At 43.4% G+C, this 273,912-nt stretch overlaps 1 protein-coding gene across 4 annotated transcripts; it reads right to left on the bottom strand.

Moving 5' to 3' along the window:
- Window positions 1-36,371: 36,371 nt before the first annotated feature.
- AP3D1 (adaptor related protein complex 3 subunit delta 1) lies at window positions 36,372-204,431 on the bottom strand. 4 transcript variants are annotated; one of them, XM_073596533.1, is made up of 33 exons: window positions 204,245-204,431; window positions 178,868-178,963; window positions 175,221-175,301; window positions 175,055-175,135; window positions 171,558-171,665; window positions 168,466-168,595; window positions 168,242-168,381; window positions 165,848-165,921; window positions 165,337-165,386; window positions 160,715-160,764; window positions 160,428-160,476; window positions 160,202-160,347; window positions 154,696-154,844; window positions 154,365-154,595; window positions 144,740-144,971; window positions 142,422-142,567; window positions 139,901-140,042; window positions 128,378-128,449; window positions 116,956-117,031; window positions 115,106-115,305; window positions 113,578-113,651; window positions 113,311-113,476; window positions 98,503-98,622; window positions 94,379-94,426; window positions 91,357-91,461; window positions 82,216-82,401; window positions 80,177-80,224; window positions 63,184-63,373; window positions 48,504-48,592; window positions 46,766-46,851; window positions 46,368-46,489; window positions 46,198-46,277; window positions 36,372-38,794 (listed from the first exon to the last, which is right to left on the bottom strand). In XM_073596533.1, the coding sequence occupies exons 1-33, from the start codon at window positions 204,338-204,340 to the stop codon at window positions 38,699-38,701; spliced, it is 3,759 nt and encodes a 1,252-aa protein (XP_073452634.1). In that variant the 5' UTR covers window positions 204,341-204,431; the 3' UTR covers window positions 36,372-38,698. The 4 variants fall into 4 exon arrangements, with proteins under 4 accessions (XP_073452634.1, XP_073452642.1, XP_073452651.1 ...); XM_073596541.1 differs by having other exon boundaries at window positions 91,357-91,458; XM_073596550.1 differs by lacking the exon at window positions 94,379-94,426.
- Between the last annotated feature and the right edge of the window lie 69,481 nt (window positions 204,432-273,912).

Raw genomic sequence — 273,912 nt, 5'->3', positions numbered from 1 at the left:
GTGATTGGACACAGCCGATCACATGGTTAAAGAGCCACGGCCGTGGCTCTTTACAGAGATCGGGATCACGCTGTGTCCTAGCAAAATGGTGCGGCCACGATCGCCGCACTGCGGGCGCGCAAGAGCGGCCATTCTGGGAAGCCATCATATGACGTCCACCCAGAATGAGAGCTGCCCCGCTGTCATTTGACGGTGAGCGGGCGGCAAGTAGTTAAAGGTTTTGTTTCTTTCAGTTTTCTTTTTCTAATACCTGGAGTCAAATTTCCTACCTGAAAATGGACCAGTCATGAACTTGCTTAATTTACCAAGTGTTCAGTTTTTACTGTGTAAACCAGCCTTTCCCAAACATTTTAACATGAAGGAACCCTTAAAATAACTTTCAGGTCTCAGGGAATTCCTGCTAATAATTGTTAAATTATACCTCAGACATTAGTTTGACCAATAAGGTGTAGATATAAGAATAAACACAATAAAAAAAAATGTATTATGGCATACTTTGCATATTTGACACTAGGGTTAGCCTATAGTGCAAAATAATTTTCAGACAAAATAATAAAATGAACATAATGAACATAAAAAAAACAGGCCATAAAAACTAGTGAGTAGGGAGCTATTGTATGATACAAATGTTTTCTAATACTTCACTATTCCTCATAGTGAAGGATCAGGACTCAAAGGAATCAAGGAATCAGGGATCAAATTTTCAATTCTAAACTATAGAATGGAAGGGAAATTGCTTGCTAATTGCAAACAGAACTTGAAATCAGGAGGATTGGTTGTTTTCTTTAAGCTGTTTATGGCAAACTTTTGTGTTTTGTTGAATAACTAGAAGTGTTGTACAGAAATTTGGAATCTGATTTAACTGCTGTTGTAATTGAATTTAACATGTTGGTGGCAAATGTATGCCGATTCTAAATGAGCTTTTTAAAAGAATTTAAAAAACACCTTTACCTGCTAGAGAAGTTATGGAATTTCTAGTAACCGCACATGGAGACAATGATACTTCAGATCTTTCCTGAAGGAAGTTATAGACGAGAGGCACTGTAAAGCTTCTACGACTATTACAACTGAGGCAAAACATGTTGTTTTGTGGCAGTTATAGCAGGACTCCAAGGAACAATCTAAAAAATATTTAGTAAACTCTTAAAGTACAACATACTCTAATAAAATAATTATTTTCCAAAGCAATATTTGATAAACATTTTACACAACAATGCATCATATATCTGGCCATCACTTCTAAAAAATAAATATATATATATAATATAATTAATAATTACTTCCAAATTAGGTTTTGCATTAACAGGATCAGTAACCAAATAGTTGATACAGAAAACTAAAGTACAAAATTTTAAGGGTCAGTAAACATGTAACAAAAATGTATCCTTATATGAAAAAAGCCTTTTTATTTTCAAATATGTAAAAGTACACATACCTATCAAAAACTACACTTTGACATCTCTATTACTATATTGTGCATTTTATATATTAGCTGTCATTTTATGCTTTGGAAAGTTGAAAAATGATAGCATTATCTAGTGCTATTAGATTAGTCGACAAAAGCTGTATGTCAAAAAATGCCACCCTCTGTTATACCATTTTTTATTTTAAAAATAAACTTTTAATAAGTTCAGTTTTTGCACATTTATCCATTACTGTTATTACATGCATTTTACATAAGCAATCTGCAATTAACTCAAATGTTATATGAAACAGTAAATATTATTCAACTAAACAAAGTTAACAATACCTTCTAATATACCTTACCTATCTGTAATATTTAGCTTGATCCCACAGAGTCTTCCTCCTATCCGAATGATGTTCTTTACTGAAAGTTTTTGCTCAGCAACATCTAGCTCAGTTTCTGTTTTTAAATGCACAGCAAATCAATACCTTCTTTTCCAAGTAATGGTCAAACAGGATTAGTGATTTCAGGGTCTTTAAAAGTCTTATTCTTTCTTTTAAACTTTGTTAGGATCAGCACCTGTTCGTGCTGTTTGCGGATTATACTTCAGGCAGTGGAAAAAAAGGTAAATAGGGTATAAGAAAGGGAACAAGTTAGAATTAGGAGCGGGAGGGAGTCAAGGTTATGCACAATGCATCAGCAAAGAGCCAAGTAAAAGAATATAAAAAATAAAAAAAAGTACAAGTTTTTTTTTTTTGTGAATGCTATAGTTTATTCATTGGGGAGTTGTGAAAAAGCAAAAAAAAAATCAATTTTGTGTTATACTACACAGCACCTGTACTAAATTTACTCATTTTTTTTAGCATGGTTTTCTCGTTCTTGATGGGATCGCTTTTTTTATTCTTGGCTGTCAGGTCAAATTAGGGCCCCACCAGAACACATCATTTTGTTGATCCCTTTGGCAGAGGTTGGATTAAAGGTGAAGAAGCTTTGTTACCCAACAGAGAGGATTAATAAAGAAGATTTGCTGTCTTAAAGAGAAGAATAAAAGGCAATTGCAGCGTCATTTCCCTCTACTCAGTGCTTTTGCTGCAAAGCGTAAACTTGAAAGAATATTAAAGCACAAAGGAGGAGCATTTATGTAAATAACATCAAGCATTATTAATCTGACGGCATACATCATATTAAAAAACATCAAAATATATATATATATATATATATATATATATATATATATATATATATATATATATATATATATATACACACACACACACACTGTATATATATATATATATATATATATATATATATATATATATATATACACACATACACACACACACAGTATCTCACAAAAGTGAGTACACCCCTCATATTTTTGTAAATATTTTATCATATCTTTTCATATGGCAACACTGAAGAAATGACACGTTGCTACAACGTAAAGTAGTGAGCGTACAGCTTGTATAACAGTGAAAATTTGCTGTCCCCTCAAAATAGCTCAACACACAGCCATTAATGTCTAAACTGCTGGAAACAAAAGTGAGTACACCCCTAAGTGAAAGTGTCCAAATTAGGACCAAACTGTCAATATTTTGTGTGGCCACCATTATTTTCCAGCACTGCCTTAACCCTCTTGAGCATGGCGTTTACCAGAGCTTCATGGGTTGCCACTGGAGTTCTCTTCCACTTCTCAATGATGATATCAAGGAGCTGGTGGATGTTAGAGACCTTGCACTCCTCCACCTTCCGTTTCAGGATGCCCCACAATAGGGTTTAGGTCTGGAGACATGCTTGGCCAGTCCATCACCTTTACCCTCAGCTTCTTTAGCAAGGCAGTGATCGTCTTGGAGGTGTGTTTGGGGTCGTTATGTTGGAATAATGCCCTGTGGCCCAGTACCTGAAGGGAGGGGATCAGGCTCTGCTTCAGTATGTCACAGTACATGTTGACATTCATGGTTCCCTCAATGAACTGTAGCTTCCCAGTGCCGGCAGAACTCATGCAGCCCCAGACCATGACACTCCCACCACCATGCTTGACTGTAGGCTGTTGTACTCCTCACCTGGTTGCTGCCACACACACTTGACGCCATCTGAACCAAATAAGTTTATCTTGGTCTCATCTGACCACAGGACATGGTTCCAGTAATCCATGTCCTTAGTCTGCTTGTCTTCAGTAAACTGTTTGTGGGCTTTCTTGTGCATCATCTTTAGAAGAGGCTTCTGGGACGACAGCCATGCAGACCAATTTGAGGCAGTGTGCGGCATATGGTCTGAGCACTGAAAGGCTGACCCTTCAACCTCTGCAGCAATGCTGGCAGCACTCATACATCTATTTCCCAAAGACAACCTCTGGATATGACGCTGAACACGTGCACTCAACTTCTTTGGTCAACCATGGAGAGGCCTGTTCTGAGTGGAACCTGTCCTGTTAAACCGCTGTAAAGTCTTGGCCACCATGCTGCAGCTCAGTTTCAGGTCCTTGGCAATCTTTTTATTGCCTAGGTCATCTTTATGTAGAGCAAAAATTATTTTTTTCAGATCCTCAGAGATATCTTTGCTATGAGGTGCCATGTTGAACTTCCAGTGGCCAGAATGAGAGAGTGAGAGCACTAACACCAAATTAAACACACCTGCTCCCTATTCACACCTGAGACCTTGTAACACTAATGAGTCACATGACACCGGGGCGGGAAAATTGTTAATTGGGCCCAATATGGACATTTTCACTTAGGGGTGTACTCACTTTTGTTGCCAGTGCTTTAGACATTAATGGCTGTGAGTTGAGTTATTTTGAGGGGACAGCAAATTTATTAAGAAGCAGTTCAATCACAAAACACTGTATAGAAATAAATACATTAAAATGACAAATTAGACACATCAAAAATAGATACACCAATGTTAACAACATGTGTGAGGGCTGCTGCCTATTTAGCTGCATTCTTGGCAAAACTAGCCTTCAAAAAATAAAAATAAAAAAAAGAAGGTTAGATAAGCAGCAAAAAAGGTTTTGTTTACACTATATAGAAACTCAAATGTTTTTCCATATCTATTGAAACTATGATAGAAAGCCTCCTAGAGGGTACCAAAAAAAAAAAAGCAGGTTACGCTTAAGCACAAACTGTGTGTGCTCTAGGTCCCCCTCTGTGCACCATTCACCCTGCATCTGTATTGAAATGTCTTGCAGTGTCATCAACCTTCGTGGGGTCATAAGGTCCTAGATCCCTCTTTTATAAAAATGTTCAAAATGTTCCACTGTGCTTTGTCCTCTTTACAGATTTGAGTGGACAGCAGGTTCACTGATTAGAGGACATGTATTGATCACACAGTGCAAATCTCATGCTCGCTTATTTTGGGTGATGCAGCAACTGTTGCATTCTGACAGCGGTGTTAAAGAACATGACCACATTGATCGCAGACACATCTGCTGTTCTTTCCTCCTTGCTTCACAATTCTCATATGGGCATAGGAAAGGGCTCATGATAGGTGCATTCAATAGTTGTACCCTCCCTTATCTGCATCATGTAGCTAGGGTAAAACAGATCATTTATAGCTGACAAATACATGGCTTTCCAGAGCAGGCCAAATTTCTATTCCCTCTGACAATCTTGTCAATAAAAACTTTGACATTAATAATCACATGAATATATTTTCTTTAATGTAAATATGAACAGAAAGAGAAATAAAGACATAAGCTGACCATACATTTTTTTGTTGTCCAGTCTGCATGATGATACAGCATGGAGCTGCAGTGCTGGCTATTGTATTCTGTGAGCCGGCCGATAATTTTCCATCCTGCTCCTTCAATTTTTCATCCGAAGGATGGTGGGAAGGAGGGTGCCGACAGTGACACACACAAAGTTAATTATAGTCGGTTCCCGATCAGGACCCAGCTGAAAGTCACTCAGTGATAAAGCAAAGCAGTGCAGCGCTAAAATTAAAGTCCAAGTATTGTCCCTTTAGGATAGAATCAAAAAGAGAAAAGAATCTCCTCTGTGATGATAAGGGTGCTCAAGTTATCCCATGCAGTGTTACATGTCCGTGAAACCTCCACCGGCCAACCAAACCGCTCACCTCAGCATAGGGACCCCTGAATTAACAGATAGGTCACAACAGCATTTACCACACTTAGTGGAAGGAGATGAAGACTTGTCTGGGAAGATGGTCCCACGGTATTGAAGATGGTACTCAAAAATTGCAGGTCATATCACATGTAATAAAAATGAAAATACATAGTGCACACTGCGTGGCTAAAACAAATAATATTTATTAAAAATAAAGGTACTCACAAACACAGCACTAAACCCTAGTGCTGGGATACAGATAAAATGTCATCAAAGAGTAACGTAAGTTGGATGGTGGCTGCAGTGATGTCCAAAAACTCCCGCACGCGTATCGTCCTCCTCGGGACTTCATCAGCGATAATGGAGAGAAAAGACATCACATCTATATATATAGAGCCCAAAATATCTATTTCCTATAGGTAAACCACCCCCCGGGGAGCCGTCCAATCGGCTCCGGCTATCCCGGGGTCAAAGAGATTGCTTCCTATTAACCCCCTAAGTCACTATGGTAACTCCGGATCATGCTTCCTAATGCCCGATCACGTGACACCAAGAAGCAGGAAACACCTGTAAACAAAAAGATTGAATTCCAGAGACCGTCGTGACGTCAATGACGCCTACGATGGCCGGTCATGTGACTCTGTATTCTTTATTAACAGCTGAAGCTGGAAACATGCTCAAAGCTAGAGCACCGCCCCCCGTATTCAAGGTCTCCACCTAGGGCCGACACTCCGGAGGCGGAACGCCCCTACAAGTATGTACCAAGAAGGCCGCCCTGACGTCTCCGACGCCAGGACTGTCAATCACAAAATCCCGCCCACATGTAACGTGATGGAGGCTGAAACGCAAACAAACACCCTAGAGGCAAGACGTTTCCACCGACACTAGATCAGACGCCGTGACGTCATCGACGCCAAGACGGCCGGTCATGTGATCCTACCGTCATATTAATCAAAGCTGCGTTCCAGCTTTGATTAATATGACGGTAGGATCACATGACCGGCCGTCTTGGCGTCGATGACGTCACGGCGTCTGATCTAGTGTCGGTGGAAACGTCTTGCCTCTAGGGTGTTTGTTTGCGTTCCAGCCTCCATCACGTTACATGTGGGCGGGATTTTGTGATTGACAGTCCTGGCGTCAGAGACGTCAGGGCGGCCTTCTTGGTACATACTTGTAGGGGCGTTCCGCCTCCGGAGTGTCGGCCCTAGGTGGAGACCTTGAATACGGGGGGCGGTGCTCTAGCTTTGAGCATGTTTCCAGCTTCAGCTGTTAATAAAGAATACAGAGTCACATGACCGGCCATCGTAGGCGTCATTGACGTCACGACGGTCTCTGGAATTCAATCTTTTTGTTTACAGGTGTTTCCTGCTTCTTGGTGTCACGTGATCGGGCATTAGGAAGCATGATCCGGAGTTACCATAGTGACTTAGGGGGTTAATAGGAAGCAATCTCTTTGACCCCGGGATAGCCGGAGCCGATTGGACGGCTCCCCGGGGGGGTGGTTTACCTATAGGAAATAGATATTCTGGGCTCTATATATATAGATGTGATGTCTTTTCTCTCCATTATCGCTGATGAAGTCCCGAGGAGGACGATACGCGTGCGGGAGTTTTTGGACATCACTGCAGCCACCATCCAACTTACGTTACTCTTTGATGACATTTTATCTGTATCCCAGCACTAGGGTTTAGTGCTGTGTTTGTGAGTACCTTTATTTTTAATAAATATTATTTGTTTTAGCCACGCAGTGTGCACTATGTATTTTCATTTTTATTACATGTGATATGACCTGCAATTTTTGAGTACCATCTTCAATACCGTGGGACCATCTTCCCAGACAAGTCTTCATCTCCTTCCACTAAGTGTGGTAAATGCTGTTGTGACCTATCTGTTAATTCAGGGGTCCCTGTGCTGAGGTGAGCGGTTTGGTTGGCCGGTGGAGGTTTCACGGACATGTAACACTGCATGGGATAACTTGAGCACCCTTATCATCACTGAGGAGATTCTTTTCTCTTTTTGATTCTATCCTAAAGGAACAATACTTGGACTTTAATTTTAGCGCTGCACTGCTTTGCTTTATCATATGTTCTCTGAGGTTTTATATGTTTACCTTCAGTGTACAGCAGCTTGTTGTTTTCTGTGTTTGTTGTTTTTTGCGCTGACTGTATCCCTTTAACAAAGAAAGTCACTCAGTGTATAGCCAGCATTAGAGACTGTAGGATCTTTGCATTTAATTTGGTAAGCTCCACTTTGTTCAAGACATTTACATAGGGCAGCACTGGGACAATCTCAAAGCACTAGTACGCTCACATGGCCATCCTTACCAGGAGTAACTGGGTATTTGATTTTGGTGGCTGATTGGAATGGTGGGGGCAGTAAAGAAAAGGTAAATATAGGCTGCTGGAGATGAAGAATTAAAGCCGACCTGTTGCTTTGCTCTATATGGGCAAACAGGTATGATTTAAAGCGGAAATAATTCACTCACAAATGTTAGGGCCTCCAGTGCTTTTTGCATATTTGTACATTATGGTACATTAACCATACATTTGCCTTTCTCCAGTGATATGACATCTGCAATCTACTTCATTGCTCCCTACTGGCCCTTCCATCTTCACAAGACTCCTTTTGTGTATTGAGTCGTTAGCCATCTTGCTGGAGCATGTGCACAGGTGTTTCTTTGTTATATTTTTAGCTCCAAAGTACATGGTTTTATCTTTTCCTATATTTTACCTGATCTGCCATATAGCTGTCCACCCAAGGTCTTCTTGTAAAGTTGCTATGTCTTGTTGTGACGTTATTGCCCTGCTTAGCTTTGTATCATCAGCAAACACTGAGATTTAAATATTTAATCCAACCCCTATATCAGGGATATGCAATTAGCGGACCTCCAGCTGTTGCAGAACTACAAGTCCCATGGGCCATAGCAAGACTCTGACAGCCGCAAGCATGACACCCAGAGGCAGAGGCATGATGCGACTTGTAGTTTTGAAACAGCTGGAAGTCCACTAATTGCATATCCCTGCCGTATATCATTTATAAACAAGTTAAATTGAATTGGTCTCAGGACAGAGCACTAGGGCACACCGCTTACAACTCCAGATCATTCAACACATATATGTCATTAATGACCACCCTCTGGACACGCTCCTGCAACCAGTATTCCATCGGAGTAGAAGTGATTTCACAATGCTAAAAGATGCTAATTTGTATCCCATAAACGCTCAATTTACAGTTTCAAATGCCTTAGCAAAATCTAGATATGGGACATCCACAGGCTTCTATTCAAATTAGAGCTTACCTCCTCATAAAATGTTAAAAAGGTTGGTCTGGCGACAGTCTTTCATAAACCCACGTTGGTTACTACTAATGATACAATTTTCATCAGCAAATTCTTGGATATGTCCCTAATTCCTTCCAATAGTTTACATACTATTGAGGTGAGGCTGACTGGTCTGTAATTCTCATGTACATATCTCAGCCCTTTCTTGAATATCGGTACCTCATTTGCTTTTTACCAATCAGCTGGTACCATTCTAGTCAGTAAGCTTTCCTTAAAAATTATGAATAATGGTCTGGCTATAACATGGCTAAGAGGACTCTGGTGTAAGCCATATGGACCTGGTGATTTGTTCACATTAAGATTTTCTAGTCTTTTTCAAACACTGGTTTCTATCAGCTGCAAGGGTACATTCAATATAATGTTATTAGCATTTTTTTTTTTAGCACGTTTGTTATACCTCTCCTTTTCCTTTGTATAAACAGAGAAAAGGAATATATTTACAACACTTCCCCTGGTCATCTTTTATAGGGCCAATATGTTCTGACATCTCCTTTTTTACTATTAATGTATTTAAAAAAAAAACAAAACTTTATTTTATTTTTTTTTACTCTGAGCAATGTGTCTCTCGTAATTAATTTTAGGTACCCTGAAAATGCATTTGCATTTCTTTTCGCTTTCTTTATTGTTATGAAATATTGATGGTGACTCTTCGGCCCTATATATATATATTTTTTAAAAGACCGTTTTTCTCTTTAACCACCAGCAATGACCAGGACATTTTTTGCGATACGGCACTGCGTCGCTTTAACTGACAATTGCGCGGACGTGCAACGCTGAACCCAAACTTGATGTCCTTTTTTTCCCACAAATAGAGCTTTCTTTTGGTGGTATTTGATCACCTCTGTGGTTTTTATTTTTTGCGCTATAAACAAAGGAGCGATAATTTTGAAAAAAACATAATGGGGTTGATATACTAAAGGCAAATCCACTTTGCACTACAAGTGCACTTGGAAGTGCAGTCACTTTTGATCTGAGGGAAAGATCTGAAATAAAGGGAAGCACTGCTGATTTTATCATCCAAACATGTACAAGCAAAAATGCTATTTTCTATTTTCCTTGCATGTCCCCCTCAGATTTACAGCGACTGCACTTCCAAATGCACTTATAGTGCAAAGTGGATTTGCCTTTAGTAAATAAACCCCAATATCTTTTACTTTTTGCTATAATATCCCACATTTCTTTTTCAAAAAAACAATTATTTTCCTCAGTTTAGGCCGATAATTATTCTTCTACATATTTTTGGTAAAAAAAAATAAAAATCACAATAAGCGTATATTGATTGGTTTGAGTAAAAGTTATAGCGTCTACAAAAACAGGGGATAGATTTATGGCATTTTTATTATTATTTTTACTAGTAATGACGGTGATCTGCGATTTTTATCGGGACTGCGATATTGCGTCGGACAAATTGGACACTTGACACATTTTTGGGACCATTGACAATTATACAGCGATCAGTGCTATAAAAGTGCACTGATTACTGTGTAAATGTCACTGGCAGGCTATGGGTTAACACCAGGGGGCGATCAAGGGGTTAACTGTGTTCCCTCACTGTCTTCTAACTGTAGGGGGGATAGGACTGTCTAGGAGGAGAGAGAGATCGTTGTTCATACTTAGTAGGAACACACGATCTGTCTCTACTCCACTGAAAGTACCGGGATTTGTGTGTTTACACACACAGATCCCGGTTCTCGCTCTGCCACGAGTGATCGTGGGTGCCCGGAGGGCGCACTCGCATTGGCTCCAGGCACGTGCGCTCCTAGTGGCGGAAAGGAAAAGCGACGCAAGGTAACATTGATTTGCCCAGCCGATCCAACCTGCCGCAGTAAAACTGCGGCGGCTGGTCTGGAAGTGGTTAATATACCATTTTTACAATAGCACTTAGCCACCAGGCTTTCGCTCTTATATATTTGTTGCCCTCTGGAATGCACTGACGAATGCCAATGTTTAACCACTTCAGCCCCAGAAGGTTTTACCCCCTTCCTGACCAGAGCACTTTTTACAATTCGGCACTGCGTCGCTTTAACTGCTAATTGCGCGGTCATGCAATGCTGTACCCAAACGAAATTTGCGTCCTTTTCTTCCCACAAATAGAGCTTTCTTTTGATGGTATTTGATCACCTCTGCCGTTTTTATTTTTTGCGCTATACACGGAAAAAGACCGAAAATTTTGAAAAAAAATGATATTTTCTACTTTTTGTTCTAAAAAAATCCAATAAACTCAATTTTAGTCATACATTTAGGCCAAAATGTATTCGGCCACATGTCTTTGGTAGAAAAAATGTCAATAAGTGTATATTTATTGGTTTGCGCAAAAGTTATAGCGCCTACAAACTAGGGTACATTTTCTGGAATTTACACAGCCTTTAATTTATGACTGCCTATGTCGTTTCTTAAGGGGGGGGAATGGCAGGGCAGTACAAAACCCCCACAAATGACCCCATTTTGGAAAGTAGACACCCCAAGGAATTTGCTGAGAGGCATGTTGAGCCCATTGAATATTCATTTTTTTTGTCCCAAGTGATTGAATAATGACAAAAAAAAAAAAATTACAAAAAGTTGTCACTAAATGATATATTGCTCACACAGGCCATGGGCATATGTGGAATTGCACCCCAAAATACATTTAGCTGCTTCTCCTGAGTATGGGGATACCACATGTGTGGGACTTTTTGGGAGCCTAGCCGCATATGGGGCCCCGAAAACCAATCACTGCCTTCAGGATTTCTAAGGGCGTACATTTTTGATTTTACTCCTCACTACCTATCACAGTTTTGAAGGCCATAAAATGCCCAGATGGCATAAAACCCCCCCAAATTACCCCATTTTGAAAAGTAGACACCCCAAGCTATTTGCTTTGAGGCATGTTGAGTCCATGGAATGTTTTATATTTTGACACAAGTTGCGGGAATGTGACAAATTTTTTTTTTTTTTTTTGCACAAAGTTGTCACTAAATGATATATTGCTCACACAGGCCATGGGCATATGTGGAATTGCACCCCAAAATACATTTAGCTGCTTCTCCTGAGTACGGGGATACCACATGTGTGGGACTTTTTGGGAGCCTAGCCGTGTACGGGGCCCCGAAAACCAATCACTGCCTTTAGGATTTCTAAGGGCGTACATTTTTTATTTTACTCCTCACTACCTATCACAGTTTCGGAGGCCATGGAATGCCCAGGTGGCACAAACCCCCCCCAAATGACCCCATTTTGGAAAGTAGACACCCCAAGCTATTTGCTGAGAGGCATGGTGAGTATTTTGCAGCTCTCATTTGTTTTTGAAAATAAAGAAAGACGAGAAAAAAACATTTTTTTTTTCTTTTTTCAATTTTCAAAACTTTGTGACAAAAAGTGAGGTCTGCAAAATACTCACTATACCTCTCATCAAATAGCTTGGGGTGTCTACTTTCCAAAATGGGGTCATTTGGGGGGGGTTTTGCCACCTGGGCATTCCATGGCCTCCGAGACTGTGATAGGCAGTGAAGAGTGAAATCAAAAATTTACGGCCTTAGAAAGCCTGAAGGCGGTGCTTGGTTTTCAGGGTCCCGTACGCGGCTAGGCTCCCAAAAAGTCTCACACATGTGGTATCCCCGTACACAGGAGAAGCAGCAGAATGTATTTTGGGGTGTAATTTCACATATGCCCATGGCATGTTTGAGCAATATATCATTTAGTGACAACTTTGCGCAAAAAAAAATAAAAAAAAATAAAAAATTGTCTCTTTCCCGCAACTTGTGTCACAATATAAAATATTCCATGGACTCGACATGCCTCTCAGCAAATAGCTTGGGGTGTCTACTTTCCAAAATGGGGTCATTTGGGGGGGGTTTTGAACTGTCCTGGCATTTTATGCACAACATCTAGAAGCTTATGTCACACATCACCCACTCTTCTAACCACTTGAAGACAAAGCTCTTTCTGACACTTTTTGATTACATAAAAAAATAATTTTTTTTTGCAAGAAAATTACTTTGAACCCCCAAACATTATATATTTTTTTAAAGCAAATGCCCTACAGATTAAAATGGTGGGTGTTTCATTTTTTTTTTTCACACAGTATTTGCGCAGCGATTTTTCAAACGCATTTTTTGGGGAAAAAACACACTTTTTTAAATTTTAATGCACTAAAACACACTATATTGCCCAAATGTTTGATGAAATAAAAAAGATGATCTTAGGCCGAGTACATGGATACCAAACATGACATGCTTTAAAATTGCGCACAAACGTGCAGTGGCGACAAACTAAATACATTTTTAAAAGCCTTTAAAAGCCTTTACAGGTTACCACTTTAGATTTACAGAGGAGGTCTACTGCTAAAATTACTGCCCTCGATCTGACGTTTGCGGTGATACCTCACATGCATGGTGCAATTGCTGTTTACATTTGACGCCAGACCGACGCTTGCGTTCGCCTTAGCGCGAGAGCAGGGGGGACAGGGGTGCTTTTTTTTTTTTTTTTTCCTTTATTATTATTTTTTTTTTATCTTATTTTTAAACTGTTCCTTTCATTTTTTTTTTTTAAATCATTTTTATTGTTATCTCAGGGAATGTAAATATCCTCTATCATAGCAATAGGTAGTGACAGGTACTCTTTTTTGCAAAAATTGGGGTCTATTAGACCCTAGATTTATCCTCTGCCCTCAAAGCATCTGACCACACCAAGATCGGTGTGATAAAATGCTTTCCCAATTTCCCAATGGCGCTGTTTACATCCGGCGAAATCTAAGTCATAAAATGCTCGTAGCTTCCGGTTTCTTAGGCCATAGAGATGTTTGGAGCCACTCTGGTCTCTGATCAGCTCTATGGTCAGCTGGCTGAATCAAAGCAGTCTAGAGGCTAATTAGCTGCTAGGATTGCTTTTACATGAAAGCTGATCGCTGGCTGAAAAGAATGATACCAAGATGATACCTAAACCTGCAGGCATCATTCTGGTATAACCACTCAAAGTCGTGAATGGCGTACCTGAAGACAAAAAAATGGTTAACAATAAAGCACAGTAAACGGTAAGGTATAAAAAATAGCATATCTGAAAAGCAAGCATGATAAAACATAACAACAATAAAACATTGCAGACTAGAATACAGTAAAAAAGAGCAGAACAATAGAGAGAGAATAGAGAGAGAGAGAACAATAAAACGACAACTATTTTTTTTTTTATTTTATATTTTTGTTTGTGTTTTTTTTTTTTTTTTTACACTTTTTTTTGTAACTAACTTTTATAACTGTAACCGGTTCCAGGTTCGGGTCTCTCAAAATGCGATGGCATCTTGGGAGACCCTGTGAAAGTGTGCCTAGTCTGTGCAATGCTGTACCCTACGCTAATACTCAACTAGTGTATGGTAGCGTTCAAAACATTCACCAATGCAAAGACCAGGATTGTCAGGACAAGGAGGGACAATAATAGCGGGTGTCACGCCTATATCAGCGCTTGCTGCAGACACAACATCTTTTTTGGGGGTTCGTTGGGTAGGGGTACTCGGGAGGACATAAAGAAAATGCCTGTCATGCAGCCGACTGCATTTGGTTGGGGATGTGAATGGGGGAAGTACGGGCGCTGCAGAAGCAGTGGGTTCCCAATTAGGATTGGCGAATGCAGCAGGAAGGGCATTATGGGCACGACGGGCCTGTGTTTGTCTTTTTGGTGGCAGCGGGACACTACTTGTGCTTGCCACCTCACCAGCTTGAACTGCACTTATGGGACTCGCCACGTCACCAAGTGTTACTGCAGTGCTGGTTTGACTACGACCGGGGTGTACTAGGCCGCTGGTGCTTGCCAGTTCACCAAAACGCTACCAAAAAAACTGTTAGCGATCGCAGGGATCAGGCCTGACTCTGCGAACGCTGCAGTTATGCGTTTAGTGTTTTGTAAGTGTCAGTGATCGATCGATACTGCACTTGGGTGGGCTGGGCTGGGCCGGGCGGAGGGGCAAAACGCAGGTGCTAGCAGGTATCTGGGCTGATCCCGCTAACACTGCGTTTGTGGGAACCCTAAACTGCTGGGGACGCTAGTATAGATCTGATCAGATCAGATATTGATCCGTTCAGATACTATACCACTAAGGGAGGTGTACGGTGCGTGCGTGGGTGTTAGCGGTACTGGCGCTAACCTGACGCTGCCTGGGGCTGGTGCTTGCCAGTTCACCAAAACGCTACCAAAAAAACTGTTAGCGATCGCAGGGATCAGGCCTGACTCTGCGAATGCTGCAGTTATGCGTTTAGTGTTCTGTAAGTGTCAGTGATCGATCGATACTGCACTTGGGTGGGCTGGGGTGGGCTGGGCTGGGCTGGGCCGGGCGGAGGGGCAAAACGCAGGTGCTAGCAGGTATCTGGGCTGATCCCGCTAACACTGCGTTTTTGGGAACCCTAAACTGCTGGGGACGCTAGTATAGATCTGATCAGATCAGATATTGATCCGATCAGATACTATACCACTAAGGGAGGTGTACGGTGCGTGCGTGGGTGTTAGCGGTACTGGCGCTAACCTGACGCTGCCTGGGGCTGGTGCTTGCCAGTTCACCAAAACGCTACCAAGAAAACTGTTAGCGATCGCAGGGATCAGGCCTGACTCTGTGAACGCTGCAGTTATGCGTTTAGTGTTTTGTAAGTGACAGTGATCAATCGATACTGCACTTGGGCTGGGCCGGGCGGAGGGGAAAAACGCAGGTGCTAGCGGGTATCTGGGCTGATCCCGCTAACACTGCGTTTTTGGGAACCCTAAACTGCTGGGGACGCTAGTATAGATCTGATCGGATCAGATATTGATCCGTACAGATACTATACCACTAAGGGAGGTGTATGCTGCGTGCGTGGGTGTTAGCGGTACTGGCAATAATCTGACGCTGCCTGGGGCGACGCATATCACCGCCGGGCGATCAGGGGGCTAAACCTTTATTAGGTAATAAACGGCGGGTGCCCTGACACTATAAAAAATAAACTAACTAACCAGCGTCACCCGTAACAGTTATACGGTGATCAGTGGTGAAAGGGTTAACTAGGGGGCAATCAAGGGGTTAAAACATTTATTAGATAGTATATGGGGGTCCCTGTCGCTATAAAACGCTGACGGCGAACCTAAATATTTACCTCCCTAACTAGCGTCACCAGCGACACTAATACAGCGATCAGAAAAATGATCGCTTAGCGACACTGGTGACAGGGGGTGATCAAGGGGTTAAAACTTTATTAGGGGGGGGTTAGGGGGGTATCCTAGACCTAAAGGGGGGTAATACTCATTGCCCTAACACTGTAACTGTCACAAACTGACACCATGCAGTAATCAGAAAAAAAAAAAAATACTGCTTGCTGTCAGTTTGTGACGGGGGGGGGGGTGATTGGGGGGGGATCGGGGGTGTAAAGTATGCCTGGCATGTTCTACTGTGTGTGTGTGTTGTGCACTCACATGTCTTCTCTCCTCGGCGCTGGGACGGAAACTGCCAAGCCGAGGAGAGATGACATCACATCCTCTGCCTGTGTGAAACTACACACAGGCAGGGGAGGATTCCGATTGGCTGGGAGCGATCGCGAGGGGGGGCCACGATCGGATGGTCTCCCCCTCGCCTCCCGACGCTCCCAGTCAAATGCCGACCGCCGCTGGCACCGGGGGGGGGGTCCGATCGGACCCCCCGCCCGCGGGAGGCAGATCACGTACAGGTACGTGATTCTGCCTGCCCGTGCCATTCTGCCGCCGTATATGTGCGTTAGGCGGTCGGCAAGTGGTTAATATGTCCTTAAAGCACTCCCACTTCTGTTCAGTGTATTTTGTTTCAAGAATTTGATCCCATTTAGTGTCATGTAGTATGCAGCACAGCTTATAAAAGCTAATCTCCAGCTTTAGTTTCAGTTGAAATAGATTGTTTGGGCCAAGCTGATCCAAAATTAACTATTCCCCTCATGTGTGGGTCCACTGGATGTGCTGTATAAAACTGTATATAACTGAGGCTACATACAGTATTCAGCACTGTGTTCCAGATGCAAGACGAGCTCTTCCTGTCTCACACCTGAAACAAAATAGAATTGGTCAGTTGGTTGAGTAGTGCTCAGCCATTCATAGGCAGCTTTGTATTCCATCAATGAATAGTCAGAGGGGTGAGAAAAATTGGGAAAAAAAACTGCGCATCAAAAAGAATAATAACAATAACAATAATATGTGCTGCAGAGTCCTATATGTGACACAAACACACAAACGTAAATAAGAAAAATATTGACTCGCGCATCTAAACAAAATACTGAATAATTTAAAACAAAAGTGCAGGAAACCATATGTGCATATAATAAACTCAAAATAGGTACGAGGTTTAAATGATCCAACCTCCCCCTAAGCAAGTATGATAGACCATATGAATATGGAACATTGGTGCAGAAAATAAACGTGAAAAAAACTGCAATGTATATTAAAATAAGAAGTGTAATAAAAAGTCCACACACAAACACCAAAGGGTGATGTTGCAATCCAAAATTTATCCAATTGTTGTGAAATCCTAGGTATATGGGTCCACCACCATGAATAAAGAGCCTGGCCGCTTACCAGAACCCCATGACCCCCCGTTACAGAGGGTCTAAATGGGCTTTGAAATCCTGCTGTTCAAATCGCCAAGGAATCAGGTGGGAGCTGTGCTAGGACATCAAGAACTTAAATGCAGATAGATGGATCCACAAGGAAAGGAGGCTCATCCCTCAGCGAAGTATTATCATCATAAAGGGAAAAAAACAAAGGGCTCCGATAGTGTAAAACCAAATGATATTTATTAAAATATAGTAAAAACTCACATGTAGTTAAGAAAAAACCTCTGAAGAAAGACAGTCTGCGGCACCGGCCGGATGTTCGCAGATAGCCCGTCCAGCTGGAGTGGCAACGACAGAGGGAGGTGACGCGATGACACCGCTCAGCCCTACGCTGCGTTTCGCAAAAGAATTGCGTCTTCCAGGGGCACGGGCGGCACATCACGTCACCTCCCTTAAATAATAAAAACATAATGAATACAAGCCTCACTCTGGGTTCAAACCGGATCTCCATAGTAGCCTAAAACATAGAGAACGGCTGGAACCCGGTGCGCATGCGCGCCCTGTTTCTCAGCCTCCGTCATGCGATGCCACGTCGGACGGGGTGGCTGAATGCTCAGAGCGGAGGTAGAAAGCATATGCGCTTGCGCGCCCTAGATCCTGACCTGCGTCATTTGACGCTATGTCAGACAGCCGACTAGATTCCCCTATTGCGCATGGGCAACCCGGGGAAACAAAAAAATGTGTATGAATGAGCAGGAAGTTACCAGCCACTCACAAGGCATCCTCCCCCCTTACACACCGCATATCATAAATTGGAGGATACGCGCTCCGAAGGGACTGACACTCCACGCCAGCAATATGCGTGCTACCGGGACTGGCAATCTAAATCCGCACCAATCTGGGTGGTGTCACCCATGAATGGAACTTAAAAATGGAGCCTGCGGGGACGTAAAAAAGAAAAGAAGAAAAAAACAAGAAGAAAAAGGGGGGGGGGGGGGGGAAGAGAGACCCCTAGTGGCTTGTTTTCAAAATTGCGTGCAAAAAAATATTCATGTTCAGATTATGCATAGACAATGCATAAATAAATAAATACATAGATATGCATGCTAGTGTATATATAATTAGGAAATTGAAAATGAAATAAAATAGATCAAATTATCAAAATGTGTGAAAGATACTTAAAAATTGGGCCAATACAATAAATATTGTGAAATGAATATAGACACCCTATTATGTTATAGTGTCCAAAAAGTGTGATCATGTTGGTGTAGGTTGGTATATATTGTCTGTACACTACATCAAACCAACCATAAGAAAAAATGTTTCCAAAAAAACAATAAAAAATATTAAAAAATAATAAAAAGCTCACTGGTGCTCCGGTTGTGGGAACCCAAAGCGATGACCTTTACAAAAAATCAATAGATTATGTGAATATTAAACAGAGAACCCAAAAACAAATTTGCGACAAGTTATGCGTTATTGATAAAGGCGTTCACGTCTGTATCAAAGTCCATGCCGAATGGCACATAACTTTTGACTTTATATATCCAAGACATCTCTAACTTGGATATTTCCCTGATAAGAGAACTACCTTGCCAGTGGGGTTTGTACTTGTCAATCCCTAAAAATAATGTCTTAGAGGGGTCTCTCCTGTGGACCTGGTCGTAATGCCTGGACACAGGATGTTTATCGTAACCCCTTCTGATATTCCCTATGTGTTCGTTTAAACGGACACGTAGGGCCCTTTTAGTCCTCCCTATGTACTGAAGCCCACAGGAACATTGTAAGAGATATACCACCCCTTCAGAACCACAAGTGATAAATGGTTCAATATCGTGTGAACGCCCTGTGCTAGTAGATGTAAACGTCGTGATACGTCTAGATCTATTGGCATTGAGTGAGCAGACCTGGCATTTCCCACACTTATAGAACCCTGTCAGACTCTGAAGAAAGGACCTGATTTCCCGTGGGGGGTCTTGGACCGTGGGTGCTATTCTACTTCCCAGGGAGGCTGCTCCCTTAAATATCACTCTAGGTTTTGATGGTAAAATGGCCTTGAGAGCTGAATCACTGCCCAGGACATGCCAGTGTTTCTGTATTAATTGCTTAATGGCACGATGCTGCACTGAAAAAGTGGTGATGAAAGGTACAGAATCTGAAACCTCATTCCTGGGCCTAGGGACATCAGATAGAAGAGCCGCTCTGTCCCTGTCCCTTGCTGATTTTAGGGCCCGGGAGAGGGAGAGCTGGTCATAGCCCTTCTCCAGGAATCTTTCAGTCAAAATGGATGCTTGGTGGTCGAAGGTAGCCAGATCTGAACAACTGCGTCTAAGGCGCAAAAATTGTCCTTGAGGGATGGCTTTAAGCCAGGGTTCGTGGTGGCAACTGTCTACAGAGATGTAGGCATTTCTGTCAGTTGCCTTGAAATATGTAGAAGTTGCGAACTGTCCCTCTGTGATCTGGATCTTCAAATCCAGGAAATGGATGGTGTCCTGGCTGGCCTCAAAATTTAACTTGATGCCTCTGTTGTTAGCATTAACCACTTGCCGACCGCCTCACGCATATATACGTGAGCAGAATGGCACGGGCAGGCAAAATCAAGTACCCATACGTGATTGCCTTCCCGAGGGCGGGGGGTCCGATAGGACCCCCCCCGGTGCCAGCGGCGGTCGGCATTTGGCTAGGAGCGATGAGAGACGAGGGGGAGACCATCCGATCGTGGCCCCCCCCTCGCGATCGCTCCCAGCCAATGAGGAACATCCCCTGCCTGTGTATAGTACACACAGGCAGAGGATGTGATGTCATCTCTCCTCGGCTCGGCAGTTTCCGTTCTAGCGCCGAGGAGAGAAGACATGTAAGTGCACCAACACACACACAGTAGAACATGCCAGGCACACAAAACATCTCCGATCCCCCCCCGATCCCCCCTCCCCCCTCCCTATCACAAACTGACACCAGCAGTTTTTTTTTTTTTTATGATTACTGCATGGTGTCAGTTAGTGACAGTTACTGTGGTAGGACAGTGAGTGTTACCCCCCTTTAGGTCTACGGTACCCCCCTAACCCCCCCTAATAAAGTTTTAACCCCTTGATCACCCCCTGTCACCAGTGTCGCTAAGCGATCATTTTTCTGATCGCTGTATTAGTGTCGCTGGTGACGCTAGTTAGGAACGTAAATATTTAGGTTCGCCGTCAGCATTTTATAGCGACAGGGACCCCCATATACTATCTAATAAATGTTTTAACCCCTTGATTGCCCCCTAGTTAACCCTTTCACCACTGATCACCGTATAACTGTTACGGGTGACGCTGGTTAGTTGGTTTATTTTTCATAGTGTCAGGGCACCCGCCGTTTATTACCGAATAAAGGTTTAGCCCCCTGATCGCTAGGGCTGCTGAAATTAATCGCAGCATCGATGCATCGCAATTCGGGTGTCCCCGATGCGGCATCGATGCATGCGACCCGAATAATCGATTTCTGGCCCCGCCCCCTCCCGGGAGAGCGCTCCGTGCGTAAAGCTGTTATTAGTGTGTATATTGCGGTCATGTGACACTCGGCCGCGCCTCCCTCCTCTCAGTCTCTCCTGATGTCAGCTCCGCCCACTGACTGGAGCTATCAGGTCAGAAGAGAGGCGGGCGGGGCTGACATCAGGAGAGACGTGAGAGGAGGGAGGCGCGGCCGAGTGTCACATGACCGCAATATACACACTAATAACAGCTTTACGCACGGAGCGCTCTCCCGGGAGAATTCACTGCCCACCTCAGATGTGACAACCAGCGGAACACCGGCCGCACAAATGGAGATCGGGGGGAGATGGTGAGCAGGCAGATCGCCCTGCTCATTACAGGCTGCCACCGGCAGAGCAGCATGTGAGTACGGAGGGGGAGGGGGGGGGGGGCGCTGTGACACAAGTCCATATCATAAATTGTCTTCTATGTGCCTTCATCACACCACAACTCTGCATTATTGTCCGCAGTCTGTGCCCATCTCCTGTGCCATGTCCGCCGCAGTCTGTGCCCATCTCCTGTGCCATGTCCGCCGCAGTCTGTGCCCATCTCCTGTGCCATGTCCGCCGCAGTCTGTGCCCATCTCCTGTGCCATGTCCGCCGCAGTCTGTGCCCATCTCCTGTGCCATGTCCGCCGCAGTCTGTGCCCATCTCCTGTGCCATGTCCGCCGCAGTCTGTGCCCATCTCCTGTGCCATGTCCGCAGTCTCTGACCATCTCCTGTAGCATGTCCGCAGTCTCTGACCATCTCCTGTAGCATGTCCGCAGTCTCTGACCATCTCCTGTAGCATGTCCGCAGTCTCTGACCATATCCTGTAGCATGTCCGCAGTCTCTGACCATCTCCTGTAGCATGTCCGCAGTCTCTGACCATCTCCTGTAGCATGTCCGCAGTCTCTGACCATCTCCTGTAGCATGTCCGCAGTCTCTGACCATCTCCTGTAGCATGTCCGCTGTCTCTGACCATCTCCTGTAGCATGTCCGCAGTCTCTGACCATCTCCTGTAGCATGTCCGCAGTCTCTGACCATCTCCTGTAGCATGTCCGCAGTCTCTGATCATCTCCTGTCGCATGTCCGCAGTCTCTGATCATCTCCTGTAGCATGTCCGCAGTCTCTGATCATCTCCTGTAGCATGTCCGCAGTCTCTGATCATCTCCTGTAGCATGTCCGCAGTCTCTGATCATCTCCTGTAGCATGTCCGCAGTCTCTGATCATCTCCTGTAGCATGTCCGCAGTCTCTGATCATCTCCTGTAGCATGTCCGCAGTCTCTGATCGTCTCCTGTAGCATGTCTGCTGTCTCTGATCATCTCCTGTAGCATGTCTGCAGTCTCTGATCATCTCCTGTAGCATGTCTGCAGTCTCTGATCATCTCCTGTAGCATGTCCGCAGGCTCTGACCATCTCCTTTAGTATTGTGGAAGAGAGCCTGGAGCTCCTCTGCTGTCTCTTTTTTTTTTCTTAAGAACAGATAGAATAAAAAAAATGGAGTCCTCCTGACTACTTGAATTTTTTTTTGATGAAAACCATGAGACCTTGCGGACTTGCGCTGTAATCGTGATGCATCGTGATGCATCGCGGAATCGTATCGAATCGAATCGTTGACTTGATAATCGTAATCGAATCGAATCGTGAGGCCAGTGAAGATGCGCAGCCCTACTGATCGCCCGGCGGTGATATGCGTCGCCCCAGGCAGCGTCAGATTAGCGCCAGTAACGCTAACACCCACGCACGCAGCATACGCCTCCCTTAGTGGTATAGTATCTGAACGCATCAATATCTGATCCGATCAGATCTATACTAGCATCCCCAGCAGTTTAGGGTTCCCAAAAACGCAGTGTTAGCGGGATCAGCCTAGATACCTGCTAGCACCTGCGTTTTGCCCCTCCGCCCGGCCCAGCCCAGCCCACCCAAGTGCAGTATCGATCGATCACTGTCACTTACAAAACGCTAAACGCATAACTGCAGCGTTCGCAGAGTCAGGCCTGATCCCTGCGATTGCTAACAGTTTTTTTGGTAGCGTTTTGGTGAACTGGCAAGCACCAGCCCCAGGCAGCGTCAGGTTAGCGCCAGTCGCGCTAACACCCACGCACGCACCGTACACCTTCCTTAGTGGTATAGTATCTGAACGCAACAATATCTGATCAGATCTATACTAGCATCCCCAGCAGTTTAGGGTTCCCACAAACGCAGTGTTAGTGGGATCAGCCCAGATACCTGCTAGCACCTGCGTTTTGCCCCTCCGCCCAGCCCGGCCCAGCCCACCCAAGTGCAGTATCGATCGATCACTGTCACTTACAAAACACTAAACGCATAACTGCAGCGTTCGCAGAGTCAGGCCTGATCCCTGCGATCGCTAACAGTTTTTTTGGTAGCGTTTTGGTGAACTGGCAAGCACCAGCGGCCTAGTACACCCCGGTCGTAGTCAAACCAGCACTGCAGTAACACTTGGTGACGTGGCGAGTCCCATAAATGCAGTTCAAGCTGGTGAGGTGGCAAGCACAAGTAGTGTCCCGCTGCCACCAAAAAGACAAACACAGGCCCGTCGTGCCCATAATGCCCTTCCTGCTGCATTCGCCAATCCTAATTGGGAACCGACCACTTCTGCAGCGCCCGTACTTCCCCCATTCACATCCCCAACCAAATGCAGTCGGCTGCATGAGAGGCATTTTCTTTATGTCCTCCCGAGTACCCCTACCCAACGAATCCCCCCAAAAAAGATGTTGTGTCTGCAGCAAGCGCGGATATAGACGTGACACCCGCTATTATTGTCTCTCCTGTCCTGACAATCCTGGTCTTTGCATTGGTGAATGTTTTGAACGCTACCATTCACTAGTTGAGTATTAGCGTAGGGTACAGCATTGCACAGACTAGGCACACTTTCACAGGGTCTCCCAAGATGCCATCACATTTTGAGAGACCCGAACCTGGAACCGGTTACAGTTATAAAAGTCAGTTACAAAAAAAAGTGTAAAAAAAAAAAAAAAAAAAAAACAAAAAAAAAAAAAAAACACATACAAAAATATAAAATAAAAAAAAAATAGTTGTCGTTTTATTGTTCTCTCTCTCTCTATTCTCTCTATTGTTCTGCTCTTTTTTACTGTATTCTATTCTGCAATGTTTTATTGTTATTATGTTTTATCATGTTTGTTTTTCAGGTCTGCAATTTCTTATACTTTACCGTTTACTGTGCTTTATTGTTAACCATTTTTTTTGTCTTCAGGTACGCCATTCACGACTTTGAGTGGTTATACCAGCATGATGCCTGCAGGTTTAGGTATCATCTTGGTATCATTCTTTTCAGCCAGCGGACGGCTTTCATGTAAAAGCAATCCTAGCGGCTAATTAGCCTCTAGACTGCTTTTACAAGCAGTGGGAGGGAATGCCCCCCCCCCCCGTCTTCCGTGTTTTTCTCTGGCTCTCCTGTCTCAACAGGGAACCCGAGAATGCAGCCGGTGATTCAGCCAGCTGACCATAGAGCTGATCAGAGACCAGAGTGGCTCCAAACATCTCTATGGCCTAAGAAACCGGAAGCTACGAGCATTTCATGACTTAGATTTCGCCGGATGTAAACAGCGCCATTGGGAAATTGGGAAAGCATTTTATCACACCGATCTTGGTGTGGTCAGATGCTTTGAGGGCAGAGGAGAAATCTAGGGTCTAATAAACCCCAATTTTTTCAAAAAAGAGTACCTGTCACCACCTATTGCTATGATAGGGGATATTTACATTCCCTGAGATAACAATAAAAATGATTTAAAAAAAAAAAAAAAAATATGAAAGGAACAGTTTAAAAATAAGATAAAAAAGAAAAAAAAAAAAGAAAAAAAGCACCCCTGTCCCCCCTGCTCTCGCGCTAAGGCAAACGCAAGCGTCGGTCTGGCGTCAAATGTAAACAGCAATTGCACCATGCATGTGAGGTATCACCGCGAAGGTCAAATCGAGGGCAGTAATTTTAGCAGTACACCTCCTCTGTAAATCTAAAGTGGTAACCTGTAAAGGCTTTTAAAGGCTTTTAAAAATGTATTTAGTTTGTCGCCACTGCACGTTTGTGCGCAATTTTAAAGCATGTCATGTTTGGTATCCATGTACTCGGCCTAAGATCATCTTTTTTATTTCATCAAACATTTGGGCAATATAGTGTGTTTTAGTGCATTAAAATTTAAAAAAGTGTGTTTTTTCCCCAAAAAATGCGTTTGAAAAATCGCTGCGCAAATACTGTGTGAAAAAAAAAAATGAAACACCCACCATTTTAATCTGTAGGGCATTTGCTTTAAAAAAATATATAATGTGTGGGGGTTCAAAGTAATTTTCTTGCAAAAAAAAATAATTTTTTCATGTAATCAAAAAGTGTCAGAAAGGGCTTTGTATTCAAGTGGTTAGAAGAGTGGGTGATGTGTGACATAAGCTTCTAAATGTTGTGCATAAAATGCCAGGACAGTTCAAAACCCCCCCAAATGACCCCATTTTGGAAAGTAGACACCCCAAGCTATTTGCTGAGAGGCATGTCGAGTCCATGGAATATTTTATATTGTGACACAAGTTGCTGGAAAGAGACAATTTTTTTTTTTTTTTTTTGCACAAAGTTGTCACTAAATGATATATTGCTCAAACATGCCATGGGAATATGTAAAATTACACCCCAAAATACATTCTGTTGCTTCTCCTGAGTATGGGGATACCACATGTGTGGGACTTTTTGGGAGCCTAGCCGCGCACGGGACCCAGAAAACCAAGCACCGCCTTCAGGCTTTCTAAGGGCGTAAATTTTTGATTTCACTCTTCACTGCCTATCACAGTTTCGGAGGCCATGGAATGCCCAGGTGGCAAACCCCCCCCCCCCCCCAAATGACCCCATTTTGGAAAGTAGACATCCCAAGCTATTTGCTGAGAGGTATAGTGAGTATTTTGCAGACCTCACTTTTTGTCACAAAGTTTTGAAAATTGAAAAAAGAAAAAAAAATTTTTTTTCTTGTCTTTCTTTATTTTCAAAAACAAATGAGAGCTGCAAAATACTCACCATGCCTCTCAGCAAATAGCTTGGGGTGTCTACTTTCCAAAATGGGGTCATTTGGGGGGGGTTTGTGCCACCTGGGCATTCCATGGCCTCCGAAACTGTGATAGGAAGTGAAGAGTGAAATCAAAAATTCACGCCCTTAGAAATCCTGAAGGCGGTGATTGGTTTTCGGGGCCCCGTACGCGGCTAGGCTCCTAAAAAGTCCCACACATATGGTATCCCCATACTCAGGAGAAGAAGCTAAATGTATTTTGGGGTGCAATTCCACATATGCCCATGGCCTGTGTGAGCAATATATCATTTAGTGACAACTTTGTGCAAAAAAAAAAAAATAAAATTTGTCACTTTCCCGCAACTTGTGTCAAAATATAAAACATTCCATGGACTCAACATGCCTCAAAGCAAATAGCTTGGGGTGTCTACTTTCCAAAATGGGGTAATTTGGGGGGGTTTATGCCATCTGGGCATTTTATGGCATTCAAAACTGTGATAGGTAGTGAGGAGTAAAATAAAAAATGTACGCCCTTAGAAATCCTGAAGGCAGTGATTGGTTTTCGGGGCCCCGTACGCGGCTAGGCTCCCAAAAAGTCCCACACATGTGGTATCCCCATACTCAGGAGAAGCAGCTAAATGTATTTTGGGGTGCAATTCCACATATGCCCATGGCCTGTGTGAGCAATATATCATTTAGTGACAACTTTTTGTAATTTTTTTTTTTTGTCATTATTCAATCACTTGGGACAAAAAAAATTAATATTCAATGGGCTCAACATGCCTCTCAGCAATTTCCTTGGGGTGTCTACTTTCCAAAATGGGGTCATTTGTGGGGGTTTTGTACTGCCCTGCCATTTTAGCACCTCAAGAAACGACATAGGCAGTCATAAATTAAAGGCTGTGTAAATTCCAGAAAATGTACCCTAGTTTGTAGGCGCTATAACTTTTGCGCAAACCAATAAATATACACTTATTGACATTTTTTTTACCAAAGACATGTGGCCGAATACATTTTGGCCTAAATGTATGACTAAAATTGAGTTTATTGGATTTTTTTTAGAACAAAAAGTAGAAAATATCAATTTTTTTTAAAATTTTCGGTCTTTTTCCGTGTATAGCGCAAAAAATAAAAACGGCAGAGGTGATCAAATACCATCAAAAGAAAGCTCTATTTGTGGGAAGAAAAGGACGCAAATTTCGTTTGGGTACAGCATTGCATGACCGCGCAATTAGCAGTTAAAGCGACGCAGTGCCAAATTGTAAAAAGTGCTCTGGTCAGGAAGGGGGTAAATCCTTCCGGGGCTGAAGTGGTTAAGGGTGTTCATGAAGCGCGGCCTCACATCCATCCCATAGGAGGAGGACGTCGTCGATATACCTGGCCCACAGGAGCACCTCAGGTCTCCTGGGGGCATCGACGGCGTCCTCCTCCCACTTGGCCATAAAAATATTAGCCAAGCTTGGGGCATATTTGGCCCCCATAGCTACTCCACGGTCTTGTCGATAAAATTGATGCTCAAACCAGAAGTAGCTATGGCTGGCGGCGTACTGCAAGAGTTCCAAATAAATTGAATTTGTATGGGGGGTAAACCAGAATCTCGATTCAGAAACAGTTCCACCGCCTGTAGGCCTAGTTGATGGGGAATGATGGTATAAAGGGATGAAACATCCGCAGTCACCATCCAGAGGCCCTCGCTAGGGGTGATGTTAGAAAGCATGTTAATGACCTGTTTGGTGTCTTTAATAAAGGATGGTATCCTCCCCACCAATGGTTGTAAGAAATAATCGATATATTTGCCCACCCGGGATGTGATAGAATCAATCCCACTAACAATGGGACGTCCCGGGGGGCAAATCAAGTCCTTATGGATCTTCGGGAGGTAGTAAATGACCGGGGTCCGAGGGGCAATCGGAACCAAAAACCGTCTCTCTTTGTCATTCAAAATACCTCTTCGAAGTCCCCTGTCTACAATGACTTCTAGTTCTTTTTTATATCTAGTCAAAGGATCCCTGTTCAAAACAGTGTATGTATCCGTATCGTCCACAATACGATGCATCTCCTTCTGATAATCCTGACGATCTAACACCACAATCCCCCCACTCTTATCAGCCGGCCTGATGACCAGGGATTTATTGGCGCAAAGAGATTCCAGTCCAATCTGGAGATCCCTGTGCAGTTTTGCCCTCCTGACCTTGATCTGTTCAAGGTCCTGTAGGACCACGTCCCTGAAAACAGGGATGGCTGGGGCAAGGGAACCTGGGGGATTAAAAAGGGAGGCATTTGACAGATTTGTATGTTGGTATTGACTAGTCATGTTGTCACCCCTACTGATGGGGTTAGACAACATGTATCGTTTGATATTTAATCTACGGGTGAACTTGTGCACATCCATGTAGGTTTGAAATTTGCTCAAATTTCTGGGTGGAGCAAACTTCAAACCCTTGTCCAAAAGGCGCTTCTCAGCATCTGCCAACGTCTGTTTGGACAAATTAAAGATGCCTGATCCTAAGTTTTTCTTCTTTTTAAGTGTCTGGACTCGCCTCCCCCCTCTGGTTCCTCTTTTCGTTCTCCGGGACGTTTGGGAACCCGAGTGTCCCTGGGAAAACCCCAATGTTGGTTACTACCCCCGGGGGACCATAAGGATGGGGAGGACCAGAATGGGTATAGTCTCGTTGGGAATTCATAGGGTACTGAGTGCCTTGATTCCTTTCAGGGTGGGTCTGCCTATATCCCTCCATGTTCATACCTCGATGTCCGGGGGTGTCTAGATCCGACAGAGGGTAAAACCTGTTATGTGTGGGAACCGGATTTCTTAGACCATCGGGTGGTGGATAATGTTAGTCAGAGGGGTGGGCTGATAATGTCACAATCTTTGACTCAGCCAATCAGAGGAAGCTTTGTATTCATTTATAGAATACAAAGCTGCCTTTGAATGGCTGAGTGCTGCTTAGACTGACACTATTTTGTTTCAGGTGTGTGACAGGAAGATCTATCGCACCCGAAACACAGTGCCTCAGTATGTAGCCTCAGGTACATACCGGTTATACAGCACATCCAGGTGCCAAACATGTTAGTGGGAGAAATAGTTTGTTTGGGCCAGCTTGGCTATTTAAACTGAAACTAAAACTGGAGATAAGCTTTAAAGTTGGCTGTTCTGAAATTTAGTGTACTTTCCCTCCCCTGAATCTCCCTTTCCTATGATTTATACCAAATGTAATTACTCTGTGATCACTATTTCCTAAGTTATTGCTTACTTCCGCATCCGCAATCAGTTCTGCATTGTTAGTAAATTAGTAGGTCCAGTAGAGCAAAAATTTTGAAAAAAATTGTCCTGCAATACATTCACATCATCCCCTCCAGAGTTTACATACTATTGATGTTAGGCTAACTGGTCTGTAATTCCCAGGGATGTTTTTTGGGCCCTTTTTAAATATTGGTGCTACATTGGCTTTTCTCCAATCAGCTGGTACCATTCCAGTCAATAGACTGTCTGTAAAAATTAGGAACAACGGTTCCCACGATGGCTTTTTTTTTTTCACACTTTTAAACTTTTTTTTTCTGGAATATTCATAGTTTTGACTTCGTTTTAAGTGACTTTCAGAACACTTTTCCCAATAATCACAGGACTCAGGTCATACACCATTTATATTTATATATATTTTTGTTTGCACAATCTATAACATTTTATTTTTCTTTAATATTTTTTTTCACACATTGGAAGTGCAGCACTATATATACACAATGTTTGGTTGATGTACATTTAGAGAAAAATATGGTGGGCAATGTTGGGGTGGTTTGAAAATTGGAAGGGGGGTAGGTTCTGGGGCATTGGGTGTAAAGGAGAGAATGCTTTTGGCAGCCATAGGGTAACTACAGGGGAGTCATAAAGTGGGAGTGAGGGAAGCATGCACATGCTTATGCATCATACACACGATCAGAAATTCCATCAGAAAAAACTTGGATGGTTTCTCCGACGGGATTCCGCTCAAGCTTGCCTTGCATACACACGGTCACATAAAAGTTCTCGGAACTTTCGAACGTCAAGAACGTGGTAAGGTACAACACTATGACCAGCCGAGAAAATGAAGTCCAATGTTTCCGAGCATGCATCGAATTGTTTCTGAGCATGCGTGATTTTTTGCGAGTTCGAACTGCATACAGACGAACACATTTTCGGATAGGAACTTTTTCCAACCGAAAAATAGAGAACCTGCTCTCAATCTTTTGCTGGCTGGAATTCTGACAGCAAAAGTCTGAGGGAGCATACACACGGTCGGAATTTCTGACCAAAATCTCACATCTGACTTTTGCTGGCGGAATTTCTGATCGTGTGTACGGGGCATTAGTGAGAGTGTTGGTGTGTTGGTAAAGGGAAGTGCTCATCTGTGATACTGAGAAGGGGGATGTACAATTGCAGGGACCTGTTTCATGCAGCCATGGTGTGAGAGATGGCTGGTTGACATTGCAGGGGGGGGGGGGGTGTGAGTCCATGCAAGGAGGGCTGCAGGAGGCTGGCGGAAGAAGAAAAGATTGACTGATTACAAGTTGGAAGAGGTAGAGAGAAGAGAAAGGAGGAGGAAGAAATCACACCTGTAGGCAGAACTCCCCAGTGGCAAAATGAAACCCTGACTAAAGCTGGCCATACATTAGTAGAATTTTGTTCAAATTTTACTTTAACCGCTTCAATACCGGGCCAATTCTGACACTTTGCTCCTACATGTAAAAATCATCATTTTTTTGCTAGAAAATTACATAGAACCCCCAAACATTATATATGTTTTTTTAGCAAAGACCCTAGAGAATACAATGGCGGTTGTTGCAACTTTTTATCTCACACAGTATTTGCGCAGGAATTTTTCGAACGCGTTTTTTTGGGGAAAAAAACTGTTTTGTGTTAAAAAAAAAAACAAAACAGTAAAGTTAGCCAAATGTTTTTGCATTTTGTGAAAGATGAAGTTACGCCGAGTAAATAGATACCTAACATGTCACGCTTCAAAATTGCACACGCTCGTGGAATGGCGACAATGTTCGGTACTTAAAAATCCCCATAGGCGACGCTTGAAAATTTTTTTACTGGTTACATGTTTTGAGTTACAGAGGAGGTCTAGGACCAAAATTATTTCTCTCGCTCCAATGTTCACGGCGATACCTCACATGTATGGTTTGAACACCGTTTTCATATGTGGGCGGGACTTATGTATGCGTTCGCTTCTGCGTGCGAGCACATGGGGACAGCGGCGCTTTAAAAATTTTTTTTTCTTTTTTTATTGTTAATTATATTTTATTTTTTTTTATTTTGACACTTTTTTGAAAAAAAAAAAAAAAAATTGATCACTTTTATTTCTATTACAAGGAATGTGAACACCCCTTGTAATAGCAATATAACATGACAGGTGCTCTTAATAGTGAGATATGGGGTCAATAAGACCCCATATCTCACCACTAGGCTGGGAAGCCTGAAATAAAAAACATATATAAAATGATCGCCGCTTCCCAGGCGAAGCAGCGCCGTTTTTTTGAATGGAGAGGCCGGGCGTGACATCATAACATCGCGCCCGGCCTCCGACGATCATAGAGACTCTGGGGACCATCTGGTCCGCCGGAAATCTCTATGATCTACATCCGTCGCCGGCGGATCCACTCTCCGTCTCACCGATCGTAACGGTGAGTCGGAGCAAGCACCGGAGGGCGGCGGGAGGGGGGGGACGTCCCCTCTCGCCTCCCATAGGAATGATCAAGCGGTGGAACGGCCACTATGATCGTTCCTATGGTGTAGAGATTCGCCGGCTGAAACCGGCAATATCTGAATGATATCTGTAACTACAGGCATCATTCAGATATACCTGCTCAAAGCCAAGGACGTCATAGGACGCCATTGGTATTGAAGTGGTTAAAGAACGTTCATTAGAATTTCTAATCATTCAGAGTGCCCATATTTGTTTTTGGCTGCAGTGACAATAAAAATTCAAAAGAGGCAGGATGGAAATTTTTGGAAAAAGATTCTCCCTGAGGAAGCCATATGACCCTGTGGTGTAACACGTAGTGGCAACTAAAATCAGGACGCTCTGTGTTTGAACACGTTTCACTGAAAGTGCTAATCGTATTGCATTGCCGATCCACGCCAGCGGCATTTTTGTACTAATATGCTATATGAGTGTGGTGCGCTGTAAACACCTTTTTAATGCAAGTGTTAAATTGGCAGAGTGGGAATAAAGGATGTGTTTAACCACTTCACGCAAAACAACGTACCCGTACGTCAGTACTTTGATGCTAAATACCGGGGTTATGGCAACAGCTAACTGCCATAACCCCGGTATTTTCGGGAACGCCGTGCGTTTCTCTTGAAGGTAAAAGTGGTCCGCGCGGCGATTCGCTTCAAGATTATTATTATTATATGTGATTTATATAGCGCCAACAGTTTACGCAGCGCTTTACAATGTAGAAGGGCGACAAGACAATTACAGTACAGTTCAATACAAAAGGTACAGGAGGGCCCTGCTGATAGAGCTTACATTCTAAAGGGTGGAGGTGGTGGTACAAAAGGTAATAGCTGCAGAGAATGATTTGATGGGGGTGGCTCGGGGATAGTTATGTGGGTGTGGGATAGGCTTCCCTGAATAAATGAGTTTTCAGGGAGCTCCTAAAGGTGGACAGGGTAGGGGCTGATCGGACATACTGGGGCAGGGAGTTCCAGAGGATAGGAGAGGCTCTGGAGAAGTCCTGAAGGCGAGCATAGGAGGGGGTAACAAGGGAGCTAGAAAGCAGGAGGTCCTGGGAGGAGCAGAGGGGACGATTTGGGCGATATCTGCAGATGAGGTTGGTGATGTAGCTGAGGGCAATGTTGTGAATGGCCTTGTATGTTATGGTTAGCATCTTGAATTTTACACAGTGGGGTAGGGGAAGCCACTGAAGAGATTGGCAGAGAGGGACGGTAGTCACGGATGGATTAGTGAAGTGATAGTCTAGCAGCAGCATTCATAATAGACTGAAGGGGGGATAGCCTGCTTAAGGGTAAGCCATTAAGGAGAGAGTTGCAGTAGTCAAGGCGGGAAATAATCAAGGAGTGAATAAGTTGCTTTGTGGTGTCAGTCAGGAATGCTCAATTTCTGGAGAGGTTGCGGAGGTTAAGGTTATCGTTGGCGGGAGAGGGGCCTACCCCCTCCCGCTCCTGGTAGGGGGGGAGACGATCGCGTCCTCTCCCATGGATGCCTGGCTGCCGACTGAGGGGAAGATGGCCCCCGCTCGCTCGGCTCCATGGCATGGGAGGGCGGAAGCAACGTCAAACGTCAATTCCGCCCATAGCTCTTAAAGAAGAATTTTTTTTTTTTTTCCCCAAGTGACTTTTTGTTATTGCATTTTAGTGTAAATATGAGATCTGAGGTCTTTTCAACCCCAGATCTCATATTTAAGAGGTCCTGTCATGCTTTTTTTCTATTACAAGGGATCTCTACATTCCTTGTAATAGAAATAAAAGTCACCCAAAAATATATATTTTTTTTTAAATTGTCAAAAAAAACCAAAAAAAAAAAACAGTAAAATAAAGAAATTTTTTTTTTTATTTTTTTTAAGTGCCCGTCCCGTAGAGCATATGTGAGTAGCGCGCGCATATGAAAACCACACGTGAGGTATCGCCGCGATTGTTAGAGCGAGAGCAATAATTCTAGCCCTAGACCTCCTCTAACTCAAAACTAGTAACCTGTAGAAATTTTTAAACATCGCCTATGGAGATTTTTAAGGGTAAAAGTTTGTTGCCATTCCACAAGCGGGCGCAAACTTGAAGCAGGACATGTTGGGTATCAATTGACTCGGTGTAACATTATCTTTCACAATAAAAAAAATTGGGCTAACTTTACTGTTGTCTTATTTTTTAATTAAAAAATGTGTACTTTAAAAAAAAAAAAAAAGTGCGCTTGTAAGACCGCTGCGTAAATATGGTGTGATAGAAAGTATTGCAATGACCGCCATTTTATTCTCTAGGGTGTTAGAGATAAATATATATATATATAATGTTTGGGTGTTCTAAGTAATCTTCTAGCAAAAAAAGAAATGATTTTAACCTGTAAACAAGTGTAAAAAAAAAACAAACAAAAAAAAAAAGGTAATAAGCACTATTGTTTGGCGATATTCTTTTTTTCTATGGAAATGGCTGATTGAAATTTGGTATAAGGAGATCTATACACTGGAGTAAAGAGGAAGAAGGAGTGGTGGAGTATCCAAAAAAGCAGGCAATTAGAATAATCATATATTGCAGTTATAATTTACTCACTGGCTAATAATTGGTTATACATCCAGGACTTTTTTTGGCAGCTAATAGGTGCAGTTACCCCCCCTATTCTCCCTCACACCAGAGTAGCAAAGGGACAAGCCACACAAAATAGTGATTACTTCGCAACTGTTGATGCAATAAACACTTTGGCCAAAAGTATGTAGTGCAAAATATAGCATTACGCAGCTGTCCAATGGAGTATATCATATACAGCCCGTTGTGCAAAGCCCAGTGGTCAGAAGTATGAAATGTACCACAAAGTGTATACAGTACAGGGTTCAGGAATGTGTAATGTACAGAGTGCTGGGCTCAGGAGGGCATATCACACAGGCCAGTTTACAGCCAAAAATTACCTCCCCCACCACCCCCCCCGGACAGAGCTTTTGTTGTTTGGGTTTTTTGCTGAAAACCTTTTGACCTTCCTGGGCCACATAGGAAAAAGAGGAATTTTTTTGGGCCACACATAAAATACACTAACAATAAGGATAGCTGATGAGAAAAGTCAGGCAGAACACAAGTTAATGATCACTGATCTACATAATGTACCTATTCTGAGTAAAAAAACTTTTTTTTTTATTATAAAAGAGGGCAACATAAAACTAGTGCAATACAGGCAGTCCCTGAGTTACGAACACCCGAGTTACGAAGGACTCCTACTTACGAACGGCCTCAAATGCCGGCCACTTGTGCTCCACGCTGGTCCTGGATACCTCCTGACACATCCCATACTGCAGCACTACATGTACTGCATGGCCAGAAAAGCCCCAGATAACATAACAAGTGCCCGGAACATCCCACATCCATGCACAGGCGGACTTTACACTTCCGAATGCCATGTTCCGACCGGAAGTTACACTTACAAATGCAGTGTAGCGACTTATGAACAACTTCGACTTACGAACAAACCTACAGTCCCTATTGTGTTCGTAACTTGGGGATTTCCTGTATGCGACACTGTTTAAAGAACGAACGCATCAATATCTGGTTTGATAGATTAGCAATTCTCAAGGTGCTCATCAGATATTTTGGTTTTAATTTTGCCGTTCGTGTGCTTCATCTTATAAAATAGATGCTCACAAATATAGGTGCTGCCGATAACTGATGACATGAATAAAGGGGGTGATTGTGAAGAGTGGGAGATTTCTTTATGGGGAGATAAAGTCCATTAAAGACACTGTAAAAAAAAATTTCCGCTGCATGTCTTTGCTAAGTGTATATTCATTTTTACAAGAAAATCCTGCCTCCCCACCAGTATGGATATAGTAGAAAGCAGAGTCGTATAAAAAGAACTCCAACCTACCGATGATGATGATGATGATGTGAAAGCTAAATAAAGCTTTGGACCTATTCTGAAGATCCTTTGTGTGCTAATGACATACTTCTAGCTTCAAATGTCTATGGTTTCCAGCCATTTTCAGGAACATGTGCATTGGGAATATTGGATTTTGATCCTCAACACAGGGAGGGTACCTTATAAGGAGGGTGGGCAAAGTCTCTCCCCCATCAACATAGGGCATTGACAGGATGTCTTGCAAGGATGGTGAAGTGCATTGCATCTCCTGTCCCCCAAAAGGGATGTGCGGGTCTGCAGGGGTGAACTGATCTGAATCTGGAAGCCCCTTTAGAATAAGGGAGCTCTCTAAATATCCAACCCCCCCATGGTAATATGGGGGCACTTATTATTTACATTTTTTTCAAAAATGAGTAACAAGAAAACACTCATGTCACAGAAAAAAACAAACAATTTAAACTCAAACCCAGGTCAATCACACAATCCAGCAATATAGATACACATCAATCAGGATGAGTGACGCCAGATGATGCTGACACTCGAAAAGTTATGATCCTTACCCACTGCAAATGACAGGTCCCTATTGCTGCTGAAATGTAAACAGCAGTACCTGGGATCCTGGGTGAGGTCATGGACCAGATCTGGTCATGATAATAGTTTGTTAATGTCGTCGCCCAGGATCCCCACTGGCTTGTTAGCAACTATAAAAAGTAGCTGATGAGGATGTGTCATTTTGAAGTGGTATGGATACTGTGGCTAAATAACAGATTTCCAGCAATAGCTTGAGGTTCTAACAGGTGGGTGAACTGGCAAATATGGCCAGTTAGTACGCCAAACTGCGAACAGATTGGGTCCAGGTCAAACTCATTCATCCTGCACACAAAGCTCACCCCACTTAGAATTGCTGGAATGCATTTTAAGTTCAGTAACAGTGTTCTCATCTTTTTAAATATACAAGCATTAAATATAGAATAAGATACGCACAATTTCATAACCATTTCATATTTTATTGTGGATCATCTTGACACAATTACAGCAGCTTTTGTGGTACCTTTTTTCAGTCCTCCTTAAGGGAATGTGAATAGCAAATTTAACACATACAGACTGAAAACTTCTAAAATCACCAAACAGGGTTCTGGATAGAAGATATTCTACATGCGAATGTAGCTGGGGACATAGAAGGGAACAAAAAACAAAATGGAAACTTGACCAACTTCTCAAGATAACCTGGTATTTGAGATCAGCATCTGGACAAACAATGCTCCAAAAAGCAGGGCAGAGAGGAGATGACATAGTAAAAAGGTAAATGACATATACTATATAAGTATCACAACAGAATGCCTACATACAACATGTAGGCAAACAAGACCATTCTTGAATGTTTAATCTTCTAATGCTCTTGGAAAGTACAAAGCTGCCTTCTTGTACAGAAGATTTGTAACACATAAGAATCAGTTTACCTTTAAGTTTGATTGAGGTTTCATGACTCCCAAAATGCAATTTGCAAGAATATTTTGTGTTTGGATAGTCATGCACACTTACCATATAAAATGTGCTAGTAGTGTTTTCTGGGTGCCATATTTATGATGTTTGTGTCCAGACTAAGCCTACCCTGCAGGACCAACATTATTAAAAACAAAAGTCAATTATTTGTATAAGTTTTTACTGCTGCAGCCATATGTTCATTAGTTGTAAAATAATTACACCTTTATCAAGTATAGTGGTATAATAGTCCATAAATTTGCAGTACAAATCAAGAAATTAAACAATTTCCGAAAAAAAAAACAAAAAAAAACCTGGGCTTTTATTTCCTAGGCAACATAATAGGTAAACCTATTTAACAGTCATTTGTATGACTGTTTCTGTCCTACTTGGAAATGTGTTAGGAAGTAAGGCACCACCTGTTATATCCACTGATCCCAACATGAGTTCTGTATCACAAGTACTTCTAGGCCTCATGCACACAAACATTTGCAGGCATAAACTAAGCCTAGCATTAAAAAACACTTTTTTTTTTTTAGCACCCGGAGAGTTGCAGATGGGGCGTACAGTTGGCCATAGAAGTGAATGACTACGCACCCCCACGGTTTCCAAGGGCATAGGAAAACAGGTTTTTCCCATTAAGCATATTTTTCGCCTGCGAACGTCCATGTACATATAAGCCTCATCTTTACAGATTTGCACTTTTGTTATGATATTCAGGCTTTTATGATGGCAAAGGCCTCTCATTTTAACTTAGGATCGACAAACTATACAGCACGATATTTTTACATGTATATAACTTTCTTTAGAAGTACAGCCAACATAAAATAAACATTGGGCAAAAAAAAAAAAAAAAAACACACACTCACACAGAGACAAGACACACTAAAGGAAAATAGATTCATTTTCCAGTTTCTGCCCGCAAAATTATCCTTAGGAATGTGTTGCTGGCCCACTAAATGTGCAATAGACCAAAAAACAAAACACATGATCCTTTGCCCAACATGAGTAGGACTGTGGAAAAAACAAAACAAAATAAAGGGTATTAAAGTATTCTCTCATCACCAGTATCCATGCAAAACTGAAAATGATGCAAAGGACATTTCTGATTTATCAGCAGAAAAACTGGGGTTGATTTACTAATGGCAGTGTACTCTTGATGAAATAAACCAGTTTCTTCCCAGCATCCATTCCAGTGAAGGACAAGTTGCTCCATTTTTAAAATCCTCTGAATGGGTGTTCGAAAAACACTGGTTCACTTAAACATGTGAACATAACTCCCAAATAAATGAATCTCATAACATAAGTAAACCATTATATGCAGTACAGCAGACCTTTTTGTAGGATGCTCAGTGTGGATGTTTTAGTTACAGAGCTACAAACTTTGTTTAAAGCACTTTCTTTTGGAGGAAGCAAACAGATGGCCAATCAAGCAAAGCAGCTCCTATAAACATCCAAAAACAAATTGTGTCAATCCCTAGTGTTTTCTGATAGTGTATACATAATGAAAAAAAAGAAGATTGGATTTAAATCATTTTATCAGAGGAGTCTCGGACAGCAAAAGCGCAAGGTATTAATTAAAATATTTGCTGCAAAGGAGCAATTACTATTTTATATTAAAATGAGATTGCTGGTACCAAAAGAACAGGGAAAAAAGCAAAAAAAAAAAAATATGTTTCAATTTCCAGTAAAATTGGGCCTTCTAAGGTGACGAGGGGCTTGATCATGCATTTGCAGGTCAGTCTTTACACTTTCAGTTCTGTCCAAGTGCATCATATGGTAACAGGAAAAAAAAGGAGAGGTTTAAAAGGATAAGAGGGGGGCCTCTTGCTCAGGACTCTGCCAGTGTCAATTTGATCTCGCTGAGAAGGCTGCTTAGGAGAGTTGCTTCACTGCACTTCCCATCAATGGATATTGACTTCTCACCCTATAAAAAAGAACAAAAATACAAACTTCAATTATAGATGGATATAGCAATGGTGATCGCTTTTCCGTAATTTTTTTAGTGTACAAATTCACTGAAATGGTCATTCTTTATCACCAAACGTATTTTCCAGAAAATAAAAATTCTTCGTACATCTGAAGCCACTGTGTAATAACAGGGACACATTTCTCCTCTCCAAGAGTATTAATGGGACCTGGGGCTAAGTTCTGGATTTCACATGCATAAACACCTACAGGGTAAATTTGGGAACACAGCATGGCCAGTCCAGAATAAACCCAACCCTTACCAGCATGCCTCAGTTTTGTAACATAGCACTATCGACCATATGATCATAAAACACAGAGGGGTGAAACCAGTTTTCCTCAATGAAGGATTTTACACAAGTTAAAAAAAAAAAAAAAACTTTTATTTCTTGTAGATTAAAGGACAAAGAAGGTCTTTCACTTCCAGGACATCAAAATGCCGCCTAAATAAGGGGAGGTTAACAGGAAAAAAAATGCCAACAGGCCCAAGAAAAGAAAATCAAACTGGGGACCTGCAGCTCAAGAGCTGTCTGAAGGACCTCGCACGAAAATGGCGTCAGATGGGGGCTGCAACTTCCACACTGCAGAAAAAAACAGAAAACAGAAATCCAGGTGGCAGCTTTCAATTGGGAACTAGTTCCCAATACCGAAAAGATAAACAGTGCTCACATGACCAGTGAAGTATGCCTTGACAGGGAATGAAGAAAACCAACCAGCAAATCCATAAGCTTAGAAGCTGGTCTACCTGAACCAGCCAGAATGGTGCAAAACAGAATCACCCTACCGGGTCCATCTGGGATAACTAAAAAAAAGCGTCAGTAGCTGATAGATTCACAGCCTAAATGGTAGTTCAACAAAGAACAAAATTTCCTCTAGGAGCACTGGGGCCAGATAATAATGTCCTGACTGAGGATAAGATCAGAAACTGATCTAAGTCAAGGTCCTATACCCTCAACCCACTAATCCTATTATAAATTCCAAAAACGGCGTGCCTGTATTGAATAGATGTCAAGTCAAACACTTTCATTAGCAGAGCCAAAGACTACAAGGAAAGAACCCCTTGAGGGTAAAATGGAGTAGAATTACTTCCAAGGAGTACAAATAATACCATATTTATTGGCGTATAACATGCACTTTTTTACCTTGAAAATAGAGGGTAAATTGTGCCTGTGTGTTATACGCCGATATCTGTTCTTTTAACAACAGGGTTCGGATATTGCGCGTCCGCCCCAGGGTGCCACCTATTGGGAGGGTGTCAGGCCGACTGCCCGCCTCCCCTAGCCGTGGAACAGCGCTGCCAGTAAGCTCTGGAGGTCATAGGACAGTCATGGCGAACCTTGGCACTCCAGATGTTTTGGAACTACATTTCCCATGATGCTCAACTACACTACAGAGTGCAAGAGCATCATGGGAAATGTAGTTCAAAAACATCTGGAGTGCCAAGGTTTGCCATCACTGTCATAGGACATTCCTGCAGTGCCAGCCCTTTGTGGTGTACGGCTCCTCCTGTGTAGCTTGATGCAGATCTAAGCCTCTGATTACCTTAACGTCACTCGTTGTGGCTGCTCTCCTCCTCCCACTCCGCCTCCTCCTCGTGTGTAGCTTTTGATTGGAGGAGGAGAGCAGTCACGTGACCATCAATGAAACAGAGGAGAGCAGTCACATGACCGGGTCCATGATAGAGAGCAGCGTTGATGGAGGTAATTCGAGTATTTTTAAATTTGCGGTGGATGGCACGGGAGGAGCGGTGTATGGGAAGGGGCTGACGGGCTGTGAAGATTTCTCAAATTTGGAGTGTGCATGCAGCGCTGGGTGTGCAGGGGGGGGTCTTTATAATGAAAATGGGCTATGTGTTGTACAGGGAGCTATGTGTTGTACAGGGGGCTATGTGTTGTACAGGGGGCTATGTGTTGTACAGGGGGCTATGTGTTGTACAGGGGGCTATGTGTTGTACAGGGGGCTATGTGTTGTACAGGGGGCTATGTGTTGTACAGGGGGCTATGTGTTGTAAAGGGGGTCTGTGTACTATGCAGGGGACTGTATAAAGTTTTTTTCCCTGAATCTTCCCTCTTAAATTGGGGTGTGTGTTATACGCCGGCGTGTGTTATACGGCGATAAATACGGTAATTCCTGAAAAATGCAGAGTCTGATCCTAAGGAGTTAAAAGGACAAACAAGCACATGGGTACAAGGATTAGACAAGTGATAGAAGGCTGAAATTCTCAACCAAGAAAGAATCCAGACCTGAAAATGCTGAGAGTCCGACTCTAATCAAACCTATTTGCAAAAAAATTAAAACCTCTCCTTTCCCCACCTGGGGAGTAGCCCCATTATGGACTTTGCTGGATTATCCTTCCTAAGGTACTTGTTCTGATTACAGGTCATTCTGGGGAAGGGAAGGAACAATATATCTGGTGAATACCATGCAAAATTTTAGGACTTGCAGTGCATCTGGAAAGTATTTACAGTGCTTCACTTTTTCCACATTTTGTTACAGCCTTATTCCAAAATGGTTAAAATTCATTATTTTCCTCAAAACTCTACAAACAACACCCCATGACAACGGGAAATAATTTTTGTTTGAAATCTTTGCAAAATTTATTAAAAAAAAAAAAAAAAAAAAGTAAAAAAAAAAAAAAGTAAAAAAAAAAAAAAATTACATGTACATAAGTATTCACAGCCTTTGCTCAATACCTTGTTGAAGAACCTTTGGCACCAATTACAGTTTCAAGTCTTTTTGAGTATGATGCTACAAGCTTAGCACACCTATTTTTGAGCAGTTTCTCCCATTCTTTTTTGCAGAACCTTTCAAGCTCCATCAGGTTGGATGGGGAGCGTCGGTGCACAGCTATTTTCAGATCTCTCCAGAGATGTTCAAATCAAGCTCAAGTCTGGGCTCTGGCTGGGCCACACAAGGACATCCACAGAGTTGTCCCATAGCCACCCCTTTCTTATCTTGGCTGTGTGCTTACGGTCGTCCTGTTGGAAGATGAACCTTCGCCTGGAGCAAGTTTTCATCAAGGAAGTCTCTGTACATTGCTGCATTCATCTTTCCCTCGATCCAGACTAGTCTCACAGTCCCTGCCACTGAAAAACATTCCCACACCACCATATTGGCCAGGTGATGAGCGGTGTCTGGTTTCCTCCAGACATGAGGCTTGCCATTCAGGCCAAAGAGTTCAATCTTTGTTTCATACAAAGAAGGAGGAACCCCCAATGGGACTTTTAAGGCAGTAGATAAATGGGTGACCAAAGTAAATATGAAATACACAAATTTTATTACAAATGGTAAAAAGTTGTTGATCAATATAAATCGTCAATAAAAAAGCAATAAGAAACCATACAAACGCCAATGTACAATACTCTGAAATCAAGGTGGGTAGCCCCAGGTCGGTCTCATATGGATATGGACCCGTTTCACACTGGGGTTCACCAAGCGACTCCCAATATGTTTTTTGGAAATATAGTCCATTCCTTCATCAGGGGAGGATAGAGACAGAGTACAATTGTCTAGGAATATGAACAGCAAAGAGATGTGTAAAAATACATACATGGTAAATTATCGTATAATAAAGTTACAAATGTAACAAAAGTTAGCATGGAAACCATTATAGTACTCACAATGTATGGTAGTTTAATGGAAAAATGGCAATGTGTCCCATGTAGATGCATACCCACACACATACGTCAGCAGCCACCAATGGAAACACAGGCCCGCAAATGAGAGATGATGGTATAGTTCACAAAAAACGATGGAAAGGGAAAAGAGCTGCCTGGAGATCACTGTCAAAATGGTGAGGAAGTTCGCTCACAAGGACCACATAATGGTGGAGCTATCCATTCTGGCAACAATGAAAATGGTATACTAATAATAGTAGATTGAACAAAAGTAATTTGTACATACATGTACATCTAAATAAATGACCAATGTTCCTAAAAAGGAACCGGGATATTGATAATTAATGTAATTATTAGGAACGAATCCAACAATTTAGTGTGTATATAACATTACATTAATAATGAAACATTGGAGAGGGGGCAGTGAAGCTTGTATTGAGATGTTGATGAATACACCTCAATCAATGTACTTACATCGGTATAGGTCCTGTGTCAATCCCCGCATCCGAGCCTCAAATGGAACCAGCAAATCCATAAAGAGTCTAGCGAACACTACTAGAATATATATGGAAATGAGGGAGGGGGAGATGGTATCTAGCCACTCCAAAAAATCCCAGTTCCCAATGATTGGTGCCAGGTGTGGTGGTTGCATGCCTCCAAATCACGGTTTTGACAGAGGGGGCCCTGCATATGAGTTCCCACCGTCCGTCCGTCGCATACCAATGACGCAGCAGCGTCTGACATCACACGGCCGTTGACACGAGCATGACGGCCGCATCATGGCTCGGGATCTCATGGTCTGAGAGTCCCTCGGGTGCTTTTTGGCAAACTCCAGGCGTGCTGTCATGTGCCTTTTATGGAGTGGCTTCCGTCTGGCCACTCTACTATACAGGCCTGATTGGTGGAGTGCTGCAGAGATGGTTGTTCTTCTGGAAAGTTCTCATCTCTCCACAGAGAAACGCTGGAGCTCTGTTAGAGTGACCATCGGGTTCTTGGTCACCTCCCCGATTAAGGCCCTTTTCCTCCAAATCACTCAGTTTTGCTGGCGTGCCCCACTCTAGGAAGAGTCTTGGTGAATCCAATCTTCTTCCATTTTCAGGTGATGGAGGCCACTGTTATCACTGGGACCTTCAATGCTGCAGAAATTTTTCTGTACCCTTCTCTAGATCTGTGCCTCGATACAAACCTGTCTCGGAGGTCTACAATTTCTTGGACTGCACGGCATGGTTTGTGCTCTGACATGCACTGTTAACTGTGGGACGTTAGATAGACAGGTGTTTGCCTTTGCAAATCATGTCCAATCAAATTAATTTACCACAGGTGGACGCCAATTAAGTTGTAGAAATATCTCAAGGATGATCAGTGGAAACAGGATGCACCTGAGCCCAATTTTGAGTGTCATGACAAAGACTGAATACTTATGTACATGTGATTTTTTTTCCGTTTTTTTATTTTTAATCAATTTGCAAAGATTTCAAACAAACTTTTTTCAAATTGTCATTATGTATTATTTGTAGAATTGAGGAAAATAATAAATTTAATCCATTTTGGAATAAGACCAACATAAAATGTGGAAAAAGTGAAGCACTGTGAATACTTTCCGGATGCACTGTACAAGCCCCAAAGAAACAGATGTTCAATTTAGGAAGAAAAGTTACCAAGCTGGAGTATGACTCATTAAACTGTTCTGACACAGTGACTGGGACACTGATCCCCTGGTTCAGAAGGTCCAAAAAGGAGCAGAGGTAATCTGTTAGCAGAATGGATGTAATAAAGTACCACTCTTAAGCACAGAACGTGCAGCTAAATCCTGCTCCAACTAAAATAGTTTTAGCTTGAATTCTTCAGACTAAAAATGATAACATTCTCCTAAAGAGATATTAAATGCAATCTTCACATTTTGTGTTTATATCATGAAAATAGTAAAATTTAATAAATGAACTGATCCATGGAGTTTATTCCTCCTAGAGACACCAAGCTAAAACTGAAGAGTTCGTGCCTGGTAAAAGGGATATAGCTCATAGTGGAAGAACGGCCTCTTAAAGGCAGGGGGCACACATCCTGCCGATCACACAGTGAACTCCAATGATCATACTGTGATCATCAATAGGAGTTAGGAAGAAAAAGGGTCAATAATACTTCAATATGGCTCACAAAAAAAAAAAGTGTTACATCAAGAATGTACTGTGCACTATGGTGCTACAGTAAATACAGTACTTACTACTGCGGAGTACTGTAAAATTCAGAAACAAACTAGTATTTTTACAATAGTATGTTTAATACCAATTTAAGGTATCCAAACACACAAAATTGTAATACATTGCAGCTTACCAGTTCTTGGATGTAGTGGCTGCATTAGTGTTAATTTTCAGGCTGTTTTGTTTTATTTTCCGCCTGAAATTCTGCAGATAACACACCTCCTGTTCCTGGATGGCTACACTCACTCCTCCACTGTGTTAAAGCCTGAAATTCAAACACGTCTCCATCTCCATTACAATGTGTGGGGAGAATAGTCATTTGCAGAAGGATTTTCAGGTTTTATATATCAGTTTAACTGCTTGCCGACTGCCCGCTGTCATTTGATGGGGGCAGAATGGTTCCCCTGCGTGAATCGCCGTAGCTGTACGGCGGCCGCTTTAAGGGGTATAGGGGGCGCATGTGTGCACCCACTCACTGCGTCACTGAGAAGCCAATGCGCGTGCCTGCGATGTCCGCCGCGATCGCTCCTGACAGAGCCAGAATAAGGATCTGTGTGTGTAAACACACAAATCCACGTTCTGGCAGGGGAGAGGAGACAGATCATGTGTTCCTAGTATATAGGAACAACGATCTGTCTCCTCCAGGCAGTCCCATCCCCCCTATAGTTAGAGCACGCTGAGGGGACACATTTAACCCTCTTATCGCCCCCTAGTGTTAACCCCTTCCCTGCCAGTGACATTTATACAGTAATCATTTATAGCTCTGATCGCTGTATAAATGTCAATGGTCCCAAAAGTGTCTGATCTGTCCGCCGCAAAGTCGCAGTCCTGATAACAATCGCAGATCGCCGCCATTACTAGTAAAAGAGAAAAAAATAATAAAAATGCCATAAATCTATCCCCCATTTTGTAGACGCTATAACTTTTGAGCAAACCAATCAATATACGCCTATTGTGATTTTTTTTACCAAAAACATGTAGAAGAATACATATCGGCCTAAACTGAGGAAGAAATTCAGTTTTTGTTATTTGGGAATATTTATTATAGCAAAAAGAAAAAAAATTATTTTTTTTCAAAATTTACACTTTTTTTTTTGTTTATAGCGCAAAAAATAAAAACCGCAGAGGTGATCAAATACCACCAAAAGAAAGCTCTATTTGTGGGGGAAAAAAGGACTTCAATTTTGTTTGGATACAGCGTCGCACGACCACGCAATTGTCAGTTAAATTGACGCAGTGCCGAATCCCAAAAAATGGCCTGGTCAGGAAGGGGGTAAATCTTTCCGGGGCTGAAGTGGTTAATTCATAGAAAAGTAAAAAGGACACGGCATTTATGCTAGGATCAGAAAGTATTTTCTGTACAGGCAGGAAATGTCGTTAGCCTGAAAAAATGAAAACTAATGCAGCTGACACATCTAAAGACTGATAAATTGCAATATGTTACATTTTTGTTCCCGAGTATAGATATCCTCAAAGACTCTTTGACTAAGAAACACATCCATCTTATTTTTGTTTATTCAACATACAGTATCCAACAGAGACAATACCTTTTTCACTAGTAGACAAATATGGTGGCCCTGGATTGACCGGCTGTACATTGATGAACAGGAATCAACTCGCTCAACCACTGAAAACACAATATGAATAAGTAGTATTAAGTGAAGGACATAATAATAAACGAAGCTGAACACTGCAAGTTAGCAGATGTAGTGCTCACCTGTAAAGTGGTGGTAGAAACAGATTTTTGCTAACAGGTGGTGGAAAGACAGAGTTATATCTTCAGCTTTCAAGGAACTCATTTTAAGGTCTCCTGACTCCAGTAGCTTGGCAAAAGCATCACTAGAGGGCATATTTGGATTAGAAATATAAACCAAGACATCATGAGCACTATTTTTATTTATATTCCCAGTTCAGTTTTACATAAAACTTGCATAGACAAAAGATACTAGTGATTTAAGTTAAATTAAACGATTTTTTTCCACGGTAACAGACCGTTAAAGGTTTTGCATAATATATATATATATATATATATATATATATATAGTGATAGTATAGTGATTTGCATGATTCCTTCAGTGTATAAAAAAAAAAAAATGGAACAGTCAAAGAACATACCTGTAACAAGGGGTCATTATTAAATATGATGAACAACTGAAATGGATTTTGAAGTCAAGTTTCTCATGAGACGAGCCATCATCATCCTGCAAAAGGAAAGAATACTTGAAGTCAGAAACTGTAGATTTAAGTTTTATACTAACACAATAGGTGTAACTGCATCCAATACAGCCAATGTGCTACCAAGCTTCATAGGGACTTAGGAGCCGACTGGGCATTATTGTTCACTCTATAGATTTGTATTTGTTAAATAAATTTTTTTAATGCACTAAGTTACAACACCGATGTGTTACATTAAAACAGTATATAAACAAATTCAATCATTTACTTCATCATTGCATCAGTGACCAACTGCTTAATTAAACCCAGACCTTTACAGGAAATCCTGATGATTTCAGGAAGACCGTGTCTGAATGAGAGCATTATATGGTACTTTTACTGAGCAGTTTGTAGCAAAACTTGAAGCCTAGAATCTTCAGGGCTTAGCATGGGACTCCAGGTGTCATTGACAGCTGTCAGTTCCTGCACCATCTGCTGGCAGGAAAAATGCTGCAAGTTGCACTGTGACTGAGACTAACTGCTGCTCCACTAAAAAATAAAAAAACAAAAAAAACCCTGATATCTAAAGCAGATATATAGTCAGAATGAATGCTTTACCCTGCATATAATGTCACATACTGCATTACATAATTCAGGAACCTAAGTCTAAAGAGAAAAAAAAAGAGCCAGAAGAAAGAGAATGTGCTTGAACACAGCAAGAAAACATACATACACATATCTATGTTATTAAAAAAAAACTTGCATAATCTGCTCATCATCTGACATCTATGACTTATCAACAGCAGCTAAAAAGACTTTAGTATTTTGCCAAGAAGTGGACCTTTATAAGGAAAAAAAAAACCTTAACAAGTGTATTTTTCTGGTACAGAATACATTTGTGAAGGAAATGGAAATCACTTAAATTAGTAAAATTTTTATTAAAGTGGAACTTTAGCTAAAAAAAAAAAATGCAAACATACAGGATTTTTATTGCAGAAGAGACATGCCATGTCTCTTCTGCATTAAAGTTACTTGCCTGCCTGTCTGGCCCTGTATACTGAGCTGTGCATCTCAGTGTAAGAATTGTGGCAATGCCAAGGCGACTAAACTCTGGCCAGCGTGGAGCTCCAGGACATTGCAGCACTGGAGGACAAGCGAGTATAGTTCCACTTTAAAGAATATGTTACCCCAACGTTTCATAATCCTGATAGGTGCCTGTTGTGCCATGTACTTGTATGAAAAAAGCTTCCTGTTCTTTTTGATTTCTTCCTTTGTGTGAAATACCTGGTGATCCTGCCAGTCACTTGCTTTCCTATTTCAAAACAGACCATACCAGGCGTGAGCACATCCATCCCAGCGTGATCAGCTTTACCGCTGTGCTACAGCCTGCCTGTTCTCCAATGCACCCCCCCTCCTAGCTAATCACTGGACTGCTGTTTCTTCACCCCCACCTCACCAAACCCCTTAAAAAGAAAAAAAAAAAAAAAAAAGTATAAAAAAGGGGGATATTTATCTTTTTTTTCTGTATAGATACAAATGTTTTACCTTTCATTTATTTATATTTTAAACTGAATAGGTTGTTTTACAAGGTAGGGGTTCATATATGCTTTAAAAGTACCTCTAAACTGGCTATGATCAAATTATGTTTTTTAAAAACCCTGCACCACAAAGGTGAAGAATGACCTTACAAATAACATACCTTTACAATAAACGACAATGTTCCTTTGAGCTTTTGAGGCATTACAATACTTTGAACAGTGAAAACAAACTTGGCTTCATTAGACACACCTGGATTGTAAAGACAGGAAAAGAAATACCATCTTTAAAAATCAGATCATTTCACAATACAAGAATTCTCAAAGTGTTGCAATACAGCTGATACATGTGTGATCAGTGGTACAGAAAATACAACAACACTTGGGACAAAATTTAAAGTATTACCTCTGACTAAAACGTTATTTTGGATAGTGCAAGGATGAAGCAGAATGGTCATGATTTTTATACTTTGCTGTCTATGGTCCTGTTTGCGAGATTTTCCCCTCACTTCCTGTGCCAGGGAACTTTCCTCAATATGGACACAATTATGACAATATAAGCAGTGGCAACAGACTGAGGAAGCAGTATATCTGACCGGCTCACTCAGATATACTGCAGCACAATTGCTCTCCTGGGTGACACCCATATGGGTACGTTCTTCCTTTAAGAGCCGCCAGAGGGTGCGCGCCTGCTGCACGGCGGGGGAGCCGGCCGGCAGGCGCTAAGGCATGCACGAGAGGCAGCGTGGGGATTTGTGTGTAAACACACAAATCCCTGTCCTGTCAGGGGAGTCAGTCACATCCCCCCACAGTTAGAACATGCTGTGGGAACACACAGTTAACCCCTTGATTGCCCCCTTGCGTTAACCCCTTCCCTACCATTGACATTTTGTACACAGTAATCAGTGCACATTTATAGCACTGATTGCTGTATAAATGTCAATGGTCCCAAAAATGTGTCAAAAGTGTCTGATTCGTCAGTCGCAATACCGCAAAAAAAAAAAAAAAGAAAAAAAAAATATTCGCTGATCCTCGCCATTACTAGTAAAAAATACATAAATAATAAAAATGCCATAAATCTATCCCCTATTTTGTAGACGCTTTAACTTTTATGCAAACCAATCAATATACGCTTATTGTGATTTTTTTATTGGCCTAAACTGATGAAGAAATTCTTTTTTTTTTTTTTTGTTTTTTTTTTTTAAATTGAGGGATATTATATCAAAAAGTAAAAAAATAGTTTTGTTTTTTTTTTATACAAAAAATTGTCGCTCTTTTTTTGTTAATAGCGCAAAAAATAAAAACCACAGAGGTGATCAAATACCACCAAAAGAAAGCTCTATTTGTGGGGGAAAAAAAAGGAAGCAAATTTTGTTTGGGTACAGCATTGCATGACCGCGCAATTGTCAATTAAAGCGACGCAGTGCCAAATTGTAAAAATAGAATTTTTATAACAGCTTACCTGTAAAATCCTTTTCTTAGAGTACATCATGGGACACAGAGCCTTAAGTAATTACTTAATGGGTTATAGGCCACCTTCAGGTGATGGACACTGGTATACCCAATCCAGGAAGTTCACTCCCTAAATAACCCCTTCTCCTACCAGGAGCACATCAGTTTTTGTAGCAAAGCAATATACTTAAATCCCAAAAAGGGGGGAGGGACCTCTGGGTCCCATGATGTACTCCAAGAAAAGGATTTTACAGGTAAGCGGTTATAAAAATCCTATTTTCTTTATCGTACATCATGGGACACAGAGCCTTAAGTAATCCCATAGCAATGCTACTTGAGGGGAGGGAGGCACAACCAGGAGGGTATCCCCAGATTTGAGGACCTATACTGCTGCCTGCAACACACTGCACCCAACGGCGATATCCTCATACCTCCTTACATCCACCTGATAACATTTTGTGAATGTATGCACTGAAGACCAAGTTACGGCCTTACAGATTTGAGCTATGGAGGCCTGATGACGCACTGCCCAAGAAGCACTAACCGCCCTGGTAGAGTGCGCCTTAACGTGAAAAGGGGGAATCTTACCCCTTAAATAGTTAAAGTTTGAATTATGACTTGCCGAATCCACTTAGCGACAGTGGATTTCGATGCTGCCTGTCCTTTCTTAGGACCCTCTGGCAGAATAACTAATACATGAGTCTTATGAATCTGAGCAGTTGCCTTTAAATAGATTTTCACTGCTCTCACCACATCAAGAGAATGTACTGACTTTTCTTCCCTGGAACATGGTTTTGGAAAAAACGATGACAGGACAATATCCTGGTTCAGGTAAAAACCTGAAACCACTTTTGGCAAAAAGTCTGGGCGAGGGCATAACACCACTCTGTCCTCATGAAAAATCAAATATGGTTCTTTACAAGAAAGAGCAGCCAATTCCGAAACCCTCCTTGCTGAGGATATAGCAACCAAAAATACCAACTTGCTTGTCAGAAGGACTAAGGGAATATATTGTATCGGTTCAAATGGCTGTTTTTGTAACACAGACAAAACTAAATTCAAGTCCCAAAGGTTCAAGGGAGGTTGACTGGCGGATTAAGCCACATCACCCCATGCATAAAACCCCAGACTAAAGAATGTTTAGCAAGTGGTGTTTGAAATAAGACTGATAAGGCTGAGACTTGGCCTTTAATAGTACTCAAGGCCAATTTAATTTCTACCCCTAATTGTAGAAAGGCAAGAATTCTGCCTATTGTATATCTGAGAGGGCGCCAACCCTTGGTTTCATACCAGGAAACATAAGCCCTCCAGAACCTATAATATATAGTTCTGGAAGCTGGCTTCCTTGCATTAATCAGGGTAGAGATAACTGACCCGGAAAGTCCACGTTTCTTCAGAATGTGGGTTTCAATAGCCAAGGCCGTTAAATTTAGAGACCGTAAGGTAGGATGGAATATCGGTCCCTGTGAGAGCAGATCTGGCCTAGTGGGAGGGACCATGGGCCCTCCACTGCCATCTTTAAGATTTCTGCATAACATGACCTTCTGGGCCATGCTGGTGCCACCAGAATTACTGGCCATCTTTCCAGCTTGATCCTGCAAAGAAGTCGAGGGCAGCAACTGAATAGGGGGGGGAATGCATAGATCAGTGAGAACTGATCCCACGGGGTCACCAATGCATCCGTTCCGCATGCGAGTGGATCCCTTGTTCTGGCCACAAAGTTTTACTAACTTCATGTTGAATCTGGACGCTAGAAGATCTATGTCCGGAGTCCCCCATCTTTGGCAAACAGCCTGAAAAATGTCAGGATGAAGAGACCATTCCCCTGGGAAAAACTGTTGGCGACTCACGTAGTCCGCCTACCAATTCTCTACTCCCTGAATGAAGACTGCCGATAGGCATGGAACATTTCTTTCTGCCACAGTTAGAATATGGTTCACCTCTCTCTGCGCTGAGAGACTCTTTTGTGCCCCCTTGGTGATTGATATAGGCCACAGCTGTGGCATTATCAGATTGGACCCTGACAGGACAATCCCGTAACCTGAAAGTCCAGGCCTTTAGAGCCAGAAACACTGCCCGAATCTCTAGGATATTGATGGGCAAGGTTCTTTTGGCTCTTGACCACTGTCCCTGGACAGTTGTCTTTTCTAGTACGGTTTCCTAGCCTGAAAGACTGGCATCTGTCGTTACCACTTTCCAGATAGCTGGTGTGAAGGATTTTTCTTTCAGCAGATTCTGAGTTAGTAACCACCGAGGCTTTCGGACACCCTTAGGGACATCCGCATTGGCAAGTCTAAAGCTTGAATCGTTTTGTTCTAAGCAGACAGGATACTGTTTTGCAACAGTCTTGAATGGAACTAGGCATAGGGAACCGCTTCGAATGAAGCCACCATGGTTCCTAGCAACCTCATGCAAAGGCGAATGGAGGGATTGCCTTTTGACCTGATCATCCGCTCCAGCTCTCTTATGGAGTTGATCTTTGCCTGAGGCAAGAACACCTTTTCCTGGGCTGTGTCTATGATCAGACCCAAGTACTCCAGCCTTTTTTTGTGGTATTAAGTAAGATTTCTCTAGGTTGAGAATCCAACCCAAACTTTCCAGGTAATTGGTTGTAATGCGTACGCTTTGCTCCAAACGAGCCACCGACTGGTCTATTAGCAATAGATCGTCTAGGTACGCCAAGACCGTTATGCCCTCTGCCCTTAACCTGGCTAGAGGTGGGGCCAGCACTTTTGTAAACACCTGGGGTGCTGCAGCTAGCCCGAAGGACAGGGCTACAAACTGGAAATGCTGCTGTTCTAACTTGAACCGCAGAAACCTTTGGTAAGCAGGAAATATAGGAACATGCAGATATGCATCCCTGATGTCGATAGATGCCAGAAGTTCTCCTCCTAGAAGGATAGAAAGTACTGACCTGATCGTCTCCATGCGAAAGGAGTGGATCTTCAGGAACTGATTTCGATTTTTTTTTAGATCTAGAATGGGTCTAACATCTGGTCCATTTACATCTATTCCATTTGGTTTTGGTACCATAAAAAGATTTGAATAAAACCCCAAACCTTGCTCTTTTGTGGGGATCTGTATGATCACCCCTTGCGATATTAATCGGTCTAGTGCCTGAAACAGAGATTGTCTTTTCTCTGGATCTTTGGGAACGCTTGACCTCAGGAAACGAGATGGTGGAAAGTCCCGAAATTCCAGCTTGTACCCCAGCGTTACCGTGGAGATGACCCATCTGTCCTGAATTTCCTCTTACCAGACTTCTAAAAACTGCAGAAATATTCCCCCCACCTTGGTGAGGGGGGTTGCCTCTTCATGATTAAGGCTTTAGGATTCTGCTTTGTGGGTTTCCAACCCCAGGACTTCTTTTGAGCCTGGGTCTGACCCTGAGGTTTTCCTCTAGAGTCTTACGGTGGAGGCCGTCGCCACTGCCTAGAGGTGGAAGCCCCTGGCGCAGGGGAAAGAGCCCGTTTGAATGTAGGGCGTGTATACTTTCTTTTGACTGGCAAAAAGAGTAATTTTCCCACTAGAAATTGTTTGGATATATTTGTCCAAATCTTCCCCAAATAGCCGCTCCCCATGAAAAGGGAACCCAGTTAGGAGGTTTTTGCATGGTGCTTTGGCTGACTAATTTTTTAACCCACAGGATTCTACGCATATGTACAAGCATAAGCATAAGGCGGGACGTCTGGTGAATAGAATCTTTAATGGCATCTATGGCTAAGCATAATCCTTTTGGTAGTTCAGCCAATTCCCGGGCTTGTTGTGCAGGAACCTCTTTAAGGGCCTGTCTAAATTTGTCATTTAGGGATTTACAGACGCCTATTGCAGCAACTGCAGGCAAAGTAAAGGCACCTGCCAAGGAAAAAGAAGATTTTAACAGGGATTCCAACTTTTTATCTGTTGGGTCCTTAAGCATTTGTGCATTGTCTACTGAACAAGTTAGGCTTTTATTTACACTGGAAATCGCAGCGTCAACTGCTGGTATTTTCCATTTTTTGGTGAATTTTTTCCTTCAGGGGATAGAGAACTGAAAATCTCTTTGGCGGGAGAAAATGCTTATCTGGGTGATCCCATTAAAAAAAAATAAGCTGTTCTAGTAATGCATGGACAGGAAACGCATGCAAAGGCTGTGAAGGTTTTAAGAAACCCAAGGAAGAAACCAAGCTTTCAGGAGACTCCGTTAGGGGTAGCATGAAAGTAGAATGAACCATCTCCGTAAGAGATTGTGTCAGCAATTTCTCAGATTGAGGCTGAAAAAGGTTCATCTACTGTTGTTTCCTCCGCAGAGGAATCATCGGTTTGTTTTTCCTCCTGATCGCCTGAGAGTAACACCTCATCCTGTGCCCACCCTTGCAAATGGTCTGAAGTAGATCTAGCACACTTCCAATCCATTTGAATGCAGGATGCGATTAAAGCCGCTAATCTTCCTTCCAGACCCTGCAGGGTTGAGGAAAGGACATCTTCAGTCACGTATACAGGGGCCGAGATGTGAGAAGCAGTTGCACCATCAATTTGTTCCAATGGCTCACCCTGGCTTGCCATAATTGGCAATCCAAGCGAGGATGACAGCATGGAAATGGGACTCGAGATCCTAGCGCCTGGGGGTGAAACCTTTGGTACCTTTGTGGTGTCTTTTTTGGCAGGCATAGTCCTAAGCACAAACACAGATGTACTATTCAATTGCACTTAATTGCTGAACATAGTCATGACAGTAAAGCCGCTGTTAAGTTCAGCCTAGTGCTGGGAAAAGTGTCAAACCTGTATCAGGAATGCCAGTTTGCAACCCTCATGTGCCCCACAGCTCCTGTGTCACTGTGTGCAGACTGCTTGTTTCCTCCTAGTCATCCAAGAAAAGATTGTCCCAGCTGTGTTTTTATTATCTTTGCCTGCTGTTCATCTTCGTGGACGTTGCGCTGCACTTAGGCCCCGCACCCTCCATAAACCTGCCCCCGTTTCATTTTTTAAAATGTTCCCGCGCTCATGCGCGATGGCTTCAGACCCAACACAAGGGGGGTGGGGGGTGGGGTGGGGAGGCAGAGCCCTGTCACCAGCATGCAAGGAAAAAACAGTAACATCGGGGCGGGGGGGGGGGTTAATGCAAGGGGGGTACACCCTTCAGGGGGGATAAAAGAAAGCATTTTGTCAGATTTCTTTACCTGAAAAAAATCCCCTTGCAAAAGCTGCTGCGGCCACACAGAGACTGAGCTTTACAGTGAAGACAACAGATTAAGGTACGTGCATAGACTCCCTTCTAGTGGAGAATTAAGGCATGACAACATTTTTTCCCTAATAGAAGAAAGCATAGGTGGACTTTTTAGTTACTAAGTTTCTTCCCTTACCTTATCCCTGCCGCAGGATTTGCTGAATTAACAGACAATCCAACCTTCACACATCACGGCGGGCTGCGTTTAGCAAACCTTCAAAGGACCGGGTCCCTTGATATCTGGGTTTCACTCCCTTGGACCTGTAAAAGCACCTCACCAGGAAAGCCTTAGGTAATGTAGCGTGACCTAAGCCCTGGGTCCAGCTCTACAAAGAGGCGTTACAGGCAAAACCTTGTGCTTCAGATACGAGGCCCAGTTACCATCCACTTTGGCCTCAGTGGCACTTTGGATGGATCTGGTCTATGGAGGCTATTTAAATCCAGCATGGATTCCTCCTGGAGCTCCTCAGAGCACATCTTCATTTGTGACCAACACCTTAGACACTGGCAAAAAAAACGGACGTGCTCCTGGAAGGAGGAGGGGTTATATAGGGAGTGAACTTCCTGGATTGGGTATACCAGTGTCCATCAAATTACTTAAGGCTCTGTGTCCCATGATGTATGATAAAGAAAAGTGCTCTGGTCAGAAAGGGGGTAAAATCTTCCGGGGCTGAAGTAGTTAATGCAGCTTCCATCCAAACATTAAGCTCCTGCCTAAGCCTTCTTTGGTAAAGTGGGTCATGGTTAAAACCTTGCTGTGGTTTTTACTGCTCTCTATGATTTTTATGACCCAATGGCTCATAAAAGCCCAATCAACAGCATAGCATAATCAAACACAGAAGGGTTGAATCTATGTCCCTCCGTGGACTCCAAGAAAAGATTTTTATGGCGAGTACAAAAATCCTATTCCTTTTCTTATACATTGAAGGGTGGTTACAGAAAACAAATTCTAACAGCCCCAGGAAAACAGGCCTAAACATTCACCTGGTAGAACTTAGGGAACATGTTAACAAAAGATCGGGTGGTAGCCTTGCAGTTCAAGATAAACTTAGCCCAATTCCAAAAGGCCCCAAAAGGCACCACCTTGACAAAAGAAAGGTGGAACCCAATCCTGGAGACCATAAACTTGAATAATGGTCTGTCTGAGTCACCTGGAAATGGTGTAATGAGAAGGCCTTAAGTGAAGTTCTGTTCAGGACAGCAACATCTATCTCTCTGATAGAGGTCTGTGGCATTGTCCAACTGAATCGGACATCGGATAACCCTCTATCAAGAGAGTCCATTGTTAAAATGCCCAAGTACCAGGATATTGATGAGGAAACAAGATCCCTCCAACCAGGGGCATACCAACTGAGGGGTGGTCCGCCCCGGGTGCCAAACACTGGGGAAGAGGGGGTGTCAGGCCGGCAGACCCCTCCCCCCGCGAGGGAAGCGGTGACAGCGGGATGGGCTCAGGCAGTGCAGCGCTGTGACAGGGCAGGGAGAGGCGAGCTGTGACAGGGTGTGTGAGTGCCCGGGCTGGGTGTGGACTGTACCACTACCAGGCCGGGTAACACCCAGAGCCGGCTGCTGGATTGACAGAGTGGAACAGGAGAAAGAAAAACACTCTCTCCCCTACTGTACCGCAGGAGAGAAAGCGAGAGAGACAGTGAGCAGTATGACGGGAGGGCCTGTGGAACTCAGAATCCCTTGGAAAGTAGGGGATGCCCTTGTTTCAGCTACCCATACACCTCTTATGTCTAAGTCACCCTGTGCTATTCTGGCACAGGGTGAGTGAGAAAATATATCTTGGACTACTTAAAATGGGACAGTAATATTTGTCCACAATATCTCCCAGGATGTATGTAGAGACTATTATTGGCTAGGAGAGGAACAGTCTACTCCTCCTATAGTTTGTTGATGACTAGGCTGAGGAGGGGGGAGATCATTGTTTGTATTGTTAATTGTAATTAGCTCCTGCTATTGTGTTTATACTACTGTGTGAAGCTCAGTGACCACAAGTCTGTGTCCTACAGGTCATGTCTCTGAGTCATCTAGTCTGGGTAAATGATTTAGTAAACTAACTCATGTTAATTAGGTTACAGGTGTATTGTTGGAGTAATATGAGCAGGAGGGGGGAACCTCATCTTCTACTGTATACAAGACTGTATTCTGGTTCTAATAAAAACAGTCCATGTTAGCAGTGAAACAAGTGTCGCCTTGTTTTGTGCTTATGAGAGGTTGGAATATCTGATATCTGAGTACAGACTGGGAGGAAGTGGTATACTGACGGAAGCACTCAAGCGGAGTGTGGAGGGACGTTCCGTTACAAGCAGCACTTAGAGGAGCTGCTGGAGTTAACTTTTTAAGTAAACCAGCAGGTGATTGGTGGTCCTGGCAACCGATCATTAGCTTGTCAATATGAAGAATTAACTGCAGCAGTTCCCACCCTCTGTTCAACGTCTCTCTCCCTCTGCATGATTAAGGGTAGGAAGGGGCAGAGCTGGGGGGGGGGGGGGGGTATGTGGGTATGTGTAACATGCAGGGGTCCAGAGCTGCGAGGGGGGGGGGGGTGTAATGGAAAGGGGTCCAGAGGTGCAGGGTGCTGTGTAATGGAAAGGGATCCAGAGGTGCAGGGTGCTGTGTAATGGAAAGGGATCCAGAGGTGCAGGGTGCTGTGTAACGGAAAGGGATCCAGAGGTGCAGGGTGCTGTGTAACGGAAAGGGATCCAGAGGTGCAGGGTGCTGTGTAATGGAAAGGGATCCAGAGGTGCAGGGTGCTGTGTAATGGAAAGGGATCCAGAGGTGCAGGGTGCTGCGTAATGGAGAGGGGTGCAGGGTGCTGCGTAATGGAGAGGGGTGCAGGGTGCTGAGTAATGGAGAGGGGTGCAGGGTGCTGAGTAATGGAAAGAGGTGCAGGGTGCTGAGTAATGGAAAGGGGTCAAGAGGTGCAGGGTGCTGTGTAATGTAAAGGGGTCCAGAGGTGCAGGGTGCGGTGTAGGGTCCAGAGGTGCAGGGTGCTGTGTAATGGAAAGGGGTCCAGAGGTGCAGTGAAATGGAAAGAGGTCCAAGATTCAGGGTGCTGGGTAATGCAAAAGGGTCCAGAGCTGCGGGGGCTGTGTAATGTAAAAGGGTCCAGAGGTGCAGTTGTGGAGAGGGGGTACACAGTAGTGACAAAGAGATATTGGGGAATGCAGAGGTATGCAGGGGGCACAGTGGGGTGTTTTTACTGTGGTGTGCCAGATGCTCTAGGTACGCCCCTGCCTCAAACATCTAAATGCCTGGCATTGACAGGTGTGTTGGGCTCACATTTATCGTGAGGGGTTTACAAAAAGGTGGTAGGGAAGGACTTTCCCGATTCCAGAGCCGGATTGCTGAGCTACCAAACCAGTGACAACCTAGTCCTCAAGGCCAAGTGAATCGGTCTGTTCAGGGACCGAACTGACTTCTCTTCCAACAACAGAATACCAAGAGTCAGATGGCTGCTGGAGTATAGAACAATTGAGACTGATGACAACTCCTGGACTAATAAGTCTGTGAGTAGAGAGTTTAAAGTTTTACCTGCGGATGAAATGCTCAAGCCTCAAATGTGTTTAGGACTAGACATAGGTATCCCAAGCAATGATTCTGGTTTAACGTGGATTTCTTAAAGTGTTACTAAACCCAGTAATATGAAAATAGTTCATCTGCCCACCCACAGCTTATAAATCTTTTTACATTAAAATACTGCCACTATATACCTTTTTGGCTGATCTGTATACCACGGTCACATGATAAACTGCAGAATTTATCCAGAGCTGTGTGTTCAGGGAGATTTCCACTATAGCCTGTATACACGCCCACATGTGTGATGTCAATATCATGTGACCTGGCTAGCTCTGAGAACAAGAAAATGTTCTCTCCAGCATAAAAGACAACTAAGCATGTGCAGGTTGGCTACCCTGCCTGTGTGTTAACTGGCCTTCCCCAGATAGACAGTGCAGGAGGGAAGGATCTATGCATACAGGATCAAAAAGAGCTTTTTTACACAATACAGAGGATTAACCCCTTAGGTTCCACAGTGAGTTTAACAAGCATGCTATTCTGCATATAAAGACTGGTTTTACTGTTGTGGGTTTAGTAACACTTTAAAGTTCAGGATCCATCTGAACCATTGTTTAATGTCCGGACAGTCAAAGCATCATTGTCCAGCAGAACCTGTGCGGGATGTTCCCTCAACAGGAGGTTGTCTATGTAGCCCACAACTGGCATGCCCTGAGAGCACAGCATGGCTAGCTAGTACTTGGGCAAGCACCTTGATGAACACCAGAGGTGCAGAAAGGCGCTTGAATGGCAGAGTGCAGGAAACAATAACACAAAGGAAATATGAAGACCTGTAGGTACGTGTCCTTGATGTTTACAGATGCCATTAAGTCTCCCTGGTGAAGGGAGGGGATGACAGACCTGTTAGATTCTATATGGAACTTCTAAGCTTCAATAAAGATATACAGAGCTTTGAGATTCAGGTTGGGGCGGGTGCCTCATTTGGGTTTGGGAACCCTGAACAGATTGGAGTAAAACCCCTCAAACTGTTCTGCCACAGTATCCAGAAGACCTGAGAGGGCAACCTAGAAATCTGGTAATCTGTGGTGACACAGGGAAGTTAAGAGTGATAAAGCGAGAAGGGTGCTGAAGGTACAACTCTACAAGCTTGTAGCCTCTGTGAACCACCTCCTACACCCAAGCATCTGAAAAGCAAGCCGTCAAATTGTCTGCAAAGGTTAACAGATGCCCAGCCACTTTGGAAACTGGAAGCGCACCTTCATATCGAGGAAGATATCTGAGTGTTTGGATGACTCTGAGCTCCAGGCCTTTCAGGTGAACTAAGAGCCAAGCTCTGGTTTGGACTTGGAAGTTGCAGAGGTGGAGTAAAAAAATGTCTTTTCTTAACCTCCAGGAAGGGATGAGCCTTTCAAAACTATGCCTTAAGCTTCTTTCGGCTCCAGGAGATTGATGATCTTGCCACCAATAGTGTCCCTGATAATAGCATCCAGAGTAGATGTGAAGAAATACTTCCCCCTTATAGGCTACGCAGAGCAAATGCACAGAGACACACGTTCCCCAGTCCAGCACTTTAACCAAAATGTCCTCCTCATGTATACTGATAAGAGATCCATGTATAATCTCTCAATCATACAATGTTTGGACCAAATGGTTTTAGCTTTAAGGTATAGGCTGATGAAGGTATCAACTGCAGTAGTTATCGGATCACTTTTATTAGACTGACCAGTCAGCCAGAGTTTGGCTAAGCAAAGTCACTGTTAAAACAGGGTGTAAAGCAGGTCCTGCCAGTGAAAAAACAAAGCTCTAGCAAGGGTATTCAACCACTTACTGGTTGGGTGCCCAACAGCAGGTTCTCCACTGAAACTGTGGCCATTTTGTTAGTACGGGGCACTGCCAGATCCAAAAAAGGGACATACCAATTCCTAACAAAGATGTGGGGGGGCACACCCTAAAACATGCATGATGGTGCAGCCATAAGACCATAAAACGGAACAAAATATTACAACACACACATGCAAAAAAATTCATTTAAACTCCTGCAAGGCGTTTAAATGACATTTAACTCCTGCACCTGAACATTTTCAAAAAATATGGGCATTTGGTCACACCATATGGCTATATGGTGCTTAAGCCCACTTACTGCGATAAAGTACTCTATTATCAGTGAGTCCTATGAGACTCCCTCTTATTAGTATCCACCTGTGTTATAGGAGTCATCCTTTAGTTCTCCCATATAGAGGAGTGCATTTCTCCTATGGTTCAGAGAAGCAGATCTTCCATTCTATGGATTTGGTGTGACCAAATCATCATATTTTTTGAAAATGTTCAGGTGTTTTAAATAGCCTTGCAAGAGTTAAATGTCATTTTTTTTTTTGCATGTGTGCGCTGTAATATTTTATTCAATTCCTAACAAAGTCTTCCTCAAATAGGTGAAAGGCTAAACTGCTCTTAGGAGAAGCGAACAACTTGTCAGGGTGTTTCCAATCTCCATAGAGGCAAAGTTTAAATAGCTGGTGTGCCAAGCAAGTCTTGGTAGTCTTAAAAAGGCTCTAAAAGACCTAAGTTTTGGAACAGCACTGGAAGAGCTACAGGCAGAGCCTTTACTGTCAATAGGAGCCAAAAACAGGAGTAATGGCAGAAGGCTGCAACTCTGAGGCAAGCTTGTCTTTCACAGACTGACTCAGACAGAGTCTCAGCAGCTGATGACTTGCTGGATACACACTATACAACCTTTAAGATAAGATAAGATAAGATAAGATAAGATAAGATAAGATAAGATACAGACTGCGATATAGAATCTGCAAGGGAAAGTGCAGGAGTGTGCTTGTGGCCTGTGCATTCAGAGTCAGCAAATAGTGGGCGATTTGGGCCATAAAGTCATTAACTGCTTACTCAGCGCTCAACAGTAATATAGTGTCCATGAGTCTAGGTATTTAAAGCATCCAATAAGGAAGAATAGATGAAAGGATCTAACAATTTCCTGTGACAAATCTGAGATGGATTGTCCACATAATGGATAGGAAAGAACGCTGGCATTAGAAGAATCAAACACCATTTTATTGAATATAGCACAGTTACAGGTTAAAATATTGGTGCCCAGCATGAAATGGAAAAAAGAAAAAAAAACAGTAGGTAGCAAACAGGCTGTGTATAGGAAAGTCCATACAGCAGCAAATAGATAAATTCAGCTCCAAAACAAGCCAGAAAATGGCGGGCAGGCCTGGGGGAGTCTACGGCCACAAACTGGGAGAGGCAGCTGTCAAATTCAGAAGGTGATGTGGGGTGTGGGTGTTTTCTAGTTAAAATATAGGTTCATTTTTAAACAGCAGAGCTGAAGAAAAGACACCCATCCTTCTAGTACTCTAGCAAAAACTGAAGCATGCTGGTAGGAGGGGTTATACTGCTTTTGCCATTGTCTAATTCTCCTGTAGACAGCAGTATAAGCAAAGGTTTAAGACTTTCTATATTGCTCAATGGATGGGAAAGAACACCTGTTTGAGCAAGAGCTCAGCTTTATACGCTTTTCCCATTCACAGTCTGCTGATTAACAATCCTCTGGGAGAGTCACTGTGCTAAGGGAATGTTGATCTACAATCCCTTTGGGAACCAGGAGCTTTTCAGTAGTGAAGGCTCCTAGTTCTCAAACTGTTGTCACCAAAAGTGCAACTCTTTCAGTAATTTATTAAAACTATGCACGATTAAGGTGACTGACTCTGCTAAATTTGGCCTGGATACCTAGGTTTCATTCATCTCTGGTCATGCAAGGGTTAATGCCATTGAGAGTTATACAGTACCTTAACCATAACAACTTCCTATACTTAGGGCAAGCTGTGCTCCCCCCCCCCCAAGTTAATGAAACAGTATTGAAGATTTTGCCACTGATTGATTGGGCCTTGACTTTTAAATCTAAAAATAAAAAAGAATGTTTGCTACTCAACAGTGGGGCATTGGTATTGGTGACAACATCCCCCTACTCCTATTAAGGTCTGGATCACAATGCTCATGTAGAACAAAGGCAAACACAAGTTCTAAAACCCTGTTAAAGTGGTTGTAAACCCCCTAAAAAAAACACAAACCTGCAAGACAGAGGCATAATGAGCTAGTATGCATAGCATACTAGCTCATTATGAAATACTCATCTTAGATCGAAGCTCCCGCAGCAGTCCCGTCACACTGCTCTGCCCGGCGACATTTCTCCCAGAATTATGCGGGTATTGTGGGCTCCGATTGGCCAGAGCCGCCGGTAACGGCACGTCAGCTGAAGCAATGGCACGAACGAGCTGTTGCTTCAGTGCCGATGACGTCGGCACATGCTGATACAGGAGATATCCACGGTAGCTACAGGTAAGCCTCATTATAGGCTTACCTTTAGTGAAAAGTGGTTGTAAAGGGTTTACAACCACTTTAACCATCAACATTTTAACAAAGTAAATAAATAAAACTGCTACAGATACCAGATGAGGCCTAATGGATGTTTTTTGCTTCTGCACAATCAAAAGCTCAGAAAAAGTGCAGGCGTACAAAATGATTGGAAGCCCTGGTATTTGTATCAATTTATTCAGAAGAATAAGACCATCAACACATGCATCAGAAAAATTCATAGAGCATTAACCAGTTTGGTTTTTTTGTAAGTAAAAATTTACTGTTACAAAAGGCAAGCCAACCTGGAGGTAACTGGAAGGGTACAGGTATTCCATCATGTACAGATGCTCCTTCTGGCCTCTGCATTTTGGTATTTAAGGAATCCAGAACATTGAGCTCCATGCTCTTCAGGAAACTTTGACTCTGGTTTTCTAAGATAATGGAGACCGTGACCTGGCTCGCCTTCTGTAGATCCCCTTGAATATCATACATCTGTTATGAAAATAATTAAAAGGCATTAAGGTTTTTATGACTGTTTCACTTGCAATATTGCACATAAACATGATAAATAACAAGTGTCATTTAAACCAGCATTATACCCTAAAAGAAAAAAAACACAGGCAGGGTTTTTATAACAATGAGACCCTAGTGGTCTCTTCTGTTATAAATGCCTCTCCCAGCAGTAATGTAATCTGAGCTGCATATGCACAGCACTCACTCTGAGCCATGGTGAAGTGACTCCCATGTCATTGTGGCCCAGCAAATCAAGCAGCTAGAGAAGTCAAGCAGCTACAGGAAGTCATTAACTGTTGGGTTTTACTGCAGCTTATATAAAAATAGACACTGGCAAAAAAATAAATAAAAACAATGTAGAAGCTATCCCAGAATAACCTCTCTAACTACCAGCATGCCTCAGTTTCTAAAAAGCAAAGCAGTGCCAAGAGAATGATAACAGAGAGAAGGAAGCACCAAATAAAAGGATTTTACAGAGGGTAAAAAAATCCTAATTTCTTTCTAATTCGGGGCACAGGAAGTCATTAACTCTTTGGACAGCCAAAAGCAGCCCAACTGAGAGGTGGGCAACATAGAAAACAAAACGTTAACAGGCTCACCAAAAAACAGAACAAGGGGCTGCCTGCAGCTCAAAAAGCCACCTGAGTGACCTTACTCTAGGCTGCATTCACACCTGAGTGTTCTGTAGCTTGAAGCTTAAAAACACTGGAGAAAAAGAATCAATGATTCTCTATAGAGATGGTTCACATCTCCACTCCATGTCGCCTGAAGCTCAAACAAGTTCTGGAGCTTCTTTTGTCCCTCAAATCGGGCAGATTTTGGCATTTTTGGCATGTTTCTATTCTCATAGAAATTATTGGAAATGCGACATTCGTGCGATTTTGCGTGATTTTCTGCTCAAATGAAAATTTAAAATAAAATAGTAATATTATATGAATAAATGAATGTAAAATAAATAAATACACAAATAACTAAAAATCATCATAAGTAAAATAAATACTATGTAATAATACATTAATAATTAACCACTTCAGCCCCGGAAGATTTTACCCCCTTCCTGACCAGAGCACTTTTTACAATTCAACACTGTGTCGCTTTAACTGACAATTGCGCGGCCGTGCGACGTTACACCCAAACAAAATTGACGTCCTTTTTTTCCCCCCACAAATAGAGCATTCTTTTGGTAGTATTTGATCACCTCTGCGGTTTTTATTTTTTGCGCTATAAACAAAAAAAAGAGCGAAAATTTTGGGGGAAAAAAAGCAATTTTTTTTACTTTTTGCTATAATAAATATCCCCCAATATAAAAAAACTATTTTTTTCCTCAGTTTAGGCCAATATGTATTCTTCTACATATTTTTGGTAAAAAAAAAAAATCGCAATAAGTGTACATTGATTGGTTTGCGCAAAAGTTATAGCATCTACAAAATAGGGGATAGTTTTATGGCATTTTTATTATTATTTTTTTTTTTATTAGCAATGGCGGCGATCTGCGATTTTTATTGTGACTGACATTATGGCGGACACATCGGACACTTTTGACACTATTTTGGGACCATTGTCATTTATACAGCGATCAGTGCAATAAAAATGCACTGATTACTGTGTAAATGACACTGGCAGGGAAGGGGTTAAACACTAGGGGTTAAGTGTGTCCTAGGGAGTGATTCTAACTAGGGGGGGATGGGCTACCACTGACATAACAGCGATCACTGCTCCCAATCACAGGGAGCAGTGATCTCTGTCATGCCACAAGGCAGAACGGGGAAATGCATCTCCCCCGTGACTCGATCGCCGGGACACCGGCGGACATCGGGTCCCACGGTCACGCTGCAGGCGCACGAGCCTGCTAGCCCCGCCAATTACAGGGGACGTACAGGTACGCCCATTTGCCCACCGCTGCCATTGTGCCGACGTATATCTGCGTGCAGCGGTCGGCAAGTGGTTAATAAGTTATCTCTAACCTTAAAAAATATTAAATACATTATTAATAATAAAACAAACACCCAAACTCGAACAAAAAAAATACATTAGTAATAATAATTTATTTGGTGTTAGGGCGTTTAGTTTTTTATTTCTTTTTTAAGGGGTAAGGGCTAAAGTTAAGGATGATTTTTATTTGTGTATTTATTTTACATGTATTCATTATTATTCATATAATAAATAAAATAATAAAATAACCCCAACCTAAACTGAACTCGAACCCCTTACCCTAACGAAAAAACATTATAATAAATTAATAATAATAATAACAACAGAAGTATAAGCTAATGGAAACGCTTAAAAAAAAAAGCTGAAATACCTAGCAACAAATGATGCAACAGATAATAGTTTTCTCTATTGGCTAATAAAAAAAACAGCCAAAGCCCAAAAACGCTGCATACAAACGTGCAAAAGAACACGCGGAAAAAACGCAGCAAAAGCGTTCAAAGATGTTACACTCAGGTGTGAATGCAGCCTTAAAAGCGGTCTGAACATTCACCTGGTAGAACTTAGAGATCTGTTAACAGAAAAACATATGGCAGCCTTACAAATTTGGGGAAAAGGTAGCCTGATGCAGAAATGCCCATAAAGTATTTACATATTTGACAGGAAAGGGTGAAATATGATCTTTAAAAAGATAAACGTCAATCTAAGCAAACAAAAAATGGCAGAACAAGAAGTTGATTCAACTTTACAGGGACAGGGAATCACAAGAGAATTTAGTCTTTCTGAAGGAAACCGTAACTCTTACGACTTCAACCACATTCTGACAATGGAGGGAAATTTCCTGATAAACTGGACTCCTGAGAAATGTATCGAAAAATGTCATCCTGGTTAAGGTGGAAGGTCGAAACTACCTAAAGGCCTCATTTACATCTCAGCGTTTTGAAGCTCGAAAACGCTGGGAAAAAAAATCAATTATTCTCTAAGGAGACGGTTTACATCTCCACTCAAAGTCACCTGAAACCACACGCCTGAAGTTCAAAAAACTTCTGTAGTTTTCTTGTAGCTCGTATTAGGCAGACTTGAGCATTTTTGGTGTGTTTTTATACCCGTAGAAGTTAATAGACACGTGCCATTTGCAAGTTTTTGTGCATATTCGCTCACATGAAAACATTTTTAAAAATAAAAAATAGTAAGAATATATGAATAAATGTAATCAAAAAATACACAAATAGCTAAAAATCATCATAAATAATAATTATTAACTCCTATATTAAATACATATTTATTAACAAAACAATAATATACACTAGGGGTGCTGAAATTAATCATTGCATCGCGATTCGGGTGTCCCCGATGCGGCATCGATGCATACGGCCGGAAAATCGATTATCGGGTGACGTCATCTCGACTTGCCCCGCCCCTCCCGGGAGAGCGCTCCGAGCGTATTGTTAAATTACTGTTTTAACCTCCCTGGCAGTATGATACTGTCGGATTTTAGGTGCTGACAGCGGTATAATTATTTTGCATAAAAATTTTGCGTTTTATATTGTAGGCCTGTAATTCTTAAAGCGGAGTTCCACCCTAAAGTGGAACTTCTGCTCATCGGATTCCTCCCCCCCTCCGGTGTCACAATTGGCACCTTTCAGGGGGGAGGGGGGTGCAGATACCTGTATAATACAGGTATCTGCACCCACTTCCGGGTATAGCTAGCCGCAGCCTCCCCGCCCACCCCCGTTGTGTTGTGGGAAATACACAGTTCCCACAACACAACGGGGACCAGTATAGACGCAGAGCGCGACTCGCGCATGCGCAGTAGGGAACCGGGCAGTGAAGCCGCAACGCTTCACTTCCTGATTCCCTCAGTGAGAATGGCGGCGGCAGCACCCGAGGATCGAGGGACGGTTCGGTCTCGGGTGCCAACATCGCTGGACCCCGGGACAGGTAAGTGTCCTTATTTTAAAAGTCAGCAGCTGCAGTATTTGCAGCTGCTGACATCTAAAAATTTTTTTTTTCGCGAAACTCCGCTTTAACAATAACATACTTACATCTGTCCAAACAAGAGTCTAGTAGACATCCCGGGTATGATGAATTTTGAAACACAAAATCATAAATTATAATATAATAAATAAATATAAATAATTAAAAAAAAATAATAATATAATAATAAAATTAATTTCCCCACAATTCACTATCGCTCAATTCTGCAAGTGTTCTAATTTACTATCGGTGTTTTCTAGCTAGTCTAAAGCCACTTTTGATGTAAAGGGACACTTTTTGGTTGCTATGGACAATCTCCAGTTTCCAGGCAGAAAGAACAGTATATATAATATAAAACTGCATGCAGGGTACTGGACAAAGCATTGGGGACAAAAAGGATGTGAAATAATTTCATACAGTACTGTAATCTGTGTTATGATTTTTACATATTTTGAATTTGCCGCCAGGCTCCGCCCCCGTGCGTTGTGACGCTCGTAGGGAACGGAGCCTGGCACAGAGAGGCTTCGGGCGGAGGATAGAGCCCGCAGACAGTGGGATTTGTTGAGCGGGATCCGTGGGGCTCCACTGAGCAGTTTGCTGTCAGCACTATATAAGTGTCAAGTCCTCTGGGCCACCATCCGCTTGTATCAGCCAAAGTAATCACGCCTGTGCATGTGCAGTTGATTGCCTGAAGCCAGCGGTGACTACTTTGGCTGATACAAGCAGATGGTGGCCCAGAGGACTTGACACTTATATAGTGCTGACAGCAAACTGCTCACTGGAGCCCCACGGACCCCGCTCAACAAACGGAGCATACAGGAGGGCACATACAGCCCCCCGGGCCGGAGAAAGATAGTACAGGACTGTGATTATATTGCTCCATGAATGGTCGGGTGAGCGGACCATAGGTCCTTTAACTGCCTCCTTTTACTTTGCATCCTGCTTTTTGTTACTTCTCAGCCAGTATTAGCCAACTTCATAAACAATGTCATTGAGCTATTGTTTTTCCAACAGTTAGAACCTGTGAATACATGCAATTCGATTCTGGGAAACTGTATTTCTGTGTCTTTGGACTGGATACTAACTGTGGACTATAATCATTACTCCACACTGACAGCTGTCTTGTTACAACTCTAATTAAAACCTAAATAAAAAAGATTGATGACTTAAAACCAAATATGAAATGATAATATTCTACACAATAAACACTGGTGAGGTGTTCCAGCAATGTCTTCTCTCTGAAGTGGCAGCAGAGGAGAGCGTGTGAGAGAGCTGTCCACCTCCACCGTTGACTGTCCTGGCTATCGGTGACCGTGACCCAAGGTATAACCTCGCTGATCGGAGATCGTGATCGAAGGGAGAATCTTTGGGGAGAGTTCACGGGAGGCTACCTCCACAAGCTCTGATAGACGTACTGCTATATGGCTGATACGTCTCACTCGATCTGGTAAGAGTACCTTACTCTAGATGTTTATGTCGTGTTGCCCATTATTGATGTGCTTTCCAGTCTCCAGTCAACATCATGGGTCCAAGCACCCCCTCTATCTGAGAAGACTCCTTTTATGCATTGACTCCAGTTTTTGACTGCAGTCTGTGGAGCTTAACATATTGCTACTGGACATTTCTATATTGAAACACATTTTGTTTGGACATTTACATACACCTCACCAGTGTTTATTGTGTAGAATATTATCATTTCATATTTGGTTTTAAGTCATCAATCTTTTTTATTTAGGTTTTGATTCACTCATTTTTTAGCGCTGCACGTATTCTTTTTATATTTGATGGGACTTGGTTTGTTTGTGTGCTAGCAGCTATCTATCACCTGTTCACATTTATTTGTTTTTGGGATCAGCGCAACTTCTCATTTATATCACAACTCTAATTAAGGCTGTCTCTGTGGGACTAGCAACTTGACTCATCAACTACCCTCAAAACAGAGGTCTTTTGTTAAAAGGGTCTCTATTTAAATACAGTGACTGGACGGACTTTGTTATGTATGGTGCATGTCACTGAAATCATTAGTCTGATCCACAAATACTACTTAATCCCATTAACAATAGCCTTGTTACAGGTGTGTGGATGCATGGTTGAAACGAGATGCAGCTGTTCTTAAACAGACAACGTTGTCTATTTTTAATATGATCTTGGTGTTGGGTACCTGCTCTTGGCCCCTTTTGTATTAAATATATTATTCTAATAAAATGTATCCCTTATTAAGCAGCATGGTCCGCCTGTGTCTCTTCTCAGTTGGGACCCTTTCCCCTGAAAAATGTTTTCCACTCAATAGACGTATGAGTGCTGCCAGCATTGCTGCAGAGGTTGAATGGGTGGGGTGTCAGCCTGTCAGTGCTCAGACCATACGCCAAACACTGCATCAAATTGATCTGCATGGCTGTCGTCCCAGAAGGAAGCCTCTTCTAAAGATGATGCACAAGTTTGCTGAAGACAAGCAGACTAAGGACATGGATTCCTGGAACCATGTCCTGTGGTCTGATGAGACCAAGAAAACCTTTTTTGGTTCAGATGGTGTCAAGCGTGAGTGGCGACAACCAGGTGAGGAGTATAAAGACAAGTGTGTCTTGCCTACAGTAAAGCATGGTGGTGGGAGTGTCATGGCCTGGGGCTGCATGAGTGCTTCCGGCACTAGGGGGGCTACAGTTCATTGAGGGAACCATGAATGCCAACATGTACTGTGACATACTAAAGCAGTGCATGATCCCCTCCCTTCAGAGACTGGGCCATAGGGCAGTATTCCAACATGATAAGGACCCCAAACACATCTCCAAGACAACCACTGCCTTGTTAAAGAAGCGGAGGGTAAAGGTGATGGACTGGCCAAGCATGTCTCCAGACCTAAACCCTATTGAGCATCTGTGGGGCATCCTCAAATGGAAGGTGGAGGAGCGCATGGTCTCTAACATCCACCAGCTCTGTGATGTCGTCATGGAGCAGTAGAAGAGGACTCCAATGGCAACCTGTGAAGCTCTGGTGAACTCCATGCCCAGGAGGGTTAAAGCAGTGCTGGAAAATAATGACAGGCACACAAAATATTGACACTTTGGGCCCAATTTGGACATTTTCACTTAGGGGTGTACTCACTTTTGTTGCCAGCGGTTTCGACATTAATGGCTGTGTGTTGAGTTATTTTGAGGGGACAACACATTTACAGTGTTATACAAGCTGTACACTCACTACTTTACATTGTAGCAAAGTGTCATTTCTTCAGTGTTGTCACATGAAAAGATATAATAAAATATTTACAAAAAATGTGAGGGGTGTACTAAATTTTGTGAGATACTGTATGTGCTTTTTAAAAAAAATATGGAACTCCCTTACAGAGAGTAGACACCATAAAATATTTAGGAATACGAGCCACCCAAAACCCGACAGACAACACCTTACTCAATATTACACCATTGCAGGAAATGCTTAGGCAGAAGACACAGGCATGGGCCCGTCTCCCACTGGGGGTGATGGACCGTATAAATGTTATAAAAATGGTCTTGTTACCAAAAATTCTCTACATGCTCTGGCACTTACCAGTGTACGTGGTGCTTAAGCATTTCAAAATACTTGAGGCTCACCTTAAACCATTTGTATGGGGCAATAACAGGCACAAGCTCCCTTAGCATAAATTAAAACACCCAACGGATCTTGCTGGAATGGCACTACCTGACTTTAATGCTTATAACCTTGCGGCCCAACTTTCACAAATTTTTCATATTGATAAAGTAGATAGGGATAGATTTCTTCACTCCCTCTGTCCAAAGTGGATTCGGCCGACCTTAGACCCCTTGGTAGTGATAACGGGTATGAGAAGAGTTGAGAGCCAAAAGAATGATCGCCAATCTCTCTTATACCAGTATAGAAAGGTGTGGGGGATGGCCTCTGACAGACTACATATTATGTCACCTCATAGCTGCACTCACCTTTGGCATAATCCGTCCTTACCAGAATTTAATCTTATTCAGGACAATAGAGTGTGGAGTTCAAGGGGAATAGTTTATCTGTCTCAAATCACTTATAATGGAAAATTGAAGTCCTTTGATCATTTAAAAACTGAATTCGTACTGCCAAATCAAATGTTTTATAGATATATACAATTAGGCATGCCTTTTCTACACAGTTCCCCTTGCATGACATAGTCTTGAACAATAATCCTCTACTGGCGGCCATAAAATGCCCTGACCCTAAGAAATTGATTTCCCAATTTTACACCATGCTAACACTCCCACAGGCAACTACATCAGCCTATGCGTTGAAGTCCAGATGGGAGGGAGAGGTGGGCTCTATAGAGGATGCTAAATGGAGCGACGCTCTAGACTCGTGTAAACTAGCATCTCCTAAACTATCGGATCATTTAACACAAATTTTTATAACACACAGAGCATATCTCACGCCCCTTAGAGTCTCCAAATATAAGAGCAATCAATCTACTATCTGCTAAATGTGTGATCAAGCAACTGGTATTATTTATGTCTATTGTGGCAATGCCCTAAAATCCAAGCCTACTGGGCACAGGTGATACGGTTGCTACACGATAAAATGGGCTCCCCCATTACACTCCAGCCAAAGCTTTGTCTCCTTGGAATTTTTCCGGATCCAGACCTTGATAAATTCACTAAAATATTTTTGCATGGAACACTTTTTTCCGCTCGTAAAGTCATAGCCAGGAATTGGATGAGACCTACTCCACCGGAATTCTTACAATGGCTGATAGAAATCAATAATACTCTGATATACAAGAAACTAATGTATTCTCATAGAGGGTGTTCATCCAAGTATGATAAGATTTGGGACAGGTGGCTAAAAACATCCGAAACATGTATATGACCCAAAACTTAGACATGTTGTGTGCTATGGACCCCCCCCCTCTACTTATTCAATTTAATACGGTTAATCCAAAGCTTTTATTTTCTATTTCTCCCTTTAGCGATCTATCCGTGAAATAGGTATACTGAATGCTGATGAAGCCGAATTCACGTCAAATTGAATATTGTATAGCTATAATTTATTTTAGATGATACCGATAACATTGTCTTGAATTAATATATATATGTCTATAAGGGATGTCGTTGTCTATTTATAATAGGTAATTTCATTTACTAAGCTTGATGACTGTCATGATGACCTGTTGTATACAATCTTTTTCTTTTTTGTTCAATAAAAAGATTTTGCCAAAAAAAAAAAAAAAAAAATATGGAACTTCATACCGAATTTCTCAGTACAATACATCCAGCTCATGTGACTGCCCTGTCCACCTCTCTCCTCTTAAGTCTCACGTCTCTCCGGACATCAGTGAGGAATTCTCAGCCCCGCCTCTCTTCTGATCTGATAGCTACAGTCAGAGGGCGGGGCTGAGAATTCCCCGCGGACGTCAGGAGAGACGTGAGAGGCGGGCCGGGCAGGGCAGTCACATGAGCGGGATGTATTGTACTGTGAAATTCGGGATAAAGTTCCATATTTTTTTAAAAAGCACATACAGCGGGGCACGTCATTCATTGTAACACAGCATTTATTAATACACAGTAATTTTAACAACAGTAAGTAGAGTACAAATGTGTTTGTACTCTACTTACACCTCACACTCCATACTGACAGTTCCCTGGCTTCCTCTTTGCACATTCCACTGTTAACGCCTAGTGTGCTGGAAGGTGCAAACAGGAATGCCAAGGAACTGTCAGCACCAGTGGCGGCCCATGCACTTTGGGGGGGGTTAGTGAAGTGATGGCTGCGTTTGACGGGCACAAGTGGCTGCGTTTGACGGGCACAAGTGGCTGCGTTTGATGGGGGAGGTTCAGTATTTTTCAGTTTGTTTGCGCCCCTCAAAAAACTTGGAGCACCAGCCGCCACTGGTCAGCACAGAGACAGTACAGGGAACTTCAAAGGGCTGTTTGTCAGCTGTGGATTGTAATCCCTCCTGACCGCCAAGCAGCAGTGGGTGTGAATGTCTGTACCCTGTAGTGCACCGGATTAGTGCACTTTTTAAGGGAGTGAGGTTAATTTTTATTCAAAGCAGAGTTCCAATCAATTTTTTGTTTATTAAAAGTCAGCAGCTACAAAAAAAGTGTATCTTCTGACTTTTAATAAAAAGACACTCACCTGTCCCACAATCTAGTGACGTGGCAACCCAAACCCTACCTTCTCTCCCCCGCCTGTCCACGGCACTGGCAATACTACTGTGGGCATCTGGCTGTGACAGCTTGCAGCTTCACAGCCGGGTGCGCATGTCTCACTGTGCTGTCCTGCATAGCCGGGCAATCTTTTGGGACCTGTGATGTGTCCCAGAAAATTGCAGGGTGGAAGGCCGCCTAGGTAATCGTGATGCATCACCGAATTGAATCGAATCGTTGACCAGATAATCGTAATCGAATCGAATCGTGAAACCAGTGAAGATGCGCACCCCTAATATACACCCAAACAAGAAAAATAAATTATTATTAATTTATTTATTTTTGAGCTAGGGTGTTTATTTTTTATTTTTAAGGGTTAGGGGTTAATTATTTACTATTACTTAGTATTCACTTATTGCATTTATTTAAGATTATCCTTATTTGTGTATTTATTTTACATTTAATTATTTATTAGTAGTAGTAAGACCCCTTTCACACTGGCGCTTTAGCGTTAAAAAAAAAAAAAAAAAAAAAAGCGCCTGTAAAGCAGCTGAAAGAAGCCCCATCTGCAATCTCAATGTGAAAGCCCGAGCCCTTTTACACTGCCAGCGCCCTAAAAACACTGGTAAAGCGCTGATTGAGACCCCTTTCACACTGGGGCGTTTTTCGGGCGCTGGCAGTGTGAAAGGGCTTGGGCCATCGGCGCATCCAGCCCGGTGGCAAAAACACGAAAGCGTTGCAAAGAAGCTGCTTGCAGGACTTTTTTTTTTTCAGCCCTGCCATCGCAGCGCCCCAGTGTGAGAGCACTCTGGATTTCACATTGGGATTGCAGATGAGGCTTCTTTAGGGCACTTTACAGGTGCTTTTTTTAATGCTAAAGCGCCTGAAAAACGCCCCAGTGTGAAAGGGGTGTAATAGTATTAACATCCTAAGCCTAAGAAAAAAAAAAAAAAAAGATAAATAACCCTATGTCAGAAAGCCAGTTCAGCTAATAAGAATTCTCATACAGCTAATGCAAATTCTTCAGCAGCTAATGCCAATTTTTCAGCAGCTACTGCTCATCCCCATACAGCTAATGCTCGTGTACGCGTACGAGCACACAGTCAAGCTCAGGCTAATATCCAGTGTGCACTGACACATAGGCGCCTCCTGATCACCCTGCTGTCTAATCGTGCATGACCCCAGCTCACCTTGGCTACGTCCCTGACTGTGGCAGTCATCTGCTATCAAGCTACCGACACTCATGCTTCTTTGAGCCTTGTACCTCTGTCACCACATTCAGGTGTGCTCGGACCACAGCTGCAAGGGAAGCCCTCTCGCCAACTCAGCCTACAATCAAGGTACATGATACCCTGACCCCTAATCCTAAGCCCAACTCCTAATCCTAAAACCAACGCTAACCACTTACCCCAACAAAAATAATAAATGAAAAACAAAAAAATAAATAAAAGCTAATGGAAAAGCTAAAAAAAGTTGAAATACCTAGCAACAAATGATGCAACAGATAATAGCGAAAACTATTGGCTAATAAAAAAAACGAAGAAGCTCAATAACGCTGCATAGAAACACGCAAGTCACGCATAAAAAACACGCCAAATTGGCGCATAAAAGCGCAACTAACAATGCTCAAAGATGCGACGCTCAGGTGTGAATGCAGCCGAAGAGACAAAAAAAAAGTTCTGGCCCTCAACACCACCCTGTCCTGGCGCAAGACCAAAACAGGTTCTTTACAGGCGAAGCTCTCTTATACACTGCCAGGCAGCTGCGGCTGCCCTATTGCTGCAGGAGAATAGGCAGCTTCTCACTGCTGTAATGACTGGGTTATGCTTTCAGCAGCAACCGCTCAGCCCATTTAAACGAATGGTGGTCTTGACAACGGCTCCTGCTTTTCACATGTAGCCACACAGAGCTTGAAAGCTACATTTAGGGACAGATGCCCAAGCCTGAATGCAGTTAGCTGTGTCTAGGCTCAGACATCTGTCCCTAACCACAGCTAACTGTCCTGTGTGGGGCTACATGCGACCAGCAGAGACTGCTATCAGACCATCACTAGTATAAATGCGCTGAGTGGCTGCTGGTGATGGCATAACCTGGTCAGGAGATGAGAATCCGCCAACTTACAAGTTCGCTACACTGCCAGGATGCCCCAGGACTCCTTTCCCAGGCCCACAGACTAGTATTGAGTTGCAAGGATCTTCCAAACACAGGAAGGAAAACTAGTTTACAGAGCCATCAAGACCAGGCCAACCTGGTCTTCGATGCCAGACAAAATTGGTCCATTTAAGGACTAGACTGACTTGTCCCAAAAAAGCCGGGCAAGTTCTGGTCTTAAAAAGGTACAAGTCTAGCAGGAAAAGAGTTTGAAGTTTCTTCCTGGAGAAAAAAATAAATAAATAAATAAAAAACTTTGTTCTGTGTCCAGCATTTGACCTAGGTACTCAAGTTATGAGTCGGTTCCAATGCCGATTTATGAAAGTTTAGGATCTTTCTGTACCTCTGCAATGTCTAGCCCGTCAGGGCTATGTTGCCGGCCAGCACTTGAGCAAACTGTTCCTTCAGTAGAAGTTTGTCTAGGTATTTCACAATGGGAATGCAGCAATGGGGCCGGCACATTGGTAAACACTTAAGGTGCAGAAAATAGGTCAAAAGGCAAAGTTATAAAGCATGCAGAGGGTGGGTGGGAAAGTTGGAGACATGTAGGTACATGTCCTTGAAGTCCACAGACGCCAGAAAGTCTTCCTGGTAAAGGGTGGCCATGACAGACCTGGTAAATTCAATACCGAACTTCTGAGCCTTAAAGAAGACATTCAAAGCTTTCAGATCCAAGATGGGGCAGATGGCTCCTTTGGGTGTGGGAACCATATTGGAGTAGAACCCCCTAAAAACATTCTGCCACTGAGATATAGGCAGTCAACCTGCCCGCAAAGGCTATCACATGTTCCTCCACTTTGGAAAATAAGGATGCACCTTGAGTGGACAATTTGTTTGAGGACTTGGTAAAGTTAGAGCTTCAATCCTTTTGGGGTGGACTGGGAGCCAGGAATGGGTTTGTACTTGAATTGGCTGATGTGGAATAACCAAAGAGACACTTTCCCTTGAAGACTATACTAAGCAATCTTTTATACGCAGCTTCTGCAGTTCAACACTGTAGACAAACTGTCCTCCATGTGGACTGACCAGAGACTCATGCTGGAGATGAGAAGAAAAAACCTCTAATAGACAGTCAACACTGTAGCTTAAAGCTACAGCCACTAGTGCCAAATGTTTCATGACTGGTCAGTGTTTGGCAAATCAAGGTCACAGTTAGAACAGGGTGAAGAGCAGTCCCTCCTAGCAAAAGCTCTAGAGAGCCTCCAAATGCTTATCGGTGGGGTCCTTGAAGATAGGTATGTCTTCTACTGGAATGGTAGAAGCTTTAAGGCAGGACACCGCCAGATCCACAGAGAGCAGAAACAGCTTTTATTTTACCAACTCCCCCTCAAAAGGGTACAAGGCTAATAAGCACTTGGGGGTACATAAGAATCCTGTCCAGGTGGTTCTAGTCTACATAAAGGAAGACCTGCAATAGTAGGTGAACCTGATTGGTCTTGACAATCTTAAGAGCTCTAAAGCAGTGGTTCTCAACTCCTGTCCTCAGGACCCACTAATAGGCCAGATTTTAAATATTTACCTTGGGGAGATGCAAACTAGAATACTGCAATCACTGAGCAGCAAATGATTTCACCTGTGATATATATCAGTTATCTTGCAAACCTGGCCTGTTAGTGGGTCCTGAGGACAGCAGTTGGGAACCACTGCTCTAAAGGATCCCAGATTTGGAACAGCACTAGTGGAAGCAAGAGGCTTCAAGGTGGTGCATAACGCATCAATAAGAGCTGAAACAGTGCCTTTGTGTTTGGGACAGAGGGCAGGAGACAACAAATATTTGGGGGCAAGTTTGTCTGGAGGGGACTGGAGAGACTCAAAGCAGAGGTCATGCCCATCAGAGCAATGGAAAACTCTGAAGATAGCACAGGTTCCAAAAGCAGAGGTCAAGAGGTCTTCACACTGCAAATGCCAGTAGCATCAGTAGGCACACTGCAAGCTGCACTTGAGTTGGTAGTGGCGTATCAAGCAGTGTATGGCCTCAGGTACTCACAGAACTCAATCACTGGTAGCAGGTGTAGGGTCAGATAGGCAAGAATCTAGTTGCTGTAGGCAGGCAGTGGGGACAGTCCAAGGACAGGACAGAGCACAAGGAGCTAATGCATGTGCAACACTCCATCTAGAAGATGAGGTCGGTGCTTAGTCCCTCAGCATCAACCCCTTCAACTGAGAAACCTGCAGATAGGGGAATTTTAAAGGCACACATCAGTGCAACAACATGGAGGCGCCTGGTGCTCAACCCAATTGGTCCACTCACAAGCACGAGTCTTCAGAGACAGGGGAAGTACAGAGGTAAAGCAAACAGCCCTGGACCTGAAAATCACTCTGTTGCTAACTTAGCCTATGTTAACCCCAATGCACTGCGTGAAACACCGTGATCCGCGTGAGTTTCCCACAACGCATTCCAATTGCACTGCAATCGCTACCTGCTGCGGAGGGCAGCACAAAACCAAAATACACCACTGGTCAAGACAAGACTCTTCCAGGGACCACAGTGGGCTTATCACCCCTCCTCAGGTGGACGAGTTGGTTTACGCCAGGTCAGAGACGCAGGGCACATCAGCGGATTTGGATACCATCTACCCACAGTCCCTGCAGAGGGCTAAGTCTTTTTGCACGTAAGACCTCGCCAGAAGGGAGGTCCACCATTGAGGGTAAGGGTCCATCTTCTAATATCTTTGGATTCTGTGAGAGTTTCGTCTGTACACTCCCTCCCTCTCCATCTATCTGTGTGGCTTTTGACCTGATGGATCGTGGATGCCTTCCTCTGCTTTCATGAAGCGGATACTTACTTATGGAACTTTTCCTTCTGTCATCCATTCTATGGACTACCTCCACTCTTTTCACTGCTGAGAAGCTTTTTTACATTTGAGGACTGGTTAATGTAATAACTTATTCAGCGTGGGAAGTTTTAAGCTGTTTATAGATATATGGTTTTAAGCACACCAGTACACATTTAATTTTAGATCATCCATTGATGGCATTTTGATCGATGTTTGTTCTAAGTATTTTATTTTAATTTATTTTGTATTGATTTGGATCGCTTCAACATGATCCGTTTTGCACACTAATGCACTTGTATTGATTTGGATCGCTTTAATACGATCTGCTTTGTACACAGATTATGAGCGCACGTTTTCTTGTTTTATGCGTATGTCAATGCAAAGTTAGTCACCTGCAACGCAGGTCACAAACACAGTGCAAAATGAACATGTGATCCGGTTGCAGCGCGGCTCCAAAAAGATGCATGCATGCCTTTGGAGTGATGCAGTGCATTTTGAGCCCATACACCGCACTGAATAGCATTTGAATTGCACAGGAATGCAATGCAGTTGCTGTGGGATTCACATGTTCATAGTGTGAATCGAGGCTTACAGGTAAAGACTTTTACCAGCAGCATTTGAGAAAAGATACCCATTCTCCTTGGACGCTAACAAAAAATTTAAACATATAGAGTCCAATTCTCCTGCAGGTGACACTGTAACCCAACAGTTAATGACTTCCTGTGACTCTCAAAGGGTGAGACAAATGTATTTATGCATAACCTTTAGACAACAATGTCAAGGGACAAATATTGGGGTGGGTGGAGGCTGAACACAAGCACACTAGAACAGAAATAGTTCAATGCAACCTAAACTTCTAACCCAAAACCATTATAGAGAACCCTCACAAATAGAAGATGACTTTACCTGACAACATGAATAAATTAAGATGGCAATATGTGACCTTATATGGGTGCCACCTATGAGGCTTGGGCAAGAATATGACCTGAAGAAATGATCTATAGAGCATCATATGCGAATGCTTGTTGAAAAATTACAGTCTTAACTGGCTTAATTGTCACTTCTAGAAAGGGAAAGGACACACATCAGTCCAAAAAAGTTATTGAAAGGGTCATCAATTAGAAAAAAAAAAAAAAAAACACATACAGTACACCCTGTACAACCACTTTCACCTACAGGTAAACCTAGATTAAGGCTTACCTGTAGGTGCTGGTAATATCTCCTAAACCTATACAGTTTAGGAGATATTTACAATTCCCCGTACGATGAGTTCTTCTGTGCATGCGCTGATGTATTTTGGCACATGCGCACTTTAGCAAGGGCACGCTGTGCCGTTTCTAGCTGGGGTCATGCCGTGACTGGCGGCTCCTACATGCATGCGCGGGAGTGACATCACGCGACTCCAGCCAGTCACAGAGCCGGAGTTCGCGGCCCCGGAAGGATGAGGGCTGAAGATGGACACTTCCAGCCAGCGGGGACATCGCAGGCTTCAGTTTCAGGTAAGTGACACATAATGGGCTACTATGCGATGCATAGTAGCCCATTATGCTTTACCTTTGCAGGGAAACAAAGAGGAAGTAAAACCCATCAGGGTTTACTTCCTCTTTAAGATGAAGAATTGCAAGCACCTGACATCTTTGGCAAAGAATAGGCCATGACACACAATATGCTTCACATTACACTGCCACAGAGGTCTGTTGGTGCTGAAATGTTCTCTCCAAGGACAGGATATCGACCAAAATCACAACTACAACTGAGTTTCCATACGGTCTCTGTCTTAAATAACTTGCATGTCACAGATCATTGTTCATCTTTTTTTTTTTCACACTTACCATTTTGATATACTTGTTTTCTGCCAAAAGAGAATAACTGGACATTGGCTACAAAAAAATAAAGTGAAGGTCAAAAACCAATATAAGAACGTAAAGTCATCACATTAAAATGTACAGTTAACAAGATATTTAGAAAATCTTCCACAATCAGTCAAAACCAAGTATTTCACAAATCTCCTTAATTTCAAAGTAGTTTTTTTTTTTATTTGCCATCAGCCAAACTTTACAAAATAGGAATGCATGCTTCACACAAAAATTACCACAGCTAGACAAGATAAACACCACTATCCTAACAAAGTATATATAAATTTACAAAGATTGCCTCACAAATATTTATATAAATCTTGACTGCACTGCACAATTTACACCCCCTTCACCTTTTTCAGTTTTCTTATGTTGCAGCCTGATACTACAGTTATTTAACAAGGGGGCCCCCAGATCCTGGCCCCCCCACCCTATGTGAATGAGTATGGGGTACAAAAAAGTGTCAAAAATAAAACAGTACACATGTTTTTGACAAAGTCCTTTACTAAAGTACCTGCAAGGTGTCTTCTTCCTTCGGTTTGTCGTGCTGCTCTGATGTCTTCTTCCTCTGGTTCTTCTCTCTCTGCTGTCTTCATCCCCCGATGCTAGCTCCACGCGGTGACGTCACAAGGGCCGGGGTCTCCGAATGATGTCACAAGGGGGGTCTCCGAATGACTTCACTGGATGGCCAAGCCCCATGGCTACATAAGTAATGGCACACACCGGAGCTACCAGAACAGCGGGAGCTAGCGTCAAGAGAACAGAGGAAGAAGACAGCAGGGAGAGAGGAAAACCAGAAAAAAAACCAGAGGAAGAAGACATCAGCGCAGCGAGAAGAAAATCAGAGAGAGAAGGAAAAATCGGAGAGAGAAGGAAAAATCGGAGAGAGAAGGAAAAATCGGAGAGAGAAGGAAAAAATCGGAGAGAGAAGACACGCTGGAGCTACTTTAATAAAAGGACTTTGTCAAAAACCTGTGAACTGGATTTATTTTTGACACTTTTTTGGGTGAATGAGTAGGGGTACAATGTACCCCTACTCATTCACATAGGGTGGGGGGGCCGGGATCTGGGGGGCCTCCAGATTTTGATAAACCCCCTCAGCCTGTAGACCCTGACAACCACCGCTCTGGATTATCGAGAAGAGGTCCTTGACTCCATCAACATGGGGACAGGGTGCTTTGGGGGGCTTCTTTTTTTTTTTTTTTTACATTTTGGCGTGGGGTTCCCCCCTCAAGATCTTTAGAGTACAAGCTGCATGTCACAAGTGGTGAAGATTACAGGAATTTGACGCTGAAACAAACTTTTAGGTGTTGGGATTTGACACACCAGGACTTTTATTATTTATATGATCTGCATATTCGATCTATATGTTCACATCGTTGCTTTTGTCATAGCTTTCTCTCTCTATATATCTCTATCTATATATGCGAGCACCACTCTTACTTTTTTAGAATCTGTAGGTGGTATATTCCACTTTACAGGGGCAGCCACAATTTCTTGTTGCATTTCATTTATATTTATTGAGTCGCAATACACGGGTATTTTTTTTCAACATAACCAAAGGCTGCTCAAAGGGTATAAACCAAACAAAGTGATATGGTCTTTTGTGTTTGGGGGTTATTAATCTTTATGGAAACAAATAGGTTAGGGAAATGAAAACATCTTGTACAAATCCTGAGTAAGAAATTTGTAGGTACCCTAGAGCAGACCTTCACTCAAAATGAAAACTACTGCTTCACCCTCACTCACTGCCAACCCTACAAATTTGCATTTTTTTTTTTTGGAGCAGGTAGGACCTTCTTGTGATAAGTACCTACACCACTTCCTAAGTCATCGCCTAGGCGAAGAAGAGGTCACCTGTGGTCAAGTACTCAACATCATTTTCCACACACTATAGATGCATACAGAAAATCTTTGCATAAAATCAGTTATTAGGCAGTTATTTAGCCGATTGATTATGCTGTTCACATATTTCTTCTGCCACTAAATTTTTAACACATTTTTGTTAAACTCACTGGTAACTGTTCCTCTTCATCCAAGGTGCCATTATGCACAGATTCTGTGTGGTCACCTTCATGAGACTCATTGTGATGATGGTGGTGGTGGTGGTGGTGGTGGTGGTGTTTCTTTTTGCGTGACTTTTTTTCATCCTTTGCATCCTCCCTTTCCTTCTTATGCTTTTTCTTGTGCCGATGGGATTTCTGTCAATAAAGAAAAAAAATAAAAAACAATGTGCATAGCCTTCTGAATTAACTGGATTTTCAAAAGTTGTGTATATTTCAAAGTCTGCAAATTAAGTTAAGACTTAGGAGAATAATTTCCAAAAACTGCTAACTTTCAAAGAAAATTTGATTTTTGTAACTGTAAAATCCTTTTCTTAGAGAACATCACAGGACACGGAGTATCTTCACATCCATTATATAGGCTTATGCTGCCATCTTCTGGTGATGGGAATAAAACTGGGCAAACGGCACTGCCTTGATGGTTCTTTCCCAGAACCCTCATGCACAAAAGTCTCCACCTGAGCTTACGGTGACGAACATTTCTCTGGGGGTAGAATCACCTTCGACTGATCTGTGTCTAACATCAAGCTCAAGTATTCCAGCCTCTGAGGGGGGACCTAAGTGGACTGCTGGAAGGTTCAGGATCCACCTGAGCCTTTCCAAAGTGAGAATACAACTCACATTGGACTCCAGAAGAAAGGGAAAGGGAGAGTTCTCCCAAAGCAGAAGGTTGTCCAGGTAACCCACAATGGGAATACCTTGACAGAAAAACACAGAATTGTTAACATTTTTGCAGATTTATTAAAAAAGAAAAACTGAAATATCACATGGTCCTAAGTATTCAGACCCTTTGCTGTGACACTCATATTTAACTCAGGTGCTGTCCATTTCTACTGATCATCCTTGAGATGGTTCTACACCTTCATTTGAGTCAAGCTGTGTTTGATTATACTGATTGGACTTGATTAGGAAAGCCACACACCTGTCTATATAAGACCTAAGTGCCGGTTCACACGGGGGCGACTTTTCAGGCGACCTAGTCGCCTGACAAGTCGCCTCCCGTTCTGTACAATGGAACCGTTCTAATCGGAGCGACGCAAGTCGCTCCGACTTAGAAAAAGGTTGCTGTACTTCTTTTGGGGCGACTTGCATAGACTTTTATACAGAAGTCGTTTTGCAAGTTGCCGTTGCAGTCGTGTGGTGACCTGCAAGTCGTGCCGCCCCTAGTGTGAACCGAGCCTTACAGCTCACAGTGCATGTCAGAGCAAATGAGAATCATGAGGTCAAAGGAACTGCCTGAAGAGCTCAGAGACAGAATTGTGGCAAGGCACAGATCTGGCCAAGGTTACAAAAAAATTTCTGCTGCACTTAAGGTTCCCAAGAGCACAGTGGCCTCCATAATCCTTAAATGGAAGACGTTTGGGACAACCAGAACTCTTCCTAGAGCTGGCTGTCCAGCCAAAGTGAGCTATTGGGGGAGAAGAGCCTTGGTGAGAGAGGTAAAGAAGAACCCAAAGATCACTGCGGCTGAGCTCCAGAGATGCAGTGGGGAGATGGGAGAAAGTTGTAGAAAGTCCACCATCACTGCAACCCTCCAACAGTCTGGGCTTTATGGCAGAGTGGCCTGACGGAAGCCTCTCCTCAGTGCAAGACACATGAAAGCCTGCATGGAGTTTGCTAAAAAAAAAAAACAACCGAAGGACTCCAAGATGGTGAGAAATAAGATTCTCTGGTCTGATAAGACCAAGATAGAAATTTTTGGCCTTAATTCTAATCGGTATGTGTGGAGAAAGCCAGGCGCTGCTCATCACCTGTCCAATACAGTCCCAACAGTGAAGCATGGTGGTGGCAGCATCATGCTGTGAGGGGTTTTTTCAGCTGCAGGGACAGGACCACTGGTTGCAATCGAGGGAAAGATGAATGCGGCCAAGTACAGGGATATCCTGGACAAAAACCTTCTCCAGAGTGCTCAGGACCTCAGACTGGGCCGAAGGTTTTACCTTCCAACAAGACAATGACCCTAAGCACACAGCTAAAATAACGAAGGAGTGGCTTCACAACAACTCCGTGACTGTTCTTGAATGGCCCAGCCAGAGCCCTGACTTAAACCCAATTGAGCATCTCTGGAGAGACCTAAAAATGGGTGTCCGCCAATATTTACCATCCAACCTGATAGAACTGGAGAGGATCTGCAAGGAGGAATGGCAGAGGATCCCCAAATCCAGGTGTGAAAAACTTGTTGCATCTTTCCCAAAAAGACTTGTGGCTGTATTATATCAAAAGGGTGCTTCTACTAAATACTGAGTGAAGGGTCTGAATACTTAGGACCATGTGATATTTCAGTTTTTCTTTTTTAATAAATCTGCAAAAATGTCAACAATTCTGTGTTATTCTGTCAATATGGGGTGCTGTATGTACATTAATGAGGAAAAAAATGAACTTAAATGATTTTAGCAAATGGCTGCAATATAACAAAGTGAAAAATTTAAGGGGGTCTGAATACTTTCCGTCCCCAGTGTATCATTAGACATGCACTATCTACCTTGAAATATACTTTATTACCCTTCACAGAGTGTCTTTTGTGACACACATTGCATCACTTTTGATTATCAATGGGGACCCCATTTCCATGGTAGTCCACTCACCAGTGCTTGTGTTGTCTTTGTGCCGCTGCCCACTGCCACAGCTCCCGGAGATGAATCCCCCATCATATCTTCAGCTCTCAGCACCCCATTTGGGAGCTATAGCTGACTTGTGAGTAACCAGGGGGGATTCTCCGCCCTTCCCTTCTCTTTCTATGTAATAAACATCAGATTACATATAGATGAACTTTATTGCAGATACAAGTATATGTACCCTGCATTGGCTCCTGATGAGTGGAAAGAACCTACGAAATGCATAGAGCCCTTTCTCGATGCGATGCTATCATCCGATCATACTTGCTTTTACGATCATGATTTATCAACGTATTTTCTCATATTACTTGAAAAGGTCTAGGTCATTAACCAACACCGCGGTGGTGCGACGATATAGAGATATATATATATATATATATATATATATTAGAGAGAGAGAGAGAGAGAGAGAGAGAGAGAGAGAGAGAGAGAAAAAGAGAGAGAAAGAAAGAAATATAATATATATATATATATATATATATATATATATATATATATATATATATATATATATATATATACACATACACACACACACACACACACACACACACACGCACGCACCCCCCCCCCCCCCCCATACATATACATACACCCCCCCATGTGTTACTAATGAGCGATACCACTTATTTACTGGATTTTGTTATGACTCTATATGTACCAATAAACATGATATAATATATTGTTTTTTTTTTTGCATCACCTAATAGCCATGTGCAGGGCTTCTGTTAGAAATCATGGGGCCCGTACAGCCTACCTGACAGGGCCCCCAATAAAAAATATCAAAACAATATTTTCGCTAAAAATACAGAAAAACCATATAAAAAAAGCGTATAGATGAGGGTGGAGGGGACTGGAGAGGGATGGGCAGGAATGGGCATGGGGGAAGACTGTTGGCTGGTGAGGAATAGCCACAGTATAAGAAAATAAAATAGGCTGTCTGTCAAGGAGGGGGAAAGGGTGAGATTCCATTAATAGTAAAGAGAAAGTGTTGGGGGGTGTGCAGTATGGGGGAGTCCAGCCATTTGCAGTGTTTGTGTATAGGAGGAGGGGGGGGGGGCACACACCTGTGTGAAGGTGAAGTGTCTGCAGGGAAGAAGACTGGGAGGGGAGTGAGAGATTATTGTTGGTTAAGTGTCAGGAAAATACCGTATTTATTGGTGTGTAACATGCACTTTTTTCCCCCTGATAATAGGGGGAAAATCGCGGGCGCGTGTTATACGCCAACAGTGTATCTTGGAGGGGAACGGGGGGGATGAGTGCCCCTGGAAATCACTAAGCCGTCATCTCCACTCGGCTTGGCACTCACCAAGATGACATCTATACATGAGACAGCGGGGGCTGGTGGCTTCTTGCTGGATTGTGGAGTGTTGGAGCGGCTGAGAGGCAAGTCACACCTAAATGCTTGCAACACTTTATGGGCATTCATAAGAGATTCATTGGGGTCAGTTAAGAGCATAACATCATCACTAAGGATGAGTTCCGGCGTGTTCGCACACCCCACGTGCAGAGCCCGCCAGGAAGTCGGCACTGCACTAATCACAAGCAGTGAGACAATGTCCCCGATGTGTGGCTGCAGAGATCGGGAAATGTCTCAGTGCCTGTGATTAGCGCAGCGCAGTGCCGACTTCCTGGCGGGCTCTGCACGTGGGGTATGCGAACACGCCGGAGCTCATCCTTAAACATCACCAGCAAATAAATTCATGACATGGGAGAAGTAAATGGAAGGCTGCAGATGGGCACATTTCAGGCTGCACTGAAGCTGCAGATGGGCACTAATCAGGCTGCATTGATGCTCACTGACCTTTTGCTTAAAAGTGGTTTATTTAAAAAAAAAGTTTTTTTCTGAAACACACGCCTCTTAAATTGGGGCGCGTGTTATACACCAATAAATACAGTAATTTCTGGACAGCTGGAGAAAAAGCTGTGAATTAGCAGGGAGCAAGCAGCAAGGGTTAACAACACCTGGGAGAGGAGCAGTGTGACTGGCAGAGGTAGACATGTGTGAGGATGAAAGGAAGCAGGAAGGGATAGTGGCTGAAGTGGGGAGGAAGATGCCGGGGAGGGAGAGAGGCATTAAGACAGCTGGACACGAGATACATTACAGAACTGACCTGTAGGAAAAGAGCCGTCCAAAGGGAGGGGAACTGTTGCCAGAATACTGCTGGGTGGCAACCTCAGGGCCCCCAATGCACCTAGGACCCCAGGGCAGTTCAGAGGTCCCTGTGCTTTAAAGACAGCCCTGGGAAGGGGCTGGTAAATGACATTCATTCACCGGCCCCTTCCCCCGCTCTCAGTGTCCTGACGCATCTGTTTTCCACGAGAGGAAAACAGGCAGCGCTGCTTTCAGATCCATTCAGCAGCTGGAAGCCGACAGGAGGTAGAGAAATCGGCTTTCAGTTGCTGGACAGATCGTTTCTGTATTTGTCACACCGCACTGATCCACCTCCCTGTCTGGGCCCCTGTGTGTACTCAGGCCCCGTACAGGAGGCCTGGTGGCTCCCCCATCAGCAGCCCTGGCTGTGTGCCTCATTTAAAGTCCCAAATTTCTAATTTCTTTCATCTGTACAGGGGATGGAGGCATATGATTCTACACAGTCACTGCCTCAAAGTCCCACCCACTCTTTTATCGGTGACTTGCTAGTTCAATTGTTAATATAAAAAAAAAAAAAAAAAAAAAGTGCCACACCCTGATGATCTTTGATCTCTTCTATGTTGTCCAGGTAGATCTCTGCCTCTCAAAGTTTGCCTACCCCTGACCTAGTGCCTGAAAAAAAAAATATTGCTTTTCTTTTTGTGGATTCAACAAAATATCCAAGAGCATGAAAAGCAGAAGAGGAAGGCATAGAAACTAGTAACCCAAAGTCACTACGCTGCAGACCCATCTGTCTGAAAGCCAGCAATTAACCGCCCACCAGAGCAAGCAGGGGAGCCCCCTCATTGCAAAGTCTTGTCCCTGCCAGCTTAGAAGGCTTTAAGGCCCACGGCTTCTTGCAGAATTGGGTACTGGGTTTTGGCTTGGAGCCAGAGGACAGTGATGGATGAAATAAATGCTTCTTAGGAGATAGGAGGAGGAGGAGTAGGCTTGTGCGTGAGAGGAGCAAGTGTGATATCAACTCACTAAACACACTATTCTCACTAAGGCATGGCTGCACTTGAAAAAACAAAGAGGTATACTGCCCTTGCTCGCTAACTGAAGGTTTAGCTAGAGGCCTTATGCCTCCTCCTGAACTGATGTATGGAGTGAAGTAGACAAGATGGTGGCCACCAGGAAACTCCACCCCACTGCATTACTGCGCGTGAATGCACGCACCATTCACACTCAGCCAGAACAGTGCCAAAAACTCTGGTCCACCCCTTTCCAAACACTGCTCGGGCATCCGGCACAGTAAAAATACTTAGGGCACAGTAATAGAACCAAGGGGCATATAACAGGCAATTAGAGAAGTCTAGCCTGAGCTTGTTTAGCTGGGCTTCTCCGTCACAGGAGTGCAATCCGTCTTGCACTCCTGTGACCCGTTTTCAACAGAGAGCGGTCTGAAGTCCGCTCTCTGCTGACGTCACACAGATCAGTCCAGGCAGGTACAGCGTCATCCTGACTCTGGGAGTCTGGATCCACCAGGTGCCCAGACTGATGGCCGTCTCAGCAAGTCGCTGAGATGGCCGCTCCCCGCACCTCCACAGCTCAGCGCTCCAATGAGCGTGGAGGAGCAGAGCAGGAGAGCTGCTGACTGACAGAGCTGTGAGAACCTAGCCATCGGCAGTGTTCGGTGGCTCGATTCTCAGTGCAGAGACGACAGGGACAGATGCAGCATTGTTCCAATGCTGCATCCACCTAGGTAAGTACGATTATGGAAAAAAAATGATTTCCCATGCTTCTCTTTAAAATTCCCTATCCTCCCTTAGGTACAGACACCCTAGGGACCCCCATCAGAGGCATGTACTATTCTTGCCAGACCGTCAGCTGCATGTGTTCCACCGCTACCAGGTTTGCTGATCAGACAGAACACCTGCAGTAAGAAGGCGGCAGTGGACATCTTACTACACCCAGCTACGTCTTGTATTTCAGAGTAATTTTAGCAATAAAGTGAGTGTATATAAATATAGTATATTGACATCTGTGATGCTATTTTGATGTTACATTTTGAAAGAAGATGGACGCCAGCAGTAGGAAGGTGGCGGAGACCATGTTGTTTCACCCCGCAATGCACAACACTAAACCTTTAGGCTTTCAAAATTAAACATCCAAACAGCATCACAGATGTCAATATACTATATTTATATTCACTCACTTTATTGCTAAAATTACTCTGAAATTCAAGACGTAGCTGGGTGTAGCAAGATGTCTGCTGCCGCCTTCTGACTGCAGGTGTTCTGTCAGATTAGCAGTGGAACGCATGCGCAGCTGACGGAACGTCACTTCCCTTCCATTATCTGATGGGTTTGCTAATCTGTCAGAACATAGGCTTTCGTTTTATTGTAGGTTGACCCTGCCAGTAAATCCACAATTTTTCACTTGCTATAGGATAGCATGACATCAATTTTTGTTTTGCAGTGAAATCACACCACAGAATCATCCTGTGAAGCAGGGTAGTCTTAGATGGACATTAATTTTTAAATTAACGTTAAGGAAAGGACAAACCCCAAACGCAACCTAACACTTTAAGCAGTTACAGCAAAAGGCTGTTTCATTTTGAAAAAAACGTTTGAAGCTATGTGAATAAAAGCTGACACCTTCACCACCTTTCAAAGGAAGCGAAAAAAAAAACAGATCTACTGGTAAGACCAACAGGCATTAAAACTACGTCCGAGGGGAGACTTGGGAAAAACAAACAAAAATGGTATGTCTTTCATTTTGCTCAAAGTTCCATTTTAGGCTGGGTTCACACTAGTGCAAATTGGATGCTGTTTTCTCTGCATCCAATTCGCATGGCAGGAAATTGTGACTGGCTCTCTATGGAGCCGGTTCACACATTTCCGGGGCGGCTGCGGAGTGAATTGCACCGAGATCCTGTGCATCTTTGTCTCTGTTTCAGGGCCGAATTCAGGCAAAAATTCGGCCCAGATTCGTCCCTAAAAACGGAGAACTGGGACGCACCGGATCCCTGCTGTGAACCCAGCCTATATTATTAGGACCTAAAAAGGAGCTCCAGGCTCCCCCCAAAAAATACTGTAGCTGCAGACTTTTAATATAAGGACACTTGCCAGTCCAGGGATCCAGCGATGTCCTCACCCAAACCGATTATTCAAACGGCTTCGGGTGCAGGCGCCAGCATAGCAAATAAGAGAAACAGGAAGTGAAGCCTTGGGGCTTCACAGCCGGTTTTCCTACTATGCATGCATGAGCCACACTGTGCCTTGTAAATGGTCCCGTAGTCTTTTGGGACCTGTGATGTGTCCCAGAAGAGTGCGGGGGAAGGAGGGGGAGCCGGAAGTGGGAGCAGGTACCTATCAAAACCAGGTACTCGCTCCCCCCTCCCCCCAAAAAGGGCCAAATGTGGAAGTGGGGGGGGGGGGTGTAAACAAGTGGAACCTCCCTTTTTGGGTAGAGCTCTGCTCAGGGCAGCCATCAGAAATATTAGGGCCCCTTACACAGCTTTAGGCCTGGAGATCAAAAATACCCCCCGCCGCTTTAATTCAGGCAACCGGCATCCGCAAGAATCTATCCATTAAAACATAGAGGGGGTGGTGCTCGTGCGCCCTTGATGGGCGCACCGCCACTGCCTGTATATATGCGAGCCCCCCCCCCACACACACACACCTGTATATATATGTCAGCCCCACACATACACAAATCTGTAAACACGTAAGGCTCTGGCCCCTAACTGTACACAAACACCCCCCTTCCTCCCTTTCACAGCCCCTACTTGTAAAGAATTTCTACCTACCTGGTCCCAGCTCGTTTTCACAATGACATGTTGCTGACACTGAAAAGACCAGTACACAAGGGTCACACATGCACATAGTAGCCAGAGGTGGCAGTAAAGAGCTCGATGTCTGAGCTCAATGTCACAGAGAGCACACGCTGTGAGATTGTTTCTGTAATGCACAGCAAGGCTCCCTGCCCTTCACCCGTCCTGCCTTCTTCTGGCCCGGGCAGGCCCCTCAGGCCCCTTACAGTTGTAACGGATGTACCCCCCTGATGGCGGCCCTGGCTCTGCTTTAAAGTAGATCAGATCACATTATGAAGCAACCTCTAAGGGTCCACAATATCTCTTTCTCACAGCTTTCCATCTCTAAAACTACAAATACTATTACAATGTTTTTTAATTTATTTTTTTTTTTTTTAGCAGCCAGAATATCAGACTTTTTTTTAATGGCAAGCAATCATTTCAAAACTGTGCACCCCACACCAATGTTTTCTCCACTTTGTAGCAGTAAAAGAATAATCATGGATTAGCCCAAAGGAAAATGCAATTCCCACATTGTAAATGAAAAAAAATGTACTCATGCACTGAAAGAGATATCAGTTAATTACCTTATCTGTATCTTCTTCATTTTTTTCTACTTGTACTGATTCTGCTTCCACTGGTTCTTCAGTTGTTTCAGTTGGTTCAGGCACAGTCTCAGTGGAAGGCTCCTGCTATAGAATATGGTATTGGTTATTTCCGTTGCAAAAGCTTAGAAGAAATACTTGCCATATAGTTTCCACACATATCACGTCCTTATTGACCCATACACACATTTACAAAAGAAGTCCAGATGAAATGAAAATGAAAAATTATTTTGCCAAGGAGTTACTATTTTGTCAATTTACATTATTTCCACTATTGTAGTCACATTTGAGAACACCTCACTATATGCCTGTTATGTGTTCACATCCACAAAGCATACCTATCTTTTTGTTTTAATATTTCTTACCTTTTAAAGGTTTCTAAAAAGAAGCGGTCATGGCTGACTGCAAGGTTTTTTTGAACAATGTGGGAGTCTGTCCTCATTAGCATACAATGCAAAAAGCCCAGCCTTTAACCCCCATACACACGGGCCAAACGTCAGTAGACATCAGCCTGTTCAATAAAAACCGGCTGACACTCGGCCCATGTGTACGTCAGCCGGTCTGACAGAAGCCGCCCATTTGGCTGGCTTCTGCCAGACGAACATGCTGGAAAACCAGCAGCAGCCGACCTGCTTCTGATCAGCGCTCTCAGCCAATGGCTCAGAGCACTGACCTAAGTGTTCTGGCAGGATGGCCGTCACCCTGTCAGAACACAACAGCTCAGCGGGGAAGGTTGCTGTACTAACGTCGGATCTTTAGTACAGCGGCGCTGAACGGAAGAAAGATGGCCACATGCTCTCCGGTGTCTGTCAGCACCAGCCACAGGGGAGAAGAGAAAGCGCTCTGACAACTGCTGGAATATCTGAGAAGTGTCATCTACAGGTTTACTATGGGCCTGCTTTGTCGGCGCTCCCTTCCCTCCCTTAGAGCTGATGCTAGCTGACAAAGAACAGCTGATCACATGACCAGACCAGAGTGGCCTGAGAAGAGGTAAGTATACAGATCTTTCTTCCACAGGGTAACTAGTGTAGATATAAGAAGGTGGTGGCAGCCATTTTAGATTAGCTTGTATATGGCTGGAATTTCATTTTCCATTTTTATTTAGGTTATAATGGGGACATGTAGCAAATATATAGCAAGTGTTATCCCAATTTGACTGCCAAGTGGAAAAGCACTAAGGCACTATTCCAAGCCTATCGAACGGTTAAGATCAGAGTGTTATTGTGAAATAGGGCCAAAAAGCTGGGATAAGAGCAAAAACCAATACCAATAGGCATGCAAGTAGTGCTGCACCCTATAAGTTTTTGTAAATCATGTATTTTAAACAAATTGCAATTTTAAAAGTTTTTATGCTGTCCCAGTTTGACTACAGGTTTTCACAAATCACTTGCAATTTTCTGAAACCTTTAGGGCTCATTCACAACATACGTGGATGAAAACTAATGGGAAAACCACTCAGATTTAACCTGCAGAGACATGAATTTACATCAGTTTACATGCGCGTTTCAGTGAGTTTTTGCGCATGTTGACATCAGTTTTCATGCACGTCAATTATATGCCCATTCACACCAATGTTAATGTCATGTCAGTTTTTTTTCTGTTTAGAAAACTGCATACACGTTGCATATTCCTGCACAGAAAAAAATCTGCATGCAATACCAGCCATGTGGTGTGAACAGGACACAGATAACAATGGTTTTGGCTGTGCTCTTGCAAAACACGTGCAGAAAAACTGACGTGTATGCACATGGGCCTTAGGCCTCGTTCAGACCATAGTGCAGAGACGTTCCTTTCTCTTGCTGTTTCTCTAGAGCTCTACTGTGATCCTCAGCTATTCAGCTGGCTCATACTTCCTGAATAATAAGCTGTCAGCAGATATTTCTAAATACAAAAGCGCATCTATGCCATCACTATAAATCTTTATGGTCACAGTCCCAAATATCAGCAGGGGAAGCAGGAAACAAGCATACTGCAATAACAAGATTCAAAAAGTAGAGCATTAGGAATGCATCCACTCGCTTAAAATCAAGGTTTTAAGGTCTTTTCTTGACCACATATATTAAAATACATTTCAGGTCAAACATGGTTTCCGTCGCAGGGATTTTTTCCCCCACCACAAAATAAAGGTTCATCAGCCTCCTGTTTGCTGTTGCTTTGACTTCACACTTCAGGCCCTTGTCGGTCTCCTCCAGACAAGTCTTCTCACAAACTCTACGCATGCACCTAGCAGCTCATTTGCTGCATGTCTCTTAGGTGAATACCTCCTGAATGGGCCTTGAACCAGAGTCACATCCTAAAGTCCTGCACAGTCAGAGTGCTGGTTGTCCACAAAACCTGGACCCAGGACTGGAGACTTCATCCCTTCAAGTCTCCATGAAGCCTCCAGACTCAAGCAGATTTTACCAGCCTCTGAGGAAACTGGACCTCTAATTTTCTTCTGTAACTTAAGAGTACCCTGGAGCACCTCAAGCTGCCTGAATGAGAACCCTGGATGATACGAAACTATTTTCACACCGTGGCAGTGCTCAGCACTTTCAATACCTACAGGGTTTCTAGGGTATCGCCCCTTGAAAGACAACAGACCACTATTCAAAACCGTCTCCAGAATTCCTTCAGGTTTAAAATTAACTTAAGACTAATTAAACAGCAGCTAATCAATGCAAACATCACCTTTGATTTGTCAATTATCCCTTCTGTATTCAAATGACAATGCAGTGTAGCCACGCCAGAAGCCAGTACAGCTATACCATACTGTACTGTGGGATGCAGAGGCGGTATGAAATAACCTGGCTGCCTCATTTTATGATGAGCATTCTCTACCAAAGCTACAGCTAAATCTAGAGAATTTCAATGCTGTGAAACTATTAATTTATTACAGCAAATGCCTCTTAAAAGATCACACAAGTGTGAGGATCAAAAGTGATGGTATTTTTTTTATCACAAAAGGTGCACTTTTTTAAAACAATTTAACTAAAGGTACTTACTGCCTTGCCAATCTACCAACCTGTGCCTGCGCTGGGGCCAAGGAGCTAGTTAGCCAGAAATCGATATCCTGAAAACCAAAGATCCAGTGATTGAGCAAAGGAGAGCTAATGTACACACAAGGGAAATTATGGCTAAACACACGCAACATGAGTAACAGACAAGACTGGAACACTACAATCACTTGATTAGTTACACCAACACAAAACACATTATCATCAGACAAAGCAAGGTGAAACTCTGCCCACCCTACCACCTGGCTAGAAATCATAATTATATGTTGCAGCATTTCACTTTAGCATTGCAAGACTTACTTTGCGCTCAAGAAACTTTTTTTTTTTTTTTTAATTGCTCAGGAACTAAACTGATCTGCTCCAGTTCAAAACCGTGAAAAGTGAAGGTGACAGCCTGATTCTTGCGTCCAACTCCCACAGACCTGCACTGAGCCAATCGAAGGGTAACATCTATAAATATATCCCTCATGGAAAAATCTGTAATGAAAGCTATAGGGTAAAGTGACCTAATGTAAATGCTAGTTGCCCTAGCTGTGGTGTTGATCCTTATGTTTTAGTGCTCTGTGTAAATGACTATATGGAGATTAGTAGTTCTGACTTTCTTTGCTGAATGCTTTAGCGTCTGTGATTGAAAATAAGATTGTTTTCTCTCTCATCCATTAAGGGATACAGGAATTCAGAAACAGTCAGTAAGCAGTACAACTGAAGGTTGAGCAGCAGCCAATGACAGGCCCATGAGCAGGAACTGGGAACTTTATGCAACTAACTACCTTAACTACCTTAAGGACCAACGCCCAAATCTGAACCAGATGAGAAGAAGCCCCCTGGAAGGCAAACAGCGGATCAAACCGATGCTCAGGACCAGGACAGAGATAATCACCGACAGGAATTACTCCACTTGAAGGAACACTGAACCTTAACTAGTGAGAAACGACAAACCCACCAAAAACAGGTGGAACAATATAACTATCTGGTTAGATATAAACCAACCATGTGAAGTTGCCAGCCGACCGGAGAAAAACTTGGACAAAAACAGGACCACAAGGGTAGAAAAGCCGGTCTGCATGTAAAAGGTCCAAACCTTACACTCCCTAAATGAAAAAAAAGGGGGTAGGATGTGCAAGAGGTACGCCGACAAAGGTGTGCAGGGATGAAAGTTATACCACAACCCCAGACTGGTGGAAGGGAAGACAAGAGCAATGGGATGGGGAAAGGAATGTCTTTAAAGGTTTTGCAAGTCTCTGTACCCAAAGAAACATGGTAAGATGAAGAATTGAGTTGCACCATGCCAAGGATTTTGCGAACGTCAGTAGTGATCTTTTCCACAATAGTGAGCATATGTTGCATTTTTTGTCGAACTTCCGCTTCCGATTGCATAGGTGGGCAGAGCGGAATTGGGAGTAGGTACCTGTCAAAATTAGGGATGGGCGAACTTATGCTCGGGCCGAACTTTGGATGTTCTGCGAACACCGAACAATATGCGGTGTTCGGGGCAAATTCGAAAGTCTGTTAAAGTCTATGGAACACCAATATGAAAAATCAAAAGTGCTCATTTTAAAGGCTTATATGCAAGTTATTGTCATAAAAAGTGTTTAGGGACCTGGGTCCTGCCCCAGGGGACATGTATCAATGCAAATTTTTTTTTTTTTTTACATGGACGTTTTTTTGGGAGTAGCGATTTTTTTAATGCTTAAAGTGAAACAATAAAAATGAAATATTCCTTTAAATATCGTGCCTGGGGGTGTCTATAGTATGCCTGTAAAATGGCGCATTTTTCCAGTGTTTAGAACAGTACCACAGCAAAATGACATTTCTAAAGGAAAAATTGTCATGGCTGTAATGCATTGTCGGGTCTCGGCAATATAGATAAAACTCATTGAAAAAAAAGAGCATGGGACCCCCTCCCCAGTCCATCCATTACCAGGCCCTTTGGGTCTGGTATGAATATTAAAGGGGGAACCCCGAACCAAAATTAAAAAAAAAAAAATAAAATAAAAACTGCGTGGGGGTCCCCCTAGAATCCATACCAGGCCCTTCGGGTCTGATATGAAAATGAAGGAGACCCACTGCACAGAATTTTTTTAAAAAATGGCATAGGGGTCCCCCCCAAAATCCTTACCAGACCTGAAGGGTTTGGTATGGATTTTAAGGGGAACTCTGCGCCAAAATGTAAAAAAGAAAAAATGGCGTAGGGGTTCACCCAAAACCCATATCCGAGTATGCAACCTGGCAGGCCGCAGGAAAAGAGGGAGGGACGAGAGAGCGCCCCCCTCCTGAACTGTACCAGGCCACATGCCCTCAACATGGCGAGGGTGCTTTGGGGTAGCCCCCCCAAAGCACCTTGTCCCCATGTTGATGTGGGAGTCTGTGGGTGTGGGGCTTATCGGAATCCTGAAGCCCCCTTTAACAAGGGGACCCCCAGATCCCGGCCTCCCCCTGTGTGAAATGGTAACGGGGTACAAAAACAAACAAGACACAGCTTGGGACAAGTCCTTAAGTCCTTTATAAAAAATAAAAATGTCCCAGGATGTCCATTTATCATCTTATAACGCTCAACCGATGGACCGAAAAAGAAAAAAAAAAAACCCGCCACTGATCCACCTCCATAGGAGGCTCCCGCCGTGTGGCACTTCCTCGCCTTTGACAGTTCTTATATAACTGAGGGCGGGGCCACCCGTTGACGTACCCAGGTGACCCCACCCCCCCTCTGACGCACGGGGACTTTCCCATGCCATCCCTGTGGCGTCAGGGGGAGTGGGGTCACCCGTTTACGCACCTGGGTGGCCCCGTCCCCTCTGACACCACGGGATCTGGGGGTTAAAGGGGGCTTCAGGATTCCGATAAGCCCCCTGCCCGCAGACCCCAACAACCACCGGACAAGGGTTGTGGGGATGAGGCCCTTGTCCCCAAAGCACCCTCCCCATGTTGAGGGCATGTGGCCTGGTACGGTTCGGGGGGGGGGGGGGGGCGCTCTCTCATCCCCCCTCCCTCTTTTCCTGCGGCCTGCCAGGTTGCGTGCTCAGATAAGGGTCTGGTATGGATTTAGGGGGGGACCCCAACGTCATTTTTTTTTTTAAATTTTGGCGCAGGGTTCCCCTTAAAATGCATACCAGATCCTTCTGGATTTTAGGGGAACCCCCATGCATTTTTTTTTTTTTAAATTTTGGTTTGGGGTTCCCCTCAAAATTCATACCAGACCCAAAGGGCCTGGTAATGGATTGGGGGGGATCCCAAGCTCTATTTTTTCAATGAGTTTTATCTATATTGCCGAGACCCGAAAATTCATTACAGCCACGATCAGTTTTAAATGACAATTTTTCCTGTGGTAAAATGTCATTTTGCTGTGGTACTGTTCTGAACACAGGAAAAATGTGCCACTTTACAGGTATACTATAGACACCCCCCCAGGCACGATATTTAAAGGAATATTTCATTTTTATTGTTTCACTTTAAGCATTAAAAAAATCACTGTTCCCGAAAAAATGGCCGTTTTTAGAACTTTTTTTGCATTGATACATGTCCCCTGGGGTAGGACCCAGGTCCCCAAACACTTTTTATGACAATAACTTGCATATAAGCCTTTAAAATTAGCACTTTTGATTATTCATGTTGTGTCCCATAGACTTTAACGGTGTACGTGTGTTCTACCAAATTTTTTGCCTGTTCGGTATGTTCTGGTGCGAACTGAAGCGGGGGGTGTTTGGGCCCCATCCCTAGTCAAAATCAGAGATCCAGATAGCTGCAACATACAGACCAGCTCAAAAAGTACTGTCAAGGAGAAACCTTGATTTAAGTCACAGATTTAAAAAAAAAATGAAGTCAAGTCTAGAAAAAAAAATATCTGATCTTATAGGAAACTAGCAAAAAACTTTCTGGGTGGAGAGGTGTTATACATGGGCTAGTTTACAATTTTTGTGCCCTAATCTCATACAGGCACGCAGTATAACTCGGCTGTTTTTGAATTCATGTGTTCTTTCTCAAGGAGGAGATCAGAAATGGCAGCTAACATATTTATCCTGTTAAAGGTTTTGCTAAAGTGGAGTATAACAGAATGTATATATGCTCAGGAAGTAGAAAAACACATACTCACATTCTACACATAACACTACAGTAAATATGACTTTCCACTCACATCTGAAGTAGCTTTGTCATCTGTTTTATCCTCTTCAGGTTTAATTGAGGCCTCTTCCTCCCTAGAAGTGCTAGTTACTGATTTCTTGCGCTTTGTCTTTTCTTCTTTCTCTTTACTTTTCTGTCACAATATGCAAATGAGATACAAAAGAATAATGGATGTTTAATTTTTATATTTTAAAACACAGTTTCAGCTTTAATCATTGGACATATCACAATAGAATATGTATTAGCCTTTTTTTGTATTTTTAAACTCTTAATCAGGCCTGTAAATAACATCACAAATTACTAGAGTCGGCTATACAAATTAAATGAGAATTCCAGTATGTAACAACATTTTCAACCCCAATTTCACCCTGTCATTACAGGGTCACTTGTACACAATGGGAACTCCTCTATAAGAGGAGATAATATACTCACCTTTCGATGGCTTGTGTGCTGATACACTGCAACTTTGCTTCTCCCTGGCCGCTGCAGATATTCACCCCTTCAGGGTAGATTGAATCCTTTTCTCTTCCCCTGCCTCACACTGCAGGTCCTATCACTGGCTCATGTCTATGAGATGGCAAGGCCTACGACATGGCAGGAGGAACCACAGTGGGTCTACACACCAGAAAAGTATGGAATGCCAGCAGTGGGCAGGATGTGCAAACCGTTCTCTGAATGAACAATGTGGAGAAGAGGGACAGTAAAGGCACTGCCTTTACCACATCCAGATCAGAGAAAGATTTGCATGCACTGAGAAAATGCTAAATGTTCTCTAAATCGTACATGTGCCGTACGAGCATCCTCCTTTGTATTCTCAGCAGCAGGGCAGCTGCTCAGAAAAGAACCTGGAAGTTAGCGGTTCTCACCTTAGTAGTGGTGTCTACTAAAGTGATTTCCAGATTCCATAGGGATCGGCCAGGTAAGGAACATACATACACTCACTGGTCACTTTATCTGGTACACCTTGCAGATACCGGGTTGGCCCCCAGCTGCCTTCAGAACTGCCTTAATTCTTCTTAGCATAGATTCAACAAGGTGTTGGAAACATTCCTCAGAGATTTTGGTCTGGTTTGACATGATAGCATCATGTAGTTGCTGCAGATTTGTGAGCTGCACATCCATAGTGCGAATCTGCCATTCCACCACATCCCAAAGGTGCTCTATTGGATTGAGATCTGGTGACTGTGGAGGTCATTGGAGTACAGTGAACTTTTTGTCATGTTCAAGAAACCAGTTTGAGATGATTTGAGCTTTGTGACATGGTGCATTATCCAGCTTGAAGTAACCATCAGAGGATGGGTACACTGTAGTCATAAAGGGATGGACATGGTCAGCAATAATACTCAGGTAGGCCGTGGTGTTTAAAGGATGCTCAGTTGGTACTAAGGGGCCCAATGCATGCCAAGAAAATATCCCCCACACCATTACAACACCTGCCTGAACTGTTGATACAAGGCAGGATGGATCCACGCTTTCATGTTGTTTACGTCAAATTCGGACCCTAACATCTGTCACAGCTGAAATTGAGACTCCTCAGACCATGCAACATTTCTCCAATGTTCTATTTTCCAGTTTTGGTGAGCCTATGCAAATTAGCATTGGTTTCCTGTTCTTGGCTGACAGGAGTGGCTCCCAGTGTGGTCTTCTGCTGCTGTAGCCCATCTGCTTCAAGGTTCGATGTGTTGTGTGTTCAGAGATGGTATTCTGCATACCTGGGTTGTAACGAGTGGTGGAGTTACTGTTGCCTTTCTAACATCTCAAACCAGTATGCCTATTCTCCTTTGACCTCTGACAAGGCATTTTCATCCACACAACTGCCACTCACTGGATATTTTCTCTTTTTTGTACCATTCTCTTTAAACCCTAGAGATGGTTGTGTGTGAAAAACCCAGTAGATCAGCGGTTTTTGAAATACTTAGACCAGCCTGTCTGGCACAAACAACCATGCCATATTCAAAATCACTTAAATTCCCTTTCTTCCCCATTCTGATGCTCGATTTGAACTTCAGCAAGTTGTCTTCACCACTTCTAGATGCCTAAATGCATCGAGTCGCTGCCATGTTATTGGCTGATTAGCTATTTGTTAGGGGTGCAACGGATCAAAAAACTCACAGTTCGGATCGTTCTTCGGATCAGGAGTCACGGTTCGGATAATTTTCAGATCAACAACAAAAAAAAAAATCTAAAAGTAATTAAAAATACTGCGCCCACTGTGAGGAAAAAGCAGCCAACATAACAAGTAGACAAATTGTGAAAAAAAATATAAAGCAAAAAATGCAGCGCTAATTGTTTACCGCTCCTCCACCGCTGCCCATTGAAATCAATAGGGCAGTGCTGGGATACCACCGGCAAAACGCCGCTATTGCGGTGCATTGCGGGCGGTTTAAACCCTTTCTCGGCCGCTAGCAGGGGGTGAAAGCGCCCTGCTAGCGGCCGAAATGCGCCGCTAATCCGACGGTAAAACACCACTAAAAATAGCGCCATTTTACCGCCGACGCTATGGGCGGCCCGGTGTGAAAGGGCTCTAAGGGTGTTATTTATTTCTTTGTGGTCTGAGTTTTATTTCTCACTCAATGCTGTGTGCTGAATATGCAGACATTTGGTTGCAGTTAATATCTACTGTATACCACACCATTGGAACCACATTTTTTTATTTTCAGGTTTACGTTTGTGCACATCATTTATGGTAATATCAGCTTGTACATGCTTTTTGGTACCACCTATAGTCTTCATATAGGACTTACACTGTATAATATTGTACCCATAGATGGGTTATACCATCTTACCCCATTAGGCGATTTGTGGGTGGTATACACCCATTTTGACACCCAATGACTAAGGTGTAATCCTATATCTTGGAAGTGTACACACATATGTATGTATTTTGAGGCTCACTGCCCACACTTGATATATATTTTATTATATATATTTTTTAACGCTTGCCTCTTCTTTTGAGCGTTTCATTAATTGTTCATTGTGCAATAGACCTCCGGATCTATATTCTGGTTAGGTTTGCACAATAACGGACATCACTTAGCGCCACATTTTTTGCTTTATAAAAAAAAAAAAAATCTGCCCCACTAATATCCACATCATCTCCCCCACTGTAATAATATCCACAATCTCCCCCACTGTAATAATACCCACAATGTCCCCCACTGCTGTAATACCCACAATGTCCCCCACTGCTGTAATACCCACAATGTCCCCCACTGCTGTAATACCCACAATGTCCCCCACTGCTGTAATACCCACAATGTCCCCCACTGCTGTAATACCCACAATGTCCCCCACTGCTGTAATACCCACAATGTCCCCCACTGCTGTAATACCCACAATGTCCCCCACTGCTGTAATACCCACAATGTCCCCCACTGCTGTAATACCCACAATGTCCCCCACTGCTGTAATACCCACAATGTCCCCCACTGCTGTAATACCCACAATGTCCCCCACTGCTGTAATACCCACAATGTCCCCCACTGCTGTAATACCCACAATGTCCCCCACTGCTGTAATACCCACAATGTCCCCCACTGCTGTAATACCCACAATGTCCCCCACTGCTGTAATACCCACAATGTCCCCCACTGCTGTAATACCCACAATGTCCCCCACTGCTGTAATACCCACAATGTCCCCCACTGCTGTAATACCCACAATGTCCCCCACTGCTGTAATACCCACAATGTCCCCCACTGCTGTAATACCCACAATGTCCCCCACTGCTGTAATACCCACAATGTCCCCCACTGCTGTAATACCCACAATCTCCCCCCACTGCTGTAATATCCACAATCTCCTCCACTGCTGTAATATCCACAACCTCCTCCACTGCTGTAATATCCACAACCTCCCCCACTGCTGTAATATCCACAACCTCCCCCACTGCTGTAATATCCACAATCTCCTCCACTGCTGTAATATCCACAACCTCCCCCACTGCTGTAATATCCACAACCTCCCCCACTGCTGTAATACCCACAATCTCCCCCACTGCTGTAATATCCACAATCTCCTCCACTGCTGTAATACCCACAATGTCCCCCACTGCTGTAATACCCACAATGTCCCCCACTGCTGTAATACCCACAATGTCCCCCACTGCTGTAATACCCACAATGTCCCCCACTGCTGTAATACCCACAATCTCCCCCACTGCTGTAATATCCACAATCTCCCCCACTGCTGTAATATCCACAATCTCCTCCACTGCTGTAATATCCACAATCTCCCCCACTGCTGTAATATCCACAATCTCCTCCACTGCTGTAATACCCACAATGTCCTCCACTGCTGTAATATCCACAACCTCCCCCACTGCTGTAATATCCACAACCTCCCCCACTGCTGTAATACCCACAATCTCCCCCACTGCTGTAATATCCACAATCTCCCCCACTGCTGTAATATCCACAATCTCCCCCACTGCTGTAATATCCACAATCTCCCCCACTGCTGTAATATCCACAATCTCCCCCACTGCTGTAATATCCACAATCTCCCCCACTGCTGTAATATCCACAATCTCCCCCACTGCTGTAATATCCACAGACTCTCCCACTGTATATACAGTATGAGTATAGGAATTAGGAAGGAAGACTAGTGTTGTTTAGTCTTACCCTACAGAATAGAAGCCGCCAAGCCGGCCAGATCAGATCCACGAGTTGAGGGGTGATGACGTCAGCGCGCAAAGCTGCCGCCGGGTGTACCAAGATCGCCGTCGCTCCAGGGTGTAGGCCGAAGCAGCGGCCTTTTCTAAGGCCGAGGCAGTGGCGAGCTCAGCGGAGCGCATGTGTGCCGATGAACCGTTCGGATCACGGTTTGGTGACGATCCGTTGCACCCCTACAATTTGTGCTACCAAGCAATTGAACAGGTGTGCCTAATAAAGTGGCCACTTAGTGTACTTACATTTTTCCAAGCTATAATTATACAAAAAATAGGATTTTTATTACAGCTTACCTGTAAAATCCTTTTCTTGGAGTACATCATGGGACACAGAGCCTTAAGTAATTACTTAATGGGTTATAGGCTACCTTCAGGTGTTGACACTGGTAAACCCAATCAAAGGAAGTTTACTCCCTATATGACCCCTCCTCCTTCCAAGAGCACATCAGTTTTTGTAGCAATATACCTAATCCCAAAAGAGGGGTGGGACCTCTGCCTCTGTGGCCCAAGATGTACTCCAAGAAAAGGATTTTACAGGTAAGCTGTAATAAAAATCCTATTTTCTTTATCGTACATCATGGGACACAGAGCCTTAAGTATTTACTTAATGGGACGTCCCATAGCAATGCTACTTGAGGGGAGGGAGAGACAACCCGCAGGGTACCCACAGACTTGAGGACTTATACTGCTGCCTGCAGTACACTGCGCCCAACGGCGATATCCTCATACCGCCTTACATCCACCTGATAAAATTTTGTGAATGTATGCACTGAAGACCAAGTTGCGGCCTTACAGATCTGAGCCATGGAGGCCTGACACACTGCCCAAGAAGCACTAACCGACCTGGTAGAGTGCGCCTTAACTTGAAACAGGGGAATCTTACCCCTTAAATTATAAGTTTGAATTATCACTTGCCAAATCCTTAGCGACAGTGGATTTTGACGCTGCCTGTCCTTTATTTGGACCCTCTAGCAGAATAAAGAAGACATCAGTCTTACGAATCTGAGCAGTTGTCTTTAAATAGATCTTCACTGCTCTCACCACATAAAGACAATGTAGTGACTTTTCTTCCCTGGACCATGGTTTTGGAAAAAACAATGGCAGGACACTATCCTGGTTCAGGTGAAAACCTGAGACAACTTTTGGCAAAAAGCCTGGACGAGGGCGTAACACCACTCTGTCCTCATGAAAAATCAAATATGGCTCTTTACAAGAAAGAGCAGCCAATTACAAAACCATCCTTGCTGAGGATATAGCAACCAAAAATACCAACTTCCTTGTCAAAAGGACTAAGGGGATATGTTGTATCGGTTCAAATGGCTGTTTTTGTAACACAGACAAAACTAAGTTTAGGTCCCAAGGGTTCAAGGGAGGTTTGACGGGCAGATTAAGTAGCGTTACTCCTGGTATAAAACCCCAAAGAATGAATAGCAAGTGGTCTTTGAAATAAGACCGATAAAGCTGAGACTTGGCCCTTAACAGTACTCAAGGCCAATTTCATTTCTACCCCTAATTGTAGAAAGGCAAGAATTCTGCCTATGATATATTTCTGAGGATGCCAACCCTTGGATTCACACCAGAAAACATAAGCCCTCCAGAGTCTATAACAAATAGTTCTGGAAGCTGGCTTCCTTGCTTTATTCAGGGTAGAGATAACTGACCCAGAAAGCCCACGTTTCTTCAGAATGTGGGTTTCAATAGCCAAGCCGTTAAATTTAGAGACCGTAAGGAAGGATGGAATATCGGTCCCTGTGAGAGCAGATCTGGCCGTCTGTGGGAGGGACCATGGGCCCTCCACTGCCATCTTTACGATTTCTGCATACCATGACTTCTGGGCCATGCTGGTGCCACCAGAATTACCGGCTTTCTTTCCAGCTTGGTCCTGCAAAGAAGTCTTGGCAGCAACTGAATAGGGGGAATGGATAGATCAGTGAGAACTGATTCCATGGGGTCACAATCCCGTAACCTGAAAGTCCAGGCCTTTTGAGCCAGAGGTACTGCCCGAATCTCTAGGATATTGATGGACAAGGTTCTTTTCGGTTCTTGACCACTGTCCCTGGACAGTTATCCTTTCAAAACTGCTCCCCAGCCTGAAAGGCTGGCATCCGTCATTACCACTTTCCAGATAACTGGTCTGAAGGATTTTCCTTTCAGCAGATTCTGGGTTAGTAACTACCAAGTGAAGCTTTGGGACACTCTTGGGGACAGCTGCGTTGGCAAGTCTAAAGCTTGAATTGTTTTGTTCCAAGCAGACAGGATACTGTTTTGCAACAGTCTTAAATGAAACTGGGCATAGGGAACTGCTTCAAATGAAGCCACTGTGGTTCCTTGCAACCTCATGCAAAGCAATGCGAATAGAGAGATCGCCATTTGACCTGACCATCCGCACCAACTCTCTTATGAAGTTGAAAAATATCAAAATTACCGCGCTTCCCAAATGTGAAAATTGAATAAGCTGCAGTTCTAATTGTGAGGCATACACAAATACAAAAATCCAAATAATCTATAGGAACCGCGCTACAAGATTAAATTAATATCATACTATGATTGAGACCAAACAAAATATACACTGAAATTAGATGAGCATATATACAAATCAATCATTTAAAGTGACAGTATATAATGATATAAAATGTGTATTGATAACAAAAAAAGGAAAAAATATTAAAATAAAGTCCCAAAACCAAATCGTGGTTTAAGTGGTGAAAAACCAAATTCAATTGTGATAAAATAAAATATAAAAATGAATGACGATGATTGGAGGAAAGGAGATCCCTGTAGCCAAATCAATGTTCGAATGGTGACTAATATAAATTCATCGGCAAACACCCAGTGAGAAAATCCACCACCTGTAAAAATGCCAGCTTACCAAAGGCAAGCTACAAACCAGCTTGTATGTAGATATCCACTCAGTGGAGACAACACCTTCAATCTCCTCATAGAGGATAGACAGGCAGGACCCTCCGTCCAGTGAATCCAATTGATCAGCAGTGGAGACCCAGAGAAATAAAAGCTATATTCTCCATAGTGTAAATCAGTATAAAACACTTTATTTAAAAAAAGGGGATAATTGCACTTACATCAAACAGCACGAAATAGGAGCATATACGAACATAAAACAGCCGGCCGGATTGTGTACACCCGTTCGAGACGAGATGAGAAACGATGACGTCAGCCTTCCGACGTACGTTTCGTCCTATTGGACGTCGTCATGGGAGTGGGCGATGCACTGACTCATCGCTACTTATAATACTGACATAGAACCACGCCTCGCTCTGAAGCTCGGGTTGCGACACCACAATATCCTCATTAGGAACAGGAAGTGTATGGTTATGTTGGAAATAACGAACCCAGACTTAAATTGATATATAATACCAAAACGGGGAAAATTAAAATATACTAAACAGCATATATAATTAAAAATAAAAGACAATAAAAATATAAGATAACAAAAAACGACCGTAAACATCCATAGATGTTCCACTATGCCATCTAGTGGAAAAATGAAAAAGGACATATAAACTAAATATAAAACGACTATGGGGAATTACACATAATACTTAAATATATGAGTATATGAGGCTACTATACAGCCCCTTCTCTATGTGGTATTAGGAAGCCCCATAGACTACACATCCTTATAGAGCCTACAAAAATTAATATTATACATTAAAGAAATAACCCCAATGTATATTTTAAAAACAAAAAAAATAAAAAGTTTGGTGAATTTTATTATTTTATTTCGGTGAAATTTATTTTAAACGGTAATTATCTCAACGATCACTTAAAATCTCAAGAATATTTTCCTAATTCCTATTATAAGTAATATTGCAGTTAAGCCTCCAGTGCCTCAGAGCAAGTTCACAGAAAGTGATATATTCAAATTATTAAACATTAGCTAACAATGCCTAAATTTCCCTCTCTATATTCCTAATGGTTAAATTATCTTGTCATTTAACCCTCAAACCACAAAGCAGATATATAAAAAAACATATAAATAAAATAATCATGAGTTATCTAAAAAAGCATTGAGGTCTACCTCAACGTTGAGCCCAAAAGGAGTATAACACCTCAATCTGTATATCCAGGCCATCTCGAATCTAGAAATCCCCCGTATCAGAGAACCCCCCCCTCCAATGTGGGGTATATCTATCAATTCCCAGAAAGATGGTCTTGCTGGGGTCTCGATTATGGACCTCAAGGTAGTGTCTGGAGACCGGGTGTTTGGGGAACCCTGTTAGGATGTTAGTTATATGTTCGTTAAGCCTTACAGAGAGGGGGCGTTTAGTCATCCCCACGTATTGCAGCCCGCAAGGACATTGGAGGAGATAAACAACCCGTTCAGTGGAACACGTAATTAATGATCTAATCTCAAATTCTGCCACGGTGCTGGTGGAAACAAACTTGTGTGTTCTCCTATGTGTACAACCACTAAGAGAGCACACCCTACACTTCTTGTACTGACTGACAGAAGCCAGTCATATATTCAAAAAACCCCCTCTTGATCGGAGGAGGGTCGAGAACATTGGGGGCCACTCTACCCCTAAGAGAGGGGGCACCCTTATACACCATCTGTGGTTTGGCTGGAAGAATGGTACCCAATACATGGTCATTCGTGAGAACATGCCAATGTTTCTTGACCAATTTGGCCACATTCCTATGCTGTAAGGAGTAGGTGGTAATGAAGGGGATCGTAGGTACCCTATCCGGTTTAGGTGCCCTAGTTTTCAGCAAAGTACCCCTTATCAATAGTTATAACTTCATCCAATGTACTTTTAAGGAAGGCCTCAGGGTAACCCTTCTCAAGGAAACGCCCTATCAGGACCTCAGCCTGAACTAGAAACTCTCCATGATCGGAGCAGTTATGTTTCAGGCGTATAAGTTGGCTTTTTGGCACCGACTTTAGCCAGGCCTCATGGTGGCAACTGTCGATAGATATATACGAATTGCGGTCCGTATTTTTGAAAAAGGTGGCCGTAGTGGACTGTCCTCTTATGAAGTTGATCTTTGCCTGAGGCAAGAACACCCTTTCCTGGGCTGTGTCTATGGTCAGACTCAAGTACGCCAGCCTTTTTTTAGCAGTATTAAGGAAGATTTCTCTAGGATGAGAATCCAGCCCAACTTTTCAGATAGTTGGTTGTAGTGCGTACGCTTTGCTCCAAATGGGCCACCGACTGATCTATTAGTAATAGATCGTCTAGGTATGCTACGACTGTTATGCCCTGTACCCTTAAACCTGGCTAGAGGTGAGGCCAGCACTTTTGTGAACACCCGGGGTTCTGTGGCTAGCCCGGAGGGCAGGGCTACAAACTGAAAATGTTGCTGTTCTAATTCGAACCGCAGAAACTTTTGGCGAGCAGGAATACATAGGGACATGCAGATATGCATCCCTGATATCGATTGGTGCCAGAAGTTCTCCTCTTAGAAGGATAGAACTACTGACCTGATCGCCTCCACGCGAAAGGAGCAGATCTTGAGGAACGGATTTAGATCTAGAATGGGTCTGACATCTCCATTTGGTTTCGGTACCATAAAAAAGATTTGAATAAAACCCCAGACCTTGTTCTTTTGTGGGGATCTGTATGATCACCCTTTGAGATATTAGTCGGTCTAGTGCCTAAACAGGGATTGTCTCTTTCCTGGATCTTTGGGAATGCTTGACCTCAGGAAGCGAGGCGGTGGAAAGTCCCGAAATTCCAGCTTGTACCCCAGTGTTACCGTGGAGATGACCCATCTGTCCTGAATTTCCTCTTTCCAGACTTCTGAAAACCGCTTTAGTCTTCCCCCCACCTTGGTGACTGGGGTTGCCTTTTCATGATGAGGCTTTAGGATTCTGGCTTGCAGGTTTCCGACCAAAGGATTTCTTTTGAGTCTAGGTCTGACTCTGAGATCTTCCTCTAGAGTCTGACGGTGGAGGCAGTCTCCCCTGCCTAGAGGCGGAAGCCCCTGGCGTAGGGGAAAGAGCCCATTTAAATAAAGGGCGTTTATACTTTCTTTTGACTGGCAAAAGAGTACTTTTCCCAATAGAAATTGTTTGGATATATCTGTCCAAGTCTTCTCAAAATAGTCGCTCCCCATGAAAAGGGAGCCCAGTTAGGTGGTCTTACATGGTGCTTCAGCTGACCACAATTTTTTAACCACAGGTTTCTACGCATATGCACAAGCATAAGCGTAAGGCGAGACGCCTGGTGACAAGAATCTTTAATAGCATCTATGGCAAAGCATAATGCTTTTGGTAGTTCAGCCAAATCCCGAGCTTGTTGCAGGAAGCTCTCTAAGGGCCTGTTTAAATTGGTCCTTTAGGGATTGACAGATGCTTATTGCAGCGACTGCAGACTAAGTAATGGCACCTGCCATGGAAAACATTGATTTTAACAGGGATTCCAACTCTTTATCTGTTGGATCCTTTAAGCATCTGTGCATTGTCTACTGGACAAGTTAGGCCTTTATTCACATTGGAAATCGCAGGTTCAACTGCTGGTATTTTCCATCTTTTGGAGAATTTCTCCTCCAAGGGATAAAGAATTGCAAATCTCTTAGAAGGGAGAAAATGCTTATCCGGGTGATCCCATTCAGCAAAAATAAGCTGTTCTAGTAATGCATGTGCAGGAAACGCGTGCAAAGGTTGAGAGGGTTTTAACCTCCCTGGCGGTATGATTATTTCGGATTTTAGGTGCTGAAAGCGGTACAATTATTTTGCATGGAAATTTGGCGTTTTATATTGTAGGTCTGTAAATCTTAACAATAACACACTTAAATCTGTCCAAACCAGAGTCTAGTAGATATCCCGGGTATGATAAAGTTTGAAACACAAAAACATAAATTATAATATAATAAATAAAAATAAATAATTAAAAAAAATTTAAAAAAATAGTAATAAAATAAATTTCCCCACAATTCACTATCGCTCAATTCTGCAAGTGTTCTAATTTATTATCGCTGTTTTCTAGCTGGTCTAAAGCCACTTTTGACGTAAAGGGACACTTTTTGGTTGCTATGGACAATCTCCAGTTTCCAGGCAGAAAGAACAGTGTGTATCATGTAAAACTGCATGCAGGGCATGGGCCAGAGCACTGGGGACAAAAGGGATGTGAAATCATTTCATACAGTACTGTAATCTGTAAGATTACAGTACTGTATGTGTTATGATTTTGACAGTTTTTTGAATTTGCCGCCAGGCTCCGCCCCCGTGCGTCGCGCCGCTCGCAGGGAACGGAGCCTGACACGGAGAGGCTTCGGAGGAGGACGGAGCCCTCGGACACTGCGGGGGACATCGCAGGATCCCGGGGACAAGGTAAGTAACGCCGCCCCAGGATCCTGCAATGCGATCCCGAGTGTGGCTCGGGGTTACCGCTAATGGTACTGAATTTTAACCCCGAGCCACACTCGGGAAAACCGCCAGGGAGGCTACGGAACCCAAGAAAGAAACCAAAATTTCAGGAGACTCCATTAGGGGTAGCATGAAAGTAGAACGAACCATCTCCGTAAGAGATTGTATTAGCAATTTCTCAGATTTGAGAGGCTGAAAAAGGTTCATCTACTGTTGTTTCCTCCGCAGAGGAATCATCAGTTAGTTTTTCCTCCTGATCGCCTGTGGGTAACAACCTAATCCTGTGCAAATTGTTCCCCTTACAGAGGTTCTGAAGTGGGGGAGGGGGATCTAACACACTTCCTATCCATTTGAATGGAGGATGCGATTAAAGTCACTAATCTTTCTTCCAGACCCTGCAGGGAGGAGGAAAGGACATCTTCAGTCACGTATACAGGGGCTGAGATGTGAGAAGCAGTTGCACCATCAATTTGTTCCCTATGGCTCACCCTGGCTTGCCATAACTGGTAATTCAGGCGAGGATGACAGCATGGAAATGCGACTCGGGATCCTAGCGACTGGGGGTGAAACCTTTACCTTTTGTTTTTTGTGGTGTCTTTTTTGGTAGGCGTAGTCCCAAGTACAAAAACAGAGGCACTATACAAATTGCACTTAATCGCTGATAATAGTTATGACATTTAAAGCCGCTATACAATTCAGCCTAGCGCTGGAAAAAAAAGCGTTGTTCCTGTATCAGGAATGCCAGTTTGCAACCCTCACATGTCCCACAGCTCTTGTGTCCTTGTGTTGCAGGCTGCTTGTTTTCTCCTGGTCAGCCAAGGAGAGACTGTCACAGCTGTATTGTATTTGTTTTTAGCCTGCCGTGTGTCCTCGTGGACGTTCACAGCATCGCGCTTAGGCACCGCCCCTCCGAGAAAAAATTCTGCAGGGGGAGCAGGGACCCATCCAGCAGCAGGCACAAACCGTGAAATCAGCCACAGAATAAACAATTAGTGGTATTAGCGGGACCTCCGTGGCGGGGGGGTAATGTAAGGGGGGTACAGCGCTGCTGTCCCCCTAATCCTCTGGTCCCATCAGGGGGGAGAAGAAAACCTTTTTGCAGATTTCTTTTACCTTGCAAGTCTCCCTCCACTCGCTGCTGTAACCAGACATGGACTGAGGCCCCGCATCCTCCATAAACCTGCCCCCATTTCATTTTTTAAAATGTTCCCGTGCTCGCGCGCGACGGCTTTCGGATCTACAGACCCAACATGAGGGGGGGGGGGGGGGTTGGAGGGGTGGCAGAGCCCTGTCACCAGCATGCAAGAAAAAACAACAGTAACATCGGGGGGGGGGTTAATGCAAGGGGGGTACACCGCTGATGTTCCCCTAGCCCTCCGGTCCCTTCAGGGAGGATAAAAGACCCTTCAGGGGGATAAAATAAAGCATTTTGGCAGATTTCTTTACCTGAAAAAAAATACCCCTGCACAAGCTGCTGCGGCCACACAGAGACTGAGCTTTACAGTGAAGACAACAGAGTAAGGTATGTGCATAGACTCCCTCTAGTGCAGAATTAATGCATGACAACATTTTTTCCTTAATGGAAGAAATACATAGATATTTTTAATACCCAAATTCTTCCCTTACCTTATCCTCGCCGCAGGATTTGCTGAATTAACAGACAATCCAGCCTTCACCCATCACAGCGGGTTGCATAGTAAACCTTCAAGGACTGGGTCCCTAAAAACGGGGTTCCAACTGCCTTGGACCTGTAAAGAGCACCCCAACAGGAAGTTTAGGTAAATGTAACAAGACCTAAGCCCTGGGTTCCTGGGGTCCAGCCCTACAAAGAGGCGTTACAGGCAAAACCTTGTGCTTCGAATACGATGCCCCAGGTACCATCCCTTTAGGCCTCAATGGCACTTTAGATGGATCTGGTTTATAGAGGCTATTTAAATCCAGCATGGATCCCTCCTGGATCTCCTCAGAGCACATCTTCACTCGTGGCCAACACCTTTAGACACTGGTGAAAAAACTGATGTGCTCCTGGAAGGAGGAGGGGTTATATAGGGAGTGAACTTCCTTGATTGGGTTTACCGGTGTCAACACCTTAAGGTAGCCTATAACCCATTAAGTAATTGCTTAAAGGGGTTGTAAAGGTAAAAATTTTTTCACCTTAATGCATTCTATGCATTAAGGTGAAAAAACTTTTGACAGTACCGCCGCCCCCAGCCCCCCCGTTTTACTTACCTGACGCCTCGAATCTTCGCTGCTCGTGCTCGTCATCTTCATTGCAGCTCAGCCTGGTCGCTGATTGGCTGCAGTGGATGGATTGAAAGCAGCGCAGCCATTGGCTCGCGCTGCTGTCAATCACATCCGATGACGCGGCGCGCCGGGGGGCGGGGCCGAGTGATACAGCGAGCAGCTATAGCCGCCGGCTGTATCACGGGAGCGCGCCCGCAAGCACTCACCACCGTGCGAGGGAGCTCGCATGAAGGTGGTAAATGCTTGCGGGGAGGAGCTGAAACAGCCGCCGAGGGACCCCAGAAGACCAGGTTCGGGGCCACTCTGTGCAGAACGAGCTGCACAGTGAAGGTAAGTATAACATGTTTGTTATTTTAAAAAAAAAAAATAAATAACTTTACAACCCCTTTAAGGCTATGTGTTTCCCATGATGTACGATAAAGAAATATCCATACCTGGAATTCAGAATGATTCACCCTCAGCCTGCTGATAAAACAGAAAGAAGTTCATGGCTGAGGCAGTAGCCATGAGCCAATTTTGGCCCTTTTAAAGCCAGGACATATGTGATATGCCCAAGGTCTTGAAAATATTAAACTCACCTTCTTTTCTTTTTTCTTTACTCTCTCAGTCTCCGACTGTTTTTTATCCTTTTTACTGGGCTTTTTGACCTTTGATTCTAAAACAGAGGTTTCATTTTCCGGAGATTTTAAATTTTCTGCGTTTCTGTGTCTTTGGACTGGAAGTTTTTCTGTGTCTGCCAAAGGCCTGAAAGCAAAAGAAGTCATGAATGCATTATTTATACTTTCTCATCTCTCCTTTTAACACATAAAACCGTATATATCTGTTAGTGAAAGAAGAGCACATACTTGTCCAGATCTATGTCTAGAGCTCTGTAGGGGTCATTTGGATCCTTGTCATCATCATCACTCGGGAGGGCATTCTAAAATACACACACAGTGAAATATACTTTAACCACTTCAATACCAGGCCTATTCTGACACTTTCCACATTACTTATAACATATATATTATATATTTTAGCAGATGCACTATAGAATAAAATGATGGGTGTTGTAATTCTTTATGTCACACGGTATTTGCGCAGCGGTTTTGCAAAAAATACACTTTGTTGAATTTTATTGCACACAAACACAATAAAATACCAATTTTTTGGGGTAAAATATAAAAGCTAATCTTACACCGAGTCAATAAAAATGTCATGCTTTAAAAATGCATCTGTTCCTGCAATGGCGCCAAACTACAGTTCTTAAAATTCTCCATTGGCGACACTTTAAATGCCTTTACAGGTTACCAGTTTAGAGATACACAGGTTGTCTGGTGAAAGAATTATTGCTCCAACGCTGACGTTCGATAATACCGCACAAGTGTGGTGCAATCACCGTTTACATGTGCGTGCGGGACTTAAGTATGCATTCGCATTTGCACGTAAGCACAGGGGGACAAGGGAGCTTTACATTTGTTATCTTCTTTTTTAATCGAAAAAAAACTTTTTTTTTTAAATTTTTTTACACCGTCTACTTTTTTTGTATTAACTTTATTGCCAAGCATGGGCCATGACAGGTCCTCGTTATGGAGAGATGTGGGATCTATTAAACCCCAAATATCCCCTCTGGCCTCCAATCCAGTCGATCAGCTATAGATCGGTCTGATTGGTGGCTTTGCTGGCCTAAACAAAAAGTAAAAACAGAAGTGACGAAATCCTTGCTGCTTCCAGTTTCCGGGGTCACAGAGGTAGGAACGTCAGTTCCTCTCTCTGTGTAGTGCCGATGTCATCCGCATCGCTCCCAAATTCCGCAAACAGATGGCAGAGCCCGCGAAAGGCGGCAACGCAGAAGTGATCAAATGGCTGTTCAGCCACTCCTATCAATTCTGCCATAGAGGGAATCGCCGGCTGCAAATTTTGATACCAGGATGACTGCAGGTGCCGGCATCATCCTGGCATAACCACTTCAACCTAAGGACATCCATGGACGTCCTAGGATACTGAAGTGGTTAAAAGGGCTTTTTTATTTTTGTCAACCGACTAATTCCACTAATTGTCCTTCATAAATTTTGTGGACCAGTATGCTGGCGAGTCAGCCTATGAACACACAGTGCATGTTTTGCTGTGGTTGTTCACTGTCCTATCCCTCTGCTGTGCATTTTTCAGTTCTGGCAATCAGCCAGAAATTTCCAGTGTAGGAGAGCAAGCCAAAATTACTCCATTCCATCCAATGTGTACCCACAGTATACCTATACCAAAATTACAAGAGCACAAAAAAAAACAAAAAAACTGTAAAGCCAGCTTTGGACATCCGATTACAATCTGTGCAAAGATAAAATAAATAATAAAATACACATTTTTTCAGATGGTATAAAAATAATGAAACGTAACCTCTGGCATCTCCTCAGTGATAATGTCAACCTGCTGTGCCGGTGCAATATCTTCATCACTTTCTGTGTGAATAGATTTTTGTCTTCGAGACTTGCTACCTTTCTTGTCTTTAACTTTCTTCCGTTTCTTGTCTTTTTCCTGACGTTGTTTGCTCCGTCGTTCCTCCTCAAGTTTTACATACTGATCTGACATAGGAAGCCCTGTGGAAACGCATATATTAAATGAATCTCACTTTAAATCTAGAAGTTGTTCCCAGTTGATATTAAAAACAATGGAGATTATGAATAGGCATGCAGGCACAAACAAGCAAGAACATGTTAATATAATATATACCTCTCATTGGGGGACATTTACCAAACAAATTTGCGACGAAAGATAATAAAAATAATAGCAACACATTCCACCTCTTGATTTTATAGCGTGATATGTGTGAAACTTAGCATTTTTTTTCAGCAGCTTTACAACCCTTGTCCAGGGAAGGGCGAAAAAATTCCCCCTGCAACTATTCACATAGAACTATGCTATAAAATCAACACAAACAGGGATCAGGGTCAAGTGTCATTGGGCTATTTTAGAGTAGCCAAGGAAGAACGTTATGACTCAAAGTTGTAAATTGAAGGATATTTGTCACACAATGGAGTGGACTAATTAAAGTCAAATAGACTGTGCACTTTGCAAGTGTGGTTACTCCAGAGATATGTAAAATGAGGCTAAGCTTCACTTTGTAAAGAACACCCCATCACATGCAAACTAATAGGACCCCCTGTCACAGTCAGTTACCACTAAAAGTCTGCTTACTCACTTCGGTCTAATCACAGATTGCTGTGTTTTCAAATCTTTTAAAGCGGAGTTCCGCCCATTTAAAAAAGTCAGCAGCTACAAAAAGTGTAGCTGCTGACTTTTAATAAACAGATACCTGTCCCACGGTCCAGCGATGCGGGTGCACGAAGCCTCGCTTCTCTTTGCGGCGCCGGCATTGTAACTCTGGGTGCCCGGCTGTGGCTTCACACATCTTCTGGGACCTGTGACGTGTCCCAGAAGATTGCAGGGAGGGAGAGGGAGAGGTGAACTTCCTCTCGGTGCCAGGAGAGGAAGTGGGAGGTGGGTGCCTGTCAAAACTGGGTACCAGCTCCCCCTCCCCCCCATCCTCCAAAAAATTACATGCCAAATGTGGCATGTCAGGGGTCACCAGTAATTAAAGCGGAAGTTCCATTGTTGGGTGGAACTCCACTTTAAATAGCCTTTAAAAAGCACTAAGGTGAACGTTAATTGAGGAAGTAAGCACTGTATGAATTCTGAGCATAACCAAACTGAAAGTTCTTGTTTACACCCACTACTAAATATGGTAGTTATATACTTATGGGGGACATCAGTTTTCGTAGCACAACATGACAGTGCTACAGAGGAACATTGAGAGATTACACGACAGACTTAATACAAGGTTACACCCTGAGTCAAAAGTTCCTCCCTCAGCTGCTGTTCCCCGTAGCACAGAATCAAGCCCCAATCATGTTTAATTGTGCACCTGTTTAGACAGAACTTCGGCCTCATCTTAAGTAATAAATCTTTATCAGAATTCTTCAGTAATAAAATAGGTCTCAGACATGTACAAATTTGTTGCAGTTGGCTACCCAGAATTCTGGGTGCAGGGGTAGCAAATGTACAGAAAAACTGTCACAGAGGCATTACTAAGTGACACACAGCCAGATTTGCGGCAAATGGCACTCCTAATTTGCTTAATAAATGGCTCCCATAGTGCTCATTGTAAAATGGGTTATTAATGTAAATATGGTGTGTAATCACATTATAGATTATTTACTGTATGAATAAATATGTAGCTCGTAAGATACCTGGAACTTTAAGAGGAACAGTCAGGTCAATCTGCACCACGGGAATGTGATCAACACCAGGTGAGTCTTGATACATCTGTAAAAAAGAAAGCATGTTAAAATATATTGGCACAATGGTAAAGTACAAAGTAAGTAGAAAAACTCAAGGAAGATGATGCCAGTGGTACAGTATACAAAACAGTTTAACCACTTGATGTTTTCGGGGCAATTATTTTTTGCTAGAAGATTTAGAACCTCCAATATATATATATATATATATATATTTTCTGAAAGCAGAGGCCCCAGAGAAAAAAAAAACCCACTAAAAATAAACAACATCGGCAAATTATGACTTAATTGTGAACGTTGACTCTAGAATTATTGCTCTTACTCACTCCGACATTTGTGGCAATACCTCGCATGTGCCTGCAATAGATAATATGGATAGTGGACAGAGCAGTGTTGTCAACCGTCATTTTTACTGGCAGCCAGGAAAAAACAGGCAATTTTCTCCTGCCAGTAAAAAATATGGCCGTGATGTTTGGCCCGGTCCAGAGCCGGCCGAGACCATCCAAGTGCCTGCTACAGTGTGTTTGGGCAGCTCTGGTGGAGGTGGTGCCCGAGCATGTCGTGTGATGTCATGGTGCAAGGGAGCCAAGCAAAGCAGCCAGAGCCTCGTGTGTGGGTCTGCAGGAAAGGAACAGGGCAGGTCAGGAGTGGGACTGTCAGTGCCGTTTAGACTAGAGTGGACTGAAGGGACCACCTGGCTTGGAGAGAGACTGTCACTGTGACTCAGGAGGGGGACATGTCGTGCCGGTGAAAAGTCGGCATCATCTGTGCTGCTGCACACTTCTGTCATTGTCACTGTGAGAATCAACTTCACGTGTGTGTGCGCCTTCCTATTCTAATTTCTTGCCCTCCTGAGTCCTGTCCCTGAGCTACTTACTTACTATATCAAAAATAAAATAAGAAATATGTTTTTTGCCCTAATATCTACCTTAAATCACATTGCTAATTGCATATTGTACTTGTTTGTACCCTAAATACTAAAATTTGCACTTAAAACTGTAATTTTTGGAAATGCCAGTAAAAAAACTTAGCTGTGCCAGGAAATTTTGGGTGTCGAGTAAATTTCAATCTGGTAGGTTGGCAAAACTGGGACAGAGCTGTTCACATTTGAAAAACATGTAGCATTTGTGTTGTTCCGCGTTGCTGTGCAGCAAAAGTGAACTACATCTGAAGGTTGGGAGGAGTTGAAGCTTGTCAACTCCTACCATTAATGCATATGATTTTTTAACATGCGTTTGACAAGCGTTAATAACAATTAAGTGAGGTGGAAGATGGAATATCAGTGAGGTGGAGAAAAATCACTTAGAAGGGCCTCTGGGGTGCATTTCTCTAATGTATGTTAATTATGGCAAAAAAAGCTTGCTAAAGCTATAGGCTCATTGGTTCGTGTTACCGTCAGCATTAGTATTTTAAGTCAAGCATAAACTTAGCCTTACACTTAAAAGTGGTTACACCCAAAATTGGAAGCTTCACTTATCTGCTTCCTCCCACTCCGATGCCACATTTGGCACCTGTTTTTGACGGGTAGCCATCCCCACTTCTGGGAGAGCTGGATGTGGTGAGGTCTCCCGGAAGTTCGGCCCCCAGCGCGCTTCACACATGCGCAGTAGGGAACTGGCTGTGAAACCGCAAGGCTTCACTGCCCGTTTCCCTTACAGGCAATGGCAGCGGCAGTACCCAAGAGCCAATGGAAACATTGGCTGGGGTGTCGACATCGCTGGATTTCAGGACAGGTAAGTGTCCCAATATTAAAAGTCAGCAGCTACAGTATTTGTAGCTACTAACTTTTACATTTTTCGTAGGGGGGCTAGACCTCCTCTTTAAAGATTCTTCTATGCATGCACATATAACAAATTAAAGAGGAACTGCAGTCTGTTCATATAATTTGTAATAAAAACATCTTTGCCATTCTGAAGCTTCCCTCCAACCACGTTGCATATTATTTTATATATACTGTGATTCTATACTTGCCAAATATGCTGCAGAAATCTCCCTCCACTGAGTCTGGCTGCATCCATTTTAACTGTGGGCAGCTGAAGCTGCTGCCTGTTTACTTCCTGGATTTACACAGCCACACAGAGGCAAACTTCCAGCTCTGCAGCTCTCATTGGCCCTCTTATGACTCATTCTCTCTCCCCCCCCCTCCCCCCTTCCTGGCAAACTCTCACGAGACAGAGAGGGCTGTGCATGAGGTTATAAGCCTAGGCTTTTTAATCCAACAGGAAGTGGGCTGTATAACCACTTGCCTACCAGGCCAATTCTGACATTTCTATCCTACATGTAAAAAATAGGATTATTTCGTAATACTTACCTGTAAAATCCCTTTCTTTGAGTACATCATAAAACACAAAGTTAGGCTAATATTCATTACCTACTGGGTTATACTTCATCATTAGGTGAATGGACACTGGTAGACCAAAGGTCTTTAGACAGCAAGTGATCCCCTATATAACCCCTCCCACACAGGAAGTAGTTTGGTAGCAAGCACTAAATCCTCAAAAAAAGCGGGGAGGGATCTCTGTGCCCCATGATGTACTCAAAGAAAAGGATTTTACAGGTAAGTATGACGAAAAAAATCCTACTCTTTGAGTACATCATGGGGCACAGAGTCAGGCTAATATTCATTACCTACTGGGAAGTCCCAGAGCAATAGCCTTGAGGGGAGGGAGACACCTTGCCAAACAATAGCCATCATACCTTAAACGGCAGCCCGCAGTACACTGCAGCTGAATCCGCATCCGTGGCTGCTTGAACATCCATAAAATTTTGTGAACGTATGCACTGAAGACCAGGTGGCAGCCTTACAAATCTGAGCCACAGATACCTGATGCGAAAAGTCCAGGAGGTTCCCCAGGTAGAATGAGCTCTCACCCTAAAGGGAGGAGCTTTACGTTTCAGACCATAGACCTGAATGACCAATTGGCGGACCCAATTGACAATGGAAGCTTTGGAAGCTGCCTGCCCCTTCTTGGGTCCTTTTGATAAAACAAAAAAGGAGTCTGATCCTCAAATCTAGACAAATAAACCTTGACTGCCCGGACAACGACCAAAGACTGCAGTCGTCTCTTTTCCGTCGAACGAAGCGAAGAGAAAAAAAAAGAAAAATAATGTCCTGATTTAAATGAAAGGTAGACACCGGAACAGGTCGAAACACGACCCTGTCGTGATGAAAGATGAAGTATGGTTCCCTGCACGAAAGGGCCGCCAACTCCAACGCCCTTCTAGCCAAGGTAATGGCTATCAAAAAGGCTAGCTTGCGTGACAGCAAGTCTAATGGAATTTCAAATGGTTGTTTCTGTAACACAAACCGCACCAAGTTTAAGTCCCAAGGACACATAGGTGACCTAATGGGGGGAAGCAAATGAGTTGCCCCCTGCATAAAGGTTCGGACCAGTGAATGGGATGCTAAAGGCCTTTGGAAGAATACTGTTGGGGCCGAAACTTGACCTCTGATTGTACTCAAAGTCAATTTGATTTCCACAGCTGACTGTAGAAAAGAGAGAATTCTCCCAATCACGTATATCCGAGGATGCCATTTTTTGGCTTCACACCAAGCAATACAAGTCTTCTAGACCTTATGATAGATCTTCCTAGTGACAGCATTTCGAGCATTCACTAGGGTAGAAGACAGCACTGGTCCCGAGATGCCACGGTCCTTTAACACCCTGGCTTTAATAGCCATGCCGTCAAATATAGAGAGTGTAAATTGGGGTGGAACATAGGACCTTAAGACAATAGATCGGGGCGACGCGGAAGCATCCATTGCCCCTCTATTGTCAGTCTCACAATCTCTGGGAACCAGAGCCTTCTGGGCCAGGCTGGTGCCAGCAGAATGACTGGAACTCTCTCTCTCCGAATCCTGCGCCACAAATGTGGAAGGAGAGGGATCGGAGGGAAAGCATAAACCAGGGAGTACTGGCTCCATGGAACTACCAGAGCATCTGTTCCAATTGCCAGAGGATCCCTTGTTCGGGACACAAATTGCTGTAGCTTGTTGTTGAACCTGGATGCCAGTAGGTCGACCTCTGGCCACCCCCAACATTGGCAAATTTCCTGGAACACCCCTGGGTGTAAGGACCATTCCCCCCGAGCATATCTGCTGGCGGCTAAGATAATATGCCTTCCAGTTCTCTACGCCCGTGATATGGACTGCCGATAGAATCGACACGTGTATCTCTGCCCAGGCTAGTTTGTGGTTCACCTCCTTCAGAGCTGAACGACTCCTAGTACCGCCTTGGTGGTTTATATAGGCCACTGCAGTGGCATTGTCGGACTGAACCCTGATAGTCCTGAAGCGCCACTGCCCAGGACCGTAGGGCCAGTCATACTGCCCATAATTCCAGGACGTTGATGGGCAGGATCTGTTCTGTCCTTGACCATTTCCCCTGAGCTGTGAGCCCTTCTAGGGTCGCTCCCCAGCCTGAGAGACTGGCATCTGTAGTCAGTACTCTCCAAGTTACTGGGAGGAAGGATTTTTCCTTTTGCAGGTTCTGATCTTGCAACCACTAGTTTAGGCTTAAGCGTGCCCGAGGAGATAAGAACATTGGATAATCCAGGGCTTGTCCTCTGCTGTTCCAAGCCAACAAGATGTCTTGTTGTAAAGGCCTGGAATGGAACTGGGCAAAGGGCACTGCCTTGAAGGAGGATACCATCCTCCCTAGAAGACTCATACAGAGCCGAATGGAGGGTTGTCTGGTGCCCCTTTATCTGACGCACCTGATCCTTCAGAGCACAGATCCTTGCGGATGGCAAGAATGCTTGGAATGTATCTAGGATCAGACCTAAATACTTTAGATATTGAGCAGATTTCAAGGCTGACTTTTCAATATTTAGGATCCAGCCTAAGCTTTTTAAATACCACATGTGCATGTTATGCTCTGTTCTAGAACCTGTAATGAGTGATCACTGAGCGGGAGGTCATCCAGATACCCAAGCACCAGGATCCCTTGGGCCCTTAAAAGACCCAGTACTGGTGGCTAGGACCTTTGTGAACACCCAGGGAGCTGTGGCAAGCCCGAAGGGTAGAGCCACAAACAGAAAATTACATTCCTCTACTGCAAATCGCAGGAACCTCTGATGAGGCTGAAAGATAGGCAAGTGTAAGAGGCTACAATTAAGCGGGCAGACTCCATCCTAAAAGGACTGGATTAGAAGATACTGGTTCAGGGATCTTGGGTCCAAAAATGGGCCTCGTGTCCCCGTTTGATTTTTGAACCGTAAACAGGTTTGCTCTTTCGGATACAGGAACCTGTACAATCACTCTTTGATGCACTAAATGATGAAGTTCCTGAAACAATAATGCTCGTACACACTTTCCGATTATCGTACGACCTATCGTTCGCATTTTTTTGCATAAAAATATCGAATACAACAGTGGAAAATGTGGTCTATAAAAAGTAAGATTTTTGTCGTACGATTCTGGAAAAACCTTCCGGTGTGCGTAGTTACGCATCTGAAATGATGTCAAATATGTGTGACCCCTGTGTCCTTCTGGTTTATTTTTGTGTTTCCGATCATGCGTGGTGTTCGTCTATCGATTTTTAGCGGACACATACTGTACTGATTAAACGATTGTTGTACGATGTGCTGTCGTCCGAGCAAAGTTTTCGTCCCTTCAGATTTTGTTGGACGGACTGTCGTGATCGGCTGTCGAAAGCTGTGTACTAACGTTCAGATTATCAAAGGATCAATCCGAAAGCGTTTTTTTATCATCCGATAATCGGAACGTGTGCACGAGGCATAAGTCTCTTTTTGGAGGATCTGAGGGAAAGCTGGATCTTAGAAACCTCTGAGGGGGGACCCCCTGCAACTCCAGCTTGTAACCGCGGGATATAGTTGAGGTGATGCACTCTTGAACTATTGTTCTCCAAATGTCCGCAAAGTGCAGCAGCCTTCCCCGCACCCGAGTGGGGGAGTCCCCTCAAAAGGAGGGCTTGGTGCTGGGTTTAAAAGAGTTTTGGACCCAGGGCTTTTTCTGGCCCTGGCCTTGCCCCTGGCCCTAGCGCCCTGTTGGCGGCAGAACTGTCTTGGCGCTGAGACATTTGAGGAAGCAGTCCTTGAGGTTTCAAACAAGGGATGCCTAGTGCTTTTCTCCACAGGAAGTAGAGAACTCTTGCGGAAATCTTTTGGCTATATTTGTCCAAATGATTACCAAATAAACGTTCCCCCATGAAAGGGGAAACCTGCCAATAACTTTTTATAAGGAAGCTCAGCTGACCAGTTCTTACGCCACAAAAGTCTGCGCATATGTACAGACAAGAGAGTCAAAACGAGAAACCTGCTGTATTAAATCCCTTTAAGGCGTCAACAGCAAAAACAGCGCTTGAGGAATATCTGTCTTATTTTCCACCAGATCATCCTCCTGGTTAGGCCTGTCAGGCCGTCTGATCTGATCTTTTACGGACTGGCAGATACCAATTGCTGCAACTGCTGGCTAAATAGCTGAACTGGCCAAAGAAAAGGAAGTCTTTAATAATGACTTCAATTTCTTGTCAACAGGGTCTTTCAAGCCCAGTGCGTTATCTACCAGACAAGTTAAGTTCTTGCTTAAGGCAGAGACTGCTGCATCTACGGCTGGCATGCTCCACTTCTTAACCCCCTCCCGACCGCCCACTGTATATTGACGTCCTTTTATTTAAGGATGGATATTTCGGTAACGGCAGCAGCTGCTGCCACAACCGAGGTATCCATCTTTAGGGGCGGCGATTCTGTACACGATAATGGTGGTCTCTGCGGCAGGTTCGCCGCGAGATCACCGTTATCGGCGGCGGGAGAGGTGCCACCCCCCCTCCCGCCGCTCTCCCGCACCCTCCGCCGCTTACCGGAGCCGTCGGTAGCGGCGGAGGAGATCGGGTCCTGTCAGTGCTTCGGTATAGAGATGAGTGAGGCCAAGATGGCCCCCACCCGTCTCTATACCATGTGACAGCCGGAGCGACGTCATTACGACGGCTCCGCCCACTTCTCTTAAAGGCACAATTTTTTTTGTGTCATTTATTTAAACAACTTTTTTTTTTTTTTTTTGCATTTTAGTCTAAATATGAGATCTGAGGACTTTTTGACCTCAGATCTCATATTTACGAGGACCTGTCATGCTTTTTTCTATTACAAGGGATGTTTACATCCCTTGTAATAGGAATAAAAGTGATCCAATTTTTTTTTTTTTTTTTTTAAAACAGTGAAAAAATAAAGTAAAATAAATAATAATAAAAAAAAAAAAAAAATTTTTAAAGCGCCCTGTCCCGACGAGCTCGCGCGCAGAAGAGAACGCATACGTGAGTAGCGCCCGCATATGAAAACGGTGGTCAAACCACACATGTGAGGTATCGCCGCGACCGGTAGAGTGAGAGCAATAATTCTAGCCCTAGACCTCCTCTGTAACGCAAAACATGCAATCTGTAGAATTTTTTAAACGTCGCCTATGGAGATTTTTAAGGGTAAAAGTTTGACGCCATTCCACGAGCGGGCGCAATTTTAAAGCGTGACATGATGGGTATCAATTTACTTGGCGTAACATTATATTTCACAATATAAAAAAAAAATTGGGCTAACTTAACTGTTGTCTTATTTTTTTTTTCAAAAAAGTGAATTTTTTCCAAAAAAAGTGCGCTTAGAAGACCGCTGCGCAAATACGGTGCAAAAAAAAGTATTGCAATGACCGCTAAGGGGAAAGCCTGTGCGGCCTAAAGAGGCCTCAGGGACCACAAAGAGGACCAGGGGGGCTCAGTAACCTCTGCAAGAGGCAACTTAAAGGCAGAACAAACCATTTCGGTAAGAGTCAGGATCAAAAGCCTCTGCGACTGAGAGGCAGACATCAAATGAGTATCTTCTTGTCAAGATTGCTAAGAAGCAGACTCAACCGCCAGGCCCTCCACAGAATCCTGAGCTTTTTAGCTCTTCCCCATGTTCAACCCATTCCTGCTCCAAAGGCTCCGGGGAGGGGGATCTGTCACACTTCTTGCAACCCTGCGGGATGGAGGCCATCATGCCAGCAATCCTGTGCTCTAACCCGGCTAGGGCCGAGGACAGTTCATCCTTGGTGATAAAGGGTAAAGCAGCAGCGTTGACTGTAGGCACAATACCAGATGAACTACTGATGACATAGGTGTGCCCTTCCCTGTAGTGTTAGTCCCGCTCCTCTTTTTTTAATACATTTACTAGCCACAAAAAGAGAGTACCTGGGTCTAGTATTAACACACCTCAGAAGGGAGACCCTTTAATAGGGCTCACCAAGCCTCTATGCAACAATCCTGCTAAGCACCTTTAGCCTGCCAAGCAACACCTGGTGACTCACGTGACCTGGGTAAGGAGAAATGAACAGCTGCAATTGCCTGGTTTAGAGCCTGCTCTGTGTCCCACAGCTTCCCCCTGGAAGCACCGCATGCTTGGCATACACAGCTTGAATAAGGTTCTGACAAACAGGCATGGCTGTATTCGCGTATGACCCCAATCTTCAAATGCCCAGATAAAGGCTACGGCGCATGTGCGGCGAAGCCGCTTGCGCCATCGCCGCCAAACTGCTAAGACCAGCGGCGCTCTTGCGAACGCACATGCGCCATGGCTAACCAAGGCGAAATGGTGCACCGATTAGCGCCATCATACAAGTAAAAAACAGCCAGACAAGCAAAAAAAAAAAAAAAAAAAAAAAAAAAAGAAGGTACACTTTGCAAACAACCACAGCTAGCCCAAAATTTCCCCGTATGGTCACCGCACACAGGTGTCCAGCCTCTAGCTAGCTTGACTGATTGTTACAATCACTGGGACACCCCACAATAAGTAAATAAGGGGGTTTCACTTACCCGTCAAGGCACAGGGCAGCTTAGAAACGAAGAGCCCAATCTTTACCCTTCACAGAGGGTTCCTGTCACTTGAGGACCTTCGAGGACTGGGTACCCTTTTCATGTATAGGGTCCACTCCCTTAGACCTGTACAGCACCCTGCAGGAATGCCTTAGCACTGTGGTGTCCAGGATTCCACTTCGCAGGGTCCAGCTCCCGGAGGTCGCATTACAGGCAACACCTTGCAGGATCTTGAGTCTTCTTTGTGAGGCTCGGGTACCATTTAAGAATATAGAGCCTGTGTCAAATGGATCAGATTGGTCAATCCCTTGATTCATTTAAGAACCGTTTGTGGGACTAGAGACCTGGAGCTCAGAGAGCTCAAACAACCGTGCCATCCTCCTTGCAGACACTGGCGTAAAAAAAGAAAAAACTGAAGTACTTCCTGTATGGGAGGGGTTATATAGGGGATCACTTCCTGTCTAAAACCCTTTGGTCTACCAGTGTCGATTCACCTGGAGATAAAGTATAATCCAGAAGGTAATGAATATTAGCCTAACTCTGTGTCCCATGATGTATGAAAAAGAAAGCTTCATTTTTTTGCTAGAAAATTACAAAGAACCCCCAAACATTATATATGTTTTTTTTTAGCAGAGACCCTAGAGAATAAAATGGCAGTCAATGCAACTTTTTATCTTGCACGGTATTTGTGCAGCAGTTTTTCAAACGTGTTTTTTTTGGAAACGCTTTAAAAAAAAATAAATTAAAAACAGCAAAAAAAACAGTAAAGTTAGCCTAATTAACACGCTTCAAAATTGCACACGCTCCTGGAATGGCGCCAAACTTCGGTACTTAAAAATCCCCATAGGCGAGGCTTTAAAAAAATGTTACTGGTTGCATGTTTTGACTTACAGAGGAGGTCTAGGGCTAGAATTATTGCTCTCCCTCCAACGTTCGCGGTGATACCTCACGTGTGATTTGAACACCGTTCACATGTGGGCGCTACTTACATATGCGTTCGCTTCTACATGCGAGCACACGGGGACAGGGGCACTTTTTTATTTGTTAATTTTACTTTTATTTTTCTAGTTTGACATTTTTTTTTGATCACTTTTATTCCTATTACAGGCAGTCCCCGAGTTACTAACACCCGAGTTACGAACGACTCCTACTTACGAACGGCCTCAAATGCCGGCCACTTTTGCTCCACGCGGGTCTTGGATACTTTTCGAGCACTTTCTAACACATCCCACACTGCCGTACTATGCCCCTGATAACATAACAAGCGCCCGGAACATCACACATCCATGCACAGGCGGCAGTTACACTTACGAACGCAGTGCTCTGACCGTAAGTTACACTTACTAATGTAGTGTTGCGACTTACGAACAACTTCGACTTACGAACAAACTTATAGTCCCTATTGTGTTCGTAACTCGGGGACTGCCTGTACAAGGAATGTGAACATCCCTTGTAATAGGAATAAGCATAATAGGTCCTCTTTACAGTGAAATATGGGGTCAATAAGTCCCCACATCTCACCTCTAGGCTGGGAAGCCTGAAATAAAAAAAGCACATGATCTCAGCTTCCCAGCCGAGGCGGCTCAATTTTTTCGAATGCAGAGGCTGGGCGTGACGTCATAACATCGCGCCCGGCCTCCAAACGATCATAGAGACTCCAGGGACCATCTGGTCCGCCGGAAATCTCTATGGTCAGCATCCGGTGCCAACAGTTCCCTTCTCCGGTTCGCAGTTGGCAGCAGCGAGTTTGGAGAAGCATCGGAGGGCGGCGGGGGGGGGATGTCACCTCTGGCTGCCTGTAAGAACGGTCAAGCGGCTGAACAGCCACTATGATTGTTCCTATGGTGTAGGGAATCGCTGGCTGAAAAAGAAGATATCTGAATGTCGTCTGTAACTGCAGGCATCATTCAGATATCACCGCTCAAAGACAAGGACGTCATATGACGGCCGGCGAGCAGGAAGCGGATAAGGTATTAACTGGCAGAAAAAAAAAGGTTTTACTATCCAAAGTTAAAACAAGGGCAGAGGATTTAATAGATGTAAAGTTGAAAAAATTACTGAAGTTCCGCTTTAATATCTTTATGTCAATAACTTTAGCCAGACTGGTATCATTTACTTAAAATTTAAAAAGAAAAGCCATCACTGAAAGGGTTCAGAAAATAATCATATATATTCATAGTCTACTATAGGAAGACAATCTGGGTCAGATGCAATCTGTGCGGTCATGTTTATTTTTCTAAGGACAAAGAGGCTCCTTCAATACCATTACTTTCTCTGTTAGAAAGTGCAAACATGAGCAGAGATCCACAAGAGTTTTTTGGAATGTATAATTAAAAAGGAAATTTTCTCTCTCAATCACAAAGAAAAGGATTAGACTTTAGAAAACATAATCTGATGATGTTGATCTTAATTCAAGTTTGACAGCCTTTTGCCCACAAGTACCAGAGAAGGCAGCAGTGGGGTACTTCTTGTACCAGTTGAACTATATTATGAAAGCGCTTGTTCAAAGCACCCCTGTGGCACCAGTTTATATTCATTTAAAATACATAGAGGACTGTCTGAGTGACAAAGCTACATACCTTCTGAGGGGAAGGTGAACTTTTAATGTAGAATGGGTTGTTTGCTTGTTCTTCTTTCCGTACAGCACGCCTCTGAAAAACAAAAAAACAAAAAAATAAATACACATATGGGAAAAGTTATCTTCAGTTTATAAAGATAACCTGTGAATATTAGCTAGGAAATACACTTTTCTGGAGGCCTAGGAAATAGATGGTAGAAAGTCAAAAGAGAATTCAAAATGGTGCCCATTTTAAAATTATTCAATGGGTTAACAAAATTAGTACTTTGCATTCCAGGCAACAAAATGTGATCGTTATTTTGGTTTTGTCCAAGTGGTGCTGTTTTTTCCAAGCCTGATTGATGGCTGTGCTTGGCAGCCATTAGTATTAGAAGCACAGGTGCTCTGCGATCAGATACCAAGTTCTTCACTGGAACCTTGAGTTAAGGCTAGGCATACATTGGAAAATTTGGGGAAATATTTTCAAACGAAATTCTCTGAACAAAAAGATACACATTTTGCATTTGTTTCATGCAATTAAAATTTTAGAGTAATTGGTGGTTGTTCTCTCTGATCAGTTTTTATATCTGCTATCTACGGGGCAGTCAAGTCAAACCAGGACTTTTGAGATTATATAATAAAAAACGGATTTTTAAAACAGCTTACCTGTAAAATCCTTTTCTTGAAGTACATCACGGGACACAGAGCACCATAATGACGACTATGTGGGTTATACGCTTACCTTTAGGTGATTGGACACTGGCAACCAATAGTAAGACGGTATCTCCCATATAACCCCTCCCATACTGGAAGGGCCTCAGTTTTGTAGCAAGCAATGAAGATCCCAGAAAAGAGGGGAGGGACCTCTGTGTCTCGTGATGTACTTCAAGAAAAGGATTTTACAGGTAAGAGGTTTTAAAAATCCGTTTTTCTTTATCGTACATCACGGGACACAGAGCACCATAATAATGACTATGTGGGATGTCCTAAAGCAATGCATCTGAGGGGGGGGGGCACACATTATCCCTAAGCCCAACGGGCCTGAGACTTTAAAGCTGCCTGCAACACGCTATGGCCAAAAACAGTCTCATTTTGAGATCTCACATCCACCTGGTAAAACCTGGTGAATGTATGAACGGAAGACCAAGCGGCCGCTTTGCAAACCTGAGCCATAGACACCTGCTGGCGTACTGCCCATGATGCACTAACCCCTCTAGTGGAGTGTGCTCTTAAATCCCGGGGTGGAACCCTGCACTTTAATCCATACGCCTGAACAATAGTCTGGCGAATCCACCTGGATATAGTTGAACTTGTTGCCGGCTATCCTTTTTTAGGACCCTCAGGCAAGACAAAAAAACAGTCTTATGAAAGGGAGCTGACATTTCCAAGTAAGCTTTTATCGCTCTCACCACATCCAGTGAGTGAAGCGACCTTTCCTCCCTAGTCTTAGGGTTTGGAAAAAAGGAAGGTAAAATGATATCCTGATTCAAATGAAATTTGGAAACCACCTTCGGTAGGAAATCCGGACGAGGTCGCATGACCACTCTGTCTTGTTGAAGAATCATAAATGGTTCTTTGCAAGAAAGGGCGGCTAATTCTGACACACCTTCTAGCCGATGTAATAGCCACTAGGAAAGCTAATTTCCTGGTCAATAGGACAAAAGAAATATGCCTAATTGGTTCAAAGGGCTGACTCTCTAAGTCTGACAGTACCAAATTTAGGTCCCAAGGACATAAAGGTGGTTTAACCACTTACCAACCGGCCCATAGCCGAATGACGGCTGCAGGGCGGTTGGATAACTCTGGGTGGACGTACTATGACGTCCTCCCAGAATTCCCCTCTCGCGCGCCCCCTGGGGCGTGCACCCGAAGACATCCGTGACCGCCGGGTCCAGAGGACCCGGCGCATCACGGATCCCGGTAAATGGCCGCTGATCGCGGCCGTTTACCATGTGATCGCGCCGTCAAATGACGGCGCGATCACATGTAAACAGACCGGCGTCATCTGATGACGCTGGTTCCTCTCCTCCCCTCCTGTGTACCGATCGGTACACTGTGGAGGAGAGGGAGATGGATGGATGTCTGCAGCGCTGTGGGCTGGATGTGTAGTGCCCACAGCGCTGCACAGAGACATCCATCCATGCTCAGCCATCCCTACTACTATGCAATGCTGTGCAATACTCTGCCATGCCCCCGCCATACTCTGCCATGCCCCCGCCATACTCTGCCATGCCCCCGCCATACTCTGCCATGCCCCCGCCATACTCTGCCATGCCCCCGCCATACTCTGCCATGCCCCCGCCATACTCCGCCATGCCCCGCTATACTCCGCCATGCCCCGCTGTACTTGGCCTCTGTATGTGGCCAGGCTGTGGAAGTCTCACACATGTGGTATCGCCGTACTCAGGAGGAGCAGGAGAATCTATTTTGGGGTGTCATTTTTGGTATGTACATGTTATGTGGTAGAAATATTGTATAAATGGACAACTTTGTGTTAAAAAAAAAAAAAAAAAAGCGTTTTAACCACTTCCCGCCCGCCGGCCATCATACAACATCCTTGACTTTGTGCGGGGATATCTGAATGATGGTTGCAGCTACAGGCATCATTCAGATATCAGCTTTTTCAGCCAGCGATTCCCTACACCATGAGAACGATCATAGCAGCTGTTCCACTGCTTGATCGTTCTTACGGGAGGCGAGAGGATGTCCCCCCCTCCCGCGCTTCTACCGACTCACCGCTACGATCGAAGCCAGGATCGTTTTTTTTTTTTTTTTTTTATTTCAGGCTTCCCAGCCTAGAGGTGAGATGTGGGGTCTTATTGACCCCATATCTCACTGTAAAGAGGACCTGTCATGCCATATTCCTATTACAAGGATGTTTATATTCCTTGTAATAGGAATAAAAGTGGTCAAAAATTTTTTTTTTTGGAAAAAAGCATCAAACTAAAATAAAGTAAAATGAACAATAAAAAAAAAAAAAAAAAAATTTTTAAAGTGCCCCTGTCCCTGTGTGCTCGCATGCAGAAGCGAACGCATACGTAAGTTCCGCCCACATATGAAAACGGTGTTCAAACCACACATGTGAGGTATCGCTGCGATCGGTAGAGCGAGAGCAATAATTTTGGCCCTAGACCTCCTCTGTAACTCAAAACATGTAACCAGTAAAAAATTTTAAAGCGTCGCCTATGGGGATTTTTGAGTAGCAAAGTTTGGCGCCATTCCACAAGCGCGTGCAATTTTGAAAGGTGACATGTTGGGTATCTATTTACTCAGCGTAACTTCATATTTCACATTATGCAAAAACATTAGGCTAACTTTACTGTTTTGGTTTTTGTAAAGCACAAAACATTTTTTTTTCCCAAAAAAACGTGTTAAAAAAATTGCTGCGCAAATACCGTGCGAGATAAAAAGTTGCAACGACCGCCATTGTATTCTCTAGGGTCTTTGCTAAAAAAACATATATAATGTTTTGGGGTTCTATGTAATTTTCTAGCTAATAAATGATGATTTTTACATGTAGGAGACAAATGTCAGAATTGGCCTGGGTGCTCCAGAACGCCTGAAGGTGCTCCCCTGCATGTTGGGCCTCTGTATGTGGCCACGCTGTGTAAAAGTCTCACACATGTGGTATCGCCATACTCGGGAGTAATAGCAGAATGTGTTTTGGGGTGTAATTTGTGGTATGCATATGCAGTGTGTGAGAAATAACTTGCTAATATGACAATTTTGTGGGAAAAAAAAAAGTAAAAAAAAAAACCTTGATTTTGCAAAGAATTGTGGGAAAAAATGACAACTTCAAAAAACTCACCATGCATCTTTCTAAATACCTTGGAATGTCTTCTTTCCAAAAAGGGGTCATTTGGGGGGTATTTGTACTTTTCTGGAATGTTAGGGTCTCAAGAAATTAGATAGGCCGTCAGTACTTCAGGTGTGATCAATTTTCAGATATTCGCACCATAGCTTTTGGACTCTATAACTTTCACAAAGACCAAATAATATCCACCGATTTGGGTTAATTTTACCAAAGATATGTAGCGGTATAAATTTTGGCCAAAATATATGAAGAAAAATTACTAATTTGCAAAATATTATAACAGAAATGAAGAAAAATGTATTTTTTTACAGATTTTTCGGTCTTTTTTCTTTTACGGCGCAAAAAATAAAGAACCCAGCGGTGATTAAATACCACCAAAAGAAAGCTCCATTTGTGTGAAAAAAAAGGACAAAAATTTCATATAGATACAGTGTTGCATGACTGAGTAATTGTCATTCAAAATGTGAGAGCACCAAAAGCTGAAAATTGGTCTGGTTAGGAAGGGGGTTTAAGTGCCCAGTTGTCAAGTGGTTAAGCAGTGGCCTCAGGTGTGTTACTCCCTTGACAAAGGTTTGCACCAAAGAATGGGATGCAATTGGTCTATGGAAAAAAAACGATAAGGCTGAAATCTGTCCCTTAATTGTCCCTAAAGCGAGCTGCAAGTCTACCTCTCTTTGGGCTGCCCGACTCCTTGTACCTCCCTCGTGGTTGATCTATGCCACTACTGTGGAGTTGTCGGACTGGACTCTGACAGGAAGACCCCGCAACCTGGACATCCAGAATCGCAGGGCCAGACGAGCTGCCCGAATCTCCAGTAGATTGATGGGCAGAGCCCTTTCTGTCTGTGACCATACTCCCTGAATAGACGCTTCCTCTAGGATTGCTCCCCAGCCGAGAAGACTGGCGTCCGTGGTTACCACTTTCCAGGCTACTGGTGGGAAAGATTTCCCTCTTTTTAAGTTGCTGGTTCTCAACCACCAAGAGAGGTTCCATAGAACATGAGGATAGAACCATTGGTTGATCCAAGGTTCGAGCAGACTTGTCCCAGGCTTTCAGGATACTGTTCTGGAATACTCTGGAGTGAAACTGCGCATATGACACTGCTCTGAAGGATGACACCATCTTGCCCAGTAACCTCATGCACAGTCGAACAGAAGGTGTTAGTTCTTTTTTCACCTTCTCTACAAGTTCCACTATGGAGGCAACCTTTAAGGGCGGAAGAAACACCTTTTCTTGGGAGGTGTCCAAGACCAGACCCAGATATGCCAAGGCTTGGGTCGGACAAAGAGCTGACTTGTCCATATTTAGCATCCAACCTAGGCGTTGTAAAACCCGTACTGTTCTTGACACGTTTTGAACTAGTATAGGGCGAGAACAATCCCTTAGAAATAGATCGTCCAGATATCCTATTACGGAAACTCTTTGAGACCTTAGGGAAGCCAACACTGGGGCCAGAATCTTTGTGAAGACCCTGGGGGCCGTGGCCAGACCGAAAGGTAGTGCCACAAACTGGAATTGACTGCCTTCTACAGCAAAGCGTAAGAACCTTTGATGTGGACCGAAGATCGGCACATGAAGGTACGCGTCCTTGATATCTATGGACGCAAAATAGTCTCCCTTTCTTAGGGACCTTATTACCGAACGAACCGACTCCATGCGGAAAGATCGGACGTCTACAAGGAAGTTGAGAGCCTTGAGGTCCAAAATGGGCCTTACTTCCCCATTTAGTTTTGGCATGGTGAATAGGTTTGAGTAAAACCCCTTGAATTTTCCCTCGTGCGGAACCTTTACAATTACTCCCTGCGTCAGCAGATGGTGTAAAGCTAAAAATAGGCATCTTCTCTTTTCTGGATCCGTCGGGACCCTTGAGTACAGAAATCGGTTCGGGGGACCTCCCGGAACTCTATTCTGTAACCGTATTTTACAGTGGAAATAACCCATCTGTCTTGAACCAGTTCTTCCCAGGCCTCCCCAGCCGACGTCTGCCCCCCCCCCCCCTGCCCTGTGAGAGGGGGGGCGCCCCTTCACAAGGAAGGCTTGAAGTTGGGCTTGGGTGACTTTTGGGTCCAGGGCTTTTTCTGACCCTGGGGTCTTTTGAACCCAGACGGCTGAGGCTGTCGATACCGCTTAGGGGAAGAGGCACCAGGACCTGGGGCATTAGGAATTTTATAAGAGGGTTGCTTCCCTTTCTTCTTAATAGGAAGCAGGGCGCTCTTTCCTCCAGAGATCTTTTGGATATATTTATCCAGATCCTCGCCAAATAGGCGCTCTCCATGAAATGGAAAAGCAGCAAGTAGCCTTTTACATGGCGTCTCAGCAGACCAGTTCTTTAGCCACAACACTCTACGCATATGAACTGACAGTAACGCAAAACGAGACATCTGTTGAATTGAGTCTTTCAAAGCGTCTACCGCAAAACACAAGTGTTGCAGGTATGAGGGATCTCTGATAGCTCCTCAGCAGATTCCTCTTGGCAAGATATGTTCTTCACCAACCTCTTAAAGCGATCCTTTAGGGACTGACAAATCCCAATAGCCGCAATAGCTGGCTGAACTGCTGCACTAGCCACCGAAAAGGAGGCCTTTAATAAGGACTCTAGCTTTTTATCAGCTGGATCCTTGAACCCCTGGGCATTATCCACTGGACAGGTTAAACTTTTATTCACAGAAGATATGGCAGCGTCCACCAAAAGGTGTGCTCCATTTCTTCCTGAACTTTTCCTCCATAGGGTATAAGACAGAAAACCTTTTCGGAGGTAAGTATATCCTGTCAGGATGCTCCCAGTCCACGTAAATCACCTGCTCCAGTAATGGTTGCAAGGTAAACGCTTGGGAAATTTGTTTAGGTCGCAAAGATCCCAGGGTAGAACAGGAGAGTGCAGACTCCTGAACCGGGGGTAACTTAAACCCGATTCGTACCATCTCCATTAGAGATTGGATAAACAATTTCTGGGAATGATACCTCTTGGTCCTTTAAGACCACCTCCTCAGGTTCCTCTGCCCATTCTGGTTCCAGCTCACCTGGACCCATCTGGCTATAAGAGTCCTGGGGCTCTAGTGACTCTCCACTTGGCCCAGGCTCCGGGGAGGGAGATCTATTACGCTTCCTTCCCCCCTGTGTTACAGAGGCGATCATGCCAGCTATTTTGCCTTCAAGGCCCGCTAAGGCAGATGCCAAATCATCCTTTGTAACATAAGCCGAGGCAGGTACATTGGTAGTGGCCACTATGCCTGACAAGTGCAATGGCTCAGCCAGGTCAGAAGCCGCAGATCCTTCAGGAGAAACTGAGGCTGCATTAGCATGGGGTTGGTCTCCTGTCTTTTGTGGAGGGAATCTTACCCCTGTGCTGGCCTTATTCCCTGTTCCTCGTTTTCTGGAAGACATTGCTTACACACAAGAAAACTAAAAAGGAGTACTCCCCACAAACTACAACCAGTCTTTAACCTGTCACCGCTGTCCAAGACCATCAGATTTACGTGCCCACCACTCGCTCTGCTTCCTCCATGCGCACGCCATGAGCTCCATGCCTATAAGCACTAGCATGAGAGCGAGCACGCGCCTCAGCGATCGGCGACCTGCCTACCGCATGCACCGTCCTGACGCACCTGTGACGTGGATAGCAGTGGCGCATGCTTACACCGGAGGTGCACTCGCACACTGGTGACGCGCACGATGTGGACACGCAGCGCGCACGCAAAAAATTTACAAATGCGCGCCAAACCGGCCTCTGTAACCGGACACAGCTCAAGGCTTTTATATATATATATATATATATATATATATATATATTCATATATAAATAAATATAAAAGGCCCCAAAAGGGAGTACTCACCATCCCAAGCAGCAGGGCCTGTCGTGCCAGGCCCAATCTTCCCCCATCATGGCGGGTAGTGCCTCTAAGGAACTTCAGGGACCGGGTCCCCACCCCTGGACCTGTAAAGCACCCTTTATGGTTTCCTTGGGCAAGATTGACCAGGAATACCACTTTTAACAAGGGTCCAGCGCCTAAAAAGGACACATTACAAGCAATACCTCGTTCTTGAACCGAGGTTCGGGTACCATCCACTTTAGCTCAGTAAGCCATCCGAATGGATCCGATTAAAACGTCCTCAGTGGGACATTCTTTGAAGAAACTGAAGAGCTTCAACAGCCATGGCCATCACCTTCACTGCCAAAAAAACTGAGGCCCTTCCGGTATGGGAGGGGTTATATGGGAGGAACCGTCTTACTATTGGTTGCCAGTGTCCAATCACCTAAAGGTAAACGTATAACCCACATTATTATGGTGCTCTGTGTCCCGTGATGTACGATAAAGAAATTCTTTTTTTTTTAACATACTTTCGTGCTACTGTGAACCACCACGACTGGGTTCGTCACTGACGGACGTACGGCCAGTTTGAAAAAGTTTACACCATTCAAATGTCTTACTGCGGGTGAGTGTCCCATCACCGTACTGTGCTTGAGGTCTTCTGTAGATATCCATGGGTTTTACGCCTACATTCACAAGAAACTTCAATCACCATGTGCTGTTCCATGCACACACTAACACTGTTGTCTGCCAGCTTGATTAAGGGTCTCCGTACTGGCACGCGACATGTGTGCCGCTTATCAGTAATAGGACACACTCGCCACTTACTACTGCGTGTACTACAGCCACGCTAGCATCCCTTTTATACCAGTGAAATTAAAAGTCCAAGTTTAACTCAACAGGCCCTTATAAAATTATTATATATATAATTATTATATTATATATATATTTATAAATATTCAAGACATTTCTTGAAAATGATCTGGGAAAAGAAATAAAAACTTGCTAACCAAGTATTGTAACCATCTTACATTTCATCAGACACTAAAGACCATTTGGTTTCTACTCTGAATACAGTAATATAAGTGTTTATTAACTTATCTATGGGTAAAATTGAAAATGATATACACTATTGTGCAAAACTATTGTGCAGGTGTAATAATATGCTGTCAATTAGGAATGTTTTTAGAAATAGAAGTGTTAATAGCTTATTTTTATCAATTACCAAAATTAGAAAGTAAATGAACAGAAGAGAAATCCAAATCAATATTTGGTAACACCCTTTGCCTTCAAAACAGCATAAATTCTTCTAGGTACACTTGCACACAGTTTTTGAAGGAACTCGGCAGGTAGGTTGTTCCAGACATCTTGGAGAACTAACCACATATCATCTGTGGATGTAGGCTGCCTCAAATCCTTCTGTCTCTTCATGTAACCCAAGACAGACTCAACATTGAGATCAGGGCTCTGTGGGGGTCAAACCATCACTTTTCTGGACTTCTTGGTCTTCTTTACACTAAAGATAGTTCTTAATGACATTGGCTGTATGCTTGGGGTTGTTGTTCTGCTTCAGAATAAATTTGGGGTATGGCATGATAGTTAAGCATCTGCCTGTGTTTCTCAGCATTGAGGACACTATTGATCCTTCCCAAATCTTCAGAGGAGCCCAAAATGCACACACACACACGTCAACAGTTATCTATGCCCTTTTCTAAAACCCAAACTGAAATATGGCACAGCAACGTGTAGTATAATGTTTCCCCTAAAGACATTTATAGTCGCACCATTGTTGATCTCATGTTACTGGCCATTCGTTCGTCTTATGCGGATGAGCTATTTTACTTCCAGTAATATGCTGCACCTCACTATCACAGGCTCTCATTTCCAGATCTCGATGACATTCTGCCAGGAAGAGGTGCTGTTAAATTCCCTCCACGTTCCCCGGAATTAAAGTAAAGTATAACTAAAATGCAAAACTTTTTTTTTTTTAGATTTGTCCAGAGAGATTAGAGCCCCGTCAGTTTTTATTGCTGTCTGTGTCCTCGTTAAGGAGATTCACCCGCTCTGTTTGTTCTGTTTACCATTATCATTGAAGGTGAAAGTAAAAAAAAAAACAAAAAAAAAAAAAACAAAAAAAAAAAAAACAATTTTTGGGTTGTTCCCAGAAAAGTAATAGATGGAAAATCATCCAATGGAGATACGAGTTCTGGTGAGCTGGGGGTCCCCAAAAAATTCCTTTAATTTGCAGAGATATCCTCTCACTTCCTGTATGGCTATGGGACAGGAAGTGAAGGGAAATCTCTGCAATGGAACAGAGATGGCGAAAAAAAAAAAATCTGACAGCGGTTGCAACCCCATGCTTAGCCTATCCAAAATGAAAAAAAAAGTTTTTCCCATAGTTCTACTTTAACACCCCCCCGAACCACTCCGCATTAAATGCTCTCAAGAGCGATATGAAGACAGCATTGCACATGTGAACAAGTTCTTATGGTGACATTGGGACTGCGGTGGTGGTGATCAGGGACACGGAGTGGAGCGGCGGCGGTGATCAGGGACAATGGGATTGGTGCGGTGGTGATCAAATCGGGGGGTTTGGGGAGGAACTTTAATGCTCTCTGAAGAGCAATATGAACACAGATCACTCCTCCAAGCATCGCACACGTGAACAAGTTCTTATGGTGACACTATGACTGGGGCGGCGTCAGTGATCAGGGAGACCAGGACTGCGGCATTGGCACTCTGGTGACAATGTAGTGCTGTGATCATGTACATGTAGCGCTGCTTGGATATCACTATATTTTTTTTTTTATTTCATTTTTTTACACACACTGATTGCTCATACAGTCATGATAACAGCAAAAGCAATCACTTTACTGTCACTGTTCAGCTGCATTCATGCAACTGTTACTACTGTGATCACTGTAATTGGTCACAGTGGTACAGGGCTACTGGGATTGGCCTTGTACCATGTGATCGCTGTCACCAATCACAGCCATTACAGTAGTACATGAATGTGTACGATTGTCAAGGACAGTGGCCCTGTACTCTGGTCTGTGCAGAGGAGGCACCCGCATGTCATATTGGGACACAGTAGTTATCTGTGCAGCCGTGTGTCCCAGTAGACTTCTATGGACTGCCAGCACAGGGATGCAAGCAACACCTGTGCATCTCCGTGCTGGGAAAACACGGAACTGCACAGGGGCATGCAGTCAAGTACCCGATGTGAATGGACCCCTCAGGAAAAAACATTAAAGCGGAGCTCCACCCAAAAGGGGAAGCTCCACTTTAAGGCCTCCTCCCCTGCTCCTGTTTGTGAAATGGAACTATGGGGGAGGAGGAGCGGGCACCCGATTTTGACAGATCCCCGCTCCCACTTCCGCTCCGACCGCCTAGGAGATCGGAAGTTCTCCTCACACCCCAAACCCCCTCCCCTTATTTCAGAGTTTTCTGGGATACGACAGGTTCCAGAAAATTGCAGGACCATTCACAGCACATGGCAATGCTCACACATGCACAGTGGGCACCCGGCTGTGAAGCTGCCAACTGTCACAGTCGGGTGTCCATAGTAAAGATGCCGGAGAGAAAGGACACACTTTCAGGTAGAAAATGGCTGGAGTGTGGAACAGGTGAGTGGCTGTATATTAAAAAGTCAGCAACCATTTTTGTAGCTGCTGACTTTTAAATTTTCACTTAAGAAACTGGAGCTCCTTTTTAATGACAAAAAAGTAGCCAGAAATGGTTAAAATGAAAAAAAAAATGCACAGTGCACTCCTGATAAGGGATAATGTGTTTTGCTTCTTGCTCTTGCTATTCTGTTAAATGAGCTTGTAAAATTACAATTGTGACTGAAAACAAGCTGTACAATTAAGCCATTGTCTGATATTAGTTAAAAAAATAAAGTGGATGATGTATATTTTCTTACCCTTGCTAACTCTTCTTCATCTATTTCTGGTCGAGAAGACTTCCCGTGTGTCTGTTTCTCATCCTGAAATATTGCTTTGGGCTTTTCATCTTCCGATTCACTATCTGATGGTGGTTCATTGATCCAAGCATCCAAGTCTAAGCTGCGAACAGTAAAGAAAAAAAAGAAAATGTTAACCACTTGCCGACCACCGCACTCCAATTTACGTCGGTAGAATGGCACGGGCAGGCAAAAGGGCGCGCCTGTACATCCCTTTGAACTTGCCGCCTGGAAGCACACGCCCGCAGTTCCTGCGAACTCCATGTTCGCCAGCGGCCCGTGATTGCGGCGAGGAGAGGCAGAACGGGGAGATGCCTATGTGAACAAGGCATTTCCCTGTTCTGCCTAGAAACACGACAGGGATCTACTGCTCCCTGTCATCGGGAGCAGTGATCTCTGTCATGCTACTGTGAGCCCATCCCCCCTCCAGGGAACACTTAACCCCTTGATCGCCCCCTAGTGTTTAACCCCTTCCCTGCCAGTGTCATTTACACAGTAATCAGTGGCTATTAGTAGCTCAGATCACTATAAATTTCAATGGTCCCAAAATAGTGTCAAAAGTGTCCGATCTGTCCGCCATAATGTCGCAGTCCAGATAAAATAAATAAATAAATAGCAGATCACCGTCATTACTAGTAATAAAAAAAAATTATAATAAAAATGCCATAAATCTATCCCCTATTTTGTAGACGCTATAACTTTTGCGCAAACCAATCAATATACGCTTATTGCGCTTTATTTTAAACAAAAATATGTAGAAAAATACATATCAGCCTAAACCGTGGAAGAAAATTGTTTTTTTTTTAATATATTTTTGGGGGATATTTTTTATAGCAAAAAGTAAAAAAAATATTGTTTTTTTTCAAAATTGTCGGTCTCTTTGTTAATAGCGCAAAAAATAAAAACCGCAGAGGTGATCAAATGCCACCAAATGAAAGCTCTATTTGTGAGAAAAAAAGGACGTCGATTTTGTTTGGGTACAACGTCGCATGCCCGCACAATTCTCAATTAAAGCAACGCAGTGCCGTATCGCAAAAAGTGCTCTGGTCAGGAACGGGGTAAATCCTTCCGGGGCTGAAGTGGTTAAAGAACTCCAGGGGGAAAAAAAGCCTTTTAAAACCTGCTGCCACACAAGGAATTGGGTACAAAGAGATGAATGCCACTTCCTGGATCTCTCTTTTGTTTAGAAATCACTGGTTCACCAAGTGCGGACAACATAGCTTACACTATACTACAGCGCTGAAAGGAGAGATACATCTTTCCTATGCTGCAGCAGCTCTAACAGCCTTTCTTCTCCCCAACCCATTTACAGAAGGTTTTGTGAATGCATTTATAGAATACAGAGCTTAGTAATTAGGCAGGGGAGAGAAGGGGTTGGCACAGCACCTGCGAACAACCCTATGGCTGTTGTAGGACACCTGAAGTTAGGGTGTTGGAGCACCAGAAATAGAGATACCTCCTTTACTGTTGGTATTCAGTGAAGCAGTAGAAAAAAAGATACGGGAGCAGGTATACAACTTATTGCGGTTACATAGTCTGGTTGAAAAAAGTTAAAAGTCCATCTAGTTCAACCAATAAAAAGGAAAAAAAAAAAATAATTAATACAATCCTATATCCACAGTTGCTCCAAAAGGAAGGCAAACAACCCCTGCAATGCATGAACCAATTTGCTGCAACAGAGGAAAAAATTCCTTTCTGATCCCCCGAGAGGCAATTGGATATTCCGTGGATCACTTAACTTCTTGTGTGCATGCAGATTTTAAAAACATTTTTTCCTGAAGTTTTTCTTTAATACATCAAGATAAAATTTAAAAAAAAAACACAGCAGGCTTTCTAATATCTCTCCCCACTTTTTCATTCTGTTTGCAAAAGAAAAGTGAGAACATATATATTTTCAATCAACATGCAATAGAACTACAAGATAGATAAAACAATTAAAACATAAACATTTCCAGAGTATTATGGGTTATCTAAGAACATACAGCAATAGCCAACCCCTTTTTGAGTGGTCCTGTTGGGTTAAAACCTCTGACAAAGCTGTCTGATAAAGAATGACTCGCTTATGAATGTATTTTTCAACACCAAGCCGTGTAGAGAGGATTTTACAAAGAAACTGGCTGGTACAAAACTATCGTTATATGAAAGATTTCAACATTCATATATTTAAAATATAAAAAATTCAGCTTCGCCTTCTTCATAGATTTTGATGAGAGGGAAATCATGAAATATTCGGCACATATTGTGATATACTGGAAAATTCTAGCTCTGGGGCAATGTGCAGCTGACTGGGGTGTTAGCAGGAGAGGTTTCTATTTTTTTCTGAAGTTTAACAAGTTGAGCTAAGTTTATGCTCAATCTCTAAATAGATTTTTTTTTAGCAGCACCTGCTGCTGCAGTTTTATGCCCACATCCTGTACACCTCTGTAAATTCAATTTAAATAAAAAATTATTGGGGGGGGGGGGGGGGTTCACCACCACATACCCTTCAGGAATAGGGACTTTTTTCTGGGCTTTTGGAGCAACAGGATTCAGTTCTCCAGCAAATAAAGCCATCACCTCCTCAGCTACTGGAACCTCCTTTGTCTGCAACTTCAGGATATATTTCATGAGCTGCAGAATACAAGAAGCCTGCAAATACACAAACCAAGACTATCAGAAAACAAAAGAAAAAGCTTGCATTTAAGACATGTAATGGTGAAAATCTCTACTTTTAAATAGCTTGTGTGAAGGAGACAGAAACCAATAATATGATTTAAAGACAAACTATGTAGCAGCAGAGGGTCCCCAGGGGGCATGGACAGCATTCTCTCAGGTTAGGGTAAGGAAGGGTCTGTGTAAAATCCACCTGCCAATCACCTTATACCCTTATACTCAATCCAGCAATAGCAGATGAGAATTCCTCCTGTGACACAAAGAAAATGGAAGAAGGTGCCACAGGGGTAGTGGAAAGACCAGATAAGTGGAAGAAGTCAGAGCAAAATGGAACTGGTGCCCAGGGGATATATTGCAAGGGGAGCCACACAAACAACAAAAAACAGAAAGGGTGCTAACACCTAGTGCATTATCTACAGTACTTTATTAAAAGGAGAAAGATACAAATTATACGCACAAACCAATAGTGACAGTAGAGTAGTTATTGCTCTGAAGAAGAGGGCTGGTCCCCCGAAACGAGTCAGTTGGTTGTGTCATTTGTTTAGACCTATGAGGTTGGAGGGCATGTTTTGGGTTTCTGAATCTATAATACATTACCATTCACTACTGATTTGGGAGTATAATTTGTATCTTTCTCTTTTTAGTAAGTAGTTAGTGCTGTAGATAATGCACTAGGCATTTGTGCCCTTTTATTTGTTGTCGTTTGTCCAGTTAAAGATTCCTAATCTGAGGAGGGCTGCAATGCCAGAACCATCCAGGCTGAGTTGCACAGTAGTTTCCATATTTGTAAATTCAATGCTCAACTTCTCTGCAATGTCTAAGCACTAAGGTGTCAAGTCCTCACTGTTCTAAGCAGGGGTAGCTGTGTCCAATTTCTTCCCTATCTGACAAAGTAACCTGGAAACCTCCCTTCCCCCTTCTGCCACAGCTAAGACATGGCCTGTTGACAGGTGTGGATATGTGCTATATAGCATTCCCAAATCAGCTGCAATTAAAGAGCCTTTTTGGTACTGACAAATTGTGAGACTGTACCCCATGAAATGTCCTTTGTTTGCTGGTAGTGGTTCATTTCTTCCATAGTAGCAGTGGTTTGAGCATGAAAATGTAATACTGCAATGTCAGCTGAAGCTGTTGTGCCGACTGTGAGAGAAAGTGCTGTCTTAGGTGCCAGTCCGTGTGCTACCCTTCTTCACGTGTGGAAAGGGCTCCCAAACTGAAAGCCACAAGTAGTTTCCATCAGTCCACTGGCCCATACTGTACCTGCACAGCACGGCCCCAAAACTCCACTACGGTGGCAATGCAGTGCTCAGGGGCAGCTGGAAAGACAGTAAAAGCACCAATGGAAATGCACATGACACTGTAGAAAGGGAAATATGAGAGCCAAGGTGGAAAACTAAGGTGCCAGTAGGCATTACAGGGTACCAGCATTTGAGGGCTTCCACCCGGAAACGCACCAGTCCATGCTGCAGGACCCCTTGAGTGGGTTGAAACTTCCTGTTACACAGAGTCCAGTAGGTAACAGTTCTTGATAGGTCAGTCTCCTATTTCCTGATGTACATCTTCTGAATAAACTAAAAAAAGAATAACTTGTGCAGACTGCACAGACATGGGCATCACCTAAGACGCTAGCAATAAATCAAAGCTGTGACTAGCTGGGAGAGGTTATACCTGGGAAGGGATTCCAGTCTTTTTTTTTGGCAGTGTGTAATCACCTGCAAGTGGCAGCATAACCCTATCATAATGGAGATGAAGATACCCTGAGTCCTGGGATGTACAATAAAGAAAAAATGGCAGCACCACTGATGATGTGTCATGATAAAGTAACTTAAAGTGTATTTATGCTGTCACTTATTTTGTGCTGACACTGTAATTAATTTAATTTAAATAACAAAAATCTGCTTTCAGTTTGACACAAAAGAGTTGTTTCTGGATAATCAGTGTCAAATAATATAAAATAAATCCATTGTAATTCAATGTTCTATAACAATAATGCATTAAAAACTACCAAGGGCAGTGAATATCTTTTATAGACACTGTACAAGTTGGCCAAGTGAAAATACTGCTCTTTTGTGTGGCTGAAATCTAATTTCAGACTTTAAGATCAGCATTAGATAAAGAAACTTGCCAACCAAAATTAAAATAAATTACCCGTTCTTGAACTTCCAAGTCAGCGCTTTGCACAAACTGGGGAAGCCTCTCAACCATAAGTTGGGTTATCTCCTGTGCTGCTTGATGATCTCCTTCCCCTTCTTTACGCTGGAGGATACCAGAATATAACTTCACCACATTCTGTACATAAACCGCCTGAATATGACCAGGCAAAGTAGTGACCTTCGGCCTCAACATAGCCTCCAGTGTCTGGTGAGGTTCTGTTAAGTGTCTGAAAAAGGATGATAATAAAAACAATCAGAGAATATAAAAACAAAAAGGCATATGACTCCGCTGAAGAGTTTTACATAAAATAAACAAGGTATACCCTTTGAAAAACTATAGTGGTAGTAAATTGCATTTTTTTTTGCATCGCATACTAGCACATTATGAAATACTTACCTCAGAATGAAGTCCTCCAGCAGCGCGCTGTCACCGCTGAAGGCGCTTTCACCTTCATATGGCCTTCCTTCCAAGTTTGTGTCCTCCGGCCGTGCTATTGGCCACTCCACGATGAGGTTGCTCCCTTCCCTTCAAAAGGCATGCGTGCCGCCATAACGTCACTACCTTCCCTCCAGAGCATCCGTTCCTTTAGTGCGCAGATATTCACTGTACCTACAGGTAAGCCTTATTATAGCCATATTATATCAAAAAAAGGTTTACTTCCACTTTAACCTCCCTGGCGGTATTCCTGAGTCTGGCTCGGGGTGGAATTTCAGAACCAAAAGCGGTAACCCCGAGCCAGACTCGGGATCGCATCGCAGGATCCAGGAAGAGCTTACTTTACCTTGTCCCCTGGATCCTGCGATGTCTCCCCGCAGTGTGAGCGGCTCGTCCTCCGCTCGATTCATCACAGAGCCGAGCTCCGTTCCCTGCGAGCATTGCGACGCATGGGGACGGAGAATGGTGCCAAATTCAAAAAGTGAAACACACACAATACATACAGTATACTGTAATCTTACAGATTACATTACTGCATGAAATTATTTCACCTCCCTTTTGTCCCCAGTGGTTTGTCCAGTGCTCTGCATGCAGTTTTATATTATAAAAACTATTCTTTCTGCCTGTAAACTGGAGATTGTCCATAGCAACCAAAACCATCCCTTTACATCAAAAGGGGTTTTAGACCAGCTAGAAAACAGCGATAATAAATTAGAATCACTTGCAGAACTGAGTGATAGTGATTTGTGGGGAGATTCGTCATCAAACACTGAAAGTAAGGACAGCGACAATTCTGAAACTGAGCAAATTTCTGTGTTTTTGATTTGATTACATTATTGAATCATTTTTATTATTATTATATTATTTGTTATAATTATTTATAGTTATTTATTATATTATAATTTATGATTTCGTGTTTCAAACTTTATCATACCCGGGATATCTACTAGACTCTTGTTTGGACAGATTTATGTGAGTTATTCCTAAGAATTACAGGGCTACAATATAAAGCGCCAAATTTTCATGCAAAATAATTAAACCGCTTTCAGCATCAAAAATCTGAAATAATCATACCGCCAGGGAGGTTAAAGACCTTGTTAGGAATACATGCAGCCTTTGTAAAAATCCAAAGGCAGCAACTGAACAGCTAGGTTTAAGATATGCCCATGACTGCTTTAATTTTGCCAGCTCATATACACTGCTGAAAAAATAGAACAGGGCTCTGCCGACACTGGAGCTGTAGATCACCCTGCAGCTATCTCAACGTAATGCACCCCATGCCAAGGTGAGCTCCCACACAGGATCCAGTGCCTGAAGCAAAACTAAAGGCTGTCCTGCATCTTCACCTATGTGAGGTCCAAGTACCGGGGCCCAAGACTCAGCCCAGTCGAGGAGTCAACTGATCCAGAAGCTGCAGAAGGATCGGCTACAGTGCAACCAGGAATCCTGAGAGCAGAATCCTCTTGCAAAAAAACCTTCAAGGTAAAGATGCAAGCTTCTCTCAGTAGAGAGAAGAGGTCCAACACCTAGGGACCATATCAAAATCTGAGACAAGGTTGGATGTGTTTTAGAGGGGATACTCAAAAACCAGTGACAGCGCTGAAAAGCTAGTTTGTATTATCCCAAAAAGTATAACTAAAAGAGCACAGTATACAAATAATGAAAGTGCTATTGCAATAGTGAAATACACAGAAAGAAAACATTTATAATATATATATATATATATATATATATATATATATATATATATATATATATATATATATATACACACACACAAAAGAACAATACTTTGGGAGATGGTGACATACACAGAATAGTGCTTCACAGATCAGATATTCTATACCATTTCTCTCCTCCTGCCATCCAAGGGTTAAAACCTTTGATCTTCCAACGATATCATACACCCTACACATCACTCCATGAGAGAACAAAGAGAGGTTCCACATAGCATGAAAATGCTTAAAACGTTTTTTCTATAAAAGCCAATGCGCTTACATTAAAGAGTGCCAACATTAGGGAATAACAGTGTGTGATATGCGAAGCACCGCCGGCTCCACCTATGGGACCGAGCTGCGAGCAGACGGACTAAATGCGGGGTGATGTCACGCAAGACGTGTCTCTGCCCTTCATGTAATGCAAGTGCTTTTATTGAATGAAAGTTAAGCATTTTCACGCTATGTGGCGCCTCACTATGTTCTGAGATGGAGTGATGTGAAGGGCGGGTGATATCATTGGAAGACTTGAGGTTTAAACCCTTGGGTGGTAGGAGAAGATTCGATATAAAACATCCGATCTGTCAAGGACTGGTCTGTGTATGTGGCCATCTCTCAAAGTATTGTTTATTTCCTGCACTAGGGGTGAGCAATATTTGCCCTTAAAAAGGTGTAGGACACTGGGTGTTGCTTTAACACTTTGAACCATTCAAGCACAGAGCACTTTTGTGGTGTAAAGCTCTTTTTTATGGATTTTGGGACACATGGACAAATTTGGACTTTTGGACTCTTGGACTTTAAAGACTATTGATAAATTGTGAAGAAGTTTTAATATTAGTGGTACACTGAAATTTCGTCCGCAGAAAATTATCGGCCGAAAGAAGAAAAATGTAGATAATGGAGCCGAAAAGGGGGGTGGTCTGCTCATGGTGCCACACTAGTCCAACTGGCGCGCCCCAATCACAGTCCTCCCCTCTGTCCTCCTCTCATGGCGACTGTCCTCCTGGCGCCGCACGCTCACGTTGAATCGCCGGACGGCCGCTGTAACAATGTCCTGGCTCTTGCGATAGGCGGCACACTGATCCAATGCCGGTCTAGGAGGCAGAAGTACATCTTCGCCAACACACCATGGATCAGCAAACAAGATTGTCCAAAAAAGGTTTTTAATCGAAAACGGTCACATCACAAGGGAGGTCACTTGCCTGACGAAGGGGTCCTGCGCGGCCCCGAAACGTTGCACTTCCCTTGTGATGTGACCGTTTTCAATTAAAAACCTTTTTTGGACAATCTTGTTTGCGGATCCATGGTGTGCTGGCGAAGATGTACTTCTGTTTGATGCTTCCAGAACCCAACTGGTAATCGTTACAGCACCCGTTAATGCTCTATTGCCGTTTGTCCGGGAACGTGTGCGACTGGAATATCGAATTGTCTGTGGTCTAGGAGGCAGGACACTGTTACAGCAGCTGCTCGGCGATTTAATCCAGCTCCGTGACACAGCGTGAGATCGCACTACCAGGCACTGGTAAACTGCATCTCATAGGCTCTGGTGAAACTGCATGGGCAGTGGCGAGACTGCATGAGCACCGATAGGCTGCATTAATCTCTTGTATCATGTCTGCAGTCTCTGACCAGCTCCTGTACCATGTCTGCAGTCTCTGACCAGCTCCTGTACCATGTCTGCAGTCTCTGACCAGCTCCTGTACCATGTCTGCAGTCTCTGACCAGCTCCTGTACCATGTCTGCAGTCTCTGACCAGCTCCTGTACCATGTCTGCAGTCTCTGACCAGCTCCTGTACCATGTCTGCAGTCTCTGACCAGCTCCTGTACCATGTCTGCAGTCTCTGACCAGCTCCTGTACCATGTCTGCACTCTCTGACCAGCTCCTGTACCATGTCTGCACTCTCTGACCAGCTCCTGTACCATGTCTGCACTCTCTGACCAGCTCCTGTACCATGTCTGCACTCTCTGACCAGCTCCTGTACCATGTCTGCACTCTCTGACCAGCTCCTGTACCATGTCTGCACTCTCTGACCAGCTCCTGTACCATGTCTGCACTCTCTGACCAGCTCCTGTACCATGTCTGCACTCTCTGACCAGCTCCTGTACCATGTCTGCACTCTCTGACCAGCTCCTGTACCATGTCTGCACTCTCTGACCAGCTCCTGTACCATGTCTGCACTCTCCGACCAGCTCCTGTACCATGTCTGCAGTCTCCGACCAGCTCCTGTACCATGTCTGCAGTCTCTGACCAGCTCCTGTACCATGTCTGCAGTCTCTGACCAGCTCCTGTATTATGTCTGCAGTCTCTGACCAGCTCCTGTACCATGTCTGCAGTCTCTGACCAGCTCCTGTACCATGTCTGCAGTCTCTGACCAGCTCCCGTACCATGTCTGCAGTCTCTGACCAGCTCCTGTACCATGTCTGCAGTCTCTGACCAGCTCCTGTACCATGTCTGCAGTCTCTGACCAGCTCCTGTACCATGTCTGCAGTCTCTGACCAGCTCCTGTACCATGTCTGCAGTCTCTGACCAGCTCCTGTACCATTTCTGCAGTCTCTGACCAGCTCCTGTACCATGTCTGCAGTCTCTGACCAGCTCCTGTACCATGTCTGCAGTCTCTGACCAGCTCCTGTTCCATGTCTGCAGTCTCTGACCAGCTCCTGTTCCATATGTGCAGTCTCTGACCAGCTCCTGTTCCATATGTGCAGTCTCTGACCAGCTCCTGTTTCATGTCTGCAGTCTGACCAGCTCCTGTTCCATGTCTGCAGTCTCTGACCAGCTCCTGTTCCATGTCTGCAGTCTCTGACCAGCTCCTGTATCATGTCTGCTAGAGGTGCACCAAACGGAAATTTTGCTAATACTATTAGCAGTGTGTTTAACTAAGAGATTGCAGACATAATACAGGAGATGGTCAGAGACTGCAGACTGCATTTTTCTTGAGCTTTTCTTGCACTAAAAGGTGCCAATAAAGGCCAACAATAAATTCATATTTATTTAGATTGAAGATATTAAATTAAAAAGTCGAATATAATACAATTGTAAAAAAAATATATAAAATGTTGGTTTCGGTTTTCGGCTAAGTGCATCCTGCATTTTCGGTACCAAAATTTCCATTCAGGGCACTCCTATTTAAAGTGGTTGTAAACTCAAAAAAAAAAAACCACAACAACCTGCAAGACAAAGGCATAAATGAGCTAGTATGCATTGCTGTTGCAGTGGTCCCCGGAGTTATTTCTGGGTTTGCAGGCTCCGGCGCTATGATTGGCCAGAGCCGTCACTCTCGCGCATGCGCACGGGAGCCGCTGGTCACAGCACAACTCCTAAAGAAACGTCACGAGCTAGCCATTTCTTCAGTGCGCATGTGCTGATTACAGCAAAAATCTTCTAAACGGTGCACGTTTAGGAGATATTCACGGTACCTACAGGTAAGCCTTATTATAGGCTTACTTGTAGGTAAAAGTGGTGTAACAGGGTTTACAACCACTTTAATATATTTACAAGAAATTGTGTAGGATATTAACCACTTCCCGCCCGGCCTATAGCAGATTGACGGCCGGGCGGTGGTTCAGTTATCCTGACTGGGCGTCATATGAAGTCCAGCAGGATAACATGCCGCGGGGCGCGCATCGTGGCGAACGTGTCAGTCTGACACACCTCTACACCGATCTTGGTAAAAAGCCTCTTTACCACGTGATAAGCCGTGTCCAATCACAGCTGATCACAATGTCAATAGGAAGAGCCGTTGATCGGCTTCTACTCACTTGCGAATAGAGGAGAGCCGATCGGCGGCTCTCCTGACAGGGGGGGGGGGGGGGGGGCTGTGCTGATTGTTTATCAGTGCACCCCCCCCTCGGATGCCCGCACTACACCACCAGGGAAGCTGCCAGGACCACCAGGGAGGCGGGCAACATGTGGATGGCCAGGTATGTACTCCATGGCCATCCACGTGCCCAATATGTGCCAATCAGTGTCCACAAATGGGCACTGACTGGCACCATTTTAAATCAGTGATGCCCAGCAATGCCACCCATCAATGTGATCCGTGCCACCCATCAGTGTCAACAGTGCCACCCATCAGTGTCAACAGTGCCCACCCATCAGTGTCAACAGTGCCCACCCATCAGTGCCCATCAGTGCCACCCATCAGTGCCCATCAGTGCCACCCATAAGTGCCCATCAGTGCCATCTTTGAGTGCCGCCTATCAGTGCCGCCTCATCAGTGCCCGTCATTGAAGAATAAAAACGTACTTATTTACAAAAATTTTTTACAGAAACAAAGAAAAACGTGTTTTTTTTTCAAAATTTTCGGTCTTTTTTTATTTGTTGCGCAAAAAATAAAAACCGCAGAAGTGATCAAATACCACTAAAAGAAAGCTCTATTTGTGGGAACAAAATGATAAAAAAATTTGTTTGGGTACAGTGTTGTATGACCGCACAATTGTCAAATTGCGACAACGCTGAAAGCTGAAAATTGGCTTGGGCAGGAAGGTGCCTAAGTGCCTGGTATTGAAGTGGTTAATGCAAGGTTACATATTTATTTGGTGTAATTCACTATTTGAATAGCATTTTCATTATTTGTATACTGTACACTTTTTGGCATAACACTAATTAGTTTTTCAGTACGGTCGTGGTTTTTGAATATACAATCACACACCTGGTAGGTGTTATATAACTGCAGCTCAGAGATAGGTACACTCTGTGGTAAAGATCAAGTTACAAAGGGGATGACCCAGCAATTTTTTTTTTTGTCAGTGTCCCATCACCATAAAAAGGTAGCTGCATATAACACATGGTTTTACCAAAGGGTCCTGTACAAATAAAAAAAATTACTATAAAATAAATATATATATATATATATATATATATATATATATATATATATAAGTATTTTTCTAGATGTAGCACCCAGCACCCTCTACCAATAGGTAGGTGCTAGTAAGGGTAATTTTACTAGGTTTTTAGGTTTCTCAACAAAGGCAAATTTAGGCAGGCCTATGCTGCAAGCTAGGCCTGTCTGTTTTGATCTGGGGGCTGGGAGTGGTCAGAGTAGCAGTGGGTGTGATCACCTGTGCTCTAGTTCTGGGGCGCCTCCTCTGCTTCCAGAGAGAAGATTCTGGAAGAGCCCTGACCAATCCCCAATCGGCATTGGCAGGGGGTAGTCCTCCTATATAAGCTGAGGTGATATGCCACTGGAGGGGGAGAAGTCGGCAGAGTCTGAGTGAAGTGAGGAATGGAATACTAGGCAGCAGTAGGAGGACATCCTGGGGGGGGGGTTGTACCGATCGCAGGAGGTGGCCCAGGGAGAGCTGTGAAGGAACTTTGCCTCTACATGGTCATTGGCAATGTCTTTGCCACCACACGGTTGTTGGTAAAGAACGTCTGGAGCAGAGGGGCAGGTGAAGCTGTCGGAACGCATGGTACGGTGAAGATCCTCATCAAGGACTCAGGGCAGTGGAAGGTCAGTGAGAGTGTTACCACAGTGGAGGGCTGGATGTGCCAGGAAGTCTGTGAGGGAGCTCTGCTTCTACACGGTCATTAGCAGAGTCCTCATCAGTCACATGGTGAATGATGAGTCCTGGATCAGAGAAGAGACTCTGGGGATTTTTGTTAGGCCGGGTTCACACCATTGCGAATTGGATGTGGAATCTCCGCAGGACTCTGTGCAGGCAAGTCATGTGTGTTCTCCCCAAACTCTCATCCTTGTCTATATGGACCTTACTTTGTGCACTGGTCCAAATCATTTGGTGGAGGGGGGGGGGGGTTATGGTGTGAGGTTGTTTTTCAGGGGTTGGGCTTGACCCCTTAGTTCCAGTGAAGGGAACTCCTAAGGTGTCAGCATACCAAGACACTTTGGACAATTTCATGCTCTCAACTTTGTGGGACCAGTTTGGAATGGCCCCTTCCTGTTCCAACATGACTGTGCACCAGTGCACAAAGCAAGGTAAATAAAGACATGGATGAGCAAGTTTGGGGTGTCCTGACCCCAACCCAATCGATCACCTTTGGGTTGAATTAGAGCAGAGACTGTGAGCCAGGCCTTCTCATCCATATTCGTGCCTAACCTCACATTTACGATTCTGGAAGAATGGTCAAACATTCCCATAAACACACTCCTAAACTTTGTGGACAGTCTTCCCAGAAGAGTTGAAGCTGTTATAGCTGCAAAGGGTGGGAAAACTCAATATTGAACCCTACGGACTAATGCCCTGTACACACGGTCGGACATTGATCGGACATTCCGACAACAAAATCCATGGATTTTTTCTGACGGATGTTGGCTCAGACTTGTCTTTCATACACAAGGTCACACAAAGTTGTCAGAAAATCCGATCGTTCTGAACGCGGTGACGTAAAACACGTACGTCGGGACTATAAACAGGGCAGTAGCCAATAGCTTTCGTCTCTTAATTTATTCTGAGCATGCGTGGTACTTTGTGTGTCGGATTTGTGTACACACAATTGGAATTTCCGACAACAGATTTTGTTGTCGGAAAATTTTATAGCAAGCTCTCAAACTTTGTGTGTCGGAAATTCCTATGGAAAATGTGTGATAGAGCCTACACACGGTCGGAATTTCCGACAACAAGGTCCTATCACACATTTTCCATCGGAAAATCCTATCGTGTGTACAGGGCATAAGACTAATGCCATTAAAGTTCATGTGCGTGTAAAGTCACGCATCCCAATATTTTTGGTAATTTAGTGTATATCTAGCATTACAAATTAGAAAGAGAAAGGGTTTTAAAAACACTAACACAATTATCACATCTACAGAAACTTTAAAAAAAAAAAAAATTCCCTTTAAAGAGGAACTGCAGTCTGCTCACATAATCTGTAATAAAAACATCTTTGCCATTCTGAAGCTTCCTTCCGACCACTTTGCATATTATTTTATATATACAGTGATTCTGTACTTGCCAAATATGCTACAGAAATCTCCCTCCACTGAGTCTGACTTCATCCATTTTAACTGTGGGCAGCTAAAGCTGCTGCCTGTTCACTTTCTGGATTTACACAGACACACAAAAAGGCACACCTCCAGCTCTGCAGCTCTCATTGGCCCTGTTATGACTCATCCCCCTTTCCTTTCCTGGCAAACTCACAAGAGTGATAGCTGTGCATGATGTCATAAGACTAGGCCAGTGATGGCGAACCTTGGCTCCCCAGATGTTTTGGAACTACATTTCCCATGATGCTCTGGCATTCTGCAGTGTAGTGGAGCATCATAGGAAATGTAGTTCCAAAACATCTGGGGTGTCAAGGTTTGCCATCACTGGCCTAGGCCTTTTTAGCATTCAAGAAACAGGAAGTGGGCTGTATAAGGTATTTACTGGCAGAAAAAAACGTTTTACTATCCAAAGTTAAAACAAGGGCAGAGGATTTGATTGATGGAAAGATGAAAAAATGACCGAGGTTCCGCTTTAAATACCATTTAATAAAACCCAAATGATTCCAGAAAAATATATCTTACTCTGAGAACTCTCCACAGATCCAAGCAGCTGCATAAAGAACTTCACATATTCCATTACGTTGAGTGTTGCTGGCTAGAAGGTGGGCGTTATCAAGCAATGTGGCCATCTGAGATACAGCAAAATTCCTAATCGCCTTTACTCTAATGGCAACATCAAGCATCTGAGCAGCTATAAGGTGGCCATGACGTGTTCCCTCCAGACGTGTGAGCTCTACCAGAATGCTAATATACCTATAAAAGAGATAAGACTGATGACGCACACGGCTCCATCTTGTCAACAAAAGGAAAAGAGAAAATGCGTCAAACACGTTTTCCTATAAACATTGCTTACCACTCAAAATTGGTAATATACTGGTAATTGGATTGGCTGCATATATCAATAATTTTTGTCAGTAATTCATCTCTGTAGGCAGTTCCTTCAGCTTTGTCAACATGGATCATCAACTTCTTCACAATCTCCATCAGATTCTTTTTCGACACCTGTACAAAGGCATTAAAAACATCAACCAAAAAACGTAACACACAAAAAAATCAGAACACTATATATATATATATATATATATATATATATATATATATATATATATGTTTATATATGTTCAAAACTGTCAACCCAACGCTGTTTTGCCCTTCTTGACAACTGTCATGATATTGTTCTATGAAGTATAATATGCCTAGTGTACATAGCACATTTATTTAAAGCTGAACTCCAGCCTTACCTTCAATCTTGGACAATTGTACAGGATCCGCTCCTGTACTGAAATTGTTTTCTAGGATTTCACTGCACACTGTGAGCTTTTCATAGTGTGCATTATAAACTGCAGAAAGAGAAAACCAGACTTATTTCCTGGCCGAAGGACATCCGCCATCTTCTAGTGCTTTCCTCCTCAGACTTGAGGTTCCTGGCCGGGCCATTTCATTCATTGGATTTCAGTACTGTCAATCAAGGAGGCTCATCACCACTTGTGAACACTACCTAGAGCAATCTTTACGTAAAACACAGTTTGCCTAGTAATGTCCACTTCACCAGGCTGGTATCCATCCATCAAGGCATTTTTAGATTTGCATAATTCGCCCAACTGCCAGTCAACTGCTTGCATCAGATCTGAGGGCATTTAAGAGGAGTACTGAGGAAGCATGCTGTGCCATGTACAGCACTCTTTTGGCCAATCCCACCAACCATGATCTGCCTACATTCCATAGAGACCGATTGGATGAAGTCATGGGGCTTAAAATGGGATATACAGTATAATGAAAATGGAAAGAAAGACTATTTAAAAAACTTATAAGAGGGGGCAAAATGAAAGCAGGCTAAACCTCAGCTTTAATTCTTTGGGAAAAAAAAAAACTATCAGTGCATTTTTATACAAGCTGAGCTTAGCCGCTGAGATTTTACCAAAACAAAATCTGGAGTGGCTGTGCATGCCAACCAGCTTCTATCTTTAAAAGAGCAAGTTCACCTTTAGAGAAAAATCTGTAAGGTGAACTTACACAGGACCCCCTTCTCATGCCCCCCCAGGTCCTGCTGACTTGGTGCACGGTGATCACCTGTTCTGACACCTGGTATAGCCGCCTCACAGGTCTGGGGCTTAGATACCCTCAGCTTAATCTCCAAAACGTACTTCATCAGGAGATACATTTAGGAGTATTCTAATTGGTTGGCGCCAACCAATCAGAACCTGTGTAGCCCCTGCGGGTGAAGAGGAGAGAAAGCCGCAGGGATTTCAAATCCCGACTGGTAAAGCAGCGATACAAGGTGTAAGAATGGACGATTGTCGCTCTCCAGGTTAGCGGGACCGGGTCCAGTCTAAGTTCACCTTACAAATTTTCTGTAAAAGGTGAGCTTATACTTTAACTTTCAAACTTTCAAAGAAAGAAGCCGATTGGATAAATTCCCCCACTATGAAGGGCAAAGCTCTTTTGGCTCTACTTCTCCTATGGGTCACAGGGGTGCACTCTGTTCTGACCCATATTCAGCCAACAGTGAGCTAAAGTTCACTGACGTCACTCAGCTTGTCCAGACTCTAGAGAGATTTCGACTTTAATGTTGGGATCCCCCCAGATGCCTGAGCAGCAGCTGGTTTAGCATCTCAGCGCACTGTTGAGAGCCTGAGCCAGCTACCTCCCACCCTCCCCACAGCCCAGGGTTCTAGTGAGAGCTGGAGAAGCAGAGAGCTGGTGCCTGACAGTCACTGACTCTCTGCTAAATAAGGACTGAGAACTGAGCGATTAGTATCAGTCTGATGCTGCATCCACCTAGGTGAGTATGATTGATTGTTTTTTTAAATCCCACACTTCTCTCTTTTAAACAGTTTTGTATATTAGGCCACTTACACACTGCAGCCTGAAATAGCTCAGTACAACTTTTTTTTGCTGAGCTAAAATACAGCCCATTAATTGTAACGTGCCTATGCACACAGGCACGCAAACAAGCAATGTGCATTCTTCCATAAAAAAAAAAAAATTTTAAAAATCTGCTTTTTTGGTCAGTAATTTACGCTGCATGCGCGTAAATACACACAAAATGCCCATTTACATATTGTGCAGGAGAATGAGAGAATATGTTTTTGCTAAAAATGCTCAAATGCATATATGCAAAAATGCACGCAAATAGATACAAAAAAAGAAAAAAAAAAAAAAGAAGTCGGAAAAAGTAGATGCTCAAATATCGTGTGCAAGAGGCCTTAAGAATAATGGTTTCAAAACTGCAAAGTAATCTGTTGTTTTTTTCAACAGCATAATAAAATATCAGTGGCAACTCATCAACTCAGTCACTCTAACACCACAATGGTGGTCCTGTGCTATATAACTATGTATTTGAGCAGACAATGTAAAAAAGCCAAACTGGCCCATAGCTAAAAGCACAGCTGAAATTCATATAGGTTAGATGATTTATCTTCAAAAACTTAAAGGATTTGTAATTCATATCAGACTTGCGAGTCTCACCTCCCTGCTATAAATATCCCTGTACCATTTCCTGGTTTAGATTCACAGTTTCCTTAGTCATATATAACGCTACACTGGACAGTGATAATCCTAGTTTATGTGGCCTAAAACTCAATTGAAACCTCAAGTTTTTGTTTTGCTGCTCGCACACAGAGGACATTGGTCTGGGTCTCCAACAATCTGACACAGCACAGTGCTCCAATTAGCAGTGTTGTTCATGGTATCACAATGCAGGGACTGTCAGACTGCTTAAGACCTGGAACACAGCGCTGTGTGTGAAAGCAATGGCCTGGTAAGCCAGTGTGCTACCAAGCCAGGCAGTTAGTAAGAAACAGCAAACACTTAAAAAAAAAAAAAAAAAAAAAAAAAAAAAAAACACAACAAACATTCTTTGATTGTTTTACTAACTGAAGGCATTTCTTAGTCCTCATGCACACGGACGTTTTTACAGCTGCTTTTTTGAGCTTTTTTTGCAGCTTAAAAAGGCCTGTCTATGTTAGTCTATGGCTTCATGCCCACCTAGGCGTTTTTGAGCTGCAAGTGGCATAGGCGTTTTTAAGCTGTAAAAAAAACCCAGGACCAGTGGGTTCTGAGAGACGTTTTTCAGCTGTAAAAACGCTCTAACGCTGAAAAACGCTCAAAAACGCTCAAAAACGTCATTCACCAACGTTTTTTTAGCGTTTTTGATCCATTGAAAAAAAAAAAAAAAAAAAAAATTTGAAAAAAAAAAAAAAAAACGCTCAAAAACGCTAACGCGGAAAAACGCTCAAAAACGCTAAAAAACGCTATTACAAAAACGCTGAAAAAAGTCACTGCTAAAATACTGGCGTTTTCATAACGTTATTTTAGCAGCCTGTGTGCATGAGGGCTTAAAGTTAAAAGGAGAAGTCCAGCCAAAGCTTGTTTGGCTGGGCTTCTCCTATGGGTCACAGGAGTGCAATTCGTTTTGCACTCCTGTGACCCGTTTTCAACAGAGAGCGGTCTGAAGTCCACTCTCTGCTGACATCACAGAAATCAGTCCAGGCACCTCATCATCCAGACAATGGAAGTCTGGATCCACCAGGTGCCTGGACTGACAAGTCGCTGAGAGCCCGAGACAGCCGCTCCCTGACCCTCCCACAGCCCAGAGCTCCAATGAGTGTGGAGGAGCAGAACAGAGAGCTGCTGATTGACAGTCAGCAGCTCTCTGCTCGGGGAGCTGTAAGAACCGAGCCATCGACGATGTTCGATCTCTCAGTTCAGAGGTCCCGGGGGACAGATGCAGCATCAGACCAATGCAGCATCTATCTAGCTAAGTATGATGGAGGAAAAACCCCCAAGCCCATACTTCTCTTTTAAAGCTGCATGCATCAGCAGCACACTGGAAAGCTGGAACACTTGAGCAGAACATTAATTTGCCGCTGACACTGGTAGGATTTACAGTATGAAGCACAACCAAAAAAAAAAAAAAAATCTTACTCAGAACTTTTCACAGATCCAGATAATTACATAAAAGCCTTTACATTTTCCACTATGAGGAGTATTCCTGGCCAGAAGGTGGGCATTATTAGGCAGTATAGCCATCTGAGATTCATTACTTGTCCTGCAAACTGACTGCATAACAAATAAAACATTAGAGTCTTCAATTGGGGTGTAAGCCAGAAAGAAATTAAGTGATTATTAAATTGATTACATATTTGAAAACTTGTGCAACTGAGATGCCTTTTTCTGTAAATTGGAAGGAGGTTTACTAGGTCCTTTCTGCAGGCTAGCAGAACTGAATACTTTTGTATATTGCACAATCTATCGTCTTGCATCATAGCCTTCGATCGAGGGAAAAATAGACTACCTTTTAGTGGTAATCGATAAAACAAAAAACACAACTACATTTGTTATTTCAGGCATCTTAAAGCTGAACTCAGGGCAGGCATATTTTTAGGTAATGTAAAAGGTCCTTTCCTACCTTACACTAAAATCATTAGCTCTTTTTATACAAAGCGTTCTGCTTCTTCTAAATCCTCCTTTGAATCGGTGCTCAATCCTGCTGTGTCATCCTGATTTCCTTTTTACAAGTCTGGTGGCATAGATGCCTTCAAATCCCCTGGCCACCGGTCTTATAACTTCTCCTCATCATTAGTCCTATGTTAGAGCAAACAGGATCTCATCACACTGCTCCCGGTCTGACCCAACCACTTCCATTGTGCTGTTCAGAAACAGGACAGGAGACTTCTGATCTGTCCCACCCACCATGACCTCAGATTGTAATTCCGCTTATTCACAGAAGCTATTCCCATGCATTCATGGGAACTGAAGTTTGCAATTCCCCTGCTGTGCTGAGAGTGGATGTGACTTACCTGCGACCTACCTGCTTTTCTAATCCCTCCTACTCCGCCAGCAAAGTTTAAGGCCCCTTTCACACTTGTGCGACTTTTCACGCAACTTTGGAAATCAGAGTCGCATGACAAGTCGTACCCCATGACTCCCAATTATAACCATTCATATCTGTACAACTTCAAATTAGTCCCTGTACTACTTTGGTCCAACTTTGATGGGAGTTGAGGTCCATAGGTCTCAAGTTTACACAGGCATTCCCTGAAATTGTGTCAAAATCGCATTACTTTCAAGTCGCGGCAGTGTGAAAGGGGCCCTAAAGATGCAGGAGCAATGACATCACAGCTTTTTCAAAGGTACATTTCTACCTAAATGGGCTCTTTTTCCTTTAGCAACAAGAGGTTTTCTCATATGCATATTGAAAGCTGCAAAGGTGACATTTTGCAGATATCCTGGGAGTTGAGCTTTAAATAACCTCCTTTAATTTGCTCATGGTAACCTTTAGATTATCAGTAGATTTTTTCATAAACACTACCTTGTGCTTCACAATGGCATTTTAATAACAGATAAGATTTCCTTACCATGCCATAGAGTAAATCCAGGGCTCGCAGCCTTATGGACTCATCTTTATCATCAAGACACTGCAGGATAAGGTCCTTGTGAGACTGCACAGATTTGGGATGGGTCTTCAAGATTTTGGACATCGCCAGCAACCCCAAATACTTCACTGTCAACAAACACAAGACTATAAGCTTAGACTGAAGTCTATGGACTATATTTAATTTATTGTGTTTTAACTTCACTTACAATTTTGGTCAGAGTCTTCAATGAGAATCCTTAACTTCTGAACACAGAGCTACAAAAGAATAGAATGGTTAGAATACCTTTCTGCTATAACTGACAGGCACAATATTTGGATTTCATTTTACAAATTGAAAAATTCAAACTTAGCTTACGGGAGCATACATAGAAAAAAAAAGTGGTAGTAAAGCAGGGCTGTCAGATCTATAGCTTTTAACAATCTAAATGCTATCTTAAAAAAAATGCTTAAAGGATTAGCAGAATTGGGATAAGGAAAATTAAGTAGGATTTACCTGAATACTGGCACTGTGATTAGGCATCCCAGATGATAAGGATATTAAAACTATGGGTAAGCAGAACAAACAGCATGTTAGGGGAGAATTACCTGTACACAATGTTACAGTAAAGCATGAATTAAAAAGCATTTTGAAATGCCAAAAATAGTTATTTGGATGGCTATACTAATTGTTATGCTACTGCACCTACATACAAAAAGTGATACTTTTAAATGAACCTGTGTTTTGCCCATGGCAAAGCAAATCTGCAGGTTCACTTTAATGCTACACCAACAAGCACATAACCCACCTTCCTTTCACTCCACTTTCCCTTCATTCTGCTACTGGAAGTAAAGACAGGAAACCCTGTGTAAGGCTCAAGTTGTGTATTAGAGCCTATACAGAGCTGATGACGTTATATCTGTCCACCGTGGCAGCGCTGGCTGCCATTAAAATATCCCCTTTAACCTGCTTAAGCAAAAGCACAAAGTTCTCTTTAAAGAATTGCTGCTATGAAAGATTAATAGAAGCTTTCATTAGTATACTCTCGCTTTGGGAAGGCTTGTTCCCCGGCATTCTGGTGCATAGACTTCAATGCAGTCCAAGCTGCTGACCAGGAACAAGTATAAAAAAAAAAAAAAGTTGTTCCAACACTTTTCTAACATTCATTTTAGACTGAAACATACAGAAGGCACAGGCAATAATCTAGCATTCTTTAGAAAGAAGACTGCAAGATCAGGACCCCATAATTCCCTCATGACAGAATCATGCATGAGGGGAATCACCCTAGTGTGATTTCTCCTGCGTCTATCCTGCAGTCATGCACAACAGTGAAGATCTCATTCTATTTTGTGCCTATTCTCATTGATGCAACAAGGTGCAGTGAGATTATTGAAAAGGTGCAGGTGCCTTTTTTGGTGCTGCACAGTGCGTTTTTGGGAGCACACTCAAAGTGCATGTAAAAACGCATGTATATGCTTATTTTGGCAGGGTTTGAGTTTAATATCCAGTCTCCTTCTACATAAAAACTTCTAACGCATGTAAAACCTATGGAAAAAAAAAAAAGGATGCAAATATGTGCTACAAGCACACACTGAAAAATTCATGGTAATGCAGCAGCACTAATGTGAACCTAGTCTAAAAGGTAGGGTTGCACCGTTACTAGTATCGGTGCCAATACCGAGTATTTGCACAAGTATCGGTACTCATGCACATGCACGATACCTAAAACCAATACTTTCAGGCTTGGTTCTTTGAGTCTCCCCTGTTGACAGCTAAAGTGTTAAAGTTCAGTAATTGGAGCTGTGGGAAAAAAAAAAAAAAAAAAAGCAGCTGGCAATGTTTATTAACAACATTGTTCAGTTGAAACACTAAAATAAACAGAAACATTGTTTCTTTTTGTATCTTTGTTTCTTCATCTGCAGATCAAAGGGATTTACAAATGTTCCTCTGTTAACCCCTTATTAACCCCTAATTTACTCTAATCAGCCTAAACTAACTCCCTATTCTCCTCCATTTAATTATTTTCCTGCTTTTTTTTGTTCACGTCTATTTTATAAACGATAAACAATTAAAACTTTTTTTTTTTATTTGCTTTGTTAGTGAACATTTGTGCACATATATACATATTTACACATTTCACATTGAAAACACGCAAAATTAAAAACAAAAATCTATTTATTTTATTTATAAATAACTTTTCAATGCTTTGTACCATTGCTGACAGCTGAAGTGAAAATAAGACAGTTGCTGTAGGTATCGGTAATTGATATCGGCGAGTACTAAAAAAAAAAAAGTATCGGTACTCGTAGTAAAAAAAGAAAAAAATGGTATCAGTGCAATCCCTACTAAAAAGGTATCTAAATACTTAGATCTTAATACTATTAAATACTCTAAATTCTTCTGGAATTTGTTTCAAAGGCATTTTTACAAATGTAGATCTTGGTTAATGTTCCTTAGTCCTGAGATTGACTCCAAATATCTCTAGGAAAGTATCTGATTCACAAAGTACAATGCAAGGATGTAGATATTAACCCCTACAGGTACAGATACCAAGACCTCACCTCGTCCCTGACAGCCTGGGTGCTGGCTCTGTGTGTAGAGCACATGCAATAGAGGAAATCCGTACAGCCGCACTCCAGTGAAAAATGTCTTTATTGAATAAAATCAGTCCATACAGCAGTCAAGGACAGTGGATAAATCAGCTGACACGTTTCACACCTCTTACTGGTGCTTAGTCAATGCAAGGATGTGATGCGAAATACATAAGTACTTTTGCACAACTGAACAGTGATTTGTGGCATTTAAGCCTCATACACACGATGAGAAAACTGGATGAAAAACTACACTTTCGATGCGATAGTACGATAACCTCATCGTACTGCCTCATGCACACAGGGCATTAGAAAAAACGAGCTGCAAATCCACTACCAACGCCAGGAAAAAGCAGCTGTAAAAACATGCTTTTAGTAGCTTCTTGCATTGGCGTTAATGCACGTTTAGCCACGCTAGCTTTTAGCAGGGTTTCTCTGCCTCTATTCAAAATTAATCGTTCCCTATGAGAGCCCATTGATTTTAACAGAAGTTTGACCAGAAGTCATATCATGATGATCAAACTTGCAGTGCAGCTTGTGCACTGAGGATCTTGAAGGAGAACCCTCGACAAAATGGAAAAAAAAAAAAAACAAACAAACTGGAGTGGGGTCCCCCCTCAAAATCCATACCAGACCCTTATCCGAGCACGCAGCCAGGCAGGACCATACCAGGCCACATACCCTCAACATTGGGGGAGCATCATGTTCATGGGGACAAGGGCCTCTTCCAGACAACCCTGGCCGATGGTTGTCAGTGTCTGCTGGTGGGGGGCTTATCGGAATCTGGAAGCCCCACTTTAACAAGCCCCCAGATACCAGCCCCCCACCCTAAGCGAATGAGTTTGGGGTAAATTGTAGCCCTACCAATTCACCCGGAACGTGCTGGAATCAAAGCATAAAGGAGCCAGCACTTCTGGAGATAAAGTCTTCATAATGTTTATTCCAATATGACCATGTATAAAACAGTGAGTTCTAACGCATTTCGCATTTTAGAATGCGCTGGCCCTGAGTTTTTTATCAGCTTGTAGATGCCTATGCCACTTACAGCTCCTAAAAGCCTGTGTGTGCATGGACATATAGAATAAAATGGAGAGGGGATTTTAAGCTGCAAAAAAAATAAACTGACGCCACTAAAAGCAGCTGTAAAAACGTGTGCATGAGGCCCAAGACCACAGCTTTCGTCTGAAATTTTCCGAAGAGACAAACACGAAAACTTTTTGTTTACGATACCAGATTGCATAATTTTTGTTTAATTAGTACAGTTTTGATCTGGAAATACACTACAAGTACATTACATCACTTACAATTTTTTTTTCTGTCGTACAAGAATTTTCTTACTTTAGTAACCTGTTTGTTTTCGATATGGAGACTGGCATGCAAAAAAAAGAAGAAAAAAAAAGAAAAGGACGATCATTCGTCCGATAATCTCATTGTGTGTACTAGGCTTTAACCATTTCACCTGTATTTTTGCTATGTTGGGCAAAACAACAAGTTCTCTTTAATACTTTGGTTACCTAATTGCAAGTTTCTTGATTCACTTCCCCACTCCCCCATAACTGAATGAAGATGAAGAAAGACAGTCCTGCGTAAGCCTGCTCTAGTGGTTGTTTACACTGGGCGAGGCGACTCTCTCTGCCTCCATGTAATAGCACTGGCACAAGCGATGTTAAATGGAGTGAGTCATATGCTCTTCCATACCTGGATACATCATGGATTTTCTTGACTACCAGCATCTGAATGGAGTGGCAACAGAGCAAAGCCAAGCGAGTTTATGCTTTCCCCTTTGCCCATCTTCCTTCCTTAATTCTGTTCTACCTCTTTCCCTTCCTGCCCTCACTCTCCCATCCCAAGAAGCACAGTTCAAATTACCATTGCCAAATGATTCCCATCATTGTGCTTGGATCCATATAAAAACCTCTACCCCGTTCGCCCTCTGTGTTAGGGTTTCCCCTGTTCTACAAGTAAAAAATGTGACGGTTTTCAACCAACACTATCTTGCCAATCAATGCTGTAACAATGTAAGATACTAGCGTTACCAGTTTTAACTGTTACAATGCAAAAATATAATGTTAAAGAAAAAAAAAACAAAACAAGGCAAACCCATAGTTTTTGCCCTATATAGGCAAAGCATAAGTTTGTTTTTAATACAAGATTTGAATGTCTTATTACAAGTTGAAATGTGTAACACCAGAGAAAGTCTTTGAAAGGGATGTGAGCACTCCAAGGGCACAAAATAAATTTTATGACCCTGGGAGTCAGCTTCCTGCAAGACTTACTGCTGAGAAGGTGCCTGAATAAAAGGAAAAGTAGCTGCATTTTCTTAAAATGCAGAGTTCCCCACTGGTCAAATAAGCTGTCTGGAATTCACTGCCAGTGCATCCAGGAGCAGTGTAATTTTAGCAGAAAAATAAGCGTCAGGCATTTTTTTCTGCCACAAACGCTGCTGCCAGGAGGAAAGGCTTTTAGGAGAGTTTGCAAAACGTCCAGAGTGCATGAGGCCTTATTTCTTTTACTCAGTGGTGTCAATTTAATGTTCAATTCACTTACCTGCTATTACAGTATTTACACATTCATAGAGCAAGGACATTGCAGATGTGCTGTTTAGGAAAGGAAAAAAAAAATAGAATTATATACTTTAGATATATATATATAAAAACTGTGAGCCATAGAGTAAAGCAATGAGTACGTGAACTTTGCATATTAGCTCAAACTTCAGCTATTTATGATCCTATACATACTTTGATATATTTATCTAATTCATGGTATTTGTATACATCACAACTGCCTTTCTTCCTAACAGTGAATTCAAAAAGTAGCTAAATGCAGCTTGTGAGGAGGTCAAAAAATGAGAAGCACCTTTGAGGCAGCTTAGAAGTATACATAATACACCTGAAAATGAGCAGCATTTGTACTTCATGAGAAACTATTTTTGCTCAGCTTTATGGATAATAAAAACAACCAAAAAATGAAAATGAAAAGAATACCTGTTTTAAACAATATTTAGCACTTTTCCTCAAGACAAACTAAAAAAAGTAAGCAAAAGGTTGGACTAAACTACCTGTGTATTAAGTTGGTCAGAGGTTCAATAAGCTTCTTTCCCAGTCGTGGTTCCAAGGGAGTCAGAGCACCAAACTAAAAGCAAAAGAGCGGAAGAAAATACAAGATCAATTTAAAATATATCTAAGCACAAGATATATATATATATATATATATATATATATATATATATATATATATATATATATATATCTCTCTCTCTCTCTATCTATATCTATATATATATAGATATAGATAGATATATATATATATAGATAGAGATATATATATATATACACACACACACATACACACTCTATCTATATTATATATAGATATATATCTATAGAGAGAGAGAGAGAGATTGGAGAATATATATGTGAGATAGAGAATATATATATATATATATATATATATATATATCTCTATATCTTGTGCTTAGATATATTTTAAATATTATATAATATTTTAAACACGCTTTGCTGTCCTATGGTGAAAACACTCCCTCATTGTACAGTGTCTATCAAGACAGAAAGAATGTTAGGCCTTCAGAATACCTCTCCCTCTAAAAAACATTGGGGATGGGGGCTTTTGGACACAGAGGTGTACTAAGTAAGCTTGAGATATTGCTGCACAGCCCACAGGAAGTTACCAACTGACTAGATTTGTGGGGGGGGGGGGTCATGCTTGGAACTGTCAGCCTTGAAATGCCTCACGGGACTTGTAGTTTTGCAACAGCTGGAGGGCCGCCCGTTTGAGACCCCTGCAGTAAACCAATGAGAGAGAGAGAGAGAGGGGGGGCGGGGCCGTGGCTCCATGTCTGAATTGGATACACGGAGCTATGGCTCAGGTGCGCCCCCCCCCCCCCCCATAGCAAGCTGCTTGCTGTGGAGGGACTGAACACGAGGGAGGGGGCTAGGAGTGCCGGCAAAGGAAGCGAGAAGGAGGACAATCAGGGCTGCTCTGTGCAAAAACCACTGCACAGAGCAGGTAAGCATTACATTTTTTTTGTTTTAGAAATAGCAAAGGAACCATTAGTATCACTGTAAAGACAACTTGATTTTTAATTACAGAACTTTTCAACAAATCACATGAACTACGGTGTCACTGAAATGTTTATGTAATTGCACTAGAAATAAAATGGAAAGAGACAGAGCTGTAATAGCCAAAATAATGGGCGTATACTCGGTGCCCACAGAAGGCATGTTTCCTCGGATAAAACAAATGCACATAGGCACTATTATGTTACCTTAACGTTAAAGGCAAGTATAAAGTGTCAAAAGGGTGCCCTCAGCATGTTAGTAATGTACCCACCTATCACTCCCCAGATGTCTGTTCCTAAAGGGTGTAGCATGCCAAATGTTTTGTTATACACAAGCAATTTTATGCACACTTGAGGGAGCAGGGCCTGCAATAACCCTTTCCTTCCATGACATTAACAACTGTATTGACAGCATAAGAGGTACAAAGCATAAGTGCCAGATACAGTACTCCCCCAGCACTTATGTGTATGCAATCTAAGCAGTAATTTTCAACCCGTAATAAAATTAAAGGGCCACTGTCACAAGAAATATTTTATTGTGTCAACTATGTGTGTTTAATGTACACCATGAGAGTGGTATAGTGGTTGGGAAAAACTTCAACATTGCCAGAGGCACTTACAATGGTCACCTTGTATTTACATGGTTTAGCTCTTAAAGCAGGACAAAACTCACCACAGCTCCAGCGATGCGGTGTCCCCAAGCTCCCCACCCGGCCTCTGACATTTTCTTAAAGCCGGTACCAAGCTCACAGCTGCAAGCTCAATTTAACCACTTGTCTACCATGCCATTTATAAAAAGGTACCCTGATAGACAAGTGCTTAAGCAGCCTTAGCCCAAGTAAAACGACCATCACTCAGCCAGCATGCTATACATGGGTACCTTTGGTCTTTGTGGAGAAGCAGCGATCTCTGCAGAGATTCAACACATTCCCTGCTGGGTCAAAGCCAGTACTCTTGAATCAGCAGGAAGCATGAGCTTTGCTAGTTGCAAAACTAGAAGTTCGATTAAGCTGAGGCTAGGTCAGACAACCAATGATTTCACACAGAGAGCAATGGTCCTTCTCTGCAGCATGCTATTAGGTGACAGTGTTTTATACTCAGACTGTGGTTGCGTTCTAATGAAAAACAAATAATATGTTTTTCCACAGCTTGTTTTAATGCACCTAGAAAGTATTCAGCTGACTTAAAATTCCACACACACTTTCATGTGAAGAGAAGGAGTTAAAATGGATAGCTAAAATTAGATATTTCAAATTAGGAACTCAACAGCCTTCTTTTATTTTGCACTCAAGGTGAGGTGTAAATTTAACACCCAGTGTAAAAGCTGTAAATTGGAAGAAATAAGAGAAAGGAGAAATATACTTTAATGCTTACCAATTTGATGATTTTAATTAGAACCCAGTTGTTCGTAGATGATGTCATGAGTTTAAAGAATAAGGGGGCCAAGGACAAGTAATTTTTAGGGTTTCGGCGTGCAAGTTCACAAATAACGTTCACTGCAGCAGACTGAACCCCTGGTAATAAAAATGACAGATCACTTACAATCTATCAACACTACCAGCTGTAAAAAGAAAAAAGCAGGCAGATAAAATGCTTACCAGGATCAGGGTCCTCTAGTTTCTCCTTGAGTCTTGGAAATGCTGGACGTAAAGATTCTGGGTATTTCAGAAAAACTTTATACATTATCAAAACTGCCTTTTTCCTGATGTACGGCTTAGTATGGGACATCTGTAGTGATCACAATATATTTCAGTTAAGTATTCTTGGAAGCCTTTTCAAATAATCACATTATATTACATAGTTAGTCAAGTAGAATAAAAAATACAAGTCCATTTATTCCAACCAATATACAATCCCATATACACAATCCTTCACCCACAATTAATCCAGAAGGCAAACCCCCCCTCCAGCAAAGCATGATCCCTCGAGAGGCAATCAGATATTCCCTGAATCAACTTTTCCTATAAAAGGTTAGTGCCCAGTTAATTTTATTCTAATTAAGTTTGAATATCTGAGCCACCCACAGATTGTAGAATTAGAGGATGGAGCACCATTATGAGGTCTTTTGGTGAACTGAAGCTGGACAGGAAATTATCATTTTTTTTTATATTGAGACATGTGGTTTGATTTATTTTCCTTTTAAAATACCATCACAAAAATACCTTTAGGTTTGATATAGATATTAGGAATGTTGGTAAAATAAGAGGTAGAACCCTCTTACTGAGGTTCTCAGTATAAAATACACCAAGTGTCAGGAGTAGCACCAGGGTTATGAGCCATTTGATAGAGCAATAAAAAAAAAAAAAAAAAACTTTTGAGAAACTGAGGCTTTCAATAATTAAAATGTCAAAAAATATTAACCTGTGCTATATCTATTTTTGTGAATGGAACAAGTGGCTTTGTGAATGGAGGTCACTGTGTTATAATTCAGGGTATTTAAAGTCATCTGCATTTATCAGGTGGTCATAAAGTTACAGTGGGGAAGGAAAGTATTCAGACCCCCTTAAATTTTTCACTCTTTGTTATATTGCAGCCATTTGCTAAAATCCTTTAAGTTCATTTTTTTTTCCTCACTAATGTACACATAGCACCCCATATTGACAGAAAACACAGAATTGTTGACGTTTTTGCAGATTTATTAAAAAAGAAAAACTGAAATATCACATGGTCCTAAGTATTCAGACCCTTGCTGTGACACTCATATATTTAACTCAGGTGCTGTCCATTTCTTCTGATCATCCTTGAGATGGTTCTACACCTTCATTTGAGTCCAGCTGTGTTTGATTATACTGATTGGACTTGATTAGGAAAGCCACACACCCGTCTATATAAGACCTTACAGCTCACAGTGCATGTCAGAGCAAATAAGAATCATGAGGTCAAAGGACCTGCCTGAAGAGCTTAGAGACAGAATTGTGGCAAGGCACAGATCTGTCCAAGGTTACAAAAAAATTTCTGCTGCACTTAAGGTTCCTAAGAGCACAGTGGCCTCCGTAATCCTTAAATGGAAGACATTTGGGATGACCAGAACCCTTCCTAGAGCTGGACGTCCGGCCAAACTGAGCTATCGGGGGGAGAAGAGCCTTGGTGAAAGAGGTAAAGAAAAACCCAAAGAACACTGTGGCTGAGCTCCAGAGATGCAGTTGGGAGAAAGTTGTAGAAAGTCAACCATCACTGCAGCCCTCCACCAGTCGGGGCTTTATGGCAGAGTGGCCCGACGGAAGCCTCTCCTCAGTGCAAGACACATGAAAGCCCGCATGGAGTTTGCTAAAAAAACACGTGAAGGACTCCAAGATGGTGAGAAATAAGATTCTCTGGTCTGATGAGACCATGATAGAACTTTTTGGCCTTAATTCTAAGCGATATGGGTTGAGAAAACCAGGCGCTGCTCATCACCTGTCCAATACAGTCCCAACAGTGAAGCATGGTGGTGGCAGCATCATGCTGTGGGGGTGTTTTTCAGCTGCAGGGACAGGATGACTGGTTGCAATCAAGGGAAAGATGAATGTGGCCAAGTACAGGGATATCCTGGACGAAAACCTTCTCCAGAGTGCTCAGAACCTCAGACTGGGTCGAAGGTTTACCTTCCAACAAGACAATGACCCTAAGCACACAGCTAAAATAACGAAGGAGAGGCTTCACACAACAACTCTGTGACTGTTCTTGAATGGCCCAGCCAGAGCCCTGACTTAAACCCAATTGAGCATTTCTGGAGAGACCTAAAAATGGCTGTCCACCAACGTTTACCATCCAACCTGACAGAACTGGAGAGGATCTGCAAGGATGAATGGCAGAGGATCCCCAAATCCAGGTGTGAAAAACTTGTTGCATTTTTCCCAAAAAGACTCATGACTGTATTAGATCAAAAGGGTGCTTCTACTAAATACTGAGCAAAGGGTCTGAATACTTAGGACCATGTGATATTTCAGTTTTTCTTTTTTAATAAATCTGCAAAAATGTCAACAATTCTGTGTTTTTCTGTCAATATGGGGTGCTGTGTGTACATTAATGAGGAAAAAAATGAACTTAAATGATTTTAGCAAATGGCTGCAATATAACCAAAGAGTGAAAAATTTAAGGAGGTCTGAATACTTTCTGTCACTGTATGTCAGAACAGTTTCTAAACTTCATTGTACAGGTTTCCTGTGACCTTCTTTCTGCTAACAAAAATGGAGTAAATAACTTTATTCATCTGTCTCCAATTAGCATCCATGAAGTCAGCTTCTATGGCTGGACTCAAGAATGGAACATCAGATTATGATGATCTGGTAATAAAAGCTATGGATGGTCTTGCTGCAATGTCCTTGGTTCATAGAGGAACAGAACTGGGGAAGCAGGCAGGGGCAAAAGAATAATCACTAGTGTTGCCTGTGGTCTCCCTGCAGTAATGTCGACAGCCCAAGCAGACTCAGGACTGTTACTCAGCACAGGAAATAAATTGGATGCTCGCAAAAGAGGAGAGGGCCAAGACCTCAAAAGGAGGGTGAGGGTTGTATTAGGTATTAAGCTGTATTAATTGCCTTTTCTAAAAACTAGATTTGTAGCATTTTCAGAGAAACAAGTCAATAACATTTTTTATGCATTAAGCATTTAAAATTACAAATACAATGATATAATAACATTTTCTACTCAACAAAGTCACTCATGTTTAGCAGAAAAAAAGGGCTTGCATATTCTTTATGATACTTACCAAAGTCATAATATCATTGGCTAAATCCCTGGCCAGGTCTGGGGTTACAAAGCATGATAAGCCTGTCAGGGCAACCCCTGTATCATATTGATTAGGACTACTGAGATCCTGCAAAAAAAAAAAAGTGATCAGACAATTATTAGAACACTTTCCCAACCCCCAAGAAGTTGATGTACATGTTCATGACACACTAGCGAGACTCCAAAGTCACACAATTTCCAGTGCGACTGATGCGACTTTACACTCAATGGATCTCAGTCACACCAAAGTAGTGCAGGCACCTTTAAGTGGCACCATTTTTAACAGGTGCTACTGAAAACAATAGACTGCAACTTGTCATGCGACGTTGAGGTCCAATATCACATGACAAGTTGCACAAGTGTGAAAGAAGCCTTAGGGTAACCATGCAAATTCTCCAAAACAAACAGACCTAATCAAGCAAACCTCTATTTAATCAAGGTAAAAAAAAATACATATACAGGCAGTCCCTGGGTTACAAACAAGATTCTGGTTCTGGAGGGTTGTTCTTAAAGTGCAACTTTAGTCAGAAAATCAAGTCCTGCTAGATCACTTCAGGCTGGCCCATTTTGCAGGTATAGCTTTGTAAAACATTAAAAATATGTGTCTATACTGTTTAAAATCCAGTAATACACAGTTTCACCTTGCTCTGCACATGCTCAGGTGCTCTCCCATTATAGGCATTTTTAGGCACTGCTGAGTTTGTACAGGCAGACCTGCTGACAGCCCTAAAGTGGATGTGATCTCGCGCAGTCAAATCTATTCACACATAATGAAGTGACTTAAACGTATATACAGTGCGTAGCAATAAATTACATCACAATAAAACGTATATAATAAAGGATAAATAAATAGATGTAAAGGTGCTCTCTATCTGTGCAATAAGTGAAAAATCGGAGATAAATAGGTAAAGGGCCCAGTTCAAGCAGTAAAGACTGCATAAAGTTGCAGACGATACTAAGCTAAGCAGGGCAATAACTTCTACGCAGGATGTGGAAATCTTGCAAAAAGACCTGAACAAATTAATGGGGTGGGCGACTACATGGCAAATGAGGTTCAATGTAGAAAAATGTAAAATAATGCATTTGGGTGGCAAAAATATGAATGCAATCTATACACTGGGGGGAGAACCTCTGGGGGAATCTAGGATGGAAAAGGACCTGGGGGTCCTAGTGGATGATAGGCTCAGCAATGGCATGCAATGCCAAGCTGCTGCTAATAAAGCAAACAGAATATTGGCATGCATTAAAAGGGGGATCAACTGCAGGGATAAAACGATAATTCTCCGGCTCTACAAGACTCTGGTCCGCCCGCACCTGGAGTATGCTGTCCAGTTCTGGGCACCAGTCCTCAGGAGGGACGTACTGGAAATGGAGCGAGTACAAAGAAGGGCAACAAAGCTAATAAAGGGTCTGGAGGATCTTAGTTATGAGGAAAGGTTGCGAGCACTGAACTTATTCTCTCTGGAGAAGAGACGCTTGAGAGGGGATATGATTTCAATTTACAAATACTGTACTGGTGACCCCACAATAGGGATAAAACTTTTTCGCAGAAGAGAGTTTAATAAGACTCGTGGCCACTCATTACAATTAGAAGAAAAGAGGTTTAACCTTAAACTACGTAGAGGGTTCTTTACTGTAAGAGCGGCAAGGATGTGGAATTCCCTTCCACAGGCGGTGGTCTCAGCGGGGAGCATTGATAGCTTCAAGAAACTATTAGATAATCACCTGAATGACCGCAATATACAGGGATATGTGATGTAATACTGACACATAATCACACACATAGGTTGGACTTGATGGACTTGTGTCTTTTTTCAACCTCACCTACTATGTAACTATGTAACTATGTAAGTGACTTAGTGAATAATAAAATGGGCTGGCCAAAGTTCATGAATGTCCTCATAGATGATCTCCTGTTAGCGTCAGTCTCTCAGAACTCTCACCTTGATGTGTGTTAAAATAAGCATTGCTTATTGGCATCAGATAGTAGATCTGTGTACAGCTTTCAGAGTGAAGCCCAGATAGTCCTCGTCCATTCACCACGGCTTTGACAATTTCCTTTCTGCTCCCAATACAGCTCACTTGCCTGTATAATTATCTATTATGTTAGATTGATTTATACCAGTCACGCGACATGTGCTCCCAAAGTCGGAGCATATTTTGCACCAGTGGGAACCGCGCCTGAAGCAGAATTACACTCTCCTATTCTTTACAGCCAAGGATGCTGCTTCTGTTTAACCGCCCACCGTATATATACTGTGTCATAACGGCCCGGCTATGCAAAATCACGTACCTGTACGCGATTTTGTGCATACGGCGCTCCCGCTGTTATTGGACACAGTTACCGGTCAATTATTCACAGAAGACACTGAGCAGCGGTGTGCCTACGTAAACAAGGTGAACATGATAACTCTTACAGGAGTGAATTTCCCTTCCTAGGGGTAGATTTCCTTTCATTTCCCGTTGACTCCCTCCGTATGTAAGCATTAGTCCCATGTAAGTCAGATGTTTGTAGCTGGGGAGACTGCTTGTATAATAATTAAACATTCAAATTCATGATGAACAAAATATGTTCACATAAAATGAAATCCATCGCAGTACACTGCATTTGGGTCAAATAGTCACTGAACTATGTATGCAACAGAAATGGGAATCCAGACATGGACCCATCCTTTTGAACCTCAACTCAAACATATGATCTTCCACACCACCTCTGGTAATTGTACTTGTCTGCTATTTCATACTGTATGTATGCTGAATGATACAGGAAAAAAGGACTACAAAGCTGGTGTTTGTCATTTTGTTTAAAATTAAAAATTAATAGAAATAATTGGAATCCTTCTCAAAGTAGACAATTATATTGAACCCAAAATGCTTGTTGGACGATAAAGGGAACCCTGATGTCAGTATATGGGCAACCTAACTTTATTTTTCCTAACAAATACAGCAGAGGAGAGAGGTAAATACAGAATTTGAATTCAGGTCCAGGTCAGTCAGCACTGCCAGTGGCCAGACTAGTTCTTTTAAGACCATCAAAGGCTGTAAGGATTGGCATTTACTGCTGCATGGTGGGGCTCAAAAATCAGTCCAGACACTGTTACACATAAGTATCTTTTAGTATTTGGTTGTGAGGATGTGAAAGTAGTCAAAGTCTAGGTTCACACTGATGCAAACTCTATGCGGATTGGATCAAATCCGAAAGGCATAGATTCACATGTCATCTGAAAAAAAACAAAAAAAAAAAAAAAAAACATTGCTTTCTACAAAAGCCGTTCACATCTATAAAATCACCTCAGAAATTGCATTAATTCGCATTAGAAACGCACTGCGAAATAGAATCAGATTCACACCATATTTATGTGAACCGAGACTCAAGCTTTGGTGGATCTCGGAGGCAGTGCATTTAGGGCCCTGCACATTCCCCCCATCTGATGAGTTTATGATGGCCTAGAATAAACAGAGATGCAAGTTGCTTACCTTCCTGATTTGGTTTGTGGTCAGCATAATGACATCAGTCCCTTCATGAAAGCATTGAGAAGCAGCCAAGTATCCAATCCTCTGTAGAAGACAAAAACAAACAAGGGCTGTTTACAGTTGTTATCAGCAGCAAGCATTACCAGTCAATGTCATGTCTAAAACATACCTTAAAAGTGAACTTTGATGCACTCATCACTTCAACGATATTAAACGCAGCCCAACTGATGTCATAGCCCAGCATTTGCAACTGTTTACAAAGAGGAAAACCAAATCAAATCTAAAATAACCATAAGCAGATAATATTCATATAGTGTATCTTTTCAGTGGTGTTAAGTTGGCCAAACACGTATTTTTTTTTGTTCAGCATGTGAGCCAGCGCTCCATTATTCAGAACCATAGGGACGTCCCAAAGATGTGTTGACCAGGGACACAAGGAAGGCAACACAATGTCCTTATTCAAATGGAAATCCGAGGAACCACCTTAAAAACTTTTGCAACCCTGGGTAAGGTGTACGACAAGATAACGCCATCATTTCTGACACCCTGCGAGTAGAGGTCTGGTTTCCTGGTTCAGCCGAATCCAATTGTCCAGAGACCTCGGGCACTTGTCCCATTATGCCAGGATCTCCCTGAAAGGAGCTTGTATGGAACTGTGCAAATGGAATCGTGTAAAAAAAAAAAAAGGTAGATACCATCAGACCCAACACCCACATGCAGGTCCGCAGGGAGGCCCATCTTGCCAGGCAACAGTAAATGAAAAACCCAGCATGCAACTTCTGGAGTTTGCCCAAAGGAAATAACACTCTGGCCAGAGCTGAAGCCCAGGTCAGGCTCATATAATCCAATGTTCCGGAAGGGACCAAAGCAGACTTCAGAAAGTATAGAAGCCAACTGAAATTTGTCAAGGCCCTCCGGGTAGTTGAGGACTCGCAGAAGAAGATCGTCCAGGCAGCCCCGGAACGCAAACCCCCACTGACGTAACCATGCCAGATCCGGGGCCAACACCTAGTAAACACCCGAGGAGTGGTGGCAAGACCAAAAGGCAACATCCAGGGTAGCTCCCCACAATACATGTTTAAGTACCACTGCGGAAACAGAGCACAGAAACCAGGGGAACTGCGGCCAAGAGGAATAGCAGACAAACGGCAATGCCTAGACCAACAGGTCCATCATGCACTATGTTAGCTGGATCTTTAGAAGCCAGAGATTCCTCTATTGGAATCATGGTTGCCTTGAACAGCCTAGAGACAGGGGGCCCACTACTGGTGGAACAGTCCACCTCTGAAGGAGGGACTCCTCAAAGGGCTACCTTACAGCAAGCGGTTTCGGAAGCACAAAGGGCACTTTGGACAGTCCCAGTCTTCATTTACAAATTTTGGCAAAATAAAAAGGGAAAAGGGAACGCTATCGCCGCGCAAGACGGCTTATGGGTGCTAAAGGGGAACCAGCTACCGCTGCATTCCCCATCTTGAAAGGTTCCTGCACAGATGTAATAAGTGCGACAACCAGCGCCTTTTAAGCACCACTGCAGTTGGGGATGAATCATCCTCACTCCTTGACAGGACAGGGAGCGTTGCCACCAACCCTGCAAGGTGGGCCACGTCCATGGCGGCAGAGCCAGATATAGGATTGTTCGAGACAGAGGAGGTAGGAGAGGTGCCATTTACTAGGGTATATGCCTAAGCGCCACAAAAAAAAAAAAAAACTCAAGAGGGGGCCACCAACTGAGACCCCCACCACCCGAGCCCCGCACGGGGGCGCCAACCGAGGCCCCTCACAGGGAGCGCCAGGAGCACCCACGCCGGGCCCACCTAAAAGGACCCCCAAAAATGAGATCGCCCACAGTGCTGCCCCTCTGGTAGGAGGCGGCCACGAGGCCTAGCAGGCCACGGCCTAAATTTTTGGCCACCTTCTGTGTAGTGTGCAGCCAGACACCCAAAAAACAGAAGCAGCTACCTCCGCCGCCCGCCCTGGGACCGCCCACCCAGCACCCCGTCGGTAGGCCGCAAAGTCGCGGCCTAAATTTTCGGACACCTGCCACGAGTGCCCATTTCGCGGGGGTACGGGACCGATCCGCTGAACGGAGAGCGGACACCCAAAAATGGAAATCAATGGCCTCCGCCGCCTGCCCTGGGGATGCCCACCCAGCGCCCGGTCGGTAGGCCGCAAAGCCATGGCCTAAATTACGGGAGAGGGCCCAATCGCGGACATCTGGTCACCCGCCTCCTAGGCCCAACCACTGCAGCAGGTGGGCCCAAGGGATACCCCCCCAGTAGCAACCCCGAGGGTGGAAGAGGGGGGACAGTATGACCAAAAAGCACCTAGGCCAGAAGCCTGGGCCTCACCCTGGAAGGAAGGGAGGGGGGTGGAGAACCCAGGAGGGACTGACCACCCCAGGGAATACCCGCGCCCCACACCACGTCCAGGGAAGGAGAGGAGGGAGCCCCGTACTTACCGATCCAGCGAATCGTGCGGGTAACGCTCCCAGACAGATCCCCTCGCCACCGAAGTGGGGGGCTGTCGGCCATAAGGAACGCTGCAACTCATCCCGAAACCCGGTCGTATGCGACCTCACGAGACGTTTAACTCGCAGGGCCAGACTCTCTCCAGTGGGGCTATGTCGCGGCCAACCTAGCGCGTAGCTGCGGTCTGCACGCGCTCGCTGGCCAGACTAGGGAAACCACTGGATCTTAGTGTCCAGCCCGTCGCCCAGCCTGGATGTCGATTGTAGATCTCAGCAGAGAAAAATCCAGGAAAAAAGAAAAAAACAAAAAAATTCCCAGGACTAGAGATCCCAGCAGGGAACTAGGTCCTGACTGGGCAGAAAAAAAAAAACTGAAGGCCTATAGCAGAGAGGGGGGTGTATACCACCACGGACTGCCCAAAGGGGTGGCCAAGTCTTTTTTTCTGCCTAGTGTCCTACTCCTGTAGTGAGCAGTATAACCCTATGGTTCCGAATAATGGAGCGCTGTGTCTGTCAATGAACGAAAGAGAAATAGTGTTTTTCAACCAGGGATGTGTACATAAAAGAACTGGTAATGACCAGTCAGAGATGAATGGGGAGGTGAGGAAGAACAATTTGCTGGTTTGCTGGGAGATGAAATGACGGAGAGGATGAAATAGAAAATGTTATTTAACCATGGGTGGAGGCACAAGGACATTTTCTGGCTTAGGCTGGCCATAGACTGTTCGAATCTTAGCCAGTTCAGCAGGAACTGGCCATGGTTTAAACTGTGTGTGGGCAGGCTAAATGTACCGATCGATCAACTTGGGTACAACCAGCCTTGCGATTATTGCTAGCAGCTGCTAGCTGCTAGCAATAATCACTGTCTTCTCTCGGTAGGTTTGGCTTCCCCCACTGGGAGCAGACAATTGGTCGGCAGGAGGGATTCCCCTGTCAGCACTGACTATGTTGATGGGGGAACCATGTGGATGTCTTTCCTGCATCCCGTAGTTTCAGGGGAAAAAAAATTGCACCAGCTAAGGCCTGCCTTACACTAAAGCTGAAGTTGAAGAGGTGGGTATGATATTTGCAATGGGACTACTGTTGGAGATAGGGGAAATTGAACTGGTACAATACACTGTTGCGCCTGCATTGGGGCATTTGGACATTTCCAGAGCAAAATAGGGCCAAAAGGGAACAATGAAGAAGAGGAAAAAAAAACAAAGACAAAAAGTCAGTATTTTTTCCCTACCATTCAACAGTCAAGCACAATTCTGCAAGGCCAAAGAGATGGAATTTGTATTACGATTTTTGTATATTGTGGTGACAACATGCTAAATGGCATAAATATGGATAGAGTAAATACTCACATATGTCAGCTTACAGACGGCATTGGCTTTCACTGCAATATTATCCTGTTTAAGTTCTTGCTTGATTTCATCAATGCAGTGAGAGATGTATTTTGCCTGTAAAAATGATAAGGTGTTAAAGAAGTTGTGGATATTTAAGGCTAAACCGATATTAAAAAAAGGACAGTAATACGATACTACTTTTATTAGTTGCTCATTTTTGTGCAGATGTGGTTAGTGGAAAAGTGTTAGTGGAATTTAGGGTAGTAATACTATATGAATTAAATTACAAGTCAAAACAACTTGTATAGATATCTAACCTGGCTAAGACAGCATAAAAATGCATAGTAACAAAAGTTGTAAATTTTTAAACTGCTGGTTCTTTGTTGGTCTTTGGGTCCCCCAACACTGCCATGTTTTCTTTGGGAAATCAGCTGTGACTCCCAGCTGCTTCAGAGCTGGCTTCCCACTGTGCATGCGTGAGCTGCACTTTATGAATGGTCTCACAGCCTCCAAAAGTGGAAGAGAAGTGAAAAAAAGGAGGAGGAGAATGGAAGGAAGGAAGGAAGGAAGGAAGGAAGGAAGGAAGGAAGGAAGGAAGAGAAAGGAAGGGAGAGAAAGGAAGGGAGAGAAAGGAAGGGAGAGAAAGGAAGGGAGAGAAAGGAAGGGAGAGAAAGGCAGAGGAGGAAAAGTGAAGAAAGGCAGAGGAGGAAAAGTGAAGAAAGGAAGAGGAGGAAAAGTGAAGAAAGGAAGAGGAGGAAAAGTGAAGAAAGGAAGAGGAGGAAAAGTGAAGAAAGGAAGAGGAGGAAAAGTGAAGAAAGGAAGAGGAGGAAAAGTGAAGAAAGGAAGAGGAAAAGTGAAGGAAGAGGAAAAGTGAAGGAAGAGGAAAAGTGAAGGAAGAGGAAAAGTGAAGGAAGAGGAAAAGTGAAGGAAGAGGAAAAGTGAAGGAAGAGGAAAAGTGAAGGAAGAGGAAAAGGAAAAGTGAAGTTAGAGGAAAAGTGGAACTTTCCCTTTTGGGTAAAGTTCCAGAATAGGTTCAGCTTTGTACAAAAAATAAATAAATGCACATCTTTTTGCAGGGGGAAAAAAAACAAAAAAACACACACAGTATGTGCTATTGTTTTTTTACTAGGAGTATGTAAAGAATTTCACCCACAATCAGCAGTTTAGGGGTGCAATGCAGGACTCCTGCAGACTGTCAATGTAAGCGGTCTGCACATACCTCTTGTGGGCAGGCAGTTACACACTGACAGGAAGAAACAATGAACTACCTAGAGCAGGAATCTTCAAACTACGGCCCTCCAGCTGTTGCAGAACTACACGTCCCATGAGGCATTGTAAAACTCTGACATTCACAGACATAACTAGGCACGATGGGAATTGTAGTTCCTGAACAACTGGAGGGCTGTAGTTTGAAGACCCCTGACCTAGAGCATTCATTGAGAACTACAAGCCAACAGCTGCAAAGGTTGTTGCTACTTGTAGTTCTCACATTCACAGAACTCTGTGAATGACGCAGGAGGGCGAGTCGGGGAGAGGCTGCAGCAATGTGAACATGTTACGTGTTCTACCCTAAAAACAGGTGTAACATGTTACCAAAGGTGAACTTATCTTTTAAGAAAGAAACAAAAAAAAGTGCTAGGGGGAATGCGTAAGTAATGACAAAACATTTGCTTTTTCATTTCATTACAATCAGAGCTAGGACACACAGCCGATAGATTTGTAACAAAAACATTTCACTAACACATTTTTGCACATTACAGCAACCAGCATAGAAACACTGTTTGCGTGCAACGACAGAGCAAGCAACAGGATCTGCATATGTGCGATTGGGTATCATTTGTTCTCTTGACAATGGTAAGTAGTCATGAAATATTCATTGAAAACTCTTGTCCTTTTAACTGTGGTGAACGGAGAAAGGACTAGCAAAGTATAGTAGATCAGCCAGTGCCTTACCAAGAAAAAGTTATAAGCTCAGTAACATTTCCATAAGTCACAAAACACAACCTTGTATAAAAGGAAAAACACCAATGTTAATGAAATTCTTACACAACTTCCTATTGTAAAATAACCGCATACATGGACAAGCTTCCCTTTTTACCTGCAAAACTCAATGCATGTGATCATTTATTCTGATTGGATAGGCATTACAATATTTAAATTGTTTTAATCACGCTCAAAGTGATTTTTTAAAGAGAGTCTGTTGGCTCGAATCAAAGGGAAAGTTTCCCTAATCAAGTGCAAAAAAATATATATATAAGACGCAAGCTGTACACATGTTGCAGAAAAAAACTATACCATCTGGCGCATTCAACAGGCAGTACCACTACAAAATGTGACAAACTGAAGTGAACAGGGCTGTGCCTCAACTTCCCTGCACAGTTGTGGAGGCTTACATGTTTAAGACAGGCAGTGAGGAAGCCACGTATTGTCTCCCAGCTGCCTGTCAAACACCATCTGAAAAGCTATCCACCATGGGTTACCTTTTAGAAAAAGGGGGGGGGGGCAAGGGCTTATGCAAGCCTATTCCCATTTTAAAATGGCTGCCTTGTGGTGTTTCAAAGCTGAATGAGAAAAGCCAAGTCCTCCCTTGCACTGGGGCTGCACAAGTGTTAAAAGTGGAGTTCTAGGCTATACCCAACTAATCTTCAAATTTTTCCCTACCCCTTCATAACACCTATTGCTAAATAACTTGTGTAAGAAATATGTATATACTTACCTATTTTCAGCCCGCTCACATGATACGGCTCCCCTGGGCCAGCCAGCAGTGGCTGCAGGGGAGAGAAGACAAAAGACATGAATGGTAATGAGTGGAAGCAGTGACATCACCATAGGCTCCTATGGCCCCATAGGTTGTTGGCGCTTCCTCCTTTCCCCTGCAGCAGCTGCTGGCTGGGACAGGGAAAAGCTGGGACATCTTTCTTACACTGATTAGACATGCATAGGTGCGACTAGGCTTTTAGTAAATCAGCCCCAGGAGCACTTACCCTTTCAGTAAAAAAGGAACTCATCCTTAAGCACCACCTTGCACATTCTACATACCCAAAGCTTTCAGCACAGCATTTCAATAGTGCAAGTGCACTCTGTAACTGTGTTGGGGTGCCATTCTAAACAAAATGGTCCAATCACACAGTTTTGTAATGGTAATGTGTGCACTGCCACATAACACGTTACATTTTCAAAGACACCCCGACATACATTTTTGTGTAGGATGGTAGACCGGTAACAGTGCTCTCTACAGGGACAACCCAATCCATACACCAGATCCACTCACAGGTACCCGAGCTCAATGCGTCCCATCACATTCCAAATCACAAACAGTAGAGAGGAGCCGGCAACACTGAAGTCCTTGAAGTGTAATTTATTGGTACATCGGAGTAACAATAAAACAAGAACGCTCACGCGTTTCGGCAGAAGTCTTTGTTCTTGTTTTATTGTCACCCCGATGTACCAATAAATGACACTTTAAGGACTTCAGTGTTGCCGGCTCCTTTCCACTGTTTGATACATTCTTGTGTATTTTGTGTTTACCCACATGCCCTGAATGCTTTTGGGGACAGAGAAGGCAGATTTTTTTTCCCATTTAACGCAGCAATGTGTGAATATTGGAACAAGGTAACGGTCTCACAGGGCTCCATCCTTTTGTTCCAGCAGCTCTACGAAGAGTGGGCCTACCAGGGCAGTGGAGGAATCCCTCCATTTTGACATAATAAAGCCACTGCCAAAACAAAAATGAAGGGCCAGACCAGTCAAGTGGAACGGTCACTGCATGTCAGCAGAATTCTGAAAAGGGCAAGTATGGCCTCAACCAGTCTAGTGGTTTTCCTGTTAAGTGGATCTGTGGCATATCTATGGTGGAAACTGGCCATCGATTTTCAAAAGTCCCTCTCAGCCTCTCAGCTAGGTTCTGACTAGTGCAATGCAGGAACAGGTGCGATTCCAGCATCGCTTCTCTCCCGCAGGCAGTTCACACTGTTCTCTGCGAACCGCTGCAGGTGTCAATACAGTGTTAATGACAGCCCCAGAACGGTTCACAGATCGCAGTGCGAACTGTGGATTAGTACAGGAATTGGATCGCATGGGTGAGAACACCCATGCGATCTGATTCCACTGCAGGGAAAAACAAGACCCTGCACCTTTTTCTGTGCGAATCCAATGCGATTTCGGCCATAAAACTGTATGGCTGAACACGCATTGCTAAGACATTGCATGTGATCAGCACCTGCTCTGCGGGTGCGAATCACATGCGATGTCTGAGAACGCACTAGTCTGAACCTAGGCTCAAAAGCTAAAGGTTCTAAAAGTCAGGGGGGGAAAGGACCCTTTAGAATGGAAAAATCTTTGCAGCTGTAGGAGCTCTAAAAGACCCAAGGCCTGAAACAGCAGACTGATCCTCCGGATTCAGGGTAGTACACACTGCATCAATAGGATTTCAAACAAACCCCTGGAACCTGAGGTAACAGCAGGAAACACAATATCTTCAGAGATAGACTGCTGGGACTCTGAAAAGGAGACAGATGGGGACAGGGACCGCAAGCCCAGCTTGATTAATTAGCTCAGGTGTGTGTCAAGAACCTTTTGCAGGCAGGGTGCCCCAGTAACTGAGCACAAACAGCTAAAAACGTCTTGAGTGGACAAAGAAGTCCCTGTTGAGATGGGGACTTGGCCTCACCCAAACAGAGATAATAAAAACCCTACAATAAGATTTCTAGGTTCAAGGTTCCATCCGATACCAAGTAAATTACCCCAGAACCAATAGGTGAGGTCACCTGTGGCAGAGGGACTGTCCACTCCGTCTTAGTGAAAACATGTTCTGTCTGTGTAACAGTAACGCAACTAAGCCCAAAAAGACGGTTAACCAAACATCAACTTTATTGGCAAAAAAGAAAGCATGGTAAAGTCACACAGCAGATGATGTTGCAACTTAAAGGATAAGTTCACCTGTATAAAATATATATATATATATAATGCCACTGTGCTGCAGACTGTCTCTGTAGCTGTCTGCCCATACCTATGATATGGGCAGGCAGTTACACTGACAGGAAGACTCAATGAACTACTAGAGCGCTCAACAGTGCCCTGGTAGTTCACTGAGAACTACGAGCCAACAGCCACAAAGGTGAACACTGAATGAATGACGTGGCCGGGCAGAGCCTCGCACAGCCATATTTTCTTTAGATGGTGACAGCGAGCAAGAGTAGAAGATTCCCCGTTCGCTGTCAAAACGGAGGATTGTAGGAGGGGTGCGGGGACCAGTGCATCTGTAACATGTAACAAAAAGGTGAACTTATCCTTTAATACCTAAAACTTGACCAGCGGTGGCGGTGACTTCAAAAGGTAAGCCGATGTGCAAACCATGGAGGTAGCTTCCTGATCCTTAAACCCAACAGCCTTAAGCCAGCCATACACAGTTCAAAATTGAGATGGTTCAGCAGGGACCAGTCAAATTTTGATCTGTGTATGGGTAGACTGGTTGTACAGAAGTCAATCTTACTTGTCAGGTTTTTAGCAATCAGTCCTGCGCCACTGATCAGGGTATTCTGATAGAAGGGCAGTCTCGCTGTCAAAATACAATAACTCAGCAGGAAAGATTCACCCATAAACACTGATTGTTTAGATAGGGTAATCGGGTCATTTTTTTTTTCCGTTAAACCCATTGGTTTAACGGAAAAAAAAAAAAAAAATAGAATAAATGTATGGCTTACCCAACTCACAAAACAAGTCTAACGATACAGGGTCACGCCTGGGACTGTGCCATGGCTCAGGACCTAGAAAGCGCTTCACTGATAACTAACAAAATACGCTCAGGAAAGCACATCAATGCAAACCCCAGTAGCTGAAGGTCAAATTCCAGGCTAGCCCCACACAGTCCAGAGAGGTCTGGGTACAGAATCCAAAAAGGAAACTCTGATCCGAATAGCTGCTATATAGAGACAAGTTCAAGCAGTGGTGTCAGCACGGAATCTTCATGTCACAGAGGGGAAAAAAAATCCACAATGTAAAGGCGGCTAGCAAAATAGCAGAGTATACCCGTTCCACCCGTTTTTTAGTTTATTAAAAAAGTCAGCAGCTACAAAAAGCATAGCTGCTGACTTTTAATAAACCGACACTTACCTGCCCCAGGGTCCAGCGATGTGGCCGCCCAGGGCCTCGCTCCTCTTCCCCTCCTCGGCGCCGTCAAGGTAACTGTGGGCACCCGGCCGTGACAGCTTACGGCTTCACGTCTGGGCGCACACTGTGCTCTCCTATTGGCCAGCCGATCTTCTGGGACCCGACCCTAGGGTGAGAGGAGTCGCTGCCTAGGTGGCTGAAGATGGGAAGCAGAAAGTGGGACAGGAAGTCCCACGAAAAAAGGGTACACACTTCCCCCCGCAAAAAAAAAATGACATGCCAAATGTGGCATTTTAGGGGGCGAGGAGAGCTCAAAGCGGAAGTTCCACTTTTGGGTGGAACTCTGCTTTAAGAAAAGGTGTCAAACCTCCTAGAACCCTAGCAAAAAAACGAGACATGCTGAGTTGAGGAGGGGGTTATACAGGGACTGGTTAAAGCTTAATGTACACGGGACGTTTTTACAACCTCTCCTGAACGATTTAACTGCCTAAAAATGACATTAAATGAACCTGTGTACATGTACACATAAGAGAACACTGGATGAGTTCAGGGGCAGCTGAAAAAAGCATCCAACTGCCTCTGAACGTCCGTTTACCAGCAGCAGTGTACATGAGGCCTAACAAATTTTTGTTTGACAGTGTGTTTCCTTCCTATAGGCGGCAGTAAACTATTCAAAATTACTGAATTCCTGGTTCTCTCAGTGGACAAAAAAAAGTAAGGCCTCGTGTACACTGCTGCTGCTAAACAGATGGACGTTTAGGAGCAGTTGGGCATTTTTTTCCACTGCGCCTGAACTCTCCTGAACTCTCCTCTAAGTTATCCTATCAGTACATGTACACAGGGTCGTTTACAGTCGTTTCTAGGCAGTTAAGTTTAGGCCTCATGTACACTGCTGCTGGTAAACGGATGTTCAGAGGAAGTTGGATGCTTTTTTCAGCTGCCCCTGAACTCATCCAATGTTATCTTATGTGTACATGTACACAGGTTCGTTTAATGTCGTTTTTTTAGGCAGTTGAGTTTAGAGGCCTTTTTTGGAAAGCAAAACAATGGAGTTCAGATGCTGAGTTTAGAGGCATTTCAAGCGGTAACTCGCGTTTTGTTTACAGGCGTCTTTCGTTTTTGGCTATTTTGAAAGAAAAAAAATAAAGAAAACAAAATTTTCTCAAACGCTTCTAAACGCAAATGCGGCTAAACGCGGCATGTAAACGCAGCAAAACTGACGTTTTAAACGTGGGTTACTATCTGTCAAGTTAAATCGTTCAGGAGAGGATGTAAAAACCTCCCGTGTACATTAAGCCTGAGAGGCTTTTTTGGAACACAAAAAATTAGGTTCAGAAGCGTTTTTCATTTTTTGGCTATTTTTTTTTTAAACGCTTTTAAATGCAAACGCGGCATAACAGACGTTTTAAACGTCGGTTACTATCTGTCAAGTTAAATTGTTCAGGAGAGGCTGTAAAAACGTCCCGTGTACATGAAGCCTAAACCGGTCAACGCAACACACCCAGACATGAAGGTGTAAATGGACCCCATTCTGAGAAAAAGATCGAGTCTACCATTGCTGAAGTCCGTTCAAAAATACTAGTTGGCTGGCTGTCCCAGGCTTAAAATACGCCGAGTCACTAATCAGGTAATAGAATGTGGATCTACAGAGTAAATGAAGTAAACAAATCTCGATCTGCATATTATTGCAAGTCAGGGAACCAAGGTTTTGAAGTAATTGGATGAGTAAAACAGGCACGCAACTAAAATTTTTAAAAGCAGACTCCTACATTGGCAGCATCTATAGTACAGTATCTCATGATCGGTTTCTATGAAAGCTACTCATGACTGTTTGCACAGCTGGATGAATTTTGTATGTGAAAGTATGGGCAAAATATTTTTCTACATTTGCACTGCCTGTCAACACCAACCATCCGACACTGAAACTTGCATTTCCAGCTGTGGTACAGATATCACATCACTTGCTCGACACATCCTCCATTCAGAAAAAGGCTTGCATTCTTTTCACAGAATGCAAGGCATGCTTTGATTTGAAGAAAAGTTCCAGTGCTCTATGGTTCTGCCTTTAGCACAGAAGGTCCCACACTTCCCCCATCAGAAATGCAAGGCTTTTTCCACATGAAGGAGGAGCCAAGTGAGGGAGTTTCTATGACATCTACACTACAGTCAGAGTTACAAGTCTCAGTGCTGGAAACCAACAGGCATGATATCTGTGCTACTGCCAAAACTACAAGTCCCAGCGCCAAATGCTGACAGGTGACTGCGGGCTTAAAAAAAAAAAAAAAAAAAAAAAAGTAAAATATTTAACAGATGCTTCAGAAGCCAGATGGAACACACTTCAGAAATTTAACACATGGTATTAAACACCTTTTATACAACCATATTGCAAAAGTATGTTTAGAGAAGTTATTTTTGTAAATAGCAATGCAGTAGCCAAGGTGAGGTGGCAAGGTAGCCAATTAAAAAAAAAATGTAAATATGAAAGTGCTACAGAAATCTCGATTAATTCTATGACAAGGCTACAAATGTTTATTTTTTCTTAATAACCTGCAAGCAGCAATGCAGCAAAGCCTTATAAGAAACTCTCCCTCACCTAACCTATCAGACACACCTTTATTTATTCTGTAACATTTTCACATATACAGAAAAGTAAACTTTCACTGCAGGATATATAAAGTGAGGAGATGTGGAAAGATAAATAGCAAAATCCTCACAGAAATCCCTTATGGCTGAGCTTTCTTTTCTGATTCTGCTGATGGATGTATGTGGCTCATATGATGACAAACTAAAGTCTCTTTCTACATGGAGAAAGGGAAATGGCTGGCTGACAAATAGCTGGAATCAGTTGAAATAATTGCTTTGAGTAGCCAGTATAAGTGAGAAATCCCTGTTATACAAAAACAGCGGACAAAGTCTTTCAGCACCCAAGGAAAAAGGCCAGTGTAACCCCCCCCCCCCTTCCTTCGTTCTGAAACAACCCAGGTGGCCACCTTTTTTGGTCTACACCTCAGCCTGGCCCCCCAGAAAATAAACACGCTATACTTACCTCCTCTGTGCAAGGTTATTGCACAATCGGCCCTGATTCTCCTTTTTCTGGGATTCTCCATCGGTGCTCTCAGCAAATCCTCTTTTCAGTACGCCACCATAGAAAGCCGATTCCTATGGGGGGCGCAACTGCAAGCTTACCCCAGAGCTGGACTGTGTGCATCTATAGGCACACAGTGTGGCTCGGCCCACCCCTCCCACTCTCTGCCCACTAAATTTGATTGACAGCAGTAGGAGCCAATGGCTCCCAATGCTGCCTGTAAGGGAGGGGAGAGAACCGCTGCAGATGGGCATAGTGCTGGGTCTATACAAGACTCAAGAAAGCATGGGGAGGTAATGAACGGACAGGGAATGTGCAGGGACTGCAATAAGGTAAAAAAAAAAAAAAAAAAACCACACACTTTGCCTTTAGAACCACTTTAACCATAAGGATGTAATGGTTCTCCTACATAAGCATATTTGGCTAAACTGTTTCAATTAAAACAAATATTAGGACTATAGTACAGTCACAGAACCTAACATATTAAAACCTATTTATATATGATGACATTTGGGAAAGGAAAGTATAAGCAAATTGGTGAAAGTAATACACATTATTAGCACCATAATACTTTTTTTTTTAAATAAAGGTTAATAGAGAAACAGTCCGATACTCTGGAAATGTGTCATAAGGAGGAGAAGGAGCAAGGCAGACTACATTGGTTTTAAAGTGACCCTTTTCTTTCCCATGCAGAGCAAAGAAAAAAGGGACACAAGTATATACAAACTCAATCACTAAAACTTCCTATAAAACATTTAAACAATTTAATCTGACACTTTTATTAAAATAATAGAGGATGTTCCTGCCAAGAAGGTAATGTTCTGGCACTTCCTGTTAAGGAGTGACAATGCCTGGTTCCTGTTTCCCAGTTAAAAGTGATTTGTTATATCTGTTCAATAAGTAAAAAAAAAACCCCACAACTTATAGATCATGACATGAACTACAGAAAAACTTCCTTTTATGTAATAGAGATGAGCAAGGAGGGAGAGAAGAGGTTTTGTAGTCCAAACCTACCTAGTGTGGCAATGCTCCTCCAGAGATACAGTACAGTAAATGTGCACTGTCAGCCTAGGACAGGAATTCTTATGTTGCCACCACATCTAAGAACTAGTTGCTGGCAAAAAAATAAATAAAAAGATTATCTAAAATATCACATTGCTTACCTAAATTTATGGCCAACTGAAGTGCCGGGTCCGAAATCTTCTCCTCTTTCTACATTAGAGTGAGAGGATCCTTCTTTGGGTACCCAAGCAGCTATGTTAATGACCTGAACACTATCCAGTGACCACTTAGGCATCAGAATACTGCAGAGGACAACTACATCACTGTAAAGGATTCAGTCAGCGCGGGCACAGACTAAAGTACTGGATGACCAGTCTCCACCCCCAGACGCAACGTTGGCAAGGGACACAGATTCAGGTAGATGAAAAACTGTGAGAAGGGGTATTTTTTGCTTGAAGAAATGCATGGGCCAGAGGGATAGATGGATAGAAGGGGAGTTTGTGTGGCTGGAAGCTGACCTTAGCAAATTTACAAGATCATCAGTCTATTCTGAGCTGAACTTACGGAACTTTCTCCAATCCTCCTTCCTTCTTGTGGTACACCATAGCACAGGTGCATGGGCATCTACTGCATGTGTGCATTGGGGGGCCATTTTTAATAAATGCTATTGTCGCCAAACCATTCATTCAATGAAACAATCTTACTATATTATTATGTACATCTAACATATTTTGTGCATGCTATTTACCCGTAAAAGTCTTATTTGTGTGGATGTCCATGTTTTGATACTGTGTTTTGATACTGTGCTGTTACTGACATTGCTGATCTTACACTATTGAGAATTATTGGTTCTTGATAGACACATGGGTTTGGTTACAAAACAAACCTGCCTGGCTCAAATGTCACTGTGTTTTGCACAGTAACAGCTGAAGTTTACACACTGCTGAGTCAAAAAATTAATCACTGAAAATATTAAAAAATTACAGTTACGAGTTAAAACAAGAAATCCTTTATATTTTCTTAATATATAGTTGTACTATTAATATAGTTATCCCTAAAATGACGCCCCTAGCAAGTGTTATACTAACCTGTCCTCGCTCCTCAGAGACCTTGGCTCTGCAACTTGCTGCTACAGAAACTCCTTACTGGACTCCTCTTCTTCCTCATACGTGCAAAGAACCTTCATTGATTTCTATAGTGAACTTGTACTGTTGGAACCCATAACAGATGTCCTCTCCATAGGAATGAATGGAGATTCTGCCAATCATTACTTCCTGAAATATTTTTCCATAAATAACCTATAATATGAAGACTAATGAATACCAGTAAGCAACTCTGTATGTAATTTTATTAAGGCCCCTTTCACACTGGGGCGGTGTGGGCGTCGACGGTAAAATGGCGCTATTTTTAGCGCCGCTTTACCGTCGTTTTAGCAGCAGTATTGGGCCGCTAGCGGGGCAGTTTTAACCCCCGCTAGCGGCCGAAAAAGAGTTAAAACTGCCCGCGAAGCGCCGCTATGCCGGCGGTATAGCCACGCTGCCCCATTGATTTCAATGGGCAAAAGCAGTGAAGGAGCAGTGTATACACCGCTCCTTCACCACTCCAAAGATGCTGCTTGCAGGAGTTTTTTTTCTCTCCTGCCAGCGCACTGATCCAGTGTGAAAGCCCTCGGCTTTCACACAAGAGAAACAGCAGCGACAGTTTCAGGTCGGTTTGTAGGTGCTATTTTTAGCGCAATAGCGCCTGTAAACCGCCCCAGTGTGAAAGGGGCCTTAGTGTACGAAAATATGAAAAAATTCTGTCATAACGTTACCTCACGGCAGTGCTGTTTAGTTTGTAAATATAGGTGGATACTAATATGGAAATTAGCTAAGCACCCCAATTTAAAAAAAACAAAACAAAAACACCACAAAACGTGTTGCCTCTGCTTTCAAGTTTTTGAGGGCATTCACAGCAGTGCATCGTAGCAGTGAACTTGTGTGAATGGGCCCAGTCAATGCTAGATACAGAGCTGGAACAAAAAATGTCCTTGCAGTGCAGGGGGGCGCCAATGCAAGGGTATTTTGCATTCCAGCCCAAAACAAAAGGGGTTTGGGAACAAGGAGAAATACTCTCTCCAGCAGGATCCCTCATCTGTGTGACCAGGTTGCTGCAGCCACTTCTCCAAGCTCCCACAGCCGCAGTTGCATACCTGTCCCTTCCACAATTCCAAAAAAGTTGGGACGCTGAGTAAAAGTTACTTCAAAACAGAATGCACTGATTTGCAAAACTCATAAACCAATATTTTATAAAAATCATATCAAAATGCTTAAACCGAGAAAAAAAAATGTACCATTTTAAAGACAAAAATAAGGTAATTTTGAAATTAATGGCAGCAACACATTTCAAAAAAGTTGGGACAGGGCCATGTTTACCACGGTGTGGCATCCCTTCTTTTAAACACTCTGTAAATGTCTGGAAACTGAGCAGACCAGTTGCTGGAGTTTTGGGAGAGGAATGTTGTTCCATTCTTGCCTGATATAGGATTCCAACTGCTCAACAGTCCTGGGTCTTCTTTGCTGTATTTTTGGCTTCAACATGGGTCAAATATTTTCAATTGATGAATAGGGATGAGCAGAACACCCTCCGGTTTGGTTCGCACCAGAACATGCCAACAGGCAAAAGATTCAGCAGAACACACGAACGCCGTTAAAGCCTATGGGACACGAATAATCAATAGTGCTAATTTTAATGGATCAATGCAAACATTTTTTTTTTTTTTTTTAAACAGCCATTTTTCGGGAGCAGTGATTTTAATGCGCCACTTTACAGGCATACTATAGACACCCCCCAGGCATGATATTTAAAGGAATATTTCATTTTTATTGTTTCACTTTAGGCATTAAAGTGAAACAATAAAAATTAAATATTCCTTTAAATATCATGCCTGGGGAGTGTCTATAGTATGCCTGTAAAGTGGCGCATTTTTTCCCATGTTTAGAACAGTACCACAGCAAAATGACATTTCTAAAGGAAAAATTGTCATTTAAAACTGATCGCGGCTGTAAAGAATTGTCGGGTCTCTGCAATATGGATAAAACTCATTGAAAAAAAAAAAGAGCATGGGATCCCCAAGTCCATTACCAGGCATTTTGGGTCTGGTATGAATATTAATGGGAACCCTGAACCAAAATTAAAAAAAAAAAAAAAAATTTGCATAGGGGTCCCCCTTCAGGTCTGATATGGAAATTAAGGGGAACCCTGCACCAAAATATTAAAATTACGTGCGCCCCCCCCCCCCCCCAATCCATTTCAGACCCTTATCTGAGCACGCAACCTGGCAGGCCGCAGGAAAAGAGGGGGAATGAGAGCCCCCCCCCCCCGAACCGTATCAGGAATATTTCATTTTTATGGTTTCACTTTAAGCATTAAAAAAAATCCATTTAAAAAAAAAAAAAAAATTGCATTGATACATGTCCCCTGGGGTAGGACCCAGGTCCCCAAACATTTTTTTATGGCAATAACTTGCATATAAGCCTTTAAAATTAGCACTTTTGATTATTCATGTTCGTGTCCCACAGACTTTAACGGTGTTCCGGCGGCTTTCGAATCTGCAACCGAACACCGCATATTGTTCGCTGTTAAGCGAACACCCGATGTTTGAGTCTTACTTACGTTCAACTCGAACATCGGGCTCATCCCTATTGATGAAAGGTCTGGACAGCAGGCAAGATAGTTAAGGCCTAGATGCAGTATGCAGTTTAGCATTGTTCTGCTGAAACATGCAAGGCCTTCCCTGAAAAAGATGTCTGGATGGGAGTATATGCTGCTCTAAAACCTGGATATATCTTTCAGCATTGATGGTGCCTTTCCAGATGTGCAAGCTGCCTATTTCACACGCACTAATGCACCCCCATGCCATCAAAGATGTAGGATTTTGAACTGAGTGCTAATAAGCTGGAAGGTCCCTCTCTTTTTTAGGCGGGAGGATATAGTGCCCATGGTTGCCAAAAAAAGTCAAATTTCAATTCATCTATATAGGCTATAGTAAAGTTTTCCAATTTGCAACAAGCCATTTTAAATGAGCTTTGGCCCAGAGAAGATGGCAGCGTTTCTGAACCATGTTCAGATATGGCTAATTATTTGCATAATAGATCTTTAGTCAGAAAATTAAATCCTTCTAGATCGCTCAAGGCTGGCCCTTTTTGTAGGTAAAGCTATGTAAAACATTAAAAATAAGTGTCTATACTGTTTAAAATCCAGTACACGGCCTCACCCTGCTCTGCACATGCTCCGTTGCTTTTTGGCATTGTGCTGTAAAATCAGAGCCACTAAAGGCCAATCTGCTAATAGCCTAAAAATGTACTGCTGTTCAGGGGCCCTGGGCTTAAGAAAAATTGCAGCCTCTAGCAAGAAAGAACAGGAGCAATGCAGGAGGCAATTTATAGTTTACACTAATTTTGGTAGAATAATTATTAATCAGTTTACATTTACTGTGGCAGGGTGGCCCTGCTACCTGCTAACAACCTACCTGTACATTGCGGTTTCTTCCAGGTCTGGGATGTGTGTCAGCAGCGACCTGCTCCGATTGGACACAGCGATCTCTCCTGAGAGAGGCAGAACTGCAGTCTGCCTATGTAAACAAGGTAGATCACTGTTTTGTCAGAGGGGAAGATGGAGATATTGTGTTTCTGCTAAGCAGGAACACAGATTTCTCTCTTCCCCCAGTCAAAGCATTCCCCTCACAGTTAGCAAACACTCCCTAGGAGCACATTTAACTCTTTGATCTCCCCTGTTAACCCTGTCCCTGCCAGTGTCATTAGTACAGCAACAGTGCATTTTTTAACCAATGATCATTGTATTGGTGTCACTCACTGGTCCCCAAAAAGTGTCACTTAGTTTCAGATTTGTCCGCCGCAATGTCGCAGTCCCGCTAAAAATTGCTGATCTCCGCCATTACTAGTAAAAATTAAAAAGGCACAAAAATATCCAATAGTTTGTAGATGTGATAACTTTTGCGCAAACCAATCAATTTATGCTTATTGGAATTTAACCAAAAACCATGTACCAGAATACATATTGGCCTAAATTGATGAAGAAATTTGATTTATTTTTACTGGATGCCTTTTATAGCAGAAAGTAAAGTTTCTTTTTAAAATTGTCTGTTTTTTTTTTTTTGTTTAAAGCGCAAAAAATACAGCGGTGATCAAATACCGCCAAAAAAAAGCTCTATTTGTGGGAAAAAAAGGCAAATTTTGTTTGGATACAGGTGTTGCATGAACGCGCAATTACCAGTTAAAGTAGCGCAGTGCCAAATTGCAGAAAATTCTCTGGTCAGGAAGGGGGTGAAACCTTTTGAGGCTTTCGTGGTTAGCCACCTAAGGGCCGAGCCTCTTGCTGAAATTTGTTGTTTTTGTTAGAAAATTACTTAGAACCACCAAACATTATATATATATATTTTCTAACACCCTAGAGAATAAAATGGCGGTTGTTGCAATACTTTATATCACATCGCTTTTGGGCAGCGGTCTTACAAGCGTACTTTTTTTGGGGAAAAAAAAAATACACTTTTTTGAATCTTGTCAACATTTGATAATGCCAATAGAGACATGATCAATATCCAGAAAATTTTATTTTGCTTTTACCAGTCAAGTCTCGGAACCTTGTTTTAATTTTTTTTTCCATTTAAAAATTATTTTAGTCCTGAAAATAACTTAAAAACAGTACTAAACATAACCTTTTCAATACCGGGCACTTTCCCCCCTTCCTGCCCAATAGGGAAATCCCAGAACTCAAATGCCCATGGCAATTTTCAGCTTTCAGCGCTGTCGCTTTTTAACCACTTAAGGACCGAGCCTCTTTTTGAGATTTGTTGTTTACAAAGTTAAAAACATGTTTTTTTGCTAGAAAATTACTTAGAACCCCCATACATTATACATTTTTTTTTCTAACACCCTAGAGAATAAAATGGCGGTCGTTGCAATACTTTGTCACACCGTATTTGCACAACAGTCTTACAAGCGCACTTTTTTTGGAAAAAATACACTTTGACTTAAAAAATAAGACAACAGTAAAGTTAGCTCATTTTTTTTCATATTATGAAAGATAATATTAGGCCGAGCAAATAAATACCCAACATGTCACGCTTCAAAATTGCACCCACTCGTGGAATGGCGACAAACTTTATCCTTAAAAATCTCCATAGGCGACGTTTAAAAAAAAAAAAAAATTACAGGTTGCATATTTTGAGTTACAGAGGAGGTCTAGGGCTAAAATGATTGCTCTTGCTCTAATGATCGCATCGATACCTCACATGTGTGGTTTGAACACAGTTTTCATATGCGGGCGCTACTCATGTATGTGTTCGCTTCTTTAAAAAAAAAAATATTATTTGTTTTACCTTTTTTTATTTTTACACCGTTCTTTTAAAAAAAAAAAAATGGTGTCACTTTTATTCCTATTACAAGGAATGTGAATATCCCTTGTAATAGAAAAAAAAGCATGACAGGACCTCTTAAATATGAGATCTGGGGTCAAAAAGACCTCAGATCTCATATTTACACTAAATGCAATAAAAAAAAAAAATTAAATGTCGTCTGAAAAAAAAAAGTCCCTTTAAGAGCTATGGGCGGAATTGACGTTCTAACATCACTTCCGCCCTGCCATCTTCCCCTCACTCGTCTTCATGCCTAACAGGACACAGGACCCGATCGTCTCCGCCGCTTTTGACGGCTCTGGTAATCGGCGGAGCCCTCTCCTGCTGCCGATAAAAGTGATCTTGTGGCGAATCCGCCACAGAGACCACTTTTATCGGAAAGCGAACCGCCCGCTGAAGAGGATACCAGGGTTATGGCAGCTAGCTGCCAGTAGCGATGTAAAACAACAGCGGGCAGTCCATAAGTGGTTAATGTGGAACGTTTGTTTCTTGCTAAAGAACATTATTTTGTATCAAATTGTTATGGGTAAAGTTCCCCTTTTTGGATGGCACGGTGAACAGACAGTGAATTTTATGAGTATTCATGAGCCCATGCAGTGAGGTCCCTCACAGAATCATGCCCATTTTTAATGTAGTGCCATCTGAGAGCCTGAAGATCACGGGCATACAATATTGTGTTTGGGCTTTGTCCTGTGTGCAGAGATTAATCCAGATCCGTGGAATCTTTCGACATTATATACTTTAGATAATGATATACTTAAAGTCTGCAATTTTAAGTTGAGGAACATTATTCTTGTTCGATTTTTTTTTTTTTTTTTTTTTTTTTTTAGACAGTTTTTCGCAGATTGAACTTCTGCCCAGCTTTACTTTTGAGACACCAACTCTCTAAGATGCTCTTTTTTATACCCAATCTTGTTACCGACCTGTTGCCAATTAACCTAATTAGATGCAAAATGTTCTTCCAGCTCTTCCATGTTAGTACCACTTAATTTGCCCTCTTTGTTGCAGTCTCAATTTTTTTCAGATGTATTGTGGGCATCAATTTCAAAATAAAGTTTTTTGGGTTTTTTTTACTAAAATGGTACTTTTTCTCAGTTTAAACATTTGATGATTTCTATTGTGAATAGAAGATGGATTTATGAGATTTGTAAATCATTGCATTCTGTTTTTATGTTGATTTTACACAGTGTCCCAACTTTTTTGGAATTGGGGCTGTACAATGAAAGGGTAATAGCCCTGCACTGTATGTAATGAAGCTGAGGGAATGCCCACTGGTGCCTGTGGGAAGGGGGAATGGGGTAAGTAATACTGCCTTTTCCTACCCCGTAGAAATAAGAAGCTTTAAACCTTTGCAGTGCAGAGGGAACCCACTGCAAAGGTATCTTTTTTTTTTTTGTTCCAGTCCAAAGTGTAACTTTAACACGCATAATAAATGAATGGAGTTCTACAGACAATTGCTGACAGCTGTCAAACTTGGTGGAATAGTACAGGTCTGATTCCACCAATCAGACCTGGCGGTCGGTCCGGTTCACACCATGGAATAGCACAAAAATGTGCTGTATGTTCTTCTGCAATTCACATGTGAGCCTGGTCCAGTGAGATTTCAGCCCATTCATTTGAATGGGCTGAAATCGTGCCTTAACACATCATAAGTAGTGCGTGCAATCCAGTGCAGGCAAACACACTGTATTTAGAACCTGCTTCTGGGAAGTCATTAAGTAAACATTAAATACAGAAAGAAACAAATGCACTGCCACTCAACATCACAAATAATAAAGTAAAAAAACACAGCCTAAAATAAGCTACTGCAAACACCAAAAATGTGTTCCCACATATAAAAAAAAAAAAAAAAAAAAAAGTAAACAAAAGCAGTGCTGCGCTGCTAACACATCAAACTAAAATTTGGTCAGAAATAATAATAATATGTAAGCACTTTCTGATTGAACTTATTTTTGGACTTTTGCACAATTGTATACTTTTATCGATTCATGCACTAATTTTTGATTATTCATTTGATTTTAGCACAATTTTATTATATGATGATATTTATGTACATTGTGTTAGCAGGGCAGTATTGTGTTTATTATTACTGTTTATTGCAGTAGGAGGCTCTGAGTGTCACTTTTGTCTTTAGTTATTGATTTTTTGCACCTTGTGTAAGCGGGGCAGTAGCGTGTTTACTTATTCTGTTGTGGAATTAGATGGCACTTTAATTTACATATACATTGTACCATTGTTTGCATTTATCATTCTTTACCTTATTTTGCAGTTTGATGTGTTAGCAGTGCAGCACTGTTTTTATTATTTATAATGGTGCACCGAAACCGAAAATTCAGGATGCACTTGGCTGAAACGGAAATGGATGTTTTTTTTTTTAAATATATATAATTTTTTTTTTTTACACAAATAACTGTATTATAGTCAACTTTTTTAAAGTGGGAGTAAACTGTACCTACAGGTAAGTACCTACAGGTAAGTCTATAATTGCCGCGGTATAGTCGCGCTGTCACATTGATTTCAATGGGCAGGAGCGGTTTAGGAGTGGTGAATACACCGCTCCTTCACCGCTCCAAAGAAGCGGTTTGCAGGACTTTTTTCACCGTCCTGCCAGCGCACCGCTTCAGTGTGAAAGCCCTCGGGATTTCACACTGAACAAACAGCGGAGGCTGTTTAGGGGTGGTTTGCAGGCGGTATTTTTAGCGCAATACCGCCTGCAAACCACCTCAGTGTGAAAGGGGCCTTACTTATAGGTACTGTAAATATCTCCTAAACTTGCACCTTTAGGAGATATTTAATGTACATGGAGCCGGCGATGTCACCGATGCATGTGCTCTGAAGGAATGGCCACCTGGGTCGTTCCTTGAGGTTGGGTTCACACCATTGCGTATTGGATGTGGGTTTCTCCGCATCCAATTCCCAATAGCAGGAGATTTTGACCGGCTCTCTATGGAGGCCAGGTCCGGAACGTTTTGCAGAAAAGCGCTGTGCATCTTTGGGTCTGTTTCAGGTCTGAATTCAGTCCAAGTTCAGGCTGAAATCGCATGCGGCTCAACGAGCCTCAGAATGTTGTGCTATAAACAGTGGTCCCCATGCCCGGGAGAAATGTCACCGCGACTCTGGCCACTCACACAGTCAGAGTTTGTAAAAAAGGAAGGAAGACCAGGTGAAGATAGAAGCTGTGTCAGCCTGATGCTGGAGGGCTTCGTTCTACGGCAAGCTTCACATAATGTGCTAGTATGCGATGCATACTAGCACATTATAGCTTTGCCTTGCAAAAAAAAAAAAAAAAAAACAGACCGCTGGTGGTTTACTACTATTTTAACATCATGAAATGTGATGAATATGAATTTATTGTCAGCCATTATTGGCACCTTTAGAAGCGGTGTTAAAAATCCTGCTTGCTGCATTTTTGTTGCATATTTAGCAAATGAACCAAAGACGCACCTCCCCATTGAAAACATAGTAAGAGTGCATCAAAAATGCATTGTGTTGTGTTTTTTGAGTCACATGACCTATAAAAAGGTGTTCCGCCTAATACGCGTCATTTGATTTGCCCACGTTATAGACAGGTTAACTTTAAAGGATAAGTTCACCTTTTGTAACATGCTAAACCTGTATTCAGGTTTAGCATCTAATCTCTTGTTGCAACAGTGAGCGGGGTATGTTCTCCCAAAATTCGTTGTGATAACAAAAAAAAAAAAATATTGAGTGGCCGTGCGGCCACGTCATTCATTCACAGAGTTCTGTAAATGTGAGAACTACAAGTACAGGAAGCCTTTGCAGCTTTCAGCTTGCAGTTCTCAATGAACTACCAGGGAGCTGTTGAACACTCTAGGTAGTTCATTAATGCTTCCTGTCAGTGTGTAACTGGTACAAGCAGACAGCTTACACTGACAGTACGCAAGAGTATTAGCAGGAGACACTTAAAAACGGGGTAGGGTGGGGGAAACTAGCAGCTTGGGGACCGACTGCAAGAGCTAAGATGACGCATTAAAGAAAAAAAAAAAGAATTTATTATACAATGCAAGTTTGGACCTTCTCCTCCTCTTCTCCCTGGCAAGGGTTTACTAATCTCTATAAATATGAAAATTCTGTAATGACCATTTTTCAAGGCAATTGACCAGCCCACATAAGTCTCTAAAAATAAATGGAATCATCTGATTAAAATAACCTAGAGCATGCTTCTGATTCACAAATGATAACCCAGTATGTACAGCTAACGATGTGAATTAAGACTGAAGGATCTCATTGTTTGGGAAAGAGGAAGTGAAAAACATGACCCGTGCACTCGGCAGAGCTACAAGTTGGGAGGAGAATAACATGGAAGCAAGCAGAGGAACAACGTTTCCATATCATCTACATCTATCACTAACCAGAAATTTAAAGCTTCCATCAGTGCTGCAGAAGTACACAGCATACGGCCTTTCATCACCTGGTTAGTCTAGGGGGCTCATTTATACTGCAGTCCCCATGTCCCCATGTTCAGTGGTTCTAATTGCAATTGTGGTACATTTTTAGCATTTTTTTTTTTTTTTTTTTTACGAGTTGCCTCGTGTTAGACGTTAAAGTGTAGGCCTCAGACACAGAGGTGTACACCTGTGCAAAGCCTTTGTTTACCTGCAAGGGGATGCACATGTGTTGCATGGATCCCAGTACAAGCAGTCCCATTCATGTTAAAGCAGAGTTCCGGACAAATGTTTTTATTTTTATTTTTTATTGATCTGAGCATTATAAATTATAACGAGTATACAAGGTTAAATGTGGATGTTTCTAAAATATAAATGTAATACTTACAAGTTTCTCCCTCCTGTTGTGGCCGTTGCCATCATGATTGTGGGCATGTGAAGCCCAATCAATATCTCTTCCTGGGTAAGCGTTGGAGAGGTGCATGCTGGATAACCAGCATGCACCTCTCGATCTCGTGCATGAGCAATTCACCGGCAGCCGTAGCGCCGATTGTTTCTAAAGTTGCCATAACAACGGGCGGCGACGGAGGAAGGTCCCACCCTGTTGTTATGGCAACAAAGGGCTTTCTTCCCTATTTAAAAATGGCACTGTGATCCGCCTTAAAATGCATCATTTCCTGATAGGAAATGACACGATTTTTGATCACAGTACTGCCCACAGATAAGCGAGGGAGGAAGTGACGAGGAGCTCTGGTAACTATAAAAAGAAAAAAATTCCTCCAAATGTTTCTTTATAGGTTTAAAGGAGTCTGTTAATGGAAAAAAAATAATTCAGGGTGGAACTCCGCTTTAATTGGGACAGAGCCATTGCCCCCAATTTGACATCATGTGTCGCGCACAGCTCCAAACCTAGGCAGTGTGAATTTGGGGCCGTGCACATGCACGGCTGTCGAATTGAGAGCAGTGGCTGTGTCCGAACTGACAAAAATGGGTCTGCCTGCACACCTATGCATCCCTGTGCTGAGGGGGACATGCAAGGAAAATAAAAAAACAGCATTTTAGCTTGCACATGATTGGATGATAAAATCAGCAGAGCTTCCACTCATTTCAGATCTTCCCCTCAGATCTACAGCGACTGCACTTTTAAGTGCACTTATAGTGCAAAGTGGATTTGCCTTTCGTAAATAACCCCTAGTGTGTGCTCAAGGCCACTCACCTGCATGCCTGTCACAACAGGACAAGCGGCTGTGTTAGTGCAGCCACTGTGTCTCAATAGATTTGGGGCCAATTCACACCATATGCGGTGACCGACGTCTTACCTCACTGTAAAAAGTCGGTCAATGCAGGGACACACAGGAAAGAATTATTTCCTATGTGTCCTATTTACACTGCAACGCTGCCTAGCGCAGACATGCTGCATGTTATCCCAGCACACTGACCCGAATCCCACTGCAATGTCAGGCAGCGCAGCGTATCACACTGCCCCACAATGCAACGGATGAAGTGTACATTCTGTAAACTTAAAATAAAAGTTAGTGCAAAACAAAAAATAAAAAGGGAGCAGTGCGATGCAATTCATCATGCATCACACTGCCCCCTAGCGTAGGGGCAATGCAAAGAGGCTGGAACGGTGAATCACTCCAGCTGCTCTGGTATATCACAGAGGGGCAGTATGAAATGGCCCTTTAAATGATTTTAAAAAGAGGAGTTGGCTTCCCCTCCCCCTGAGAAGGCAGACAACCACCCTTTTAGGTGGAGCTCTGTTTTAAGATCAAAATGTTTCTTACCTTAATGCATTCCCCACCACCAAACACTTACCTAAATCCTCACATTATCTAGCACTGTCCCATGTGCAGTACTGCTCCTGAGACACTGCTGATGTCAGTTAAAGTAGAACTAAACCCATCGATTTAACAGTTAAAAAAATAAAAGCACAAATTACATGCTGGCAATGATAACTGTCACATTTGTTGTGTCCTCAACCAAACTGTCGCACCATCAAATGGCTGACCCCATAACTAATAACATGTGCAGCATCGTGGCCATCGAAGATCAAACAGGAACCAAGATAGCAGCCTCCCTGCCTGAAAACGATAGGAGGGCTTAGTTACGCTTTAACTCCTATGAAGAGGAAGCGTGGCTATGGATGCAGGAGCATGGCGCACAGATGTCCCCTCAGCACACAGCTTACTGAGGGGGTACTTGTAAGAAGGAGAATTGGACAGCACCAGTGGGGGACTCCAGAAGAGGTGGTAAGGGACCGCTCTGTGCAAGCGGGTAAGTAAAAAATGTCTAAAACACTGCGCTTACTCTATATAGTAGCAGCTCACACAACAAATAAGGAAATTTGTAAATAGTGCAGGGGTACATAGTGTAGCGCTAATTAAGATACAAAAATTCTGAATTGCATAAAGGTATAAAACAAAAAATCATTCATAACATATGTCCGGAAGGAATATTGAAGAAATTCTCTAGTACACATCTAATATATATAGAAAAATCTGGAGAGCAATAAAAGTCCCATAGATGGTAGTATTATACACCAAGTGGATAGCAGATTGGAGGGAGTGTCTCAGAAATGTTGAATCCCCCGTGTGGAAGCAATGCAGGCTTACCAGAACTGTTGGACTCATAGAAACATACATCCCCTGAGTCAGTAATGCTTGTATTGCCAACAGACAATGGAGTTGGGGTCTCCCAGCAAACCGATGTAGGATCCAGATGTTGTTTTTAGGACTCTAGGCCAGACTCTTCCATATATAACTCAATCTCGTGGTAGCCCCTGTGAAGGACTGATGTGGAGAGTTCAGCTCGCAGGTAAAAATTTGCACGGACAGTTGTGAAGATTGCTGCCTGTGTTCTTTGCTGTTCACAGACTAGGCCGGACCAAGCGGGTAAGTAGACAGAGGATTGGACAGCACCAGTGGGGGGACTCCAGAAGAGGTGGTAGGGGACCGCTCTGTGCAAGAGGGTAAGTAGACGGAGGATTGGACAGCACCAGTGGGGGGACTCCAGAAGAGGTGGTAGGGGACCGCTCTGTGCAAGAGGGTAAGTAGACGGAGGATTGGACAGCACCAGTGGGGGGACTCCAGAATGGGTGGTAAGGGACCGCTCTGTGCAAGAGGGTAAGTAGACGGAGCATTGGACAGCACAAGTGGGGGACTCCAGAAGAGGTGGTAAGGGACAGCTCTGGGAAAGCGGGTAAGTAGACAGAGGATTGGACAGCACCAGTGGGGGACTCCAGAAGAGGTGGTAAGGGACCGCTCTGTCCAAGCGGGTAAGTAGAAGGATTGGACAGCACCAGTGGGGGGACTCCAGAAGAGGTGGTAAGGGACCGCTCTGGGAAAGCGGGTAAGTAGACGGAGGATTGGACAGCACCAGTGGGGGGGACTCCAGAAGAGGTGGTAAGGGACCGCTCTGTCCATGCGGGTAAGTAGAGGGACTGGACAGCACCAGTGGGGGGACTCCAGAAGAGGTGGTAAGGGACCGCTCTGTGCAAGCGGGTAAGCAGACGGAGGATTGGACAGCACCAGTGGGGGACTCCAGAAGAGGTGGTAAGGGACCGCTCTGTGCAAGCAGGTAAGTAGATGGAGGATTGGACAGCACTGGTGGGGGACTCCAGAAGAGGTGGTAAGGGACAACTCTGTGCAAGCGGGTAAGAAGAACATATTTTTCATTTTAATAATAGCCTTAAATATTGCTTTAAATGGGCTACCTAAGGTCAAGAGATCCTGAAAAAAATTGCTCCTTCATGGTATACAGACCTCAGGCCCACGTAAGTAAGCCCTTACATGCATGTGTGGTGCATTTACATGCGAAAAAGTGCAGCACGCTGTACTTTTCTCAAACACACGTAAAAAAGCACTGCAATGGTGTAAACGTGGCTCCCTGAAATACATTCATGTTTCTTGTATACATGAAGTGCCTAAAAACACATTGAACTGTCTCCAGTGTAAGGGAAGCCTCTATATTCATCCAGGTTTGTAAAGGCAAATAGAATGGAGCTGTGAGGGAACCTCTCCTCACAATGAATGGTAGTGCCTGAGTGACACAGTAAATGACAGGGCACATGAATTGCAGGTTATGTCTTGTACACAGAGAATATACACACACACATATATATATATATATATTCCTGTATACAGTGCTGGCCTCTACTCTCCCATGACTGAGGCGTTCTCCATCCCTATACTGCCACATCATCCCTTCAGGAGGAAGGAAGGGGGAGACCCGGGCCAGGCGTTAGAAGTGCCATCCCTGGGAGGGGTATATTTCTGGGGGGCACGAACAAAATGCCACCCACCCTAGCTCCGGTGCCCACCTCGCCCCCCTCCCCACTTTCCAAGCGCCGGCTTTTCTTCCATTCACCGGTGCCTCACCTCATCCTCCTTGTGGTTCCGGATCCCTCTCACCAGGTCTTGCAGGTTCTTATCGAACATGCGATCAATGCTGCCCTTCACCATACGGAGCGCCATGTCTGCACACCGGCTAAGGGCCCCGCCGTACTCTCCTGTCACCGGACACGGACACACAAAATGGCCGCCACTCAGCTGACTGCTTTCCCCGCCCACCGAGCCACGTGACTGACAGCACAAGAGGCGGCCTGAGGGGGCGATGAACGGTCTTCCGTATCGCTCCCTCTCCTCTGTAGGTGCGACTGAGGGGGAAGAGTGACATGTCAGTGAGGGAAGTGTCTTCAGACGGTGTATGAGAGGAATATGGAAAAACCTGTTCTGTAGGAGAGATATAGAAGGTCTGCCCTATGAGGGTGGCTGATGGTGATGAGGGAATCTGGCCCTGGTTTCATCTGACAGGATTTTGGGGGGGATTTCCACAGAAGTCAGGGGCTAGTGCAAGAATTTTGTCAACATCTGATAATGCCAATAGTAATAATTGTATTTTGCTTCTACCAGTCAAGTCTCTGAACCTTGTTTTAATTTTTTTTTTATTTACATTTAAAAATTATTTTAGGTCTGAAAATGACTTAAAACGGTAATAAACATAACCACTTCAATACCGGGCACTTTTCCCCCCTTCCTGCCTGATAGGGAAACCCCAGAACTCAAGTGCCCATGCCAAGTTTCAGCTTTCAGCGCTGTCGCTTTTTAACCACTTAAGGACCGAGCCTCTTTCTGAGATTTGTTGTTTACAAGTTAAAAACAGTTTTTTTTGCTAGAAAATTACTTAGAACTCCCAAACATTATACTTTTTTTTTTCCTAACACACTAGAGAATAAAATGGCGGTCATTGCAATACTTTCTGTCACACCGAAGTTAGCCCAATTTTTTTATATTGTGAAAGATAATGTTACGCTGAGTAAATTGATACCCAACATGTCACGCTTCAAAATTGCGCTCGCTCGTGGAATGGCGACAAACTTTTACCCTTAAAAATCTCCATAGGCGACATTTAAAAAACTCTACAGGTTGCATGTTTTGAGTTACATAGGAGGTCTACGGCTAGAATTATTCAAAAAGACCTCAGATCTCATACTTGCAGTAAAATGCAATAAAAAAAATATTTGTCATTTAAAAAAAAATTTAAGGTGACACTAATGAGGGATAAAAGGCTGCACAGATGGGTACTTTTGGGTGGCACTGATGGGCATCACTGATAAGGAGGCACTGGCAGGCATTACTGATGGGCACCAATTGGCATCATTTATGGGCACAGATTGGCATCCCTGGTGGCCAAGGTTGGCATACCTGGTGGTCCAATGTGGGCATCCTCGGGGGGGCTGCGCTGATAACCAGCGCAACCCCCCCCCCCCCGTCAGGAGAGCAGCCGATCTCTTCTCCTCTAGTCGCGTCTGTCAGACACGATAGAGGAAAAGCCGATACATGGCTCTTCCTGTTTACAATGTAATCAGCTGCGAGTGCACGTAGGTCTTTGTATTGTTTTGTTGAGTACTTATGTATTGTCTTGTTGAGTATTAGTGTCAGGAAGCTGTTTAGGTAATTTGGACAGGGTATAATCCTCAATCTTCATTAAATTAGTAGGTACGATGCCCGGTGTGGAGATACGACTCAGTGTACATCTTGTGGCATGTATGCATTCCCTGATCATCCGATCGAGGGCGAATACTGCTGTGCAAAATGTATGCACATGTTTCCCTGGAAGCCCAGGTTCTGAATCTAGGGAAGCAACTGTCAATACTGAGAAGACCCTCCATACTAAAGGAGAGTAGGGATCTTACCCGGTAGGGGCCAGCACAGAGACGGGTGGAGACAAAGAGGTGCAGGTACTAAAAACAAGTAGATGTGTGACAGTCAGGAAGGGTAGAGGGGAAAGTGCCAGGGAGGCTGATCCTGGGCTGGAGCATCCCAATAAGTACGCTCCATTGAGTTACATTGCTGAAACCAGTCAGGGACCAGCACTGCTGGAGCTGAGGGACTCTACTAGCTGCCAAGGGAAGAACTCCTCCAGTGAGTGTGGGGGCGAAGGGAAAGGAAAGACAGATTCTGGTGGTAGGGGACTCGATTCTTAGAAGGACAAAGAGGACAATCTGTAACAAAGACCTGAAGCACCAAACTGTATGTTGTGTACCGGGCGCTCAGGTTCGGCACATCACGGATCTGGCGGACAGATTACTGGGAGGGGCTGGGGAAGACCCAGCTGTCATGGTGCACGTTGGCACCAATGACAAAGTCGGAGGCAGATGGAGTGTCCTAAAGAATGATGTTAGGGACTTGGGAGCTAAATTGAGGAAAAGGACCTCCAAGGTAGTATTCTCCGGAATACTACCGGTACCTCGAGCCACACCAGAAAGGCAGAGAGAGATTAGGGAAGTAAACAGGTGGCTGAGGATCTGGTGAAGTAAGGAGGGGTTTGGGTTCCTGGAGGACTGGGCCGACTCCTTAGTCGGTCCCCGGTACTATAGAAGGGACGGACTGTACCTAAATGAGGAGGGTGCAGATCTGCTGGGAGTGAAGATGGCCAAAAAGTTATAGGAGTTTTTAAGCTAGGCGACAGGAGGGGGGAGGGTACAGAGAGATAGTCAGCGCAGAACATATTCCAGAGGGTAGTATTGGGGGCATTAGTGGTAGCTTGACTAAAGCACATAAACCCAAGGTAAGTATAGTAGCAAGTCCTAGTTGCAAACTCGGAACACCCAATAAGAGGATAATATGCGAATGGTCTAAACTACGTGGCATGTTCACCAATGCCAGGAGCCTGGAGGACAAGATGGGTGAACTAGAGATACTGTTGTACAAGGAGGATTTGGATTTTGTGGGAATTTCAGAGACCTGGTTCAACAGCTCTCATGATTGGCTGGCAACCATTCAAGGGTATACCCTTTATTGCAAGGATAGAGAGGGTAAAAAAGGGGGATGGGTATTCCTGTATATCAAGAATAATGTACAAGTGAATGTTAGAGATGACATCACTAAGGGAGCTAGGGAGGATGTGGAATCCTTATGGATAGAGCTCCAAAGGGATGAAGCTAAGGGGAAAATAATACTGGGAGTATGCTATAGGCCCCCTAACCTGAGGGAGGAAGGGGAGACAGATCTCCTGGACAACAAGGATGGGAAGTGTTATCATAATGGGGGATTTTAATTATCCAGACATAGACTGGGCGTAGGGAACCACGCATTCATCTAAGGCTCGCCAGTTCCTAAATGTCTCGCAGGACAATTTTATGGGTCAGATGGTAGACGCACCAACTAGAAATAAAGCGTTACTGGATCTTCTGATTACCAACAATACAGACCTGATCACGGATGTGGAAATACGGGTCAGTTTAGTTAACAGAAATCACGGGTCAATTGGCTTCAGTATAAATCACACAAATAGGAAACATAAGGGGAATAAAAAGAACTGAATTTCAAAAGAGCCAACTTCCCTAAACTGTCAGAAACCATGAAATCAGACCGAGACAGAAGTACAGTTAAATCACACTTGTTTAATGATAAAAGTAAAAAGAACAAACGTAGTCAAAACATAGCCAAAGTTCAGTAACCGGAACACATAATAAGCCAAGCCAGGAGTCAGGGATCAAAGTAGTGGAACAGCAAGTAGGATCTGTAGCCAGAAGTGATGTCAGCAAAGCCAGTCTTTAAACAGGAACGCAGGAGAAAGTTTCTTGTGATGTGACCAAGGCGAAGGCAGAGCTCCTCTGGACTTGACGGCTTAAGTAGGCAGGACTGACTAGCAGGATCATCAACAGCTGGGTAACTGTGGAGAGAGATGGGAGCTGGCAATTAGCCGACAGCTGAGCGGCCAGCTCAGAGAAGGAAGGGCTGAGCCCAGCCCTGACAGTACCCCCTCCTCAACGACCCCTCCCCTCGGAGGACCACCAGGCTTGATGGGAAAACGTCTATGGAAATCACGGTGGAGGACAGGGGCATGTAGCAGCAAGGATGGGAAGTGTTATCATAATGGGGGATTTTAATTATCCAGACATAGACTGGGCGGAGGGAACCACGCCTTTCTCTAAGGCTCGCCAGTTCCTAAACATCTTACAGGACAATTTTATGGGTCAGTGGGTAGACGCACCAACTAGAAATAAAGCATTACTGTATCTACTGATTACCAACAATACAGACCTGATCACGGATGTGGAAATACAGGGCAATTTAGGAAACAGCCTTCACAGTTCAATTGGCTTCAGTATAAATCACACAAATAGGAATTATAAGGGGAATACAAAGACACTAAATTTCAAAAGAGCCAACTTCTCTAAACTAAGAAACTTGCTAGAAGGCACAAATTGGGATAAAATCTTAGGAACAAAGAACACGGAAGAGAGATGGGTTTGCTTTAAGAGCATATTGAATAAGGGAATTAGCCAATGCATCCCATTGGGTAATAAATATAAAAGAGCGAACAAAAGTCCTGGGTGGCTTAACTCCAATGTAAAAATGCATATAAAAGCAAAGGAGAAGGCCTTCAAAAAATACAAGGTTGAGGGATCATCATCAGCATTCAGACTTTATAAAGAATGCAACAGGAAATGTAAGGGTGCAATTAGGGTGGCTAAGATGGAACACAAAAGACACATAGCGGAGGAGAGCAAAAAAAATTCCAAGAAATTCTTTAAGTATGTAAACAGTAAAAAAGGGAGGACAGACCATATTGGCCCCATAAGGAATGAGGAAGGACATCTGGTTACAAAGGATGGGGAGATGACAAAAGTATTGAGTTTATTCTTCACAAGGGAATTGGGGGACTTCAGTAACCAAAACTGCAGTGTTTATCCTCATGACACATCACAGGAAGCACCTCTATGGTTAACAGAGGACAGAACTAAAATTAGACTTGGGAAACTTAACATTAATAAATCACCGGGATGGCTTGCACCCGAGGGTACATAGGGAACTCAGTCAAGTAATTGCCAGACCATTTTTCCTAATTTTTACTGACAGTCTACTGACAAAAATGGTACCAGCTGATTGGAGAAAAGCCAATGTAGCACCAATATTTAAAAAGGGCCCAAAATACATCCCTGGGAACTACAGACCAGTTAGACTAACATCAATTGTATGCAAGCTCTTGGAAGGGGTGATAAGGGACTATATACTGTACAAGATTTTAGTAATGAGAACGGTATCATTAGCAGTAATCAGCATGGATTCATGAAGAATCGTTCTTGCCAAACCAATCTATTAACCTTCTATGAGGAGGTGAGTTGCCATCTAGATAAAGGAAGGCCCGTAGACGTGGTGTATCTGGATTTTGCAAAAGCATTTGACACAGTTCCCCATAAACATTTACTGTACAAAATAAGGTCCGTTGGTATGGACCATAGGGTGAGTAAATGGATTAAAAACTGGCTACAAGGGCGCGTTCAGAGGGTGGTGATAAATGGGGAGTACTCGGAATGGTCAGGGGTGGGTAGTGGGGTCCCCCAGGGTTCTGTGCTGGGACCAATCCTGTTTAATTTGTTCATAAACGACCTGGAGGATGGGGTAAACAGTTCAATCTCTGTATTTGCGGACGATACTAAGGTAAGCAGGGAAATAACTTCTCCGCAGGATGTGGAAACCTTGCAAAAAGATCTGAACAAATTAATGGGGTGGGCAACTACATGGCAAATGAGGTTTAACCACTTCCCGACCGGCGCACGCCGATGTACGTTGGCAGAGTGGCACGGCTGGGCAAATGGACTTACAGATACGTCCATTTGAATTCCCCGCCGTGCCATTGCGTGCGCGCGCCGGCCGGGAGCTCCGTGAGTCGGGTCGCGGGTCCCGCGGACTCGATCGCCGCGGGAATACCCGCGATTGCCTCATGGAGAGGACAAACGGGGAGATGCTGATGTAAACAGCATCTCCCCGTTCTGCCTAGTGACAAGTGTCACTGATCACAGCTCCCTGTCATCGGGAGCAGTGATCAGCGTAGTGACACACACAGCCCATCCCCCCTACAGTTAGAATCACTCCCCTAGGACATACTTAACCCCTCCCCGCCCCCTAGTGGTTAACCCCTTCACTGCCAGTGTCATTTACACAGTAATCAGTGCATTTTTAATCGCACTGATCACTGTATACAATGGTCCCAAAAATGTCCGACATGTCCGCTATAATGTCGCAGTCACAATAAAAATCGCTGATCGCCGCCATTACTACTAAAAAAAAATTATTAATAAAAATGCCATAAAACTGCCTACTAACTATCTATTGTAAACGCTATAACTTTTGCGCAAACAAATCAATAAACGCTTATTGCGACTTTTTTTTTTTTTTTTTCTACCAAAAATATGTAGAAGAATACGTATCGGCCCCCAAACTGAGGAAAAAAAATTTTTTTTATATTTTTTTGGGAGATATTTATTCTAGCAAAATGTAAAAAATAATGCGATTTTTTTCAAAATTGTTGCTATTTTTTTGTTTATAGCGCAAAAAATAGAAATCGCAGAGATGATCAAATACCACCAAAAGAAAGCTCTATTTGTGGGAAAAAAAGGACGTCAATTTTTTTTTTGAGCCACGTCGCACGACTGCGCAATTGTCAGTTAAATCGACGCGGTGCCGAATCGCAAAAAGTGCTCTGGTCAGGGAGGGGGTAAATCTTTCCGGGGCTGAAGTGGTTAAATAAACATACCTTTTGGAAAATTGGATTACGCTATGTGCACCCTTATTTTCTTGCTTGTCACGAGTAACATACAGATGGAAAGATGCAGTGATTGCTGATGTTAGCCACCTGACATCCACACACCTTCCCACTAATATTGGATGAAGATTTACAGAGACTTGCTGTTAACAACATACCCAGAGATATGCAATAAATCCAGTAATATCTGGTAAGTAAATTTCTTTTGGGGGATTGACATTCAAGCATCGCGGTGATGGTTAATCGTCTGGAGTAATGAATTATAATTTACTCTGAACATTTCTCTTTGGAGCGGAATTTCCTTCATCTTTCTCACATTTTGGCTGCCTATTTTGTAAAAAGTGGACTGTGTATCAAGTTTGAAAGACTTTCAGAATATATAAGCGCTATTAGTGTTTAAATATTTATTTTGGACACAATTTTGTTACATTCTTTTTTATTATAGTAGCAGCTTGGTTGATATTGTATCTTCACCGTGAGCGCTGAGGGAGAGATATCTATAGTTGTTTGATTATTTCTCAGTTTTTGTCAGTCTATACACTGGGGAGAGAACCTCTGAGGGAATCTAGGATGGAAAAGGACCTGGGGGTCCTAGTAGATGATAGGCTCAGAAATGGCATGCAATGCCAAGCTGCTGGTAACAAAGCACCGTCCTCTTCGTTGCTGAGATTATCATGCACCTGTTGTCTCTCCGCCATGTGCTCTCCCACTGCTCTGAAATAGAAGGGGTGGGGAATATACTAGAAAGAAGGTCAGGGGCGGAGTTTCACGCATGCGCAGTGTAGATAGAGCGTAACACACGTGCGTCTTATGTACGATCTGTGAGCGGAGGACGGAGTAGCATAAGCGCCGATCGTGCAAACGAAGGTACCCTTTTAACTTGGTGCATCAGTGGTTAGTGGCTTTTACTGCTTTTAGAGATTGAGGCTTATATTGGGACAAGATTAGGCGAGTTTAGCCTGACATAAGGGTTTGTCTTGTGTTGTATTTTGCAGATAAAATGGATAAATGTAATGACCATGACTTCCTCCTCAACTTCATTGATAAGTACAGAGAGCTGCCATGTCTGTGGCAAGTGAAACACCAATTTTATAACAACAAACTAAAGAGGAAGGCAGCGCTGGAGCAACTGTTGTAATTGGTGAAGCCGGTGATTCCCATGGCAGACATCACCTATTTGAAGTGCAAAATTGGTGGCCTGAGGAGCACATAACTTAGGGAGCAAAAAAAGGTCCAGGATTCCATGAGATCAGGAGCAGCAGCAGATAATGTTTATGTCCCCAGGCTCTGGTACTACGACAGACTGCGTTTTTTGTCAGACCAGAGTTAACCCAGGCCATCACTATCTACACTTCCTTCCACTCTTCCTTCCACCTCAGATGAAGCTTCAGAAGTCCAACCTGGGCCTTCCACCCAGGAAGATGTGGAGCAGCCCAGCTTGAGCCAGGTATAGCATTGTTCAACATATTTCAGGTCAAAAGTTTAATGATGTTAACTAGATGCTATTATTGATCACTAATTTCTGATTTAACAAAGTGGTTTACAACAGTAGTAGCCAAAAATGATTAGCACAAGAATGAAAAATGCTGGGGTCAGAATGATAGTCTTTTCTATTTGTTAACATTCAATTTGCAACAGTCATAAGCTCTAAATTGTGTGTGATGACCAAAAAACTAAAACTATGTCCCATTTTCATACACAGGAAAGTGGCAGCCAGGAGGTGGCAGGGGAAAGTGGCAGCCAGGAGGTGGCCGTGCCCAGTAGCCCGAATCCCATGTTCCTCCCCTCCGCCTTCCAACAAAAAGGCCCAGGAAGGGGAGGAACATGGAGGAGTCAGCGCTTGGTTTGATTCGGCAGGCTACTGCGGTTATCACAACCTCCCCTAATGTCCAGGAGGCCTTTGGCTGTATGACAGCCAGGAAGATGCAAGAAATGGAGGAGGGCCAACGCCTCATCTGTGAGGTGGTTATATTTCAGGCCCTACTCCTCCTCCACCTCCTGCAACAACTCCAACACCACAGCCACAGCCTGGAAGGAAGTCAAGAGAGTGATTGCCTAGGTTCAGTCTGGTCTGGCAAAAAACGCAGGCTGTTGCAAGACCACAGCCTGGGGACATATATGTCATCTGCTGCTGCTCCCAATCTCTCTGTGTCCTGGACCAGATTGTGCTTCCTATTAAATGGACTCCTCAGGCTACCAATTTTGCCTGTAAAATAACTGATGTCTGCCCTGGGGTACAAAGGCTTCGTCAATTTCAACAGTTTATCCAGCGTTGCCTTCCTCTTTAGTTTGTTATGACCCCAAATAAATAACTTTTTTTTTTTTTTTTTTTTACAAATACTTGGCTATGTGTTTTAGTTCAAAAAGGACAGTTTGTGAGTAGACAGGTACATTTCAAAAATACAATGTCAAATTAACAAGGGACACCAACACCAACCAACCTCTTTGAGGTTAAAAAAAACAAGATAATAATGGTGTTGTGGTAACTTGACACACAAAACGACAGAAATATTATGGAGATCACTATAAAAAAAAAACAAAAAAAAATCCAGGAGATCTTGATAAGAAAAAAAAAAAAAAAGTAGATCACTCTAAAAAAAAATAAGAAACATTATTCTGGAGATCTGGCAAAAAAAATAAAATAAAAAAGATTATTCAGGAGATCACGAGAAATAATATAGAAATCAGTTTGTCAGAACGCTGTACGAATATCAACAGCAAAGCAACTTCATTATTCTAGTATTATAAAGAAGAAGAGAATGCGCTGCATTGAAAGATTTAAAAATTTGCAGCATGACGAATGTGCCATCTCCATAAGAACGCTAGTTTTACCAGACTGAGCGCTTCCGTTTTGTACTTGATTCTGAGCATGCGTGGAATTTTGTGCCTCGGACTTGTGTACACACGCTCGGAATTTCCGACAACAAAGTTTTTTGTCGGAAAATTTGAGAACCTGCTCTCAAACAGTTGTCGGAAACTCCGACAGCAAATGTCCGATGAAGCATACACACGGTCGGAATTTCCGACAACAAGTTCACATTGAACATTTCCCGTCAGAAAATCCGATCATGTGTACGAGGCATAAGAGCGGCAAGGATGTGGAATTCCCTACCACAGGCGGTGGTCTCAGCGGGGAGCATCGATAGTTTCAAAAAACTATTAGATAAGCACCTGAAAGACCACAACATACAGGGATATACAATGTAATACTGACATATAATCACACACATAGGTTGGACTTGATGGACTTGTGTCTTTTTTCAACTTCACCTACTATGTAACTATGTAACATGGTAAAGAGCCTCTGTCAGAGGCTGTTTACCGAGATCGGTGTTGTGGTGTGTTAGACTCACACACCGCACCACCAATCGCCGAGCTGCGTGCCCCCATGGGTGCGCGCCGGCTCGTTATCCTAGAAGATGTCCAGTCAGGATAACGGAACAACTGGCTATCATTTTACTATAGGCCGGGCGGGAAGTGATTTAAAAAAAAAAATCCTCCTGCAAGGTAACGTCATAATGTGCTAGTATGCATCAAATACTAGCACATTATGAGAGACTTGCCTTAAAACAAAGCCCTCCAGTGTCACCCTGTCACCACTGACAAGGCTTCCATCTTCACCCGGTCTTCCTTCCAGGTTCACAGACTCCAGGCGTCTGACTGGCCGAGCTGCAATGATGTCACTTCCACACATGTGCATGGGAGTTACTGTTTACAGATTCTGGATGGACCCTCTGCACACTGCTGCTCCCTTCCCAGCAAACTATGTTCACATATATTGCAGTACATGTTTAAGCTGATCAACTGCATCAAAGTAATCCCTCTTCTGGCCAGTCCTACACTACCTTGCCACTGCAAATGCTAAGGTGGACACAATGCCAACATGGGGCATAAAGATCCAAGGTGGGGAAGAAGCTACTACTTTATAGGTCTGTACTGTTTAGGAAACGCACAGTATGCCGTTCCTTCAGAGTGCCTGCGCTGGTGACACCACCAGATGCTGCTCTATGGAATATCTCCTAAGAGGTGCAAGTTTAGGAGGTATTCACAGTACCTACAGGTAAGGTTTATTTTAAGCTTACCTGTAGGTAAAAATGGCGGACACAAGTTAACTCACACATTAAAGTGAAACTTTTCCCCCTTCTCTAACACGTTAGGACACTATTTATTTTTATATACACCACATCTGCTCAGATTGCTTAGGTCAGGGGTGTCTGTTATGCATTAGTGTGTTATACTGTTCTCCATCCAGCAGGGGGAAGCATTGTAAATATGTTCACTTCTTTATTGTTCTGGTATAGCTATGTATTTTTAGCATCTATGGTTCCTGTATGTCTGTGTAGGATTAAAGTGGTGTTCCAGCCGAAATTATACTTTTTAAATAAAAATACCCCTATAATACACAAACTTAATGTATTCTAGTAAAGTTAGTCTGTAAACTAAGGTCTGTTTTGTTAGTTTATAGCAGTAGTTTGTTATTTTATAAACTTACAGCAGGCCGTGGCCATCTTAAGTGTGGGCATCTGAAGCCAGACTGTATTTCTTCCTGGATCTCATTCTTGCAGATCTCGCACATGCTCAGTGCAGCACAAGCAGTGTAACAGGTTTCAGGTCAGGTTTTCATAGCAACGGCAGTTTCAGAGGAAGTTGCCGCCCCTTCCCAGAAGGGATTGCAAACAGGAAATGATGCGATGGGCTGCGGCCAGGGAGGAGGAAGTGAAAAATGAATACAGCAGATATACAGTAGGTGCTGAGAAAAAAAATTTAAAAATATCCAATTTGTTTACAGTGCACAGTTTAGTGAGGGATGCTGAAGAGTTGTAAAAGTGGGTGGAACTCCACTTTAAGTAAAGAAGTCATGTGAATGCATGTTCATGTCTATGGCTTAAATTTATTTAAAATACACAAAGGATAGGGACGTGGATGGGATTTCAGTGAATGGACACTGCAGAAACACATGAAATTAGCTTGAGTGAAGAATTGGAACTTGTGTTTTAGAAACATAAACATCTCCAGCATGGCTTCTCTAGGACACATGGAGGAATTTGACATGGCTAATCCATCCTCATGGGACTCGTATGCTGACAGGTTAGAGTTTTTCCTAGAAGCTAATAAGGTGGCCGATGCTGTGCAAAAAAGAGCTCTGTTACTGAGTGTTATTGGATCTAAAACGTTTGATAATGTCCGCTCACTGATATCTCCTGCTAAACCAAAAGACTGCCCATGTGAGGAAATACTGGCACTGTTAAAAAATAATTTTTCACCCACTTCATCTGAAACAGTGAGGTGTTTCCATTTCAACAAAGGAAACCAACAACCGGGTGAGAGCATTGCAGCCTATATTGCAGAACTGCGCAAGCTATCTGAAAATTGCAGTTTAGGTGCCAGTTTAGAATCCTTGCTAAGGGACAGGCTAGTGTGAGGAGTACAAGATGAAGCACTGCAGAGGAGACTTCTAGCCAAACAGAACTTAACTTTTATTACTGCACAAGAGGAAGCACTTGCATATGAGGCTGCATATCTTCATTCAAAAGAAATTCAATCTTCCTCCAGCAAAGAGAATTCACCGGATATAAATCAAGTGGCAAAGGCAATTGTTAAATCAAAGGTCTTTCCACCACACACTGATGTCGCAGTTCCATTTACAGGGAAGTGTTACAGCTGCAGCGGGAAACACAGGCGTAATACATGTAATTTTATAAACGCAGTTTGTCGCATGTGCAAACGTAGAGGTCACATACCGACAGTCTATCAGACTAAAGATCAGTCTACAAATGTGAATACAATACAAACCGTAGCACACCCCATTAATGCGCCAATTGTTGTTCCAAATGATGAAACCTCTACAGGTGTTTATACAAATGACTATGTGTATAAAGTGGAAAACTCGTCATCAGGACTGAAGATTTACACTGAGATTGTGTTACAAGATGTTCCATGCAAAATGGAAGTAGATTTAGGGGGTGCATATTCCCTGATTTCAGAAGAAACGTTTACCACATTATGACCTCACAATGCTCCTTCAATAGCACCCTATGATATCCAGTTGGTAGACTACAAAAAACAAGTTGTGGAAGTTAAGGGTGAAATATGGACATTTTTAAGAGGATGCTTACGCTTAATAATTACTTAGGGACAAAAAGCAAGGTTGCTGGGTAGAGAGTGGTTTGAACCACTTGGAATTTCATCATCGGGAGTTCATAATGTATCTCCGGTTACTCTACAGAAGGATATAGAAGGCCTTGGCATGTATAAAGGCCCTCCTGTTTCTTTCAAATTAGACCCTAATGCAGCGTACACACGAGCAGACATTTCGACGGACTAGGTCCGACAGTCTTTCCGACGGACTTGCAGCATAGGTCCGCCGGACTTTCAAACAAACGGACTTGGACACACATGATCACACCAAAGTCCGACGGATTCGTACGTAATGACGTACGACCGGACTAAAATAAGGAAGTTGATAGCCAGTAGCCAATAGCTGCCCTAGCGTTGGTTTTAGTCCGTCGGACTAGCATACAGACGAGTGGATTTTTCTACCAGACTCGAGTCTGTCGGAAAGATTTGAAACATGTTTTATTTCTAGGTCCGTCTGACTTTTGGGAAAAAAAAGTCCGCTGGAGCCCACACACGATCGAATTGTCCGACGGAGTCCGTTCCGCCGGACCAAGTCTGCTGGAAAGTCCGCTCGTGTGTATGCGGAATTAGTGTTTACAACCTCTTTAACTAATACACACACACACTCTTGAAAGCGGCACTGGAACTCAAGGGATTAACATTCGATTTTGGTAAGTATGACATTTCCTGAACGAAAGCCACATACACTGTTAGAAATCTTATTTTTCCTGCTCCATAGGCTGGATTCACATTTGTGCGAATTGGATGCGGGTTTCTCCACATCCAATTCGCATGACAAGCGAGTGTGCCCAGCTCGCAATGGAGTTGGTTCACACAGGTCCGTGGTGGCCGCAGTCTGCATTCCAAAAGGGTCCTGTGCATCTTTGGGTCTGATTCAGGCAAAAATTCGGACCTGATTCTCACCTGAACTGGTGAACAAGGACCCACCTTACCCCATGCTGTGAACCGCGGCCGCACATGTGTGAACCCAGCCTTATGCCGCGTACACACGATCGGACATTCCAACAACAAAATCCATGTTTTTTTTACCGACGGATGTTGGCTCAAACTTGTCTTGCATACACACGGTCACACAAATCTTGTCGGAAATTACGAACGTCAAGAACGAGCTGATGTACAACATGTACAATGGCACTAGAAAGGGGAAGTTCAATACCAAGTGCGCCACCCTTTAGGCTCCTTCTGCTAATCTCGTGTTAGTAGAAGTTTGGTGAGAGATGATTCGCGCTTTTCAGCCTCGTGCTTTTCCGATCATTCCTGCTTTCAGTTGGTGCTTGTGGGTTCGTATCTGGTTGTCAGTGTTTGCCCCCCCAAACGCGAGGTCCGTATAAAATATATGGAGTACTTTGCGAGTAGGGGGGCCATTGATATGCCAGAAAATGTTTAATAAACATTTTAAAAATGTATTTTTTTATTTAAACTGAAATAATATTTCCTTTGATTTACTGCTTGTGTTTCTTTTAGCTGTCTCCTAGGTTCTCCAATGGGCTTTTTTTTGGGACATTTTCTTCAATAGTGCAAACGTAATTTTTTTTGATACATGAGGTGACAATCTCTTCTTCAGCAAACTATTATTATGTTGTGGGTCTGCTACACACACATACACCTTGTTTTTGTTGTTAACCTCCCTGGCGGTATGATTATTTCAGATTTTTGGGTCTCAAAGCAGTACAATTATTTTGCATAGAAATTTGGCGTTTTATATTGTAGGTCTGTAATTCTTAGCAATAACACACTTATATCTGTCCACCAAGAGTCTAGTAGATATCCCGGGTATGATGAAGTTTGAAACACAAAATCATAAATTATAATATAATAAATAAATATAAATAATTTAAAAAAATAATATGATAATAATAATAATAAAATAAATTTCCCCACGATTCACTATCGCTCAATTCTGCAAGTGTTCTAATTTACTATCGCTGTTTTCTAGCTGGTTTAAAGCCACTTTTGACATAAAGGGACACTTTTAGTTGCTATGGAAAACCTCAAGTTTCCAGGCAGAAAGAACAGTATATATAATATAAAACTGCATGCAGTGAAATGATTTCATACAGTACTGTAATCTGTAAGATTACAGTACTGTATGTGTTATGATTTTGACATTTTTTTGAATTTTCCGCCAGGCTCCGCCCCCGTGCGTTGCGACGCTCGCAGGGAACGGAGCCTGGCACAGAGAGGCTTCGGGCAGAGGACGGAGCCCGCAGACAGTGCAGGGGGGGGCATCGCAGGATCCTGGGGACAAGGTAAGTATACCGCACCAGGATCCTGAGATGTAATCCCGAGTGTGGCTCGGTGTTATCGCTAATGGTGCTGAAATTTAACCCCGAGCCACACTCGGGATAACCGTCAGGGAGGTTAATGTATGTACTGTTAAAAATATACATAATTTTGAGCATCATGAATGAATTTAGCAGAGTCATGAAAATGGCGTGATTGTGGCAAATTATAAAGCACTGTGGGAGTTATTTACTAAAGGAAAATTCACTTTGCACTTCAAGTGCACTTGCAACTGCACCGAAAATGCACTTGTAGTGCAAAGTGGATTTGCCTTTAGTAAATAACCCCCATTTCAGTGTAAACACCAACTTAGTAAAAAAAAAATGATACTGAGCATTGAAAGAAGAAGCCACACATTGTTGAGTAGAAATTTTGTTAGAAAATGTTTTTTTAGAAAAGGGTTTTTGAACAAACCAACATATTTTAATAATAACATTTTGGGCATTTAAATGTAAGTTTTTTTCCCTTAACCGGTTCCCGACTGGCGCATGCCGATGTACGTCGGCAGAATGGCACGGCTGGGCAAATGGACTTACAGGTAGGCCGGGTGCTCCATGAGACGGGTCGCGGGTCCCACGGACTCGATCGCCGCGGGGATACCCGCGATCGCCTCACGGAGAAGACGAACGGGGAGATGCTGATGTAAACAGCATCTCCCTATTCTGCCTAGTGACAAGTGTCACTGATCACAGCTCCCTGTCATCGGGAGCAGTGATCAGAGTAATGACACTGCTAGCCCATCCCCCTACAGTTAGTAATCACTCCCCTAGGACATACTTAACGCCTCCCCGCCCCCTAGTGGTTAACCCCTTCACTGCCAGTGTCATTTACACAGTAATCAGTCCATTTTTAATCGCACTGATCGCTGTATAAATGACAATGGTCCCAAACATTTGTCAAACATGTCCGCCATAACGTCGCAGTCACAATAAAAATCGCTGATCGCCGCCATTACTAGTAAAAAAAAAAATTATTAATAAAAGTGCCATAAAACTATCCCCTATTTAGTAAACGCTATAACTTTTGCGCAAACCAATCAATAAACGCTTATTGCAATTTTTTTTTTACCAAAAATATGTAGAAGAATACGATCGGCCTAAAGAAAAAAAATGTTTTTTTATATATTTTTGGGGGATATTTAATATAGCAAAATGTTAAAAAAAATGCGTTTTTTTTCAAAATTGTCGCTCTTATTTTGTTTATAGCGCAAAAAATAACAATCGCAGAGGCGATCAAATACCACCAAAAGAAAGCTCTATTTGTGGGAAAAAAGGACATCAATTTTGTTTGGGAGCCACGTCGCAGGACCGCGCAATTGTCAGTTAAAACGGCGCAGTGCCGAATCGCAAAAAACACTCTGGTCAGGAAGGGGGTAAAATCTTCCGGGCCTGAAACGGTTAAACTTCCCTCCTAAAAGTTTTATCCTTAAAATTCCCTCCTAAACTTGGGGTGCGTGTTATACGCCGATAAATACGGTAGCTTAAAGCAGTGCATTCTCTTCTTCTTTATAATGCTAGAAGAATGAAGTTGTTTTGCTGCTCATATTCACACAAGAGTTCTGACAAACTGATTTCTGTAGTATTTCTCGTGATCTCCTGAATATAATTTTTTGGTTTCGTCAGATCTCCAGAATAATTTTTCTTTTTGTTTTTATAGTGATATAATTTTTTTTTGGGGGGGGGTTAATCAAGATCTCCTGTTTTTTTTTTTTTGTTTTTTGTTTTTTTTTAGTGATCTCCCTAATATTTTTTCTCGTTTTGTGTGTCAAGTTAGCACAACACCATTATTATCTTGTATTTTTTTTATTCTCAAGGAGGTTGTTTGGTGTTGGTGCCCCTTGTTAATTTAACATTGTATTTCGGAAATGTACCTGCCTACTCACAAACAAACTGTCCTATTTGAAGTAAAACACATAGGCAAGTCTTTATTAAAAAGAAATACATACATTTATTCTGGGTCATAACAAAATAAAAAGGAAGGCAACGCTGGAGAAACTGCTGAAGTTGGCGAAGCCTTTGTAACCCAGGGCACACATCAATTATTTTCCAGCCAAAATTGGTGGCCTGAGGAGTCCATATAATAGTGAGCACAATCCGGTCCAGGACTACAAGAGATCAGGAACAGCAGCAAATGACATATCTGTCCCCAGGCTGTGCTCATACAACAGCCTGCGTCTTTTGCCAGACCAGACTGAACCCAGGCCATCACACTCTTGTCTTCCTTACACGCTTGCTTCCAGGCTGTGGCTGTGGTGTTGGAGGTGTGGCAGGAGGTGGAGGAGGATGGTCCAACTCACACAGGTGGGTATTGGATGTGATTTGGCCCCTCAACCCCTTATTTAATGTGAGATAAATTATTTCCTCACACATGATGTATTGGTCCTCCTCCATTTCCTGCATTTTGCAGGCTGCCATGAAGGCAAAGGCCTCTTGAGGATTGAGGGGGGTTCTGAGAGCAGCATTAGCCTCCCGAATCAGCCCAAGCACTGCTTCCTCCACATTACTCCCCTTCCTGGCCCCTTTTTGTGGAAGGCGGAGGGGAGGGACCTGAGATTGTGTCAGGCTACTGGGCCCGGACACCTCCTGGCTGCCACTTACTCCCCGCCACCTCCTAGCTGCCACTTACCCCGCCACCTCCTGGCTGCCACTAATCCCTGCCACCTCCTGGCTGCCACTAAACCCTGCCTCCTGCTGGCTGCCACATTCCACAGCCTCCTCCTGGCTGCCACATTCCACAGCCTCCTCCTGGCTGAGGCTTTCCTGTGTAAGAAAAAGGGACATAGTTTTAGTATTTTGTTCATCAATCACACACAATTTTAAGCCCGTGACTGTTGCAAATTGAATGTTAACAAATATAAAAGACTATAATTCTGAGCCCAGCATTTGTCATTCTTGTCCCAAACCTTTTTGGCTCCTACTGTCCATTGATATGTAAAACACTTTAATAAATCAGCAATTAGTGATCAATAATAACAGTAAAGTATTTCACATAATTTATTTTACGACAAGAAAGATGTTGAACAATGCTATACCTGACTCAAGCTGGGCTCCTCCACTTCTTCCTGGGTGGAAAGCCCAGGGTGGGCGCCAGAAGCCTCAGCTGCGGTGGAAGGAAGCATGTAAGGAAGAGTGGAAGGAAGGGTTGAGAGGGATTCCCTGACTTTAGTCTGGTCTGCCAGAAAATGCAGTCTGTCATAGTACCACAGCCTGGGTACATAAATGTCATCTACTGCAGCTCCTGATCTCATGGATTTCTGGACCTTAGTACGCTCATGATTATATGTGCTCCTCAGGCCAACAATTTTTTTTTTAAATAATTGATGTCTGCCGTGGGGATCTGCAGCTTCACCAACTCCAGCAGTTTCTCCAGAGCTGCCTGCCTCTTTATTTTGTTATTGTAATGCGGGTGTTTGACCTGCCACAAACAGGGCAGCTCCCTGTATTTATCAATGAATATTGGAAGGAAGCTGTGGTCTTTGAACCCATCCATTTTCTCTGTAAGACACAACACAATACAAACCCTAATGTCAGGCAAAACTCTCCTAATCTTGACCCAATATAGGCCTCAATCTATAAGCAGTATAGGCCACTGATGCACCGGCTTAAAATTGTACCTTCGTTATAATGATCGTTGCTTCCGATACTCCGTCATTCGCTCACAGATCGTACGTACGATGCACGCATGTTGCACTTTATATACACTGCGAATGCACGAAACTCCGCCCCTGACGTTTGTACTAGTGTATTCCCCGCCCCTTCTCTTTTGGCGCAGTGGGTAGAGAACATGGCGGAGCCACAGCAGGTGCATGCAGACAGCAGCAGCAGCAACGAGGTAAGCCCGGAGCCACTAACGTCCCGATCCCGGAAGAGATTGAAGGCCTCAAATATGTCCTTTGAAGAGATGGTGGAGATGGTGGACATCTTGAAGAGGGCCGACTATGATGGGAAGTATGGACCGTACCTAAACCCAAATGTCAGAAAGGCCAAGATCATGACTAAAGTTGTGAAAAGTCTGCGCCAGAATTTTGGGGTACGACCAAGGATCAACTGAGGAAATGCTGGTCAGACCTGAAATTGAGGGAGCACGATCAGTTCAGAAAGATCCTAAACTGCTTCAAAAAATTAAGTAGCTGTCGTGTGTTTCTATTATTAGTATTACTTGCATGCTGCTCCATGTGCTTTTCTTTACTGTTATTACAGTTTAAAATGGCAACTTTCATGTTCGTGGGCACAGTAACGTTCGTAGGAAACATCGTCTGTTCGCCCATTAATACAATGTTTTTGGCAAATGCAGGTTAACTACATTTGTTCAGGCCTATTTGTATTCAAAGAAGTTTATGACATTGTCTAGATGGGTTTGTAACTAGAATGAAATGCAAACTTGATTCAGTATAAGGAGAGGACACTCAGCAGCTGTTTACACATCTGGACGCAGGAGCACTAGTGTGGGACACCAGAACAAACTTTTTAGGGTGTCCCACACAGATGCTCCAGTGGATACTAGGGGTGTCTCCATGTGTGAAAATTGTACAAAAAAGGTAAGTATTCCAGCTTTAGAAAGGAACTAAAAATGTCTTCAGCTTGGAACTCTGCCAAAACAGACAATTGTATGTCACTTCCAAGCAATCTATGTTTCATATTCCTATTTCTGCCATCAAATATCTGTGTGCTAAATATACCTTTTTTTTATTCACATAGGGGAGAAAAGACTCAGGACATCTGAGGACACCAGGGACCCCCCACCTCCTAAAGAATGGGAAGTCACCAAAACCCAAGCAGAGGATGAGGAGGGAGAGGTTTATGAAGTGGGCGAAATTGTCACCACAACAGGTGAGTGTCTGAGACCACAGCTCCAGGTAATAGATGGATGCCTGCATATTTATAATACATGGTGTGTTTTTTTCTTTTAGGTGATGTGGATGTTGTGGAAGAAGAATCTAATTTCACCAGTGAAAGTGCCCAGATAATGGGGTCCAATAGGGATTTAGAAAATATAAAGGAAAACATCAATGATGTTTTAGGCAGAATATAAAAAACAACAAAATTGTACCATTTTATGTGTATTTTTGATTTTTAAAAAAAGGTTTTAAGTATTTTAAAAGCCAAATTTTGAAGATGCACACAGTGTGTCAACATGTGCTATCTGCCAACGTGGGATATCAATGTACACGTTTTGTGGGTGCAACCCCTTCCTCCCAACTCAATTAGGTGAGACGAAGGGGTTGCACCCCCAAAACACGTCCATTGATCCCCCATGATGGGAGATAGCACATGTTGACATTAGGCATGGGATCAGGAGGGAAATCCCCAGTTTGAATCCCAATTTGTGCGCATCTTCAAAATTTGGCTTTTACTGGGGTGACATCACCCTATCTGATGAAGGCAATATCAACACCGTTTGGACATTCTAAAATGTCTGATATTGCCTTCACTTTATCAAAGTTGAACTTTGTAAGTTCCTGAGTTGTGTATGTTATGTTTTGAAACATGCCTGTTTAACCAAAAAAAAGGCTTTTTATAATGTGACCAAAAAAAAAATGTTAAACACCAAAGATGTTGGTTTGTTCAAAAACCCTTTTCTAAACGCACATGTGAATGTGCTTTGAGTAAAATGTTTGCTACTCAAGAATGTGTGGCTTCTTTTTTCAATGCTCAGTAGCATTTTTTAGAGTGAGTTGGTGTTTACAGTGACAATGGGGGTTATTTACTAAAGGCAAATCCACTTTGCACTACAAGTGCACTTTCAGTGCAGTTTCCAGTGCACTTTTCCAGTGCACTTGTATTGCAAAGTGGATTTGCCTTTAGTAAATAACACGCACAGTGGTTTATAAATGGCCACAATCAGCCCATTTTCGTGAATCCACAAATCTCATTCATGGTGCTGAAAATGATGAATATTTTTATCATTAATGCATTACAGACATTAACAACAAAAACAAGGTGTGTGTGTAGCAGACCCACAACATAATATTTCGCTGAAGAAGACATTGTCACCTCATGTATCAAATAAATTTCGTTTGCACTATTGAAGAAAAAGCCACAAAAAAAAAAGCCCATTGGAGAACCTAGGAGACAGCTAAAAGAAACCCAAGCAGTAAATCAAATGAAATATTAGTTCTGTTTCAATAATATATTTATTTAAAAAATGTCTCAGACATATCAATGGCCTCCCTACCTGCACAGTACTCTAGATACTTTTGGCGAACTTCAAGGGCGCTTTGGGGGGGGGGCAAGCCAGGATGGCCAGCTTCAAGAGCCATCAGTGTTGGATCCGGTAAGAATCCGGCCTCAGGCCCAACTGAGGCCACATAGTTTGCTGCATTTTTGCGCTAAAAGTTATGTAAAATGCAGCAGGCAAGAATTATGTGATTAAGTTTATTTTCCGCCATGTTAATTGCAGTGAGGAATAGGTGGAACCAGCAGGCCATTATCCCGAAAGCGTTCTCCACCACTCTTCTGGCTCTGGCCAGCCAGTAATTAAAAACCCTCTGCTCCGGGGTGAGGGTCCTCATCGGGAACGGTCGCATCAGGTGTTCACCCAGACCAAATGCTTCATCAGCAAGAAACACAAAAGGGAGTCCTTCCACGTTCTCCTCCGGAGGTGACAATCCCAAGCCACCACTCTGGAGACGCCTGTAGAACTCTGTCTGGGCAATGACTCCACCATCCGACAACCGGTCATCCTTCCCTACGTCCACATAGAGGAACTCATATGTCGCGGACACCACCGCCAACATCACAATACTATTAAACCCCTTATAATCATAATAGTATGACCTCGAGTTGGGGGGTGGGACTATGTGGACGTGTTTCCCATCAATTGCCCCTCCACAGTTGGGAAAGTCCCAACGATCAGCAAAGTGGGATGCCACAGTCTGCTAGTCCTGTGGCGTTGAAGGAAACTGTGGAGTCAAGCAATAAAAACAAAAAATTAGTCATTTTGCACATAAATATTGCAAGCAGATTAGACACAAACATTCTTGGCCAACATCAGTATTAACATTTATTTGAAGAAGTATTTAAAGACAAAAGTATAAGGCCCACTTATCAGATCCCCCCCCCCTTCCCTCTGATGGCCCATTGTTAAAATTTTAGGGGGGGGATGTTTTGGACAGGTAACCCTCTCCACTTCATTGAGAGCTGAATGCATACATAATGTGTTTTACTTTGGCCAGCCCCTCCTTATTACACTGTTGGCAGCCCACTGGACAGGTAAGAATTGTCATAATACACAAATAGAAATACACACTGTCCTAATTGAAGCACTTTTTTACATTCTGCAATTACCTAGCAAGATAATAGGAGAAAAAATACTTTAAACAGTACCATTTGAAAGTATTCAGGCAGGCCCTTTCACTACATGCTTTGGGGAATTCATTCATAAATATGACCACAAAAGAGGTGGGTATAGTGTGTATGGGTTTGGAAAAGTCAGCAGATAGAGGATTGGTATCAGTTGACTTAGTGGTTGGGGGGGAGGGAGGGTTACAAATTATTTTGGTAACCAAAAAAAAGCCTCTGGCACTCTGCATTAGTTTAAGCACACAAATAACATTTGTACACATTTTAGGGGGTGTTTAGGGTAAAGCACTACTATGGAGCTGCCAAAATACATTGTTAAGTGACTAGACTAGGTGGATATGGACCCAGAATAGCATGCTGGGGAGGTTAGTGAAGGCAAATATGCATGAAGGACAAAAAAGGAGCATTAAAAACTTCCAGCATGCATGAGGACAAAGGGGACATTCACAGCATATTACAATCATGGTAATTAGGGAATGATGAAAGAAATACAATACATTAGCAAACATTAAATACATAGAATGTGATGTTAAAGAAGAAATCTTACCCTAATATAGTCCTTCTGCAGGACCTGAATGATGGCAAAACAGGTCTCTGGAATAATGATCCCCACAGCCTGGGGGGAGATGCCTGTCGAGAACTTGATGTCTTGCACACTTCTTGCCGCATGCAGGTGTCCTGCTTCATAATATAAGGGGACAGCAAAGCCAACAAATGGTGAAAAACGGCATCCGTCATCCGGAGATAATTCCTGAAATCATCAGGATTATTCTCAAGGATATCCCTCAACAAAGGTATATAACAGAATTGGTCACCCTGGAAGAACCAATTCTTGGTCCATGAACTCCTCCCCACTCTGTTCATGGACTGGGCTTGGGTCAAAGTAAGAACCCCAACACCAAGCCCCTGCACAGCACGAACTCTACGACAAGTACGTAACCACAACATGGCTTCAAAACGGTCGGCTGTCAGAACAAACTAAACAGAAAGCACTGAAAAACAGCAAAGGCCTGAGAAGAGCGAGCTGGAAATCAGAAACGAGCAGACAAGAACGCACTGTGAATCTAATACGTACTATATAATATAGTATATGATATATATGATAATACGCACTGACAAACAAATGCGAATTGACTACACGCACTGAAAAACAGATACGAACCCACAAGCACAAACTGAAGAGCAGTAACGAACGGAAAAGCACGAGTCTGAAAAGCGCAAATCGTCTCTCACCAAACTTCTACTAACACGAGATAAACATGAGATTAGCAGAAGGAGCCCAAAGGGTGGCGCACTTGGTATTGAACTTCCCTTTTCTAGTCCCGTCGTACGTGTTGTACATCACCGCGTTCTTGACGTTCGGAGTTTCCGGCTAACTTTGTGTGACCGTGTGTACGCAAGACAAGTTTGAGCCAACATCCATCGGAAAAAAAACATTGATTTTGTTGTCAGAATGTGCAATCGTGTGTACGAGGCATTGGAGTTTTTTCATCACTGCGCTCAAAAACAAATGTTGCGTTGACCCCACTAAGCATTAGAAAATCAAACAAATATTCCAGAAGCAAAAGTTATACATTTTACCAGTGTATGGCAAACTTTAGGCAACATTCCCATCTGAGTGTTTGTAGCTTGAAGCTACTAAATGCTAAAAAAAAAAAAATTAATGTTAAATGCATTTTTATCAGGTACTCCTATTGAAGTCCTAAAATGTCCAAATCTGCCCAAAAAGGAGCTCAGAAGCCTGAGTGCTCAGGTGTAAACAGGCACTGTTTAACCACTTGCCGACCGCCTCACGACGATATACGTCAGCAGAATGGCACAGGCAGGCAGAATCAAGTACCTGTACGTGATCTGCCTCCCCCGGTGCCCGAGGCGGTCGGCATTTGTCCCCCGGAGATCGGAGGTGAGGGGGAGGCCATCCATTCGTGGCCCCCCCTCGTGATCGCTCCCGGCCAATGGGGTCTTTCCTCTGCTGCTGTATAGTAAACAGCAGCAGAGGAAGTGATGTCATCTCTCCTCGGCTCGGTATTTTCCGTTTCGGCGCCGAGGAGAGAAAACATCAATGTGAGTGCACAACACACACAGTAGAACATGCCAGGCACACATTACACCCCCAATCACCCCTCCCCCCCGCCCGTCACACTGACACCAAGCAGTTTTTTTTTTTTTTCTGATTACTGCATTGGTGTCAGTTTGTGACAGTTAGTATGGTAGGGCAGTTAGTGTTAGCCCCCTTTAGGTCTAGGGTACCCCCTAACCCCCCCTAATAAAGTTTTAACCCCTTGATCACCCCCCGTTGCCAGTGTCACTAAGCGATCATTTTTCTGATCGCTGTATTAGTGTCACTGGTGACGCTAGTTAGGGGAGTAAATATATAGGTTCGCCGTCAGCGTTTTATAGCGTCAGGAACCCCCATATACTACCTAATAAAGGTTTTAAAGGTTTTAACCCCTTGATTGCCCCTAGTTAACCCCTAGTTAACCCTTTCACCAGTGATCACCGTATAACTGTTACGGGTGACGCTGGTTAGTTAGTTTATTTTTTATAGTGTCTGGGCACCCTCCGTTTATTACCCAACAAAGGTTTAGCCCCCTGATCGCCCGGCGGTGATATGCGTCGCCCCAGGCAGCGTCAGGTTAGCGCCAGTACCGCTAACACCCACGCATGCAGCAAACGCATAACTGCAGGCCTGATCCCTGCGATCGCTAACAGTTTTTTTGGTAGCATTTTGGTGAACTGGCAAGCACCAGCCCCAAGCAGAATCAGGTTAGCGCCAGTAGCGATAACACCCACGCACCGTACACCTCCCTTAGTGGTATAGTATCTGAACGGATCAATATTTGATCCGATCAGATCTATACTAGCGTCTCCAGCAGTTTAGGGTTCCCAAAAATGCAGTGTTAGAGGGATCAGCCCAGATACCTGCTAGCACCTGCGTTTTGCCCCTCCGCCCGGCCCAGCCCAGCCCACCCAAGTGCAGTATCGATCGATCACTGTCACTTACAAAACACTAAACGCATAACTGCAGCATTCGCAGAGTCAGGTCTGATCCCTGCGATCGCTAACAGTTTTTTTGGTAGCGTTTTGGTGAACTGGCAAACACCAGCGGCCTAGTACACCCCGGTTGTAGTCAAACCAGCACTGCAGTAACACTTGGTGACGTGTCCCATAAGTGCAGTTCAAGCTGGTGAGGTGGCAAGCACAAGTAGTGTCCCGCTGCCACCAAGAAGAAGACAAACAGGCCCGTCGTGCCCATAGTGCCCTTCCTGCTGCATTCGCCAATCCTAATTGTGAACCCACCGCTTCTGCAGCACCCGTACTTCCCCCATTCACATCCCCAACCAAATGCAGTCGGCTGCATGAGAGGCATTTTTATGTCCTCCCGAGTACCCCTACCCAACGAACCCCCCCCTAAAAAAAAAAGTCGTGTCTGCAGCAAGTGCGGATATAGGCGTGACGCCCGCTATTATTGTCCCTCCTGTGAGTATTAGCGTAGGGTACAGCATTGCACAGACTAGGCACACTTTCACAGGGTCTCCCAAGATGCCATCGCATTTTGAGAGACCCGAACCTGGAACCGGTTACAGTTATAAAAGTTACAGTTACAAAAAAAAGTGTAAAAAAAAAATAAAAAAAAAACACAAAAAAATATATAAAATAAAAAAAAATTGTTGTCGTTTCATTTTTCTCTCTCTCTCTATTATCTCTCTATTGTTCTGCTCTTTTTTACTGTATTCTATTCTGCAATGTTTTATTGTTATTATGTTTTATCACGTTTGCTTTTCAGGTATGCAATTTTTTATATTTTACCGTTTACTGTGTTTTATTGTTAACCATTTTTTTTTCTTCAGGTACGCCATTCACAACTTTGAGTGGTTATACCAGAATGATGCCTGCAGGTTTAGGTATCATCTTGGTATCATTCTTTTCAGCCAGCGGTCGGCTTTCATGTAAAAGCAATCCTAGCGGCTAATTAGCCTCTAGACTGCTTTTTTTTGCAGTGAGAGGGAATGCCCCCCCCCACCGTCTTCCGTGTTTTTCTCTGGCTCTCTTGTCTCAACAGGGAACCTGAGAAGGAAGCCGGTGATTCAGCCAGCTGACCATAGAGCTGATCAGAGACCAGAGTGGCTCCAAACATCTCTATGGCCTAAGAAACCGGAAGCTACGAGCATTTCATGACTTAGATTTCGCCGGATGTAAACAGCGCCATTGGGAAATTGGGAAAGCATTTTATAACACCGATCTTGGTGTGGTCAGATGCTTTGAGGGCAGAGGAGAGATCTAGGGTCTATATTATATATATATATTCTCAACTCTGCCCCGAGCTACATCACCAATCTTGTCTCCAAATATCACCCAAATCGTCCTCTCCGCTCTTCTCAAGACCTCCTGCTCTCAAGCTCTCTCATCTCCTCCTCCCATGCTCGTCTCCAGGATTTCTCCAGAGCCTCTCCCATCCTCTGGAACTCGCTACCTCAACCTGTCCGGCTATCCCCTACTCTTGCTACCTTCAGGCGATCCCTGAAAACTCATCTCTTCAGGAAAGCCTATCACATCTCCAACTAATCTCCTACCACTTCCAACAGCTCATTTCCCACAGTTACAACCTTTTGTACCACCTGCCCCACCCTATTAGATTGTAAGCTCTTCTGAGCAGGGCCCTCTTAATCCTCTTATATTTTATTCTATTATAACTGTATTGTCTCCCTTTTATATTGTAAAGCGCTGCGTAAACTGTTGGCGCTATATAAATCCTGTATAATAATAATAATAAAGAATATATCACAGGTTGATATTATTTGCTGCTCAGTGATTGCAGTATACTAGTCTGCATCTCCCCAAGGTAATACAAAAAACCTGGCCTATTAGTGGGCCCTGAGGACAGGGTTGATGACCACTGCGCTGCAGAACCTCAAGGTTTGGGCGTTCCCTGGATGGGTAGGACAAGACTTCAAAAAGTGACCTGCCTGGCTACAATAAAGGCACAACCTCTCCCTCCTCCTAAAGGTTGCATGGGTTCATCTTCACTGACCGAATCGGTACCAGGAGGAATGGGATGTGAGGGAGGCAAGGATGGGACTGCAAAGCTCTGAGAAAAAATATACATGAGGCGTCCGCAAGCGCTCCTTAAAAGAGATTCTTTCTCTGAGTCTGAAGTCAATGAGGATGGCAAATGTGATCAACTTCTCTAGCTCAGTGGGTATATCACGGGCTGTTATCTCATCTTTGATGGTATCCGAGAAACCATGAGAAAAAGCAGCCACGAGGGCCTCATTGTTCCATGCAACCTCTGCTGCCAGAGTACGGAATTCAACGGCGTAATCGGCAACAGTTCTCGTACTCTGTTTGATGGACATGAGGCACTTGGCAGTAGAAGCGGAGCATGTGGGAACGTCAAATACCCTTTTAAAGGAAGCCACAAACTGTGGGTAACTTAGGACAACAGGTTTTTGCGTTTCCCATAGAGGGTTTGCCCAGGCCAAGGCTCTCTCAGAAAGCAAAGATATCATGAAACCTACTTTGCTTCTGTCCGTGGTAAACGCCTGGGGCAGCATCTCAAAGTATATCTCAACCTGATTGAGAAACCCTCTGCATTGAATTGGATCGCTTCCAAATTGCTGGGGAAGTGGAGCAGAACCAGACATATCTCTTATAGAGGTAATACTCGAGGTCGGTGCCTGCACAGAGACTGGTGCAGCAGCAGGCACAGCCTGCAACACAGGTTGTACTGGAGCAGCCACAGTGGGAGATTCCAGGGGAGCCGCGCGACTCAGGAGCATCTGTAACGCTAATGAAAACTGATCCATACGGTGATCCAACCTGGAAAAAATATTACCAATAAGTGGATTGACTGCATCTTCTGAATTCATGGCCTTCGCCTACTGTCAGAAACCATGAATCAGACAGACAGAAGTGCAGTTAAAATCACACTTGTTAAATAATAAAAAGGTAAACAGAGCAAAGTAGTCAAATCATAGCCAGAGTTCGGTAACCGGAACGGATAGTCAGACAAGCCAGGACATCAGGGAGCCAGAGATCAGCGTACTTCAGGACAGGTCAGGAAACCGGAGAATCAGCGTAGTGGAACAGCAAGCATGATCAGGAACCAGAAGGGACGTCAGCCAAGCAAGTCTTCAACAGGTACACAGGAGAGAGTCTCTGGATGTGTTGACCAAGGCGAAGGCAGAGAGGAACTAAACAGAACAGCTTAAGTAACCAGCAGGACTGACGAGCAGGATATCATCATCAGGTGAGTCACTGTGGAAAAGATTGGAGCTGGCAATTAACCGACAGCTGAGCGGCCTGCTGTGAGAAGGAAGGGCTGAGCCCAGCCCTGACACTATGTAGCTCTTGAGTGCATAGAATGCACAGTAAGGAATGCCATGAAGTTGATGGGACACATGGTGGCAGCAATACCAGCGGTCCAATGAGCACAGTTGCATTCAAGGGTCTTTCAAAATGTCCTTTTTTTCACAGTGGGACAGGCTTCAGAGTTCACTAGACATGAGGATACCCATTCAACAGGAGGTGAAGTGATCTTGCAGGATGTGGAAAAAAACACAAGTGCTGGCGCAAGGGCACAAATGGAAACAGCAGGGTCCAGTGAGAATCACTACAGATGCCAGTTCCTGATGCTGGGGAGCTCGCTCAGGAAATCACATAGCTCAAGGGACATGGAACTCAGTGGTGTCAGAAAGCTCCTCATATTTTAGGGAGCTGGTATCTGTGGCAGAAGCTCCCCTAGCTTTTCAAGAAAAGATCAGAGGAAAAGAAGTTTAAGTACAATCGGACAATATCACTGCGGTAGCTTACTTAAACAAACAGAGCGATACAAGATCGGAAAAGCTTATGAAAGTTGCAGGATACCTTCAGGGCTGGGCAGAGGCAAGCCTTGTTTCCTTGACAGCAGTTCACCTGAAAGGACAACTGAATCAATTAGTCAACAGCTTAAGCCACAAGGAAATGGTGCAGACGAAATGGTGCCTGGTGTAGTCTTTGCACAGATTTGCGGGAGATGGGGGCCACCGGAGATAGATCTCTTCACCAACAGAAGCAATGTAAAAGTAAAATGCTATTTCTCCATTCAAGAGAACCCACAGAGATCAGGAACAGATGCAACTGAATGAGCCACACTTACAGTGCCTTGAAAAAGTATTGATACCCCTTTGAAGTTTTCCACATTTTGTCATGTTACAACCAAAAACATAAATGTATTTTATTGGGATTTTATTTGATAGACCAACACAAAGTGGCACATAATTGTGAAGTTGAAGGAAAATGATAAAGGATTTGTAATTTGTTTTACAAATAAATGTGTGAAAAGTGTGGCATGCATTTGTATTCATCCCCCTTTACTCTGATACTCCTAACTTAAATTTAGTGGAACCAATTGCCTTCAGAAGTCACCTACTTAGTAAATATTGTTTACCTGTGTGTAATTTAATTTCAGTATAAATACAGCTGTTCTGTGAAGCCCTCAGAGGTTTGTTAGAACAGCATCATGGAGGCCAAGGAACACACCAGACAGGTCAGGGATAAAGATGTGGAGAAGTTTAAAGTAGGCTTAGATTATAAAAAAAATATCCCAAGCTTTGAACATCACACAGAGCACTGCTCAATTCATCATCTGAAAATGGAGAGTATGGCACAACTGAAAACCTACCAAGACATGGCCATCCATCTAAACTGACAGGCCGGGCAAGGAGAGCATTAATCATAGAAGCAGCCAAGAGGCCCATGGTAACTCTGGAGGAGCTGCAGAAATCCACAGCTCAGGTTGGAGAATCTGTCCACAGGACAACTATTAGTTGTGCACTCCACAAATCTGGCCTTTATGGAAGAGTGGCAAGAAGAAAGGCATTGTTGAAAGAAAGCTATAAGAAGTCCTGTTTGCAGTTTGCAAGAAGCCATGTGTGGGACACAGCAAACATGTGGAAGAAGGTGCTCTGGTCAGATGAAACCAAAATTGAACTTTTTGGCCTAAAAGAAAACCGCTATGTGTGACGGAAAACTAACACTGCACATCACCCTTAACACACCATCCCCACCGTGAAACTTGGTGGTGGCAGCATCATGTTGTGTGATTGCTTTTCTTCAGCAGGGACAGGGAAGCTGGTCAGAATTAATAAGAAGACTGATGCAGCCAAATACAGGGCTATCTTAGAAGAAACCTGTTAGAGTTGCAAAAGACTTGGGACTGGGGCAGAGGTTCACCTTCCAGCAAGACAACGACCCTAAACATACAGCCAGAGCTACAATGGAATGGTTTAGATCAAAGCATATTTATGTGTTAGAATGACCCAGTCAAAGTCCAGACCCAAATCCAATTGAGAACCTGTGTCAAGAATTGAAAATTGCTGTTCACAGACACATTCCATCCAAGCTGACAACGCTTGAGCTATTTTGCAAAGAATAATGGGCAAAAATGTCACACTCTAGATGTGCAAAACTGGTAGAGACATCCCCAAAAAGACTTGTAGCTGTAATTGCAGGGAAAGGTGGTTGTATAAATTATTGACTAACGGGGACTGAATACAAATGTACACCACACTTTTCAGATGTTTATTTGTAAAACAAATTGAAAACCTTTCATCATTTTCCTTCCACTGCACAATTATGTGCCACTTTGTATTGGTCTATCATATAAAATCCCAACAAAATACATTTACATTTTTGGTTGTAACACGACAAAATGTGGAAAATTTCAAGGGGTATAAATACTTTTTCAAGGCACTATAAGTGTGACTATAGCCCAAGGCCTCCTATACACTACAGCTGCTAAACTGAAGTTTAGGAGCAGTTAGGCGATTTTTTTTTCCAGCAGCCCCTGAACTCTCCTCTGTTATCGTATGTGTACAGTTAGGCCCCTTTCACACTGGGGCGGTTTGCAGGCGTTATTGCGCCTGCAAACCGCCCCTAAACAGCCTCCGCTGTTTGTTCAGTGTGAAAGCCCGAGGGCTTTCACACTGAAGCGGTGCTCTGGCAGGAGAAGAAAAAATCTCCTGCGAGCCGCATCTTTGGAGCGGTGAAGGAGCGGTGTATTCACCGCTCCTAAACCGCTCCTGCCCATTGAAATCAATGGGAGAGCGCGGCTATACCGCGGTATATAGCCGCGCTATATGAGGGGTTTTAACCCTTTTTCGGCCCCCAGCGGGGGGTTAAAACCACAAAAAAAAAATAGCGCTGTTTTGCCGCCGACGCCCCCTACCGCCCCAGTGTGAAAGGGGCCTTACAGATGAGGTTACAGGCATTTTTTTGAAAGCAGAAAAATCAAGACAATAATTTACTGGCATTTCAAATGCCAAATGCTTGTAACTGTGGTAAATCGCGTTTATGCGCATTTGCATTTATAAAGGGAAAAAAATTTCTGATCATTTTTGAACATAAAAATGTTGAAAAAACACAAATTTCACCACATGCTGTTGCCTGCATCACTGGATGAGTCCAGTAGCAACGAACTCTGGTCCTCTCACGCAAATGTCTTTGGAGCCTCAGCAACAGCAACATTAGGAGCATTTCCTCACACATGCTCATAATGGGATCCATAGTGAAAACACAAAAAATAAGACAGCTATCTACAAGCACACTGCTCTCTCTGCTGCTGTTGCTGCTCTCTCTCCTCTCACAGAATGGCTGAAGTCGTTAATAATTTATTTGTTTTTCATGAATTGGGCATTTGGGAGTTTATCTTTAAATTTACATTCCTTGTAATAGGCATAAAAGTGACCCAAACATTTTTCTTTTAAAATGACAGTGTAAAAAAAAAAAAAAAAAGTAAAATAAATGAAGTGAACGCATACGTAAGTCGCACCCGCATATTAAAACATTGTTCAAACCACACATGTGAGGTATCGCTATGATCGTTAGAGCGAGAGCAAAAATTCTAGCACTAGACCTCCTCTTTAACTCAAAACTGGTAACCTGTAGAAATTTTTAAACATCAAAGCGAGCAGGTGCAATTTTGAAGCATGACATGTTGAGTATCAATTTACTCAGTGTAATATTATCTTTCACAATATAAAAAAAAATTGGGCTAACTTTACTGTTGTCTTATTTTTTAAGTCAAAAAAGTGTATTTTTTTCCAAAAAAATTGCACTTGTAAGACCACTGCGCAAATACAGTGTGACATAAAGTATTGCAACAACCACCATTTTACTCTCTAGCATGTCTGAAAGAAAAATATATAATGTTTGGAGGTTCTAGCAAAAAAAACCCTGATTTTAACTTGTAAATAACAAGTGTCAAAAAGACGCTCGGTCCTTAACCGCTTGCCGACCAGCCGCCGCAGTTTAACTGCGGCAAAATGGCACGGCTGGGCGAAACGACATTATGTTAAGTCGCTTCGTCTTTTGGTCACTAGGGGCGCGCCCGCAGCATGTGCCCGAACCTGATGCGAGTGCCTGACGGGCGCGATGACCCGCGGTGACAGAGCGAGAACCGGGATCTGTGTGTGTAAACACACAGATCCTGATTCTTTCAGGGAAGAGGAGACAGATTATGTGTTCATACTATGTATGAACACCGATCTCTCTCTCCTCCTAGACAGTCCCATCCCCCCACAGTTAGAAACACACATAGGGAACACAGTTAACCCCTTAATCGCCCCCTAGTGTTAACCCATTCCCTGCCAGTGACATTTACACAGTAATCAGTGCATTATTATAGCACTGATCACTGTATAATTGTCAATGGTTTCAAAAATGTGTCAAAAGTGTCTGATGTTTCCACCATAATGTTGCAGTCCCTATAAAAATCACAGATCACCGCCATTACTAGTAAAAAAAAAAAAAATAATATAAAAAAATGTCATAATTCTATCCCCTATTTTGTAGACGCTATAACTTTTGCGCAAACTAATCAATATACGCTTATTGTGATTTTTTTTTTTTTTTTACCAAAAATATGTAGAAGAATACATATCGGCCTAAAATGAGGAAAAAAATTTTTTTTTGATAAAAAATGTGGGATATTTATTATAGCAAAAAGTCAAAGATATTGGGGGTTATTTACGAAAGACAAATCCAGTCGCTGTAGATCTGAGGGGAAGATCTGAAATGAGGGGAAGCTCTGCTGGTTTTATCATCCAATCATGTGCAAGCTAAAATGCTGTTTTTTTTTTCCTTGCATGTCCCCCCCTCAGATCTACAGCAACTGCACTTCCAAGTGCACTTGTAGTGCAAAGTGGATTTTCCTTTCGTAAATAACCCCCATAGTGTTTTTTTTCAAAATTGTCGCTCTTCTTTTGTTTATAGCACAAAAAATAAAAACCGCGGAGGTGATCAAATACCAACAAAAGAAAGCTCAATTTGTGGGAAAAAAAGGACGTCAATTTTGTTTGGGTACAGTGTTGCATGACTGCGCAATTGTCGGTTAAAGCGACGCAGTGCCGAATCGCAAAAAATGGCCTGGTCATTGAGCAGCCAAATCTTCCGGGGCTGAAGCAGTTAAGTGGTTAAAAAACGCTTCTAACCTCAAATGCTCAATAGTAAAAGCTGTAAGGCTTCATGTACACGGGATGTTTAAAAACCTCTCCTGAACACTGGAACTTGACAGCTAGTAACCGACGGTTAAAAGCTGCATTTAGAAGCGTTTGTACATTGTAAATGCTCAGAAATATATCCCCATTGAAAACGGCAATAAACGAAACGCTTATAAACGCGAGTTATTGCGTTTAGGCGCGTTTTTACTGGCATACACATTGCTCCGTCCATAATGTTAATTTCCTCTAGATGGCGCATGTGTGCTTACTTGTTCATTTATTGTGTTTTTGAGTGACAGGTACTTGCTGAGAGAAAATAAATAGGTTTACGGTCTCCATACTCCATAGGAGTATGGAGACTGTGAGAGATGCCAGCAACAGACAAGGTTGGATGGTTCACTGTGGATTCAGAGGAATTCACCAGCGTTGTCAGGTGGAGATCTCAAGATCTACTACCCCAGTGACTCATATTTTTTAAATATCATAAAAAGGGCGAGAGCATGGGAGGAGATTGCGTCCGAGGTACTACAAGATTGGAATCTTTCTATCTCATTCTGAAGAAGTGGCCAAAGGTAAGTTTCCTTACAATATTCAAATGTTAAAGGGGTTGTAAAGGTTTGCGTTTTTTCACCTTAATGCATCCTATGCATTAAAGTGGATGTAAACCCAATGTCATCCTTTCTAAACTACTGCCATAGGGGTTATCTATAAGGATATACATGCCTCCTGCATATATCTTTACCTGTCAAATGTCTCCCCTCTGTCTGTTATGAGACCCGAAAAACTGCAGATTTTGTGGGTGGGTCTGTTGTCTGGAGCTCGGTGGGTGCAGTTGTGATGTCAGTAGACTCCCCGCCCACCTCTACACTCCCCTTGTCAATATGCATTTTCTCCTGTGTATTTCTAACACTGAACTTCTGCTATGATCTCTAACATCCAGTGAAAAGACAGGAAAGTAACCACATGACTTCAGCATGCCAAATCATGCTGAGGTGTGATACAACCAATCCTTGCAGAGCTGCTGAAGAAAGGAGTGGGATGGAATTAAAAAATGCTGCATGTCTCTTAGGCTAGTGCACGAGATGTAAATCACCTGTCACTCACAGCAAGGGGGAGGATTTGACAAAGTTTTTCTCTGTTTGTCAAGATTTATCTCACTGAACAGTAAAAGAGGATTGCTCGGAGATGGATTAACTCTGTGTGGCTCAAATGATAGGAAATCTTATACTCCACAGTATGATATAAAAAAAAAAGAAAAATTTCGGGTTTACATCCACTTTAAGGAGAAACAATGCTGGCCCCCCCCCCCCCCCCCGTTTTACTTACCTGACCCCTCGAAAGTCCTGCGCTCGCTCCCGACATCCTCTTCGCTGCTCAGCCTGGTCGTTGGTTGGCTAGAGTGGATGGAATGAAAGCAGCGCAGCCATTGGCTCGCACTGCTGTCAATCACATGCAATGACGCGAAGCGCCGGGGGGCAGGGCCGAGTGATACAGTCAACGGCTATAGCCGCCAGCTGTATCACGGGAGCATGCCCACAAGAACTAAACACCATGCGAGAGAGCTCACATGAAGGTGTTTAGTTCTTGCGGGGAGGAGCTGAGACAGCCGCCGAGGGACCCCAGTAGACCAGGTTCGGGGCCACTCTGTGCAAAACAAGCTGCACAGTGGAGGTAAGTATAACATGTTTGTTATTTAAAAAAAAATAACTTTACAACCCCTTTAAGTAGCGAATGTGTTGCATAGGTAAGCCCTATTTTAGCACGCTTTTCTCAGTGTTCACTTGTGCATATACTGTTGTCATGATTTGTTCAAAGTGTATATCAGTGTTCTGATTGCAGTGATTACATTTGATGTACAATTTAGATTATAAATGCATTGTTCTATGTTGTGCTAAATCAAGTATGTCATGTGGTCTGTAAAAATAACTTTTTCTGGTATTGCAATGCAGCACCATCTAGTGGTGATAATTTCACAATATAGTAGGTCGGGGAAAAAATAACAATGGGTCAATTATAGCCAAGGAAACACAAAAATCAAATAATTTCCAATTGCCAACTAAGTTCACCAGCAGGGGACACAGAATAATCAGCAAAACCATCCCTTATTGTAAAAGATTGTGTTGGACCATACACAGTAGGCCATTCCACAGGTGGTCATTCGTGGGCCAATGTATCCTGAAATCAACACCACAATCATCAGCCACAAAAACATATGGCAACAAGCGAGAAACAGTGGTGGATGGTCGGTTGTAGGACCAATCTAGAAGACCATTTTGTAGCTGCCATACAAACTGAGAATGTTGAAATAGATCCGAGTCCACAAAGATGCCATAACTTCCTATGTCTACAAAAATACATTTGTAATTGGCATCCATAACAATAATAGTCATCGGAACAATAAAAAAAAAAATTGTAATTAAAAAACCGACTACCACTGTCAACAGGTTTAAAGTGATACTAAACACACATTGTTTCATTTACATTATCCCTTCTCTTTCTGTATGTGGATGGTGGCACTGTAATTATTTTAATAAAAGAAAATCGAAGTACCTTTTTTTCCTAGTCCATAAACAGCTGTCATGTAACCCATCTCTTTCCCAGCCCGTCTGTAAGGAAACATTGGCAGGAGGATCTTCTAGTCTTTTGATGCTGGTCACATGATCAAAAAAAAAAAATACAGCCTTTGGATAGAAAGTAAAAATACAGTAAACAGTGATCGCACCACACATTTGAGGTATTGATGCGAACATTAGAGCGAGAGCAATAATTCTAGCACCAGACCTCCTATGTAACTCTAAACTGGTAATCAATGATGGCTTACAAAAAGATGCCATTTCACAAGCGTGTGCAATTTTAAAGCATTATATGTTTGGTATCTATTTACCTTGCGCAACACCATATTTTATATTTTACCAAAAATGTAGGTATAATATTGTCTCTGTGTGCATTGAAATTCATTAAAATGTATGTATGCGTTAAACATAAAAAGAGAGCATCCAACTATACCAATTTAAGCTGCCAACATTCCTTACACGATTAGATAGAAAAGGAGGTACCCCCCATAATAACTGGGACCTTAACGGCAACAAAGTACAGATAAAATCTAATATAGTTTATTCAACAATGTATACATATACATAAATTATGGATTTTCAAACCAATAAAAACAATGATGAAAATGGTGATAAATTCCCATCTGAGTCCAGACGGTCCGACGCGTTTCAGGACACAATACGTCCCTTCGTCAGGGGCATTTGTCAGGAAGGGATCACACTGTACAGTAAGAATCAAATACATTAATGAATAACAGTATAAATAGTAATTTTAGTAATTTTAACCAGTTGCATCAACTATAGGACATACAGAAAGTAATTGCATAAAAAGCATACCCAGAACAATCATCATAAAAATTCACTGCTGGACTAATGGCGGCACTTGCATCGCGTACAGACACCACCTATGTCTAAAGGACACAGTTGTATCGGGTGGGTCTCCAATCATCCGCACAAGTCCGCACAAGCACAGTGGCATCGATAGCCAGCGCATGAATGGATATCTCCCCTCAGTATACCTAAGGTCTCTCCTCAGTGTGAGATCTAATAAGAAGGTAGGGAAGGTGTTTATATCTGCAATTAATATTAAACTACTCCATGTCTGAAGGATTCCTCCTTTTAACAGACATGGGTCAATAAAAGAAGAAAAACATTCAATTTCTAGGTCAGTTCATGTCAGAGGGATTTACCCTTCAACGTCGCTCTTCAGGCTTACTCGTTTGTCACTTGGAGATAGATCTATACAAGAACAAAGAAGGTATCTCATAGTAACCATTCAATTTCTAGGTCAGTTCATGTCAGAGGGATTTACCCTTCAACAGACATGAGCTATAATATACACAGTAAAAGTTTAGCCAGTGAGAGGCTCATAGAGCCAAAACACACCTTCATGGGGATTATTCATGCAATCAAGCATGGAGTAAAGCAAGTATCCTCCCGTTTAAGTCATCCGGCGACAGATGCACGTCCCTGCCATCCAGTACAGTGACAGGACTGTAGCATCCAACGCTGGCTTTTGAAGGGATCCAAGGGTGGCGCATAGCGCAATGATGTCACCACGCCTAGCGCCGCAACTTCATCACACCAAGCGCCACCTCAACAACCAAGCGCTTCTGCTCTCTTACAGCGCATGTGCGGGAATCAATAACAGGAAGTCTACGAACAGCGGTTGCATAGCAACAATTAAACAAAGGAGCCGTGAGAATGGAATGGATGAATGAAGTATTGTACGCATGTCTAATATTACAGCTGTACATATGGGGCAGGTAGTTGTATAACAACCATATAAACATAAGTGCACTTCCGATGATGCCTGGGAGGACCCTGAATCATGACTGCATGGGCACCCCCCACAAGGCCAATCCAAAGGAGGGCATTTTGAAAAAGGCGTCCTGCAAAAATCACCCACCGACACAACCACGCGGTTCCTGGGGCAGGGAGAGTTCCGGGCACCATGGAAATAGTGCTTCAGACACAGATGCCCGCACCTGAGCCACAAATACAGGCTGCCCGGATTAGGGGAGGCCTACGTGCGCCGGGCGGGATGAGAGGAGATCTACTAGAGATGGTGTCACAACTGTCCACGAGTAGTCGCCACTGGTCCAAGCAGAAAACATCACAATCAGACAGGGAAATAGAAGGACCAAATTGTAAACATATATAGATAACTTCGATCAAAAGCATATATATAGTCAGCTATACATCAGATCACATTATTCCCAATTCCAAAAAAATAGCATGTTCAATAGTGGACTGTCTTGGGGAACCACAAAAGGTGGCTTCCCCATCCAGCCACACCCATCCACACACCATTCATTAGCAATGACTAATACCACCCAATAAAAGAGGTGCCAGAACCTACCGATAATTTTTCTAACTGCTTTATGTTGGTTGTTATACTTGGTGATCACTCTAATGACCTGAGGGTCACTAGTTTTCTTCTTCTTGCCAAATAGCAGCTCCCATCTCAAATGACCATTGGCCCGCTTGAAGGCGTTTTTTAAACAGGTATGAGAGTAACCTCTCATCAAAAGCCTATCCTTCAGGGCACCAGCCTCCTGTATAAAGGAATCCTGACTAGAAAAATTCTGTTTAAGCCTGAGGTATTGGCTATACGGGATTGAGCGTAAGAGGGGCTGAGGGTGTTAACTGGAGGCATGTAAAATTGTATTTACTGCCGTTGGTTTACAATAGAGTCCACTTGAAAGACTCCCGTCATTATTTTTGGTTATGTTGACATCCAAAAAGGTAATGCTTGTTTCACTTTAAGTTACAGTGAATATTAAATTAAATTAATTTTGATTCATCGCAGAAATACAATCCTCCAGTTCAACCACAGAGCCCTCCCACAACAGCAGGATATCATCTATGTACCGTAACCAAGCCGCTACATGATTAGTATGAGACTTGGATGATTCGTCGCCAAAAACGACTGCTCCCACTCCCCCAGGTACAGGTTGGCATACGATGGGGCACGGGATGTCCCCATCACCACCCCCTGCACCTGGAGGAAGTGGGAGCCATCAAACGAAAATACATTATGGAAGAGTATAAATTCCAATGCCATGATAATGAATTCATGCAGCTTCTTGTCATCTGTATGTGTTTGTGAAATCACATGTCTAATGGCCGCCAGTCCCAGATGGTGGGGGATAGAGCTATATAAAGTTCTGTAGATGTATAGTATCTTGCACGTAGGACGGTAAACTGATGACAAAGGGTCTTAAATGTGTGTCCAAATATAAACTTAAATTTTCCGTAAATGCCCCATTACCAGATACTATCGGTCTCCCTGGCGGTAACAATAGGTCCTTGTGGACCTTAGGTAAACAGTAGAATGTGGGAATCCTCGGGTATTTTATGCACAAGAATTCCCAAGTGTCTTGATCCATGATGCCTTGAGAGAAGGCACCATCAATCAATGCCTAGAATTTTACTTCAAACCTAGAGATACTCGCTCTCGAGATTGGTTTATACCAATCTTGGTTTGATAATGTTTTGTTACACATCATTTTATACTGATCGTTAGACATTATTACAATGTTACCCCCTTTATCAGAGGGTTTAATTGTGAGAGAGTAACATCTCTTTAAATTTTCAAGAGCGAGTTGTTCAGGTTGAGTCAAATTCCCCGGTAATTTGTGTGTTTTCAATTTTTTAATTACCGAGATAACAAAGGCCGCCAGGTTCGGGTTGATGTTCAGAGAAGAAAATTTATCAGAGTTATTCTTCAATTTAACTGACTGGGGTGGAAGTATCTCTGTGGTAACATGTTCTTGCAAGAGTGCATCTAGATCTATGGTGTCAATTAGATCCGATGGATCCTGCTCATCCAATAAGGACAGCAGGTCATCAAGATCCTTATCATGTTGTATAGTACTATGTTTCTCCCTATTCTTAGAGTAGAGGCTTTTAAAGAGCACTTACCTTGCAAATATATTCACGTCCTTGATTACCTCAAAGGCATCAAGGTTAGAATCCGGACAGAAGCTCAACCCCTTAGATAATAATGTCTTTTCCTCGGCAGAGAGTACATGACCCGACAGATTAATAATGTCCATATTGTTTATATCCATTTGATGAATATCAAACTGTACCATTTCTATACTTCTGGGGTCAGTACTGGGCCCTGTGGAAACCCCCCCCCCCCCCCCCCTCGGCTGGTGGTAGTGCTGTTGCTAGCTTGTGTAGAAAGTCTGCCCATGTGCTTAGAAGAAATAGGACCTTTGTTAGAAAAGTTTTAAATGTTTATTGTGTGACTATTAGAAAAACTATTAGAAAAACAATAACCCTGTGACTTTTCTTAAGATGACTTCTGAGCACATTGTTGTATTAACTTGCTATATCGTTTGCTTTAACTAACTCCATAGTAAGTTGTAGGATGATTAGACTTAACCATATATGGTAGAACAAGACTGTACAGGAAACACTAATTAGCCAAATAAAGTACCATTTTGTACCAGGCACGCTATCTGTGTTTCCTCATCCAATAGAAGCATTATGGCTATATTATTGTAGATATTAGGAGGGGGGATGTACATCTCTTTGTGTGATTCTTACTGCATCTTTTGGCTTGTAAGCATCATCCATTTGTGTGACACATCTGAAATAAATTGTCTGCTTTTCAATACATCTGGAGTTTGACTGATCACAAGAGAAGAGCGATCCTAACAACCTTCACCTGTAGTACCAGAGGAACGAATAGAGATATCACCCCGTGATATCACCTCGTGGGTCCTCCTTCAGCGGGAAGCACGCTGGATTGCGGACCTTGGGGCCACCTCACCCCCCGGACTCAATGAACACCTTAGCTTTAGACCCTTCCTTGAGGGCTTTTCCTCTGGTGGATGCGAAAAGGAACGTTGAACACTCCTTCACCTTCGCTTCTACCTTGAGGGTGCCCCACCTCCCTTGGTATTTTTATTGGGTGGTATTAGTCTTTGCTAATGAATGGTGTGTGGGTGGGTGTGGCTGTATGGGGAAGCCACCTTTTGTGGTTTCCCAAGATAGTCCACTATTGAACATGCTATTTTATTGGAATTGGGAATAATGTGATCTGATGTATAGTTGACTATACATATGCTTTTGATCGAAGTTATCTATATATGTTCACAATTTGGTCCTTCTATTTCCCTGTCTGATTGTGATGTTTTCTACTTGGACCAGTGGCGACTACTCGTGGATGGTTGTGACACCATCTTTAGTGGATCTCCTCTCATCCTGCCTGGCGCACGTAGGCCTCCCCTAATCCGGGCGGCCTGTATTTGTGGCTCAGGTGCGGGCAATTGTGCCTGAAGCACTATTTCCATGGTGCCCGGAACTCTGCCCGCCCCATGGACCGCGTGGTTGCGTCGGTGGGTGATTTCTGCAGGACACCTTTTTCGCAATGTCCTCCTCTTGGATTGGCCTTGTGGGGGGTGCCCATGCAGTCATGATTCAGGGTCCTCCCAGGCATCATCGGAAGTGCACTTATGTTTATATGGTTGTTATACAACTACCTGCCCCATATGTACAGCTGTAATATTAGACATGCGTACAATACTTCATTTATACGTTCCGTTCTCACGGCTCCTTTGTTTAATTGTTGCTATGCAACCGCTGTTCATAGACTTCCTGTTATTGATTCCCACACATGCACTGTAAGAGAGCAGAAGTGCTTGGTTGCTGAGGCGGCGCTTGGTGTGAATGCGTCGCGACGCTAGGCGTGGTGACGTCATCGCTCCACACGTCACCCTCGGATCCCTTCAAAAGCCAGCATTGGATGCTACAGTCCTGTCACTGTACTGGACAGCAGGGACATGCATCTGTCGCCGGATGACTTAAACGGGGGGATACTTGCTTTATTCCATGCTTGATTGCATGAATAATCCCCATGAAGGTATGTTTTGGCTCTATGAGCCTCTCACTGGCTAACCTTTTACTGTGTATATTATAGCTCATGTCTGTTGAAGGGTAAATCCCTCTGACATAAACTGACCTAGAAATTGAATGGCTACTATGAGATACCTTCTTTGTTCTTGTATAGATCTATCGCCAAGTGACAAACGAGTAAGCCTGAAGAGCGACGTTTTTTGTGCATGCCTTTGGCTGTTGTTTATTTCCCTGCTCCACCCCGATTGTGGATTCTATGGAGGTAGGATGTTTTTGCATGGTTATCCATGGACCTGTGTTTTTCTTCTTTTATTGACCCATGTCTGTTAAAAGGAGGAATCCTTCTGACATGGAGTAGTTTAATATTAATTGCAGATATAAACACCTTCCCTACCTTCTTATTAGATCGCACACTGAGGAGAGACCTTAGGTATACTGAGGTGCGATATTCATTCGTGCGCTGTCTATCGGTGCCACTGTGCTGGACTTGTGTGGATGATTGGAGACCCACCCGGTACAACTGTGTCCTTTAGACATAGGTGGTGTCTATTCGCGATGCAAGTGCCGCCATTGGTCCAGCAGTGAATTTTCATGATGATCGTTCTGGGTATGCTCTTTATGCAATTACTATGCTGTATGTCCTATATTTGAAGCAACTGGTTAAATTACTAAAATTACTATTTATACTGTTATTCATTAATGTATTTGATTCTTACTGTACAGTGTGATCCCTTCCTGACAAATGCCCCTGACGAAGGAATGTATTGTGTCCTGAAACGCATCGGACCATCTGGACTCACATGGGAATTCATCACCATTTTTATCATTGTTTTTATTGGTTTGAAAATCCTTAATTTATATATATGTATACATTGTCGAATAAACTATATTGTATTTTATCTGTACTTTGCTGTTAAAGTCCCAGTTATTATGGGGGGTACCTCCTTTTCTATTTATGCGTTAGTGTGTAAAATTGCGTTCGAAAAACTGCTGCGCAAATACCGTGTGGCATAAAAATTTGCAAAACCCATCATTTTGTTCTCTAAGGGCCTCTGTTACAAAAATATATAGTGTTTGGGGGTAGGTAATTTTCCAGCAAAAATACAGATTTTTCACTTGTAAACAAAACGTGTCGGAATAAGGTCTGATTTTAAAGTGGATAAAGCCTGGAGGTGCTCCTTGGATGTTGTGCTTCTCTATGTGGCCAGGCTGTGAAAAAGTCTCACACATGTGGTATTGCCATACTCAGTCGCAAGTATGCCTATGCCGTGTGTGAGAAAGAACGTGTTAATATGACATTTTTGTGAAAAAAAAATGTATTTCTTCATTTTCCAAAGAATTGTGGGAAAAAAATTACACTTTCAAAAAATTTGTCATGCCTCTTACTAAATACCTTGGACTGTCTTCTTTCCAAAAAGGGGTAATTTGGGGGGTATTTGCACTGTCTTGACATGTTATTGCCTTAAGAAATGAGATGGGCCGTCAGTACATCAGGTGTGATCAATTTTCAATCATTGGTACCATAGCTCGTAGACTCTATAACCTTCACACAGACCAAATAATATACACTGATTTGGGTTATTTTTACCAAAGAAATGTAGCAGTATAAATTTTGGTCAAAATTTATGAAGAAAATTTACTTATTTGCAAAACTTTATAACAGAAACTAAAAAAAAAAAAAAAAACGCATTTTTTAAAAAAATTTTCGGTCCTTTTTTATTTGTAGCGCAAAAATAAAAACTCCAATGGTGATTAAATACTACCAAGAGAAAGCTCTATTTGTGTTACAAAGTGATAAAAATTGTATTGCAGTATTGGGTACAGTGTTGCATGAGTAATTCTCATTCCAAGTGTGAGAGCTCTGAAAGCTGAAAATTGGTTAGGAAGGGGGTGAAAGTGTCCAGTATTGAGGTGGTTTATGAAGTGGCACTAATGACACTTTAATTAGATATGTTTTTTACTGATGGCACCGAAACAGTTAGAAACTGTTTTATCCTCCAGAATGATCTTTCCCCATTGATTCTTGTTTGGAATTAGCAAGAAGGTTTCCCTTAATTCCAAATGGCATCACATGACCAATAGTTAATTTTCCTGCATGAAACTCAAAATGTAGGGAGCTGTAGGTTTTTCTAGTTTGCCAAATACCTAAAAAAAAAGAAAAACATTTTATCATTGCAGTTAAAGTGATTGTAAACATTTTTTAAAATAATAAACATTTTCTACTTGCCTGCTCTGTGCAATTGTTTTGCACAGAGCAGCCCCAATCCTCTTCTGGGGTCCCCAGCTGGCTGGTGGTGAAGGTACTCATGCAGACTGAGCTGTGCTGCCTATGTCTATACACACAGTGCGGACCTGCCCCCCACTACATCATTGCAGGATTTGATTGACAACAGCAGGATCCAATGACTCCCGCTGCTATCAATCTGCCTAATGAGGGAAAGAAGGGAGAGAACGGCTGCTCCCAGTCACAGCACTGAATTGAAATCCAGCTCATGAAAGTATAAGGGGGGGGGGGGACTAGGGGGCCCTATTGCAGAGAGAGGTTTTTTCCCTAATGTAGAGAGTGAATTAAAGGATAAGTTCACTTAAAAGAACAAAAATACTGCACTTTTTTTGCATGTAAAAAAAATGTGCATTTATTATTATTATAATTTTTTTTTTGAGCCTGTAAAGCATTACACCAGCAATCAGCAGATCGCTAGTGTCATGCAAGTCTCCTGTAGATCTTTCTGTGTATCTGTGTCATAAACAGGTGTGACCAGAACCGTGTGATCTGCGACAGAGGAAACCCAAACGTATATACGTGAAAATATAATAATTTATTAAAGAAAGTGAGTAATATAGTACAACCAACTCCAATATGACACAGTGCAATAACCAACCACAGACAGAGACCCACAAATAACAACAGACAGATAAGTGCAATAAATGGGAAATACCAGGATCATAAACAATAGCCAGGCCAGGGTCATACACAGCAGATCAGCAGATGGACAGGGGATGTTCCAGAGACATAAACGTAAGCCAGGCCAAGGTCATACACAGGGAGGTCAGCAGATGGGGTATAGAACACAGGACAGGGAGAGGATGGATGGGTCAGACTGCAGGCAGGGATGCAAGGTAACAGGTGGGACAGGATAGGGACCGGGACAGGGAGACAGGTTCAGGTTCAGATTCAGGTTTAGGGCACAGGATCAGATCGCTAGCAGGTCAGGAGGCAATGAAGAAACCAAGGCAAACATGTGAATGCTTGCCGGGTATTTATAGGCCTGTGATTGGCCTCAAGTGACACCTGATTGTAGGAGGTACTGTCTGCTCCACACTGCCAGGATCCATCCGCTGGTGGACGCCAGTACTGCGGCCCAAAGATGACATAATATTAACAGGGAAAAGCTCTCCTGACAGTTCCAAACTGCCAGGAGACACCTGCTGGTGGACTGCATGCCAAATAACAGGTATTATCAGCGCATGGAACATTTCCTGACAGTACCCCCCCTCAAAGGAGCGGCCTCCGGATGCTCCAATTGGTTGTAATTGTCCATAGTCTATGGCATCAAGCAGAACAACAGGTGGTGGCACAACAGGCAGAACAACAGTTGGTGGCACAACAGGCTGGGCGGCGGACGGTGGCACAGCAGGCTGGGCGGCAGAAGGTGGCACATCAGGCTGGGCGGCAGAAGGTGGCACATCAGGCTGGGCGGCAGAAGGTGGCACATCAGGCTGGGCAGCGGACAGGAACACTCCAGGCTGGGCAGCGGGCACTCCAAGCTGGGCAGCAGGCATGGGCACTTCAAGCTGGGCAGCAGGCATGGGCACTTCAAGCTGGGCAGCAGGCATGGGCACTTCAAGCTGGGCAGCGGGCTCATCAGGCTGGGCAGCGGGCTCATCAAGCTGGGCAGCGGGCTCATCAAGCTGGGCAGCGGGCTCATCAAGCTGGAGAGCAGGCACTGGTACTTCCGGCTGGAACACTGGCACCTCAGGCTGGAGGGCTGGCACCGAGACGTCAGGCTCGAGGGCAGGCACCGAGACGTCAGGCTGGAGGGCAGGCACCGAGACGTCAGGCTGGAGGGCAGGCACCGAGACGTCAGGCTGGAGGGCAGGCACCGAGACGTCAGGCTGGAGGGCAGGCACCGAGACGTCAGGCTGGAGGGCAGGCACCGAGACGTCAGGCTGGAGGGCAGGCACCGAGACGTCAGGCTGGAGGGCAAGCACCGAGACGTCAGGCTGGAGGGCAGGCACCGAGACGTCAGGCTGGAGGGCAGGCACCGAGACGTCAGGCTGGAGGGCAGGCACCGAGACGTCAGGCTGGAGGGCAGGCACCGAGACGTCAGGCTGGAGGGCAGGCACCGAGACGTCAGGCTGGAGGGCAGGCACCGAGACGTCAGGCTGGAGGGCAGGCACCGAGACGTCAGGCTGGAGGGCAGGCACCGAGACGTCAAGCTGGAAGGCAGGCACCAAGACGTCAAACTGGAAGGCAGGCACCGAGACGTCAGGCTGGAAGGCAGGCACCGAGACGTCAGGCTGGAAGGCAGGCACCGAGATGTCAGGCTGGAAAGCAGTCAGAAACATCAGGCTGGAAGGCAGGCACAGAGACATCAGGCTGGAAGGCAGGCACAGAGACATCAGGCTGGAAGGCAGGCACAGAGACATCAGGCTGGAAGGCAGGCACCGGGATGTCAGACTGGGTTGGATTAGCTGGTGCGGAGGCAGGTTGGGTTACTGGCAGGATCGTCTTGGTTGGAAAAAACTTTCGTTTTTTCTTTGGCTTAGCCACTGAAGCTCTGTAGGTGAGGCGTGCAGCAGACTGGAAAGGAGGATTGGAATATGGCAGAGAAGAGGTAACAGTAGCTGGAGGAAGTTCCTGTGGGTTTGTGGACAGCTGAGAAGAGGCAGATGGGTTGAATGCAGGATAGGTGCAGCGGGTAGGGACAGGGTATTGATATTTGATGGGAAGCAGTGTATATTGGGCTGAGACGGAGGTTGCCATGGGTGAAGGGGAAAAAGACTCCTGGGCAGGCGTCTAATAGCAGGTCTGGGTTGTGAAGAGCTGACCGAAGCTGGAAATAATAAGTCTGACCATGCCTGTAGTACAGGTTGAACAAACGTCAGTTCACATACTGCCTGTCTAACCAGGGACTGCACCGAATCTATACAATCCACTAGCACCTGTTTAGGACAAGCTGAATAATGCTCCAGAAAGTACACAGCATCATCCTCCAACAGCCACACCAGAGACTCTACCTGATCACTACTGAAGGGGGGAGAAAAATCATCACTTCCTTTAGGACTGCTAGACAAGGCTAGCTCAGCACACACCTGTATCAGGGGCTGAACGTTCTCAAACAGTAATCTACCCTGATCAACCAGAGAATGGGCCAGAAGGATACACTCCAGGAGCTGATCGCTGGCCCACTCTTTCAATACCAGAGGACAGTAACTGTTATGCTCCAACACCAGTGAGGCAAGGAGAACAACTGTTTCTGATTGCATTTTAATAGCAGTAACAGCACTACAATGGTTCCTCTGCGCAGTCACTTCTGGTCAGAGATGGCCTTGGTTTACTGTCATAAACAGGTGTGACCAGAACCGTGTGATCTGCGACAGAGGACACCCAAACGTATATACGTGAAAATATAATAATTTATTAAAGAAAGTGAGTAATATAGTACAACCAACTCCAATATGACACAGTGCAATAACCAACCACAGACAGAGACCCACAAATAACAACAGACAGATAAGTGCAATAAATGGGAAATACCAGGATCATAAACAAAAGCCAGGCCAGGGTCATACACAGCAGATCAGCAGATGGACAGGGGATGTTCCAGAGACATAAACGTAAGCCAGGCCAAGGTCATACACAGGGAGGTCAGCAGATGGGGTATAGAACACAGGACAGGGAGAGGATGGATGGGTCAGACTGCAGGCAGGGATGCAAGGTAACAGGTGGGACAGGATAGGGACCGGGACAGGGAGACAGGTTCAGGATCAGGTCACAGGATCAGGTCACAGGATCAGGTCAGGAGGCAATGAAGAAACCAAGGCAAACATGTGAATGCTTGCCGGGTATTTATAGGCCTGTGATTGGCCTCAAGTGACACCTGATTGTAGGAGGTACTGTCTGCTCCACACTGCCAGGATTCATCCCCTAGTGGATGCCAGTACTGCGGCCCAAAGATGACATAATATTAACAGGGAAAAGCTCTCCTGACAGTTCCAAACTGCCAGGAGACACCTGCTGGTGGATCTCAGTACTGCATGCCAAATAACAGGTATTATCAGCGGATGGAACATTTCCTGACAATCTGTGTCCCCATACATCCCATACGGATAAACAGATACACTGACAGGAAGAATCCATGAACTACCACGGCACTCCATAGCGCCGTGATAGTTCATCGAGAACTACAAGCTTACAGCCGCAAAGGATAACAAGGCTTGTAGTTCATTTACACACACAGCAGCAGTGTGAATAATTGACACGGCCATGTGGGCAGAGCCCTGCATGGCCGCGCTGATTTCAAAAAGTGACAGCTAGTCATAGGCGTGCACAGGGGGTGTGCCTGGACACACCCTAATCACCCTGTGTGGTGCAGATTCTCCCTGCTGGCAGTTCATCAAAGCCCCCCAGTGGGGCCCCTAAATTAAAAAAAAAAAAATTAATAAAAAAGTAAAATAATAAAAATAAAAAAAATTCCGACACCATCCACTGCCCTACTGACAAGTCCAATGCTCTACTGACACCATCCACTGCTCTACTATCACCGTCCATGTTTTAAAAAATTTGGGGTGCACACCCTAATGTAATAGGCTGAGCACACCTATGCAGCTAGTACAGCAAAGTTCTCCCCATACTGCTATCACAGGGAGTGCAGGGATGGAGCAGTGGCTGCAGCACTGGGAACATGTTACATTTTCCACCCTAAAAAACAGGTGGAATATGTAACACGTTCCCAAAGTTGAATTTCGGGTTAAAAAAAACTTTGAGCATTTGGAACCACTTTAAAGTCCAGAAGAAAAGGTGGAAAACCTATGAAGGACAACTTTCATAGACAAGTGAAATACCATAACAGGGCAAGAAGTACCTCTGGAGCAGAATCACATCATGTTTATTGCAGCTACCTGGAGCTCCTTTTTTGAAGCCGATATTGAAAACGAGAGTTAGCATATACATCAAATGATACGGAAAATACATAACTAAATCCTAATTGGTTTTTGACTCTCCATATCTGTTTTATCTAACAGTACAGAAAGAGCAATTTCAATCCTGAAGGTCTGAGTGACGATAAAACAGAAAGCCAGATGAATCCAAAAATTTGGATGAAGAGAAATAGGCCTGTTCCAAGCAGACCAACACAAAGATCCAAATCAGAAGCAGACAAAAAAAGCATCCCTTCACAGTTTCCCAAAAAGTTTTAACAGACACCGGAAGGTCCCATGGGATTAGACATAATGTGCACCCAAGCACCCTCTCCAATTTGCCATTCTTCACCATATTTTTCTCCAGACTCTTGAGGGGCTTCATCAGAAAAATTTAAATCCAGCATCCAAAAAAGAGGTGGAAGCAAGAATTCCTCCACTGCTATTTTGTATTCTGACAGCATAGATTCCTACCCTGTCAGAATACACTGATCAGTGGCATTAGCCAATGGCTGCACCCACTGATCGATAAAGGTTTTTACAACAGGACTGTTTTTACAACAGATACCAGTGTAATGATTGAGTTTCTGTTGAACATGGAGGGGAAATAACAGATTAATATTCAGCCGTTCCCTGGTGAACCAGCAGAATCTCAGTTGGTGTTTACCCTGCAATCACTGTTTTGGAAGAAAAAGTGAGTGAAGTGTACATGTGTATACCCTTACCAGAGGATGATTATCAGACGCTCACATGGAAGTAACAAATCCTGGAAATCCAAAAATGTTGCTTCAGCCATGGGGTAAGCAGTTAGAGTAGACAATCAAATCTAAAAGTAATGTACTATGTCTTGAAACAAATACCTGATATAAACAAGAAAAGGACATCAAAGAATATAAGGTAAAAACACTAACCCTTAAAACCTAACCCTGATCTTAACCCTTATGCCGCATACACACAAGCGGAATGTCCAACAGAAAAAGTCCGATGGGAGCTTTTCATCGTATATATTCCGATCATGTGTATGCTTCATCTGACTTTTTCCGTCGAAAATTCTGACGTTCCTAGAAAGAGAACATGTTCTAAATATTTCCGACGGAACCAATTCCTATTGGGAAAACCGCTCGTCTGTATGCTGTTCTGATGTACCAAAAACAACGCATGCTCTGAAGCAAGTACGAGATGGAAGCTATTGACTACTGGCTATCAAACTTCCTTTTTCTAGTCCCGTTGTACGTGTTGTACGTCACCGCGTTCTTGACGTTCGGACTTTGGTGTGATCGCAAGACAGTTTCAGCGGAATTCCGTCAGAACTCCATCGGAACCTCGTCGGAAAAACCTTTAGAGTTTATTCCGACGGGAAAACCGGTCGTGTGTACAGGGCATAACTCAAACCCTAAAAAAAACTAACCCTAACAACTGAATATAACCATAACTGATGCACAGTGCATTGGAAGCACTGATTGACTGAAGCAATGAAGAAATTAAAGCTTTGCCCAATCAATGCACAGAGCACTGTCAGAGCCATGAATGGAGAAAGTAATGATGACTCCATCCACTCATGCTCTTAGTCCCACCCCACACTATAAAAATATTCTCCCCATAGCGGCCATTTGTAGTGTGATATTGACGTAGAGAGAGATAGAACAGGGCTCTGTTCAGTGCTGCTAGCGAGTCAGTGTGCTATAGTTTGCTATTGTGCTTCTACTGTCAGTGTAGAATATCAGCTTAGTGTGAATCTAGTGATAGTTTGGTGTGAGTGTAGTGTAACCATTCCTTTTTACTTTAGTGTAAGTTTAATTTGTCAGGGCAGGTTTCCTGCAGGATATATTAGTGCATTACTGCATGTTTAACGCAGTATATATCCATGCATTACTGCACGTTTATCGCAGTATATATCAGTGCTTTACTGCACGTTTAATGTGGTATATTTGAGTGCATTACTGCACATTTAACGTAGTATATATATATATCAGTGCATTACTGTACATTTAACACAGTATATTTTAGTGCATTAGTGCACGTTTACCACAGTATATCGCAGTGCGTTAGTGCAGTTTTGCTGCAGCATATTGTTTTGTGCCAGTGGAGTGTGCCTATGTAGTGAGTACTCAAGTTAAAGTGCACCGAAAACCACTTTTCATTGATTAAAGTGCATCCACGTACACATTTTCACATAATTTTTACATTTTGTTAATAAGCGCCCCCCCCATCATGTCTGGAAGGCCAACAGGGAGAGGCAGATGTTCCCATGCCACTGTGAGGGGGCCAGCAGCATATGTATCCACAGGCAAAGATGGACGTGGTCCGTCCTCAGGCAGGGCATCATTTGCTCTGTTTAGTGTTGTTGGCCATGCCATCCAGAGGAGGTGGTATACTGGCTTATTAAACCACCATCATTCTCCCCATCCTCTGTCACCCAAGCAGAGACTAGTGCGCAGTCCACTGCAACTGCCAGAGTGGCTTGTTCTGCCTCCTTGTCCACAGCTACTCCTGCCATAGCTCCAGCATCAGGCATGGAGGAGTCAGCTGAGTTATTTGAATACAGCATCAGCCACTTGCCCCTTGCTGATGCACAGCCATTACTTGACTCAGATCTTGGTTATGAGGTTGAGGAAGGTAGGAACATGAGCCTACAAAGAGGGGAGAATACTGGTAAACAACAAATTGGCAGTCATGTTCTCCCAGCCGCAGCATATTGCCACGTTGTCTTCAGTGATAATGAGGATGGAGGGGATGATGAAGATGATGTCACTGACACGACTTGGGTGCCGGATAGAGCAGAGGAGGAAAGTGAGGCTGAGGCACAACCCCCAAAGCGGCAGCTATCATGGAAGAGTAGAGAGCAGCCACACTATTCCTCCAGATTGTGGAGCTGTTATCTCTCGGCCCACTTCCACAGCTCAACTGTTTGGGCCTTTTTTAGCACATGTGCAGCCAAAAGCACTGTTGCAATTTGCAAACTTTGCCTCAAGCACATCAAGCATGGCAAGAACACCAGCCATTTGGGTACCACATGCTTGACAAGGCATTTAACCTCCCACCACTCAGCCCATTAGCAAGAGCACCTGAAAGCCACACAAAAGGGATGCAATTCTGCTGCTCCTCACCTTTCCAGTCTACCCCTGTTATACCTCATGACCTCTCAGCAGCTTCCACTGACAGGAATAATGGTATACCGCAGGGTGTCCCAGGTCCTTGTAGCATGTCTGCCAGAAGCACACCGCCAGCTGTTGACTACAGCAGGCAAATTTCTCTGCCCCACCTGCTGCAGCTGAAAAAAAAATAGTAATTGCCACCCACACGTCCAGTGTCTAAATTCAAGCTTGTCAAAGCTGCTGACTTTACAACTCCTGCCTTTCTATCTGGTGGATCCTGCCCCCTTTCATGAATTTGTACAATGTGCTGTGCCACAATGGCAGGTTCCCAGTCGCTATTTCTTTTCACGTAAGGCTATTCCAGCTTTTTATCATCACATGGAAGGCAATGTTGTGTTATCGTGGAGCAAGGCAGTCAGCCACAAGGTCCACGTTATTGCTGACAGGTGGTCCAGCAAGCATGGAAAGGGATGATATGTTTTGTTAACAGCACACTGGGTGAAATAAATAATGGGGTGGTTTTTGGATTGCCCCTATTTATTCTAAATATGTTTTAACTTGTCAATTGCTGTAATGAGCTAGTCTATCAAAGCTCTGACAATGTTAATGGTGATGGTCAGGGCTTTTTTTCTGCCGGAACGAGGCAGAACGCCATTCCAGCACCTATGACAGCCCTCTCTGCTCCAATCTGTCATGACACACTAGCGCTGTGCAGCCCTCGAGTTTTTTCAGGTCACAGCACAGAAACGTACAGCTGCCTGGGTTGTTTCTGGAGGCAGCTTCCTTCCCTGCCTCTACTCACATTGTAACACAGGGAGCGGAGGAGCCCCAGCTACATTGTGCAGAGAGAACTGTGAAAGTGTTTTTGGGGGATTTGAGCATGAAGGAGAACTGGGAAGGAGGGGTGTGAAGGGGGGAATTTATGCATAGAGGCAAGCTGGGAAAGTGGGGGGGATTTGTGTGCGGAGAGGAGGGCTTGGAAAGTGGTTGGGGGGATTTGTGCGGAGAGGAGGGCTTAGAAAGTGGTGGGGGGGATTTGTGCAGAGAGGAGGGCTTGGGAAGTGGTGGGGGGATTTGTGTGGAGACAAGTGCTTGGAATCAGTGGCGTCTCCAGCTTTCATATTTAGGGGGGGTACATGGGGGGACAGGGACAAAAGTAGGGGGGCAACTATAAAATGCAATTATATATATATATATATATATATATATATATATATATATTCATATCCTGGGGCCCTTTACTACGACCCCACAACGGCCCTTTCACATGTTCTGCAGTGAGCTCCCTTCCTACTGTATTGGGGCCCCCCAGGGTGGCAGAAAACAAGAGATATATGTCACCAGCATACCAAGAAAATATAAGGATCCAAAGCAGTGGGAGAACTATCAGGGTTGCAAAGGTTGTCTTGCCACCGGGCACTGGTGTTCTGCCACTGTGGGGTTCCCCAGCCTCCTCTTGCTGTCCTGCCCCTGCTATTGACAGCGCTGGTCTGGCATCTCTTGGAATTTACAGGCTGGTTCTCCTGTCCTAAGGATGGGAGAAATCAGTCTGTTTTTTCCAGTAACTGAGAGTCCTGGTGGAGTCCTTCCTGCAACTCGCTCTTCTCCCTGCCAATGAGGATGCAGGGGAAGGAGCAGATCGGGCGGCCGTGGTTGTGTGAGCGCTCGCATTATGCAGTGTCAGCGAGCAGAGGGAGGGGGAGGAATCACCCGCAGGAGCTGACTGGGGACTCTCTCCCTCTTATGCCCCGTACACACGGTCGGATTTTCCAATGGAAAATGTCCGATCGGAGCGTGTTGTCGGAAATTACGACCGTGTGTGGGCTCCATCGGACATTTTCCATCGGATTTTCTGACACACAAAGTTTGAGAGCAGGCTATAAAATTTTCCGACAACAAAATCCGATCGCGTCAATTCCGACCGTGTGTGTCCTATTCCGACGCACAAAGTGCCACGCATGCTCAGAAGAAATTCCGAGACAGAACAGCTCGGTCTGGTAAACTTAGCGTTCGCAATGGATACAACACTTTCGTCACGGTGCAATGTTAAAAATGGTTTAATACAGCGCACTCTCTTCTTCTTTATAATGTGAGAATGAAGTAGTTTTGCTGCTCATATTCAAACAGACTTCTCACAAACTTCTTTCTTTATTCTTTATTGGGATTCCCTCAATATATTTTGATTTGTCACATCTGACAAAAATATATTTTTTTTTGTTTTTTTTTTAAAGGCATTTTATTTTTTTTTTTTTAGGTTTGTATTTTTTCCAAGGCTGATCTTTGTTTTATTTTATTTTTAGTTTTACTGCAGAATATTTTTGTGTGTGTTTTATGTGTCAAGTTACCACAACACCATTGATATCTTATATTATTTAATCTCAAGGAGATTGTTTGGTGTTGGTGTCCCTTGTTAATTTCACATTGTACTTTAGAAATGTACCTGCCTCCTCACAAACAAACTGTCCTTTTTGAAGGAAAACACACATAGGAGAGTATAAATGAAACCAAAAATCCTTTATTAAGGGCTCAGAACCAAACAGGGAGGCAACACTGGAGAAACAGCAGAAATTAGCGAAGCCTTGAACCCCCAGGGCAGACATCAATTCTTTAACATCAAAATTGGTGGCCTGAGGAGTCCATATGTAAGGGAGTACAGTCTGGTCCAGAAGTCCCAGAGATCCGGAAAGCAGCAGATGACATCTGTGTCCCCAGGCTGTGGTACCACAAGAGGCTGCATCTTTTGCCAGACCAGACTGGACCCAGGGTCATTACTTTCTGGTCTTCTTTCCACGCTTCCTTCCCGGCTGTGGCTCTGCTGTTGGAGATGTGGCAGGAGGAGGAGTAGGACCTGGAGGAGGAAGAGGACTAGTAGGACCTGGAGGAGGAGGAGAAGTAGAAGGACCTGGAGGAGGAGGAGGAGGACCATGTGTGAGGTCACAAATGTGGGTAGCAGATGTTATTTGGCCCCTCAACCCCTTATTGAGAGCTTCCAACATTAATGACTCACACATGAGTTGTTGGCCCTCCTCCATCCGCTGCATTTTACAGGCAATTATGCCAGCAAAGTCCTCCTCCACAGTGTGGGGGGCTGTCAGGGCCTCTGTAGCCTTCCAAAAGAGACCTATGGCAGCCTCCTCTAGGGTACTCCTCTTCCTGCCACTTTCTCTTTGTGGGTGTAGGGGAGGGACCTGCATATCAGGCAGCCTGCTCGGCCCGGCCACCTCCTGGCTGAGACTTCCCTGTGTATGAAAAAGGGACATGGTTTTAGTTTCTGCATCATCAATCCCAAACATAAATTAGTACTCCAAACTAACATCTAGTTAGCCTCCCTGGCGGTTTTCCCGAGTGTGGCTCGGGGTTAAAATTCAGTACCATTAATGGTAACCCCGAGCCACACTCGGGATCGCATTGCAGGATCCTGGGGCGGCGTTACTTACCTTGTCCCCGGGATCCTGCGATGTCCCCCGCAGTGTCCGAGGGCTCCGTCCTCCTCCGAAGCCTCTCCGTGCCAGGCTCCGTTCCCTGCGAGCGGCGCGACGCACGGGGGCGGAGCCTGGCGGCAAATTCAAAAAACTGTCAAAATCATAACACATACAGTACTGTAATCTTACAGATTACAGTACTGTATGAAATGATTTCACATCCCTTTTGTCCCCAGTGCTCTGGCCCATGCCCTGCATGCAGTTTTACATGATGTACACTGTTCTTTCTGCCTGGAAACTGGAGATTGTCCATAGCAACCAAAAAGTGTCCCTTTACGTCAAAAGTGGCTTTAGACCAGCTAGAAAACAGCGATAGTAAATTAGAACACTTGCAGAATTGAGCGATAGTGAATTGTGGGGAAATTTATTTTATTACTATTTTTTAAAAAATTTTTTAATTATTTATTTTTATTTATTATATTATAATTTATGTTTTTGTGTTTCAAACTTTATCATACCTGGGATATCTACTAGACTCTGGTTTGGACAGATTTAAGTGTGTTATTGTTAAGATTTACAGACCTACAATATAAAACGCCAAATTTCCATGAAAAATAATTGTACCGCTTTCAGCACCTAAAATCCGAAATAATCATACCGCCAGGGAGGTTAACATCATTGATTGGACAACCTGAACTATTTAGAGGAATGCTATACTTGGCTCAAGCTGGGCTCCTCCACATGTTGCTGCCTGGAAGGCCCAGGTTGGGCGTCAGAAGCCTCAGCTGGGGGGGAAGGAAGCATGGAAGGAAGACTGGAGAGTGATGACCTGGGTTCAGTCTGGCCTGACAGAAAATGCAGCCTGTCATAGTACCACATCCTGGGGACATAGATGCTCCGGATCTCTGCGAATCCTGGACCTTCTTGTGCTCCCTTAGATAAGTGCTCCTCAGGCCACCAATTAGGATCTTCAAATAGGTGGTGTCTGCCGTGGGGATCACCTGCTTCACAATTTCCAGCAATTGATCCAGTGCTGCCTTCCTCTTTGTTTGGTTCTTATAATGTGGGTGGTTTATCTGCCACAGACAAGGCAGCTCCCTGAACATGTCAATGAAGATTGCCATAAAGTCGGTATCGTTCAAGATATCCATTTTCACTGCAAGACACAACACAAGACAAACCCTAATGTCAGGCAAAACTCTTCTAATCTAGTTACAATATAGGCCTCAATCTAGAAGCAGTATAGGCCCAAGTTTGGCTCTTACCTTCGTTATCATGATCGGCGCCTCCGATACTCCTTCCTCCGCTCACAGATCGTACGTACTACGCACGCGTGTTACGCTTTATACACACTGCGCATGCGTGTAACTCCGCCCGCCCCTGACGTTCTTTCTAGTCTATTCCCCGCCCCTTTTCGTTCGGCGCAGTGGGTGAAGAGCACATGGCGGAGTCAGAGCAGGTGCGTGCTAATTATAGCAACGAGGAGGAGGAGGAGGAAAGCCCTGATCCGGAAACGTCCGGAGACGATTTAAGGCCTCAAATATGTCCTTTGGGGAGATGTTAGAGATGGTCGACATCCTGAAGAAGGCCGACTATGATGGAAAGTATGGACCTTACCCCAACCCCAATATCAGAAAGGCCAAGATCATGGCAAAAGTGGTCAAAAGTCTGCACCGGAATTTCGGGGTATGACGATCGAAAGATCAGCTCAGGAAGCGGTGGTCGTACCTGAAATTAAGAGGGCCCGAGCAGTACAGAAAGATCCAGAGAGTGCTGCAAAAAAGTAAGTAGTGCTGTGTTCCTATTATTTTTGTCTTTATTACGTTCGTGCTGCTCCATGTGCTTTTCTTAAGTGTTGTACAGTTTAAAATGGCAACTTTCATGTTCATGGGCCCATTATTCGTTTGTATCAAACATTTTTCTTTCGGCCTATAAAACACCATTGTTTAGGCCATATGCATTTGCCCACATTTTTTAGGGCCTACTTGTATGAAAAATATTTGGTTGTGTAGATGGGTTTGTGACTAGAATGAAATGCAAACTAGATTCTGTGTAAGGAGAGGACACTCAGCAGCTGTTTTCACATCTGGACGCTGGAGCACTAGTGTGGGACACCAGAACACCCTTTTTATTAGGGGGCCCACACAGGTGCTCCAGTGTATACTATAGGGGGGTCTCCATCTGTGAAGCTTGTACAAGACAGGTAAAGTCTTGAAGCTTGACAACGGACAATAAAAATGCTACATCTTGGAACTCTGCCAAAATAGACAATTGTACCCCACTTCCAAGCAATGTTTCATCTTTATATTTCGGCCATCAAATATCTGTGTGCTAATTATACCATTTTTGTTTTACATAGGGGAGAAAAGACTCGGAGGACACCCCTCATCCGAGGAGACCACAGACCCCCCACCTTGGGAAGAAGGGGAAATACCCCCAACCCAAGAAGAGCAGGAGGAAGAAGACGTGGTGGAAATTGGCACCACAACAGGTGAGTGTCTGCGACCACAGACTCAGGTAAGAGATGGATGCCGGCATATTTATAATACCTGTTTTTTTTTGGTTTTCTCTCTTTTTATGTGATCGTGATGTTGTGGACCCAGGGCATTTCACCTCTGAAAGTGCACAGATCCTGATTGGGGAGATCATGGGGTGTAATTTAGCTTTGGAAAACATCAAGAAAAACATCAATGATGTTATTAAAAAAAATAATAACATCATTGATGTTTTGGGGAGAGTTTAAAACCCCTCCAAATCCCTTTGTTTTTTTGTACGCTACAATGTTAAAAATGTTTTAGCGATTTTTAGAAAAGCCAAATTTTGAGGATGCACACAGTGTGCCAACATGTGCTATCTGCCATCACGGGAGATCAATGGACGCGTTTTGGGGGTGCAACCCCTTCCTCAATAATAAACTAGCTGAGAGGAAAGGGTTGCTCCCCCAAAACACGTCCCTTGATCCCCCGTGATGGCAGCTAGCACATGTTGACATTCGTAAATTGGTGTGCATCTTCAAAATTTGGCTTTTCCTGGGGTGACTTCACCCCATCTGAATGCAATATCAAACACAGTTCCTAAATACTCATGTCTGATATTGCCTTTAAGTTTTACCATATGTGAACTTTGTAAGTTCAAGATTTGTGTTTTTCTTGTTGGTTTTACACATGCCTGTTTTATCTTAAATGGACATTTCTATTTTTGATAATGCCACCCCAAAAATTGTTATACTACAAACATGTTGGTTTGTTTTAAAAACCTTTTCTAAATGCACATGTGATTGTGCAGGTATTAAAAAGATTGTTAACCAAGAATGTGTGGATTATTGTCTCAACGCTACAACACTTTTGTAGTGATGTAATTGCTGCTTTCTGTGACAATGGGTGTTATTTCCTAAGGGCAAATCCACTTTGCACTACAAGTGCAGTTTCAGTGCATTTTCAAGTGCACTTGTAGTGCAAAGTGTATTTGCCTTTAGTAAATAACAACCAACAGTGCTTTGTATAAGGTTACACAATCACGCCATTTTCACGACTCACCACATTTCAGTCAGGGTCAGCTAAAACAAACACAAGCAGTAAATGTCACCAAAGATTTGCTTAATTTTTTTTTATTTGATCAAGGTTTCATAAATTGTCTGGCATATTGATGGCCCCCCTACCCGCAAAGAACTCAAACTATCTTAGCCGGACATCACGGCCACTCAGGGAGGGCAAGCCAGGACGGCCACTTTCAAGCGCCGTCAGGGTTGTTTCATTTATAATTCCGGCCTCAGGCCCAACTGAGCCAGCATAGTTGGCAGAATGTTGCTGTAAAAAGTTATGTAGAACACAGCACGCCAGGATTATATGATTCAGTTTATACTCCGCTATATGGATGGGTGTAAGAAATAGGCGGAACCGGCTGGCCATGATTCCAAATGTGTTCTCCACCACTCTTCTGGTTCTGGCCAGCCGGTAATTAAAAACCCTCTGTTCCAGGGTGAAGGTCCTCATCGGGAATGGCCGCATAAGATGGTCCCCCAACGCAAATGCTTCATCCGCAATGAAGACGAATGGGAGTCCTTCCACATTCTCTTCTGGAGGTGGCAATTCCAAGCTGCCATTCTGGAGACGCCTGTAAAACTCCGTCTGGGCGATGACTCCGCCATCGGACATCCGGCCATTCTTCCCCACGTCCACATACAGGAATTCGTAATTAGCCAACACCACCGCCAACATCACAATAGTATTGAACCCCTTGTAATTATAATAGTACGACCCCGAGTTGGGTGGTGGGATGATGTGGACGTGTTTCCCATCAATTGCCCCTCCGCAGTTAGGAAAGTCCCACCGCTGGGCTAAGTGGGAGGCCACAGTCTGCCATTCCTGTGGCGTGGAAGGAAACTGTTGAGGAAAACAAAAATAAATTAGTATTTTTGCACAAACATGGAAAGCAGATTAGACACAAACATTCTTGGCCAACATCCAGATAACATTTATTAAGGGGAATTTTACAACACCAAAGTATTTCTACCCTCCCCCCCTCTCATGGGCCATTTCTAACATTATAGGGGGGGGGGTCTTGGACAGGTAACCCTCTCCACTTCATTGAGAGATGAATGCCTAAATAATGGGTATTACTTGGAACAGCCCCTCCTTAGTTACACTATTGGCAGACCACTGGACAGGTAAGAAGTGTCATAATACAAAGCTATAAATACACACTGTACACATTTGAGCACATTTGGACATTCTGCTATTACCTAGCAAGATAATAATAGGATACAAAAACTTTAAACAGTACCATTTGAAAGTATTCAGGCAGGCCCTTGCACTACATGCTTTGGGGAATTCATCCATACATCTGATCACAAAAGAGGTGGGTATAGTGTGTATGGGTTTGGCAAAGTCAGCAGATAGATGATTGAGGATAGATAGAGAATTGGGATCAGCTGACTTAGCAGTTGGGGGAGGAAGGGTTAAAAATTATTTGTGGACACCACAAAAAAAAGCCTCTGGCACTCTGCCTGAATTTAATGCACAAATCAGATTTCCAAACATTTTAGGGGGTATTTAGGGTAAAGCACTACTATGGAGCTGATAAAATACATTGTTAAGTGACTACATGATGTGAATATAGGGCAGGAGACCATGCTGGGGAGGTAAGTGAAGGCAAATATGTATGAAGGAGAAAAAAAAAAATCAAATTCCAGCATGCATGAGGGGACATTCACAGCATATTACCAATCATGGTAATTAGGGAATGAGGAAAGAAATACAGTATATTATCAAACATTAAATACAATAAAATGTGATATTAAAGGATAAAAATCTTATCTTAATATACTACTTCTGCAGGACCTGGATGATGGCAGAACAGGTCTCTGGGATAATGATACCCAGAGCCTGGGGGGAGATGGCTGTCGAGAACTTCAAGTCCTGCAGGCTTCTCCCCGTCGAAAAGTACCGCAGGGTAGCGACGAGCCTCTGCTCCAGAGTGATGGCTTGCCTCATGCAGGTATCTGGCCTGCTGATATAGGGGGTCGGCGAAGCCAACAAACGGTGAAATACGGGGTCCGTCATCCTGAGAAAGTTCCTGAAATCCTCAGGATTATTCTCACAGATCTCATGGAGCAAAGGCATATGAGAGAACTGGTCACGCTGAAGCAACCAATTCTTGGTCCATGAACTCCTCCCCATCCTGTTCATGGACTGGACTTGTGTCAAGGTCAGGACCCCAACACCAAGCCCCCGCACAGCACGAACTCTACAAAGAGTACGTATATGCAACATGGCTAGAAAACGGTCGGCTGCTCAGAACGAAGTAACAGAACGCACTGAAGAACAGCAAGGCCTGTGAAGAGCGACCTGAAAAACAGCAACGAACGAACAAGAACACAATGACTAATCCAAGTCACGCATAGCTTGCTTGCACGCACTAAAGAGCAGATACAAACCCACAAGCACAAACTGAACCGCAGAAAACTATCTGATAGCCACGAGTCTGAAAAAGCGCGAATCGTCTCTCACCAAACTTTAACTAACACGAGATTAGCAAAAGGAGCCCAAAGGGTGCCACGCTTGGTTCTGAAATGGCCTTTTCTGGTCTCGTCGTACGTGGTTGACGTCACCGCGTTCTTGGCGATCGGAAATTCCGACAACTTTGTGCCACCGTGTGTACGCAAAACAAGTTTGAGCCAACATCCGTCGGAAAAAATCCTAGGATTTTGTTGTCGGAATGTCCAATCAATGTCCGACCGTGTGTACGGGGCATTAGACATTGATTTTTTGTAAAAAAAAATTTTTTTTTAATTGGAGGGGGGGGGGGGGGAGGGGGGACATGGTGGGGAACAGCATAATGTTGGGGGGGTCAGGGCCCCCTCTGGCCCCCCTAGGGACGCCATTGCTTGGAATTGGTGGGGGGGGGGATTTGTGTGGATAGGAGGGCTGAGAAAGTTGAGGGCATTTGTGCAGAGAGGAGGGCTGAGAAAGTGGGGGATTTGTGCAGAGAGGAGGGATAAGAAAGTGGGGGGATTTGTGCAGAGAGGTGGGCTGGGAAAGTGGGGGAGTGGGGGTTGTGCAGAAAGGAAGGCTGGGAAAGTGGGGTAATTTTTGCAGAGAGGAGGGCTGAGAAAGTGGGGGGGGGTTTGTGCAGAGAGGAGGGATAAGAAAGTGGGGGGATTTTTGCAGAGAGGTGGGCTGGGAAAGTGGGGGAGTGGGGGTTGTGCAGAAAGGAGGGCTGGGAAAGTGGGGGAATTTTTGCGGAGAGGAGAGCTGGGAAAGTGGGGGGAGGATTTGTTTGTAGAGGAGAGTGGTAGGGATTTGTGCAGAGCGGAGAGGGGGCTTTGTACAGAGGTAAGAGCTGCAGAGGGCAGAAGGCAGGTTGTGCAAAGTGAGAGATGTGGAGGGGGAGGGCAGGTTGTGCAAAATCAGAGCTGTGGAGAATGGGGCAGGCTGTGCAGAGGTGAGAGCTGTAGGGGAAGCTGGAGGGGCAGAGGTGAAACATGGGAGGTGGCAAAGGTGAGAGCTGTGGATTGGGGTGAGCTTTAGATGGGGGTGAAGAAGGGGAGCAGAGATAATATGGATGGGGGTGCAGAGGTTATGTACTAGGGGTGTAACCTGTAGTTAGAGGGGTGCAGAGGTAAGACGTTGAAGGGGGGCAAAGGTGAGTTGTGGATAGGAGTTGATGTGGAAATTTAAGCCCTGAAAATGATAGACTTTATTATTAATGTGACTTACAGTGATCTTTCAATGACTCTATAGTTTCAGAACATGTTTATAAGACACCATACCCAGCTGTGGAATTTTATCTGGTGTAGCTATCTGACAAAAGCCTCTTCTCTGACCAATTGGTAGCATAATAATGTCACTTCAAAGGAGGTGGGAGGTGGGAGGTGGGAAGGGAACAGGAAGAACTTGATCCTAAAATGGTAGCTGGTGTCCTAGCTTAACCGCTTCAGCCCCGGAAGATTTTACCCCCTTCCTGACCAGAGCACTTTTTGCAATTCGACACTGCATCGCTTTAACTGACAATTGCGCGGTTGTGCGACGTTGCACCCAAACAAAATTGAAGTCCTTTTTTCCCCACAAATAGAGCTTTCTTCTGGTGGTATTTGATCACCTCTGCGGTTTTTATTGTTATATTTATTATATATTTATTTATTATGTTTTTATTTTTATAAACAAAAAAGAGTGACAATTTTGAAAAAAACGCAATATTTTTTACTTTTTGCTATAATAAATATCTCCCAAAAATATATAAAAATTTTTTTTCCCTCAGTTTAGGCCGATATGTATTCTTCTACATATTTTTGGTTAAAAAAAAAAAAATCGCAATAAGCGTATATAGATTGGTTTGCGCAAAAGTTATAGCGTCTACAAAATAGAGCATAGTTTTATGGCATTTTTATTATTAATTTTCTCTTTACTAGTAATGGCAGCGATCTGCGATTTTTATAGGGACTGCGACATTATGGCGGACATGTCGGACAATTTTGACACATTTTTGGCACTATTGGCATTTTTACAGCGATCAGTGCTATGAAAATGCATTGATTACTGTAAAAATGTCACTGGCGGTGAAGGGGTTAACTACTAGGGGGCTATCAAGGGGTTAATGTGTTCCCTATTGTGTGTTCTAACTGAAGGGATGATGGGACTGTGCAGGGGAGATGACAGATCGCTGTTCATACTCTGTACACGCACAGATCCCGATTCTCCGTGTGCCCCGAGCGATCACGGGAGCGCGGCGGTGATCGCGACCGCCGAGCACTCGCATCGGCCCCGTGGGCTAGCAGGGGGCGCGCGTGAGCCCCCTAGTGGCCACAGGGCGATGCGACGATACATAACATTGTTTTGCCCAGCCGTGCCATTCTGCCGCAGTACAACTGTGGCGGATGGTCGGCAAGTGGTTAAGAGAGCCCCCCACCCCCATTGGCTCAATATAACAGTTTTAGCATATGAAAGGGGGGTGAGGAGGGGTGGGATTTTTACAAGTGTGTGTATATCAGAATACACACCCCTGGCTAAATCTATTTGGTTTATGGTCTAAGAAGCATGGGGACGTAAGATTTCACTCTGTAAATGCACCTCCTTTACTTTCTTGGTGTGTAACTTCATCTTTTCTTATCCTACAATTTGTCCTGATATACTGATAGCATTTGTAGGTCCATTATAGCAATATTCCTATTTGTATTACTTTGTTTTAAAGTTGTATCATCTACGTTATATTGGGTAATATCTGATTATTCTAACGTTTCTTTTCTGTATAAATAAATTAGATTGTTATCCTTTTTGCAAGTTATCATTTGTTACTGATTTTATTGGTTATAGCTTCAACCGCATTGGTTGATTCTTATATAGAAAAGGTTGTACTCACTTATTTGATGTATCATTAAGCGTATAAGTGAGGTAGGTAGGAATCGCCATTACAGGGTGCAGAGTGGAAGTGTGGACAGGGAAAAGAAGAGGTGAGCTGTGGATGAGGGTTGCAGAGGTTAGGTGTGGATGGGGGATGCAGAGGTAAGCAAAGAGATAAGCAGAAGTGAGTATTTGATGGTTACTTTTAGGGGAATACTTAAGGGGGAAGACCAGGGATATTTGCTGAGGGACAGTAAAGCATACAGAGTTAGTGACCAAGAATATGTAATGTATGGCACAGCGTGCAGGGTCCAGTGGTGAGAATTTTGTAACACCTTGTACATTACATACTCAGAACTGCTATATTCTGTGTGTTGTGCTGTATGTTACATATTAAAGGCCTCTGGATGGTACTCCTTATTAATGCTGTACACTGTACAATGGGTTATGCTTTACCACTGCTATCTTTGTGCTGGGCTCTATGTTACATATTGCTGACCCCTGCCCTCTGTACACAGGTCTATATGCTCCATATTTCTGAGAACAAGGGACGCTTCGCATTGAATGTAAGTACTATCATGTTGGCTGATTTTTTTCTGCGCCTTGTGTGATATGCACTGCTCACAACTGCACAATACACACTCCTGAGTTCTGTGCTTTGTGTGTTACACATTCCTGAGCCATGCGCTTTGTGTGATACGCAGTTCTAAGCCTTTACTTATTACAATTATTTGGTGCTGCTGTACTTCTCTCCTCTAAGGAAGGTGTATTTGGGGGTAGGGTTTGGGCGTGGTTGGGGGCGGGGATTTGGGCGGTGAATTCCTGCACCTATTTTCTGAGAAAAAAAGCCCTGGTGATGGTACAATAACAAGGTTAGCTATAAGAATCAACACACTGTTTTAACAAAGCATTCCCAAGAAAATAGGAATGATAATATAAAAACACTAAAGGAAAATATTACAGAGCATATAACACAAAAAAACATAAATGATACTTTACGTAGGATCCTCCTCGAGATGCTGTCTTGGCTGAGCTCAATGGAAAGAGGAAGTAACTCCAACCAGTCAGTGCTTTTAAAGCTTACTCAAACACCACCCACACAAACACCCACTGTCCAATGAAAAATCCATAAGGGGCAGTCCTTCTTAATCACCAGGAAGTATATTCTTCTCCAGTCCATCTTCCAGGAAGCATGCTGTAGTATCCACTAGTGGCAGCATTCGTCCATGAATCACTGCTATTTGACCCAGATCAAATCTTCATTAACAGCTGGCCTTTGTTCTTCTGTAACTCAGGACATTTTAATTTGCACCTCCCCAAGAGGTCTTATCTGGTGCTTCTCTACCCCCATACCTCACATCAGGAGGCCTGCGAAAACATCCTGTTAGGATATGCATCCCCATTTATGACTCCTTGTCAACTTGCAAATTCCAACTTAGGCCAAATGGCTGTATCAACCAGGAAGTCAAACTCCAGAAATATGATAATAAAGCATGTTGCTGTCAGAAACCATGAATCAGACTGAGACAGAAGTACAGTTAAATCACACTTGTTTAATAATAATAAAAAAAAGTAAACAGGGTAAACGTAGTCAAAACATAGCCAGAGTTCAGGAACCAGAACGGCTAGTCAGACAAGCCAAAACTTCAGGGAGCCAGAGAACAGCGTAGTAGAACAGCCAGCAGGATCTGCAGCCAGAAGGAATGTCAGCCAAGCAAGTCTTTAACAGAAACACAGAAGAGCATCTCTAGAGATGTGACCAAGGCGAAGGCAGAGATCATCTGGACTAAACAGCTTAAGTAGGCAGGACTGACGAGCAGGATATCATTAACAGGTGAGTCAATGTGGAGAGATAAGAGCTGGCAATTAGCCGACAGCTGAGCGGCCAGCTCAGAGAAGGAAGGGCTGGGCCCAGCCCTGATAGTTGCCTTCCAACACTAGGTAACTTGCAACTCGGAAGGATGCAGGGCAGGGCTCAGTGCTGCAGCTTGTTGTGCTCCCACGTCTCCATACAGCTGTTTTTCTTGCATCTATCTAGTAAGGCTACCTTGCAGTATAAGCCAGGAAGCTGAGACCTCTGCAGTGTATAAATGTGCTTTTACCAAACAAAAATGATTTACATACAGAACTATTACAATATTAGGAATACAGTACAAGACTGATAGATATATCAAGCAAGATGCCTAGCAAGTAAGCAGAAACTATGGTCTGTAAACAATAGAAATACGCTTAAAAGTTGCTTAACTCAGCTTACTTTGTGTTCATAATCTCCATTGGCAACGAGGACCCAAAGCTTCTATATATCAGAAACCATGAAATCAGACCGAGACAGAAGTACAGTTAAATCACACTTGTTTAATAATAAAAGTAAATAGAACAAACGTAGTCAAAACATAGCCAGAGTTCAGGAATCGGAATGGACAGTCAGACAAGTCAAACGTCAGGGAGCCGGAAGTGAGCTTAGTAAAACAGCAAGCAGGATCTGGAGCCAGAAGGGATATCAGCCAAGCAAGTCTTTTAACAGGAATGCAGGAGAGCGTCTCTGTGATGTTGACTAAGGCGAAGGAAGAGCTCCTCTGGACTGGACGGCTTAAGTAGGTAGGACTGATGAGCAGGATATCAGCAACAGCTGAGTAACTGTGGAGTGATAGGGGCTGGCAATTAGCCGACTGCTGAGCGGCCAGCTCAGAGAAGGAAGGGCTGAGCCCAGCCCTGACACTATAAGCAGTTGCTGGAGATCAGGAGAAAGTTTCTTCAGGTATCTTCTTCTTGGCTGACAGGCTTTCCCTAGTTCTAAGGTATGATGGAGTCCCGTCTATCAGTCTCTGCTGCTGGCTTTTATTTGGGTTTTTGTTGACAACGGTTACAAACTTGTTTACCCTAACTGACTGGTCCAAATGTAGTTTTCAATTAGAGAGGTATTCTCAAATTCTACCTCAAAATGGCACTCTGGTATCATACATGCCATAGGTTATATATGTCAGGTATTGTTTACGACAGTTGCACAACGATACACTGAACAACAGTCAACTAAAATACAACAATGGTATCTAAGTTCCCATTGTTTGCGGACAGCCTGTGTACTTGTTACCAAGGCATTCGTTTGAGAAGCATCCACAAACAAACTCAACAGTAACCTGATTTCTGTTTTTATCTAAACAGGTAGTTTTTAAAACTACTAAACAGATTTTTTCATGTACAATATAGTCTGAGAAATAAAATCATAAAACAGAAATATCAAATGCAACACAACAGCTAGTGGTAATGAAGCAGGATTTGTCAGCTCCACCCTCCTCCTCCTGCTCCATGTCCTCCTCTGCTGAATTGTCCAATGAATTATCAAGGGACTATTCAATGAGTTCAACTGAAGAACTGCATGTTACCTTTCAGCCTGTCTGTCTAGGGCACAGGAGCCATACCCGAGCAGAGATTCTGGCAGCTCTGCAGGGGCAGGCCCATAGGTGGTTCACACCATGCCAGCTGGAGCCAGGAATGGTGGTGTGTGATAATGGCACAAACCTTCTGTCTGCCCTTAGACAGGGAAAGTTGACACATGTGCCATGCCTGACACATGTCCTCAAATTGGTGGTGTAGCATTTTTTAAATAGGCACCCAGGGTTGGAAGATCTGCTGAAGCAGGCCAGAAGAGTCTGTAGCCATTTCAGGCGGTCATACACAACCAGTGTTCGGTTGGCTGAAATTCAGCGGGAATTCCAGCTGCTCGTAAACCGCCTAATTTGTGACATGCCCACCAGGTGGATCTCAACTTTGGCAATGCTGCAGCAGCTGCACATGCATCAGAGGGCCGTCAATGAGTACCTGTGTGAATATGGCACAATGACAGACTCAGGCCAGCTCTGCTTTTTTTTTCCCATGCCAATGGCTGCTGATAAAGGGTGCATGCACTGTACTGTCGCCATTTGAGGAGGCCACAAGGATGGTGAGCTGTTACAATGCATGCATCAGTGACACAATCCCTGTTGTGTTCATGCTGGAGCAGACTCTGTGTAACATTATAGACAGGACACTCAAGGCAGAGCAGCTGGAGGAAGAGGAGGACTTCCTTTCCTCTCAAGGGCCATTTTATACAGACACCATTCTTCCTTTGCCACATAACACATAAGAGGAGAGGGAGAAGGAGGATTCTGGCAGCTTTGGAGACATTGAAGCAGAGCAAGACATACGTCAACCTTTAATAGATAGTTTTCCATCCCAAGAACCCTTGGGAGTAGAACTTGGCTGGGAGGAGGCAGTTCCAGATATTGTAATTCTCAGTGACCCTGAGGAGTCTGTTTCTCATGCTTCCACAAACTTGTGGTGCATGGGCTCCCTCATTCTTCAAAGCCTGATCCAAGAATACGTGGCATCAAGGAGAAGGTTAACAATTGGTTGGCAACCCTCCTTGACCACCATTACAAGGGAAAAGTCTCGGAGCAGAAGATGAAATCTCTTGAGGAAACCTTAAAGAGGAGTTTATGTAATGCCTTTCCCGACTCTGGTAGGTTACAATCTGGTGGAAAATGTAGTTTTGAGGATTCTGTTGGTCAAGAGAGGAGCGGTGGAGAAGGGGGCCGCCCCAGTGATGCCTTTCAAATTTTTTTTAATCCTCGGTACCCGGGGCTGTCAGCTTCCACATTCCTTCGACAGCGTCTTTATCATATGGTGGGAGATTATCTAGGGGCGAAAATGGATATGAAGAGCTTTCCAGTTGATGATCCACTGGGTTACTGGGTCTTGAGAATAGACCACTGGCTAGAACTTGCCCAGTATGCAACAGGGCTGCTTGGCTGCCTTGCATCCAGCATGCTTTCCAAATGGGCATTCAGTGCCAATGTCGCTAATTAAGTGCTTTCTGGGTCTTGAATCTCGG

The sequence above is a fragment of the Aquarana catesbeiana genome, linkage group LG01 (genome assembly GCF_042186555.1).
Source record: "Aquarana catesbeiana isolate 2022-GZ linkage group LG01, ASM4218655v1, whole genome shotgun sequence".
Taxonomy (NCBI): Eukaryota; Metazoa; Chordata; class Amphibia; order Anura; family Ranidae; genus Aquarana; species Aquarana catesbeiana.
The sequence above is the reverse complement of the archived record's forward strand: the minus strand, read 5'-3'. Positions and strand labels throughout refer to the sequence as shown.

What these genes read in the sequence shown, in the direction of transcription:
- AP3D1 (XM_073596533.1), bottom strand. Translation starts at nt 204,340, where the DNA reads ATGGCGCTCCGTATGGTGAAGGGCAGCATTGATCGCATGTTCGATAAG. An exon ending in ACTAGAGGACCCTGATCCTG is followed by an intron (nt 168,382 to 168,465) that starts GTAAGCATTTTA and finishes TTTTATTACCAG; the next exon opens with GGGTTCAGTCTGCTGCAGTG. An exon ending in TGGCCCCAGCGCAGGCACAG is followed by an intron (nt 91,462 to 94,378) that starts GTTGGTAGATTG and finishes CATATTCTATAG; the next exon opens with CAGGAGCCTTCCACTGAGAC.